At 35.6% G+C, this 223,453-nt stretch overlaps 1 protein-coding gene across 3 annotated transcripts; it reads left to right on the top strand.

Annotated features, from left to right (window-relative positions):
• The first annotated feature begins 10,392 nt into the window (after nt 1-10,392).
• Nucleotides 10,393-178,153, top strand: LOC105218931 (MOXD1 homolog 2). 3 transcript variants are annotated; one of them, XM_054228397.1, is made up of 12 exons: nt 10,393-11,999; nt 69,209-71,108; nt 116,947-117,102; nt 131,696-131,971; nt 132,068-132,253; nt 137,886-138,081; nt 139,274-139,443; nt 144,215-144,377; nt 144,926-145,061; nt 159,609-159,777; nt 163,354-163,811; nt 168,992-178,153. In XM_054228397.1, exons 2-11 carry the CDS (start codon nt 70,578-70,580, stop codon nt 163,663-163,665), a joined length of 2,295 nt encoding a protein of 764 aa, XP_054084372.1. In that variant the 5' UTR covers nt 10,393-11,999; nt 69,209-70,577; the 3' UTR covers nt 163,666-163,811; nt 168,992-178,153. The 3 variants fall into 3 exon arrangements, with proteins under 3 accessions (XP_054084372.1, XP_054084373.1, XP_054084374.1); XM_054228399.1 differs by lacking the exons at nt 10,393-11,999; nt 69,209-71,108 and adding exons at nt 129,947-130,125; nt 131,112-131,299 and having other exon boundaries at nt 116,963-117,102; XM_054228398.1 differs by lacking the exons at nt 10,393-11,999; nt 69,209-71,108 and adding an exon at nt 115,370-116,277.
• Nucleotides 178,154-223,453: the final 45,300 nt, after the last annotated feature.

Raw genomic sequence — 223,453 nt, 5'->3', positions numbered from 1 at the left:
ACATTCTTGTATGGAAAACATTCTAAATTGAAACTGTTTTCCTGCAGGGAAGTTACTACGGCAATGCACACCAATGCGTTAATAATCGTGTTGAAACAGGCGACTCATTGTAAAATAATTTGTGTTCACTGTTTACTTTTTCGGTTTATCTTGTTATGTACTAGAATAACAATAAGAACGCTGTTTTGTTTGACCGTTATATAGTAGCTTATTGACAATGTTTATAAGCAAAAATATATATACGAAACGATTAAAGCCAATTAAAATACATATGGAGGGTTGATTGGTTTAAAAGAAAGGCAAAGTGAGCCTGACATTGTGCCCGCCTTGAATTCTGTCGATTATACTATACCAAGACTCTGCAGGTGCCTCTTAGAGAAATTAATTGGTAAGTGCACCGTGATGACCCCTGTGATACAGTTCAAAATAAGAAGTTTTTTGTTTAGTCCATTGTCAACATTACCCCATTGTCGTTTGTGGTACGACCCGTGTTGATAATGTTCCAAGACCTGAGACCTTCCCCTAGCATTCATTGTTTTAGGTATAGCTTGGGCGAACTGAAAGGTTCAGTTTAAGAGAACTGCGTTCCCAGCTGCCCCTGAGCAGGTCACCTTATCTACCTTCTTATTTTATTTTTCCTATTAATTGCTATCTGCATGATCTCACGAGACTTCGTGTTAGTTAGAGTATAAGCCAACTCAGCACAAGCCCTTCTCTTAATCCATCAATCTCGGCCAGAAATTGACCGAGTTGTAGTAGTTTAGTTTGAAGCTGCTTTCTGTATGTGGGTTATTACAGCAGAAGCCCTGCGTTGGTCCATTGTTCTCAGCTGGGAAAAGAAAACATTGCATTTATCTTCCAAACGGTCTCAGTTTCCCGGTCACAAGACCGGAACAAGATTTAGTATGATACCATGTCCCCTTTGGCGCAGAGTTTAGGTAGAGCGGCCCTAAATCTTTAGATATGGATGATATAGAGCCTAAAATATTTTTAAAGCTTTCATACAAACATATGAATATATACATTTTAACTTGGCCTATTCAAATTCGATAGTAGAAGTTTCTAAAAATTATCTTTAGCCTACGTTAGGACAGAATATATCACGCCTTACAAGTATGCATACTAACAATTTTTAAGTGTTTATAGTAACTCCTCTTTTAAGATTATGCCATTTTGAACAATATTTAGATATTGTTTTTTTTTTTTAATTTACTACTTTAACGAAGCTAAAGAGGAAAATATGTCAAGAATTTTCAAAAAATACAAATGAAAACAAGTAGGGAAGGGCTAAGTTCGGGCGTAACCGAACATTTTATACTCTCGCAATTTATTTATTTAATTTTATTAATATAACACATAATTTGACTCACATATTCGGCATATACATATATGGTATTTCCATTGAAAGTTTCAAACCCCTAACATTAGGTATATGGGAGCTAGGGGAAGTTATGACCCGATTTCACTCGGTGCACGGCTGCATATTATTAGAAGAAAAATATTCCCTCTGAATTTCTTCAAAATATCTGAGATACTCACCAATATTTTCGGAGAAAAATTTATTCGAAGCTCTTAGGTCTGATTTTGGCAATTTTTAGAAGGGCGATGCCACACTACAAATGTAGTATTTGTGCAAAGTTCTATTCCGATATCTTCACTAGTGCTTACATTATATATTGTAAAGTAAACGATTCAGATCGTCATCAAAGTTCTGGTATATAGGAAGTAGGTGTGGTTGTGAACCGATTTGGCCTATTCTCACAACATATCATTGGGATGTAAGAAACATATTACAAACCGAATTTCATTGAAATTGGTAGAGTAGTTTCGGTGATATGGTTTTTGAAATAAATGGGCGGAACCACGCCCATTTAAAATTATGTATACAATTTTGAATGCAGCTCTTCTGTACCTTACTGAATTAAAGCATTTTTAGTAGTTTTCAACGTAACCTTTGTATGGGAGGTGGGCGTGGTTATAATCCGATTTCCTCCATTTTTGGACTATATAAGGCAATACCAAAAAAAAACGACTCCTGAGAGTTTCGTTGATATAGCTTTAGTAGTTTGCAAAATATATAAGTTAAACACGGTGTTATTTATTTTCCAATTATTTATTCTTGTTGTTCACAGTTTAAATTCTACATTACATCTGCCTTAACTAAGCCAAAGCCCAAGCATATATTTCGCTGCATTTCTGTGTGGGTGCAGCAACAAGTAATTAGGGCTCCCTTTACACGAGGTAAAATCTCGCTGTTGCTATGTGATCTTGCTCCTCATGTGATCTTGCTGTGACCAGCTCTATGCTTGCAACTATAACTTCTAAAGGTACCGTAACAGTTCAGTGTTTTTTTACTTTTCGAATGTCACATATCAAAGTTATGCAATTGCTATCCGCTCTTGTTGGTGATAATAATGATAAAGAGTAGATATTAATATGCAAATGAACGTAGCAACCATTACAGCATGAAGAGCTTAGCATGAACTTGCGTAGCATTAGTAGCAGTTTAAGTTATGTTAGCTGACCAATTTATCTGATGTTAATTAACATGTTAACTAATGTTAACTTATACAAAAACCTTAGTAGGGGGCGGGGTACGAACACTTTCCCAAAAGAATTACATCCAAATATGCCCCTTCTTAGAACAATCCTTGCCATTTTGTGGGCGTGACTGTGGTCCGATTCCGCCCATCTTCGAACTTAACCTTCTTATGGTGCCAAGCAACACGTGTACCAAGTTTCATTAAGATATCTCAATTTTTACTCAAGTTACAGCTTGCATGGACGGACGGGCATTAGGATTTTTACTCGTCTCGTCACCCTGATCATTTTGATATATATAACTCGTTAAGTTTTATGACTTACAAACAACCGTTATGTGTACAAAACTATAAAACTCTCTTAGCAACTTTTGCTGCGAGAGTAGAAAAAAATATTTTAGATAAATGGTGATTGCCTTGTTTTTCCCGTTCTATGTTATCTCCTCCCTTAAATTAGTGATTTATTACGTCTTCAAGATATTTGATATTCTGATTAAACTTATTTGTAGATTCAGAACGAAGTGTTATGGTTCTACTAGTTCATATGTTAAGCATAAAAATGTACTTCTTATTTTAAATATATAAATTTTTCAAAGAGTTGTATATATATACATATTTATATTATATATGTATATATATGTACACTATACATGCCTACATATATCAGTTCAATGAGAAACATAGATATATTATAATTTTTAATTTGACATGAACCTTAGATTATGTTATCATTGTTTTATTTTATGTTTTTGTTATTTGAATTGTGTAATTTTACAATAATCATGAGTTGAATATTTTTTATAAACTTTTACATGTAAGTCACATAAATTTAAGGATATACCAGAAGTAAACTCGTTCTACAGTTGTTAGTCTGTGTCAGACTTTGGCACCTCCATACATCACATACACAACAACATAGTTTCCTCTTGTGGTTTCATGATCAAGGAGGCAAGGACAATTATAGCTCAATGTGAAGAACTCAAAATTTTCGGCAGCCATGAATGCAGACATGTTCATCCGTTTGTGGTGCACTACCGCTGCAGTAGCTGGTCCTGTCATCTCCGCTGTTGCTCTGAGTGTTTCAGATTTCCGTAGAACATTTGATGTTTCTCATTCAAACGGATGTTGTTGTTGTTTATATGAAATATCAAATAGTAGTTGCTGCATTTGCTGGTACTTGAGAGGATTGTACATTAACTAGTATAAAACGGTGATTCGTACTTTGATAACGGTAACTCTTCTACAAACACATGAGTATGTATTCATAGGTATTGTCTGTACTTAAACACACAGCGGTTTGTTGCATTGTCAACACCGGCTAAAGTTGGAACTATTCATAAATACATACAAATGTATATTTATGTGTATGTATTTGCTATTTGACATTAGGAAAGTGTTCCAATCTGTGATTCTGTTTGTGCCCAGTGGCCCGGATGTATGAACTAGGAAACTGGCAGCTGACACAATTTATCCTCGTCAGCAAGGACAGACTGATGCAAAAACGAACCACAATCTTAACTTTAGGACTGCATATATACATACATATCTATTTGCATGGTTGGAAATTTAAGTATGTAAAGCTGTTATAGTTACATGTGTGAAGTTGCTAAGTTTTGTACTAATAAAAACAAAGCTCGAACTTACCTAATATTATATTCAAATAACTTATAACCGTATGAACGAAATTTGCTTAAATGCTAACATAATTTGAAACAAATATCAATACTGAAATACCGAACAATATGACTGTTTAATGGAAATTTCAATGCGCGAAGCGCACGAAAAGTACCTGTATTTAGCCAAAGTCATATTAAAACTTGTATGAAGTTTACCAAAAGCCATTTAAACTGGTCGATATCAAATTTGACTTGATCGTATAGAATTGCAGAGATACTACGTGTTTCCTATATAGCCAGAAGTGCTGAACACATAAACGACGACAAGGGACGAGCGATATCTGTCAAATGTTAAAATAAAACAAGTAAGGAAAGGCTAAGTTCGGGTGCAACCGAACATTTTATACTCTCGCAATTTATTGCTATATTTTTATTAAGATAAACACACAAAATCATCATATATAGTATATAGGCTGAGGTAATTCCTGAACCGATTTCATTAATTTTCATCCGATTTTAACCATTTCCGGTACAGAGACACACTATTAGAAGAAAAAGATTTCCTCTGAGAGATTTACCGATATTTTCTTATATTCGATATCCGGGACAGATCATATACAGCATTTGTGCAAAGTTTTATTTCGCTATCTTCATTGGTTCCTTATGTATATATTATAAAGTGAAGGAATAAGATGGAATTCAAAATTGAGTTATATGGGAAGTTGTCGTGGTTGTGAACCGATTCCATCCATTTTCCACACGTGTCATCAAGAAAATATTAGATACCGAATTGAAATCTGTCAAGTAGTTCCTGAGTTGTGGTTTTGACCCATAAGTGGGCGATGCCACGCCCATTTTCCATTTTGTAAAAAAATATTGGTGCAGATTCTTTCTGCTATTTCTTCTGTGACGTTTTTCGTTAGTGGCTTACATACAACCGTTCTGTGAATAAAACTATAATACTCTCATAGCAACTTTTGTTGCGAGAGTATAATTATCTTATGGACACAACGACAGCAGGATTAAAGTTGTCGCTAATTGCAACTTTAACCATTCTGAGTTAATGAAATTACTTGCCGAAATTCATAGATCAAAGTTGTGCATCAAATACAAGAACATATATCATCTGCGTTTGCGTACATTTCATATAAAGGACCCATCAAGAAACTGTCTAACCCACCAAGAACATTCCCAATATATAGTTTGGAACAACAGTGGAATTTCCATAACTCAAATATCTTCTATATCTTGAATTGGCAATAGCGTTTAGAAGTTAAATTTCATACAAATTTCCTTCCCTAACTCGAATTTCTATAACTCGAAGTTCTCCATAACTCGAACTCTTGAAGTGGTAATAGAAGGCAACTTTTTTACAAATTTCCTTCCATAATTCGAAATTTTTTATCGGGGTATAATACAAAATTTCCAATTTTACTGTCGAGGCAGAATTTTAATAGAGTCCCTCTATATCGTATATCAAAAAATATCATATTACACTTATGGATTGCATAAATCATGTAACAAAGGCGTGGGATACAGTCGTGAAGAGCCAAACAAAAGCAAACTGCAACAAACAAAATTACAGAATACATGTTTTAACATATGAACATAAAACTTTATGCAAAGTAAATAAAAAAAACTGGGTATAAATCTATATTTTACAGCTTTTTGAAAAATTTTTTGTTTTAATGAAAATTCTATAACTCGAAGTTTTTTGTGGATTATGGTGATTCGAGTTAGAGAAGTTCCACTGTATTATAATTTCAATAAAAATAAATACAAATTAAACGTGAGCTAATAAAGGTGTTGAAGACACCGGAATCGAAGCATTTCCCAACAGGGTTGGGAAAATTTCACTTACACACATGACGTAGTACATATTATACTCTATGTACGAACGCAAATAAATTAAATTGATGCAATTTCTTTTTCCCTTAGCTTTGCGCATTTATTTTGTTTCCACATTTCTCGTATTTGTTGCGCTTGAATGCACCGAAGCCGAAACTATTGAAAATATCCGAGCAAGTCAGTCAACTCGCGAACCCTTCTTAACAATTTCGTATGCCTGAACCGTTAAAAAAATTACACACGTATTATAAATCGCATAAATATACATATGTTTGTATGGATGTGCATGTGTACAAAATGCATTTGTGTGCTGTTTGCAAGTTCGTGTGCTTCCACGAGAGTGTGCACTCGTTACAGTTGCTACTATTGCAACCCCATAATTTTCCTTAATTTCCTAACCAATTTTGTCATTATTGGTGAGCAATAAAAAATTTAGCGTGGACCCTTGCAGTGCTTGATACAGTATTTTTGTATGTACATTAGGAAGCACCAACACGCATTAACGTCGATCAATGTAGCAGCTAAGAATTGCGACAATAGTTGGTTATTTGTTCAACGAAGGGTCGCATAAAGGGGGTCAGTACCTAATATCAGCTTGGTGCAGTTCACTCACATACAAATTTATTTAGCAATCTGTTTTGAACCGCTCTTCACACGCTAATGCTGACTTGCACATACAACAGCAATTGTAGCGATTCTGTAGACCGCCTATTCATCTGCTGTAAAGCCGTCAGTCAATATGCATAATCGAACCATGGAGCTAACAAAGATGTATTTACGGCATTTTGCTTTGCTCTTATGACGATCTTGCGCTTAGTTCTGGTTGTAATAATAGTAATGAAATTAAATGTTCATTTTAATGAACAATTCTTTCATCATAATGTATAATAAATGTGTAGGTACATGTCAACATCTGTAATTTTATAAATATAACACACAATTTGACCCATATATTCGCTTAAAGTCCACTAGAATAACGAAAATCATCATTTGGTATATCAGGGCAAAAGTAATTCCTGAACCGATTTCACTAATTTACACCGCCAAGGAACACTATATCTATACACTTACTATACTTAATTTTGCTAAGATATCTCATATATTAACCGATATATGCGGAATATAGTCCACCGTGTTTTTGAAAAACCTATAATTAGGTATATGGGTCCTACGGGAAGTTATGAACCGATTTTAATACCGGAGCCTTGAAAAGTTATAGTCCGATTGCGACAATTTTTGCACAAGTGAAGCCACATATGATATACAGTATTTGTGTAAAGTTTTATTCCGCTATCTTCATCAGTTCCGTATGTATACGTTGTAAAGTGAGGGAATCAGTTGGAATTCAAAATTGAGTTATATGGGAAGTAAGCGTGGTTGTGAACCGATTTCGCCCATTTTCCATACGTGTCATCAGGGTGTCAAGAAAGTACTTGAACTTGAACTTGATTGAAATCGGTCAAGTAGTTTCTGAGTTATGATTTTTGGTTAGTAATCTTGTTTTCTTTCTTTTTCTTGTTTTCTATCATGGACTACGGGCGGTAAGTACGGTAGGACAATTGACGGGCAAATCAAAAATTGTAACTTTAACCATTCTGAGTTAATGAAATCAATTGCCGAAATTCATAGCTCATAAGTGGGAGACGCCGCGTCCATTTTCCATTTAAAAACAAATCTGAATGTAGAATCCGTAAGATTTAGTGTTTCTGATGTTTTCCGTTAGTGAGTTAACGCACTTTTATTATTTTTCAACCTAACCTTTGTATGGGAGGTGGGCGTGGTTATTATCCGATTTCACCTATATTTATGGTATATACTGGGGTACGTTAGGGAAGTGACTACAGAAACCTTGGTTTATATAGCTTTATTATTTTGCAAGATATATACAAAAAAAAGTGGGCGACGCCCACTTAAAAAAAGTTACACCCTCTGTATCAAATTTTTTATAACCTTATTTATGGCTTAGTTATGACACTTAATAGGTTTTTGGTTGTCGCCATTTTGTGGGCGTGCCAATGGTCCAACTTCACTTAATATCAACCTCCTCAGGGTGCCAAGGAATATGTGTACCAAGTTTCATTAAGATATCTCTATTTGTACTCAAGTTATCGCTTGCACGGACAGACATCCGGATTTCGAATCCACTCGTCATCCTTATCATTCATATATATATAACCCTATTTCTAACTCTTTTATTTCTGGGTAACACCAACACGGTATTATAGTAAAACATGTTGCGAGTGTATAAAAATGTAGGTAAATTTTGATGTGTATTATAAATGTCGGTTACAAACAACATTTGTTTTACGATTCTTCTTAAAAATTATTATTTTAAATTTTACAGGGTATTTTATTAGGAGGTCCTTTGAGGATTCACTAGATGCTCATTAGAAGAATACATTTTAAATATATACATAATTGTTCGATCTTCACTTAAAAGTACACAATCGAAATTATTTTTTTGATGCACTCTTACTGAAGTCAAAATGTAAATGATTACAAAGCTCACACAAAAGTGGCGGCTGAACTAAAAGTTAATGGATATATCAAAGCAAAAGGTCACTTAATGTAATATTTAAAAATGCATTTTTATAAAAATAGCAGTTGGTTCCTGGAGGAACCGCCAGGCGTTTAAGGGTTAAAATACTAATGTTTTGTGTGTGGGTTAATATTGAACAGGGGGCGTGAGATCCAGACATTTGAATTTGCACTCAAATAGCATGTAGTTATAGATATGTATATATGTAGTCCTTTGTGATGCCGCAAACTCGTAGAAATGCATCTCATATACCTTTAAGAGTCGACAAAACCTCTCACAATTTTTTGAGACGACAAATACGTATTTTGGCAAGTTCATCTGATTCGCCGAAACCTCAGTCTAGCCAAAGCTAGGTGAATGAAGAGGTTTCATAATTTCGACAAAAGCCATATTGTAAACAAATTTTTTGGTGTCTGCGCCAACTACATGTACAATAGTACCTCGAGAGTGACGATCGCAATGTATAATCCACAGCATTTCTTTTGAAATTGATGTATTTGCAGTAAAAAAATACGAAAAATCGGAAATATAGCAACATATGTATGTACCTATGACAGAACAAGTCAGAGTAATGGTAATTTTTTGCCTAAAATCGGCGTATTTAGACAAACCTTGATGAATGAATTACAGATGTTGTAAAATTCACATTGAAGGATTCTTTGCAGGTGTTGCAATTGCATTTGCTGTTATGAAACAAATATGCACATATAAATGTACGAATATTCGTTTTAACGATAACCGCTTATAACGAACATGCAAATTTTTTACATTGAGTACCTTAAATAACGAATATCGGGGATTTGTAAGTAGATACTCGGTTTAACGAACAACATGAAGAAGAAATATGTTGAAAGAGTTAAAAATCAAATAAAATAGTCATAACGTGCAAATTGAATGAATTTGCTGCATTTGAAAATACTGCTACAAAACGGAAACAACCTGTAGTGGTGAATTTTGTCCATTTTGGAAGGATGTAGCTGATATAATATATATATACTCAGCAGAGCGCCAGGGAGAAAATTATCCAAGGAAAGAATGGCTGTCATTTTATGCAAAGAAGAACATTAAGAAATTTGAAAAAGTTACTATGTTGATTGAACTTCAAGAAGGAGCTATCAAATATAATTTTCGTATTCCAACGAATTGAACGCCGATTAATCAAGTTTTTAAATTTTTCTAAAAATTTACGAGTATGTATTACCAATGCAAAAATAGTTTGATCTTGTATGACGTGAAATTGCTTTTTAAGCATATTACTTATTTGAGGGCTACATTTGAATTGTTCTGTTATGGTTCAAAACAATTTAATAAACTATAATTTACGGATACTTAATTCATTTTTATGAAGAACATACCTCTAAGAGAATACTCGAATTAAAGAAAAATTCGATGTAACGAACAGGCCTGACAATTAATGTGTTCGTTATTTCGGAAAACTACTGTATTTATAAAGTGTTCACATGCTGTGATAAATGTTGGGGATATGTTCCTGTGCTTGAAGAGAGCAATACTGCAATAACAATACTCTTAATAATATTGGGTATGTAGCGGAATTGAAACGCCAGCAACATTCCGGTTCATTTTCAATTCTCACTCTCTTGAATTTTTTTATTACAACGGGGTGCATCAGACTTCGTCAGAAATGCACTTGTGCGCACAGTCAAATCGACGGAAGTTATTGTATATGTAACTTTGTAGCTTAAAATATAGGCAAATGCCACACCAGTGAGCAGAAATATGTGTACACATATAGATATGTATATCAATATACTTGAAGAGATGCGAGTGAGAACGGAGAATTCATCATAACAAATTTCGCTTAGTACCTGAATGACTGACAAAACACACTCACTGCGAACCAAACGGACGATGGCAGACGGCAAGTTGAACTCTGTGGGTGTCACTGTTTGTTGTAATATTGATGTTGTGGAGCTGTGGGAGCTGTAGTTGCCGCATGTGAAAGTGTAAATGTGATGTGGCTACGTTGTTGTCAAAAAGCGAGGGGTGAATTTATTGTATTGACGACACGGAATTGGAACATTGAAGAGCAGCAGTAATATAATTGTGAACTGGCACAGAGGTGACCTAATACAGGTACCTCTAACAGCAAATTATTCAGTAACAAGTTACGCATTGAATGGTTAGTGCCGGAAACGGGTTCTCGGTTCTCGCGCTGCGTTATTCGCTGCGGTTTTTTTGCGCCAGCGGCTGTCAAATAAGACAAGCTGAAAGAAAACAAAAGAAGAGGGGATTCCCAAAAAAACAGACACCTTAACAAAAAATTACTACAACAATTATACGCGGCATTGTAAGCTATTAGAAATGTACGGTGTCAAATATGTTTTAAAGCTCTAACATCTCTAAAACGCCGGTCGCAACGACGTGGGTGGTATAACGTGCCACCGGACCCCATTCATATCGTTAACTGTTTCCATATTTGTATGAATATATGAAAATATTGATTGATCAGCACACGAATTCATTAAAATAATTTCATTTGTGGGAGTTGTTTCTTCTTCCCGATCACTTGGCTTGTCAGTCACAAGTTAAATGTGTATATGTATATATATATACACAACTTCGTAACTTCGTAGACCATACAACTTTGTGTGTATGTTATGAAAAATGTTGTTGAACTTATCGTTTATATTACGAAATATACATAAATATAACATTTGTGTATATGTGTATGCATTGCTATTTATTTGTTCGTGTCATTAGAAAAGTAAAGGCATGTAGTTTAACATAAAAAAAAATATATCTGTTTTAAGTGCATAATTGATATGAATCTGAGTGCATCTAGCATGCTTTAAAAAGACTTTCAAAGTACTTTAAAAGCGTTTGGTTCGAAACCCTAAACTTTGCAAATACGTTTATTCGAGCGTTCGTTCATAACTACCGGAGCTTATTCCTTATCAAGCGCAATTTTTCGCGAGTATTCGTCCGTGTTTTTATCATTTCTTTGGATTGTGTTTTTAATTTTTGCATGAACATATCACTTTCATATGCCCACACATTGAAAGTGTTTTGTGTACAGTGTAGTGTTTTTGGGTCATCTTCTAGAATTGTGATATTCACTTGCGTTATTTGGCTTAACGAGGATTACGATAAATACATTGAAGTGCGAAGGGATAGACGGCTGTTGCTGAAGTACAACTACTTGCATTCCTAATTAGCTTCCATCATTCCGATCGCCGTTATACCGTTATAGGAACATCGTTTTCATTGTCATCACTGCCGAATGCAAACTATCCAACTGGGAAAGCTATCGCTGTTGGCAGCCCATTCTCCTTGACGTTAAGGGGATGCATTCACCATTGCATTGCAAAGAGCCACATACATATACGCTTTTCAAAATCACCAGTGGCAACTGGACAACTGAAAGCATTAGCATAAAAAGACCAACTGTGTAGAGAAAACTGCAAAAAATTATCTTTTCGACTTTCAATTTGTAAGGTAAGTAGACGACCTCAATTGTTTACGTCGGGCAAAATCAACTCTTGCTACCTACTATACATGAGTATACACATTCAAACTTCTACAAGCCTACTTACATATACGCATCATTCACACAAACAGAACTCAATGCATCAAAAAATAGACACTTACAAAAATTTTCATCCTTCAGTAACTAGAGCTACGGCCGATTTGTATGTATGTATGCGATTGGCGTTCAACCGTTTAGCCGGTTATAGCCGAATCGATGAGAGCGCGCCACTCCTCTCTTTCCTTCGCAGTTCGGCGCCAAGTGTAACCAGGTCGCTCTCCACCTGGTCCCTCCAACGGAGTGGAGGCCTTCCCATTCCTCGGCTTCCTCCGGTGGGTACTGCATCGAACACATTCAGAGCTGGAGTGTTTTCGTCCATTCGGACAACATGACCAACTATGTCAATGTCGTCGTATAACTCGTACAGCTCATCGTTCCATCGTCTGCGGTATTCGCCGTTACCAATGTTCTGAGGTCCGTAAATCTTGCGCAAAATTTTCCTCTCGAAAACTCCTAGTGTCGTCTCATCTGATGTTGACATCGTCCAAGCTTCTGCACCATAAAGCAGGACGGGAATGATAAGCGACTTGTAGAGCTTGATTTTGGTTCGTCGAGAGAGGATTTTACTGTTCAATTGCCTACTCAGTCCAAAGTTGCAGCTGTTGGCAAGAGTTATTCTGCGCTGGATTTCGAGGCTGACATTGTTGGTGTTGTTGATACTGGTTCCCAGAACAAACGGCGCGGTTGTTGCTTCCGATGATATCAATATCATCGGCGTACGCCAGCAGCTGTACACTCTTGTAGAAGATTGTACCTTCTCTATTTAGCTCTGCAACTCGTATTATTTTTTCCAACATCAAGTTAAAGAAGTCGCACGATAGTGAGTCACCTTGTCTGAAACCTCGTTTGGTATCGAACGGCTCGGAGAGGTCTTTCCCAATCATGACGGAGATTTTGGTGTTGCTCAACGTCAACTTACACAGCCGTATTAGTTTTGCGGGACCGATTTAGCTACTTCAAAAACCTTAAATGCCTATTTCATATAATACATTCCCAAATTATAATTCCTTAGATCTGACAGCTTCGTAAATATGTATGAATTTCTTAAGACGTTTGTGTATGTATATTAAAAAAGTGAAAAAAAATATTTTTTTTATAAAAACAATTTCAACTAACCCTACATTACTTTGTATCAAAAACTAACTAGCCTGCTGCTTTCACGCTTCCATTTTAACTCATGTTTAGCAATTGTTACTGAATACATACATACATACATATGTACATAAGTAAGCCGTTGGTGCACTTGGAGGCGCTGGGCAAAATTTAGGTGTGTACAGCTAATACTTTATCTTCTGAGTAAAATGTAACATTGACAGTGTCGTGCCGGCTGTCACAATAGGGACGCTACAAAAGTAGAACGATAGGGACAGCAAACTATGTCATATTTTTTCTCGTTCTTTTGACATTTATCTTCAGTAATATTTGCCATTTCATTATTGAAAGATATACGATCCAACAACGTGTCGAAATTATTACAATTTACTACCGAAATTCTGAGTCAGTGGCCTCGACCTTAAGAGTGCTACGTCCAATTTAGGGTCGTCATAATCGTACTGTCTGATGATATGAGCTTGGACAATATGTGGTTCCAACAGGACGCCGCCACAAGCCATACAACGAATGCCAAAATCGATTTATTGAAAACCAAGTTTGGTGAACGTGTTATCTCACGAAAACTGGGTTTAGCGTCTGGGCTTCTGTAAACGTGCCCCTGATGGCCATGCAAAAGAAATCGAGTTCCATACATAATGGCATACAGTGTACTTTCACAGGAATAATGATCTCATTGAATTCCGTTTTTGTTTTATTTAAAAAAAAATTTGTTGCGCTCTTATTGAAAATCCCTTTATATGCATATGCTATACACATGTGTGGTAAATGCAGCATTCTGTCAAACAACAAAAGCTCAGTAAAAATTGTATCGAGTGAAAGAATACTTCGGAAAATGAAATGCGAAGTGTGTTGCATGAATTGTGACGAATTATCACTGGTTCCCAAATGTGTAACCATTTTTAGGTTGTTGTAATGAGATTCACAGCAGGTGGGCCAACATTTTCGCATCGTTTAAAAAATATAAATTTTTTTTATCAAAGTTCGAGTAAGTTTTTAAATATTACAGTTGCCATCGATGCAGATACCGACCTTATCAAAACAGGCTTCAGACTTGAAAATCTCTTAATCGTTCTATTATTTTCCAGCGACAAATTTCTTAATACATACATGCATATATGAGGACAGGAAAAAGTCGCCGAAGAATACGATGTGTGTGGTAGCAATTCGAAGTAATTTAGTTTTTATCGATTAACGTTACGTCACCTTTAATATGATATGATTATATATGAATTTCATAATATCTCTAAAAGATCGGGGAGTTCTGTCTTCAAATTTGTAGATGTAAATTACATGAAAAATAATTGGATTTACTAGTACATATTTTTTCATAAAATTATTTAATTAAACTAACAAAAATTTTGGCAGTGCACTCTCCTGTACTCAGTATTTGCTTTTGCTATAAGTTTTGCTAATACAAGTTGTCTATGGATGGCATAATTGTGGCTAGTCTGGCATGTAAAGCACAATTCATTATTATTTCAATATGCATACATGTATATATGCAAATATAGATAGTTAATCTCATTTATAGACACATACAAACGTACATATATTAATGTATTCTTTCTTCATATCTAAAAACAATTTCAATTGTTATTAAGGCATAATTTTTGTGAAATGGACTTTCAGCATAACGAAGTGATAAGTGGATCAATGATAAATGTTTAGTAGGTTTAGTCTAAACCGGCTTTTATTACAATATAGACGCTATTCATTTTGTTATTTTATGTGTTTTGAAAAGGCTCACAGAATCCGAATGTAATGGAAAATATAATTAGGTATGCGATTTTGTTTTATTTTATTTTTGTAAATTTATTTGCAAGCACAGCTTAAAAGTAGTAAAAGGCATCATTCAGAACTCTGATTTTAGTATGCATTTAATTGAGAGGAAAAAATCGGTACAGTGCAAATATTAATATTATTTACGCATTGGTATCTGATGAATTGCCTCGTCGAGATTTAACTGACAGAAAAATCTTTGCATTTTATCAAGTCAGAATACCTACATTCATAGATATATGGATTTTCTTCTATTTGTTTGGACTTTGTTTTCGCCAGATCTTCTGTGTGAGATGGTACATCATTCTCTTCTCTCTCGTTGCCGTTCTGATAATCGGATAATCGATGTTCGGACAATAGCGATTCTACTGCACAAACTTAAGATCCTGTATTGCAGTTTTCGTACATATTCCAGTTATGAAGTACATATTTTTTACTTAATATGATTTTCGCTATACCAATATGCAACCAATATTTGTATTTATTCAGCAATTTCACGTGAGTTTCATCATAAATTTCTTGTGTTAAAATTTCTAACTGTTGTGGTGCCAATTTCCTTTTTAATGACTTCATTCTGCTAATTGATTTCCAAAACTTCTCTTGGCTCTTGACGATGAACAGATTAACCTTGTATAACCAGTATTTAAATATTACAATGGATATTAATTAAAATATGTAAATATGAAATATCACAAGCATATCGGTGCATACGTGCAAACATGCTCATCATTGAAATTATCGATAAACACATGTTATATTATTGCAGTTGTACGTATTCATACGTACGTACTTGTGTACTAATATTGAAGTATGGAATGTGCATCCAATACATATGATATGTGACTATGAGGTACTCGTATATAGTAAAAGGGATTCTGAATTGAATTAAATTGAATATTTATACTAAATAAATGAAATGAAATCCGTAAAAGCTTCTTCATTCTCATGTATGAGTATTAATTTAATTTTCCCAAAGTGCTTTTGAATGGCAATTTCATTTACCACACGTCGGTGTAGGCCCAACCCCTTTCTTTGGACGATACATGGCGCTTCACTTCATCATTCACCGTAATACAGCATTTTACTTTACACCGCATGTCTTTACTTTGCATAGTCTCGTTCTTAACCGTACTACGACCACAAAAGGCATATTCAATTTCAATTTCAAAGGATTTTCCATGTATTTATTCAAGGACTTTAACTTAAGCATAAATTACCGGCACAACCGATTGAGGCGCTTTTGGCATAAAACATACGCACAGACGCGCAGCATGCATATTTGTGGCATCCAAAAGCAACAAGGAAACCAAATACAGACCTCAGCCATAAAGCGTGGAGATTACCAGTGGCATCGCAATGCTGTTTCTATAATATTTCCTAGCGAGTATTCCCATAAAATTTGCGTACATACTATTTACATATGTTCACGCATATATGTATTTACACAATGGTTTTATACAGTGGTGGCAGTAATAATAGAAACAACATCTATTCCTGCATTTGAAACTAATTTGTTAATTATGTACGAAAATTATTATTGCTCTCCTTTTATAATCGATTTCGCTTTTTCTGTTTACTGTATTCGGCGTTCTTATGAGTGTTCAAGTGAAATATATTTACATAAATAGAAACAAGCTACAATTCAATGAATATTTTACTGATTTTCAGTTAAATTCGTAAATAGAGGTTTAAATTATGTATTTTCAAGTAAGTAACAATAAGGGAAATAAGGAAGCAACGGTACAGGAAGCGAGCACCATTCCGTCGTTTGTCTTTTTTTATCGTGAATGCATTGTAGGCATCAGTGTCCAGCAGGAAAAAAAAGAACAGAGGTCTCCAAAAATACGTTAACATCCAGTTGGAGATGCTACCATACTCTGAGAAAGAAAAGGACTTCATGCAGAATAATTACCTCAAACATGCCTCAAAATGGCCCCATTACCAAAGATTAATGTGAAGAACCTGGCCTAAAATCAATATAGCACTTGTGTAAACAAAAAAAAAAAAAAAAAAAATAGAAATGAGCAACGAAAGTGTTTCTATTATTTTTGCCAACACTGTATATAAATATGCACAATATTTGACAAAAATTACGTACGGTTGACTATGGATGTTTATCTCTCATTTACATATGAAGGACCGTAATAATCCCGTGTGTGCTCATTTCATTACACACATATGCACATTTCTATCATATGAATCTATAACCAATGTATGTATGAACATATTTACAAGTAGATATACGAGTATATAAATTGCCCAGTTGTTAAATGTGATCCATTCTTGGTTCACAATAAAACCTTTTTGTACACTTTGAATTAGGTACATTGGCTCGTACATGGGTGTATTTATAGATGTCAAACTACAATTATAAATTGTTTACGAGTAGTAGTTGGTAAACACCATATTAGAGTGTTTATAGAGAGGGGCGCGCAACCTGTATACTTTGCAATTGTTCAGGCAATATTTAGACAACAAAAGATGTTTTTTACCCTAATAATCTTTGTTTAAGTAAGAACAGGTTTTAACTAATCAATATTTTTTAGTGTAATCATACAAAAATGTGTAAACATCTAAATTGGTTTAAATTTCTTCAGCTTATTAAAATACAAATACACTTACAAGCACCCAAGAAAGTATTTTGCTTAGAAGCAATAAATCAAAACAAAGTTATATGTCCAACTTTGGCGATTTCTGTTAAACACCACGCAGAAAGAAAAATAAATGGAACAGAAAATGACTTTCGCTTAAAACTTGGCAAATGCGAAATTGTTAACAGTTAGCCCCAACGAATATTGTGAGCCAAAATTTTGTGCCATAAGTGAAAACTCTGCACAAAGGCATAAATAAAATGGTACAGGTTGGGGATAGATGCATAGAAAAAAGAATTCGATCTCAAAAATTAGTGAGAACAATGTTGCTGAAGTGAGTTGGGCAGATAAATATGTATATCGGTTACGGTTATTGTCATATATTTTTTGAATTTTTTTTATCTCTTAACAATAAACAATTTTTTTTATAAAACATATTTTACTATTATTTTAAAATAATCTGCTTGTCTTGGAAAATAATTTTTGCAAAGATGTTCCATAACTTCAGTAAGTTTCATTTTAGTATTCTCGCAACATGTCGTGTATAAGAGAGCCTTATGAAATGCGAAAATATAAAATGTTCAATCACCAATAAATTTAGCCCTTCCTTACTTATCCAACAAGAACTTGTGTCGCTGGCGAACATTACTTTTTAAGCTTTCAGTGTTTGTCTATTGGAGTTTCGGTTAAAAATTAAAGATGTTTCAAAAGATTGCTCCAACACAACACTCTCATTTCCTATAGGGAATATAAATACATAGACGTACAGATGTACTCGTACAATACACCAATGAAGGCAAATGTCAGCAGAGTGAGGACGAAAAGATTCATGGTTGATTAAAATCAATATCATTATTGAAGCGTACTTCATATATGCATGAACGTATATAAGTATGCATATAGCTTAGTAGTTTTATTGGATGTTTATTTAAGCTTCCAGCTGCTTTTGCGTCGGGTTCAGAATCAGAATCTCTTCCGGATTTCGTTAGTTTGTTGGATTCGATTGCTATTTGTTTGCTAATTCAACGCAGCTACAGATGAACGTGCGCACTTAAATAAACATAATAACAATAGAAAACTTGGAAACTTTTTAGTGGAGAAAGAGGATATATTTATATGAGAAAGGGCGGAAATGCTAGAACAATGAATACACTTTCGTGTTGGTTGAACATTTTATTCCTCGGGCGTAAAGCGTTGCTGCTTATATAAATATAACAGCAAATGAGACCACCTAAAGAAGAAAAATATACTGTATAACGCCCTACAGATATATTTTGTGAAGAAAATATGCTTGTAGGAAACGCACTAGAAAATCATTTGACAATGTTTGCTGAAGAATGCGCTTTCCGAAGTTTCATGGCTTACAATAATCTTTATGTCACCAAATAAATTTGTTTGTGACCACTGCAATTATATTAAGAACCATTTGGCATTAAAGAGTTCGAACACGAATTTTTCAACTACGGAAATGTTTTCCATATTCGTATGATATTTTCCGTTATTTTCGAAGTTTTTGTGTTCGTCTTTTGTCGGGTTTGAGGTTTTACTGCAGTAACCGATTTTTTGTTTCTATCATGGTTCTGATAATTCTGAGAATTTATGGAATTATAAAAATTGTGTGAATGCCAAATAATTCCAAAACATCTTAAACTTTTACTTATATTTGCTGAATTCCATTAGGTTGATGGAATTACGTATAGGAAAAACACTTGACATCAAAAGCTATAACGGAAAACATTACGAATTTATTTTATGACTTTAAATCGATTGTAAATAACTCTTCATGATATGAATATTTAAAGATCACTAGCACCACTCAATGCAATGCTCGATTAAACGGTAAACATTTCAATATACATACCTTGTGAAGAGTTTGCATTACCTACCAGTATTTATTTATTTAGGAACCAAACGTTTGGTAAATGTCACAGTTCAAGCTTAAAATTCACGGAATTCTCGTATTAAATATTTAAAAAATACCCTTTCTTTGTGCATCAGATTCCGTATTGTTCCTCGTTGCAGTCATCGGCACCAGCGACCATACCACCTCCCACCTATAGTTAATAAAGTGGGCAACATTGACGGTTCGTTGAATTTCATTGAGCCAGTAAAACGTTCTCGTCATTAAAAGGGTCATATAGCCTTCAGCAATACTAACGCCCGCTGTCCAAATCTAGCGTGTGGTGTGTGGTTGGTCACGTACCGAACATAAAAGTATTTACAAATAATATTTCCATATGTTGAGGGACGTGACAAAAAATCAAAATTATACTTGAACCGGTTGCATTAAATTCCGCTATGGGAATTTTTTGAATTTTTCCTCTTGAGGTTTTGGTGCGTGTGCATAAAATACATCGACTGCACAACAGCTAAAATTTTAAGATTCCTCAAGCAGTTGGCGCGCGATATGCCGCTAAACCATACTATATACATACATACTTTAGCATGAAATTGACAGAATTCAAAGTATTCACAAGTAACTAATTGCTCGTACTAACTACAAAGTATATTGGCCATGCACAATATGTGAGTCGATCTATTCTCTTCTTTTTATTCTGACGAAGCTAAAGGGAAATCCTCACTAAAGAAAATTATGTATGAAACATTATGTACGATATATACATATATAATTTGTATACAGACCACATGCTTTTTTTTATTTATATAAAGTTATAAATCGATGCAAAAAAACGTATTAGAACAATTTCTGTATACTTATAATAATTAGGGCTTAACTAAAAAATTTGCTATCTCATACCAATATGTTGCATATTTCAGTACAGGTTCAAACTTTATGTCAGTTGGAGGCAGGGTATAAACTATTCCAGAGTAGAAACTGGAAATGTTTTTGAAGCTTTGACATACTCATTACGTGTTAAAGGTAGCGTTAGAAACATGTTTTAAAACCTTAGATATATTTATTATTAGTTCCAAACAATTTATTAAAAAAAACATATTTTTCAGTATTCACATTTTTTAACACAGATTATTACCATTTGTTAATAACTTTTCGAACCTTCGAACTAGGCCCGTCCATATCGCTTAATTCCTTATTAATATCTGTAGGTATAATAACAGGAAAAATAATAATCTTCACATCAGAAGTACTTCGAATTTTTGTTAATGCAGTTTTAAGATTCTCCAAATTATACTCTTTTTATACTCTCGCAACAAAAGTTGCTAAGAGAGTTTTATAGTTTTGTTCACATAACGGTTGTTTTTATCTCATAAAACTAAACGAGTTAGATATAGGGTAATATATCAAAATGATCAGGGTGACGAGACGAATCAAAATCCGAATGTCTGTCTGTCCGTCCGTAAAAAATAAGATATCTTAACTAAACTTGGTACATATGTTACTTGGGACCGTGAGAGGGTTGCTTTCGAAAATGGGCAAAATCGGACGCCTACCGAAAACCGAAAACAAAAAAGTGTCATAACTAAGCCATTAATAAAGTTATAAAAGTAAACTTTCTATAAACCAAACTTTCTGCAGTCGGTTCTCTTACGTTGGGTTTAGGTTGAAAATTACTAAAAGTGTGTTAACTCACTAACGAAAAACGTTAGAAAAACTAATTTTTTTTTACAAAATGAAAAATGGGCGCGGCATCGCCCACTTATGGGTCAAAAACCATATCTCAGGAACTACACGACAGATTTCAATGAAATTCGGTATATAATATTTTCTTGACATATCATGACTAGGGATGGCAAAATTTTTTTTTAATCGATTAAATAATCAAATGATTAATTGCAAGATATAAAAAAATAATTGCAATTAACTGCAATTAATGTAAAAAAATCGATTAATCGATTAATTCCAATGTTTGCAACTTTGCGTAAAAATAAAACCAATAAAACATTGGAGACTACATTCTTATTTCAGACATTCAAATTGTGTTGGTATATACATAAAAACAAAAACGGAAATAAAATTAAAACATCATATTAAAAATTCATTTGTTTTAGCATAAAGGAAAATATATTCATTGAATATATTCAGAAAATTTAGAAGTCTGTTCAACCAAGTTTGAAGAAAAAGCAATTTTGATAAACTTTTTGTTGTCAAACGATTGCGTTTTTCGGTCGCAGTTGCACCCGCTTTTGAGAAAAGCCGCTCAGCTGGTACTGAGGTACCAAGTAGATGACAATACTTTTTTGAAAGTCCGTACAGTTTGGGTAAACGGTTTTCATTTCTTCCCAAGCATAAATAGTGTTTCGACTTAGTTCTAATACCTGACAATTCAAATAAAAGCTCAATTCATCTTGTGGAGATGTAAAATCGTTGTCCCGTTGTGCACAAAATGGTGTCAGTGTCATCATCACTTAGGGAAACATTGTCTTTACTCCAAGATTGCAGAGTCTAATTTGTACACATATATTTATATATAAGTAGAAGAAATTCAAAATGTAATACCGATTGCTCCGACTTACCACCAATTTGCAGGCTACAGTTGCATGCTTTAATTTTAAATGCTGCAACATATTTGAAGTGTTATTAGAAAATTTAAAATTTTTGCAGCAAAGTTGACATTTAATGTAGTTATTGCTTATTTTATTAAAAAAATGTCCACACTTCGCTTTTAACTGGCGCCATTGCTCTTCAAACAACTGAACGTAAAATGCGTTTGACTTAACTGTAAATGCAGTGTTACCAGACATTCATTTGTTGATATTAAACTACGTTGATATATTAGAATTTAACTATGTTTACGCCGTTTGCAATTTCGACCCTTGTAGCTAACTTAGATGAATATAAAATGTATTAAATTTCAAAATGCTGTTTGCGATTATTTTGCAATTACTCGAGTAATAGTCGAGTAATTAGAAAAGGTGTTTCGATGCAATTAAATCGTAAATTGAATGAAAATAATCGATTAATTTAATCAAATGATTAATCGTTGCCATCCCTAATCATGACTGATAACACGGATAAAAAATGTATCCTTAGGCGCTGAGTTCAACATGTTCGATATCTGGGGCCTTGAAAAGTTATGGTCCGTTTTCGACAATTTTTTCACAAGTGAAGCCAGAGATGATATGTACTAATTGTGTAAAGTTTTATTCCGCAATCTTCATTGGTTCCTTATGTTTACATTATAAAGTGAAGGAATAAGATGGATTTCAAAATTGAGTTATAAGGAAAGTAGTAGTGGTTGTGAACCGATTTCGCCCATTTTTTGTCCGTGTTATCAGGGTGTCAAGAAAATATTATATACCGAATTTCATTCGAATCGGTCGAGTAGTAGAGATATGGTTTTTGACCCATAAGTGGGCGATGCCACGCTCATTTTCCATTTTGTAAAAAAATCTGAGTACAGCTCTCTTCTGCTATTTCTTCTGCAAAATTTAGTGTTTCTGACGTTTTTCGTTAGTTAGTTAACCCACTTTTAGTAATTTTCAACTTAACCTTTGTATGGGAGGTGGACGTGGTTATTATCCGATTTCAACTATTTTCATGATGTGTGGTGGGGTATGTAAGAAAACCGACTGCAGAAAGTTTGGTTTATATAGCTTTATTAGTTTGCGAGTTAAATACAAATAACCGATTTGTGGGCGGGGCCACGCCCACTTCCCCAAAAAAATTACATCCAAATATGCCCCCTCCTAGTGCAATCCTTTATTCCAAATTTTTATATCTTCATTTATGGCTTAGTTATGACACTTTATGTGTTTTTGGTTTTCGCCATTTTGTGGGCGTGGCAATGGTCCGATTCTGCCCATTCGAACTTGATCTTCTTATGGTGCCAAGGAATATTTGTGCCAAGTTTTGTCAAGATATCTTAATGTTTACTGAAGTTACATCTTGCACAGACGGACAGGCGGACAGACATCCGGATTTCAAATCTACTCGTCACCCTGATCACTTTGGTATATATGACTCTATATCTAACTCTTTTAGTTTTAGGTGTTACAAACAACCGTTATGTGAACAAAACTATAATACTCTCTTCAGCAACTTTTGTTGCGAGAGTATAAATATGGGTAATTCTCTCAGATAATTTAATTTAATCCAGAGGATATTGTTTTCTTCTAATAGTGTGTCTCTGTTCCAAAAATTATTAAAATCGGGTCATAACATCTGTTAGCTCCCATATACCTAATTATAGGTTTTTTAAAAATACGGTGGGCTTTATTCCGCATATATTATATATATTGGTTAATATGTGAGATATCTTAGCAAAATTAAGTGAACGTATAGTCTTGATGAAATCGGTTCAGGAATTACCTCAGCCCCCATATACTATTAATTAAAAGACGACAATGAAAGAATTAACCGACGTATTAGATGTTAAGAGCTCAAGACACTTTGATGAAAATTTTACTTGACGTTTTTGGGAGACACGTTTGTCTTCTGGCGTATTGCACGACTATCTTATACCCATACATTTGTATATGAATAAGAATATTTTGTATATACAGTGGAACTTCCATTACTCGAACTTCTTATAACTCGAAGATCTCCATAACTCGAACACTTGAATTGGCAATAGCGTTTAGAAGCCATATTTCATACAAATTTCCTTCCCTTACTCGAATTTTTGGTCAAAATTTAAAATTTTACTATCGAGGCAGAATTTTAAAAGAGTGCCTCTATATTGTAAGGAGGAAAATGAAAAATGTAATATTACACATATGGATAATCAAGCATAAATCATCTAACAAAGGCATGGATATAGACGTCGAGAGCCATACAATAGCAAAGTGCAACAAACAAAATTACAGAATACATATTTTAATGCATGTATGTACATAAAACTTTATGGGAAGTCAATAAATAAAACAGTGTATAAATCTATATTTTACAGCTTTTTGAAAATTTATATGTTTTAATGAAAATTCTATAACTCGAAGTTTTTTTGTGGATTATGGTGATTCGAGTTAGAGAAGTTCCACTGTAGTATTATATGTCTTATGTACCTACATACAGCTATTTATGCATATGGAAATGCTTATTTGTTTACATATGTGATGAAAATTATTTTAACGCATATTACTATTATATATGCCAGCGTTACGTTAAAATTACTAATTCATTTATTTTATTTATTATTTAAAATTTAATATTTAATGTCGATTAGATTTAATATAAAAGTGTGGGAGAGCCAAATTTCAGATAGAAGTAGTAAAATACAGTACGTTGCGAGGTCATACATATGCATCATCATTTTCGTAGGTTCATATATAGTATTTTCTCGTATATTTATTATGCACATAAAGTGGACGTACGTATGTATGTATGTACGTAAACACGTGCGCCTACAAACCTCGACATCGATGGCTACAACCGAACCGAACATTTTTAACTGTTTCATTCAACCGTTTGCTCTTTTGCTGCTTTGTTTATCTGCAGGCCATGATGGAATATAGTCAACTTAAAAAACTACATCACGCTGATGATATTTGCAAAATGCCACAAAGAAAACACAATCGTCGGAAATTGTGATGGTGCTGAAGCTGGAAGCGAAAAGGTCAGAGCAACAAAATTAACAAAGTTATACATTGTGCGATCGAATTGGGCAATACGTCAAGCGCAGTGTTGCCGCATGTATTCATACATATCGCACCAAAGCAGACGCCTTGATTCACAGCAACTCCATGCTTTGGCAGTTCGCCGACTTCGCAACTTACGATTGCGCCGCAATACCATTGTAAACCATCGTGATGAAATTGTTCAGCACCTTCTGCATTATATTTATTATAATATTTCGAGATGTGAGGCAAGCGATATGAGCGTGTCACGTTTTTTACAATTCACACATTTCGCCTTCTTCACCGCTTTTTCGCTTGTTACCATAGCTCAATCACACATTCAAATGTGTACGGTTGTTTGTATACCTACTTGCTAGTAAAGGTACATAAGCCTTTCATTGCCTTCTGGCAGCAATTCACCACTATTGTCTTCTTCGAGATGTACACTCGTCGTGTTTGCCGGGTGCTATTCCAACAGGCTGGCAGACTGTTGGCCCCTTTGTCTTCCTTAATATATGATTTACGGGTGTCCACAAACTGTACACATCTACACGCTGCATAGTTATAGTATGTTACTTGTACCCAAACGAGTATTACTGCTCATATAACGCCAACACGGTGTTTCTGCTGTGTCGCGGCTTCTTGGCGTGAATGCGCAGCTTGTTAAACGATCAGGCAGCAAGTACTAACCTCTTTTTGTCAGGCGATAACCACTTTTTCTGTTCGCAATTTTGATTTCGTTGGCCTACGAGTATCTTGTTCATATTTCTCGTTCCCTTTTGTACAGCACTGCCACCCTCATTATTCTTTCATCTTCACTTCCACCGTCGCCTAACTGCATTGCCGGCACAGCAGTGGCCATGTTCGCATTTGCAACTTCGTTCGCTTTGAGCCACAGCATGCGTTGTCAGTAACTTTGTACTTGAGCTATGTGTCTCGGTTGGGAATCGATTGTACTGGAATGACTTAACGATGTCTGCAGGCATCCTTCTACGATGCCATTCCAACGTTCCGATTATTTTCAAAACCGCGGATACCTGCATAACATCAGCATGTGGTGCGGCGTAGTTGAGCGTAATAAGAAGCAATCAACAAGCTCCATTCGCACCTTCTTATTGTATGTATAGTACATTTGTCCATTAACTGTCTTTTCACAGGAATGCGAAAATATTGAACTTTTGTGCTGACTTCCAAATCGGAAATTATGCAGAAACCTATGCAAATACGTTGTGTCCATACATCCGATTACTGCAATCGTAACCTAATATTTTTCTATTCGAAATCCTATTATCGCTTAATACAATGACTTGGTGAACGCAGACTTGTGATATGAAAAATCGAAAAAAAGATACGTGGAATTTTTTACAGTATTATTTTAGTAGTCCAATGTCAAGTAACTGTTAGATAAAATTATGATTTATATTAAAAGGGATATTATTATAATTAAGCATAAATACATACACACATACATATGAACGCTCAAAAGATAAAATAGTAAAAGGTTAAAGATTAAAAAATTTATGTATAGAGAGCAAAAAAAAGTTTATGCATAAATCTCTTTTCAACATTCATGGTCTGAAAATACAACTAATAGCGTTTTCCTGTACTCGTGTTTTCTAGTTGTGAGAGAGATTTGACAGGAAGACATTTTTTGTTCTTTTATCATGTAAAAAATGGAACACATTGAAAGAGGTAATGCAGCATGTATTCTATATTGAAATATAAAAAATAAAAAGGCAGTGTTTTCAGCGAGAAAAGAAATCGCTATAAAACAAACCGTAACCCCAGTTTTTCATACAATGTTCAACGATACTATTAACTCATAAACAGTCATAATGTATGGCTTAGTTAAAGCTATAAAAGTAAAATTTGGTACAAAGGATCGCACTATGAAAAGGCATATTTGGATGTAATTTTTTGGGAGAAATGGGCGTGACCCCGACCCCTACTAAGTTTTTTGTACTTATCTCGTAAACTACTAGAGCTATATCAACCAAACTCTCAGTAGTCGTTTTCTTAAACTCTCTTATGCAATCCAAAAATGGGGGAAATCGGATAATAACCCCGCCTACCTTCCATACAAATGTTATGTTGAAAACTACTAAAAATGGTTTAATTAAGTAAGGAAGAACACCATCATTATAAAAATGGTAGAGAAGGGCTGCATTCAAATTGGTATACAACATTTTGAATAGGCGTGCCTCCACCCACGTATGGGTTAAAAACCATACCTAAGAAACTACTCGACCAATTTCAGTTAAATTTGGGTTGTACTATTTTCCTTGCATTCTGATGATATGTCGTGAAATTAGGCCAAATCGCTTCACAACCACACCCACTTCCTATATACCAGAACATTGAAGTCGTTCTGAATTGTACTTTACAATATATACAGTAAGTTCTAGTGAAGATATCGGATATGAAGTTTGCATAAATACTGCATTTATGGTGTCGCACCCTTTTTATAAAAATCGTCGAAATCGGACCATAGTCTTTCAAGGCCCCATATATCGAACATGAGGACTTCAGTACTTCTAATTTTTTTTACCGAAAATACACATATGTATGTCTCTCAGATATTCTGAAGAAATTTGTAGGTAATAATAATCTTCTAATAATATGTATCCGTGCCAAAAATAAACTTTCAATTGACTTTTTACCATATATATGCCGAATTGTGTGTTATATTAATAAAATTAAATAAATAAATTGCGAGAGTATAAAGTGTTCGGTCACAATCGAACTTATCCCTTCTTTACTTGTTTTTCTTCCCGTTTTCGGGTAAATCTAACGGTAACAAATTTGTGTACTATTCAATCCGCTTTAAAAATATTTAGATTTACAATTTATATAAAATTCGGTATATAATATTTTCAAGGCCCCGGATATTGAACACGAGGAACCCAGTAGATAAAGTAATTTTTCACCGAAAATATCGGTAATTCCTCAGATATTTTAATGTAATTCAGAGGACCTTTTTCTTCTAAAAGTATGTCTTTGTTCCAAAAATTACTAAAATCGGGTCATAACTTCCCCTGCCATATACCTAATTATAGGTTTTTCAAAAATACAGTGGGCTTTACTCCGCATATATCGGTTACTATGTGAAATATCTGAGCGAAATTATGTGAGCATATAATATTGGATATAATGTATGTTGGTGGTGAAAATTGGTTCGGGAATTATCTGAGCCCTCGTAAACCTTGTATGATGATTTTCGTTATTCTAATGGAGTTTATGCCGCATATATGGGTCAAATTGTGTGATATCTTATTAAAGCTATAGCAATAAATTGCGATAGTATAAAATGTTCGGTTGCACCCGAACTTAGCTTTTCCTTACTTCTGTATTATGGAATTAATATGGCAACAAGTGCGCCTCAGTATTAAAGACAATTTTTTAAACAATTCAGCCTCAATGACGAAACAACGCCAAATGGCCGGAGGCTGATCGACTTCGCTAGGGCCCGAAATATGGTCGTCTGTAGTACCAGATTCCAGCATAAGAAAATACACCAAGCTACTTGGCTGTCTCCTGATCGAAACACGCGTAACCAAATCGATCATGTTGTGATAGACGGAAGACATGTCTCTTGTGTTTTAGACGTGCGTACGCTCCGAGGACCAAATATAGACTCGGACCATTATCTGGTTGCAACGAAGATACGCACCCGCCTCTGTGCCGCAAAGAACGCCCGTCAACAAACACAAGGAAGGTTCGACGTCGAAAAGCTGCAAACGCAACAGACAGCCCCGAAATACTCTACTCGACTTGCACTCCTGCTCTTAATGAAGCGACTTATTGAAGGTTTCAAGACCGGAACATCCTCATGTAGAGACCAAGGTAGTAATCTAGTAACCGATGTCCAAGGCATACTGGGATTATGGAGAAAACACTTCTCCGACCTGCTGAATGGCAGTGAAAGTACAACACCAGGAGATAACGAATCCGATTCCCCAATCGATGACGATGGAACAGATGTTCCATTACCCGACTATGAAGAAATTCGAATAGCAATTAACCGCTTAAAGAACAACAAAGCCGATAGATTACCGCCCGAGCTATTCAAATACGGCGACGAAAAACTGATAAGGTGCATGCATCAGCTTCTTTGCAAAATATGGTCGGAAGAAAGCATGCCTGACGATTGGAATCTCAGTGTGCTCAATCCATAAAAAGGGAGATCCGCTGAGCAACACCAAAAGCTCCGTCATGATTGGGAAGGACCTCTCCGAGCCGTTCGATACCAAACGAGGTTTCAGACAAGGTGACTCACTATAGTGCGACTTCTTTAACTTGATGCTGCAGAACTAAATAGAGAAGGTACAATCTTCTATAAGGGTGTACAGCTGCTGGCGTACGCCAATGATATTGATATCATCGGCGCGTTCGCGTCTTGGCTCTCACGTCACTGTTGGCAGTCATAACTTCGAAGTCGTAGATAATTTCGTATACCTGGGAACCAATATCAACAACACCAACAATGTCACCCTCGAAATCCAGCGCAGAATCATTTTTGCCAATAGGTGCTGCTTTGGACTGAGTAGGCAAATGAAAAGTAAAGTCCTCTCTCGGCGAACCAAAATCAAACTCTACAAGTCGCTTATCATTCCCGTCCTGCTTTATGGTGCAGAAGCTTGGACGATGTCAACATCAGATGAGACGACACTAGGAGTTTTCAAGAGGAAAATTTTACGCAAGATTTATGGTCCTCAGAACATTGGCAACGGCGAATACCGCAGACGATGGAACGATGAGCTGTACGAGCTATACGACGACATTGACATAGTTCAGCGAATAAAAAGACAGCGGTTACGCTGGCTAGGTCATGTTGTCCGAATGGTCGAAAACACTCCAGCTCTGAAAGTGTTCGATGCAGTACCCGCCGGAGGAAGCCGAGGAAGGGGAAGGCCTCCACTCCGTTGGAGGGACCAGGTGGAGAGCGACCTGGTTACGCTTGGGATCTCCAACTGGCGCCGAACTGCGAAGGAAAGATACGAGTGGTGCGCTCTCATCGATTCAGCTATAACCGGCTAAACGGTTCAACCCCAACCACACATAGGAACGTTGCTTTCGAAAATGAGCGAAATCGGACCTCTGCCACGCCCACAAAATTAATAAAGCTATCAATATAAAATTTGGTATGAAGGATCTCATTATGAAGGGGAATATTTGGGTGTAATTTTTTTGGGGAAGTGGGTGTGGTCCCGCCCCCAAATAGGTTTTTTGTACATATCTCGCAAACCAATAGAGCTACATAAACCAAACTTTCTGCAGTCGTTTTTCTTAATACAGTCCACAAATGAAAGAAATCGGATAAAAACCACGCCCACCTCCCATACAAAGGTTAGGTTGAAAATTACTAAAAGTGGGTTAACTCACTAACGAAAAACGTCAGAAACACTAAATTTTACATAAGAAATGTCAGATGGAAGTTGCACTCAGATTTTTTTACAAAATGGAAAATGGGCGTGGCGTCGCCCACTTATGGTTCAAAAACCATATCTCAGGAACTACATATCCCAATGATATGTTGTGAAAATAGGCCAAATCGCTTCACAACCACGCCTACTTTTTATATACCAGAACTTTGAAGACGATCTGAATCGTTTACTTTACAATATATAAAGTAAGCACTAGTGAAGATATCGGTCCAGAACTTTGCACAAATACTATGTTTATAGTAGGGCAGCCCTATTCTAAAAATCGCCGAAATCGGACCATAAGTTTTTATGGCCCCATATATCGAACACGAGGACCTCGGTGCTGCTAACCTAATATTATGGTTTCCAACTTTCAATGGATTTTATACAATATATATGACGAATATGTGGGTCAAATTGTGTATTATATTATATAATATAAATAATATAAACAATTTTCTGACGAATTTTCAGAGCTCTGTTGACTTGTTGTATCTTTAGTAAAGTTAATCTTACAAGTGAGCCGTTTCTAAAATTGCTTCCGGTGTTTCATATATGAATTGATCTAAGTATTCATTTAAAATTCATCTTACAAACTCATCATACAAACAGTATATAAAAATATTTTTATTCTTTAAAATGATTTCTATAGAATAAATAAATGAATATATTCATTTTATAGCCATTTTTTTGAAAAATAGAAACAATTTGAAGAAAATAAGAAACAATTCAAAACAAGAAACTTTACTGAATAAAATTCCAAAAATATGTAATTTTATGACAAGATCAGAAAAACTTGTAAGTGAAGACCAGCAAGCATCAGGTTCATCGGACGTATGTAAGTATTTTGATACACTTGCAAGTTTTTTTTTTAATATTACTCTATAAAAAAGATTAAAAATAATTTCTCATAAATTGAACTTTTAGAGAAAGTAAGTATAGAAATATTGAGAATTGAATTTTTTTTTAATATTTCTGTCTAATCAGGGAAAATTTTAATTTCAAATATGAATGAATTAATGTCCGTGCCTAAAAGATTTTTTGGTTTTTAGCCGGGATTAGAAGACACTTCAGCACAAGATACCAAAGAAATACAATCGAATCCTCCTTTATTGCAAGATACAAATACAAACAAAACGTCGTCAACTTTTCTTTCATCAGAAGATGCGGAAGAAAGTCAATCAACAACTGATATGTTTCAATTGAGTGGTGATCCTTTTCTATGGAATATAAATGATGAAACACGAGATTTTATAACTATAAACAGTTTACCACAAAATAATGTAACGGATTTTAAAAATTCACGAAATTTTTATAATGATAAAACGAGGTTTTGTTCTAAAAGCTTATTCCAACGTAATTTAAAGAACGGAGAAATTCAACATCGTGAGTGGTTAATTTATTTAGAAAGTAAAGCATCATATTTTATGCTCTATGTTTACTATTTGGTAGGAGTGGGGAAGTAAACGCTTTTACTGGTGAAGGGTTTAGAGATTGGAGAAACTCAAAAGCGCGCATTGAAGCTCATGAAAATTCTGATTTTCACAAAACTAACATTAGTTCAAAGCTCGAGCTGTCATTCAAGGCCGTGTTGATCAACGTTTAATGGAGCAGCTAGATGAAGAAATTTTATACTTTAAAAAAGTTTTGCATCGAGTAATTGTGATAATTAAATCTCTCGCAATAAGAGGGCTGCCATTTAGAGGACATTCAGAACGAATTGGAGATCCCAATAATGGACATTTTTGAGGTTCAGTCGAGCTTCTTGCTAAATTTGATCCGTTTTTATAGGAACATTTAAAATTATATGCGCACCCTGGCCGTGGAAATACTTCGTATTTATCTAAGACAATCTACGAAGAAATTATATTATTAATTCAAAATAAAGTATTCCAACAAATTTCTAAAGAAGTGCAATCTGCTAAGTATTTTGGTGTAATTGTGGATTCCACGCCCGATATTGCTCATGTTGATCAACTCACGATAATTATCCGATATGTATGTACGTAACAATGGTAAAACTGTCGAAAGATTTCTGGAATTCATTCCAAATATTGGCAATAAGGCTAAAGATATTGAAGATGCTTTGTTAAAATCTCTTGAGGATAATGGTTTAAATATAATGAATTGTCGTGGTTAGCAACATGTCAGGTTTATATTCAGGAGTGCAAGCACGAATCAAAACAACTAATCCATTAGCTGAATATGTTCCTTGTGCTGGTCACTCTTTAAATTTGGTGGGAACTTGTGCAGCTGAATCTGTTACCGATATAGTTGACTTTTTTTCTACTTTGCAAGAATTATATAATTTTTTTACCGTTTCGACACATCGTTGGGAAATTTTAAGACAGCATACAAGTTTAAGACTTAAAAGCCTTTCTCAAACTCATTGGTCGGCTCGACATGATGCATGCTACACATTAGAAAAAGAGTGGCCTGGAATAATTGTTGCACTAAACTTTATTGGTGAAAACAAAGATGAAAAACCTACTACGCGAGCTGAAGCTAAGGGACTGCAGCAAAAATTACAACATCTAGAAACAGCAATTCTAGTCATAGTTTGGAATGCAATTTTGGATCGCTTTAATGCTGCGAGTAAGAAGCTTCAGGATTCTCAAGCTGGTTTATCACATGTGATAAGAATATATATTTCTTTGGCATTATTTCTCCAAGATATGAGAGATAAACAATTTTCTGATTATGAAAAAAAGCCAAAGCACTATCTGGAGTTCAAAATTATTACCACTATGACACCCGTCGTAAAAAACCCGAAAACTTAATGCTGACGAGTCACGGGAAAATGAAAGAACGGCTTTATCTGGAGAAGAAAATTTTCGAACCAACGTTTACTATCTAATTTTAGATACTTTAAGTGTACAATTGACAGGACGTAAAAATGCTTATGATTGTATGAAATAGATACCAATGAATTAAAAATTCGCGCAGATGAATTAGTTACTAAGTATTCTGATGATTTGGAAAATACTTTCGCGAATGAATGTATTCATTTGCACTGTCAACTCAAAGATTCTCTAATGAACACAAAAGATATTCGTTCCGCGCAAGGAATATTCAATTTTTACATTCTCAAAATCTTCAAGATGTTTATCCAAATGTAGACATTGCTCTACGTATTTTTTTGAGTATTCCGGCTACGAACTGTTCAGGAGAAAGATATTTTTCCACCTTGCAAAGAGTCAAAACGTATTTACGCGCAAGTATGGGCCAAGAGAGACTCAATGCTTTAGCACTACTGTCAATTGAAGCCCAACTAGTTCAAGAAATTGATTACAACGACATAATTGATGATTTTGCTCAAATGAAAGCCAGAAAGAAGATATTTAGAAATTAAGTTATACATTATAGTTTAAGAAAACTGACTGTTATTTATGTTGTTAATATTTATTTGTATTGTTTAACAATTATACTTTTATGAAATAAATATTATATCTTAATAATATGAACCGACTCAAAGAAATAAAATTTCATCCTTTAAAAAGGGCGGCTAATCAGACAAGGTCTAGGGCGGCAAAATACTTAATCCGAAACTGCTAATAGACACGGTCGACTCGTTAGCAGCAGTATAGATGTATAGATGATGATATATTTCTAGGTGATTTACAAAGCAATGCCAAATGTTTAGGCTTTGTTCGGACTATTTAGTAGATGGTTTATGTGAAGTTTACACAAAATTGGTGGAGCGGTTCATCATTTATCTAGGTACTATATATATATATATATATAAATTAATTGCTGTTCATTAGTCGAAAACGACTGAACCAATTTGGCTAATTTTCAGGGACCGTAATCATTATAAGTTTTATTATAAAAATCAGAAAATAATGATTATATATTGATTTTTATGATTCTCTTCGCCGTTAATGATTAATTTTGAGTAATTTGTAAAAAATCATAAATAATCATTATTTTTGAGCAAAAAATGTAAAAATCATAATTAATCATTATATATGATTTTTATTTTTTTTTTGCTAAAAATAAAACTCAGCTATGTTCTAAAAGGACATGGTGATTGATTTTTTTACTTAAAAATCGGAGCGATAATCATTATTTACGGTCCCTGCTAATTTTAGTCTTGAAATATTCATGAATATCCAGGAAAGAAAGTTTAAAAGATGAGTAAAGATCGATTAATTGCGGGGAAACCCCTAAAAACAGCTCTCTTATTTTTCCCATATATAATTTTCTATATATGATTTGTTGTTCGTTAGTTTCGCTAAAAGTGGAGAATAGCAGAACCGACTTGGCTACAAGGAGGTTTATAAAGTAAGCAAATATGGACAAATTTCTAGAAATATAATAATAAGAGAATTTTGTTTGAGTTGACAACATACATACATAAATTATAAAAAAAAAACATAACAAAAATATTTTGAAGGTTGTCATTGTTGATTTTTTTTTTTTTTCAATATTTCTTTATTTATTGAATCTGCTTTGTTTAAAGCCTAACAATAAGTATTAAAATCTTAAATCTATTTACAACTAAGTAAGCTCAAGAATGTGTTTGAGCTTTTTGGCAGAACGTTGCTCTTTAGTAGGCAGGTAGATCTCTTCTTTTTAAACGAGTTTGATTGGAATGTACCAAGGCGTTTGCCAATGGGTTTGGATGTTCACGAAGTTTAGAAATATATTTCTTTCTGCTGTCCTCTATTTCCTTCTTTACCATAGGAATATCAAGTTCCTTATGGATATTTTCATTACGCATGTACCATGGTGAACCCGTTATTGTTCTAAGCATTTTAGATTGGAATCTCTGAATTATATCAATGTTGGTTGCACAGGTCGTACCCCACAGTTGAATACCATACATCCAAATCGGTTTTATGATTGCATTGTATAACAGGACTTTGTTGTCTAGGCTAAGTTTAGAATTTTTGTTTAGAAGCCAATTTAAATTTGCTGCTCTTAACTTCATGCAAGTTACTTTACTCGCTATATGTTTCCGCCACGTAAGCCTTCGATCCAGGTGAATCCCAAGATAAGTTACTTCATTCGCTTGGGGTACTAATACATTGTTTATTTTAACTGTCCGACATGTTTCTGGCCTTAGATAAAATGTAACATGCTTGCATTTTTGCTCATTAATTTTTATACGCCAGTTGGCTAGCCATTCTTCGACACAAGTTAAGTGCTCCTCTAATACTCTTGATGCTCTAATGGGGCATTTGTTTCGGCTTATTATGGCTGTGTCATCCGCAAAAGTGGATGTCAATACGTTATTAGCTATTGGAATGTCTGCTGTATATATTATGTACAGAGTGGGGCCTAATACACTGCCCTGAGGTACACCGGCCCTTATTGCTCGTTCTTCTGATATAAAATCTGCTACTTTAACCGTAAATTTCCTATTTCTTAAATATGACTCCAATGTTTTATACAATTCGTAAGGTTAAACGTTTTTGATTTTCCATAAAAGGCCTTCATGCCAGACCTTATCGAACGCCTGAGCTACATCGAGAAAAATAGCTGAACAGTACTCTCTGTGCTCGAATGATTTCCTGATTTCGTTTGTAATTCTATTCACTTGCTCTACTGTGCCATGTTTAGCACGAAACCCGAATTGATGGGTTGGTATTATATTATTTTCGTGGAGGAAAGGAGACATTTTTGATAGTAAAACTTTTTCGAATATTTTGGAAAGACATGGTAAGAGACTTATTGGTCTGTAGGAAGATGGTTGTGTCAGGTCTTTTCCCGGTTTATCTATCATGATGACCCGAAACCAAGAATTGCATTAAAGAGCAAAGAGAGCACTGATATAGCAATATTTGGCAACTCAATTAACATTTTTGGAGTAATATTATCGTGTCCTGAAGACTTTTTCGGATTTAGCTCTTTTAGGATCTTGATAATTTCATAAGTAGACGTCCTAATAGACACGCTTGACTCGTTTGCAATATTGGGCAAAGTTGGCAACTTAAAGTTGTTTTTTGGTCCATTGGGTTGAAATACCTTTTCTAGGTGATTTGCAAAGCAATTTGCCTTTTCCTCATTACTGCGCGCCCAATTACCATTCGACTGTCTTGTAGGCATCTTGGAATCTACTGGAGGCTTAAAATACTTTTGGGCTTTCCAAAGGGAGTTTTTCTTGCTAGAATTTGGACACAGGTGCTTTATATAATTTTCAGTATTGTATTCTTCATCGCGTTTAAGTGCTTTTTTTAACTTATGTGCAGCCGATTTCAGTTGACGCAGAGTTGAAGGGGAACGACTTAACTGCCATTCGCGTCTAGCTCGCCTTTTTTTCGTTCACAAGTTTTTCTATTTCAATATTAGTCACGTTTCTAAAAACCTTAATGTTTCTTTTTGGTGTTGCCAAGACAGCTGCATTAGTTACTACATCATTAAATTCTTCTATACTGTTATCAATATCTTTTCCTGTATTTATTTTTAAATCTATGTTAATGTGGCTACTGATATATTTTCTATATTTCAACCAGTTAGTTTTAAAAGATGTTAGAGATACTTTTGGCTCAACTATCATGGGCTGTTCGCATAACTTTATTAGTACAGGAGAATGATCTGAAGATAAGTCTGTACATGTATCTGCTGTTATTAGCGATCTATCTATATTTTTGACTACAGCAAAATCTATTAAGTCTGGTATTTTGTTTCTATCACTGGGCCAGTATGTCGGCTTACCAGGAGATATTATATCAAGGTTATTGTGCTTATTTATAATAGTGTAGTACAGCTGTCGTCCTTTCGGATTAATAAGACGTGAGCCCCAGTACATGTGTTTTGCATTATAATCACCACCTGCTAGAAATCTTGGACCTAGCGTTCCAAAAAAATCTTTAAATTCGCAGTCTGTAATTTTAAAACGAGGTGGACAGTATATAGCCGTCAGATTGAGGTCAGAGCCTCGATTTTTCAATGATATTGTTGTAGCTTGTAGCTGCGCTGTAGCATGTGGTTCTAAAGCATGGTGGTTTAGCCGATTTCTAACCAATGCTGCTGTTCCACCGTGCGCCTTTCCATCTGGATGATTTGTAACATGAAGTCTATATCCCGCTATAAAGAAATTGTTTTTATTTGTTAAATGAGTTTCTGATATCATCATAACATCTATGTTTTTTTCAGTCAGAAATTAACTCCAGTTTGTGTTGGTTTACACCGTTGGCATTCCATATACAAATATGTAGTATACTCATTTTTTAGATAATAAGGTTTGTAACCAATTTGTTTACCACATTTGCATAGCTTCCCTGGACAAGGATATCCTTAGAGTTACCAGGTTTCGTTTCATTGTTGATTTGTTAAGACATTTTTTGAAGTTTTATTGAAATATTTTGATAATTGTATTTTTTTATACTCTCGCAACAAAAGTTGCTAAGAGAGTATTATAGTTTTGTTCACATAACGGTTGTTTGTAAGTCATAAAACTAAACGAGTTAGATGTAGGGTTATATATATCAAAATGATCAGGGTGACGAGACGAGTCAAAATCCGAATGTCTGTCTGTCTGTCCGTCCGTCCGTCCGTCCGTGCAACGGATAACTTGAGTAAAAATTGAGATATCTTGATGAAACTTGGAACACACGTTCCTTGGGACCGTGAGAGGGTTGCTTTCGAAAAATCGCAAAATCGGAACACTGCCACGCCCACAAAATGACGAAAACCAAAAACACTAAAGTGTCATAACTAAGCCATAAATAAAGTTATAAAAGTAAAATTTGGAATAGAGGATCGCACTAGGAAGGGGCATATTTGGATGTAATTTTTTTGGGAAAGTGGGCGTGGTCCCGCCCCCAAATCGGAGCAAATACTTTCAGAGCTGGAGCACTTTCATCCATTCGAACAACATGACCTAGCCAGCGTAGCCGCTGTTTTTTTATTCGCTGGACTATGTCTATGTCGTCGAATAACACATACAGCTCATCGTTCCATCGTCTGCGGTATTCGCCGTTGCCAATTCTTAAAAGACCATAAATCTTCCGCAAAACCTTTCTCTCGAAAACTCCTAGTGCCGTCTCATCGGATGTTGACATCGTCCACGCTTCTGCACCGTAAAGTAGGACGGGAATGATGAGAGACTTGTAGAGTTTGGTTTTTGTTCGTCGAGAGAAGACTTTACTTTTCAATTGCCTACTTAGTCCATAGTAGCACCTGTTGGCAAGAGTGATTCTGCGTTGGATTTCCAGGCTGACATTGTTATTGCTGTTAATGCTGGTTCCCAGGTAGACGAAATTATCTACAACTTCAAAGTTATGACTGTCAACAGTGACGTGGGAGCCAAGACGCGAATGCGCTGACTGTTTGTTTGATGACAGGAGATATTTCGTCTTGTCCTCGTTCACCACCAGACCCATGCGCTTCGCTTCCTTATCCAGCCTGGAAAAAGCAGAACTAACGGCGCGGGTGTTGTTTCCAATGATATCGATATCATCGGCGTACGCCAGTAGCTGTACACTCTTGTAGAAGATTGTACCTTCTCTATTTAGTTCTGCAGCTCTTATAATTTTCTCCAGCATCAAGTTAAAGAAGTCGCACGATAGTGAGTCACCTTGTCTGAAACCTCGTCTGGTATCGAACGGCTCGGAGAGGTCGTTCCCGATCCTGACGGAACTTTTGGTGTTGCTCAACGTCAGTTTACCCAGCCGTATTAGTTTAGCGGGGATACCAAATTCAGACATCGCGGCATAAAGGCAACTCCTTTTCGTGCTGTCGAAAGCAGCTTTAAAGTCGGCAAAGAGATGGTGTGTGTCGATCCTATTTTCACGGGTCTTCTCCAAAATTTGGCGCATGGTGAATATCTGGTCTGTTGTTGATTTTCCAGGTCTAAAGCCACACTGATAAGGTCCAATCAGTTTGTTGACGATGGGCTTTAGTCTTTCACACAATACGCTCGACAGAACCTTATACGCGATGTTGAGGAGGCTTATCCCACGGTAATTGGCGCAAATTGTGGGGTCTCCCTTTTTGTGCATTGGGCAGAGTACACTGAGATTCCAATCGTCAGGCATGCTTTCTTCCGACCATATTCTGCAAAGAAGCTGATGCAAGCACCTTATCAGCTCTTCGCCGCCGTATTTGAATAGCTCGGCCGGTAATCCATCGGCCCCCGCCGCCTTATTGTTCTTCAAGCGGGTAATTGCTATTCGAATTTCTTGACGGTCGGGCAATGGAACATCTGCTCCATCGTCGTCGATTGGGGAATCGGGTTCGCTATCTCCTGTTGTTGTACTTTCACTGCCATTCAGCAGGCTGGAGAAGTGTTCCCTCCACAAACTCAGTATACTCTGGTCATCAATAACTAGATCACCTCTGGGGGTCCTACAGGAGTGTGCTCCGGTCTTGAAACCTTCAGTTAGTCGCCGGATCTTTTCGTAAAATTTTCGAGCATTACCCCTGTCGGCCAACTTGTCAAGCTCTTCATACGCATTTCGGCCTCTTTCTTGTTTTGTCTGCAAATGCGTCTCGCTTCCCTCTTCAGCTCTACCCCACCACACACCACCCCCACACCATGAAAATAGTTGAAATCGGATAATAACCACGCCCACCTCCAATACAAAGGTTAGGTTGAAACTTACTAAAAGTGAGTTCACTCAGTAACGAAAAACGCCAGAGACACTAAATTTCACATAAGAAATGGCAGATAGAAGCTGCACTCAGATTTTTTACAAAATGGAAAATGGGCGTGGCGTCGCCCACTTATGGGTCAAAAACCATATCCCGAGAACTACTCGACCGATTTCAATGAAACTTGGTTTGTGATAGTTTTCTTACATCCCAATGATATGTTGTGAAAATAGGCCAAATCGCTTCACAACCACACCAACTTCCTATATACCAGAACTTTGAAGACGATCTGAACCGTTAACTTTACAATATATAAAGGAAGCACTAGTGAAGATATTGATGCAGAACTTTGCACAAATACTACCTTTATAGTGTGGAAGCCCCATTCTAAAAATCGCCGAAATCGGACCATAGGTTTTCAAGGCCCATAGGTTATCGTACATGAGGACCTCGGTGCTTCTAACCTAATATTAGGGTTTCCAACTTTCAATGGACTTTATACAATATATATGATGAATATGTGGGTCAAATTGTGTATTATATAATATTAATAAAGTTAAATAAATAAATTGCGAGAGTATAAAATGTTCGGTTACACCCGAACTTAGCCTTTCCTTACTTGTTATTATTACAATGATTAAATACTAACAACAATTCAATTCTAATAAGTTAAAAATAATAATTAAAAGCTATATGTTAGAGTAATTCATTTGCTTGCCTTGCTAAGTCTGAAGGCCTCTTACGTTTTAGTCGGTTTTCTCGTTCAGTAGTTTCGATGAGTCTGGATGCCTCTTCAATTACATGCTGTATAAGCCTCATTTCGTGAGTCTTTGCATGTTTGGTTATTACTGAATTCACACCAAGATCACGGTGAAGGTCAGCAGATCTAACAGACCAAGGAGCATTAACTATACTTTTTAGTACCTCATTTTGGAATCGCTGAATGCAGGCAATACAGTTTTGACTTGAGCAACCCCATAATTGAGCTCCATAGGCCCAAATTGGCTTTAGTACTTGATTATATATAAACAGCTTAGCAAATTTTAAATCAAGCTCCTTTTTTTCTTGACATGCTCTTTCCAGCGAAGTTTAGCATCTAGGGTGATTCCAAGGTAATGTGGTATAGGAGCACCAATTATATAAATGGGATGGTATGATGTTTTTCTTTAAGTAAAGTCTACGTGCATTGATTTGGAATCGTTTAATTTAACGCACCACTTGGAAGCCCATTTAGTAATTGCATTGACTGCTGTTTGCACTCGAAGGGTAGATACTGAGATTGACTCTCCTGCTGCTAACAGGGCTGTGTCATCCGTTGTCACATAACTTGAGTCAGGGGAGATATCACTTGTAAAAAGCAAGTAGAGCATTGGCCCCAACACGCTTCCCTGGGGAACACCCGTTTCTATCGGTTGCAAGTTTGAGTATGCATCCTCTTGTTTTATGCGAAAGTATCTATCTTTTAGGTAGGAAGCAATTATTACGCAATATTGTTTGGGTAACATGCATTTCAATTTCAGCAAACTCTATCATATTGTATTTGATTTGAATTAATAAAATTGTAAAATTCCAAAAAGTGACTTTCTTCCATGATTCAATTATAAAAGGTTTGGTAAGGCAGCTTTCTCACTCTTTTTTGACACCCCTTCTGCGTTAGCAAAACAATAATCTATCCAGAAAATTGTTAAAAAATTTGTAAATAGTAGCAGATATTTTCCAATACAAGGGTAGGCACTAAGTACTTTCATTCATATATTTTTTTTTTTATATTTTTTTTTAGTTGTATATTTTAATTTTATATTGCAAAAAAAATCGACTGTTTTAAGTTATAAGCTATACCGATGTTAATAGGATTGGGGTCCGATATTTCGTCTCAAAAGGTTAGAACTCATAACAAAAAGCAGCAAGACGAGAAATAAAGTTATAAGACATTTTATTTTTCTGCCACGGTTTGAAGAACGAATGTGCAGACATTTTTATTGCAAGAACTTTCTTTGGAGTAGAGTTAAATGATCTCCAGTTATCTTACATTTGTGTTGCGTAACTACCGTGTAAACCTAATATTCAATAAATAGTTTTCATTGTATTTGGCAGTTTTTTCTTTTGCTTTTATTGCACAAGGAAATTAGAAATATATGCAGAACTCTAGTTTTTCCTGTGTTTTTTAGTAATTTTCCCGATAAAAGGTTCCTTAATGTTCCTTCTCCTTTAATTGAAGCGAAACCGTAATATTGAGGCTTACTATGTAGTATGTGAGAATTTATCTGTTTACTGGTGTCCGATAAAAGAAAAAATATTAGATAAATATGTGTATAATAACAGGATGATGCATTTTGAATTTTTGAGATTTTTTTTGAGTTCTTCCAAGCTGTGGCACAAGAAAATAAAATAAAATATATAAATAAATAAAAATATATACTTAATAAATGAAAATTTTAAGTAACATTTCTTTAGTTAAATTATATTCAAAAATTCTTTCTTTAATTTTAAACGAAATTGATATTTTGAAATGTACTTTCCACGGATAATTCATTAGCTATAATGGTTCCACGTAAGGAAATGCGGTTAAATTATAATACATGATATCATATTAATAAAAAATGCCGAAAAACTGATAGCCTTGTTTTTTGCCAAACAAATTAATTTAACTACGTTTTCACAAAATGCGAATAAATTCTTCCCATTTTTCTTTCCTTCGCAAATGCAACCTTTTGTAACGCAGTGTCAAAACTTGGCTGTCACTACTTACCAAACCTTTTATAATTGAATCATGACTTTCTTCCATAATTTTTTTCGGAAAAGTAGCAAGCGGCACCAGAGAATTCAGAATTGCAAATGAACGATGACATCTACAATGAAATATTGGTGTTGATTGAAGATTTGTGTTTGATTATGAGTGGCAAACTATTGACTAAATTCATGTGCCAGCGCCAAATCGTCAAATCAGAAATGTACTGAATCGTACATTGGAATGTAAGCGTGAATATGACAGAATAACTTTGGAACAACAAGTATTAAGAAATGTTCCATTATTGAATGAGTAGAAAAAGAGTGCCTATGATGAATTTATGAAGGCTGTCAATGATGAAATCAGTGGACTATTTTTTCTTGATGCACCCGGCGGAACTGGGAAAACGTTACTGATATCATTGATTTTGGCAACAATACGATCTCAAAATGGCATTGCGTTGGCTCTCGCATCTACTGGAATTGCTGCAACGCTACTAGAAGTTGGAAGAACGGCACATTCGGCACTGAAGCTTCCGTTAAAAATGCAAATCGATGAAACACCTGTTTGCAACGCAATAGCTATGGCAATAGTATGAGAAGAGTTAAATTCTCTAGAAGCACTTCACAGAACAATAAAAGTTCTGTGGAATATAATCATTGCTTTGTACAGTGGTCAAAATGTCAAAATTTTTATCAAAATGTATACTCTAAATTGTCCAAACTTCCGATTTGTAAACCGGGTTTTCCAAAAAATCTAACGGTACTTTCTAAAAATATAGAAATATATATAAATATATGAAAAATTTATGTATTTGCAATCGTCAAAATAATAATGGCCTTTGAATTAACTATTTTTAAGTTCAAACTCATCATATAGCCCAATTAGAAAGCTTGAAAAAATGAACTGTATTAAATTTGTTTTTTTCCTACAAGATTTTTATACTCTTGCAACAAAGTTGCTAAAGAGAGTACATATTATAGTTTTGTCCACATAACGGTTGTTTGTAAGTCCTAAAACTAAACGAGTTAGATATAAGGTTATATATACCAAAGGTATCAGGGTGACGAGTAAAGTTCAAATCCGGATGTCTGTCTATCCGTCCGTCCGTGCAAGCTGTAACTTGAGTAAAAATTGAGATATCTTAATGAAACTTTGAACACGTGTTCCTTGGGACCATGGGCGGAATCGGACTACTGCCACGCCTACAAAATGGCGATAACCGAAAACACATAAAGAGCTATAATAAGCCATTAATTAAGCTATGAAAGTGAAATTTGGTGCAAAGGATTGTTCTGAGAAGGGGCATATTTGGATGTAATTTTTTTGGGAGAGTGGGCGTGGCCCCGCCGCCTGCTAAGTTTATTGAATAAATCTCCTAAATTACTAAAGCTATATCAACGAAATTCCCAGGAGTCGTTTTTTTCAGGCATTTGCTTATATAGTCCAAAAATGGATGAAATCGGATTATAACCACGCCCACCTCCCATACAAAGGTTACGTTTAAAACTACTAAAAATGCTTTCATTCAGTAAGGAAAACCAACAGAAACCTTAAATTTCATTATAAAGAAGGTCCAGAAGATCTGCACTCAAAATTTTTAATGGCGTGGTCCCGCCCACTTATGGGTCAAAATCCATATCTCCGAAACTACTCGACCAATATCAATGAAATTTGGTTTGTAATATTTTTCTTGCACCCCAATGATATGTTGTGAAAATAGTCCAAATCGGATCAGAACCACGCCTACTTCCTATATACCAGAACTTTGAAGTCGATCTGAATCGCTTACTTTACAATATATAAAGTAAGCACTAGTGAATATATCGGAACAGAACTTTGATTAAATACTGCATTTTTAGTGTGGCAGCCCCTTTCTAAAAATCGTCGAGGCCCCTATATATCGAACATGAGGACCCCGGTGCTTCTAACCTAATATTGGGGTTTTCAACTTTCAATGGACTTTATACCATATATATGACGAATATGTGGGCCAAATTGTGTGTTATATTAATGAAATTAAATAAATAAATTGCGAGGGTATAAAATGTTCGAACTTAGCCCTTCCTTACTTGTTTTATATGATATTATTCTTATAGGTTGAATGGGGGAAACTTTAACGACAACTCATGTTAATCTTTTTTCCTTCTTCCATAATTATTTTTACAAAGCCTTACTGAAAGTTTTGACGTTCCGATCATGACCATGAGAAGTATTTTTACGCATCATCGCGATGTAAGTGCAATTACTGTGCTATGTGAGCTATGGGACCTAGTAGTCCGATGGGGCTGCGTTACATTCATAAAAATGTAAAAAAATCGCAAATAAATATTTTTAACACAATATAAATTCCACTTTGTTTTCTTTTCAAAACTAATAATTTCGCGCAGGGCAACGTCTGCGGGGTCAGCTAGTATATTATAAAGTGGAAAAACATAAAAATGCCCAAAAAGATGAGAAAAATTTAGGGTAATAGGACATATTTGGATGTAAAAACAAAGTGGGACCGCGCCCCTACTAAGTGTTTTGTTTATATCTCGTAAACTACCAAATCAACGAAACTCTCAGACGTCGTTCTCTTTAGGTACTTCGTTATACAGTCTTAAAATGGAGAAAATCGGATTATAACCACGACCACATCCCATACAAAGGTTATGTTCAAAACTACTAAAAATGCTTTAATTTAGTGAGGTAAAACAACAGAAATCTTAAGTTTCATTAAAAAGATGGTACAGAAGATCTGCTCTCAAATTGATATACAAAATTGTAAATGGGTGTGGCTCCGCTTACTTATGGATCAAAAACCATATCTCCGAAACTACTGGACCAATTTCAATGAAACCGCTTCACAACCACGCCTACTTCCCATATACCAGAACTTTGAAGTCGATCTGAATCGTTCACTTTACAATATATAAAGTAAGCACTTGTGAAGATATCAGAACAGAACTTTGCACAAATACTGTATTTATAATGTGGCATGGCCCTTCTAAAAATCGTCGAAATCGTACCATAAATATTCAAGGACCCATATATCGAACATGAGGTCCTCAGTGCTCCGAATAATAATAAGAAGAATGATTGAAGGATAAGTTACACATTTGCCCAAGAGTTATTTTAATTTTGGTATAATGTAATAAAGCTGAACACGTGAGTATAAAGTACTGAACACATAGACGACGACAAGCGACGAGCGACATCTGTCAATATTAAAATAGATGCGTTCTTATGGGACCAGCTTTTTAGAGACTTCGTGACAAAAGGGTTGAACTCTTCGCTGTCACCAAATTAGAAATGTTTGTAATTTTGCCGACGACAATGAACGCTGTAGAGCTGCCGCTAATACACATTTGAAATGTAAAATTATTCAAAGTTCTAACAAGTATGAAATTATTTTGCCAGCAGAAGCCTAAAATAGCTTTGATATATCATTTATAATAACAATCAATTTTTTAAAACAAATAAATCGACATATTTTTACATTTTTCGCACAAATAATTTCACTTTAAACTAAATATGAAAATTTTATTGAAGTGAAAGGTTTCAGTACGGCAACTATGACAACGTCTTCAAAATGACGCCTTTGTGTTCAGCACTTAAGAGTTACTTGTTGATGTACAATCGATGTAGGCGAACCTTAAAAGGGCGGAATAAAAAGCAAATCTTTTAAACATTGTGGAAGTAAATCAGAAAGAGAGCGTACTATGCACAACCTCGCAATTTCAATCAAATAAACTCTTTCAAAGATTTACCAAACAGCATTCCAAAACGTCCTCTTTCCTGTCGTTTTGGAAATCGACCTCTGCCTTCTCATTGACTTTTTTCTTGTCACTGTTGGTACTGCGATTCAAACAAATTCATTCATGACTCACATACCATTATTCGGAGAAGCAGATGATGTGCACCGCCTCAATGTCTATGCGGTAAATGTATGTAAGCATTCACATGTAAATAGTATTTGTACGTATGTTTGTGCATACTTCTGCTTGTGAATTTGTATAAGCTTGTTAGAAGTTTTCGTCGTTGGAATATCCAACGTGTCTGCATTTTCTATTGATTTCCACTTATGATGACATAGCATTGACGATGGCAGACGGGTATTGTTTGGCATCATCAGGCTGGTGTGGTGCTTTTTTGGTTCCTCGGAATGCTAAATTGTCTGCATTTAGACGTAATAGTAGTAAGATGGCGATACATTATTAATCTCTATACCAACTTGAAACACACCACTCTTAACCACATTTTTGTAGCGAACTTGAAATTGTATTCGTGGTTGCAGTGAAAACTTAGTAAGTTGAGGTGATTTCTTTTGCATATTTATAAGATGAAAATACTCTAAATCTAAGAAGATCAAGAAAAGCGCTTGGCAACTCCAATAGAGACATGGAAATTTAGTTACCTATTAAAAATATATAAATTTAACTTAGAAAATTATGAGAATTATAAGTACATTTCTAGATGTGAATAATAATTTATCAGTTTAAGAAAAATGTTAATGTTATACTTAAATTTTGAAAAAATTATAAGATGTTACATGAAATTATATATGTATGTATTTACATAAGTTAGTACAGAATTAGAATTAAGCGCTTTTTGAAAGAATAAGAGTACTTCTTTTTTTTTGCTGCAATCACAAGAGTAGTTAACATATCACATAGGATGGTTACTGGTAATAAATAATAATAATAATTATTATTATAATGTAAATACATTAGAATCCCGATTATCTGAGCATCAATTATTCGATCTATTTGCCAATTTAAAAATGTTTTGACGGTGCAACGAGACATTTTACGATAAGTTTTGTGAAATCACAAACATTACAAAGGGCATGGAATAAATTAAAATCAACTCTATCTAATTCTTTAATTCAGAAGTAATGAAAATTCTCACCAACAGTGAAGGGACTGATGAGAGAACATTAAGGAGCGGTTGAACTACGTTAATAAAGACCCTAATATTATATCCTTCTATTAACTAATGAAAAAATCATTGACGATTTGAGCAGTAAAAATAGAGAAGATGATGAAAAGACTGAAACTGGGGCATTCAAGAACATACCATCTCACGCAGAAGCTTTTGAAGCTCTAAATGCTGTGGAATAAAATCCCTTAAAGAAAAGTTATGATTCATTACGTCACACATCAATAAGATGTTATTTTCAACAAAATTTTTAAATAGGTATGTATTTATTATCATTATAGCTCGAGTTTTATTTATGTATCATATTATCTTAACGGCGCATGTAAAACTGATTACACAATACTAATTTATTACTTTAAAATGTTGTTTGATTTGTTTTGAAATTGATTATAAGGATTTTCGTTTATCTGGAATACCCCTGGTTTTATATGATCCGGATAATCGGGATTCTATTGTACTTTCATCAGAAATATGAATTCATATTATTACAACCAATAATTGTAAAATGAAAGCGCTAAAAATATCGAGACAATTTTTGTTGAATAGCCTGTGTTAGAGTTTCATGAAATGTACGATTTGACACTTTTCTTCATTCTCCTACGGGACCATGAATATCTAATAAAGATATCTCATGAAATACATGTGTATATCACTCACTCTTTCAGTTTTAAAGTTGATTTTTGGTTTTGCGAAACTACAGTATTTTAAGTCAGGCCCAATAAGTTTTTAATTGTATTCTTCAAAACCGATATACAGTACTTAATCATAATATAAATGCCATCCAAGTTGTAAACCAACTTTAAAACCACGTAGTTACTTGAACAAACCTTTTCCTTTTCGCGAAAGTTGACAAATATTTACATAGACTAATGCTATTATGAGTTCGCTTAAACTTTGATTTTGCTGACGTTGACCCCGTCTTTTGTTGTTTTAGATCGACAACCATGCATCTGCAACTGACTGTATATAGCAGTCGTTACATTTATTTATGTGTATTTACAACCCTTCTGCGGCAACTGTGTTTTGCCGTATGGAGGAATCCAACCAAACATTGTCGAATAGAGTTCGAAAAAAAGGCCCGCATTGCCGAAAGTCAACGAAGTACGAAAAGCAACCAAAATGTGAACAACTTACAGAAGTGACGATGAAACTGTTGTTGCTATTTCCTTATAAAGTCCTTCTGAGCTGCTTTATTATACTCTCGCAACATATTACACGGTGTGTAATTATTTTGCCCACCTAATGGTTCTTTGTAACATCAGGATGACGAGACGAGTTGAAATTGGGATTTTTGTCCATCCGTCCATACAAAAGATAACTTGACTAAAAATCTAGATTCAAATCTTATTAAAATTTGGTAATGTTGGTATACATTGACAAACAGATTAAAATAATCGGACCACCATCCACACAAGTGATATGTTCAAAACTACTAAAAATAAATTAACTCACAAGATCTTTAGAAGTCTACAATTTTCCATTCGATGAGCTGATAGAGATGATAAAAGTTTAATTTAACATCTTCATAACCATTTGGCTCTACAGCTCTTTGTGAGCTTAGTCCTGCTGAACAATACGCCTCCAAGCTATTTTGTCTTTTGTGGTCTCTCTCCAGTTTTCCAGTCGGAGCTTCTTCTGATCTTCGTTTAATTCGTCCTTCCATCTTGATCTTTGCCTTCCCCCTGCTTTGCCGATACTGCTTTAACGTCCATACTCTTTTGGGCTCTTGAATCATCCACTATTGTTGATTGTGACAGCGCTGGAAATTTTTCTCAAATTTTTCATCAATTTTGTTTTGTATTTCTCGCTTATTGTTCATGTTTCAACTCCATTACACAAGACTGGTCGTACTACAGTTCTATACAGGGCTAGTTTGTTGGATTTAAAGAGCTTTGTGCGTACGATCTATTTGCTACTTTTAATCGATTCTGACTCTCACGACGTTGTCTGCTGTTAGCTTGTAACTAAGGTACATACGTAATGTCCCTACTGCTTCAAAGTCACATTTTTCAAAGTTTTACCAATATCTGAAGATATTTCTTCGCCTTTATACCTTGCACACTGTGAGACTTAAAAAGTTCGGTTACACCCGAACATAGAGGTTCTTTATTTGTTTCTTTTATTATTTTTTCGATTTTAATTTTACCGCGCCATTTTTGCAAGGTCCACCAACAGACGCACTGGAGACACCCGAACCGAAATGCAGCAGATGCAGATGCGATATTACATTGTGAGGCAGCAAACAGCTTCCAGTCGGTTGGAAAGTATGAAAGGTAGAGATATCCTCTTTCGGGCGCAGATGTGTGGTAGTTACGGATGCGTTTTCCGTGGAGTAAAACATTTTTAGTGTTTACAAAGTAATTATTCGCGGCAAGTTTAAATTTTTGGAAGATGAGAAAAGTTTACTAACTCTTATTTATTTTTCTATCTGGCAAAATATTTAGAGACGTTTTCGTCCAATCTTTACTATGAAACTTCTGCTTCTAGTTTTCGCTTTACCTTCCATGTCGTGGTGTAGTGAAAATTATTTTCAGTTATCTTCTCGAAAAGAAATGTAGCAAATTGTGCAGCATCAACAATTCGGAAAGTTGCTTGAACTTTTTGCACGAGAGGCAAAAACACACGCAGTTATATACAACTCCATGTATGTTGAGGTTGGTAAAGTTGATTTTTTTACATTTCATTTTAATTTATTTGTTTACAATGTCTGGATGGCCAGTCTTCATATCGGCAACGCTGTTATTTTCTTATAATTTCTATATAAAGTAGTGCAAGTTTATGTATGGTAAATCCATACATATATCTGTTTTTATATAATAAAACTGTAGGTTTTCACATTTTATAGTTGAAAGCGGCAGCTGAGAACCTTAAATCATTTATGAGATAACTATTATTCGAGGAAATGGGCACGGTATTTAAAGCCTCAAATGCTTTTCATGGTGTTTCTCTTTATGGTACACTTTCGATTTCGAGTTAGAAAATTAGACTATTTATTCCACCGATTTGTACTTTTTAATAGTATATTTTTAAACTGTGAGATTTTTAGAGAGTTTGGCCTAACGAAAATAAAAAGTGAAGAATACTGTATGTATATCTTATTCTCTTTATTGGCTTAGACACCGCTTATGCGGTTATAGCTAAGTTAACAACAGTGCGCCATTCATTTTACCTTTTGGCTGTTTGGCATCAATTGGTGATTCAAAGTGCAGCCAGCTCCTTCTCGTCGTATAACTTTTACAGCTCATCGTTCCATCGTCAGCGGGATTCGTTGTTGCCAATGTTCCAAGCTCCATAAATCTTCCGCAAAACTTTTTCCTCTAAAACTCCTAGTGTCGTTTCATCATATGTCGACATCGCACGAATGCGCTGACTGTTTGTTGGATGATAGGAGATATTTCGTTTTGTCCTCGTTCACTATCAGACCTATTCGCTCCGCTTCTTTATCTAGTCTGGAAATACATAACGAATGACGCCATTGTTGAGGCCAATGATGTCTATATCATCGGCGTATGCCAGCAGCAGGTCATCAATTTTGTTTTGTACTTTTCACTTATTGACCATGTTTCAACTCCATAGCACAAGACTGGTCGTACTACAGTTCAATACTAGTACTAGTACTAGTTTGTTGATGAGTTTGGATTTAAAGAGCTTTATGCGCACGATCTATTTGCTACTTGTCGTCGATTGTGACTCTCACGACGTTGTCTGCTGTTAGCTTGTAACTAAAGTACATACGTAATGTCCCTACTGCTTCAAAGTCACATTTTTCAAAGTTTTACCAATATCTGAAGATATTTCTTCGCCTTTATGCCTTGCACACTGTGAAATTTAAAAAGTTCGGTTACACCCGAACTTTGAGGTTCCTTACTTGTTTATTTTATTATTTTTTTGATTTTAATTTTGCCGCAAGGTCCACCAACAGACGCACTGGAGACATCCGATCCGAAATGCAGCAGATGCAGATGCGATATTACATTGTGAGGCAGCAGACAGCTTCCAGTCGGTTGGAAAGTATGAAAGGTAGAGATATCCTCTTGTAAAGGATTACACCTTCTCTATTTAGCTCTGCAGCTCGTATTATTTTCTTCAGCAATAAATTGTAGAAGTCACCGGATAGTGAGCGACCCTGTCTGAAGCCGTTTGGTAAAAAACGGCTTTCCGATCCTGACAGTGCTTTTGTATTGCTTAACGTCAGTTTACACAGCCGTTTTGGTTTTGCAGAGATACCAAATTCAGACAAAGAAGCTGCATCTGAAATTTTTTTACCACAATCGCAATATTAATCATAAAATTTTGACCCTAAATACACTAGACGCGTTTAAAACTCATAAATTGGGGAATGTAAAAATGTTCAATAATTATTATGTAAAAACGAAATTTATTTAAACAACAAAACGAACAAGAAGATGATGAAGAAGATGATTATTAATTAGGTGAAATTTCTAGCGCCCTATATGAGTATTTGAGAACCCCCATTAGATAGGAAAAAAATTTCAACTATGAGTCTTGCCTAATAAAAGAGCAAGCAGAGTAAAATACATACATATTTTATTTTATTTTATTTTTTTTTTATTTTATTAAAGCTTACATAATAAACAAATTATTAAATAAACTAAAGTACGCAGCGCTAGCATCATAGGCTTTCGGCTGAAATGCACAAAACTTGTATTTACATACAACCAAATGATAATGAAGATACAAAAATGTGCAAATTTCTAACACATCCGAATTTTCGCTTATATATTCGCTTGGTGACTTCATAAATATTTGATTAACACGAGTGTTCAGCAAATATTTATTCAATTTACGAAACACAAGTGCCGCGATTAGAGCAATGAGGGGTGAGCATAATTCCTTTATTACAGGTTACTGTTGTGATTGTCATAGACGAAAAGCGGGGAGTGTGCAGCATTTATGCCTTTATTCCCTGCAATGCTCAAAATCATTGCGTACCAACTGAAGGGGAAAGCACGCGGTGTGTGAACTAATTGAACAAAAAAACCACCTATAATACTCGTATACACGCGTCAAGAATTTTTAAGTGAGCAAAGAATAAACGAATTTGAATGTCTTTCCACTTCTATCTTCAGATGAAGACAGAACTTGACATTAGAATATTCAGTAAACAGACAGAATTAATAAATTCACAGCTAGAATGTGCTTTCTGTTCTGTTCATCCAGAGCAAAAATTCTATCTGCAACATGTGCCACCTTTATTAAATTTATATAGTATAGGGAAGGGAACAAAAAATTATAATGAGAGTAAATGTTCACATCAGACGTAAAATAATTTAAGTCAACTCGCATTCATGGAAAATATTCGCTTGAGGGTTTTTTCAGTTCGAAGTGAATACGAGTAGGTTTTTTTGTAAGTTTCACGTGAAATTAGTTTTACTCCGAAAAAGTAGATAGTATTCGAATATAGAAATTACAAGCCCCACTTTTTTACACGTTTTAATTTTTAAATAAACTTTTACTTGGTGAGTGTATGTATGTATTTATTCAATAGTGGATCAGGCAAACCTACAATTATTCGTTGCCAAGGGAACGATTAGGTTAGTCCAATCCCTTTCAGAAGTTTTTAAGGACTTTCGAATATTTAATGGGGATGAAGTGGAACTCATGATAAGGATAATTGTTTTCCTCCTGATAAATTTTACAAAGGTGGTGGACATGGCGATACGTCGCTATAAGCTATAAAAAAATTCTAATTACACTTTATATTTGCTTAAAAGACTGATTATATTCAATACCTAAAATGTCATACCTATTATCTGAAACTAAACTAAATTCTAAACTAAACTACAAAACCTATATTATATGTATAAATATATATATATACACATACATAGAAATGTGTAGAGTGTGAACAGAAGCCGCATAAAACAGTGTTTTATTTTTAGGTACATCTACATTTATACGCATATCTGGCAAAACACACAGAGACTCTGCCTTCCTCACCGTGACAATTGAAGCCAACTGTCCGCCATCACTAAAGTATCTCTAAGATATTTCAAGCACACACATACTATTAGGCTCAATAAAAAAGCCATTTAATGACATTGACTGACATTTTGATGTTTAACAACAGCAGTACTAACTTGACTCCAACTTGAATTGTTAGGCATTCATGAGTATGAGCGCATTATTAGGAGTGTCGACAGTACAAGATTTAGCATTGACTCGGGGTGCAAGACGACAACGACAGAAAATGTCTTAAAAAGAGTCTGGGTGTATATGTACATAGAATACGCGTCTTTCAAGTTTAGTAATATAAGAAAAATTCATTGAGGAGTTTGTGATGTCTTTTACTGCTTGCCAGGCGCTTCACTTGTTTAGGCTGGTGCCTGAGTGTGAACGTTTGTTTCGAGTTGATTATAGCAGAAATAGTTATTGCTACAACGGCTATCGGCAATCAGAGGTACCTGAGAATGTTGTTCATTCAGCCTGAGGTATTCATCATTCTATCTAATTTCGTTTTCCTCTAGCAAATTTATATTGAAATCTAGGCACTGAATTAGTCGTCCTCAATACATTCATGTCTAAATTAAGTTTCTCTTTGCGATTCATGCAATGGTAAATAGGCAGTTTGTTATGTTTAGTGCAAAATACATACAAACAATTATATTTACGATATATAACTATATGTACTGCTTATATTTTCATACTTATAAACATGAATTTTAAATATTAAATTTAAGTTCCCATTTCGATCGATTAAAAATGCAAAATTTTGTTAGTATGAATATTCAGCGAATGGCCACTTTCTTCAAAATTCGTAATTTTCGAAGCTCAAAGGAGTGAAAACATTTTCAGGTAGTAGTGATTCTTTAATATTATAATATAATAATATAATAGGTTATGGGGAATAGACCAGGTTCTAGACAGACTTCATTACTGTATTGGGTATATTGGGTCTAGGTCAAAGTCTATCTTGAGTAGCCTGTTTCCACGACATTATGTTAAGACAGCACACAATTCGACACATATATTCGGCAAAAAGTCAAATAGAATAACTGAAATCAATATAGAAAGTACTTTGGGTACAGAGTGTTTTCTGAACCGATTTTAATTATTTTCACCACAAATCTTCATTTTATTCAAGATTAATGTATCACTTAATAGTGCTAACAAATCTCACAGATTAACCAATGAATACAGTATACAGCCAATACCTTTTATTTGGTAGTGATAGCTAAGGGAAATAATTCCCCGATTTTGGCACAGTGGCACAATAATATAAAGAAAACATTCTTCCTGAAATTATTAAGAATAGCTGAGAGAATTACCGATGATTTCCGTAAAAAATTAGTCGCAGACACTGATGTACTCCTGTTTGACATATGGGACCTTGAAAGGATATAGACCCATTTTTTAATGAGCGATGGCGGATCTCCAATAAAGATCTCAGAAATATTTTATTCCGTTGTCATCATTATTCCTGAAAATTCATCAAGGAAACAGATGAAATTGGTCGAGTAGTTCATGAGATATGGTTTTTGACCCAAAAAATGGGGATGTGTCACGGCCATTTCCATCTTTTTTTGAGTATCATCTTTTCTATAAAATTTAGTGCCTTTGATGTTTGTATTCATGTTATCGCAGATAGACAGGACAGACATCCGGAAGTCAACTCATTATATACATAGTTTTAGGTCAACCAAATCCGTTACTGTTAAGATAACAATTTCTTAAATTATATTTTTTGCACGTCCAACTAAAACATTCACGGATATTTAAGTCGATGGTATTATCACTGAAAAATAATACAGACTCATAATTCTTATGACGACAAGACCTAACCCTTACGTTATAAATTTAAAAACAAGTTAAAAGTATTTTAAATAACATTTGCACCAATTTTATTATACATTACCGTTTTTTTTTTGTATTTTAAATTAGGCCAATTGCACATTGCCATCAGACTCTATTCTTTTATTGATTATGACTACATATACGGTCATACTCATTAATGAGATGATATCATCAATTGATTGCAATGGTAATTAAGTAAATGCTGAATTGAAGTGCAAGCCAGGAATGTTGGTTGCAACGGCTTTCGGCGCATAATTGGAGCATCAGAGTATTGCATATTCTTGCAACAGTGTATTTCCTCAATCATATACATATAATTAATGAATTAAGTACAACTTTCCATTTTGATCGTTAATGACTCTACCCCCAACCACTGTATTGCTTAGTACAAACATATGTACAATACATTATGATGTATTTGATTGATTTTAAACGGGCTTAACGATAGAAATAATTATATTAATTAAGACTGTTATGATATAAATTATATAAGAGAGAATGAAATTAGATCGATAATCATAAAAATACTTATTTTTAACGAGTTTTTGCAATTGAATTGAGCATGTATATGAGAGAAAAATAATAATTCAACACACAACATCTTTTAGTAAATTTAACTATTTATTTATAAAACAAATTTATTATATTTAAACAAGTAAAGAAAGGCTAAGTTCGGGTGCAACCGAACATTTTATACTCTCGCAATTTTTTGAAGAAATTTTATTAAGATAACATACAAATTAACCCATAAATTCGGCATAAAGTTTAATAGAATAACGAAAATCGTCATATATAGTATTTTCACCAGCAAGGTACACTATATCCAAGACTATACACTCTCTTAATTTCGCTAAGATATCTCACATATTAATCAATCCATATATGCAGATTAAAGCCCACCGTATTTTTGAAAAACCTATAATTAGGTATATGGGAGCTAGGAGATGTTATTATCCGATTTTAATAATTTTTGGAACCGAGACACACTATTAGAATAAACAATTTCCTCTGAATTAGATTAAATTATCAGAGAGATTTATCCATATTTTCGGTTAAAATTTACCCTTAGGCGCGGAGTTCAACATGTTCGATAACAGGGGCCTTTAAAAGTTATAGTCCGTTTTCGACAGTTTTTTCTCAAGTGAAGCCAGAGATGATATGTACTATTTGTGTAAAGTTTTATTCCGCTATCTTCATTGGTTCCTTATCTATACATTATAAAGTGAAGGAATCAGATGGAATTCAAAATTGAGTTATATGGGAAGTTGTCGTGGTTATGAACCATGGTCAATTTTTCACATGTGTTATCAGGGTGTCAAGAAAGTATTATGTACAAAATTTCATTGAAATCGATCAAGTAGTTCCTGAGATATGGTTTTTGACCCATAAGTGGGAGATGCCACGCCCATTTTTCATTTTGTAAAAAAATGTGAGTGCAGCTTCCTTCTGCTATTTCTTCTGTAAAATTTAGTGTTTCTGACGTTTCTCGTTAGTGAGTTAACCCACTTTTAGTCATTTTCAACCTAACCTTTGTATGGGAGATGGGCGTGGTTATAATCCGATTTCTTTCATTTTTGGACTGTATAAGGAAGCGGCTAAAAGAAACGACTGCAGAAAGTTTGGTTTATATAGCTTTATTGGTTTGCGTTATATACAAAAAACCTATTTGAGGGCGGGGCCACGCCCACTTCTTCAAAAAAATTACATCCAAATGTGCCCCTCTCTAATGCGATCCTGTGTTCCAAATTTTATTTTAATAACTTTATTTATGGCTTAGTTATGGCACTTTATGTGTTTTCGGCTTTCCCCATTTTGTGGGCGTGGCAATGGTCCGATTTTGCCCATTTTCGAAAGCAACCTCCTCAGGGTGCCGTGTTCCAAGTTTCGTTAAGATATCTCAATTTTTACTCAAGTTATCCGTTGCACGGACAGACGGACGGACGGACGGACAGACAGACATTCGGATTTTGACTCGTCTCGTCACCCTGATCATTTTGATATATATAACCCTATATCTAACTCGTTTAGTTTTATGACTTACAAACAACCGTAAGGTGAACAAAACTATAATACTCTCTTAGCAACTTTTGTTGTGAGAGTATGAAAACCTATTTAGGGGCGGGGCCACGTCCACTATTCAAAAAAATGGCATTCAGATATGCCCCTTCTTATTGCGATTCTTTACGCCAAATTTTATTATTATAGCTTCATTTATGGCTTGGTTATGACACTTTATAAGTATTTGGTTTTCGCCAATTTGGAGGTCTGGCTGTGGTCCGATTTCGCCCATTTTCAATACCAACCTCCTCAGGGTGCCAAGGAATATACGAGTATATACCAAGTTTCGTCAATTTATCTTAAATTTTGCTCGCTTGCACGGACAGACGGACGGACAGACACTCGTTATCCTGATCATTTTGATATACATATATAACCCCATATCTAAACCTTTTATTTCTGGGTGACACAAACAACTGTTATGTGAACAAAACTATTATACTCTCTTTAACAACTTTCTTGCGAGAGTATAAAAAGATGATCAAAGTTATTAAGCAATATATTATAAACTTTATATACGATTTCCGATTTGGATCACACATTCTTCGATAGTGACTTTCGAAAAGCACGCAAAGTAATCGCACAATAAAACATTGAGGCACAGTCACATGGTATATAGTTAGAAAAACCTTTTTCTCTCCATGTATGACTCTATACTTCTGCTTTTGAAATAAAATTTCCATCATAGAAACTAAACTTAGCTTGAATTTAAAATATGCAAGAGTACAGTGATTTTGAAATAGGTTCAAACTCAAATTTAAAATAATAAAAAAACGTATACCCTTGATGATTAGCCGCAGAAATCGCACGCCGTTACTAGCGAATTAAAATCGAGAGATGGGTGGGAGGAGGGGTGGCCTCGTGCTGTCAGAAATTTGCTACAATTCCATAATGCACGTGGTTTCGGTGTGTGCGTGGTAATACCAAAGCAGCATATTTTAGGAGTGTCCTTGCAAGCGCTTTAACCCGTTAGTACCACTGCTGTCAAGTGCAATGTTTATTTTGTATTCTCGCAGCTGATGCATAACTGCGTCGGTTTCCTTACCCGTTCTCAACATTCACCAATATCATCAGAATGAATTATATCGATCTCGGGCAGTAAGCTTCACAACAGCACTACGGCTATTGAAATGATTTTGGCTGCTCTCTCGACTTCCACTTGAAGCGAATCATAGCATGACGAGTTGCAATGCCACAACTCACGCTCTCCGTCGTGGTGGCTGATTGAGGTAGTTGCAAGAGTTATTGTGCACAATCTACGAATGTAGTAGTAGTAGTTGGTGTGCGATGAAACAGACATTTGGAGCACTTTATCACTGAGACTGCGTTAGCATAGACAAGCTGAGGTTCTGATACTTTAAATGCACACAATCAAATTCCAGGAGTTTCAACATACATTCGTATATGTGTATAAGGATAAGAGCACACAGGACTCTGTTTGATTCCATGTTCGTACATAACGCCACACTTGCAATTGCTTGTACAAGCTCTGAACGTTGATAAATACATGAAAGTATAGCAAACTACAGAATCACAAGCGTCTCTTATGTACCTATGTATGTCAGTAAAAGGTCAGTAGGAATTATTAAGTCATCACATATGCATCATCTGACAATAGATGGGTCGACACACATATCTATATATAAAATATGCTTTGAGTAGTATTTAAAACGTAATAACTCCACTAAACTGAAAAAATTGACACTGTGGGTTGTTATAGACACGAAACGAAAAATATTTTAGGCCAAGTACTGAGGCCGAACAAATCATAATTTTCTGGTTTATGTACAATTTATGAATTTAACTTAGCAAAAATATCTGCATATCTTTGCGAAATACTTAAGTGCACTGCAAAATTCCTTTAATCCCTGGAACTTATATAATCCCAGCTACGAGTATATTGTTTATTCATACTTCATATTACAATATTTGGAATTGATTAATAAACGGTAATTGTTCTTAAAAAATAATAAAGTTATATATTCTTGAACAAGTAATGAAGGGCTAAGTTCGGGTGTCACCGAACATTTTATACTCTCGCAATTTAATTATTTTATTTTATCAATATAAAAAACAATTTGACTCATATATTCGGCATATATATGGTTTAAAGTCCATTGAAATATTGAAAACCTTAATATTAGGTATATAGGAACTAGGGGAAGGTATTAGCCGATTTCACTCGGTGTAAAGTAAACGATTCAGATCGACTTCAAAGTTCTGGTACATGGAAAGTATGCGTGGTTGTGAACCGATTTAGACTGTTTTCATAACATATTATTGGGAGGCCAGGAAGATATTATGAACCGAAATTCATTGAAATTGGTCGAATAGTTTCGGAGATATGGTTTTTGGCCCATAAGTGGGCGGAGTCCCGCCCATTTAAAATTGTGGATACCATTCTGAGTGCAGTTCTTCTGTATTATATATATAATGTAATTTAAGTTTTCTGGTGGTTTTCCTTATTGAATTAAAGCATTTTCAGTAGTTTTCAAAATAACCTTTGTATGGGAGGTGGGCGTGGTTATAATCCGATTTCCTCAACCTTCTTATGGTGCCAAGGAATACGTGTACCAAGTTTCATCAAGATATTTCAATTTTTACTCAAGTTACATCCGGATTTTAACGATTCTCGTCACCCTGATCATTAACCATATATCTAAACGTTATGTGAACAATACTCACTTTAGAAACTTTGTATAAAAAGTAGAGTATAAAAATCTATTGTAAATTAACAAGATATTGCAATTATGCTCTCTCGGGTTCGTTCACAAATGTATGAACGGTCAAATGTTTGTGGAATGTGGAGAAATTTATACGCATGGGCAAGTTCCGCATGGTTACGAATTTTGTGTAGGTGTAGTGCGTAGGTACACATTTAAAATTTTTCGCTCGTCACCAGTAAAATTTATTGCACTCCAGAGTGTAGAATAAGCTTTGTGAGCTTTTCCTTAACTCGCATATACCATATACTTACATACATACATATGTATTGACATTCCCATTTGTTTGGTTCAAGAGGTGGAAACTTATGTGATTTATCTTGTTAAATCAGCAAAATTTCCTTTGTTGTTATTGTTATTGGTGTTTCTGGCGCCCTCGTACTGTTTTCGTATTCGGTTTTTGAATTGTATTTGACTGCAAAGGGAAACACTTTTAAAATCAACGGTTACATGAGAGTTACCGCACATGCGACCCGAATAAAACTCTTGCTGGTTAGGTGGCTGTGAGAGACTTTACAACTGTGATAATTGCACATTCGTATTGTGTGCAAACAAAGCCTTGCGTGAATTAATTCGAAATTATATTGCCATCCTTTCGAAATTGTTGTCCGATTAGCATGACAAACACGTACAATATAGCCACCACCGATGAAGAAATATAATGCATCTATTTACAATATGTACAACGGTTGGTCGAGAACAATACTCAATAAATAAGCTTGTAATCAAATGTGTGTATGGTAAGTTTCGAGCCCAATTTACATAATTTTAGAAAGGCACTTGAACTTAACAATACCTACATTCCTACATACATATGTATGTCGAACTTTACAATGCATAAAGTCAATGCGAACATGCCAAGGGGAGGAACAACTGTAAAATCACTTGATAAAATTGAATTCTCTTTAGCCAAATACTCAATCTGTAAATCGTAAATAAACTAATTTATACAACAATTTTTGATATTGAAGAACAATAATATATTTATATACTGGAATGTCTCTCTGTCCGTCCATACAAGTGATAACTTAATGATAAAAATTGAGATATCTTGATGAAACGCATCTTGATCTTGATGTACACGTGTCCCCTGGCACCATAAGAAGGTTGGTATTGTAGATGAACAAAATTTGACCACCAACAAGCCCACAAAATGGCGATGAACGAAAACTTATAAGAGCTTTAACTAAGCCATAAACAGTTGTTGTAGCGTAGAGCTGCTGAGGATTGTAGTGTGGCAACCTTTGCTGTCGGTACAGTCTGATGGCTGTTGCTAGGCGTTAATATATGGCTGAATGGTTCGATAGATTAATAAAGGCTGTTGTGCCTCGGTATGTGGTAGGAATGGGTCGGATGGTTGATCGATCATTTAAGTTAGTTTTGTAGTTAATTTTTTACGATTTTTATGTTTATTTGTTTTATTCATTTAATAGGTTTATTTACGTTTCGGTATTATTGGAGTTTGGCAAAAAGTATAGTTTAACGAGCAGTCTGGTGTGCACTTCGGTAGCGTCTGTTACTCACGATATGACCGCCGGAGTCGTTATGAAGTCTTGCTATGCGGCTAAACCATTTTGTTTGGGGGTGGCATTCGTTATGGATAAGAGCTACTCCCAAGCTTTGGAGCCTTTTCTGAATTTTCTACTGGTTAGATGTTAAATAACTCCTCCGTCCTGCCACATTATTTGTTTTGTGTTTTCTAATAGTGAAAACCATGTATTAGGGCTCTTAAAATTATTCGATTAACCTGAAAACCGATTATTCGAATATCCGGTTTGTAACCTTTCGTACGAATATTAACCGGTTAGTACTATTCGATTAGTCGCAATGTTACGACTATTCGAATAGTCGTACTACTGCGGTTATTCGAATAGTTATACTGTCACTATTCGAATAAATGAAAATTGTTTGAAATCCAAGTCGCCTTTGATTTTTGTTTGTTTTTACTTGTGAAAATGTCAGTTGTGCGCTTTTTTCCTGTATTTCACTTTTTTCAATAAAAATGGAAATTGAATGAACTTACACTATTCGAATAGTCGACAACGAACGGTTAACCGGATAGTCGGAAATAAGCGGTTAATCGAATAATGTCCAACTTTAAAATAATATTATATTCCGATATTTCTAAAAGACTATCATTTCTTTCTGCATTCCTCATACTCATATATGAAATTCACTGTGATTCTTATATTTTTCATTCTTTGTCATTTCCCGTCTTCCGCATTAAGTGTGTCTTCAGAGAATGTTAGAAAGAACCAAAGTATTTTTTAATATTTCACCTAAGTTTGGACACCTCATTTATTCATCAACATTCGAACCTGTAACTTTTTATTTATGCTCGGTAAAAGCAATTAATATTCAAAATCAATTTAACTAAAAGTTTTCTCTTTGAGCGAGCTAATTAATACTCTAAACACCATAAGTCCATTCCATTGTGTGCAGTCCCTTAATGTATGGCAAGCCAATCGTGCACTATGTCTAATTTATACAGTCATATTATTGTGTTACTTATAGTTAGTGTAAGTATATACCTATTTTATGTAATATCAGCGGTGTCACATTAAATCTGAGACATTTTTAAATGCACAAGTCAAAGATAAACGCAGCATTCTAGCCAAACCGAACCATCTCCACTGCCCACGGGCTGGTCTGCTTTCCACTTTTATCGTACATATTTTCTGGTACCTAATCCGACGGAATGATCGCTGGAAGTTGCTTGTGGTTGCTCATGGCTGATACTCCTTCAGACGACGCACGGTACGCAATAACTTACGAAACTGTCAGCATCTATTTACATGCATACTTATGTAAATTTATAAACATTAAGACACGTATGAAGATGTGTGTAATGTCTTCGCATTTTGTTTAGCGACACCCTTCTAGCATTCTGCTTCGCAGTAGACTCTTTTCCGATAGTTGCGTTCTCTCATTTCGAGGTTGGCCAGTCACGGCATCATTCCCATACAGGTTTGTTGGATATGCAACCATAAATATATATATGTACATTAGGGTGGCCCTTAGTTGTATGGAGGAAAAAAAAGTTTCTGGATTCTCGATCGCACCCCCTAGAAATATGCAAATAGCCCAAAAACTGGTATATACAAAGTTTTGGGTTAATCAAAAAAAGTTTAGAGGTTGCGCAAGGAGCTTGAAATCCTGAAAAATTAAGAATTTTTGCAATTTTTATGTCTCAGACTTCCATATTTCAAAGCCACACTATCCCTTACTGGTTTTCCATACCGTAATAAGATCTGCATTTTATTACCTTTCCAAAATTACCACATTCTTAAAAATCGGTCGATTGATGATAGAGTTACAAAAATAAAAATATGAAAGTAAATTAAATGTGTTGCACGTGCATTCTCAAGCGTCGCATGCTCGTGATATACCGTTATAACGGTTCTAATGTGATAAAATTTATATTCTGTATTGCTAAAAGCTAGTGTGCTAACGTAGTCGCAAAAGTGAGTACAGAGAAATCGTGGCGTGTAGACAATTTAAATGCAAAATATTATAAAAATGAGTGAATATAATTTTCGGTCAAAAATTTACTTAATTGGTACGTCAAGATGTCAAATTCTTGGTGCTAAACTTCCATCAAATAAACAAGTGTTATCAGTTTTTTGTTTTCATAATCATAACATAGTGAAATTATCAATTCGTAAGAGTGCTAGATTGACTATAAAAGAAGTGTCTGTATTTTGGGAAAAAGCAAGAATTCCAATTAGAATTAGAGAATTGAAATACACTGCATTGACAAGTTGGAAAATATGTATAGAGAATGGCAAGCTATTGGAAAAAGTAAAAATTGGTCTAGTGAAAAGCAAAAACAAAAAGTAAAGCAATTTAGTGAAATGCATTACAACTAATTAAAATTGACACCGACAAAAAGTTTTTGATAAATCAACGAAAAAAGGGGCGACCAGGATGTTTTGGTGTTGTTGATACACGAAATTTTACGCCGTTATTTGCTCCTAGACATATAGACGTCAATTCCAATAATTCCCTATAGTCATCTCTAACTATTTTCTTTTTCATCTCTTCCTTACAAAAATTTAAAATAGTATCTACGTTATCATTCAAACGTAATTTTAATTCATTGTTTTGCAGCAAGTCTTTAAAATTGTTTTTATCAATATTTTCCCAATTCTCTTGAAACCGGCGAAACAATTGGACGTCTTTACTTGTATTTACGGGAAAATAACACTCGAAAACCCCTCTCAGCAATATTTCATATACATATATGATGCCGACAAGGTAGAGACAAAAGCTACAAGGAAAATTTAAAGAGGGTACACGTAAGATAGATCATAAGAAATAATATTATATTTTTTTATTATTACAAGTTAAATTACCTTTCGCACATAACAAATGATAGGGTAGGCAGTAGGGTAGACTAAATTTAATGTAAAAATTCGTATTTTTCCGGATTTCAAGCTCCTTGCGCAACTTCTAAATCTTTTTTGATTGACCTAAAACTTTGTATATACTAGTTTTTTGGCTATTCTCATAATTCTAGGGGGTGCGATCGGGAAACGGAATACTTTGGAAAATAAGGGCCACCCTAATGTGCATACATACTTATATTTATACGTACGGAAACAGTGGTAATGAAGCGAACTGAAACTGTGCTCACTTGAGTATTTCCCAGTTTCTTTATATTATTGAAGTTTTAAGAATGCATTACATAGGCATATATCGCCTTTATAAAAACAGCCACACAATTTAGGAACGTGTACACATGTACATATGTAAAAGTTAATAAACACATACACATGCATGATTCTGTGCATTTGTATATCTGGGTATTAACTGATGGTGGTGTGTTGTTTTTAATGGTCGAGATCTCTGCCACAGATACATAAGTGCTGCATTTTATAGTTTCTACATATTTCAAACACTTAAAAGAAGTATGTATAAATATACAAATAGGTACAAGAGTGTCTTTATATTTCTCATGGCATTATTGGCGGCATTGGCATGTGCAGTCTGCTTGTTTTCTACGGAAAAGCTCATTTAGATTAAATTATGTTAGCAGCATGTGATTTACGATGCATTTTAAATATAATATTCATCTGTGTGTCCACATACATATGCGTGTGTATTTGAAGTTGAGTGAAAATATCCACATAGTAAGTATCAATGACAGTTCTAGAAGATTTATTTATTCATTCGTTTCGCTTAAGATACATTTTATTAATTCTCTTATATATACATACATATGTATCTACCAACAAATATGCGTGTATGGATGTGCTTAATTATATACATATCTAGTATACTTATTAAATAGATTTCGTTCGCATGAATGATTCGATGAGACTTCCGATCATCAATTAACATATAACTGAGTGCCCAGAATGGGGCGATTAATGAGCAACAAATTAAAAATATTTTCTTACTGCTTTCTGTTTCATACATGAGAAAATATATGTACATACATATATTCTTTTGTATTGCTCATATGTACATACATATGTAGGTATGTACATATATTTATGCACATTCTTTCATATGTCTTCGGAACATATGTATGAATTATAAGTGATTTAAATTAATTTAATACGCTTCTGGATGAAAAGTTTAGTAATAATTATGTTATTATGTTATCAAATTCAATCATATTACATGTACAAACATATATGAATGGATTTATAAGTTAAAGCACTGAATCAGTGAATTGGTGAGCTGTTTTCTTTTTAAACTCTCGCAACATGTTGCACAGTGTTTAATAGAGTATATTATAAAAGAGTTAGATATAGGGTTATATAATATATCAAACTGAACAGAATGACGAGTAGAATTGGAATTCGGATATCTGTTGGTTCCTCTGAGATATCTAAATTAAACTTGGTACGCATATACCTTGGCACCCTGAGGAGGTTGATATTGCATATATACGTAATTGGGATTGCCACAATAACCGAAAACATATCAACAAGCTACAAGGGAAGGGGAATATTTAGGTGTAATTCTTTTTGAAAAGTGGGTGTGAACCGGCCCCCCAATAGGTTTTTTGTATATATCTTACAAACCGCAAAAGATATATAAGACAAACTTTCTGCAGTCATTTCCCTAACGTACCCCATTACTCACATACAAAGGTTACTAATTCACTACTAATAGTATGTGAATTCACTAACGAAAAACGCCAGAAACACTAAATTTATATAAAGATAGATCTTAAAGTTTATTATTATTTATTAACGTATATTTCGACAGTATATACAGGGTGGCTGATGAATTTTGCCACGCTACATTAAGAAACTCTAATAATTTTTTATTCAGTGTATGGAATTCATTTTACTTTTATTCATGTTAAAGCTCATTCAATTTTATTAAATATTGCTTAATTAGTTTTAAAAATAATGGAATTTAAATGCCCATTTTTAAAAATTCGAAGTCATTTTAAAGATAAAGCAGCTAGAAGAAGGAGCTGCTCGAAGCGCTGAGTTGGCAGCTGTTTTTCTCAAAACTTTATTTTTCAAACATAAGATAGAGATAACATTTATTAATTGAAATGAATACGGTTTCGAGCCCACCCACGCACAAATTAAAGCCATGTAAAAGCGAAGAGGTTTTACAAATAGGGACGATACAGTATACCCTTCTCTATAAAACTTTGGGGTGTGGCACTGTCAAGATTTCTCATGAAAAGCAGCCCCACTCAGAGAAAACTTAAGGAGCGGAACAATGTCAATCCTTTTCTGCAAAATTTTGCAGATACGTTTTTTGTTACCACTTCTAATATTGAGATAATTTTTCCTTCAAACAAAAAATATGCAGTTTATAAAAGCTGATTGAATATTACAGATAACGACGCTTACTATATATGATGGATATTTACTTTTGCATTAAATTAACGTACTTATCATTTATCGTTGAGAGACATTTATTTATGGATGAAATTTCATTTTATAAGAAAGATGAGCGTTTAACATATCCGGAAAGAGGTCTTCGGAGCTGTGGAAAAAGTCAGCATTACACACAATTTCTGTTCAGCGCAGATATGACGAGGAGCGTTCATTCACGCCATTAGTAAATTAAATACAAGACAAAAAATTATGAAAAATCAAATTTATAAATGTAAACGTACTCATGTTCACCATCAAACTTAATGGTGCAATGCCAATATGTTTTTAGAAGATTACAAATTATTTCACAAAATTCTCAGATATCAAGGTAAACTTTTTGTTATTATACTTGGCATACAACAGCTGTATATATAATTTAATTTTATCTCGTTACTAAGTATGTAGATATAGGACAATCCTCCTTGTTACTACTTTTGCTTACAACTTCTATTCGTCATTTATATAGTCTTCTTCTTCCCTGCAGCTCCGAGCGTCGTTAGCAAATTGATGTAAGCTGTTAATGTATATCCGGGAGCTGTTTTCCTTTACATAGTCTCCACTTTGTAGCGTTGCCAAGCGCAGTTAATTCACAAAGTAATGTTATTAGACTTGTTTCTGTCAGATGCAACGACTAATCGTGCAGCCATGGATGAACCAGACTGAAAATATCTGAATGATGTTTTTAAATGAATAATGACGTTGAGTATGTTTGAATATTACGCTGCTATCAGCCATTTCCACGCTGTTACGTTTATATAATAGAATACGTTTAGAAAACTTATATCTAAAATATAATATTTACGAAAATCGATATCATAATATTCCAAATGACTTAGTCAACATCCGGTAAAATTGTTAGATCAGTGAACAATGTATATGTGTCGGTGGCAAAAGAACGAATTAAAACGTCAGGTATTCTATTATGTATGTCCGTATGTCCATTACCCGATATACAGATTTAATATCTTAATTTGAAAAAGTAACAAGTAAATGTGTAAAGTCCAACTTTGCTAGAAGCAGTTCCCCAGGTCATTTCGTCATATGATGGGAAAATTTGTGAAATCGGGTTGTCACCACGCCCCCCTCGCATACACATGTTATAAAGATGATTCAGAACGTAGTATCTCCCACTTTTGACTCAAAAACCATATTTCAGGAACCACTCGAGTGATTGCAATTTGATACCTAAGGTTCTGTTGAGATCCTGATGCTACAAATTCAAAATTTCACATAAAATTTCACCGGTTCACAACCACGCCTACTTCCTATATAACACAATTTTATAATTCATCTGATTTATTCACTTTGAGATATATGAAACAAGAACCTATGAAAATATCGGAGTAGAACTTTGCACTAATGCTATATTGAAAGTGTGGCATCGCTAACTAAAAATAGTCAACTTGGACCAAACTTTTCAAGATTTAAGATTCCGAACATGAGGACTTCAACGCTTATAGAATGTTTATCGAAAATATCGGTAAAATTCTTACATATTATATAAAAATTCGGAGGAAATAATTTTCTTATAATAATGTGCCAAATAAGAATAAGATCGGACATATATATCAAAATTAAGTGAATAAATAGTTTTGAATTTAATGTAGCTTTGTGCCGAATTAAAGAAAACGGTTCAGGAAATATCTTAGCCCTCATGAACTATATATGATGGTTTTCGATATCTAGTGAGCATTATGGCGAATATATGGTAATTAATAAAATTAAACGAGGAAATATTGAGATTATAAAATGTTCGGTACCACTTGAACTTAACCACTCCATATTCTTCTTCTAAAAGTGACTTTTTTGTCAATATGGACAACCGATCACAGATAATTTTTATTTCTGCTTTTCAACCAAGCAAGAATACGTACTTCTTTGTATTTCTCGACATTAACTACCGCCACCGTTCACCCCACTTCCCTGTTGCTGCGAGCAGACGTTCCAAGCCAGAGCCACTTTTCTGGCAGTTGAATTCCGTCTGTTCAGTGCATTTATGCAATTATACTCGATTTAACAACTAAACACACATCAAACACATTTTCAAAAGTAAATTAAACTAATTACGTGTAATTTTCCTGTCTTTTCTGCCTTTCAGACATCGCACATTGCAGTGTTACCACAGTTGTGCACGCACCTTGAATACAACTTAACTTAAAAGGTTGATGCCACCGAAACCGGTAGGACGCGTACAAATTACGTGAATGCCAACGTGAGAGCAACATGAAAACATTAAAACGCACAAAACCAACATGAACGGAAGAGCAAAAAGTAAACTTAATTAGAAAAATTTGTCGCACGTCTTTACCTGCGTGAACTGCTAATAAGAGTAAGAAGCTTTGGCACTGAAACTGCACAATCTCTACTTCCGATGGCAAGTTAAGGATAAATACAATAAAATTCCAATTAAAATAAAGCTCCTTGTCATTTGCAGCACACAAAAAACCGTAATAGTAAAACTGCAATTACGCCGTATGAGACTATTCATCTTCTTTCTTTTTTTTATGGCCATGTAGACCAATAATCCACCAAAATAGTGACCCTTAAACAAACTTTAACGCTATTTATATCATCAGAGCTGTGATACACCAAAAAAAGAAGATATCTAAATGGAAGACACACACAAAATCACGAAGGAAAGCAAAACTGAATAAACAAAGAAAAGCAAAGGCCAAATAAATTGCAAGTAGAACATAAAAACGTAAAAGGCACATTCATATCAACTTAAGCAGATATACAAGCATATATGTTTATTTGTTGTACTAGGCCATAAGCAACATTGGTTGACGAGGCAGCAGAGCATAAAAAAGGACCTAAGCAGTAGATTTTTTCTTATGGGACCACTGGCTGAGAAAATTGTTTTTAATACTGCAAAACGGCCCAACTATCGCCCATTGCCATAATAAGTAATTTCGCTGAGAAACAACACAACAGTTGGCGTCGAGCTGCGTCAGCGTTAAAGGACTTGGCAAGTGATCGGTCTAAAACCATTCGGAGCGGGATTTAAAAGCAATCAGTGACGTGCGCCCAATTGCCGTCAACTTTATTTGAAGCATTTGCTGGCGTTGCGCTACAAACATATGTTCAGCTCTATACAAATCAGTGTGTGTGTTGAGGTTGGTGTTCACAGGACATACATTCATTTCACGCGAGGTGCTGTGAGGAACGACGCCAATCGGCAACAAACCGCTGACTGGCAGCTACAAAAGAAATAGGTTGGTCAACCCAAGCGTAATTTATAAAAACGAACTGCCAAATCCGGCACACGCAGCCAAATAGCAAAGCAAACGGTCAGAACGCACATTCTTTTGCGTTTTTTTACCATTTATTTTGAAACTATTAACACGCACCCGAGAAGCCGGTCGGCCAGGAGTAGGTTCGCACAAATACATAAATACAAACGCACGCATAAGCTCACAGGACAGCATTCAAGCACACTCATCGCGATATCATTAATTTAGAACGGCATGGCAACGACAATGTCTGCAACAACCCAGAATACTTCTAATAAAGCGGTGCGGATGGAGGAAGTGAAACATTCAAGTTCATCGCTGTCATCGTTAATCACATGTTTTATATCCTGCTTCATCTTGGTAGTGAGTTGCGTTTGTCCGCCAACAGAAGGAGCGTCGGCAGTTGCCGCTGCGGCAGCTTCGGCAACATCGACAGCATCAGCAGCAACAATGATAGCTAAGGTAGTTGTAGTTGCCAATGGTAGCGAAGACAGTATAACCACTATTGCCGGTCAAGGAGGTAGTCGTCTGGTTGTTTTGAGTATGGACGGCATCGGAGGCAACGACAACACTTTGAGCTGGGATCATGCCGTCGATTTGAATGAGGATTTTCGCATTTTATGGACAATCATTAATCAGGATATTACATTCGAAATACAAGCACGTACGCTGGGTTACGTTGGATTTGGTTTCTCGCCCGACGGCAACCTCGCTGGCTCTGACATCGCCATCGGATGGGTAGACAAGGGTCAAACATATTTTCAGGTGAGCTTAACAATATACTTAAATATATTTCACCCACCCAATCAACTATAATAGGTCTTACACACGCAGTTGATAAGTGTTTTCACGCTCATTTTTGCTTTTATATCTGAGAATATTTATCTTTATGGTGTCTAAATTGTATCCCCATCATTACTCGTGTGACCTATGTATGTATACATTTTATAAGTATGGGGGAGAAACTATGAGAATTGCTGATTGTACGGCTTAACCTTTTTACGCTTCAGTGTATAAGATTTTGAGTTATGACAACTTTAGCAACACAATTGTTAATGTTCGAGAAAGGTAATAAATATTAACGCATTGGAAGCAAGTTATTAATGCTCACGAAGTGCTAAATATGAGAACACCCAAGAAGGTGCACACCTGTATATACATAGTACATGCATTTGCATTTATCAATATCCAGCGGCAATAGCTTAAAAATCAATAATATTTTAGAAATAAAAATACTAACAGTCGTACTTCGACGTTCATTATTTAAACTCTCCATAGAAGCCACTTCGGTTATATACATATGTATTATATATGAAGAGTGGTCAATCAAACAAAATATAAAGATAAAAGATAAGGATAAGTATCACATATTTTATTTATATAGTTAACTTCCTCATACAGGGGTGATATTCATTTGTAAAAGGATAAACGATATCTTTTTATACTCTCGCAACAAATGTTGCTAAAGAGAGTATTATAGTTTTGTTCACATAACGGTTGTTTGTAACACCCAAAACTAAACGAGTTAGATATAGGGTTATATATACCAAAGTGATCAGGGTGACGAGTAAAGTTCAAATCCGGATGTCTGTCTGTCCGTCCGTCCGTCCGTCCGTCCGTGCAAGCTGTAACTTGAGTAAAAATTGAGAAAAAATGAGCAAAATCGGTCCACTGCCACAAAATGGCGAAAACCGAAAACACATAAAGTGCCATAACTAAACCATAAATAAAGCTATGGAAATAAAATTTGGATGTAATTTTTTTTGGGAAGTGGGCGTAACCCCGCCCCCTACTAAGTTTTTTGTACATATCTCGCAAACCAATAAAGCTATATAAACCAAACTTTCTGCAGTCGTTTTTTTAGCCATTTTCTCATACAGACCAAAAATGAAAGAAATCGGATTATAACCACGCCCACCTCCCATACAAAAGTTAGGTTGAGAATTACTAAAAGTGGGTTAACTCACTAACGAAAAACGTCAGAAACACTAAATTTCACATAAGAAATGGCAGATGAAAGTTGCACTCAGACTTTTTTACAAAATGGAAAATGGGCGTGGCGTCGCCCACTTATGGGTCAAAAACCATATCTCAGGAACTACTGGACCGATTTCAATGAAACATGGTTTGTAATAGTTTCCTTACATCCCAATGATATGTTGTGAAAATAGGCCAAATCGATTTGCCTACTTCCTATATACCAGAACTTTGAAGACAATCTGAATCGTTTACTTTACAATATATAAAGTAAGCACTAGTGAAGATATCGGTGCAGAACTTTGCATAAATACTATGTTAATAGTGTGGCAGCCCCATTCTAAAAATAGTATACAACCAACAAAAGAATAATGCATTCTATAAGATATTTTATAATAAATGTACAAATTTATTCATTCCATTATAATATACATTTTATGTTTTGCGAATTTTTGTGTATGGTGCCACTAAAATCTATAATTTCAAATTAAATCGTAAAGCTGTTTTTAATTAATCGTTTAAGAATTCTCTCTATGAAGAGTACGGTTTATTTAATATAAAAAATGAGTTAATAAGTAATAATTAAATAGTGTCATGATTATCCCCACAAAAAAGTTGGCTTAGTACAATATTTCACTTTTTATCGGATTTAGACGATATACATATACGGTATAAAGGCCACCAGATGTTTGAAAACCATAATATTATTTTCGGTAAACAATTATTCATTGACCCTCATGTTCGTTCCAGTCCGATTTCGACATTTTTTATATCGGCGTTGCCATACCTCAAAAGCAGTGCTTTATTCCGGCATTGTACTTTGTGCAACAAGTATATCTTAAAATTTGGCTTGTGTAATTCCTGAACCAATTTCACCCATTTTCCAACCAAACTATAGCATTACTACGATTATACATATGTTTACATAATCAAAAGAAAGACATCTTGCATATTTCCCGATATATGTATGTATGTGATTGGCGTTGCAACCGCTTAGCCGGTTATAGCCGAATCGACGATAGTGCGCCACCTCTCTCTCTCCTTCGCAGTTCGGCGCCAGTTGGAGATCCCAAGTTTAACCAGGTCGCTCTCCACCTGGTCCCTCCAACGGAGTGGAGGCCTTCCCCTTCCTCGGCTTCCTCCGGCGGGTACTGCATTGAACACTTTCAGTGCTGGAGTGTTTTCGTCCATTCGGACAACATGACCTAGCCAGCGTAGCCGCTGTCTTTTTATTCGCTGAACTATGTCAATGTCGTCGTATAACTCGTACAGCTCATCGTTCCATCGTCTGCGGTATTCGCCGTTGCCAATGTTCTGAGGACCATAAATCTTGCGCAAAATTTTCCTCTTGAAAACTCCTAGTGTCGTCTCATCTGATGTTGACATCGTCCAAGCTTCTGCACCGTAGAGCAGGACGGGAATGATAAGCGACTTGTAGAGCTTGATTTTGGTTCGTCGAGAGAGGACTTTACTGTTCAATTGCCTACTCAGTCCAAAGTAGCACCTGTTGGCAAGAGTTATTCTGCGCTGGATTTCGAGGCTGACATTGTTCGTGTTGTTGATGCTGGTTCCCAGGTATACGAAATTATCTACGACCTCGAAGTTATGACTGTCAACAGTGACGTGGGAGCCAAGACGCGAATGCGCCGACTGTTTGCTTGATGACAGGAGATATTTCGTCTTGTCCTCATTCACCTTCAGACCCATTCGCTTCGCCTCCTTATCCATGCGGGAAAAAGCAGAACAAACGGCGCGGTTGTTGCTTCCGATGATATCAATATCATCGGCGTACGCCAGGAGCTGTACACTCTTGTAGAAGATTGTACCTTCTCGGTTTAGCTCTGCAGCTCTTATAATTTTTTCCAGCATCAGGTTAAAGAAGTCGCACGATAGTGAGTCACCTTGTTTGAAACCTCGTTTGGTATCGAACGGCTCGGAGAGGTCCTTCCCAATCATGACGGAGCTTTTGGTGTTGCTCAGCGTCAATTTACACAGCCGTATTAGTTTTGCGGGGATACCAAATTCAGACATCGCGGCGTAAAGGCAGCTCCTTTTCGTGCTGTCGAAAGCAGCTTTAAAATCGACAAAAAGGTGGTGTGTGTCGATCCTCTATTCACGGGTCTTCTCCAAAATTTGGCGCATGGTGAATATCTGGTCAGTTGTCGATTTTCCAGGTCTAAAGCCACACTGATAAGGTCCAATCAGTTTGTTTGTTTTGCTCGATAGAACCTTGTATGCGATATATATAACGTAGAAAAAGCGAAATTATCTATTTTTAGCACCAGAGCACATTATTTTTAGGAAAATATTTCCTTTAATGTCATTAAGATATCGCGGATGATTTCGGTAAAAACTGAGTCATAGGCACTTGGTTCTCATATTCGATATCTGACTAATTATGTTCCGATTTCGCACATTTTTCGACGACCGATTCAATATCTGTAGTTCAGTATTTATGCAAAGTGGAACAATCAGAAGAAGGTGGTCGTTAAGCACATTCACCCGTTTTAAAATTGCAACATCAGGATGTTAAGGTAATAATAATTTAGATCAAAATACATACGATAAGCCTTTTCACTTAAACAAATTGTTGGCATACTAACATACATACGAGTATAAACATATACATAATATGTATTTGCGATTCATACAAATGTACATATGGTATGCGCGAATGTCATGTCGTACACATATTCTGATTAAATGATTTAGCAATAAGCACTATGAGAAATTATTATTTAACCCTCTAGTGCATATGCCTGCCTACAGACGGGGTGTTTTCAAAATCAGATATAAAATATTTCTTTTAATATTAAAATTCGGATTTTTTTTCAAAAGAACGCTTAAAGTTCAACTTACGTAATGGTTTTTTCAGATTGGCAATACTACTTCTAGTTTTGACGTACTGTCAATTTGAAGTGACAGATTAGCACTTTCCCGCCAATTTAATTATTTTTGCAATCAACACAATTTTCTGAACAACAAGAAATATAAATTCTTGTGTCGTTTCAAGTTGAAAAAAATACTTACGGGTGTGGAATTTTGTGCTCTTTATGATAGTGTTCGATTTATAATAAAAAAACTAATAGCAGGTGAGTAAATTCGAAAATATTGAACTCCGCCTTGAGGCGGACTCATGCATTGCGCTGCCTACCTTTTTCAAGTAAAATGAAATATTTGTGATACAATTGAAAATTTTTCTTATTTTATTATTGAATAATAATCAGATATGTCGCGTTATTCTAAGACCCATATGACGGATGAAGAAATTCGACAATATTTCGAAGAGTCGCAATTGGTAACTGATACTTCCGACAATGAATGCGATTTTGATAGTGACGATTCTGATATGGATCCAACCTACTCACTACCGGAAAATGATACGATCATTGATGCAATGCTAAACTCCTCAGAAATGATGCGAAACGCAATCGAATGCAGTTTGAATGTGACAGACTTTGAAGAAAATGCTGAAATAATTGAGCTGCCACCGATTCCTCCATTGCCTGTTTGTGACGTTACTTCTAGTGTATTCTTACCGTCGACAGTGACACGTTCTGTGCACAAAGCATTAGAATCGCAAGAAAAAATCGGAGTCCTACCAGCTGCAAGTGATTTGAGAAACGATATGAGTGCGATAAGATCGATTCTTTGGAAGAAGAAAAAACTTCAGCTGAGTGTTGCAGATTTGGCTTTTCAAGGCCAGGACATGCCGGATTTTTTAAAATGTTTAAAAACACCTTACGACTGCTTTGCATATTTTGTGACCGAAGACTTTCTGAAGGTAATTTCTAATATATAACAGTTTATTAAATTTTTAATAAAAATTTTGCAGGCAATAGCCTTACAGATGAACTTGTATGCCAAGCAAAAAGATATATCTTCAAAGTTTTGTATCGATCACCAAGAGCTGCGTAAGTTTTTGGGAATATTGTTGTTTACGTCTGTTTATCGCTTTCCTAACAGTCGCTCATATTGGGGACAATACGGATTAGATCCGATACGTTTATCCATGACATGCAATCGATTTGAAGAAATTAGAAACCACTTGCATTTCAATAATGATGCGTCTCGTATAGAGAAAGGTCAACCTGGTTATGACCTCTTGTATAAAATAAGGCCGCTAGTAAAACATTTCAACCAACGTTTTTCTTCAGTTCCAATGCGGCAGAGACTTTGCGTTGATGAGCAAATGTGTGCCACGAAAATGAGTGGAAACCCAGTGAGGCAATATATGCCAGCAAAACCTCACAAATGGGGAGCGAAACTATTCGTGATTTGCGATTCCTTTGGATATTCGTATTCCTTTGAAGTTTATTGTGGCGCCGGCGATAACAAAATTTTGCCAAATTGTCCAGATCTTGGTGCTGCATCCAATGTTGTAGTTAGGTTGTCACAAGTCATACCAAACAATGCCAATCATATTATTTACTTTGACAACTTTTATACCTCATTGGGATTGCTATTATATATGAGAAGTCGCGGAATTCACAGTTTAGGTACAGTGCGAGGAAATCGAGTACCAAATATAAAACTTTCCACAGACGCAGAGCTGCAATCAAAAAAAGTAGCACGTGGGTATAATGAAGAATACGTGGGAAGTGTTTTTGGAGTAGACATAAGCAGCGTTTTGTGGTACGACACAAGAGCAGTTCGTCTGTTATCCACCTACGTAGGAACAGATGCAATTGTACATAATGAAAGTTCATATTCCTTAAAGGCAAATCGTTGGGATCGAAAATTGAAACAAAATGTTGAGGTGGATTGTCCAGCTATTGTGAAAGAATACAACCAGCATATGGGTGGTGTGGATTTGGTTGACGGATTGATTGGTCGATACCACATAAAAATGAAAACCAGAAAATGGACAAATAAATTATTTTACCACATGCTGGACGTGAGTATGGTGAATGCATATTGTCTTTATAACCGACTAAATAAGGACGTCCTAAAGTGTAAACTTCCTGACTTCAGATCAGAAGTGGCAGAAACACTTTGTTTGATTGGTTCGACAAAACCTGTAAAACGTGGTCGTCCATCGTCTTTAACACCTCCACCAAAAGCTAAAAAGACGTATCACCTATCAGAAAATATAAGATACGATCAAATAGGACACTGGTGTAAGTTTTTGGACCGCTCAGGCAAAAAAATGTGCAAATTTCGTGGATGCAAATCAGAAACTCAGGCATTTTGCATTAAATGTAAAATTAATTTATGCAATTCAACGGCAAAAGATTGTTTTTTCAAATATCACAATAAAGAAGAAATGAAAACATAAATTTATATGAACATTTTAATGCATAGGTCCGCCTTGAGGCGGATTACCTTATTTTACCTGTAAAAGGTACACAAATTGACAAATCGAAAAACTAACATCAGATTCGTCTTCACAGACCTGAATATAGTCTAATATAAAAATCACAGTCGAAACAAAAATTCATGCATTAGAGGGTTAAGTACTAATTCAATCGTGCGAACAGAACATAAATTTGAACACAATTACAAGCATGATTAGGAACCACGCAATTATTAAAGTCAGAGAAATTGGAATAAAAAGCTAGTATGTCATGATCTCCAAACATACAATCACGTTTATACATACATATATATCTGCATGCCAGTTTTTATACCCTGAGCAGACAGGGTATATTACGTTTGTCACGAAGTTTGTAATACCCAGAAGGAAGCGTTGGAGACCCTATAAAGTATATATATAAATGATCAGTATGTTGAGCTGAGTCGATTTAGCGATGTCCGTCTGTCTGTCCGTCTGTATATATACGAACTTGTCCTTCAGTTTTCAAGATATCGTTTTGAAATTTTGCAGATGTTATTTTCTCTTCAAGAAGCTGCTCATTTGTCGGAACTGCCGATATCGGGCTTGTATGGAAAACTTCCGCATTTTACTACATATCTTCACGAAATTTGGTGTGAGTTTGTTCAAAAATTGTTCACTTCCCCATTTTTTGTACATATCTCGCAAATCAATAGAGCTATATAAACCAAACTTTCTGCAGTCGTTTTTTTAGCCACTTCCTAATACAGTCCAAAAATGAAAGAAATCGGATCATAACCACGCCCACCTCCCATACAAAGGTTAGGTTGAAAATTGCTAAAAGTGGGTTAACTCACTAACGAAAAACGTCAGAAATACTAAATTTCACATAAGCAATGACAGATCGAAGCTGCACTCAGATTTTTTTTACAAAATGGAAAATGGGCGTGTCGTCGCCCACTTATGGGTCAAAAACCATATCTCAGAACTACTCGACCGATTTCAATGAAACTTGGTTTGTAATAGTTTCCTTACATCCCAATGATATGTTGTGAAAATAGGCCAAATCGCTTCACAACCACGCCTACTTCCTATATACCAGAACTTTGAAGACGATCTGAATCGTTTACTTTACAATATATAAAGTAAGCACTAGTGAAGATACCGGTGCAGAACTTTGCACAAATACTATGTTTATAGTGTGGCAGACCCATTCTAAAAATCGCCGAAATCGGACCATAGGTTTTTAAGGCCCCATATATCGAACACGAGGACCTCGGTGCTTCTTACCTAATATTATGGTTTCCAACTTTCAATGGACTTTATACAATATATATGACGAATATGTGGGTCAAATTGTGTATTATATAATATAAATAAAGTTAAATAATAAATTGCGAGAGCATAAAATGTTCGGTTACACCCGAACTAAGCCCTTCCTTACTTGTTTTACTTACTTTTTCTTACGTCTTTCGATTTGCTTAAACACATAGTTACTAAAAGAAATGCACCTGTGAAGGGTATATTAGATTCGGTACAGGAAAAGTTAACGTTTTTTCTTGTTTACTCTCCTCTCCTCTCCTCTCTCCTCTGCGACAACTCCTGTGCATACATTACTTGTATTTACAAATTAGTATTTAGCATGGAGCAATGTGGAGTGAACCAACGCTGCTTTGGTATTTGTGTAGGCCGAAAGCAGGTCTTTGCAATGACAGTTGAATATTGTGCGTACACTCAGTATACAATAAGACTTTTGGTTGAGCATAGCTATGTAAATATATAGAGTCACAATTTAATACGAGTACAGTAAAAGCTCTTTTATCGCGGGTTCCATAAATATGCCGCGAATACAGAAACCGTGAATACGGGGTGGTAATTTATATGGGATTATAGGGGATATGTTCCTAGGTGACAAAAAAAAAACAAATAGGTATATAAAAAAATGATTTAATTGAAGTTTTTGAACACTTTAATTAATAATCTTAAAGCTTAGGCAAAGGTTGGAAGAATTTTGTAATTTTTTCTTGCTTAGCAGTTTTCAAAAGCTCCTTCAATTCAGACTGATACACAGCAGTCGCATTAGCAATTTGTCATTTTCCATTCTTAAACCTTCACTAAGATTTTTTAAATTGAATGTCACGATTCCAGTGCCTCTTTTTCAATAGGTTGTGAATTTAATATTTCCTCCAAGTCGGTTTCAGTCAAATCTTCATCTTGCGATTCAAGCAATTCCTGAATGTCACTTGATTCTATCTGTTCGAACTAGGGACGCAAACGATGTATCGATGTTTTTGAAACATCGATGTTTTCGTCAAAAAGCATCGATGTTCGCCATCGATGTCTCGAATCTAAAATCATCGATGCATCGATGTCACTTTCAACGATTCACTTTCGATTTTTGTAAAATACGGAGAATTTGTTAAGGATATGTGCGCTTGGACAATACTGCGGTTACTTTTATGATTTATTTATACTATTTAATTCTGACGTAGGCTACTGCGTTAGATCAGAGATTCAAATTACTGCCTCTTAAAAATGCTACGGCTAAAAGAAGTACTTTTTTCTTGTTTCATAAAAAATTCAAAGAATCACGCTGATACAACGGAATCTTCGGATGAGTGTGAAACAGAATACTTGTTTGATATTTGGAACCAGAATAAACATTTGGTCCACCAAAAGGTGAAATGTAAGCTGTCAAATTTATCTACAATTACAGGGACGGAAGGTTGAAGAGAAAATGTATCTCGGCTGTTACCCCTACCAATCAGAAGCCAATAGAGTTTGGGTTGACATGAATACTGTGTTTCCGGAGTTGTATAAACTTAGTGCCGAGTAAACGACCGTTTTCTAAACCCAGGGCAACTATCACGCGGAAGTAAACTCGAAAAGAAATGACAGTGAAAAAATTTTCCATATCGTTGTTTTAAAATTCTGTTATTTGTTGAGAAAAAACTTTAACAGACATATGCCAAGTGAAATAAAATGTATCAACTTAAGACGTACTACATTTTATTTATTTATGCTTCTGCCTTCCTTAGCTTTTCACACTAAATTTAAAATAAGTTAAAAAAGTTCAAAAATACATCGATGTTTCGATGTATCGATGTTTTAATGGCCGATATTTTTGATTTCGATGTGTTTTGAAGAAATATCGATACATCGAACCATCGATGTTTCATTTCACGATGTTTGCATCCCTAGTTCGAACCCATCTCGTCCTATTCCATTTGCGACTTATAATAAATAAGTATCGTGGTTGGCGAAAAAATTAAAATAAATTCGCAGGTGATCTAGTCGGGTGTGCTCATATAATTAAGCCAATGTAACGAAACCTTAGCAATCACGATCTGTGTAAAAAAAATTATTAAAAAGTGAAGAGTTTATTGGTTCCATTTAATTTAAAGTGTTTTTTTGAAAGTTTTCTAAAAAATGGGTAAGAACAAGAGTTCAGTTGTGTGAGCCCCGTCTATATGGAAATATTACCAAAAGTTCAAAAATATTGCGAAAATAGTGGAATATTTAACATTTTCTTGTAATAAGATCTATTTTACTTTTTTATTAGTCCTTTTGATAAGAATATTGGGTTGGATACCTATTGGAATAATTTTATTATTATGTATGTACTTATTAGATCCGCGAATAAAAAAAATTTTAGTCGCGAATATAGAAATTGGGTCTCATTTTTTTAATCCGCGAGTAAGGAGCTTTTACTGTATTTGTTTGCACGCCATTGCGTTTCTGTGAGATTTCAATATTGAATAATGGAAATGTACACTGGTCTGTTTGCTTGAGAACTACTGTGTGCTGACTTGGAAGTGTCTTCATGCTTACCTATGCACAACTACGATAGTATAAATTTTCATTACACAAAGAGATGGGCAGTGCAGGCGAATAAACAACTCACTTGCTATTTGTCCATGAATTGTCAAGGATTGTCATTTTCAGAAAAGTACTATTTCTTGAAACCAAACTTAACAAATAAGGAAGGGCTTAGCCCTTCGGGTGTCACTGAACATTTTAAACTCTCGCAATTAATTTAATAATATGTTAAATATATGGGAGCTAGGGGAAGTTATGGCCGGATTTCACTCATTGCACGGATACATATTATTAGAAGAAAAATATTTCCTCTGAATTTATTCCAATTTTTATCTGAGAGACTTACTTATATTTTCGGTAAAAAATTAATTCGAAGCTCTGAGGTACTCATGTTTGATGTATGGGGCCTTGAATACTTATGGTCCGATTGCGGCGACTTTTAGAAGGGCAATGCCACACTATAAATGCAGAATTTGTGCAAAGTTCTGATCCGATATCTTCACTATTGCTTAATTTATATATTGTAAAGTAAACGATTCAGATCGACTTTGAAGCTCTGGTATATGGGAAGTAGGCGTGGTTGTGAACCGATTTGGACTATTTTCACAACATATCATTGGGAAGCCGGGAAGATATTATGAACCGAATTTCATTCAAATTAATCGCGTAGTTTCGGATACATGGTTTTTGACCCATAAGTGGGCGGAGCCACGACCATTTTAAATTTTCTATACCAACTTGAGTACAGCTCTTCTGTATCATCTTTATAATGAAATTTAAGGTTTCTGGTGGTTTTCCTTACTGAATTGAAACATTCTTAGTAGGTTTCAACACAACCTTTGTATGGGAGGTGGGCGTGGTTATAATCCGATTTCCTCCATTTTTGGACTGTATAAGGTAGCACCTAAAATAAAGGACTCTAGAAAGTTTCCTTGATATAGTTTTAGTAGTTTACGAGATATGAACAAAGAACTTAGTAGGGGCGGGGCCACGCCCACTGCCCCAAAAAAATTACATCCAAATATGTCCCTTCGTATTGCGATCCTTTGTACAAAATTTTACTTTCATAGCTTTATTTATGGCTTAGTTACAGCACTTTATATGTTTTCGCCTATCGCCACTTTGTGGGCTAGGCAGTGGTCCAAGTTCGCCCATCTTCAAAATTAACCTTCTTATGGTGCCAAGAAATACGTGTACCAAGTTTCATCCAGATATCTCAATGTTTACTCAAGTTATCGCTTGGACGGACGGACAGACGGACATACGGATTTGAACTTTACTTGTCATCCTGATCATTTTGATATATATAACCCTATATCTAACTCGTTTAGTTTTAGGACTTACAACAAACCGTTTTGTGAACAATGCTATAATACTCTCTTTAACAACATTGTATGAGTTTAAGCCTTTTTGAAAACCTTAATGCATTATCAGCAGATTTTTTACCCTGAGGTAAGTTCCGGGGTTCCCGTGAAAGCCAATGCAAACAATATTGAACTTTGCGACTGAGTCATTTATTGTACAACAAACTATATCCGGACGAAATACAATTGAATTATACAAAAGTTATGTGAATATGTACATATGTACATATATATAGTATTTGTACTATAGGCCTATATGCATAGGCAAGTCCTCATCAAGTGTTTATCCAAGTGCCAGCTTAATTGAATTCTTTGCAAACACACGTCATGTCCACACTTATGTATATGTACATAAACGCACACGCACACACTTACGATGTTGCAGACTTCCTTGCATACATAAGTACTCGTGTATGTATAAGCATGTAGAGTGGCCAAAGCGTTCCCATAAACGCTCCATTCATTGCGAAGCTGGTGTGCACAGTTGAATGTTGGTCACTATCGAAACGAACAATGGCCATCAGTTGGACCGGACCAGTGCCATATTCTGAAAGATAGATGATTGCATGCCCGCCGGGTTCAAATGTTGGGGACGTTTGTTTGTTCCCACCGCCACTGCCAGTGTTCTGTTGTGCCGAATTATTAGGCTAATGTGCGACGGCACTACCAATTGCAATGGCTACAAATATTTGAATGTTTCCATGATTGCCTGCACCAGAGGATGCTTCACCAATTCATATATGTGCAAAAGCATACATGCGTATGTCTAAATACAAAAAATGCTATATAACTTTGTACATACATACATACATAGAGAAACTCGAGCATAGGCTCACATTAGCACCGAAATACGCAAATAGCCATATAATGGACACAAAACAGTCTCATTACTCAAATGCCAATCAAAGCGGCACGCAGCTATTTACTACTCCCTTCCCTACCACTTTACACACATGTCTTTGGACTGCGTTATAGTTCGCGCACTGTCATTAATCATCCGAATATTTATGGTTGGTTTGTATTTGTTATTTGTGCACCAACATTATGTTTAAAGCTTACACTTGACACACTTGTATGTATGTACATATCAACATACTTATGTATGTATGTATTTGAACGTTCTCGTTTAATCACTTTTATAAAGTACAAAGGTCGCACTTAGACAACCAGGTTTAATTGATATTTAAATATATTCTAAAAAACTGCTGCAGAATTGCTTTTTTATTTGTTAAACAATTCGAAGCTAAACATTACAACTAACGGTTGATTGTGACACCTAAAATTAATCCAGATGGATTTAGACTTATGTATGTATATAAAGTTTATCACAATGACGAGACGATTCAAATTCCGGCTGTCTGTTTGTCCGCCTTGTTGGTGCGTCTATCCATTCAAGCGATAACTTGAGCAAAAATGAAGTGTTTCCTGATACTTTGAAAATATTGGTAATGCCGATTGGTCAATTCAGACCATTCCACGCCTACAAAGTGCCGTTAAAGGAAAAAATATACAGCTATGAAAACGACACAAAAATTTGATTTCGGTTTTGTTATTTTCGTAAGTTCTGCGTATATTTTTCTAGGGATGGCCATTAAAAAAGCATCGATGTTTTGTTCGATATGATGCATCGATGCATCGAAAATATCAACCACTATTCAATGCATCGATATTAAGCGATGATCAAATTAAAAAAACATCGATGTTTCATGTTACATCGATGAATATCGGCCAACACTATATTTTTCTACATATCTTATGAACTGGTAAAGCTATTCCGGTTGTCTTTATATCATATATCTTCTTTGTTATTCTGAAATTAGCATTACCTACCGTTTAATATGGGTAATATCGTCATCCGTGGCCTTTCCTACGCACTCACCATAAATTCGCATGCAAATTCACTCCGCTCCGAGTCAATTGCAAGAGTATAAAATGTTCGATTACGGTTAAATTATATTTATAGCTTCGCTTGGTTGCACATACAGACATGTTTATTTATTTCGATTACTGTTCACTTTTCAATATTTTTTTTCAAAATTAGTTTTTTTTCATTAATTTCAATATACAGTGGAACTTCTCTAACTCAAATCACCATAATCCACAAAAAACCTTCGAGTTATAGAATTTACTTTAAAACATGTAATTTTTCACAAAGCTATAAAATATAGATTTATGCCCAGATTTATTTATTTAATTCGCATAAAGTTTTGTACCATGCCTTTGTTACATGATTTATGCAATCCATAATTGTAATATCACATTTTTTGTTCGCCTCCATATGATATATAAAATTCTGCCTCGATAATAAAATATTAAACTTTGTATTATGCCCTGGTTGAAAAGTTGGAAGGAAGCTTTTATGAAATTTGACTTCTATTGCCAATTCATGAGTTCGAGTTATGGAAAACTTTGAGTTAAGGAAGTTTGAGTAATGTATGGAAACTTTTATGGAATTTGAGTTTTAAACGCTATTGCTAATTCAAAAGTTCGAGTTATGGAGATTTTCGACTTATGGAAGTTCGGGTTATGAAAGTTCCACTGTATTTAGAATGTGTTTAATTATAAAAAACAATAACTAAATTTTATGAAAACACAATGAGGATGAATTATGGTAGTATGCCATTAAATAAAAACAATTGAATTAAATTAAAAAAACATAAAAATAAATTTCATAATGCTCCAAACGGATGAAGTAACGTCTGCTAAATTCTTCAATTGTTTCTTTAACAGTTACCAAAAATCGTGGAGAACATCACATTTCACATAGAAAAGAGCCCCACTATGGTGGCCAGAGATTTATTTTGAAAAGCTTGAATTATTTTTAAATTTGAATCGCAACAGATTTGAATGTCATACCTTCAGATCGGCCTAATAATTATCTTATAAATAAGCAACTTGTTCTTCAGACTGAGGCGGGATTTTTGGCTAAGGACCTAGTATAACTTCGCCAACTTTAATCTTATTTCTTTTTATTATACCCTGAACAGACAGTGTATATTAAGTTTGTCACGATGTTTGTAACACCCAGAAGGAAGCGTTGGAGACCCTATAAAGTATATATATAAATGATCAGTGTGTTGAGCTGAGACGATTTAGCCATGTCCGTCTGTAAATATACGAACTAGTCCTTGAGTTTTTAAGATATCGTTTTGAAATTTTGCAGATGTTATTTTCTCTTCAAGAAGCTGCTCATTTGTCGGAACTGCCGATATCGGACAACTATATCATATAGCTGCCATACAAACTGAACGATCGGAATCAAGGGCTTGTATGGAAAACTTCCGCATTTTACTACATATCTTCACGAAATTTGGTGTGAGTTATTGTTCATAGAAATAATTTAATCTCCGAAAAAATTGTTTAGATCGGTTCACTATAGCATATAGCTGCGTTACAAACCGAACGATCGGAATCAATGGCTTGTATGGAAAATTTTCGCATTTGACGTGGTATCTTCACAAAATTTGACAAGGATTACTGCTTAAGGTAATAATATAATCTCCGAAGAAATTGTTCAGATCGGTTAACTATATAACCTTAATGTTAACCAGGCTAAAAAGAATTAGTAAAATGTTTTCTTTTTTATACTCTCGTAACAAAGTTGCTAGAGAGTATTATAGTTTTGTTCACATAACGGTTGTTTGTAACACCCAAAACTAAACGAGTTAGATATAGGGTTATATATACCAAAGTGATCAAGGTGAAGAGTGGAGTTCAAATCCGAATGTCTGTCTGTCTGTCCGTCCGTCCGTCCGTCTGTGCAAGCTGTAACTTGAGTAAAAATTAAGATATCTTAATGAAACTTAGCACACTTATTTCTTGGCACCATAGAAAGGTTGCTTTCGAAAACGAGCAAAATCGGACTACTGCCACGCCTACAAAATGGCGAAAACCGAAAACACATAAAGTGCCATAACTAAGCCATAAATAAAGCTATGGAAATAAAATTTGGTATGAAGGATCGCACTTTGAAGTGGCATATTTGTATGTAATTTTTTTGGGGAAGTGGTCGTAGACCCGCCCTCAAATTGGTTTTTTGTACATATCTCGCAAACCAATAGAGCTAAACCAAAGTCGTTGTTTTAGCCACTTCTTAATACAGTCCAAAAATTAAAGAAATCGGATAATAACCACGCCCACCTCCCATACAATGGTTAGATTGAAAATTGCTAAAAGTGGGTTAACTCACTAACGAAAAACGTCAGAAACACTAAATTTCACATAAGCAATGGCAGATCGAAGCTGCACTCAGATTTTTTACAAAATGGAAAATGGGCGTGAGTATAAAATGTTCGGTTACACCCGAACTTAGCCCTTCCTTACTTGTTTTACTTACTTTTTCTTACGTCTTAGATTTGCTTAAACACATAGTTACTAAAAGAAATGTACCTGTGAAGGGTATATTAGCTTCAGTACAGCCGATTTAACGTTTTTTCTTGTTTTTACGTGATATTTCCAAGTGCGCCTCTTATCAATTGTAATCCCCAAATATTTTGGGAATGTGTTTGTTGGTAAAAACTGACCATATTAAGCCACTTGAGGGCAATTCTAGTGCTTGAGGGTATAGTGCATTACATGCACGCGTTTTTCGGTGTGATGCCAATGTTCCAGTTGGTGAGCCAATGTTCTAGAGCATATGTTCTAGAGCATTCAATTGAATCTGCAGTTTTCTGGAAGCAGTAGTAGGGTTGCTACTTGATGCTAGCAGTGCAGTATCATCAGCAGAGGTTGCCTTCAATGTGGAATCAGAGTTGATCACTGGAAGGTCGGTTATATAAAGAATGTAGAGCGAGTGCACTGCCTTCGGGCAAACCAGCCCAAACAGGTCTCAAATCCAACTCAGCATCACGGTATCTGACGTAGAACGTCCGATTGTGCAAGTAAGACTTTAGCAGCAAATAATAAGGTATTGGTAGTTGTTAGTTTCTCCTTTAATTTTAATAATAGGCATAAATGCCAGATTTTGTCAAATATTCGACGGACATCAAGGAACACTGTAGAGTAGTACTTACTATTTTCCATAGCATCAATTATAAAGTTTACCTGCGGAAAAATATTTTTTCGAATACTTCCGAGATAATTACTAATATATATATAGTATATATACTAGCTGACCCGGCGAACTTCGCCCCGCCCAATTTTTATTCGAAATAGTTAAAACGCTTTTTGAACTCTGTTCAAGGCCATTTATTTGTATGGAATGTTAATATATTCAGGGAATAACGTCTCTGATCAATTTAAATATTTTTGGCGAAGTTCGTTCTTTGTTTTATTGTGTAGCGTGTAAACAAATAAAGAAGATGGTTCTCCAACACGCTAACATGACACATACATACCTATGTATGTACATATGAAACTGTAAAATTGTTAACTTAAACGGTAACTCGGTTTGAATCATTCGAATTCTCAGAATGAACATTTCCTCACTTTTAGATTTGCTGTGTTGTAGTAAACTATTCACTACAGTGAAATTATTATTTATGAATAAAGACGGAAACCTTAGTATATATCTGGTATAAAAATCCACGGGATTGAGATTTGAACTTGAGGTCAAAATTTTTAAAATTGTTGATGAAAATTTTCGTAGAGTTGTAATAAGCACAAATTTTCATAAAATAGTTCATTTTTGATTTTATATTCAAGTTTTTAACAAATAAGTTAATTACAAAATTGTTAGTTGATAACATGTAACATTTAATTTGGGAGGCTTAAGCAATGCTTAAATAACAGCTGATTTTTATTTTGAATTTGCTTTGAATTTTCAGCGACATCTTTCGTAGCGTAGGGCAAGTGTCCGTTCGTTTGCACTCAATAACAGCTTACACTTTTCCTTCAGTTCCCATAGGTGCTCCGAATCGCTAGTGATGAAATTTGGGGTTCTTTTGTTGTTTTCATCAATTTTTGATATAATTTTCCTCGCAAATTTATGTATTGTCTGTTATAATTTAAATATTTCAAACATATTTTTATGAATGACATTTGTAAAACATATGTTGCCCATAACGTTGCCATATATCATAATAAAATTTTATAGAAATTAAGCATTGACTGTGAAACGCAAACGACTACTCAGTTTGCAACAATACTTAGCTAAGATTTTATTTAGGCACAACTTAAGTATGGACTGTGAAACCGGGCATTAGCCATACAAAATTCTATACCTAAATGCAAGTAAATGAATTTTTTTTTTGCATTTAGGAAATACATGCAGAAATCAACTCTGCGATTTCCTAAATTCCTCTGAAATCTCCCAAATTCGAGGAAGATTTACTGGAAAAGAGTGGCAGCATTGCTTATTTGTCTGACCGTACATATGTACATAACTTTATTTATTTCACGGATTGTATGTGATTTTTTCTTAAATTTAGAATATTGGAAGTCATAGATTCGTATAACTTTACCACAAATAATATAAACTTCAAACAACGCATTTTCATTTAATGTTTTTAGCAAGTGGCAGCTTCTGTTATGACAGCCTAAATCCATGAAAATTTAGAAAGAAATATAGCGCCATTTACTGTAACATAGCGCACTTAGCGCCACCAACTGGTGGATAGCTCTTTGCAAATAATAAACAAATAATTTGCAATATATAAATAATGCGACTATAAGGAGAGTTATAAACTATCCTATCTTTCAAGTTGGACCAAACTGCACACAGTGTTAAAAATTTCATTAAAATCGGTTCAGTAGTTTAGGAGTCCATCGAAAACAAACAACGTGACACGTGATTTTTATATATTAAGATACTAGCTGACCCCACAGACATTGCCCTGCGTGAAATTATTTGTTTTGAAAAAGAAAGAAAGTTGAATTTAGATTGTATTGAAAAGCATTTATTTTCGATTTTTCTACATTTTTTTTTTCAATGTTACGCAGCTTGATAAACAACATTTTTTGTTTTCTGTTCCGGAGCGTAAATGTACAGAGAAGATGGGTTTTCAACCCGTGAACACTCCACATATAGCTGACCGTATGAAAAACATGGCATTACCAGATTTATGCCACACATTTCCAGCAACTGTCTGTGTGACCTGTTGATTGACATCGCAAATGCAAGTTTCAGAGGAAACTAATACGTTTGAACTGAAATGGCAAATCGTTGGAACTCAGAGGAATTGGTGGAATCAAGCATTCTGCCCCTTGTAAGTCCCTTTCAAAATTCTTGCAACTATCACATTATTCGATAGCTGCGTCACAATCAGGGTTCAATTACACAGTTTCGACATAATTACATAATAATGACCAATCCTACCTTAAGATGTAAATGATGCGGCGGCATGTCAAGCAAATCCAAAAAATTTAGAAATTCAACACACAACTCTCCCTGAATTTGACTTGAATCGTATAGATTAAGTCATCAACATCGTTATTTTTGACAGCTAAAATTGCGCGTGCACTCAACCAATCGTAGTTACTTATAATTTTGGCCAATGTAATCAGATATACATTCGTCTTTCGTTAAAGTGAATTGACAAATGCCAGGTGGAATTGATATCAAACCATTGAAAAAATCAACCGGAATTTGCAATTTACAATTTTTAACAGTTCTTCTGTGGTTTTATCCTGTTGCAGGAACACTCGCATATTAATGGTCAATCATATGGTTTTCACGTATCGCCACAAATACTATGACTTGAGACATTCAATTCATCCGCCGCTGTTGATTTTGGAATAACAGGAAGTATTTGTCGAAAATCGCCAGCTAACGGTATCATTGCGCAACCAAAGCGACGATCATTATTCCACAGATCTTTCATTGTTCTGTCTAGAGAATTGCACTTATCTCATATTGTTGCCAAAATCAATATTATCTGTTCCGCCGTTGTTGTCAACTTAAATATAAGTCTTTTATTATTATCTTTCTAGCAAATGTTCAATATTTGTTAACTTTTTCCCTGTACTTCCAAGGATATTTCAATACTAAAAAAAATAAGGAAGGGCTAAGTTTGGGTGCAACAGAGCATTTTATACTCTCGCAATTTATTCCTACAGTTTTATGAAGATATCACACAATTTGACCCATATATTCGGCATAAAATCCAATAGAATAACGAAAATCATCATATATAGTATATAATACAACTCTAACAAATAATTTCGACCAAATTAGTTAGCACAAAAACGGTACTCACGGACTTTTTTTTAGATCATTAAAAGAGAAATAATTCTTTCATACATAACTTTTGTGAATCTTGAACCGCTTTCGCAGCGCAACGAACGGAAGCCCTCAAAGATAAATAATTTCCTCCGTATTTTACACATTTACCACTGTTTCTTCGCTCTATCGTTATTGGTCGCAGCGTGATGCTTTATAGCCTATAGCCTTCCTCGATAAATGAACTATCCAACACAAAAAGAATTATTCAATTTGAACCAGTAGTTTCGGAGATTAGCGCGTTCAAACAAACAAACAAACAAACTCTTCAGTTTTATAATATTAGTATAGATATCAGACTATAATTTTTAACCACTTTTATAATACACTTTTAAGTGTAAATATAATAAAGTTAAAAGTGACCATGGTAACCATGGTAGTACGACTAACATTGTTTAAATCATATACAACAAAATAGCGTTGGTAATGCAGGGTTAAGTGCAAAAGTATTAAATCTGTCATAGCCTGGTGACTTTTTGTTTTCCTATGCTTTGACCTCCTCCTGCACTTCTACAACATCTATTTCAGAAATCGGAAAATCTATTTGACAAGCAGCATCCACAACAGCAACAGGAAACGCCTCAAATAGGCAGCATTGTGTATGGTCCTGGTCAAGACTTCTGCAGAATAATCGATATCTGCCTCAGAGAAAATGGCGAAATTTGCGATAATTTAAAATATTTGCCAATTTGCTAAGTACTCTGGTGGTTAATTATTGAGAGCAGAACTGCGCTGTGATCAGATAGGAGATCCGAACAGGAGGTATTGAGTAGGTACCTTAAATTAAAACCTTTCGAAATAGTTATCAAAATGTGTATCGTAAAATTACTTTTTTACTTTTTGTTCTACATCAATAGGCGAATCCGAGCTCAGGTTAAGACTATGTGCTAGAGCACATTTTTGCTTGGTGTGGTTGATATTTTACTGTTGAGGTCTACTTTTCAACCGACTTTTATTCAATAACGATTATCTTTAGATTAAATATTGGAATTTTATTGCACCAAATTCATGTATGATTTCTTTTGATTAGTTTATATTTTTTATTTTATTATTTTTTTTATTTTAGTTAATACATAAAAACGGATTAACAAAGCTTGAGAAATTCACTGCGTTTATATAAGGTTTTTAAAGTTAAAATATATCTATATTATACATGCGAGTATGTGAACATTGGAAGACTCTTCTATTTTCTCAATTTACGTTTTACATTATGTGATATACAAAATTTGATAAAAGTTAGTGTCCATTATATAATATATACAAATTTATAGATACAGAACATTTTTGTCAAGATACGTGCAATACAAATCAAAGAAATTAAAAAAAAGTGAAATTAAATAATAGCTAAAGTCGCAATGATGCAAGTATGTACTATATATTTAAAAATCGTTTAGAAAGTCAGCATCTCTTTTAATCTATGTCCACTCCATGCATTCTTTGGTAGAACGCACAGCATTATTGACTCATAACCAGCCCGCTATCGCTTCTGATGAGGTGGACTGAAGGTGAGAACACATCAGAGAAGCAGGAAGATGCCTTGCGCTATTCGTCGCCATTCCTCATGAATGCCAATTTGAAGTTGCCGCAACTATCTTCATCGTCGTCATAAGAAATACGTACATATGTACTTGTATGTACCTATTTATGCACAATCATATGAAAGTGCTTAAACTAACCCCGTAGGAATACCGATATATTTGAAATTGCAGTGGTGAAACGCTAAAGATAAATTATCAACTAACTTATTATAACTAACTTTCGAACTGCCAAGTTATAAAAAATTCAATTAACGTTATTAATTCAAACTGAAACAACCATCGATAAAGTTGCTACGAGTATATTCAATAACAACATAGATCGATTGGTATTTTAACTATTTTATTTATTATGCTACATGCTTTTGATACTGTTACGGACAACACGAAGTTCAACGATATATGTAAATGGTATAGATTTTAACTCTACCGTAAGTACATATGTATGTATGTACTCCGAGGCTACTGGAATAAATTCAAAAAATTCCTAGAGGATTGAGAAGTCATTTATATAGCCGGCTTTTTTATATCCAACCATTGAAATGCAGCATGTGCCTTTCACTGAACGTCTTGTCGTGCTTTACTGCACCTCACCACTGACTTTCAGAGTCATGCAACGAGCTTAGATATTCCTACTTAAAAAATACCGTTGGCGCAAAGAATGTCTCGTCATTCCACCAGAAAATTTCTCTACGCGATAATTTATGATTGAAGCGAATGGGTCTGCTAGTTATACTGCTTCTAAGTTTGAATCAGCTGTGTGTAGATTCTATTGTTCCTAACTGTCGTCTGAACAAAATGGAACTGCGAATTAAAAGTGCGAAAGGAGAAAACGAACATCACTGCACTAAAACAGTACAACATTATCCCTTTTAGATATTATTTGAGTAGCAAATTTTTTTATAAAAAGACGTCGTTTAAGAAGATATATAAAACAAGTAAGGAAAGGCTAAGTTCGGGTGCAACCAAACATTTTATACTCTCGCAATTTATTTATTATTTATTGCCATATTTTTATTAAGATAACACACAATTTGGCCCATATATTCGGCATAAAGTCCAATAGTAAAACGAAAATCATTATATATAGTATATAGGCTGAGGTAATCCCTGAACCGATTTCACTCATTTTCATCACCAACATACATTATATCTAAGATTATATGCTCATTTAATTTGGCTAAGATATTTCACATATTTATTAATTAGGTATATGAGAGCTAAGGGAGGCTATGACCTGATTTTAACCATTTCTGGTACAGGGACTCACTATTAGAAGAAACATATTTCCTCTGAATTAAATTAAGATATCTGAAAGATTTACCGATAGTTTCGGTGAAAAATTACCATAAGGCACTGAATTCTTCATATTCAATATCCGGGGCATTGAAAAGTTATAGTTCGATTTCGATCATTTTTTTACAAGTGTTGCTACAGATCATATACAGTATTTGTGTAAAGTTTTATTTCGCTATCTTCATTGGATCCTTATGTAGGGAAGTTGCCGTGGTTGTGAACCGATTTCTTCCATTTTGTGTTATCACGGTGTCAAGAAAATATTATATACCGAATTTCATTGAAATCTGTCGAGTAGTTCCCGAGATATGGTATTTGACCCATAAGTGGGCGATGCCACGCTCATTTTCCCTTTTGTAAATTTCTTCCGTAAAATTTATTGTTTCTGACGTTTTTCGTTAGTGAGTTAACGCACTTATAGTAATTTTCAACCTAACCTCTGTATGGGAGGTGGGCGTGGTTATTATCCGATTATGGTGCATGGTGGGGTACGTAAGGGAACCGACTGGTTTGGTGAGATATATACAAAAAACCTATACATTCCCCATAAAAAAGTACATCCAAATGTTGCCCTTACTAGGACGATCCTTTGCACCAAATTTTATTTTTATAACTTTATTTATGGCTTAGTTATGACTTTATGTGTATTCGGTTTTCGCAACCCTCTCGCGGTCCCAAGGAACATGTGTACCAAGTTTCGTCAAGATAACTCAATTTTTATTCAAGTTATCCGTTGCACGGGCGGACGGACGGACGGACAGACAGACATTCGGATACAGACTCGTATCGTCACCCTGATAATTTTGATATATATAACCCCATATCTAATTCGTTTAATTTTATGACTTACAAAAAACCGTTATGTGAACAAAACTATAATACTCTCTTAGCAACTTTTGTTGCAAGAGTATAAAAACACTTATACATCCTTTATTTAGCTTTGTATATTTTATTAGAACAGCTCAAGAAATCTGATTTAACGCGTAACATATCATAATGATAATCTTAATAGAAATACAAACTTTATTGATGTTTATATGTGAATATTATATTTTTTCTGTTGAGAAAAAATGTGTATTGCGTTTATTTGTTTACCAATGGCCGTAGCCGCTGCCTTTTTATTCGCTGAACTACATATAGTATATCAATGTCGGCCGGTAGAACCTTATATTCGATATTGAAGAGGTTTATTCCACGGTAATATTGACAGATTGTGGGGTCTACTATTTTGTGAATTGTACACTTGCATAGATTCCAATCTTATGGGAATGCTTTCGTCTAACCATATTCTGAAAAGAATCTAATGCATGCACCTTGTGACTCAAGACTCCACCCGGGTTGGTTACTATACAAGGGTGCTCACATTTCCAGGGAGCGCGACGTGGACGGGAGAGTCGAAATTGAGTATAGCCCTATAGCCAAAAGCATGGCTACACCCCATAACACCCTAAAAGTGTTAACAAATATATATATATACTAGCGGACCCGACAGACGTTGTCCTGTCCCACGTCTCAATGTAAACTTTTGGAAATTAGCTGTAACCATTATTAGACCGTTATGATGAAAATTTTTATTCGAAACTTAGTACAATACCTAACGTCTTTCATATATATTTATTACAAAATAACCAATAAAGTCGTTTGGTGAAAAAGGTGGATCTTAAACTATTTTATAACGGGTATTTATTCTAAGAGTTAATTATCTACAAATACTGAAAATATCGTAATGCCATCGGATGTACAATATTTTTGGTTAATCCTTGAGAGGTATAAATAAATAAATTCGATGGTTTTCCTACCCTCGAGCACGCAACGTATAATTGGCAGTGAGAAAAGCACAGAATCTAGTCCACAAATTGATCGTTTAACCTTGCGCCTTATGAATAGTCATCGCAAATGCCAAACGGATTGGAAATTGTAAACGTTTAAATGGTATCGGCGAATCTGAAGGAATCATTTGAATCCGTGGTAGGAGTACATCCTCACCTTGAAATTTTCCACTCAAAATAGTGGCTTCAAGAATGTTGCCCATGATTTTTTTTATGACTAATCGCGCACCATTACACAATTTTGGTGCATTCAAATTTCGAAGCAAAATTATTGGTGAGCCAATCTTTAATCGCAAGTTATGTGGTCGCATTCCAGGTAAATTCAAAAATTCTACAGGATAGTTGACAACTTCATCTGGATCAACAACAGTGTCAATTGATTTAAATGTAAATTCATTACCAGGCAGTGACTGCTGTATTTTCTGTATAACTATATTGTATCTATGGAAAAATACTTTGCATCAACTCATCTTTGGCAGCCACCATATTGCAAAGGTATTCTGGAAGTTGAATATATTGCGTATCTCTATATAATTGAATTTCACCATTACCAATGTTTAGCAATTGTTCAGAAAATCGCGACGCAGATGGGTCATTTCGGAGTTGAGCACGCATATTGATTGTAAGGTTTAATTTACTGACATGTCGCCATAGATGGGACTCTTTCAAACATGCATTTATTTCGTCCGCATATATTCCATGTGGGATGACAGGCAAGGTTTGTCTGAAATCACCAGACACCAAGATCAGAGCACCACCGAAAAGAGCTTCTAGTGAATGCTTATGGGCCATTGTGCATTCATCCCAAATAATAATTTTGCACTTTCTCAGAACTTCACCCATTCCTGAATTTTTTTTATGTTACACATTGCGTAGGGATTTGTATGAATATTTAAAGATAATTTAAGTGCTAAGTGGGCAGTTCGTACACCATCAAGAAGGGTGGCTGCAATACCTGATGAAGCAATCGCCAATGCAATGTGATTTTGTGAACGAATACTTGCAAGTATCAGTGAGATAAGGAATGTTTTACCAGTGCCACCTGGTGCATCGAAATAATAGAAACCTCCTTGTTGTGCTGCTATTGATTTTATCGTATACATTTCGTTGCCCAGCAGTAAGAAATTTTTCATTATTAGCAACAAAAGTAGCCAAAGAGTTTATATAAAATTGCTGTTCACGTTGAACATCGCTGTTAATGATATTTTCTGCTGGGTGAAATTAGATTATTTTAGGCATGCGATTAGCTCGTCAGCAACAGTTGATTCAGGCATAATTGGAAGAGTCCACCAAACACGTTTTGGATGTCGCGTAAATCTTTTAAAGTCATGTGCAGTGCCTCCAGCGACTTCTTGAATATCTGGAAAATTTACGATACAGCGATATTTTTTGCGATTTTGCAGACTGGTGTTTCGTTGAGTTACAATTTAGGATTAATTGCAAGACCGAATGTGCCGTTTGTTTGCCTACTAAGAGGTGCCAAGTTGCCCTTTTTCCCGTTAACCTTGGTGGTGAAAATGAGTGAAATTGGTTCAGGAATTATATATATGATGATTTTCAATTGGACTTTATGCCTATGTGTTACCTTAATAAAAATATAGCAATAAATTGAGAGGGCATAAAATGTTCGGTTGCACCCGAACTTACCCTTTTCTTATTTGTTACAAATTGTTTTGGGCTATCGACACAACCGTATACAATTGAACAATGGCAAACATTTTTTAACAAAGCAACAATGACAACCTTCAAAACAAAATTATTTTTTGTTTTTTTGTTTTTAATTTTGTTGTCAATTGAAATAAAATTTTTTCATCGCAACTTTTCCATATTTACATATTTTTTAATTCTTTCCTGGTCACCCACGATGATTTCAAGACACACTCTTGAATATTTGACACAGCGAATACAGCGCAATCTGCCGGATCCCATGTAAGTTGTGCTAATATCAACAAAAAATTTAAATAAATATTACAACTAAAAAAACAAAATCGAGTTGATCGTATTGTGAATCTAAACCATCCTCAAAACCCCTGGAGTACACACAAAAAATTTCATCAAAATCGGTCCAGCCGTTTAGGAAGAGTTCAATGACTAACACACGTACAGAAGATTTATATATACATACATATAAAGATATACATATACTATGTATGTTAAATTCTATTCTGGTTAACTATTTGATAAAGTTAAATTATTTAGGGAGTATTAATTAATTAACTATTTTCCAAGCTTTCCGTCAGCATTAGTGATTTGCGATAAATATACCAAAACTCCCTCTTGGGTTTTTTCTCGCCAAATTTTCAAACAATTAATCACATATACCCTCCCGTACCTAGATCATGTGTTCCGAATTTTATAACTTAAATTGTGGTTTTGTTATATCCATTTTTGTTTAACTACTATTTTTTAGTTGTTGCAGAAGTCCGATTTTGGCCATCAAGAATACCGACCTTCTCATAGTATCAATGTTTAAGATTGTGCTACGTTATATTATGATATCCAGATCAAATTATCGCTTGACCAAATTGCTGACTGGACAGACGGATGCTGAGCTGTGACCACGTCCACTTATCTGTTGCAAAGGTCTTATTTTTTCTTAACTTCTCTTTTCATACTCTCGCAACATTTTGCACAGAGTATAATAGTTTTGTTCACATAACGGTTGTTTGTGTCACCAAGAAATAAAAGAGCTAGATATGGGGTTATATATATATAAATGATCAGGATGACGAGTGGATTTGAAATCCGGATGTCTGTCCGTCCGTCTGTCCGTGCAAGCGATCACTTGAGTAAAAATTAAGATATCTTAATGAAACTTGGAACACATATTGATTAGTTTTTTAGTTATTGCGGGCCGATCGTGCGGTATACTGGATTTGCAAACTGATTTTGTCTCTCCCCTGGTAATTCATATAACGTATGTATACTATTAATTTAATTTATTTGCCTTTATTGTCCTAAATTACTAATACTGTGACAATTAAAGTGAAATATATAATTAACCTAAAAAAATAATTCTGTCAATTAAAACAATCAACAAAACCAAGAATATTAGCCTCGCAATCCAAAGCAGAATCGATCTTAACAACAGGTGCTACTTTAAACTGAGTGTACATTTGAATGTTAAAGTCCTCTCTCGATGAACCAAATCTAAACTCTACAAGGTCCTTATCATCCCCTTTCTGCTTTATGGTGCAGAAGCATGGACGATGTCAACATCCGATGAGACGGCACTAGGAGTTTTCGAGAAAAAGGTTTTGTAGAAGATTTATGGTCCCTTGAAAATTGGCAAAGCGAATACCCCAGATGATGGCAAGATGAGCTATACGACGACATTGACGCTACGCTGGCTAGGTTATGTTGTTCGAATGGACGAAAGCGCTTCAGCTCGAAATTTCTACGAAAAGATCCGCCGACTAATTGAAGGTTTCAAGACCGGAGCACACTCCTGTAGGACACCCAGAGGTGATCTAGTTATTGATAACCGGAGTATACTGAGTTTGTGGAGGGAACACTTCTCCAGCCTACTGAATGGCAGTGAAAGTACAACACCAGGAGATGGCGAACCCGATTCCTAATCGACGACGATGGAACAGATGTTCCATTACCCGACCGTGAAGAAATTAGAATAGCAATTACCCGCTTGAAGAACAACAACGCGGCGGGTTATTCAAATATCTTCGAAGAGCTGATAGGTGCATGTATCAGCTTCTTTGCGGAATATTGTCGGAAGAAAGCATGCCCGACGATTGGAATCTCAGTGTACTCTGTCCAATCCACAAAAAGGGAGACCCCACAATCTGCGCCAATTACCGTGGGATAAGCCTCCTTAACATCGCTTATAAGGTTCTATCGAACGTACTGTTTGAAAGACTAAAGCCCACCGTTAACGAACTGATTTGAACTTATCAGTGTGGCCTTAGACCTGGAAAATTACATCTGTTTAGATATTCACCATGCACCAAATCTTGGAAAAGACCCGTGGAATGAGGATAGACACACACCATCTCTTTGTCGATTTTAAAACTGCTTTCGACAGCACGAAAAGGAGTTGCATCTATGCCGCTATGTCTGAATTTGGTATCCCTGCCAAATTAATACGGCTGTGTATGCTGACGTTGACCAACACCAAAAGCTCCGTCAGGAGTCTTTAACCTGATGCTGGAGATAATAATATGAGCTGCAAAGCTAAATTGAGAAGGTACAATTTTCTATAAGAGTGTACAGCTGCTGGCGTACGCCGATGATATCGATATCATTGGAAACAACATCCGCGCCGTTAGTTCTGCTTTTTCTCGCCTGGATAAGTAAGCGAAGCGAATGGGTCTGGTGGTGAACGAGGACAAGACGAAATATCTCCTGTCATCAAACAAACAGTCAGCGCATTCACGTCTTAGCTCCCACGTCACTGTTGACAGTCATAACTTTGAAGTTATAGATAATTTCGTATACCTAGGCACCTGTATCAACAACGATAATAATGTTAGCCTTGAAATCCAACGCAGAATCACTCTTGCCAACAGGTGCTACTATGGACTGAGTAGGCAATTGAAAAGTAAAGTCCTCACTCGACGAACAAAAACTAAACTCTACAAGTCCCTCTTCATTCCCGTCCTACTTTATGGTTCAGAAGTGTGGACGATGTCAACATCGGATGAGAAGGCACAGTGTTTTCGAGCGAAAGGCTTTGCGGAAGATTTATGGACGAAAGTGCTCCAAGTCTGAAAGTGTTCGATGCATTACCCGCTGGTGGAAGCCAAGGAAGAGGGAGGCCTCCACTCCGATGGAAGGACCAGGTGGAGAAGGACCTGTCTTCACTTGGTATTACCAATTGGCGCCAAACTGCCAAAAGGAGAGATGCGAGGCGCGCACAATAACGACACTTATCACTTATCAGTTGTGCCAGAATGAGTTATTTTGTGTTACAACACATATTGTGAAAAGGTGAATTTGGTCGTCTTTTCAGAAAGAACGACGCATTTTGTATTACAACGATTTTGGTGAAAAATTAGTTAAATTTTTATACTCTCGCAACCTGTTGCACGGAGTATTATAGTTTTGTTCACATAACGGTTGTTTGTGTCACCAAGAAATAAAAGAGTTAGATATGGGGTTATATATACATATATAAATGATCAGGATGACGAGTGGAGTTGAAATCCGGATGTCTGTCCGTCCGTGCAAGCAGTAACTTGAGTAAAAATTGAGATATCTTAATGAAACTTGGAACACATGTTCCTTGGGACCGTGAGAGGGTTGCTTTCGAAAATGAGCAAAATCGGTCCACTGCCACTAGTAAAATAAATAATTGCGAGAGTATAAAATGTTCGGTTACACCCGAAATTAGCCCTTCCTTACTTGTTCATATTGCTTTTTTCAACAAAAACGACTCATTTGACTTATGACTAAATTTATCTATATATTTTTCACAAATAACGACATAATTCAAAATGGGTTACATTTATGCCCAAGAAAAAAAAAATAGTACACACTATTTGGTTAATTTTTGCTCAACATTGTATTTAAAATATTACACGCCACTAGATTTGTCAATAAACTGATGTCAGTCTTCTATATTTGCTAAATAAGAGACAATTGAAAACTTTAAATCGCTCTCCTGAAAAATCGACTTTTTTGAGTCAAGTAAGCCGTGAGCCGTGAAACTCATGTAACTCCATAAAACCAAGCTAAATAAACGTAATGACGGATATACCTATATAATTCCATTTTTGTGTGAAATCGTATTATGAGAATCAAAATACCTCGATCAACCTTATAGAGGTATCTTGCACACTAATATCTGCGGAAGATTAGAAAAACAAGATATCGAGCGTTTGAGAAATTAATGAAAAACATAACAGATACGAGGGAGAAATTGACACTATTTTAATACTTACAAATTGATTATATACTAAATATAAGTAAAGCATGAATGTATTTTTATCCAAATTAAATAAAGTAAATAATAAAATATATAAAATTATTTCCCTAATCTATTCTTAGATTATACAATAATGCACGCGAAGCAGGTGTAGAGTGTAATCGAATTTGAGTGAATTAAGATTACGTAGGAGTGAACTAAAAGGGGGCTTTTGCCCTGAAGCGTACAATAAAACATTTTTATTTGTTTACCGATAACATATTTTGCCAAACCCAGTGCCCGCAGCTGGGATCTGCTCGTACTTGAACATGAAGTGGTAAGCAATTTTTCTTTTGGTTGTTTTTCGCTTTTGTTAAGTGGAATTGGAGCTGTGAACCCACATACGAAGAAAATAAATGGGAAAAGCGCAAAATAAACATATGTATGTATGTATGTATGTACATGTGTACATACATAAATATATATTATATATTTAGGAAAGCGACTAAGTGGTTGAAGGGTGCGACAGCAGCTGAGACCAAACCATTTTTTTTCTTCACGAATACAAATACTTTTTTTTTTTGGAAAATATTTGAAACCCAGAAATTCACCAAGCCAAGGAGATCTGATTTTCCCAAAGCAAAGATTTACATTTTGTTATTTTGAATTATTTGTATTTTGTTTGTAACCATTTGCAACCCTCTAATGTTTTCCTTTTGAACAGTTACGCATGAATGGAACGAAGTTGTAATAAACGATTTTCGTATTTTATATTCAAATGTGCTCATTTTGCTCACAAATATGTATATGAACACGTATGTACATACATATGTATTTGTACCTTCTTTAGTACATATTTGTACTTATTTAAGTTAACTTGTTCGAAGACACACACTATCTTGTTGGTTTAATTTATAATTTAATTTTTTTTGAGAACGATAAGAGATCCCATAGTTCGCATTAATGCGGGTCAATAATGTAATGTAATTATAAGCTTTTTCGCATTATGAAAAAACACCGAAGGACATCACAGTGCTAGCGGAAGTGTCATATATATTTTCATACATAGCAACTATTACAAATGAACAAACTTGTATAATTACATAAGCGTTATTCTGATATCTGTGCAGTTACCTTTATACCATAATTCACTCCTTGGTGTGATGATTGAGTACCAAAAATGAGAAAACTTGGTAATAGATTTCATACTGTTTCTACTTTTAAACTTTTAACCTCAAAGTATCTGCTTATATATGATAAGTGCGATCCTTTGTTCCAAATTTTAGTTTTATAACTTTGTTTATGGCTTAGTTATGACACTTTATGTGTTTTCGGTTTTCATTTTGTGGGCGTGGCAGTAGTCCGAAAGCAACCCTCTCAAGGTCCCAAGGAACATGTGTTCCAAGTTTCATCAAGATATCTCAATTTTTACTCAAGTTACAGCTTGCACGGACGGACGGACGGACAGACAGACATTCGGATTTTGACTCGTCTCGTCACCGTGATCATTTTGATATATATAACCCTCTATCTAACTCCTTTAGTTTTATGACTTACAAACAACCGTTATGTGAACAAAACTATAATACTCTCTTAGCAACTTTTGTTGCAAGGAACGGATATAAATTCATTGGGACTATTAGTTTTTAATACATGAAATTTTTATGATTGTTGTATGATTTGTATGGAGGAAAACTTATACATTAACAGTCTGCATTTACTTGGGGTCCAGTATCAAATCAAATGTTAAAACATTTTTGTGTTCAGCTAACTAAAAGTTATAAAGAGGTAATGAAAAACGTTTGGTTTCCGTTATACACTCAATTTTTTTATTCTAATTCAATAAAAATGATTATTAATACTCGTACAATACATATTAGCTAAGAAGTTACTTTTTCAAATAATAAAATCGTCTTGTTTTTAAACATATATAGTATATGTCCACTAATTTCCATTCCCTAATTTTCTTTAATATTTTATAAAGAGTTCGCACATTTCCTTGGGTCATTTGCTGCCATTGGGGATATTCGCAGTTCCATCCATTTAAATGCGGCAGTGCAAACAAGACCAGCTCTCAGGAGTGTCAACTTCGTTTTCTGACATCAGCTAATGCCCGAGGCTGCGGATGTCTAGCGCAACATCACCAATGTAACGGACTGAATTCAATTGTGTATTGCGTACATACATACTTATATATACAACTCGAAAGAGGGTGGGCGGTGGTTTTATAAGTTAGGTGAAACTTTTTGTCACTGCCTAAGGAGTGGTTGGTGAAAAAGTGCTAAAAATCCACAAGGGATTTTTAAATATAATTTGGATTTGCTTTTAGTGGCACTGGCATGAAATCCACAGCAAAAACTCATATGCTTCATCGTAAAAAGTTTTGCAGGCTGACTACTATTATCGGTTATGACAACGCCATTGCGAATGCCAATGGCATTCAATAGCATAATGGTGGCGAATGTCAACAATCATTCGCGTCATAATACCTCAATGACAGATTAAATAAAGCAAATGGTTCTCGAATTGTATACATGTACATATGTATGTATATCCAATTCATATTTCATTGAAGCGTATGGAAATTATATTGTAGATAACAACATTTAATTAAGTGTTATGATAATGTTCAACATTTACAAGCCTTGGTACCTCCAACCACTCTTATAAACATCTAGTTTGGACTATAAGCAATGATCTCGGAGATGTAAAATAAGGGAACTCTAAATTTATTAAAGTGAAATGTTTTTATATAAAATTTTTGTATATATTATTTGAAGGATTTCAATCAGAACAAGTAAGGAAGGGCTAGGTTCGGTTGTAACCGAACATTTTATATTCTCGACTTGACTCACATACTCGGCATATATATGGTATAAAGTCCATTGAAAGTTGGAAACCCTAATATTAGGTACACATATGGGAGTTATGTGAGGTTATGACCCGATTTCACGCATTTTAGCACGGAGACATATTATTAAAAGATATATATTACCTTTGAATTTCTTCAAAATATCTGAGAAACTTACTTATATCTTCGGTAAAAAAAAAACAATTAGAAGCACTGAGGTCCTCATGTTCGATATATGGGGCCTTGAAAACTTATGGTCCGATTTCGACGATTTTTAGTAGAGCGATGTTCTGATCCGATATCTTCACTAGTGCTTACTTTCAGATCGACTTCAAAGCTCTGGTATATGGGAAGTAGGCGTGGTTGTGAACCGATTTGGACTATTTTCATAATATATCATTGGGAATCGAGGAAGATATTATAAACCGAATTTCATTGAAATTAATCGAGTAGTTTCGGATATATGGTTTTTGACCCATAAGTGGGCGGAGCCACGACCATTTAAAGTGCAACTCTTCCGTACATTCTTTATAATAAAATTTATGGTGTTTTCCCTTACTGAATGAAAGCATTTTTAGTAGTTTTAAACATAACCTTTGTATGGGAGGTAGGCGAGATTATATTCCGATTTCATCTATTTTTGGACTGTATAAGGTAGTACCTAAAAGAAACGACTCTAGAAAGTTTGGTTGATATAGCTTTAGTAGTTTAAGAGATATGTACAAAAACTTAGAGGTGGGCGGGGACACGCCCACTTCTCCAAAAAAACTTTATGTGCTTTTGGTTTTCGCCATTTTGTGGGCGTGGCAGTGATCTGATTTTGTCCATCTTTGAAAGCAACCTTCCTATCGTGCCAAGAAACACGTGTACCAAGATCATCAAAAAATTTTAATTTTTACTCACGTTACAGCTTGCACATACGGACGGACAGACAGACATCCGTATTTGAACTCCACTTTTTATCCTAATCACTTTGGTATATATAACTCGTTTAGTTTTGGGTGTTACAAATAACCGTTATGTGAACAAAACTATTATACTCTCTTACCAACTTTGTTGCGAGAGTATAGAAATAGTGCAGGGAAAATGTCTAGATATTATAGGTGTTGCAATTTGCAATTTTAGAAGTATAAAACAAGTAAGGAAGGGCTAAGTGCGGGTGTAACCGAACATTTTATACTCTCGCAATTTAATGATGTAATTTTATAAAGATAACACAAGTCGACCCATATAAAGGGTGATTTTTTAAGAGCTTGATAACTTTTTTTAAAAAAAAAAACGCATAAAATTTGCAAAATCTCATCGGTTCTTTATTTGAAACGTTAGATTGGTTCATGACATTTGAAGATAATTTCATTTAAATGTTGACCGCGGCTGCGTCTTAGGTGGTCCATTCGGAAAGTCCAATTTTGGGCAACTTTTTCGAGCATTTCGGCCGGAATAGCCCGAATTTCTTCGGAAATGTTGTCTTCCAAAGCTGGAATAGTTGCTGGCTTATTTCTGTAGACTTTAGACTTGACGTAGCAAAAAAAAGGAAGTTATCGCTTTCACGTACTGACGTAAGAAATGGCAGAAGGTAGCTGCACTGAGAATTTTTTACAAAATGGAAAATGGGCGTGGCGTCGCCCACTTATGGGTTAAAAACCATATCTCAAGAACTATTCGACCGACTTCAATGAAATTCGGTATATAACACTTTCTTGACACCCTGATGACACGGGCGAAATCGGTTCACAACTACGTCTACTTCCCATATAACTCAATTTTGAATTCCATCTGATACGGTCACTTTATAATGTATTCATAAGGAACCAATGAAGATAGCGGAATAAAACTTTACACAAATACTGCATTTGAGCTGTGACATCCTTTGTGGAAAAAGTGTCAAAATCGGACCATGACTTTTCAAGGCCCCTGATATCGAACATGAAGAACTCAGTGCCTAAGGTTAATTTTTTACCGAAAATATAGGTAAATCCCTCAGATATTTTAATGTAATTCATTCCCTCTGAATTTTTTACATATAACAGTTTCTCTCTGTACCTGAAATGGTAAAAATCGGGTCATAACTTCCCCCAGATCCCATATACCTAATTATAAGTAATATTAAATTAAGGGAGCGTATAGTCTTCGATACATTGTATCTTGGTGGTGAAAACGAGTGAAATCGGTTTAGGAATTACCTCAGTCCCCATATACTATTTATGATGATTTTCGTTATTCTATTGAACTTTATACCAAATATATGGGTCGACTTGTGTTATCTTTATATAATTACATCATTAAATTGCGAGAGTATAAAATGTTCAGTTACACCCGAACTTAGCCCTTCTTTACTTGTTTTAATTCAACTTCTTTGTCGCATTAGCGTTACATTTTTCTATAACGTTTAAATTAAGCACAAATCATATGAGATACAACCATATTCAAGTTCCATCGTGTAAAATAAAAATAAACTGTTTTAAAACAAATAATATACATATGTATATTTAAATTGCTCAAAGGATGTTCATATGTATATCATTGTATACTAAATTATAACTTTGCTGTGCAAGTGAACACATCTTTGAAAAATCAATTAATCATCCACTTCACTAATGTTTGAATTGTAAAGAGATTGTGCTCAATTTCTCTGGTGAAATCGTAAATATTTTGGAAAATATATGCAATTATTTGGAGTAGCATTCGAAATGTACGGCAGTCGCACCATGAATAATGACATAAGTCAAGCAAATATAATATCTCAAAGGATTAACCTGAAGAGTACATCGAGCCATTCAACATGCCGATTACAGAAGGAGCGTATGAAACACTCTGCTGAAATTTCGAAAATGTTCCAATTTATCTTCACCCACCCATCACTTCCCCACACCACCCATGCACATTTACTAAACAATATATTTAAGCACACGCAAGCTGAAATATACAGTGATGAGCAAAAATGTCTCACCTCACAGTGTCCCATTCCAAAATAAGTACAATGCGAGCCATGTGCTTCGGGTCAGTGTCTTGCTGAAACATAACTTTTTCAGCAGCAATACCAAATTTTCGATGACTGTCGGAAAATTTTGTTGTAAAATGTTCAAATAATGATTCCATTAATGCGTACCAGACGACCTACACAATTACTGGTGGTACACCCCCAAACTATGATTGGTTTTCTATTTCAGAAACATGGTTCGGTTTAATCGTATTTGGGTCTCATGTATAGTACTAGGAACACGATTAAACTGATAACGATTTATTTTCGCCTCATCAGATCATTTTACCTTTAAACTAATAAATACAATAGTTTAATTTTTATAGTTAAAATTTTTTTTTTTAAACTTTCCATAACCCATAATTTTCTTCAGTTCAATATTCACGTGTTGCAACAAAATCTCGCCGCAACCGCACATGTATTTTTATCAATTTTTGTTTTTTACTTTTCAGATGATTTGGGCCGACAACCTTTGTTGTTGGACGTGATTTTCAAATATTTTTGTTTAACCTGTGCATGGTTTTCTCCTTATCAAATTTGAAATTTTCTGGGTATTTGACACTTGGTTAATGGTTACTTTTGTTACTTAAGAAAACAATTATTAATTTTCCACCTGCTTACCACAATTACAAAAAATAGCGGTAAGAAACCCTCTCATGCCGCGCGAGTATAACTGTAACATTTTAGTTATTTTTAATTTTCGCTGTTTACGATAGTTTATTGCAGTTTGGTGTTGGAACTTTTACCGTACCTCTACATTGTCTTCTCACAATATTTCAAAAAATATAGATTTTAACTCTAACTGGTGGAGTATACTTAGTTGAAGTAAGAGCGCCTTCAACGTGTTACAGTTTTGCTCGTCACTGCATCTATATGTTCGCACAGGAACAAGGGTGGCACAATAAATACTTGGTTAATTGTAAAAAACTGATAAGATAAAACTCGGGAATTCCTTTTAGAAATAAAATACTTCTTATAAAAACTTAGCGAAACGTAACATTATATACAATATTTAGATATTAATACAAACTTATATGTATTTCTATTTCAACCATATTCAATGGAATTAATAATTCAACATTTTTGTCATATTTGTATATTTATATTCCATGGTATTTTTGAGACTTGATTTCAATTCTTTCGAACCAAGTCAACGCTTGACGCAGCCGTGGTCCTTGATCACCATTTTTATATGCTCGCAACAAACTCACTTAGCAGTATTATAGTTTTGTTCACATAACTGTTTTTTGTAGGTCATAAAACTAAACGAACTAAAGTGTCATATCTAAGCCATAAATAAAGTTATAAAGGTAAAATTTGGTACAAAAGATCGCCCTAGTAAGGGCCACATTTGGATATGATGCAGAACAGCTTCTACATTAATCGAGCAACCCTAGTACTTATTTCAAATTTAAATGCCAGCATATCCCACCAATGAGAATACTTACACATGGCACCTTTGGTTTAGGTGAAGCGAAACAGATATAAACGTAATAAAATAAAGAACCACGAAACCCGCAAAACCGCAACACTCAACCGCAAAACGAAAAATATAACTCTCGTAGTACTTTACGTTCCCTGAGAACGGTACCAACATTTGCAAACGCTATAAGTATTTGAAATAAATATATTTACATACATACATACATGGCAGCGAAAAAGCAATTTACAATGCAGGAGATAAGTTCTACTCTATAGGCTGCTTTCTGATTACAAACGCAAGTATAACGTAACAATCCCCCGCCGCTTCTACAGAGACACGTACTCTTCAATCAAGCTCGTATAAATTAAACCCTTCCTTGTAATGAGCAAAATATCTCTTAGACATATTTTCCAAGTTCTGACATCCAGCAGATGCTCGTATGCGATTAAAATACTATTATGCACACGTTAATACATTCAGGGTTGGTTATGTTTGTACATATTGCAAATCGAACTTCATCATTCTGAAATATTTTAATAAATTTCTAAATATTTTGTTTTGCTCAGGCGTACACGCATTTTATATATGTATGTAAGTATAAAATTTAAAATTTACATACATACACTTGCACTCACACAATTAAACCACTGCGTTTCAAAATCAACATTAGCCGACTTAAAAACATAATAACAGTTCAAGCGCTTTGTAAAATCATAAGGGTCTTGGCGATCCGTCAGGAGTGTTATGGTGTCTAGACAGTCATATAATTAGGCCGGTGCAATGAAATCGTAGCAATCATTAAAAAAATTATTGAAAAGAGAAAAAGGTATTGATTAATAATTCAAAAACGTTTTGTGAAAGTTTTTTTTGACAATGAGTAAAAATACTAGTTTTGATTCTCGTGAAGGAAAAATCACATGGGGTGCCTCCAAAAATTCAATAACATTGTGAAAGTAACGGAATATTTGATTTTTCTTTTCCTAAATGGGTGAATTGCACGACTAAATCTAAACGTATTGAAGAAGAACATCGAACCAAGGTTATCGTGTGCAAGAGTGTATCAGTAAAAGTACTCAAAATTCTGATATATATGCATGGAGTGATGAATCCATGTTTAATAACTTTGGGAATGATGGTAGACTCTATGGCAGGCGAATAACAAGACTTAAATCCGCGATATATGAGAAAAAAGGGAAACATGCTGGATTATCAGCCATGGTGTGGAGGTGCTTCACCTAATACGGAGTATATCCACTTGTGCAAATTGAGGGTAAAATTACTAGTGTATATACGAAGGTATTTTCATGGAACATTTGAAAGGAGGTTATGCCAACGATTTACCGTTAGCTTGGATCTTTCAGCTGAATAGCGACCCGAAGCACTGGTCTAGGGTCGTTAAAGACGGACTTGCGTTTAACCATATCCAATGTATCGAGTGATTTGCCAGAGACCGAAGACATTGGGATTATTTAGAGTATAGTTTAGAGAAAATCGTCGAATGAAGTTCATTATGGTATAATATTGCAAAAAGGGTCCCCAAAAAAATACCCCTAGAGTAAACAAAGCAAGCTTTTTAAATAAAAAACATCGATTTCTTTTATCTGACATGGTTTGGTGACATAATTATATGAGCACGAAAAACATATACCAATGATTAATAACTTTTGTTTTGTTCAAAGTGAGCCTTAACAATTTTTAAATACAATAAATTTAAGTCTATTATTTTAATTTTGTAAAACTTTTTATTTTAATTTATCATTAAAATTCGACTTACTTACATATGTATATGTACATATGAATTTATATATAATACAGTTCATGTGGCTTAAATAATTAATTGTGTGAGCAAGTGTGTGGAGACAAATTCATAACAAACCAATTTTTTGCACTAATTACGTTAAAACGACCTCCATTTATGAAAATAAATTAAACATATCTCACAAACTTGGTAAAACCAATAAAACACATTCTACTTCCATAAATGGATTGACCCCGTGACCATAGCAATATCGTTACAAAACATATTTATCACATTTTATGAAAAGGACCTTAAAAACTATTAAATTTACAACGCCTTTTCGAGAACAAGCTGTATAAAAATGTATAATAATCTATAATATAACAAGTAAGTTCGGTTGTGACCGAACCTTTTATACACTCGCAATTTATTTATTTAATTTTTTAATATAACACACAATTTACCCACATATTCGTCATATATATGGGACATCGTCCATTGAAAGTTGGAAACCCTAATGTTAGGTATATGGAAGCTAGGTGAAGTTATAGCCCGATTTCATCTATTTTTGGCAGGGAGACATATTATTAGAAGAAAAATATTACCTACAAATTTCTTCAGAATATCTGGGAGACTTACCTATATTTTCGATAATAAAAAGTGTTCGATATATGGCGCCTTGAAAACCTATGGTTGCAGTAAAACCTATAAATGCAGTATTTATGCAAACTTCTGCTTCACTTACTGTATATATTGTAAAGTAAACGATTCAGATCGACTTCAATGTTCTGATATATAGAAAGTAGGTGTGGTTGTGAAGCGATTTGGCCTATTTTCACAACATATCATTGGGATGCAAGGAATATAGTACAAACCAAATTTCACTGAAATTGGTCGAGTAGCTTCTGCGGTATGGTTTTGACCCATTAGTGGTTGGAACCTCGCCCATTTAAAATTTTGTATACCATTTTGAGTGCAGCTCTTCTGTACCATCTTTATAATGAAATTTAAGGTTTCTGGTGGTTTTCCTTACCGAATTAAAGCATTTTTAGTAGTTTTCAACCCCTTCATAGTGCGATCCTTCACACCAAATTTCTCAAATTATGGCTTAGTTAAAGCTCTTTATATGTTTTTTTTCTTTGCTCCATTTTGTGGGGGTGACAGTGGTCCGACTTTTCCCATTTTCGACCCTCTCACGGTCCCAAGGAACATGTGTTCCAAGTTTCATTAAGATATCTCAATTTTTCCTCAAGTTATCGCTTGCATGGACAGACGGACGGACAGACATCCGGATTTCAACTCTACTGTCATCATGATCTTTTTTATATATATAACCCTATATCTAAGTCTTTCATTTCTGGGTGACACAAACAACCGTTATGAAAAACTCTATTATACTCTCTTTATGACTTAGCAACTTTGTTGCGAGAGTATAAAAATAGTTATAGTTTGAAAATTGCCATTGTTTCTTTGTTAAAATATTTTATCATTGTTAATTGTATAAGGTTGTCTCGATAGCCCAAAACAATTGATTATTCAAAAATTTATGTTTTAAAAAATCCAGCCATTAAAAATGTGTTTTTTTTCATTGCTATAATTTGTAAAGTATAAATCAAAGCGCTTGGAACTATTGCAACGTAATTTGTAGATTTTATATAGTAATAAAATATGTACATAATATGTATAAACGTAAATGAAATTATATGAAACCAAAAAAAAATTCTCAAGTGAATACTGCGACAAAAATTTTTATTTCAATCGTGACGTGTCTAAACGTATAATAAATTATTTATTTTATGTAAATGTAAATTAGAAACGACCATGAGTTACAGAGGTAACAACACTATGATAGTGAAACATTGACAAAAACAGTTCGCACAACTGTTCCACAATTGTATGAATATAGGATTGCATTCGTTAATTAAATTCAAACTGTGAGTAATGAATCTGGAGGGATTTAGTTTCTTGGTGCTACTTGGGGTACTGGAAAAAAGTTTCTAATTGCATTGATATTGGCAAAAACTCGATCGCAAAATGAGATAGACCTAGGGTTGGAACTTGGCACTAGTGATGAGCGATATTTCACTACCGGTGATTTTTTCACTGTGATTGAAAAATCACATATAGCAACTGCGATCAATTTTTGTAAATAGCTGTGATTTACAATCGCAATAGCAGTTCAGTAATTTGAGTTCGATCACAGTAGCTATAGAGAAGTTCAGTGCTTTTGTTCGATCACAGTACATATAGCAGTTCAGTGATTCTAATTCGATCACTGTAGCAATAGCAGTTCGAAAAGTACAAATCACTGTTCAGTAGCAATCACTGTTCAGTACCAATATCAGCTGAAAAGTAGCAATCACTGTTCAATACCAATATCAGTTCGAAAGTAGCAATCACTGTTCAATAGCAAATTTAGTTGCGAATTCGGTAATTTTGGGTACGGTGAAACAAAAGCAGGTAAATTTTGGATATTGTTAAAATTAATAAAAATGTAAATGTAAAAAAAAATTGTGGAGTACAATTTTCATAAATTAGTTTTTTCTTGTTGCGATCGCAATAGCAATATAAAATCCAGTGATTTAAAAATAGCAATCACTGAAATCACAGTGAATCCAAAATAGCAATATCGGTCATCACTACTTGGCATCTGTTAGTAGGCAGAAAACCTGTATACTCAGCTTTGAAATTACTCCTAAATTGTAAATCAACGAAACACCAGTTTGCAAAATCGCCAAAAATAGCGCTATAGCGAAGATTCTCCAGATATGCAAGTTGATAATTTGGGAAGAACGCACAATGACACTGAAGAGGTCGCTGTAGGCACTACATAGGACTTCAAAATATTTACGCGACAATCAAAACATTTCTGGTGGATCCATGAGTCTGTTGGTAGGTGATTTACGCCACTTAGACTCTTCCAATTATTCCTCGATCAACTTTTGCTGGCGGCACATAAATATTCGCCAATTAAGGACTAACATACAAGTGTTTTGCAACAAGATCAAACTGTTATTGTAGAAGCAGTTGCTAGAAATTGAAAATGGTAACGTCGCTGTTGATACCTCGATGGATTAATAACATTTCCAACAGATTTCTGTCACTTCACCAACTCGAAAAGGAGCTTATCCATCGTGTTTTTCCAGACGTAAAACAACAATATAATAACCATATTTGGCTGAGTGAACGACCAATATTGGTGGCAAAAAAACAAAGATGTCATTGATGACGTAGTCCACTATGCGTACAAATTTTTATAATCATTGCAATTGACTTTAGTATCACCATTTAATTTTGCATTTAAAAGTAACATCAGTTGTCATCATGCGGTATAACATCAACCTTGACTTTGCGATGGAACAAGAGTGTCTGTGAAGAAGCTAATCATTTAAGTTTTTTATAATAAAATATATATGTACATCAAATATTACACAAATTAATTAATTTTGGATATTATTTAGTTAGTTCCTAAATTCTTATACCCCTAAAAGTTATTAATATAGTAAAAACTTTTTAAAATGAAGTTTATATGGTATTTGCTTGTGTTGCAAGGGGAATATTTATTGGTAATTTTTCAGTATACAGCCAAGAATTAAGTTTTGCTTATTGGATTTTGTTATGCGAAAATCTCTCTTCAATATATAATACAGTTTATCGAAGAAATAAGAAAATAGTTCCTAGAAAAATTCACCTGCGAATACCGTCAATAAACACGATTTGAAATAAAAATAAAACCTAATAAAGTATAGAAATATTGAAGTGAACATACTTAAGAGTACACCAGAATAGTGTTTTTCAATAACATCAAGATCTGTGTTAAAACAAGAAAGGAAGGGCAAAGTTCGAGTGTAACCGAACATTTAATACTTTCGAATTTGCAAGGCACACAATATTATTATAGTTTCATCACCATGTTTGGTATATTGGCTGTGGGAAGGTCTAAACTGAAGAACAACTTGCCAAAAACTTTTTTTTAGATATGGTAAGCCTCAAATATTTTTGTTCAAGCTATATGACATCATTGATAAATTTACTTTAAAATAGCAAATTGCTACATTTTCAGAGCCGCGTAGTTTTGTTTATGTTGTTTTGGTAGTATGTTGCCAAACTTCGGAGTGAAAACAAATACGTATACATGCATGATTTTTAAAATACAATCAAGTATTTGTAGAGCACTTAATTATATAATAGAAAGAAAAATTAAAAGATTCTGACTTCGATATACATATTTAATTCCTCTCCTTATGCCTTACGGCCATGCCATTTTGATTATAGTTACAAAAGTACCAAGTTCATAATCTTATTAAACTCACTTTTTAATCTGATCAGACGTCACTGCCAGCCAACAAAGCAAACCGCCACCATTTTTAGCATTGTGAAATAAATTTCATAGAAGCAGAATTTATTTTTGTTACATTTATTGATTTAAGAAAGGACAATGAAGCAAATGAGCTCGCCCGGTGCTTTTAGCTCAGCACACGTTCGAGCTCGGCGACTCACAACAAATTAAATCCTTAAACCTTGACACGCTTGCATTCGACGAAGTGTTTAACGTCAATGGTGTCGGAGTGAAGGATGCTCAAAGCCCTAGAGTATGAATGGTGGATGTGGCTGATACAATGACAATGTGCGATTTGGGTGAACTGTTGCAGAATGGTGGTATGATAAGACTTTGGCCCAGCAATTAAAAACTTAACAACAATGATAATGACTACAACAACAACAATCAACCTAATATGGCTAAAAGCAAAAACAACGGCAATAGAGCAGTGTGTTTGAGATAAAAACTCACAAAAGAAACATTAAATTTCTGTTATTCTAAGAGTTGAAGGTAGCAGTCACATCAAGATGAAACTGTAAGAGACCAAGTAGAATTTCCGCCTGCACATTTCTCGTAGATATAATGTACACTATGTATGTATGTATGTAATGTATTTTAATGTATATTTCTATATATAAAATGCTTTAAAGTGCCCGTGAAAAGGTCGAGGTAAAAACATATTTATACAAACTTAAACAAGTTGGTTGGCGTTCAAAATTATGCATATCTAGATGAGATATTTTAAATTTATGGCAATGTATAAAAACATCTAAAGTTAACATTCGTCTTGCATAAATACGACTAATCGACATATGTACATTCATACTTATGTGGTATATATGTATAGGTTAGCACATGCGTGAACATCTCGTATAGTTACCAACCACCTGACAATACGTAGCAATACCAAGTGCCCCTCTCACCTCATAGCGGAGGTATGAAGGCAAACATGTCACGAAGGACTTTTAATTTCCGTTTCCTGCGATGCCTTTGTACAGATACCACTTGCACATTGTTAAACAAAAATCGTTGGAAAATTGATACAGCCTGAAAGTGGTGCCGAAGGAAGAACGAAAGAAAAGCTAAATACTGAAAAGGGCGTGCATTATAATGAAGTATGAAAAATACAAGTGAGCGCCATCATACAACCCGGCTGACCTTCTGAAATTCTCCCATTCTTTCCTTCATTTTATCCATTTTGGATTCTGCAACAACACAGTGAATTCCCAAAATCATTTCTCGAGTGAACAAGAACACATTTGACATACTGAGCGGAGTTATCGATGCTCAACCTACTGGTATTCAAATTGAATGTCCATATGTGACCGCGTTGTCAGGACATCTGTGAAAATAGTATTGTATGAAAATTTACCTTACTTTTTTTTACCTTTACTTCGAATTTGATGTGGAAATATTATGTTAAGAACAAGCTGTCTAAGTCCTCTAAGGATACTGAAGGAAAACCATGGAGTGGACATCCTTTTGAGAATGGAGTTCTAAGTTTTTTGGTAATTATTCAACACTATCTTTTGAAAAGAGAGGCTTCTTTTAACTAAGTTTCATTTGAATCATTGTTGTATCCATTATAAGTATAGGGGAAAGTGGCAAAGCTACGCTTATGCGTTTCAAACAGTTACATAAAGATGTAATGAAAATATGATAAAGATAAGTTTGTTTAAATCGGTCAAGTATTTGCTTAGGTATTATTATTTAAACGTGGATGGAGCCCCGCCTAGTGTTAAATGTGTTAATTGGACAGTATGTTTCTGACAATATTTAAATTTATCGCCCTTTTAGCAATTTGAGCGATTATATGAAAGGGCTTATAGTATATCTCACCCACTCTTCCTTGCTAATGTGATCCTGATAAATCATTTTCAGATTAACGACGTTTTGTCAGCCTGAAATAGTCTGATTCTCTTCTGGACCACGAGCATCGTCAAAGTACCAAAGTACACTTATAGTAATTTTTATCGAAATATCTCTTAACTTTAATTTTCGCACAGGACAAGTTATCTTCCTAACCTATTTATCTAAAATATATTATTATTAGATATTTGAAGTGTATATTGAATATTTAATAAATATTAGTTTGTTGAGCATCTAAGTCTGTTTTCATTAAAATTTTATATTTTAAATAAAGCACTATATGATATTTGTTATTGTTTTTGAATTAGGATCGTCACATCACAACAAATGTCAACGTAGAACCTTTAGTGGATCCATCTCAGGACTATATTCTTATGTTGGGGTATGAAAATACAACACACACTGTATTGAGATTTCGTCGAAAATTAGACACGTGCGACAAATTGCATGACATCGCTATAACGGTGAGTACAAAACCACATACCCGAAATGAACAACCGCAAAAATATAAAGTTTGATTTCAAGCAGTAGAAACAGCTATAATTCGTGATGTTATCAATAAAGAGCCAGCAAAATAGGAAAAGAACAAATATAATTTTTTTCAGAATTTTGCTTACAATAAAATATGACATCAGAATTTTTGTTGCAGAAACTGAACCTTAAAGATCTACATATTGTATTATTTTGGTAGACATAATTGTATAATATTATACAATGGTATATTTTATTTAAAAAAATTAATATAATTGAGCGTATTTAATAATCAAATCTTCGAAATGTACACATATGAGCTTATAATCTTATTACAATAAGAATACTTAAATAAGTGGTTTCTAATGAACAAACCTATAGAATGCATATTGCTTTATATTGAATTATGACATGTCGCTGGCGGACGATTTGAAATTTGGAATACATTAACCTCTTAAGTACACTTAAAACAACTACATACACCGTTATAACCGTCAAATTGAGTGTTCAAATATGTGTATGCCTGCTATATGCTTACAATGCGCTTGTTTAGTAAACTCTCTTTTACTTCAGGCAAAGCCAAAGTGATAAAACTTTTATATATCACGCAAATCTTTGGCCAAAACTTTCGAATTACTAAATAAACTGACACACTTTTGCACCAACATTAACATTCAATCGTACAAATCTTTCCAGTCCCAGTGAGTGGATTTGTGGACATACGCGCAACTACATAAACCAAATATCACCACCCCGCATATGTGTGACAGAGCTTGCCCAACACAAGGAGAAATGAACTTAGCCAAACAAAAACAATTGTGATTATAAGTAGGCAAACAATGTTACAGCCTAAATTACACATCAACAACCAAGATGTTTGCTGCTGTTTCGCAAATTGGAAACTTGCATATGTATACACCGACTTACAGTACACACTCCAAACAGGATCTATTGGTATGATTTTCTGGCATTGGCGACCCGCCATTCTCAATATTTGTCTGTTGAATTAATTTGAATCAGTTGCGACATCCTTGTAAATACTAGTACTTGAATATAATGCTGCAATCTGAAACTGATATCATGATAAAACCATGCCATTAAGGAATGAGCTACGCAGAATAAGTTTTAATGAATTTCAGTTTATGTTTGACAAGCTGGTGGCTTTTCTGGTAACGGAAAATATTTCAGCTTATTTACTAAATATGATACCAGCAAGTCTAATCCATTTAAGTACATAACTTGTAGGAAAGTCATTAATAGAAGCACCTAAAGTTATGTTTTATACAACTTTTATAACCCGATATATAATAAGTAATATGTAGTTTGGGCACAATCGAACAAAATAATCTTAAAAATTATAAGAATTTAAAAAGTGTGAAATTATTTAAGGTCCGTAAAGAATTGTATTATAAATAAGCAAGGAAGGGCTCAGTTCGTTGAACGTTTTATACTCTCACAATTTATTTATTTAATTTTATTAAGATAGAACACGATCCATATATTGGGCGTAAAGTCAACTAGAATAACGACAATCATTACTAGAGTAAATATAAAGAATTACGGTAATTCCTGGACCGATTTATCTAATTTTTTTATATTTTTTACAGAGGCCATATTTTTGCTACAGAGTCACATTTTTAAGAAAAGGACTTCCTCTGAATCTTGCGAAAAAAATATCTGAACCGATATTTTCGATAATAAGTTATCCATAGTCACAAAGGCGCTCATGTTCGGTATCTGGAGCCTTGAATGTCATAGTCCGATTTTAGATGACCTCTAATGTAGTATGCTGCAAATGTCATGTATTTTAAAATTAACGAATCATATGGCTTATAAAATGTATGGGAAGTAGGCGTGGTTGGTGCTTTTTAGAAATTGGTCTAGTAGTTCTTGAGTTATGAATTTGGAACCAGTAAATACCCTATATATTTTAATAATTAAGCGAACCAATACTTCCTCTAGCCTCCATATAAATGATATAATGATTTTTAAATTTTTTGATGGGCTTTATACGAGATACATCCAAATTTTAGCAAAATTAAGTGAATGTATTATATGCGATATAAGGTATTGTTTAGTGACAAAAATAGCTCAAATCGGTCCAGAAATCACCATAACCTCCATATATTATATTTAATGATCTACATTATCCAAGGGACTTCATGCGAAATATAATATATGTATGTATGGATTGAGAGAATCATATCTGGGCCATAATTAAAGGAATAAGGGAATAACACATGTTGATACAGAACATTTTTATGAAAGTTTAAATAATAATTGGACATAAAACATTCTGGGAACAATACAAATTGAAGATTCTTACATGACATTAATAGTTATATAGGACAACGTTAAGTAAATATAGCCACTATTAAGGCATTGAATACTATTTAAATATAATTCAGTTTGTTTGGTATCAAGACCGCTTACAATTTGATAGTAAATACTCGGTGTGGCTACAGTTATTATACTCTCGCAACAACAAAGTTGCTAGAGAGTATTATGGTTTTGTTCACATAACGGTTGTTTGTAACACCCAAAACTAAACGAGTTAGATATAGAGTCATATATACCAAAGTGATCAGGGTGACGAGTAGATTTTAAATCCGGATGTCTGTCCTTCCGTCCGTCTGTCCGTCTGTCCGTCTGTGCAAGCTGTAACTTGAGTAAAAATTAAGATATCTTGACGAAACTTGGCACAAATATTCCTTGGCGCCATAAGAAGATCAAGTTCGAAAATGGGCAGAATCGGACCATTGCCACGCCCACAAAATGGAGAAAACCAAAAACACATAAAGGGTCATAACTAAGCCATAAATGAAGTTATAAAAGTAAAATTTGGAATAAAGGATCACACTAGGAGGGGGCATATTTGGATGTAATTTTTTTGGGGAAGTGGGCGTGGCCCCGCCCACAAATCGGTTATTTGTATTTAACTCTATATAAACCAAACTTTCTGCAGTCGGTTCTCTTATGTACCCCACCACACACCATGAAAATAGTTGAAATCGGATAATAACCACGCCCACCTCCCATACAAAGGTTAGGTTGAAAATTACTAAAAGCGGGTTAACTAACTAACGAAAAACGTCAGAAACACTAAATTTTGCAGAAGAAATAGCAGAAGGGAGCTGTACTCAGATTTTTTTACAAAATGGAAAATGGGCGTGGCATCACCCACTTATGGGTCAAAAACCATATCTCAGGAACTACTCGACCGATTCGAATGAAATTCGGTATATAATATTTTCTTGACACCCTGATAACACGGACAAAAAATGGGCGAAATCGGTTTACAACCACGACTACTTTCCTTATAACTCAATTTTTAATTCCATCTTATTCCTTCACTTTATAATGCAAACATAAGGAACCAATGAAGATAGCGGAATAAAACTTTACACAAATAGTGCATATCATTTCTGGCTTCACTTGCGAAAAAATTGTCGAAAACGGATCATAACATTTCAATGAACCAGATATCGAACCTGTTGAACTCAGCGCCTAAGGATAAATATTAACCGAAAATATGGGTAAATCTCTCAGATATCTCAACTTAATTCAGAAGAAATTGTTTTCTTCTAATAGTGTGTCTCTTTTCCAAAAATTATTAAAATCGGGTCATGACATCTCCATATACCTCATTGTAGGTTATTCAAAAGTATCTTATCCTAGCTCCCATGTACCTAATTATAGGTTTTTCAAAAATACGGTGAGCTTTATTCCGCATATATGTATTGGTTAATATGTGAGCTATCTTAGCAAAATTAAGTGAGGGTATCGTCTTGGATATAGTGTACCTTGCTGATGAAAATGAATGAAATCGGTTCAAGAATTACCTCAGCCCTCATATACTATATAAAGGGTGATTTTTTAAGAGCTTGATAACTTTAAAAAAAAAAAAAAACGCATAAAATTTGCAAAATCTCATCGGTTCTTTATTTGAAACGTTAGATTGGTTCATGACATTTACTTTTTGAAGATAATTTCATTTAAATGTTGACCGCGGCTGCGTCTTAGGTGGTCCATTCGGAAAGTCCAATTTTGGGCAACTTTTTCGAGCATTTCGGCCGGAATAGCCCGAATTTCTTCGGAAATGTTGTCTTCCAAAGCTGGAATAGTTGCTGGCTTATTTCTGTAGACTTTAGACTTGACGTAGCCCCACAAAAAATAGTCTAAAGGCGTTAAATCGCATGATCTTGGTGGCCAACTTACGGGTCCATTTCTTGAGATGAATTGTTCTCCGAAGTTTTCCCTCAAAATGGCCATAGAATCGCGAGCTGTGTGGCATGTAGCGCCATCTTGTTGAAACCACATGTCAACCAAGTTCAGTTCTTCCATTTTTGGCAACAAAAAGTTTGTTAGCATCGAACGATAGCGATCGCCATTCACCGTAACGTTGCGTCCAACAGCATCTTTGAAAAAATACGGTCCAATGATTCCACCAGCGTACAAACCACACCAAACAGTGCATTTTTCGGGATGCATGGGCAGTTCTTGAACGGCTTCTGGTTGCTCTTCACCCCAAATGCGGCAATTTTGCTTATTTACGTAGCCATTCAACCAGAAATGAGCCTCATCGCTGAACAAAATTTGTCGATAAAAAAGCGGATTTCACATTTCGAACCGAACACTGATTTTGGTAATAAAATTCAATGATTTGCAAGCGTTGCTCGTTAGTAAGTCTATTCATGATGAAATGTCAAAGCATACTGAGCATCTTTCTCTTTGACACCATGTCTGAAATCCCACGTGATCTGTCAAATACTAATGCATGAAAATCCTAACCTCAAAAAAATCACCCGTTATGACGATTTTCGTTATTCTATTAAACTTTATGCCGAATTTATGGGTTAATTTGAATGTTATCTTAGTAAAATTTCTTCAATAAATTGCGAGAGTATAAAATGTTCGGTTGCACCCGAACTTAGCCATTCCTTACTTGTTTTATTTTAATTTCGCCAGTTTTTAATTTTGACCAAATATACAACTGTGTATATATCATGTATTATTTAACGACTAAAGTTTTGACACCAGACTCAGAGTTGGTTTTCCTCTTAAATTCCGCTTTATGTTAATGTTCTTTAGGTATAGATGGCTTCTCTCCTTGGGGGCAAGGGAAAGAAAGGTTAATAAAGGTTAATAAATAATATAGGAGAAATTCTTTTCAGAGAAGAAGAAGTCAATTCATCTTTAGATGGTCATTTATTTACGTTTAGACGAAGGTTTGAAATAATCTTCTGTTTCATACCTAATATATTAATGAAATAAGTCTATACTTTGGTCAAAGTCCCCTACAACTATTACAAAAAAGAATTAACAGAAATTAAATTTTCACCACAATCAGAAAATAACAGAATTCCGGAAATAATCGTCTTCATTTTCTTTCTTATCACAAAGTTAAATCTTCTTTATCGGTTAGTGTTGCTTATGAATGGCTTTATACGAAGATTTTGTTTTTTTGGGGATCACAGGTACACGATTCTCATTTCCAATTTATTTACTTGCTTTTATTCATTATATTTCAAATTTCATTACGAAATTTATTTAATAAATTAGTAAATATCTCCCTTCTGTATTTTTGTCTTTTGAATTTCGTGGCTATGTATAAAGCGCTACAGAGCTCGTATCTGACAATACTACACACCTTTGAAAGGTCTTAACATAACCTACAAAGCGACGCTATGCATGATTAGTTTGGACATTGCCTTCATTGACGTGTAAATATGAAGTTCACTAACGCCGAAATTCGCGCTATTTTAAAGTTTTCTTTCGCTAAAGGCAAATCCGCTGGAGAAACGTTCCATGATATTAATGGTGTTTTGGGGAATGGTACTCTATCACTTCGAACTGCGGAGGAATGGTTTTGACGATTCAGATGTATATATATATATCTTATATTTTCTATAAGAGTGTACAGCTACTGGCGTACGCCGATGCTATTGATATTTTTGGAAATAACACCCGCGCCGTTAGTTCTGCTTTTTCCCGCCTGGATAGGGAAGCGAAGCGAATGGGTCTGGTTGTGAAATATCTCCTGTCATCAAGCAAACAGTCAGCGCACTCGTGTCTTGGCTCCCACGACTGTTGACAGTCATAACTTTGAAGTTGTAGATAATTTCGTATACCTAGGCACCAGCATCAACACCGATAATAATGTCAGCCTTGAAATCCAACGCAGAATCACTCTCTCGACGAACAAAAACTAAACTCTACAAGTCCCTCACATAGTCCAGCGAATAAAAAGACAGCGGCTACGCTGGCTAGGTCATGTTATTCGAATGGACGAAAGCGCCCCAGCTCTGAAAGTTTTCAATGCAGTACCCGCTGGTGGAAGCCGAGGAAGAGGGAGACCTCCACTCCGATGGAAGGACCAGGTGGAGAAAGACGTGTCATCACTTGGTACGAGGGCTGCTATATATATTTCTGGCCTAAGCAACACTAAGTGTTGCCAGGTGCAATCAGACATTTCCATTAGAAAGTTTGACATTTTTTAGCATAACATCACTCAGAACGTTTTGTCATTTAAAAGTGCTTCGAAAATTGGTTTGACGCATGCAAAAGTGTATAAATCTTGATGGAGAATATTTTGAAAAACAATAAAACCATTTTCGTTGATAAATATTCCTATTTTCATTATTAGGCCAGAAATATATATAGCAGCCCTCGTATTACCAATTGGCGCCAAACTCCCAAAAGGAGAGATGCGTGGCGCGCTGTTGTAGACTCGGCTAGAACCGCGTAAGCGTTGTCTACGCCAGTCAAGAAGAAGAAGAATTGTTTTAGCAGTGGACCATTTTCACTGTGACATGAATTTTTAAAGAAAAATGCAATTGAATTAAAGACATTTTTTGTTGTATTTATATTGTGAATGAAGTGAACTTATGATCCTTATTTAAATTTTTAGCATTAGTTTTACTTTTACATATTTTTTCGCAGTTAAAAGTCTTGGGTTACAGATGGACCATTTTCACATTGTCACTGTAGCTGTCATTTTTTTCTTTAAGGCGAATTAGTTGCTTTGAAGCCAATATACATAGGAAAATAGTAAAAAGAATTTCATTATTTTTTCAATAGATGGCATTACTATTAGGTATGTCGCGTTGTAAATATAAGTACGATTGGTATTTTTATGAGGAGTATTTTCATCTGCCAATCTCTGCTGAAACTCAACAAAATTAATACATTTCTGAATCGGATGGTGACTGTTGACGAAAATGTCAAGACAACAATGTCGTAGTGGAATCGAGGTGAGACAGCACAAACAGTGGTCAAGCTAGGTTTGACGGTCAAGAAGGTTTTTCTATGTACAAACCACTCATGTTCAAAGTGAATCGACAGAAGCTCCGGCAGCGTGGTTTGATCGGGCCTGCCACCAAATTCCTGTCTATGGCGATTGATGTAGTTTAAAGTTGTCGGAGAAAACAAAATCATTCTAAATGAATGCCAAATATAACCTTCTTTTAATGCAAAAATAATGGATTTCTTTATACCAGATTTTATATTATTTTCACGAGGAATGATTGCATCAATAAAATATGAATCAAACTGTGTTTTATAAGGTGGACAGTAGAATTTATATATTAAGCTTTAAAGAAATCTAAAAGTAAAAGACTAAACATTGATTTAAGTGACTCGTGAAAGAAGTACAAGGCATTGGCCAAATATGCCCGATATGAGCTTCGCAATTGAGCCAACTAATTTAACAATTTTAAGTACACAATCATTGTTGATATATGCCAATTTAGCAATTTCGCGATCTTAAAATGTTAATAGAATGCGATTAAACATATTTATAACAGACAGGGAGAGAAATAAATGGATGTTTATTCATATATTTGGAACGTTTAGATAGATTTTATGAAAATTGAGAATAAAATGGTTTATTCGAACGAAATATTACTGAAAATTGATTTAAAAATAATAATTATATATTATTATATGTAAAGGGTGATTTTTTTGAGGTTAGGATTTTCTTGCATTAGTATTTGACAGATCACGTGGGATTTCAGACATGGTGTCAAAGAGAAAGATGCTCAGTATGCTTTGACATTTCATCATGAATAGACTTACTAACGAGCAACGCTTGCAAATCATTGAATTTTATTACCAAAATCAGTGTTCGGTTCGAAATGTGTTTCGCGCTTTACGTCCGATTTATGGTCTACATAATCGACCAAGTGAGCAAACAATTAATGCGATTGTGACCAAGTTTCGCACTCAGTTTACTTTATTGGACATTAAACCAACCACACGAATGCGTACAGTGCGTACAGAAGAGAATATTGCGTCTGTTTCTGAGAGTGTGGCTGAAGACCGTGAAATGTCGATTCGTCGCCGTTCGCAGCAATTGGGTTTGTGTTATTCGACCACATGGAAGATTTTACGCAAAGATCTTGGTGTAAAACCGTATAAAATACAGCTCGTGCAAGAACTGAAGCCGAACGATCTGCCACAACGTCGAATTTTCAGTGAATGGGCCCTAGAAAAGTTGGCAGAAAATCCGCTTTTTTATCGACAAATTTTGTTCAGCGATGAGGCTCATTTCTGGTTGAATGGCTACGTAAATAAGCAAAATTGCCGCATTTGGGGTGAAGAGCAACCAGAAGCCGTTCAAGAACTGCCCATGCATCCCGAAAAATGCACTGTTTGGTGTGGTTTGTACGCTGGTGGAATCATTGGACCGTATTTTTTCAAAGATGCTGTTGGACGCAACGTTACGGTGAATGGCGATCGCTATCGTTCGATGCTAACAAACTTTTTGTTGCCAAAAATGGAAGAACTGAACTTGGTTGACATGTGGTTTCAACAAGATGGCGCTACATGCCACACAGCTCGCGATTCTATGGCCATTTTGAGGGAAAACTTCGGAGAACAATTCATCTCAAGAAATGGACCCGTAAGTTGGCCACCAAGATCATGCGATTTAACGCCTTTAGACTATTTTTTGTGGGGCTACGTCAAGTCTAAAGTCTACAGAAATAAGCCAGCAACTATTCCAGCTTTGGAAGACAACATTTCCGAAGAAATTCGGGCTATTCCGGCCGAAATGCTCGAAAAAGTTGCCCAAAATTGGACTTTCCGAATGGACCACCTAAGACGCAGCCGCGGTCAACATTTAAATGAAATTATCTTCAAAAAGTAAATGTCATGAACCAATCTAACGTTTCAAATAAAGAACCGATGAGATTTTGCAAATTTTATGCGTTTTTTTTTTTTAAAAAGTTATCAAGCTCTTAAAAAATCGCCCTTTATAAGCTCGTTTGTTTATAGGAAACAAACATTTATTGCTATGATTGAGAGAGTACCACTTATGTATAATTTAATTGATATAATTGGTGTGGATTGAGTGCTACTGTGCTATAAAAAGAATAAACGAAATGGCGATCATTTTTTAACTAAAAAAAAAGAAGAAAACAACAAATGTTATATTAGTTAACAAAACGCAGAATAGATCAGTCCTATGGGTAGATCCACTGCGAATTCAAAGAACAGAAACATAACTAGAATTCATAATTGCGTCTACTGCCCACTCATGCATAATATGAACTAGTTAATCAACGAAATGAAATTTTAGTACACAAAAAGTTTATTCCTAAATGGGGGCCCTTCAAACAAGGGTGTATAAGTGGTTGTGTTTAAGAATTATTTATGTGTATATGTAAATGTTTCTTTTTTTGCTAAACCCAAAATTTTATTTCCACAAATGTCTTGCTCTCATATTTCTTTCAATAAATTAATTTTATACAAGCAAACAAGCTGAGAAGTCAAACCTTATGTGCCAATTTAGTAACCGCGCAATCTGGAAAAGTTAACAAAATAGGAATAAAAATATTTATAAGAGGAAGGGTGAGAAATGACTGGGTGGACGGTTATGGCAAATAACTTTTGCAAACAAAGTACTCGTACAGCGAAAGTACTGCGATAAAATATGTCAATTTGATTTCACCCAACCACACACCCACAAACGGCAAAATTGACGCCAAGCAATGTTCTCGTAGTCCTCAAACCCCAACTCCTTCAAACACTACTGGGCATTACAGCCACTTAATGAAGCGCATACAGCGTGACTAATGCTCCAAGTGATTGCACAAAAAATTTCATTCCCTTTTCACTTGTATTTAGTGACCGAGTAGTGCACATAGAAAGAGCAAAACGCACGGCCTGACGCCAACCCCTAACTATGTATATGGACCCAATTCAATTCAATCCAATCTACTCTGTCATACATTTTCAAGAGTAAAAAGCAAAATAAATTTGTCGCGCGGAGAGTTTTAATATGGAATATTTTTCCTGGCTTAAAAGGATAATGGATAAAAATTGTAATTTATGTACATCAGCATATTCTCAAAGCGAACCGTTGGGCATGAATCCATTTTGAATTATTTGATGTGAATCAGATCCAAATGCGGCAGTGTAAAATCAAATCAATTAACAAAATTACATTATATAGTACATAATTATTTACAAAAATTTAAATAAATATAAAATTGGAGAAATCACTTTCATCTCAGATTCAAATTTTGATTTTCCTAGTATTGCGACGGATAGAAAACAATTATAAGCTTTATAATTAAAATAGAAGTATTTTTATATATTTGTATATTTATAAAGTCATAATACAAAATTTTAAATTTTACTATCGAGCCAAAATTTTAAAAGTGCCTCTCTATATCATATGGAGACGAACAAAAAATATGATATTACACTTAAGGATTGCATAAATCATCTAACAAAGGCATGAGATACAGACGACAAGAGTCAAACAATAGAAAACTGAAAGAAACAAAAGTACAGAAAACATGTTTTAACGGATGTACATAAAACTTTATGCGAAATAAATTAATAAAACTGTATCGAAATCTATATTTTACAGTTTTTTGAAAAATTATATGATTTAATGAAAATTCTATAACTCGAAGTCTCCCTAAATCGAAGTTTTTTGGGGATTATGGTGATTTTAGTTAGTGAAGTTCTACTGTATTTCAAAGAGTAGTTGAGTTCAACATTAAGGGTAAAGCCAACAGAAGCAAATTACTCGATCTCGACATTGGTTATGTAGAAAGCTAACAAAATAAACCCAAAAAACTTTCGTTTGCCTTCGTCGAAGTCGAGAGTTGCGTTAAAGTTGACAGCAATAAAAGTAACGCTTTCCTTTCGGCCATTAAATCCTGTCGGTCTTTAGTCACGATAACTGCCTCAGCCACAACTGGTCATGGCTTGTTTGTTTTCATTAATTTTTGGTTGTTACCTCATGATGTTTTCACCCCGACATAACCTCTTTTCGCTTTGCTTTTATTTGATTTTTTTTAATTTCATTATATTTACTTGTGTACTTGTGTTTACTTGTGTTTTTTCTCAACAGCATGTATGCGGTACATACAGGTGCCGGACTAGATACATATTTACATGCAAATAAAAGCTTTAGTGAAAACATGTTCGCATGTGTCTTTCCTCGCCTACTGCTTTCAGTAATGACTTTTCAACTTCCATCCACTCATTGTACACATGTGGAACTCGTCATCCACCCCATTTCCACTTGGTTGTACTTTTTCCAACGGATCGGGCGGAATGTACGCGAGCGACGCTCCAGGGGGTTGTGTTGAATTGTTAATTAAAGTATTGTGTCCACTGAAAATGGACAAGCAACAAAGCCACTAGACGGTTAGGCGGCTAGTCAATTGTCAGAACCGCTGTTAATACAGCAACACTACAGTCACACTTAACAGCTCCACATGTGGCACTTAGACGAAATGGATTCAAATGGCTTCTCAAATGTATTCGGTCACCCTGTAAAACAAAGTAATGACGAATGCGCCGATGTTCCGATGCAAGTGCAAAGTCTAAATAGTGAAAGCTAAATACATATACGTTTACACATATTTATATACGTGGCACGTGCATATATTAACGTTCTTATATACAAGTGAATTTATACATATGCGCGCATAAATATAATGATACACAATAAAGCAAATTAAATGTATATACCCACGCTTTCGCAACAAGAATTACATACTATTATCATTCGGAAATTAAAGGCCGCCTTCATTGTTTACGTGAATGCATATAAACTATGGTATGATAGAATTCACGGATACTATGTATTTTGTTTATGTTTGAAGTGCCAAATCACAGACAGAATACTCGAGTTAGAGTATTCAATAATTACTTCGGCATTAAGAGTTCTGTTTTAAAATACTTAGGGCCAGTTTCTCCAAATCTACTTAATTTACTTTATAGATTTGTTGGACTAACTCATTTTCATCAACCAGGGAAACATATGTCAATAATTAGCCTACTCCTAAGCTGAATTATTCTTGAGTTTTGACGTTTTTAATGTAATATTTAATTAAAAACTAGAAAGTCAACTATTATCCTTAGTGATTATCCTTGTTATTCAGTACTTTTTTATTATTTATCTACATAGAGGCCCTATTTTCCATCTAGGAACTATGAGAAAATATATAGGTATATACATACTATGTTATGAGAAGCAAATTTCCTTGCTTCCATAAGCCCTCGTCTTGTATAATATACTTTTTATACTTCCGCAACATGATATACATAGTTTTGTTCACTTACAGGTTGTTTGTTTCACCTAAAATTTATCGAAATTAATTTATCAAATAGATATAGTGTTATACACAAATATCTAGCTACTAGCTGACTCCGCAGTCGTTGCACTGCGTGAAATTATTTGTTTTGAAAACAAAGTTGAATTTGTATAGTGTTGGAAAACATTTATTTGCGATTTTTCTAAATATTTTTTCAATGTAACTCAGATTAATAAAAAACATTTTTTGTTTTCTGTTCCGGTGCGTAAATGTACAGAGAAGATGGTTTTTCAACTCGTGAATGAAATTTATGCCACACACCTCCAGCGACTGTCTTTGAGACTTGTTGATTGTCATCCCAAATGCAAGTCTCGTTGGAAACTGAATACATTTGAACTGAAATGGCAAATCGTTGGAACTCAAAGAAATTCGTGGAATCAAGCATTCTGCCCCCTTGTAAGTCCCTTTAAAAAATTCTTGCAACTATTACATTATTCGATAGCTGCTTGAAGATTGCGAAGCATAATAAATGACAAAGCATTATAATGACAAAGAATTTAGAAATTTCACTGGATAATTCACAGCTTCGTCTTCATTTTCAACATGATCGATCGATGTGTATGAACACAAATCTCCCGGAAGTTGACTTTAAGTCATAAAAATTAAATCATCGTCATCGGTATTTTTGGCATTTATAAATCTGCGTGCACTCAACCAATCATAGTTACGATAAATTTGGCTAATGTTCGGATTGATTTTCAGAATTTTCCCAGTTTTTTGTAAATCTTCTGCGGTGCTTTCCTGTTGCAGGAACACCCGCATATTCATGGTCAATCATATGGTTTTCGCGTGCCGCCACAAGTACGATGACTTGAGACATGCGTTCAATTCCTCCGCCGTTGTTGATTTCGAAATAACAGAATGTGTTCGTCAATAACAGTATCATTACGCCACCAAAGCGACGATTATTATTCCACAGATCTTTCATTGTTCTGTCAAGTGCTTCTAGAAAATTGCGCTCATCTCATAGATGTTTCATAGGTTTGCATGTTTAACTGAAGCTACAATGTCGAATGTGCCGTTTTTCCAACTTCAAGTAGCGTTGCTGCAATTCCCGTAGATGCGAGAGCCAACGTAATGCCATTTTGCGATCGTATTGTTGCCAAAATCAATGATATCAGAATCAATCAGGATTCCCAGTTCCACCGTGCGTATCAAGAATAAAAGCTTTTGGTGCTCATTAAATAATGGAACATTTCTTTATACTTGTTGTTCCAAAGTTATACTGTCGTATGCACGATTCAGTACATCTCTAATTTGACGATTTGGTGATGGCATATGAATTTCAATGTTTCATTGTAGATGTCACCGTTCATTTGCAATTCTGAATTCTCTGTTGCTACTTGCCAATTTCCGACTTTACCGAATTGTTTTTTTTATAGATAGATTGAAAAAAAAATGTATGGAAAAAAGTCACGTTTTGGAATTTTACAATTTTCCAACTAAACCTTCCAAGATCCACAAAGAACAACCTCTGAACATTTCATCAAGAATGGTCCAACCGTTCTCGATCCTTAGCGTATCTAATCTTGAACCGCTTTCGCAGCGCAAGGAACGGAAGCCCTCAAAGGTAAATAATTTCCCCCGTTTTTTTACACATTTACCGCTGTTTCTTCGCTCCTGATGCTATGTAGCCTATCGCCTTCCTCGATAAATGGACTATCCAACACAAAAATAATTATTCAATTCGAACGAGTAGTTTCGGAGATTAGCGCGTTCAAACAAACAAACAAACAAACTCTTCAGCTTTATAATATTAGTATAGATTTAATCGATTTAATGTATAAATCTTGTGTTGGAAACTACAAAAAGTGTGATAAAAACAACAATGAAAAAGAAACACAATTTTCGGTCATAAGTATTTGTTAATAAAGTTAAAAGTGTGTTTTGACTTTAACTTCCATTGTTCATTTCGTTCTAAGAACTGTTATAGAAAGGAAATTATTTATGGAAATCTTTTTTATAGAATAATACTATGCGAATAATTTATATGTATCAAAGCCGCGATCCACCTCATGGATCAGTTCAATCTGGAACATTACCTGATCCGGACTCCGCTTTTCGACCATATCATCCAATGGTTCTTACCCAAAGGGCACACATTCATTTTCGTAAAGATGATCAAATACGACAAATGGAGCTACGAAATGAAGATGTAGCACTTCCAAACGGAGACAGCGCATTATCTTGGTGCAAAATGTTCAAATTAGAAGATATTAATCGAAAACACCATCTTATAAAGGTAAGTTGTTATCCGCTCATTGCATTCAATATTTACGTGTATACATTTGCTTAATATCGTGTGATATAATCTGATTAAAACGTAAATACCTTGCAGTACGAACCGATATATGACTCATCGGCAAGCATACATTATTTACAACAAATTACGCTGTACGAATGTCAAGGATCACTGCCAGATCTTGAGAAAATGGCACGAGAGCAGGGACGACAATGTATTGGCAATCGTGATATGCCTTTAGCGTGCAATGCTATTGTCTCATCATGGTCTCGCGGTTCGGAGGTAAGTTCAATTGAAATTACATACTATGAGGCTTGAGATTCAATATTTTGAGGACTATTGTGCCATCATCCAATATCGATTATAAATACATACGTGCATATACCCATGTACAATCTTTTGAAAAGATATGTATATATTATAAATTACACATATATATGATCGGAACATGGGTGCAAGATGCAAAAAATAGAGAGTATTGTGGTAAACAATTGAAATAATTTTGATTGAGAATTTACGATTCACAAATATATCCGTTAAAAATAAATCTGAAATAACAGTATATGCTCTTAAACGGCTCATTGTTTTAAGAATATTGATTTTAACTAGATTTGAATGTGTGTTGATAGTTTGAAGTATAGACAAATAAATGGATTTGTTAACAAATATGGAAGGCCCAAGTTCAGGTGCAAACAAACATTTTATACCCTCGTAATTTGTATGTAGTGTAATTTTCAGATATTGGTAAACCTTATATAAAAACAAATAAGGACTAGTTCAGGTGCAACCGAACATTTCATACTCTCGCAATTTATTGAAGGAATTTTATTAAGATAACACACAAATTTACCCATAAATTCGGCATAAAGTTTAATAGAACAACGAAAATCATCATAAATAGTATATGGGGACTGAGGTAATTCCTAAACCGATTTCACTCGTTTTCACCACCAAGATACAATGTATCGATGACTATACGCTCACTTAATTTAATAATACTTATAATTAGGTATATGGGATCTGGGGGAAGTTATGACCATATGATTTTAGGTACAGAACTGTTATAAGAAAAAAAATCAGAGGGAATGAATTACATAAAAATATCTGAGGGATTTACCTATATTTTCGGTGAAAAATTACTCTTAGGCACTGAGTTCTTCATGTTCGATATCAGGGGCCTTGAAAAGTCATAGTTCGATTTTGACAATTTTTCCACAAGTGTGACATCACTCAAATACAGTATTTGCGTAATGTTTTATGCCGCTATCTTCATTTGTTCCTAATGTATATATGTATGTATAATAAAGTGAACGAATCAAAAGAATTCAAAATTGAGTTATATGGGAAGTAGAATTGAGTTATATATTCCACCCGTGTCATCAGGGTGTCAAGAAAGTGTTATATACCGAATTTCATTGAAATCTGTTGAGTAGTTCTTGAGATATGGTTTTTGACCCATAAGTGGGCGACGCCATGCCCATTTTCCATTTTGTAAAAAAATCTCAGTGCAGCTTCCTTCTGCCATTTCTTATGTAAAATTTGGTGTTTCTGACGTTTTTCGTTAGAGAGTTAACCCACTTTTAGTAATATCAACCTAACCTTTGTATGGGAGGTGGGCGTGGTTATTATCCGAATTCTTTCATTTTTGGACTGTATAAGGAAATGGCTAAAATAAACGACTGCAGAAAGTTTGGTTTATATAGCTTTATTGGTTTGCGAGTTATATGCAAAAAACCTATTTGGGGCGAGGTCACTCCCACTTTTCCAAAAAAATTACATCCAAATGTGCCCCTCCCTAATGGGATCCTATGTTCCAAATTTCATTTTCATAACTTTATTTATTGCTTAGTTAGGACACTGTATAGGTTTTCGGTTTCCGCCATTTTATGGGCGTGGCAGTGGACCGATTTTGCCCATTTTCGAAAGCAACCTCCTCACGGTGCCAAGGAATGTGTGTTCCAAGTTTCATTAAGATATCATCCGGATTTCAAATCCACTCGTCATCCTGATCATTTATGTATATATAACCCCATATCTAACTCTTATATTTCTTGGTGACACAAACAGCCGTTATGTGAACAAAAGTATTATACTCTGTGTAACAGGTTGCGAGAGTATAAAAATGAGCGTACTAAATATCTATATATGGAATGCTAACGGTATTAACCAACATAAATTGGAACTTATTAGATTTCTGTCTGAAAAATCATAGATGTAATGTTAATATCACAGACTCATCTAACAAACAAAAACAATTTCAAAATACCGAGGTCATAAAACCGATTTCAATGTACGGCAGTAAACTGTGGGGTACGACCTGTGCAACCATTATGTATATAATTCAGAGATTCCAATCAAAAATGCTTAGAACAATCACGTGCTCACCATGGTACATGCGTAATGAAAATATCCATAAAGATCTTGGTATTCTCATGGTAAAGAATGAAGCAGAGAACAGTAGAAACAAATATTTATCCAAACTCCGAGATCACACAAACCCATTGGCTAATGCTTTAGTACATTCTTATAATCAATCACGTCTAAAAAGAAGAGATATGCCAATACACTGAAGAGCAACGTTTCACCAAAACAACTCAATCACTTGGTTGAGCTTGTCTAGTTATACTCTCGCAACAAAAGTTGCTTTTGTTCACATAACGGTTGTTTGTAACACCTAAAACTAAACGAGTTAGATATAGGGTTATATATACCAAAGTGATCAGGGTGACGAGTAGATTTGAAATTCGGATGTCTGTCCGTCCGTCCGTCTGTCCGTCTGTGCAAGCTGTAACTTGAGTAAAAATTAAGATATCTTGACGAAACTTGGTACAAATATTCCTTGACACCATAAGAAGATCAAGTTCGAAAATGGGCAGAATCGGACCATTGCCACGCCCACAAAATGGCGAAAACTAAAAACACATAAAGTGTCACAACCAAGCCATAAATTATATAAACCAAACTTTCTGCAGTCGGTTCTCTAACATACCCCACCACATACCATGAAAATTGTTGAAATCGGATAATAACCACGCCCACCTCCCATACAAAGGTTAGGTTGAAAATTACTAAAAGTAGGTTAACTAACTAACGAAAAACGTCAGAAACACTAAATTTTGCAGAAGAAATAGCAGAAGGGAGCTGTACTCAGATCTTTTTACAAAATGGAAAATGGGCGTGGCATCGCCCACTTATGGGTCAAAAACCATATCTCAAGAACTACTCGACCGATTCGAATGAAATTCGGTATGTAATATTTTTGACACCCTGATAACACGTATAAAAAATGGGCGAAATCGGTAACTCAATTTCGAAATCCATCTTATTCCTTCACTTTATAATGTAAACATATGGAACCAATGAAGATAACGGAATAAAACTTTACACAATTAGTGCATATCATCTTTGGCTTCACTTGTGAAAAAATTGTCGAAAACGGAGCATAACTTTTCAAGGCCCCAGATATCGAACATGTTGAACTCAGCGCCTAAGGATGAATTTTAACCGAAAATATGGGTAAATCTCTCAGATATCTCAATTTAATTCAGAGGAAATTGTTTTATAATTCTAATAGTGTTTCTCTGTTCCAAAAATTATTAAAATCGGGTCATAACATTTCCATATACCTCATTGTAGGTTTTTCAAAAGTATCTTCTCCTAGCTCCCATATACCTAATTATAGGTTTTTATACTCTCGCAACAAAGTTGCTAAGAGAGTATTATAGTTTTGTTCACATAACGGTTGTTTGTAACACCCAAAACTAAACGAGTTATATATACCAAAGTGATTAGGGTGAAAAGTGGAGTTCAAATCCGAATGTCTGTCTGTCCGTCCGTCCGTCCGTCCGTCTGTGCAAGCTGTAACTTGAGTAAAAATTAAGATATCAGCAGAAGGGAGCTGTACTCAGATCTTTTTACAAAATGGAAAATGGGCGTGGCATCGCCCACTTATGGGTCAAAAACCATATCTCAGGAACTACTCGACCGATTTCAATGAAACTTGGTTTGTAATAGTTTCCTTACATCCCAATAATATGTTGTGAAAATAGGCCAAATCGCTTCACAACCACGCCTACTTCCTATATACCAGAACTTTGAAGACGATCTGAATCGGTTACTTTACAATATATAAAGTAAGCACTAGTGAAGATATCGGTGCAGAACTTTGCACAAATACTATGTTTATAGTGTGGCAGCCTCATTCTAAAAATCGCCGAAATCGGACCATAGGTTTTTAAGGCCCATATATCGAACACGGGACCTCGGTGCTTCTAACCTAATATTAGGGTTTCTAACTTTCAATAGACTTTATACAATATATATGACGAATATGTGGGTCAAATTGTGTATTATATGTATAATATAAATAAAGTTAAATAAATAAATTGCGAGAGTATAAAATGTTCGGTTACACCCGAACTTAGCCCTTCCTTACTTGTTCAAAAATAGCTTTATTCCGCATATATGTATTGGTTAAATTTCTTCAATAAATTGCGAGAGTATAAAATGTTCGGTTGCACCCGAACTTAGCCTTTCCTTACTTGTTTTAATTAAAATTAGGATTTTATAACTTATTGTTAGGCTTCAAAGAGCAGATTCAATAAATAAACAAATATTGAAAAAAAAACTATAATAGTAACTTTTGTTGCGAGGGTATAAAAATAATCAGTTCAGAGTTTGCTTTAGCTTATTAACAATAGGGTGGGGAGCTAAAGAAATTTGGCTCAACATATTCAATAGGCTTCTTCAGGGGCGGTCAACCGCCGTGGAAGTAATTTTCACTGTTGAGAAAGTTTTTCGAAAGTGAAACGACCGAATCTGCACAAAAATGAATCAAAACAATCACATAATTATTTCGGCATACATACACTCCTCGTCAATAGGCTCGACGCACCCGTACTTACAATAACATTCAGTTTAGAGCTTTTATTTCAGATTCAGTTATACAAAAGATGATATGCAAAAGCCATTGTTATTCAATGATATTTCAGGGATAATCTTCAAAAGATTAAAAGAAATTAACGAAATTATGGTTTTCAAACATTTTCTTGGAGTCGAGTTTCAGAATGAACAATCCAAGGCTTGTACCCTTCCTCGAATTGAAGCCGTTTTTCTTTGCGTATTGCATTCAGAAGTGGATGTTTCATCATTTTTAAACGCTAAATATGTTTTGCATTTTTGATTGTACGCGAAACGTTTGAAAATATTGTGTTTACTCAGGGTAATTCCTTGATCTTAGTTGCCGACTTAGTAGAATACTAACCAATAATAATAATAATTGTACTGTTTTTCGCTGTTTAAAGTTTTTTTCATATTCTTCTAGACATTTGAAACGTCTGTCAATAGTTCCTGAGCAGCACTTTATAACTCGAAGATCTCCATAACTCGAACTTTTGTATAAGCAATAGGAATAGGATAGAAATTAAATTTCATAAAAATTTTCTTCCATAACTCGAAGATCTCCATTACTCGAACTCTTGACGCCAAATTTCCTTCCATAAAACGAACTTCTCGAACAGGGCATAATAAAAAAATTCAAAATTTTACTATCGAGGCACAATTTTAAAAGAGTCCCTATATATGGTATGGAGGAGAAAAAAAAATGTTATTACTCTAATGGATTTCATAAATCGTGTAACAAAGGCATGAGATACAGACGTCAAGAGCCAAACAATAGCAAAGTGCAACCAACAAAATTACAGAATTAATGTTTTTATTTATGTACAAAAAACTTTATGCGATGTAAATAATTAAAACTGTGCATAAAACTATATTTTACAGCTTTTTTTAATTTATATTTTATGAACTTTCATAAGAAAAAGTTTTGCTCAACTATAACGGGTTCCATTCTCGTTCCTGAAATAGTTTGACACACGCATACGTCACTTTCATTGTTCTCTCCATTTTTTTACAGGGCTTTACATTTCCGGAGGACGCGGGTTACCCCATCGAATCCGATGTTGCCAAATATTATCTGATGGAAACACACTACAACAATTTACAACCTAATAATTTCCAGAGCTATAATCGTCAAATGGCTGATAATTCCGGCTTAAGAATTTACTTCACCCACGTACTGCGTCCGAATGACGCTGGCATTCTTTCAATTGGTAATTATGCAATAATTTTAAGCACTTCGTATTAGGATAATTGTTAATAGAATAGTACAATATTGATTATACTGAAGATCTGTCCCAAATGTTACATAGATGAATAACTGTTGACGAACACGAATGGCAATCATTCGTCAGTCTGATCGCGTGCCACTAAACCTGTTCCAAAATCGCTTTATTTACCAGTGCCAGTGCAATGACAACACTTAAAATAAAAGTGAAAATAAAAAAGTACATATATTACATTATACCCCCTACTTATTGTCGTGTGCTTGCGTTCTTAATTTCATGTTTACTGAAATGAAATCGTCAGAATGGACAGCAATAACAATTTTCCTTCACTTTTTATGTAATTGAAAATATTGGTTTTGTTGAAGTTCGCTTTTACCTGACCTTACACGCAACCCTATACTACATCACTTGAGTTGGCGCAAATTCCGCCTTTCGAGCTCCACATTGTACTCGTTGTCCGGAAGCCACAACAGCATTGGGCAAAATTGCATAGACAATGGCTACACTGAACGAATGGACAAACTTATATTGATTTTTTAATTGACTGATTTTTTTAAAGCATACATTTAATGTGCATATCTGCCGCTAAAAAGTGGTAATTAATTTTTTTAATTATAATGGTAATTATAGTTTTTAAGTAATATTTGCTTTAGTATTTCTTGTACGGTTGCATCACTTTGGTTGTGAGACACTGTATGTGCATAGATATATAAAATGGAAGTTTGGCGCGGAAATTATACTTAGCGCAACTTCACCTGGCCAAGCATGGATATTTTCGCGCGATAATTTCGTCAAAAATATAACCGAATTTATATTTCATGCTGTGCTTTCGTGCACGTCAATCGAAATTCGTATTAAAAACACGAAAGGATACTTTTGATGTGGTATTGTGCGAGTTGTGAGAGTCGAAATTGGAAAATTGAAATTGTAATGGGAATCAATGTGAGCATGGTGAGGTGGCAATGGAAATGAAAATAAAATATTGCTACAGTCAACAAATATTGTACTAAAAATATAAGGAAATAACTCAAGCAAATGGATAACCCGTTATTGTAGGTATTCATAAAGATTTTATTAATACATACTTTTAACTGTTTCAATCGATTTAAGGGCGTATTGATTTTTTGTTTATTGAATTATATTATATAATATATTTATATCGAACACGCTTTTTTAGGTATGGATCCAAATTGGCGACACATAATTCCTCCCGGTCAAAGGGAAGTAATCTCTGAAGGCCAATGTATTGAAGATTGTACAGCCTATGCTTTTCCTGCGCAGGGAATAAACATTTTTGCGGTGATGATGCGAACACACCAAATTGGCAAAAAGGTTAAGCTTCGGCAGGTATGTATGGGACTTTATATTTATTTGTTGACTGATTATTATGCAATATTTTATATTTTTAGTCTTCTGAGCTTCTAAGCATTGATATAGCCACTATGAGATAGTATCATGATTTAAAAAATTGGATCACGAGAAACAAAATACCATATCGAGTTCTTTATTTTTAATACGCTTTTATTAGCTTCACATGTATGTATGTTTCTTTGTATGTTTGTAACTTTTTCCACTGCAAGAAGGCGATCAGAAGTGTGTGCAACTCAGCAAAAAGATGCGCTTAAAAGTATACAACATATGTCTATAAATACATATCTTTAATGAAAGTATACTTTTATAGAAAAGCTGTGCATACTTATATAGCGGGGAATTTAAAATGCAAAGACGCACTTAACAAAAATGCGTAATAACATCAATGTAAAAATAAAAGCAGACCAAGAGAAATAATATGAAATTATGCAAACCCAATAAATAAAATAATAAAATTTAGTTTTGTAATTGGCCTACATTAAACACTTCCGTAAAGCAACTGCAATAGAAAACTCGTTTTAAAATGCTTTTCCACCTGTATCTTCAAATGGTTGTAACTTATTTTTAGTAGTACCAAAAATATTTGAGCGACACTGTAAGGAAGTGCCCTAAAAGTATGTAACGCCTACCTATAAGATTCAACCCTCGATGGAGTTACTTGAATAACATATGTATGTATGTACATATGTTCCAAAATATCTCTATAAAAGACAATTAGTAACAGGAAGGTTCTGCGTAAGGTGGTGCGGCTTTTTGCGTTTAAGTCTTTCTTTCCATTCGCTTTGAGCGACAAGAGCAGAGGCTTCGGTGTTCACATGGTGAGTAAGTCTTTCCATGTGAGATTTTGCAAGTTTGTGGATTGATGCGGCAACTGAGTCAATTCCGAGATCGCGTTCAAGATCTTTGACGTGATCTTCATTGACGGCGCATCTTAGAATTTTGTTTTGAAATCGCTGAATTTGTGCGACAGTGCTGGGGCTTGAGTAGTCCCAAAGTTGAATACCATAAGTCCAAACTGATTTGAGTATTTGCTTATAAATAAGAACTTGGTTAAATGTGGATAGAGCAGAGTTTCTGCCCGATAGCCAATACATATTTCTGAATTTTATTTCTAATTCTTCTTTTTTTTTAACATGTGCTCTCCATTTAAGTTTCAAGTCATACCAAGGTATTTCGCAGTGTTGTGATATGGTATTTGTACACCGTTTATGTACAGTGGCATATATCTGATATTATTGTAGGTGAAATCCACATGTACTGATTTAGTTTCGTTTAATTTTATTCGCCATTTGGATGCCCATTCATAAATTTTGTTTAAGTGTTGTTGTAATTTGATAGTTGATTCAGTCTGTGTTTTACCGACAGTCAAAACAGCAGTGTCATCGGCAAATGTTGCTGTAGTACAATTGTCATCGTTAGGTAGATCACACGTAAAAAGTAAGTAGAGAATGGGACCTAACAAGCTACCCTGAGGAAAACCGGCTTTTATTTCCTTTAAGTCAGAGTACATATCTCCATGTTTAATTCGAAAAAAGCGGTCCGAAATGTATGATTTTAAAATATTGTAATATTCTGTTAGTAAAAGCACCTTAATTTTGTTTAGGAGTCCGCCATGGCAAACTTTATAAAAAGCTTTGGAAACGTCGAGAAAGACGGCCAAACAAACTTTTCTTTCTTCAAAAGCATTTTCAATAACTCACCGTAGACATAGAACTGTACCCAGTCATTCGAAGAGGTTTTAATAACCTGCCTTTTGTGGTTATAGTCGCGATCCCCAATGGGTATGTTTCGCATTAAAGTCACCGCCGATGATAAATCGGTTTTTGTGGCTACTGATCAGTTCTATGTAGCTATCGCATTTTATTTGATGTCTTGGAGGACTGTAAACCGCAGAAAGAGACAAGTTATTGACACTATCTATCGTTATAGTTGTTGCTTGAAATTCATCTGCAGGTTTGCTGTTTTCTTGGTGGTGTTTAATATTGCTTCTTATTATAATGGCAGCTCCTCCTCGTGCACAATTATTCGTATGTATTGCATGATATGTTGCAAAATTTCTAAATTTAATATGAGTTTCCGATATTAGTTCATTTTGGTGTTTAATTAAGCCGTTTGCATTCCATAGCACATTTCACACATCTTGCTTGCTTGCCACAGTAATTGTGAGTATGAGTAATTTTCAGTTGCTTCGAAGGTAAGAAGAAACATATCTAGCGGCTCCTTCGTTTTCCATTTAAGTTTGTTAACTGCCTTTATAGATTTGAATCTTTTTTCATGAAAATCAAACATTATATCCTCTGGCTTATTTGAGTGATGTAAGTTTTTGACCATTACTTTAATTGGTCGCGATTGCTTATTCTCGTAAGAAAACCATGGTAAACTCTCATTAGATAAGATTTTGGTTAACTATCTGTAATCATCAGCGTCTGATGTATTGATATTATAGACAATGTTACTTCTTAATAATAATTTGATAGAAAAACCTTTTTTAGCTTCCTTATTCGTAATATTGTAAATATTATACCTGATATCATTATTGGTGGAGGCCGTGAGATTTTTTCTTCTTTTTGATCAATTATGCCTGTTTTTGTGGTATTTGACGTAGTTGGCACAATACGCTGAGGAGATAGTTCAGCATTTCTTTTTTTACTGGGTCTTTTTTCATGATCCAATCTGTTTCATGGGCAAGCTCTTCCTCATCTGTTTCAAAACTTTCATGTGTGTCTTTCTTTGTCGAATTTATATTTTTGGTTTTCAAGTACTGGTTTTCAGCTTGGAGCAAGGCTATTTTTTTTTAATTCAGCACACAGTTTGTGATTGATTCCAACTGCCTGGTTTGTTGGTTTATTATGGTTTCACAATGATTTGCCTTGTTTGCTGTAGTTACCGGGTTTTTGGGTAGTTGGCCTCCACCAAGTGTAGGCGTATGGAGAATTTCCATAATAAACCTAATTAGTAATAATAACTATATGGCAACGTTGTATACCGATTTCGGTGTATACTTTTAGGCTAATCTTAAACGAGTTCAGCTAAAAGCTTTACTACTTAGTACGCTCTTACAATTTGGTTTTTGTATTAGATTTAGATCTGCAGCTCGTATAATTTTTTCCAGCATCAAGTTAAAGAAGTCACACGATAGTGAGTCACTAGTTATATTCTCTGCACTTTAAAGGTTTTACCAAATATTACAATAAATGAACTTAATTATACAATAAGATAGTACTAAGTAATAGTAGTAAGATAATTAATCGGTTTGTTTTTCACGGTATTATCGTGACTTTGTATTATCACTGGTGGCAGAAATAATAGGCCAATTTCATAGCGCCAATAAAAGTTCATATAAACAACTGTACAACGAAGTTTGATAACGCAATTTGTGTTTAATGCATGTTTAACGTGTTCTCTCATTTATTTCCAGAATGACTGGATTAATGCTATTTGTTTTAGTTGTCAGCGTTTTAAATTGGCAAAAATAATAGGGATGCTCAACATAAATTTTTTTAAAAAATAAAATATCGAAACAAAAGAGGTTATTAATATTTCGGTTGAATAGATAAATAAATAAGAAATAATATTAGGTTTGTAATTTAATGGAATACAAGTAGAATATAGGCCGCGCACTGGGTGCGACTCTCTTGATCGAACAATAATGGCGAAACTATACAAGAAAAGGAAAGGTTTAAATTTACGAGTAGGCACTTGGTTCACCAAAATTGAAGGGAACATGCGTGGATCGGACGAAACCAAAGTAAAACTAACCAAAATAGCTCGGATCTGACGGAAAACGTAACAATAGGTGTCCTGAAATACAAGTGTGTAATCATACGTACAAAATTAAAAGAGGTGGTTTGATTATGGCATGGGGTTATTTCTCTTCATCGGTTGTCGGAACGATAGAATGTGTGCAGTAGACTACCTGCGCATTCTCAAAACAACAATGAAACCGTACGTTGAAGAAGAGACGCCTTGAAAATGGGATTTTATGCAGGACAACGGTCCCAAGCACTTAGCAAATATCGTCAAGAATTGGTTATATTACGAATCCATTTCCGTTCTGGAGTACTACAAGAACGTTTTGTATAGCATTTTGATAGATGTTTGTGCCAAATTGGTGGTATCTATGTCCCAATGATGTCAGAAACTGCTAAAAATAAAAGAATCTACCACAAAATATTAAAAGTTAATGAATTGATAATATTGGTAAATTACAACCAAAATAGGAAGAAGATATATAATATCAAATAAAAATAATGTTAAATTTAGTGCATCTAGAAAAAGAAACGAAAAAAATACCAAAAATTATGTTAAAAAACCAAGAACTATGTCCGTCCCTATTATTTCTGCCACCAGTGTATGTGGATTGCCGTCTTTAATCCTACCTTTCATATTGTCCATATTTAAATTTGATTTTTGAATTATTTAAAATACTCATAAAAAAGTATAATAATGTGGATTCGTTGGGTTTACAATAATTAGAAAAATAATGGCAAATTAATATGCAAAATAATTGTCAAACATAATCACTTACGGTGCAATTCCCTTGAGTTTCATACGTGCTTTGACTATAAGACCATACTATCATCTGACTTTTTTATTTTTAATAATAGAATAATTACTAACATTTTTTGAAGATATTGTACTGGAAAATGTTTTAAAAATAGTTATATAATTTGTTTGGTTTTATCCTTAGCTATAAGCTGCCAGCAATGTATTTCCGTGGAACTAACCATTGATATAATATTTGCAGATCCGACAGACTGAAGAACTTTTTCCAATCTTGATGGACACCAACATCGACCCAACGTATCAAGAATTTCGCCATCTGCCTGCTCCAGTGCGGTCTTTGCCTGGGGATCGGCTCATTGTTGAGTGTATTTACGACAGCTCCACACGAAAAGCCATTACCCTTGGTAAGTAGCCATTACAGGAGAAGCGTACCACAGTTGAGCGTGGATGTAGCAACATTGTGAATAGTTAAACCAAAAGAACGACAGTCAAATTGCAAAATGCATGTATGAAGGCGCTCCACATTTCGCCTGCAAACAAATCGTTTAGAGAGAGTTACCTATGGTTGCACACCGCAATCAACTGTCTACAACACTTTCAGAGGCACGCATCCCTTTCCATAGTGTTTATATGCGCAATGAAAGCACCGTTTTCATTGACGCGTTTCTCGCTAGATATCAAACAAAGTAGTATGAGCAGAATATTCAAGTGCCATATACAAATGGGTATATATACGTATGTAAGAATAAAAGTAAATATTGTATACCAACACAAATACTTTTTGCTTTTATCGTAATAGTCTCAAGGTACCAACCCTTTACCTTCTATTTAAAAAATAATGCAGTTTATTTTGATTCTGGACAAATGATAACCACTTTTATTCAACCAATCCATTTAGTACCCATTTTTGAAATTTCAGTCATAGTTACATTATTATTTCGTTTCGTTGCAGGTGGCCTGACTATGAAAGAGGAGAGTTGCACGGTACTGACACTTTATTACCCGCGCCAAAAGGAACTTACCACATGTCACTCCTTACCAAGTTTACCAACGGTGCTCCACTCGCTAGGAATCGAAGAACTTGCAACGTAAGTTTTTTATTTATGTAACGTTATTGAATCACTTTTATTCACAAAACAAAATAAGAGTAATAGCTCCCCTTTTCGGAAAGAATTGGCTCTCTATATATTCAAGTAATTCTTATCGTAGATTCCTTCACATTTAATTAGTACTAGCTGAGCCCGAAGACTTTACCCTGCGCGAAATTATTTGTTTTGAAAAGAAAACAAAGTGGATTTATATTGCATTGAAAATATTTATTTGCGAATTATTCGATGGCTGCGTCACATTTAGTCGGATTCAATTACATGGTTTCGGCGCATGAAGATTGCGAAGCATAGCAATGACGGATCCAACTTTGAGACGCAAATGATGCGGCGGCATGTCAGGCAAATCCAAAGAATTTAGAATCGTATAGTTTAAGTTATCAACATCGGTATTTATAACTGCTAAAATTGCTATCCTTAACCTATCGTAGTTACGATAATTTTGAACAATGTTGGGATAAACATTCGCGATGAGTTCATCTTTCGTTGAAGTGAATTGACAAATGGCATTTGGAATTGTTATCAAACCATTGAAAGTCTCAACCGGTATTTGCCCATTTCCAATCCTTAGCTGTTCTTCTGCGGTGCTATACTGTTGCTTTCGAAATAACATGAAACGTTTGTCAAAAATCGCCTGATAACAAGAGCATTACGCCACCAAAGCAGCGATTATTATTCCACAGAACTTCCGACTTTTCCGAATTTTTATACTCTCGCAACATGTCGCACAAGTTATTATAGTTTTATTCACATAACGGTTGTTTGTATCACCCAGAAATAAAAGAGTTAGATATGGGGTTATATATATAAATGATCAGGATGACGAGTTAAGTTGAAACCCGAATGTCTGTCCGTCCGTCTGTCTGTCCGTCTGTCCGTGCAAGCTATAACTTGAGTAAAAATTGAGATATCCTAATGAAACTTGTAACACATATTCAGAGGCGCCCTGAGGTTGCTTTCGAAGAAGGGTAAAATCGGTCCACTGCCACGCCCACAAAATGGCGAAAACCGAAAACACACAAAGTGTCATAACAATCACATTAGGGAGAAGCATATCTGGGTGTAATTTTTTTTCAAGTAGTCGTGGCGTCGATTTTAACGCCAGGGTGGGTAAAGAAGGTGTCTTTGGCACAACAGTCGGAAAATTCAGCCTCCATGACGAAACATCGCCAAACGGCCTGAGGCTGATCGACTTCGCTGGGGCCCGAAATATGGTTGTCTGTAGTACCAGATTCCAGCATAAACAAATTCATCAAGCAACGTGGCTGTCCCCTGATCGAAACACGCGCAACCAAATCGATCACGTTGTGATAGACGGAAGACATGTCTCCAGTGTTTTAGACGTGCGTACGCTCCGAGGACCAAACATTGACTCGGACCATTATCTAGTAGCAGCAAAGATACGCACTCGCCTCTGTGCAGCAAAGAACGCCCGTCAACAAACACAAGGAAGGTTCGACGTCGAAAAGCTGCAATCACAACCGACAGCCGAACGATTTTCTACTCGACTTGCACTCCTGCTCTCTGAGAGCACTCATCAGCATCTCGATATAAGGGAGCTGTGGAACGGCATCTCAAACTCATTGCATACCACTGCAGCCGAAACAATTGGTCTCCGGCAACGCCAGAAAACCAGTTGGTACGATGAGAATTGTCGTTCCGCAGTGGAGAGAAAACAGACTGCCTACCTCGCAACGTTGCGATCGACCACAACACGTTCGGGGTGGGATAGATATCGAGAACTGAAGAGGGAAGCGAGACGCATTTGCAGACGTAAAAAGAAAGAGGCCGAAATGCGTGAGTATGAAAAGCTTGAAAAGCTGGCCGACATGGGTAATGCTCGAAAATTTTATGAAAAGATGAGGCGATTAACAGAAGGTTTCAAGACCGGAGCATTATCATGTAGGGACCGAGAAGATAATCTGGTAACGGATGTCCAGAGCACACTGGGATTATGGAGGGAACACTTCTCCGACCTGCTCAATGGCAGTGAAAGTACAACACCAGGAGATGGCGAACCCGATTCCCCAATCGATGACGATGGAATAGATGTTCCATTACCCGACCATGAAGAAATTCGAATAGCAATTACCCGCTTGAAGAACAACAAAGCGGCGGGGGCCGATGGATTACCGGCCGAGCTATTCAAATACGGCGGCGAAGAACTGATAAGGTGCATGCATCAGCTTCTTTGTAGAATATGGTCGGAAGAAAGCATGCCTGACGATTGGAATCTTAGTGTGCTCTGCCCAATCCATAAGAAGGGAGACCCCACAATCTGCGCCAACTACCGTGGTATAAGTCTCCTCAATATCGCATATAAGGTTTTGTCGAGCGTATTGTGTGAAAGACTAAAGCCCACCGTCAACGAACTGATTGGACCTTATCAGTGTGGCTTTAGACCTGGAAAATCCACAATGGACCAGATATTCACCATGCGCCAAATCTTGGAAAAGACCCGAGAGAGAAGAATCGATACTCACCATCTTTTTATCGATTTTAAAGCTGCCTTCGATAGCACGAAAAGGAGCTGCCTTTATGCCGCGATGTCTGAATTTGGTATCCCTGCAAAACTAATACGGCTATGTAAGCTGACGTTGAGCAACACCAAAAGCTCCGTCAGGATCGGGAAGGACCTCTCCGAGCCGTTCGATACCAAACGAGGTTTCAGACAGGGTGACTCACTATCGTGCGACTTCTTCAATCTATTGCTGGAAAAAATAATACGAGCTGCAGAACTAAATAGAAAGGGTACAATCTTCTACAAGAGCGTACAGCACCTGGCGTATGCCGATGATATTGATATCATCGGAAGCAACAACCGCGCCGTTTGTTCTGCGTTTTCCAGACTAGATAAAGAAGCAAAGCGTATGGGTCTGGTGGTGAATGAGGACAAGACGAAATATCTCCTGTCATCAAACAAACAGTCGGCGCACTCGCGTCTTGGCTCCCACGTCACTGTTGACAGTCATAACTTTGAAGTTGTAGATAATTTCGTTTATCTGGGAACCAGCATTAACAACACCAACAATGTCAGCCTTGAAATCCAACGCAGAATCACTCTTGCCAACAGGTGCTACTTTGGACTGAGTAGGCAATTGAAAAGTAAAGTCCTCTCTCGACGACCCAAAATCAAACTCTATAAGTCGCTCATTATTCCCGTCCTGATGTATGGCGCTGAAGCGTGGACGATGACAACATCCGATGAGACGACTCTTGGGGTTTTCGAGAGAAAGGTTTTGCGCAAGATTTATGGTCCTCTAAACATTGGCAACGGCGAATACCGCAGACGATGGAACGATGAGCTGTACGATTTATACGACGACATTGACATAGTTCAGCGAATAAAAAGACAGCGGCTACGCTGGCTAGGTCATGTTGTACGGATGGAAGAAAACACTCCAGCTCTGAAAGTATTCGATGCAGTACCCGCTGGAGGAAGCCGCGGAAGAGGACGACCTCCACTCCGGTGGAAAGACCAAGTGCAAAGTGACCTGGCTTCACTTGGTGTTTCCAGTTGGCGCCAAAAAGCAAAAAGGAGGAATGAGTGGCGCGCCCTGGTGGATTCGGCTATGATCGCTTAAAGCGGTTCCTACGCCAAATATATATATATATAGTCGTGGCCCTGCCCAAAATAGGTTTTTTGTATATATCTTGCAAATCAATTAAGCTATAAACCAAACTTTCTGTAGTCGTTTCTTTTAGCTATTTCCTTATACAGTCCAAAAATTAAAGAAATCGGATAATAACCACGCCCACCTCCCAAACAAAGGTTATGTTGAAAATTACTAAAAGTGAGTTTACTCACTAACGAAAAAAGTCAGAAACACTAAATTTTACATGAGAAATGGCAGATGAAAGCTGCACTCAGATTTTTTTACAAAATGGAAAATCGGCGTGGCGTCGTCCACTTATTGGTCAAAACCCATTTCTCAGGAACTACTAGACGGATTTCAATGAAATTCGGTGTATAAAATAAAAATGGGCGAAATCGGTTCACAAGCCCACTTCCCATATAACTCAATTCTGAATTCCATCTGATTCGTTCACTTTATTATATACACATAAGAAACCGATGAAGATAGCGGAATAAAACTTTACACAAATCCTGTATATCATCTGTGGCTGCACTTTTGGGAAATTTTGCGAAGTCGGACTATAACTTTTCAAGGCCCCGGATATCTACATGAAGAACTCAAAGCCTAAGGGTAATTTTTCACCGAAACTATCGGTGCCTTCTAATTGTATGTCACTGTTCCAAAAATTATTAAAATCGGATCAGAACTTCCCCTAGCTCCCATATACCTAATAATGTGTGGGCTTTATTCCGCATATATCGATTAATATGTGAGATATCTTAGTGAAATCGGTTTAGGAATTGCATCAGCCCTCATATACCATATGTATATGATGATTTTCGTTAGTCTATTGGACTTTATGCCGAATATATGGGTCAAATTGTGTGTTATCTTATAAAATCACAAAACTTTTAAAACTTTTAAACCTTCCCGTTCTCGAGTTTTAGCGAGAATAACGAACAGCAATATGCTGTATACATATGTATATGTATGTAGATAAATGAAGAACCGCTCCACCGATTTTGTTCAAACTTCACATAAACCATCTAATCAATAGTCCGAACAAAGCCTAAACATTTCTTAAGTTATAAAATTACAACGAACAAGTAAGGAAAGGCTAAGTTCGGGTGCAACTGAACATTTTATACTCTCTCAATTTATTGATGTAATTTTATAAAGATAGCACAATTCGACCCATATATTCGGCCTAAAGTTCAATATAATAACGAAAATCATCATAAATAGTATATGGGGACTGAGGTAAACCTGAACAAATTTCACTCGTTTTCATCACCAAGATACAATATATCGAAGATTATACGATCACTTAATTTTATATTACCTATAATTAGGTATATTGTATCTGGAGGAAGTTATGACCCGATTTTAACCATTTTTAGTACAGCGATAAACCGTTATAAGAAAAAAAATTCAGAGGGAATGAATAACATAAAATAACTGAGAGATTTACCTATATTTTCGGTGAAAAATTACCCGTAGGCACTGAGTTCTTCATGTTCGATATCAGGGGCCTTGAAAAGTCATGGTCCGATTTTGACAATTTTTCCTCAAGTGATGTCACAGTTCAAATACAGTGTTTGTGTAAAGTTTTATTCCGCTATCTTCATTGGTTCCTAAAGTATATATTATAAAGTGAACGAATCTGAAGAATTAAAAATTGAGTTATATGGGAAGTAGGCATGGTTGTGAACCGATTTCGCCCATATTCCACCCGTGTCATCAGGGTGTCAAGAATACCGAATTTCATTGAAATCGGTCGAGTAGTTCTTGATATATGGTTTGTGACCCATAAGTGGGCGATGCCACGCCCATTTTCCATTTTGTAAAAAAATCTCAGTGCAACTTCTTTCTGATATTTATTCTGTACAATTTAGTGTATCTGTATCTGTGTATCGATTTCTTTCATTTTTGGAGTGTATGAGGAAATGACTAAAAGAAACGACTGCAGAAAGTTTGGTTTATACAGTTTTTTTGGTTTGCAAGATATATACAAAAAACATATTGGGGGCGGGGCCACGCCCACTTAAAAAAAAATTACATCCAAATGTGCACCTGTCTAATGCGATTCTATGTTCCAAATTTTTATACTCTCGCAACAAAGTTGCTACGAGAGTATTATAGTTTTGTCCACATAACGGTTGGTTGTAAGTCCTAAAACTAAACGAGTTAGATATAGGGTTATATATACCAAAATGATCAGGGTGACGAGAAAAGTTCAAATCCGGATGTCTGTCTGTCCGTCCGTCTGTCCGTCCGTCCGTGCAAGCTGTAACTTGAGTAAAAATTGAGATATCTTATTGAAACTTGCCACGCCCACAAAATGGCGAAAACCGAAAACACATAAAGTGCCATAACTAAGCCATAAATAAAGCTATGGAAATAAAATTTGGTATGAAGGATCTCACTATGAAGAGGCATATTTGGATGGAATTTTTTTGGGGAAGTGGGCGTGGCCCCGCCCCCAAATAGGTTTTTTGTATATATCTCGCAAACCAATAGAGCTATATAAACCAAACTTTCTGCAGTCGTTTTTTTTAGCCACTTCCTTACACAGTCCAAAAATCGGATAATAACCACGCCCAGCTCCCATACAAAAGTTAGGTTGAAAATTACTAAAAGTGGGTTAGTTCACTAACCAAAAACGTCAGAAACACTAAATTTCACATAGGAAATTACAGATAGAAGCTACACTCAGATTTTTTACAAAAGGGAAAATGGGCGTGGCGTCGCCCACTTATGGGTCAAAAACCACATCTCAGGAACTACTCGACCGATTTCAATGAAACTTGGCTTCACAATCACGCCTACTTCCTATATACTAGAACTTTGAAGACGATCTGAATCGTTAACTTTACAATGTATAAAGTAAGCACTAGTGAAGATAGCGATGCAGAACTTTGCACTAATACTACGTTTATAGTGTGGCAGCCCCATTCTAAAAATCACCGAAATCGGACCATAGGATGTCAAGGCCCCATATAGCGAACATGAGGACCTCGGTACTTCTAACCTAAGATTAGGGTTTCTAACTTTCAATGGACTCTATACAATATATATGTACGAAATAAAGTTAAAGAAATAAATTGCGAGAGTATAAAATGTTCGGTTACACCCGAACTTAGCCCTTCCTTACTTGTTTTCATAACTTTTATTTATGGCTTATTTATGACACTGAAAAGGTTTCCGGTTTTCGCCATTTAGTGGGCGTGACAGTGGACCTATTTTGCCCATCTTCGAAAGCAACCTCCTCAGGGTACAAAGGAACATGTGTTCCAAGTTTCATTAAGATATCTTAATTTTTACTCAAGTTATCGCTTGCACGGACAGACGGACGGACAGACATGCGGATTTCAACTCCATTCGCCATGCTGATCATTTATATATTATGTATATAACCACATATCTAACTCTTTTATTTCTTGATGACACAAAAAATTGCCGTTGCTTTTTATTATTATATATTAGATTAGTCTGCTGACTATACTGAATATTGAATTGAAGGCTACACCATGTACAAAATTTAATTTCAATACGAACTTTACCGAATTCTGCCTCTATTAAAATCAGTTTCAATTAATTATTTACTATTGCATAAATATGGGATTATATGCTGACACCACCATTAGTCAAATATGTATATGTAAAGAAAATAATATACATACATTTTAAAGATATTTTGCTCATAATCTAATTAAAACAGCATAAAAATTAGCCTCCAACATCTACCAGCATAATTATTAAAATATTGCTGGTAATTTGATTTCGACTAATAGATCCATATAGATTATTTATTCAAAATCATTAATTTTGTATTTTCTGGAATTTATGTTAAAAAACCGATTTCAGGATTCTGTTAATAAAAAATCAAAAAAATTGGAATAATTGAAATATCAAATCGCATGAATTCATTTGAGATGTGATGAAATTCACCCGATTTCATTCCGATTCGAACAGCTGATAGTCAAACAACTGACATATAATAATAATTTTGTGTAAAATATATTTGTAAATATGAGCTTATTTACTATACTGAAATTATTTGAAAAAGTTGACGGGACGCATTTTTTAGATATTCCAAAGCGTTAACGTACTGAATCTGATTATTTATAGATTCCTTTCGTTCTGCTGGAGATATCTGTTCCCAAAGGGAACTGACCTCAGAAATTGTCTCCTCTCATTTTTTTATTCAACGATACTGTTCTTTTACGTTTCGTAAGAGACCAGACGTTTTCAATTATATTTAAATCTGGACTTTGAGGTGGCCAGTCCAAAGTGGTAACACCAACATCCTTTAACATTTTTGTTATCATCTTGGCTTTGTGGCATGGGGCGTTATCCTGTTGCAGAATGAAGGATTGACCAATAAGCCTATCTCCAGAAGTAAATGCATTATCATTTAGAACCCGTAAATATTGGTCTTGGTTCATCGAGCCAGTGACAGGAACGAAGTCACCCAGTCCATTATACGCTACACATCCCCAGAACATCACAGAGCCTCCACCATGGCTTACTTTTTGGCAAACGGGCCGCCTTTTCTGCCTTTGTTCCATTGGTAATCTTACAAAAAGTTATTTTTTGATGAATTATACTCAAATGAGCTTTCATCTGTCCATAGAACGCTCCTCCAGAACTCCTTTGGCTTATGGACATATTGCTTTGCGAAAGCCAGTCTTTTAAGCTTGTTTGCTTTTGTTATATATGGTACTTCCCTGACTTTATAAGTATTAAAATCACATTCTTTTAATCGTCGACGGACTGTGCGCTCGCTAATTGGAGTTTTAGCTGTCAAATTAAATTGATCTGCTCGGTCTTCACTAAAATCTGTTTTGCGCTTAGCACCTGATCTTCTTAAATTACGCATGTCATTATGATTTTTAAACTTTTTAATTTGGTAGTGCACTGTTTGACGCGACACTTTAAACTCATTGGCAATGTCTTTGACTGCTATTCCAGCGTTAAACTTTGCTACCATTGAGGATCTGGTAACCAAACTTAGCTCAGCCGTTTTACCCATGTTATTTAATAATTTTTAATAACTTTCTATTTAATAACAACGTTTAATATTATTGCTCAAAGTTAAACACAGAAGTTCTTTAATTCTCGCGGGCTTAAAAGTGTGAAAATATTTAAATAAGGATGCTGTCAAAATACTTGTGCCACGCAGAAAGCCGATGACTGCATGCATTCTTATCATCAGAAAGAGAATGCAAAAGGTAAACGAAATAAAATTTGGCATGCACATAGCTAAAAATAGATTATTTGTTTTGCGCCTCATTTTCGTACCGTTATTTGACGATTTCAAGCAACGCTAAGTTCAATAGTCAAAAAGAGTTTCGTCAAAATAATTGTGCCGACTAGTGTATACATACATATGTATTATTTATAAAAAAACACTTAAAAGAAAAAATATTATTTCCACATTGAGCGTTTTTTTACAAATTCCACAGACAAAGTTTTTTTATTCTTGTTACAGTGTAACAAAATGCTATGTTATTGTAAACCTTGATATATTCCTAAGAGAATGACGTCATTTTGGTAAGAATAGCTGGACATCTGACAGAGAACAAAGCAAATGAATTGATGACTATGTAGCAGAAGTCAAAAGGTTATACACACTTTTTTTAACTTTAAAGTTCAGCTTAATTTATAATTGGTTATATCGCCTTTGGCATCAATAACAGACTGCTATCTAGTTCGAACGCACCAATTGTGCGCTAAGTTAACTGTTAATTTATACCAAATTTCGGTAATTTAAGGTTTTCGGCCATTATCAATTATTCTCAGACATCAGATCTGCGGATCCCAACTTGATTTGCTTCACTTAAAAGTTTTATGCGTTATGATCCTTTATGATATGGATCATTGTCGTGTTGTAAAATCCAGTCAATAGTTGGAAAAAGTCGACTGACCAATACAATGGCCTGGTCCTGTGAATTGTGATTGTGAAATAACCTGATGATTTAGGATCCCTTAAAATAGTATCAAATTTTCATAACTGAAGTAAGGAAAACTTCCCCCAAAAATCATCATGTCATAATCGACCCTGCTTAGCGCATGAGCTACATATCTCTTCTCCTCACGTTGTAAGTGCATAAAGCGTTTACTAAACAAGCTCTGATATTAAAATTTAGGCTTATTTGTAATGTAATTTAAGTCAAATGAGACCGATATCTCTTTGTTGATATTAATAATTGCGAGATTATAAAATTTTCGGTTACACCAGTTCGTACTGAAAATGTACCAATCTGAAACAAACCAAAAATGACCTAACTTTTCAAATGTTTGTTGTTTGATCACATATAGAAAAGATAAAGTCAGCAGATTAGTTGAGATTGGAGTTCATACTAGCTATAGGTAGTTGTTTTCACTGCAGGGATTAGTGAACACGCATTTCTCTACATGTGCCCCTATATAATATTAATATCTAAAGGGTGATTTTTTAAGAGCTTGATAACTTTTTTTAAAAAAAAACGCATAAAAACGTTAGATTGGTTCATGACATTTACTTTTTGAAGATAATTTCATTTAAATGTTGACCGCGGCTGCGTCTTAGGTGGTCCATTCGGAAAGTCCAATTTTGGGCAACTTTTTCGAGCATTTCGGCCGGAATAGCCCGAATTTCTTCGGAAATGTTGTCTTCCAAAGCTGGAATAGTTGCTGGCTTATTTCTGTAGACTTTAGACTTGACGTAGCCCCACAAAAAATAGTCTAAAGGCGTTAAATCGCATGATCTTGGTGGCCAACTTACGGGTCCATTTCTTGAGATGAATTGTTCTCCGAAGTTTTCCCTCAAAATGGCCATAGAATCGCGAGCTGTGTGGCATGTAGCGCCATCTTGTTGAAACCACATGTCAACCAAGTTCAGTTCTTCCATTTTTGGCAACAAAAAGTTTGTTAGCATCGAACGATAGCGATCGCCATTCACCGTAACGTTGCGTCCAACAGCATCTTTGAAAAAATACGGTCCAATGATTCCACCAGCGTACAAACCACACCAAACAGTGCATTTTTCGGGATGCATGGGCAGTTCTTGAACGGCTTCTGGTTGCTCTTCACCCCAAATGCGGCAATTTTGCTTATTTACGTAGCCATTCAACCAGAAATGAGCCTCATCGCTGAACAAAATTTGTCGATAAAAAAGCGGAACACCGAACACTGATTTTGGTAATAAAATTCAATGATTTGCAAGCGTTGCTCGTTAGTAAGTCTATTCATGATGAAATGTCAAAGCATACTGAGCATCTTTCTCTTTGACACCATGTCTGAAATCCCACGTGATCTGTCAAATACTAATGCATGAAAATCCTAACCTCAAAAAAATCACCCGTTATTAATACTCGTAAAGGGATTAGTGCATAGGCAAGATAAAGAAATTTCTGTTATGCACAGTGCTACGGATCATGACAAAGTTTTTTTCATAACCCTCATATATTATATTTATATTTATATTTATATTTATAAAAGAGTTCTATCGATTAAATTGCAGTGACGATTGCAAATGTCGGGTGAAGAACCGTTAAGCATAGTCGGTCCCAGTACTCTCAAAGACTAGGTATAAATTAATTTATTTTCAAACGCCATTACAGGGAGCCCTGTTCGAACGAATACAAAAGTTCAAAGGAAGAATTCTCTTCATTGTTGGGAGATTTCCAAATTGCATACTGAGTGTCGCTTGCAGGTGAAAACAATGATTAAACAAGCTGTCGCTCGGGTCGATTGCTCTAAACTTGCATGGAGTAATGCTAGTTCGAGACTCTCCACTATTCGCCACATTAGTTTATATATTGAATAAGTGTATTTAAAATATATAAAGACATACATATACTCGTATATTTTTATTTATTCCCACTCCATCAGTTTGCGCTCATTTTTGTTGGCGTGTACTCGTATATACAGATTTGGTATGCGATTGATAAAGCGCAGTGGGATCAATCTGCGGCTGCAATATTTTACTGCTTCGTACCGCAACAAATCGCCGGAAGCTGTCAAAAGGGGGCGTAGCGCGTAAAAGGCGCCAAGGTACCCTGCTTTGAGTGTTGGGAACTCAATAGTAAGCTCTCCTAAAAATCAAAAGCATCACAACTACCACCATTTATTCGACAACGGCGGCTATTACGAGTACTTCTCAATTTAACAGCACACTCGTACGAACAACCATTTTGTTGACTATTATTTATTTTTGTTGTTTCCGCTTCACGGTTGCGGCGCAAATTGTGAGAAGGGAATCATAAATTAATTAAAAGAGATTTGTGTGCGGCTTTCGAAGGATTTTAGCAACTGCCGCACATTGCACATACTCAAATACATACATACTTATGCTTTCACAGACTAACGATGGATGGTTGAAACTTGAAGGCGAGGAATAGAAGATAGGTATAAATGAAGCGGGGATTTTACCATACCCATCGACTTATACAAAATTAATTATCCTAATTGTGTGGGCGATGCTAGAAATGATGCTCGGTCGAATTTTCGTTTATTTTACGTTGGGCTACATTTGTGTATATCTACCGGTGCAAAATTGCCGAACACGTCTGCCGCTGACAGTTGGCTCACACAAAGCAGAGCGAAAATGACAAGGTTAAAATCAGATATAACTGGTATCACAAGAAACATGCAAATATTTAAATACACATAATAACAACCTGAAAAGTTGTGCTATGTTCGGTCAAATATTGTCTCATATTATAGAAATGTGAAGAGTAAAACATAATTACTCCTTTATGGTTGTGAAATTTTATACCTGAGACAGACATGTAGTACATATTGTAGTATGCTTCAGAAACCATATGTGTATCACGGGTTTTCCGAATTTTGTTTGAAATCAAATGGTACTACAATAGAGTTCTAGAAACCATTGAAATTTTGTGGTGTTGTGAAATGTACTACAATGGATTGTATTGAACACACCGAAAGCTTTAAGCTCTTCTGCCACAATCATATGTTTTCTGACATTTTGACGTACAGAAAATAAATTAAATTCAAAATTAATTGAAATCAAAAAACAAAATTTTAAAAAAATTATGTGAAAACAAGTAAGGAAGGGCTAAGTTCGGGTGTAACCAAACATTTTAAACTCTCGCAATTTATTTTTTTAACTTTATTTATATTATATAATACACAATTAGACCCACATATTCGTCATATACATATATTGTATAAAGTCCATTGAAAGTTGGAAACCATAATATTAGGTTAGAAGCACCGAGGTCCTCGTGTTCGATATATGGGGCCTTAAGAACCTATGGTCCGATTTCGGCTATTTTTAGAATGGGGCTGTCACACTATAAACATAGTATTTGTGCAAAGTTCTGCACCGATATCTTCACTAGTGCTTACTTTATATATTGTAAAGTAAACGATTCAGATCGTCTTCTAAGTTCTGGTATATAGGAAGTATGCGTGGTTTTGAAGCGATTTGGCCTATTTTCACAACATATCATTGGGATGTAAGGAAACTATTACAAACCAAGTTTCATTGAAATCGGTCGAGTAGTTCCTGAGATATGGTTTTTGACCCATAAGTGGGCGACGTTACGCCCATTTTCCATTTTTTTTAAAAATCTGAGTGCAGCTTCCTTCTGCCATTTCTTATGTAAGATTTGGTGTTTCTGACCCACTTTTAGTAATTTTCAACCTAACCTTTGTATGGGAGGTGGGCGTGGTTATTATCCGATTTCTTTCATTTTTGGACTGTATAAGGAAATGGGTAAAAGAAACGACTGCAGAAAGTTTGGTTTATATAACTTTATTGGTTTGCGAGTTATATACAAAAAACCTATTTGGGGGCGGGGTCACGCCCACTTTTCCAAAAAACTTACATCCAAATGTGTCCCTCCCTAATTGGATCCTATGTTCCAAATTTCATTTTCATAACTTTATTTATGGCTTAGTTATGACAATGTATAGGTTTTCGGTTTCCTCCACTTTGTGGGCGTGGCAGTGGACCGATTTTGCCCATTTTCGAAAGCAACCTCCTCAGGGTGCCAAGGAACATGTGTTCCAAGTTTCATTAAGATATCTTAATTTTTACTCAAGTTATCGCTTGCACGGACAGACGGACAGACGGACAGACGGACGGACGGACAGACGGACGGACAGACATCCGGATTTCAAATCTGCTCGTCATCCTGATCATTTATGTTTATATAACCCCATATCTAACTCTTATATTTCTTGGTGACACAAACAACCGTTATGTGAACAAAACTATTATATGTAATAATTATATTGGATAATAATATTTTAAGATTGCTTGTTGTTATAACTAAGTCAGGAATTTTCCTGCCTGTTATTCATAATTACATTTTGCTTGAATTTATTTGTATCAGCTGATGAATGTAAACATAGTACAATATACAATATACTACATGTGTGTCACTATGCTGGTTCATGGTTTCTAGAGCTTTTATTGTAGTACATATTATAGTATGGAAACCATATGTCTGTCTTAGGTATTAGGTATAAGGTTGACGGAAATGTTTTATACATCATTGAATTAAGAAGAAAATTTAGATTTTATTCACATTTTGGATTTCTGTAAATAATAATAATTTTATTTCCATTTTGGGGGCTAACTTCGAAAATGGGATAATACATTTTCATTACTAATGACCCAATCCCTCGAAAAAGATAGTTTGGTTCAATACCATGCCGAATATTGTGTTTTAAAATATATAAGCTATGTGCACATACATAACATACATAAAAGCTATGGGGGAGCAGAGCAATGCCCACTTTTAAAAGATTTCGTAATTTTACACAAGTTATCGCTTCCATGGACAGATAGACATCCGGAATTCAGCTCATCTCATCGTCCAGAGCTGTTTAATATATATATGTAAAACTATATAGGAGGAGACAAATTTCCCTAATAAAATACTTATTTATTTTCTAACATAATAATAATTATTTTTATATATTTTTTCAGCGATTCCAATCCAGTATTGATTTCTTCACCGCCGGAATTAGCTGGTATGACGCTGGAGGCACGATTAATTTCTTACGACTGGCAAAATCAATTTGATGAGTTTCAAGAGGCAACTAGAAGTGGATCTTTTAAGCCTCTATGCTGGGGCGCAAAAAATCATGTTATACCAGTAAGTGTTTTAATAGAATGTTCAGTATATCGAATATATGAGTATAATAACTATATTATGTATACATTCATTTATAAAAGAAAGTCGTAATAGTTACACTATTTGTAAATCAGGAACGGCTGGACAGATTTGGCTTAAGGATTACATCTAGTTAAGAGCTCCAAAAAATTAGGATTTTCAAACATATTTCTTGAGAAAACTTCTAAATTAATTATCCTGAGAATTTGTACACATACTACGGTAGCTTAGAAGAGTATTGAATAATTTTTTTATTTGTAAAAATAACAGTTTTTGAAAGCAAAAATATGTAAATACTAGTGGCCGGTCCACGCACTGCTGTGGATAAGGTATGTGTACATATGTTAAATTTTATTCTGGTTAACTATTTGATAATATCTTGAGAATACTCTACTACTTTCACCACTTTCGGTGATCTTTAGTGGTTTGTGATAAATTTACAAAAACTAACAATTTGGTTTTTCTCGCCAATTTATCAAACAATTAACCACATATGCCTTAAGAAAATATGAGCTAAGTTATATTAGAATATCCAGACCGGACAAACGGATGGTGAGCTGTGACCTCGGCCCCTTACCTAACAATGTGTAAATCCTAATGTCCTTCCGTACTGTGAATATCTGTTGTAAAAGTCTTATTATACTCTCGCAACAAAGTTTCTAAGAGAGTATAATCGTTTTGTTCACATAACGGTTGTTTCTAACACCTAAAACCAAAAGAGTTAGATATAGAGTCATATATACCAAAGTGATCAGGGTAACGAATAGATTTGAAATCCGGACGTTTGTCCGTCCGTCCGTCCGTCTGTGTAAGCTGTAACTTGAGTAAAAATTAAGATATCTTGACGAAAATTGGAACACGTATTCCTTGGCACCCTGAGGAGGTTGGTATTGTTGGGTGAAACCGGACAATTGCCACGCCCATAAAATGGCGAAAACCGAAAACACATAGAGTGTCATGACTAAGCTATAAATAAAGTTATACTTTTCGACTATAACTTTTCGATGCCCGGATATCGAATATGAAGAATTCAGTGCCTTAAGGTAATTTTTCACCGAAAATATCGGTAAATTTCTCATACATCTTAATTTAATTCAGAGAGAATCTTTTTCTTCTAATATTGTGTCTCTGTACAAAAACTGGTTAAAATCGGTTCATAACTTCCCCTAGCCCCCATATAACTAATTATAAGCTTTTCAAACACACGATGGGCTTAATAGTGAAATCGTTTCAGGAATTATCTCAGCCCTCATATACTATATATGATGATTATCGTTATTCTCTTGGACTTTATGCGGAATATATGTATAGGTCGAATTGTGTTACCTTTATAAAATTAGATCAATAAATTACGAAAGTATGAAATGTTCGGTTGCACCTGAACTTAGCCTTTCCTTACTTGTTTTTTTCGTAACTTCTTTTTTTATAGCCTCGCTACAAAGTTACTAAGAGAGTATAATAGTTTTGTTCATCTAGCTGTTGTTTGTAACACCAATCGAGTTAGGTATGGAGTTATATATACCAAAGTGATCAGAGTGACGGGTAGGTTTGAAATCCGGATGTATGTCTGTCCGTCTGTGCAAGCAATAACTTGAGCAAAAATTGAGATATTTTGATGAAACTTGGTACAGATATTCCTTGGCACCATAAGAAGGCCGAAAGCAATCTACTGCCACGCCACAAAATGGCGAAAACCGAAAACAGATAAAAGTGAGAAAACGGAAAGTGGGCGTGGCCCCTCCTCCTATTAAGTTGTTTGTACATATCTCGTAAGCTACTAAAGCTATATCAACCAAACTTTCTAGAGTCGTTTCTTTTAGATACTACCTTATACAGTCCAAAAATGGAGGAAATCGGATAATAACCACTCCTACCTCCCATACAAAGATTATGTTGAAAACGACTAAAAATGCTTTAATTCTGTAAGGGAAAACTATAGAAACCTATTCACAACCACGCCTATATACCAGAACTTTGAAGTCCATCTGAATTGTTCACTACGCAATAAGCACTAGTGAAGATCTTTTGAAGAAATTCAGAGGGACTATTATTCTTCTAATAATATGTCTCCGTGTCAAATGAAATCGGGCCGAAACCTACACTAGTACCCATATACCTAACCTTAGGGTTTCCAACTTTCAATGGACTTTATACCGCATATATGACGAAAATATGTGTCAAATTGTTTGTTATATTAATAAAATTAATAAATAAATTGCGAGAGTATTAAATGTTCGGTTATACCCGAACTTAGCCCTTCCTTACTTGTTATATTTTTCATTTGTCCGGTTTTGCCTATCTACAATGAAATCTCATTTTTCTAATTGTAACGTATACGAAGTTTTACTAAGATATCTAGATTTCAATTAAAATTATCGCTTGACCGAATGGACGGATATTGCGACTAAAATTTGAAATATAAACTATCATATCTTTTAAGTTGGACCAAATTGCAGACATGTGCAAAATTTCATTAAAACCGGTTCAGTAATTTAGGCGCCAATCCCGGACAAACAACGTGACATGAAATTTGTATATACTATACATACATATATAGATAAAAAACGCATCGTATAAAAAGCCCCAAAGTTCGATTAGAATTGGCAAAGAACAAAAATAAAAGGGGAAGAACTTTTAGAAAAAATTTTATATTTACAGACGAGTCAAAGTTCGAAATTTTTGATAACGATGAAGTTTGAATGAAAACTAACGCTGTGGTTTATCCAAATAGTATCAATTGTAAAGTATGGTGACTGTAGTGTAAAGATTTAGGGAGCTGGAGTAAGAAGGCAAACTTTCATTGAGGGTAATATGGGCGCTACACATAGAAGTCTCTGTCGAGACATACATATGTAATTTGAAATTAGTTCGGTTTAGCACAGTTTTATCAATATATTGCACGGACAGACCGACAGATTTTAACTCGTCTTACAAATAACCGTTATGTGAACAAAATTCTGTACAACATGTTGCGAACTAGTGTTAAGTGTTACGAAAAATAAAGCACTTGTTAATTCCATTGAGCCTTACAAATAGTAGGAGTAATGTGTTAATGCCCGAACTTGGTCTTTTCTTACTTTTTTATTAACTTTAATTTGTAATTAATACTCTAGTTTAGGAACATAGGCATACATATATATATATACATATATAAATGCATTGCTACAAGCTAAGTGAAATCTATAATAGTGAGTTCTCATTGCAGTCATATCAATATAACAATATTGTGAAATTATTCCTTCACTCTCTTAATATAACCCAGGCAAAAATTTTTATTTTTTGGCTCGTTTTTTATACAGATTTATTCGAGTTGTGCAACTCTGACAGTGAATTCCTTTGAAAATTTCACCTTCCTTAATCGAAAACGAGAGAGCTAGAATCGCTACCATTCGCTACCTACTATTTTTTTCTTTACAAAAGTATTTTAATTAATGCTGTAATTTATTATATTTCTCTACATTATGGAATCCCATTTTGTTTTGATTTTTAAACCAAATCTTGCTCTACCGCTCTTTTGCTACATCGGCTCATTATTTTCTTTGTTTTTGGTTGTTGCAGGGCTCAGAGTACCTCGAAGGATACAACATAAACATAACAAAAACATTTAAGCAGCACCAATACTGTAAACCAAAGCAACGCTTATTTGTCGCTGAGAATGTGGGGCAAATGGACCTTGAGTTGCCTGTGCTTCATGAAATGGACAACAATAATATCATTGAGGGAGCAGCAAGGAGCAGTCGTAGTTCTGCAGCCACCGAAACGCAAGGATTAAGCAAAGCCCAAGACTATAGTAGAAGTTTTGCGACAACTTTCTGGTACGCGTGTGCTTTCATTATTCTACAGCGGCACAACCGATGGTACCTTATTTGAAGAACATTTTAAGTGTTCCCATTCCAATACTTTCATCTGACTAGCCACTCGACGCTGATGTCATTACATGTACTCTGCTCCCCCCAATCCTCAGATGAATTATGTAGCTGCATGGATTTCTCGTATTTTTGTTACATTAGGGTGTAGTAAGTTATTGATTATTTTTAACAAATTTTTATTGCCGAATTGTAGACTTACGGAAACCATAATAATTACGATGTTATTAGTTAAGTACAACACTCATAACTACCTACATACATATTACATATATTATATTATTCATAAATAATGTAGCGATAATCATACAATACGCTAAAACCATAAGCATTAAAAATCGGTGAAATTTAAATGGAAAGCAATAATTAGTTATCGAATACTCGTTTGTGACTCGATATTATACATTTATAGAATACTCGTATTTAGTGTGTAAAATCGATACTTTGCATGTAACGCAAATATCTAAATAACCAAATACTTTACTTAAGAATTATGTTACTGTGTGTGAAAAATACGCGAAAATTGGATATAACTAGAAACTACGTATCTGATATTAAGCCGAAAACTATTTTGGATGAGTATATCGCCAGTGAATTAGTAGGCTATGCATTAGTATGCTGCCATATCTACACAAACGCAGCTAATAAAATCTTCCTAGATTGACAATGGGCGCAAAATATACTTGCCAATTCATATTTTTTTTATCTTTTTCTTCACTCTCATTTTATTTAAACCTTCATGAATAATATGCATATGTATAATTTCTTTTAAAACATTAATGATTTTTTTCTTAATTTTGAGCACATTGTCAAGGGTAACAATGGAATTGGTTTGATATTCGATATAGTATGTATGTTCTATTATTTAAATAAATAACGTTTGGTAAAATACTACCTATAATTGAAAGGCTAAACATTTATCATTGACACAGAATATACCCAATGCGTTCAGTTCATTTGAGATTAAGAAAAAAATTGTTTTTAATTGACTTTAAACAATCAATAATTATTGCTTAATTTTCCCGTCCAAACTTAGTTAAATTTACGCTTAAGCGGTCCACGTTAAAGATCCCTTCAAATGGATGCATTACTACTCTTCCGATTTGCTGTTAGGAAATATAATATCGCACCAAGCACTATTGGCCACCGAAAATTAGTGAGTTTTTCGTGCCAGAGTTACATCTGTGTTGCGGAAGTTTGAAAAAATTGTTCATATTACATTACAATAGAAAGGCTTTATACGAATAATTGAAATATAGCATATGTTTAGTGTGAAGATGAATGCAACTGGTAAAATAGTTATATTGGAGTTAAGTATGTGCAAACGTATATTATGAATTTCTGTGCGATAATATATTTAAAATAATTATGTATGCATAAGACCTCAGACCTAGTACTGCACGCACCACCCAGAAGATCTTCATTATAAAATATGATGCTAGACCACATCGGAAGTAAGACATAACATTAAATACATCTGAAAATTGTTAAATCTTTTTCGTTTTATGAAGTTTGGTGTTATAAGAATTTTAAATCCTTTTGTGAAATTTCGACAGTGTATGTGATCCGAATAGAGAAAAACATAAAATTATAAAATTTAGATGCTCAAGAAATGTTATCTGTATTCGTTGACATTCGATAACGAAGTTCTTATAAAAGTTGTACGAACGAATGCCCAAATCGATTAATTGTTTTTACTTAATTGAAAGCAATGTTTAGCCTTTTAAAACAGAACTTATAAAAAGACGTTGAGAATTAGGATTTTAATTAATTTAAAAACTTAAAAATAAAAATATGGATATTATGGATAAAGTGGCCACCAAATCCGACCTACAGTATTCAATACTAACGCGTATATACATACCTATAACAAATAATAGCAATTAAAAGCTAAAGTAAGTAGTAAGAGAATCATAATAGCCGTAGTTATTGTAGTGAGGTGTTTAGTAGTGAAAATAAATGTGAGTATTTTGAGCAAACTATTTATACATATGAGGTACTTGTGGTAAATGCGAACGTCATGCATACATTTACATTTATATATACAGACAGATATACTTAAAATATTTCCGTCATAATAATACACATACACGCATACATATTATTGTGTGTACATAAAATAAAGTTAGAAAACTGTCGTAAACATTTTTATACCAAATACCGTATCTTTAGAAACAAAAAATTAAATGATGAAAAACATATATTTTAAGAGATTCATAATGAAAATGCATTGAAAACACAAAACAATCAAAACTGTTGAAAATTTAAGAATACATATAAGTATGTACCATATTTTAAGTATTAATGATATACATGTCACTACGTATATACAAACTACTTGTTAGTCCTACTGAATCAAATTTGAAAGAAGTGAACTATGAAATCGTACTGAAGGCGTAAATGAAAATCTTAGTATGCGAAAAATCTAAGAAGAAAGTTAAGTCTAGAAAGTTAAAGTGGGAAAACGCAGACGTTGAAAAGCGAAATGCCATATGAATACTTTACATACCTGCAACTTTATTGAATTTATTAGTTTTATCCCTACTTACAAATATGTATACTTACTAATATTTAGCTTACAAAGCTTAAAGTTTTGTGTTCCTTTACTTAACTTAAACAATTGATTTAGATTCTTCAATTATTGCAAAAAGGTGAGATCTTAAAAATAATAGCATATGTATAAGAATTACTAGGTGTAAGCATATGGACGCAGAATCGAGCTGAAATATTTTTTTATACCACATACAAAAATACTATTTACGATAGAGTACTGGAGTGGATACTATAATACTTATATACATACACTACATTATATGTATGACGTAGATATCATTTTAAAAGTCGATACACTTTGCTCCACTTTTTGAAGCAATCCTATTGAACTCTGGTTGAATACTTCCGTACATGATTTATAATTTGTTCTATTTGCTTATTAACTTAAGAAAATAATTTATGTAAATTTTTCAGGACAGTTTAAAGAATAATATACTAAGTTGCTATAAAAAAATTAGTTTGAATTCGTACAGCTATTATTAATTCTTAGGATTAGTATGATTTTTATTTAGAACTGCAATATCATAGAGTTAAAAAAAAACTAATACAATAAATAACCCTAAACTAGATCTTCATTTCGATATCATACATTGAATAATAAAAATGCAAGTTATTATTAGCAAATTAATTTTTTACTAATTACTTTAGTTTGCATTTACCAATTTTTTTTAAACTTAAAAGATTATCATATCTTAATCACCTCAAACTGTAGCCTTAAATCCTCCAAAACCTTATGAGTTTTATGTTGGCGGTGTTGAAGAGGATCCCTATCCGGTTTAAAGAGTGTCAAAATAAAAAAATGTTCATTGCTTTGCTCTTATTTTAAATTCTTAAATTGCTGTACAGAAAATGGAAAAGTGGAGTTGAGTGTAGTGGCTGCAAATAGAAATGCAGAGAATAGTAATAGTACTAAAAGTAATCTAAGAATTGAAAAAAGGTTTGAAAAAATGTACTTGCTACGAAAAATTCGTTCGGTATTGAATGATTGATGAACTATTGTTATATTTATTTACATGTAGTATTTCGAACTAAAAATAAATTTTCTCACACTAAATAATATTTGCATAGATCTACCTACCTATTAACCTTACTAACTAAAATTTTTGGTATGTACCTATCAACTTACTGCAACAAAAATTGTAAAAATGCGAAATAGTATGAAAGCCTATGCAATTCCTAACGACTTATTGATATTATTAGAAGACATAACTTAATTGTATGTTAAAATGTGAAAGTAAAGCAATAAGACGGATTTTGTAAGAGTAAAGTATAAAGTAATCTATGAAACGCGGATGTGCAGTAGAAAAATGGTTAATCGAAATATATTACTATTTAAATGTCATGTTTATTTACATAGATAACTACATAATATATACAAAAAGAAAAATAATATGAGTGCATAAATGTCGTTAACATACATAGTTAAACTAAGAATCGTAGTTGAAAAGTAAATAAATAAAAAAAACAAAAAATCACAAATACAAATACATACATACCTTATACAAAATTAACGATTAACAAACGTAGTCGTGAAGTGTTAGCAATAGTAGTAGTGTAGACCGCCATATACTCATCAGTGTTTGTGAATACCGATATCAACACACCACCTCAACCGCCCCCTCTAGCTATCAGAAAACTTAAATACCATGTATAATCACAACAAACGCGTTGATACTCAAACATATAAACATACATGCATACATTGATTAACTAGATGTTAACCCCAAAGTAAATTCAACTGTCTCTCCTTTTAACAAAATATTAAGTCTGCGATTAATACAAGAGTATCGCTTCACAAAAGCGATCTTAGACCAAACTCAGCACTTACCTGGATTATCTTTTACTTATTATCAGCTTTTAAGTAATACAAAAATAAAAACTGTAAGGAAGATTCTCAAAATATTCACACAATAATTTTTTCAAATTGAGAGAAAGAAAAGGCAGACATGATGGCTAGTTTTGATTTATATTTTGATTTTTTTTTTATATTTTCAACATTTTAATTTTTTTAATTTTCTGTAGCTTATGGAGAAAAAACCGTTAGAGAGGAACTCCAATCATGTAATAAGTGTAATATTAATTTGTTTTTAAAATTTGCATTTTAAATAAAATTTGGAAAGAAATCACGGCAATTGAAGAATGTTTTAAACGAAGACTTTTCCTGCGAGTTGGAGAATGATTTCTTAGTTGCGTTCAAATATTTTCTATTCCAATATCATTTACATATTCCTGCACTTTCCTTGCTGATCTATTTCGAAATATAAAAAAATAATACTTTACATCGGATGTTCCAGTTACAGGGAGTAAAATCAAATTGTTTATTTCCATATGCAAATTTTAATTTACCTTCGAGCCAATTGATACAAAATTGTTATTGCGTAAAGTGTTATTTTGCTTTTTTTGTTAGTTTTTGCCAAAGCTTAAATAACTTTTTACAAAATATGGAAAAACTGCGAGTTTGAATTCCCATAATTCCTCTTTCCTTTTGTCATTTCGGTCCCTTGAAAGAATAACTATGAATTATACTTACATATATACATACATATACATACATAATCAAAAATAAATACGAATGTAGTGGTGTACATATATAAATAATTACCATTACATAAATACGTACTCATAAATGTTAGTTGCCGCACGTATGTAGAATGAACCCCTACAGCAAACAATAATACGAGAATAAAATAACACACAATCGAAAATATTACTAGTACTAAGTACTGTAACGTACTTTTATCTTAACTTGCAGTTTTAAAACTACATTTCTTTTACAGACTGTGAATGATTACATATTGGTACCGGTTTTATGAATTAGAAATAAAAGTGAACATCGCATTTATCGAAATCGCTTATCGAAAATTCATATATTTTTAATATAAATAAAATGTTAATTTTATCAACTCTGTGCTTGGTAGTGCAGCATTGATACAGTCGAATGGGCGCATTACTGTGAAGTCCACAACTGAGTGTCCGGAGTACCGATGTTGTAGTGCATCTGCCTCTATGAATTGAGTATTCAGAAATATTGTGACCGTTTCATTATTCAAGTCCTGAGCAAGTAAAACATATACACTCCTCGTCAATATGTTAGACGCACCCGTACTTACAATAGTATGCAGCTTAGCTATTTTGTTGGATTCAATTAAATAAAAGTTAATGTGCAAAAGCCAATGTTATTGAATGATATTTCGGGAGTAATCTTCAAAAGATTTACAATGATTAACAAAATCGTGTTTTTTCAAACATTTTTTAGAGCAGTTTAAAATAATGTCAACTTTTCTTGGTCACTGAAATATACGCAGTTAAAGTAATTAATTTTTGGAACAAAAATAACGTTTTTTAATTTTTATTTTTAGTGAATGCCAATATTAGACTCATTAGGATTGAATAAATAAATAATTTTGCTTCTTTTGATCTTTTAATAATAGAAAATCTGAATGTGGTTTTGAAACGCTCACCGTTCATTTTCTAATCAATAAAAATAAAACCAATTGTTCTATAAAACGTGATGTCAACCCGTACCATTACCCACTTATGATGGCGGCTTAAACACACTTCTTCTTTTGGGTAAATAATGAAAATTGTAATGGAAGCCGTCGGGTCCCTCTGAATTAAAACGTTTTTATACTCTCGCAACCTGTTGCACAGAGTATCATAGTTTTGTTCACATAACGGTTGTTTGTGTCACCAAGAAATATAAGAGTTAGATATGGGGTTATATATACATAAATGATCAGGATGACGAGTAGATTTGAAATCCGGATGTCTGTCCGTCCGTCTGTCCGTCTGTCCGTCTGTCCGTGCAAGCGATAACTTGAGTAAAAATTAAGATATCTTAATGAAACTTGGAACACATGTTCCTTGGCACCCTGAGGAGGTTGCTTTCGAAAATGGGCAAAATCGGTCCACTGCCACGCCCACAAAATGGAAACCGAAAACTTATACAGTGTCATAACTAAGCCATAAATAAAGTTATGAAAATGAAATTTGGAACATAGGATCCCATTAGGGAGGGGCACATTTGGATGTAATTTTTTTGGAAAAGTGGGCGTGACCCCGCCCCCAAATAGGTTTTTTGTATATAACTCGCAAACCAATAAAGCTATATAAGCCAAACTTTCTGCAGTCGTTTCTTTTAGCCATTTCCTTATACAGTCCAAAAATGAAAGAAATCGGATAATAACCACGCCCACCTCCCATACAAAGGTTAGGTTGAAAATTACTAAAAGTGGGTTAACTCCCTAACGAAAAACGTCAGAAACACCAAATTTTACATAAGAAAAGGCAGAAGAAAGCTGCACTGAGATTTTTTTACAAAATGGAAAATGGGCGTGGCGTCGCCCACTTATGGGTCAAAAACCATATCTCAAGAACTATTCGACCGATTTCAATGAAATTCGGTACATAACACTTTCTTGACACCCTGATGACACGGGTGGAATATGGGCGAAATCGGTTCACAACTACGTCTACTTCCCATATAACCCAATTTTGAATTCCATCTGATTCGTTCACTTTATAATGTATTCATAAGGAACCAATGAAGCTAGCGGAATAAAACTTTACACAAATACTGTATTTGAGCTGTGACATCACTTGTGGAAAAATTGTCAAAATCGAACCATGACTTTTCAAGGCCCCTGATATCAAACATGAAGAACTCAGTGCCTAAGGTTAATTTTTCACCGAAAATATAGGTAAATCCCTCAGATATTTTAATGTAATTCATTCCCTCTGAATTTTTTTCTTATAACAGTTTCTCTCTGTACCTGAAATGGTAAAAATTGGGTCATAACTTCCCCCAGATCCCATATACCTAATTATAAGTAATATTAAATTAAGTGAGCGTATAGTCTTCGGTACGTTGTATCTTGGTGGTGAAAACGAGTGAAATCGGTTTAGGAATTACCTCAGTCCCCATATACTATTTATGATGATTTTCGTTATTCTATTGAACTTTATGCCGAATATATGGGTCGAATTGTGTTGTCTTTATAAAATTACATCAATAAATTGCGAGAGTATAAAATGTTCGGTTACACCCGAACTTAGCCCTTCCTTACTTGTTCATTAGTAAAAACAACTGAACACCAATCATTGAGTCGAGTGTCATTTACTCCTTCTAATTCCCTGTTCTTGGAAGCCCTCTAAGTGGAATTGGAAGCAATTTTAACAATTTTATAATCTGATCGTGATTAGTTCCGCCAAACTTTTTTCATATTCCTCTGGATCTTTTAAATATCTATCAACAGTTCTGGAGCAGCACTCTATTTGTTTGGCAATATTTCGAATAATTTGGCAATAGTCCTTGTAAGTGAAATTAGTCTATTTTTAGACGTTTCAATGGACTCAAAACATTAACTATTGCTATATTTTTTCTTTCAAAAATTTCTAAAAAACCAATTGATTTCTTAATAAGTTTTTTATTAATGAAAATAATTGCTCTTTTCTCAAAAGACAAAAAACGTGAAGTACGTATAATTCAATGACCAACTGAAACCCTACGTGAATACATCGATGTTTTTAAAGTCTTCGCATCCAAAGCTTTGCAAACCGACCACCCACGAGCAGTTTTTAATTGTTTGGTCAACTAAAACATACCTGGTACTAAATAGAACAACTTTTTTTTAGATTCTTTACATATAAATGGAGAATTAGATGCTATTCGAATCAGAAATGAAATATTTCAAAGTTAACAAATAGTTTTTTTATCGTTTTTTTAGTGATTTTGCTGAAAAAGGCAAGCACCATCTAAATATTTTATAAATAACCAAATCCGACTGAAAAGTGATTAAATTATACATAACTCTGTTTAATTCATATATATAGTCGTATGATTAAATATTTAATAAACATTCACTCATACATATATATATTTCTATGCTCATATCACATAGTGTATTGCGAAGCATGTTAGTGTCTGTACTTTACAATAATTTATTTTAAGTTCCTACTCTCTAATTAACTAAAACGGTTCTAAATACAGTCATTCATAGTAGTTATGTACATACATATACAAACTAACGAATATTACATTTTATTACAGTAAAAGCCGCATATGCATATTTTTATATGAACTAACTGACTATGCAGTATATTTCATTAAATAAAATTTGTGTTTAATTGTATTTGTAAACAGTTCAAATTGTACTAATCATTTCGTTTTGTTATGTACATTAAAGAACGTTAAATAAAATCAATTTACGAGAATGGACCGGAATGATTTATTAAAATTATACAAATAGTGATTCATTTATACTTACTCATGTACAGATAGTGAAATATACTATACTTACTTATGTACATATATACGTTTAGTGCGCATATTTAAATATGGCTATTCGGGTTCCTAAATACCAAAGTTGGCAGTTACATGTGTATAAACATGTTACATAATTATTTATGTAGTTGCATATATGTAGTACGCACTGGAATGAAATAACTGAATATTCTCCCAGTGTATGGTCGGTCGTTAGTGCGATAGTTACGAATGAAACCACATTCGTACTACACTCATTATAATAAAACAACAGACGCCTTTTGACAAGTAAGCGGCATATTTAGGACTTCGAATGCTGGTGTCAATTATTTCACACATACAGACAGGTTCACAAATTCACTTTCAATCCGATATTTGGACTTTTACACTCGGATCGCAGAACCTGCCTGATAAATTTATTTTACTTTCATTGTTGGATTGAACATAAACGTGACCGATTGATTTCAAAGGGTATGAATTCTTACAGGTGCAAATGTACTTACCCCATATATTATAAACGTAATTTTACATACTTATCTAAGGTTCCTTCACATCACAGTTTGGCTAAATTATTATATACTGTAGGGTCATACCTCGAACCATTGGGGTACCATAAATTATTTTTCAAATTTGAAAAATCACGGTCAACTAAATGAGAATATCGCATCAATTATTTTAGAGCCGAATTTCTATTTATTATTCAATCGACATAACATATGAACTTATACGTATACTGTTGTCCTGGATTACACTTAGCATAATAATTTTAAGTGCTTTGCTGCCATTTGTAAAATGATGCAAACAAAGTGCATAAATAAAAGCTGCGCAAATTTATATACATACATACATATGTATGTACATATAAATTCATATGTCCGGTTTACTGCAGAAGTGAGTATATATAATATACTTGAGTGTATATGGATATGACCAAATATTAATTTGAAAATGTTTAAGCGTTTATGGCATACCGACTGCATAAAGGGCTGAAAAGCTTAAAGCATTGATTTAACAACCGTAAATTTGTCTAGGATAACTATGTTTTTAGATAAAATTAGTGAAATCGTCGATTTTAAGGTACATATAGTCGTATTTAAGTTAAATACAAATATATTCATTAATTTTGAATTCAATGGTGTTTTTAAATATGCTATTGACAAAGCATACAACAATGACTTCATATCAGTTCAAGATCTCTACTTTATCTGTCAGTATATTAAATTTCATATGTTAAAAAATGCGACATCCTTTAAATGATTTCCAGAAAGCGCTGATCAAGTTTATATAAACTCTTCTAACAAATTAACTCGAGAATTTGCAATAGTTCCTTCAATATTTGGAGCTCTGCGCACTCAAAGGTAAAGTTCGCAAACTATCGATGGCACTATCGATGGTGTATACAAGGCAGAATTAAAAAAAAAATTCTTATATTCATATTATTTTTCGTAATTTCGATATTGAGTAATATAATAGTTTATGTTAACAAAGTTGATAAAGATAGTATTATAGTTTTGTTCACATAACAGTTGGTTGTAAGTCCTAAAACTAAACGAGTTAGATATATGGTTATGTATATCAAAATGATCCGGGTGACGAGTGCAGTTCAAATCCGGATGTCTGTCTGTCCGTCCGTCCGTGCAAGCTGTAACTTGAGTAAAAATTGGAATATATTGATGAGACTTGGTATAAGTATCTCTTGGCATCATTAGAAGGTTAAGCTCGAAGATGGGCGAAATCCACTGCCACGCCCACAAAATGTCGATAACCGAAAACAAATAAAGAGCTATAACTAAGCCATAAATTAACCTATGAAAGTGAAATTTGGTATGAAGGGGCACATTGTAATTTTTTGGGGAAGTTGGAGTGGCCCGCCCCTTACTCAGTTTTTTGTACATATCTCGTAAACTACTAAAGCTTTAACAACCTAACTCTCTAGAGTCGTTTCTTTTAGGTACTACCTTATACAGTCCAAATATTGAGGAAATCGGAGGAAAATGCTTTAATTCAATAAGGAAAACCACCAGAAACCTTAAATTTCATTATAAAGATAAGGTACAGAAGAACTGCACTCAAAACTGTATACAACATTTTATACGGGTCCGCCCACTTATGGGTCAAAAACCATATCACCGATACTACTCGACCAATTTCAATGAAATTCGGTTCATAATATCTTCCTGGCTTCCCAATGATATGTTATGAAAACAGTCCAATGTGGTTCACAACCACGCATATTTCCCATACACCAGAACTTTGAAGTCGATCTGAATCGTTTACTTTACAATCTCTAAAGCAAGCACTAATGAAGATATCGGAACAGAACTTTGCACAAATTCTGCATTTATAGTGAGACATCGCACTTCTAAAAACCGCCGAAATCGGACCATAAGAATTCAAGGCCCCATATATCGAACATAAGGACCTCAGAGCTTCAAATTATTTTTTTACCGAAAATATAAGTAAGTCTCTCAGATATTTTGAAGAAATTCAGACGGAATATTTTTCTTCTAATAATATGTATCCGTGCAATGCGTGAAATTGGGTAAAAACTTCCCCTAGCTCCCATATACTGAATATTAAGATTTTCAAACTTTCATACCATATATATGCCGAATATGTGCGTCAAATTGTTTGTTATATTCATAAAATTAAATAAATAAATTGCGAGAGTATAAAATGTTCGGTGACATTCGAACTTAGCCCTTACTTACTTGTTACTAATTAATTTGTATTTTTTGTCGAAGTAGATCAAGTTATCACTGAAACAGACTGTTTTGAATTTTACGAAGAGATGTTGTATATATATCCCAGCAACATTTATAAAATCGAAGCGCATGTTAATATGTTATTTTTTGCGGAAAACATTGGATTAATCAAAAATAAATAATAATTATAATTAAAATTATATTTTTTGATATAATATGCTAAATAATTTATATCTTAACTTCATTGATTTCCACTGTAAGAAAAAGAAAGTATACTATCGCTCACTATCAATGATTGCAACTATCGATAGTTTGCGAACTCTACTCAAAGGAACTATTGGGTCTAAAATTTATATCTAATTAAATTAAATGTATAGCTAATAAATACAATAATATCTATTTGACCCCAAATAACTATGTATGTAGTTGCAAAATCCAAGATCGCACTAGGAAGGGGCATATCTGGATGTAATTCTTTAAGTGAGCATGGCCCGCTTTATTTAGAAAATAAGTTTTTTGTGAATATATTTCAATAAAGCTAAATCAACCAAACGCCCACTCCCATACAAAGGTTAGATTGAAAATTACTAAAAGTGCGTCAACTTACTAACAGAAAGCGTTAGAAACACTAAATTTTACAGAAAAAATGGCAGAGTAGAGTTGCACTGAGATATTTTTACAAAATGGAAAATGGGAACTACTTGACCGATTTAAATGAAATTCGGTATATAATACTTTCTTGACACCCTGATAATACGGATGGAAAATGGGCGAAATCGGTTCACAAGAACGTCTACTTTTCACATAACTCAATTTTGAGTTCCATCCGCTTCCTTCACTTTATAATGTATACATAAGGAACCAATGAAGATAGCGGAGTAAAACTTTACTCTGTATATCATCTGTGGCTTCACTTGTGTAAAAATTGTCGAAATCGGACTATAACTTTTCAAGACCGCGGATATCGAACATGAAAAACTCTAGGGTAATTTTTCACCGAAAATATCGGTAAATTTCTCAGATATCTTAATGTAATACAGAGGAAATTGTTTTCTTCTAATAGTGCGTCTCTGTTCCAAAAATTATTAAAATCGTGCCATAACTTCCCTTAGCTCCATATACATATGTAGGTTTTCCAAGAATACGATGGGCTTAGTACCTATAAATCGGTTAATATGTGAAATATTTTAGCTAAATTAAGTGAGCGTATAGTCTTGGATATAGTGTACCGTGGTGATGAAAATGAGAGAAATCGGTTCAGGAATTACCTCAGCCCACTCCACTATACGTTTTCTTTAAATTAGCACAGTATAACTTTACTGTTTGCAGGATAAGTTTAAATAAAATATTAGTTTAATTTATAATAAAAAATACAGTGGAATTTCTCTAACTTCGAATTAGAAAGACTTCGAGTTATAGAAATTTTCATTAAAGCATAAATTTTTCAAAAAGTTGCAAAATATAGATTTACCCACAGTTTTATTTATTTACTTCGCAAAAAGTTTTATGTACATACCTTAAAACATGTATTCCGTAATATTGTTTGTTGCATTTTGCTATTGTTTGACTCTTCACGTCTGTATTCCATGCCTTTGTTACATGATTTATGAAATCCATTAGAGTAATATCAAATTTTTTGTTCGCCTTCATACCAATATAGGGACTTCTTTAAAATCCTGCCTCGATAGTAAAATTTTAAAATTTGTATTATGCCCTGGTCGAAAAGTTCGATTTATGGAAGGAAATTTGTATGAAATTTTACTTCTATTGCCACTTCAAGAGTTCGAGTTATGGAGATCTTCGACTTATAGAAGTTCGAGTTATGGAAGTTCCACTGTATATTTAAAAATGCATCCAAAGGTGATCCTCTGTACCAAAAAATTTATTTAAAGCAAGCTTTATTTACGGCTTAGTTACAGCACTAACATTGCGGTTTGCGATGGCAACCTTCTTACTTTATACTCATGTTATCACTTACATAGACAAACGAACAAACGACAAACATCCGGATTTCAACTCTTCTCATCACCCTGATCACTTTGGTATATACATACAGTCAACTAAAACAAAGACATGCGTCCAAATGTGCGTTCTATTAGTTATTTGAATGTAAATAAAATTTATTTTAAAAAATTAAGTTTTCTTTGAAAAATTTCCCGATTTCGGAACCCAAAAAAAACTTGTACAGTTTGCATTGAAGAAGATTACAATGTTGTTTAAGAAAAAAATGAGACTTTGTATGAGCACCTTTGGCATTTTTCAAGGCTTGCAGTCTTCCAACAATAGAATATAGGTATATATCTCCTGAAGAACAGTCTTAACCTCATTTTTACTATTAACTTTGGGTTCTGGTAGCTTTATATCCATATAGGCCCGCACATGTTTGCCTATATTTTGTGGGGGATGCGGCAGCATTTTTTAATGTTGTACAATAGCCATTCCGTAACCACTAAAGCGGAATGCCTCAGGTCGGCCACAAAGCCAAAATATTTTTTTAATATTGCAAAGTATCCAGTCCAAGTCAAAACATTTCCCTATACACGTTTTTTTTTTTTTTTTTTGATTTACTGTACAACTTCACTATCTAACTCGTTTAGTTGTAGGAGTTACAAACAAACGTTATGTAAACAAAACTATTATACTCTGAAAGTGTGTTATTTACCAGACATAAAGTAAATCAAATATATTTCAAAGACAGATATTCATATCGAAAGTTAAATTGCCAATTGAAGCTTTAATATGCTCATGAGCATTTTTGTACTCGTATTGTTTAAGCAGACATATTTACTTACTGTTTTATAAATTTATTTTAAGTATTTTCCACTATTACTTGTATTTACGTACATATGTATAAGCGAGTTATGTTTATCAGCATCATTGCGATTACTTGCATCAAGAATGATTTGAATATAAAGATAAACCTGCAAAAACAGCAATAACAACCAGAATAAAACTTAATTGAGAACAATTTACACTTTTGTTTCATTCATGATGATAAATATAGTTTATGGAGACATTTCTTATTATAACATGTAATTATGTACCTAACATTGTAGCACTCCCGCTCTTTCTCGCAATTAGAAAGGTTCAAAAGCAGGGAAATATTTTCAGATGTTGGAAAAACCTGTAATAAAACATTTATTGAAGGGCTAAGTTTGGGTGTAACTAATTCATCGCACACATAAGTGCTGTGTGAAGATGCAGTACATAACGATATCACTAATTTTTACCAGATGACACAGTGCTGGTGCAATACAAACAAAATCATGGACATAATTCGTATAACAAGTGTTCTAAGTCTGAATAGATCTCATTCGTATTATCTCAAAAATATTTATCTAAACCAAATTGCCGTCAAGAAAATAAATTCACCTTATTTCATTAGAATATCACATACGAGTATGTATATTGCCCGACATATTCAGATATTCAGATGTATATTGACCGATATATTCAGAATAATTAAAACCGGTAAGTCGCAATCTATGGACTTTGAACTGGTGATAGGAGGGTATCTGTGGTCATTAATTTCATTTTGGCATTAAATTAAATTATGATTGAAATAACATTTACACCAATTTTATTAAGATAAGTCACACATTGACCGATATTTTCGTCATAAGTCAATTAAACCGAAAGTTATAAATATTAGGTATCCTCTACAATGGAATACGTACACCTCGATTCACTTGAATAGGTACATATGTACATATTTTATTTTTAAAATACGTATCTATATCTCTTTATTTGGAAGGTGTAAAGTTGGATCTATTTTGAACAAATGTTTTGAAAATAAAAATTTACGTTTCATAATTTTGTTTACTATATGCGGTGTTTAAAGGAACACAAGTCAAAACATGTGCTTTTAAATTTGCGTCACATAAATACATACATATTGTTTTGCGTCATTGCGAAAGCATGCCCGTTTTGGCGAAATTAATATAATTGTTATTTATAATATCTAAGACATTTTTTGGCCTTGGGAAGGAGGAACGTTTTCTAGCCCGTCAACATAGCCTTGCAGAAGGTGTGATGGTTTTGGGTGCGATATGTTATTATAGAACAATTGAGAGCGGTTTCAAACATCAGAAACGACTGCATCTTCGTACAAACAAATACTCGAGTCTGCATTTCCGAAATTTTCCAATATTTTTGGACCCATTCCATGGATATACCAAAGGGTAGCTCAAAATGTGAGTTTGTTGAAGTCGCCACCGCATTCTCTTAACCTTAGGTTAGGTTAGGTTGTAAGGCTGTTTCCCAAAAGGAAACACACGTGGACTTTAAAATATAGTCCTTTGTGAAGCCTGGATCCCTCCTAACAATTAGAAGTCGACAAAGCGCCCTGAACCTACTACAAATCTATAGAAATTTATAACTTCTATATTCGCTAGTCTGCTCTAAAAAGGGAGATCCAAGAAATCTCTTTCTTGATCTCGCAAAGGCGGGACATTCCAGAAGAAAGTGATGAGATGATTCCACCTCATCCTCCTCCATGCAGTTTCTACAGCTAGCGTCCGGTAAGATTTTTAAGCCGGAGCCCATCTAACCATTAGCAAACCGCAATAGGACAATGGTGCTCCTACATGATTCCATGCTTCTAATAGTAAGTCCGTCGTTCCTGACCTTGCAAGCTCATCAGCCTTCCCGTTCCCTTCCCCTCAACCATGATAGCTACCACCCGGCAGACGCTCTCTGCAAGTTTCTCTAGCAGGTCGTTAACTACCATGATCCAAAGAAGAGGCGAGAGAACTCCTCCTTAGGGGGTTCCCCTGTTAACAGCACGATGTACACGCGCGCTACCCAATCCGCCACGATCGTTCTTTCGCAGAGAAGGCTGAAAACAAGATGCATAAGGTTGGATTCAACCCCGAACCTATTCAGGGCTCCAATTACCGCTTACGGCAGAACATTATTGATACAATAATATTCCATTATCAATATCGAGAAAGATTCCTACGGCAAAGTGTTTGTGTGCGACAGACTTTTCTATCCAAGTAACCACAGTGTGTAAGGCGGTGTCTACTGACCTTCCTTTACAGTAAGCGTGCTACGCGCTTGATACAAGATCTACTGGTATCCTTCCCCTGATGTACCGATCAATCAACCTCTCCAAAGTTTTCAATATGAAGGAACAGAGACTGATGGACCTGAAATCCTTCTGCGAGCCTTTTTCAATAGCCTTCTGCTAAATGCCCTAATTTCATAAAGCTCCGAAGTCCATCAGAAGGGTTTCCCTCTGCCTTTCGATGTTATCATTGGACAGGAGCTCTCCAAGGCATAATTACACGCGGAACTAAAGACTCTGACACATTCATCCACTGCATCCGTCGTGAGCAAGGATTCCCGCTCCGGCGCATCTGGTAGAACAAGTCGGAGTCTCCTACCATATAGTTCCCAGTTCGTCTTCCTAAAATTCCTATAGCTTTTGCTGGGCGCAATTGCTTCATCAAGACTGAACGCGATATATCTATGGTTCGAGAAAGAGTGATCCTCTAGAACCCTCCAGCCCAAGATCATAGGTCCAATCGTGTTTGAGGCAAGGGTGAGGTCTAGGACCTCCTCCCTGCCCGCAGTCACAAAGGTAGGGATGTTTCTCCTGTTACAAACCAAAAGATCTACATCTACGATGAACTCAGAAAGTATCCGAGCTGCCCCAGATTTGATGTCGCGAGTTCGCGTCACATCCTGACCTTAATATAACAGAAACCGTTGGGGGGGTTGGTGTCGCGGAAGGGTTATGAGTCAAGACGTCAATTCGATGATCGGTAGTCCCTTATAGCAGCGATAAAATGGAGCATGGAGTGAGACATCTTTGTACTAGTTAAAAAGCAATTACGAAGCGTTCCGAAGAGATTTTTTTCAATTATCCTAAATAAAGGAGGCAGTACTAAATACTAAAAGCATTAATATGTAAAACTATACTAAAACATTTATACTAGTTAATCTACATAAATCCTTGTATTGAGACTACTGTACGTATTCAAATGACGCAAATTTATTGGTACATTTTTTGAGTTATTCATTAAAACACCACATATGGATAAACAAAATGCAAAAAAATGTAGAAAGATCTTTTATATTTCTTGACGTTGGTCTTAAGACTAATTTTACAAATATTTCATTCTTAAAATTAAGCATTCGATAATGAGCAAAATATAAAAAAATTACACGTGTAGCCGATTTCAAGTATTATATTTTAGTGCATTGACACTTATATGACTTAAGTACTTTTTCAAGTGAGTAAAAGAAAACGTACAAATATTCTTACATAATTGGTTATTACTTTGACTTTTCATGTCTTGACTGGTGTAGATACCGCTTACGCGGTTATAGCCGAGTCCAGAACAGCGCCTCTCCTTTTGACAGTTTGGCGCCAATTGGTAACACCAAGTGAAGCCAGGTCTTTCTCCACCTGGACCTTCCATTGGCGTGGAGGTCTTCTTCCTCGACTTCTACCAGCGGGTACCGCATCGAACACTTTCAGAGTTGTTGATTTTCCAGGTCTAAAGCCACCAAGGTCCAATCAGTTTGTTGACGGTGGGCTTTAGTCTTTCACTCAGTACGCTCGATAGAACCTTATAAGCGATGAAAAGAAGGATTATCCCACGGTAGTTGGCGCAGATTGTAGGGTCTCCCTTTTTGTGGATTGGGCAGAGTACACTTAGATTCCAATCGTCAGGCATGCTTTCTTCTGACCATATTTCGCAAAGAAGCTGATGCATGCACCTTATCAGTTCTTCGCCGCCGTATTTGAATAGCTCGGCCGGCAATCCATCGGCTCACCCCGCTTTGTTGTTCTTCAAGCGGGTAAGTGCTACTCGAATTACTTCATGGTCGTACGTAAGGAGCTTCATATGCCGTCCCACAGTTCCCTTATAACGTGTTGTTGTTGAGTGCTCTCAGAGAGCAGGAGTGCAAGTCGTGTAGAAAATCGTTCGGCTGTCGGTTGTGATAGCAGCTTTTCGATGTCCAGCGTTGAAATCGCCAAGCACGATTTTTACATCGTGGCGGGAACCGCGCTCGTAGTTGCGTTCTAGGCGCTCATAGAAAGTATCTTTGGTCACATCGTCCTTCTCTTCCGACGGGGCGTGAAAATAAGCGATATGTTGAAGAACGTCGCTTTGATGCGGATTGTGGCTAGACGTTCATCCACCGGGGTGAATGCCAGGACTCGGCGACGGAGCCTCTCTCCCACAACAAATCCAACATCAAATTTGCGCTCCTTTATATGGCCGCTGTAGTAGATGTCACAAGCACCCACCCTTTTTCCGCCCTTGTACTGTCCATCGCATTTCTTGTATGGCGGTGCTGTCTGGGCAGAGGCACCTTCCCAATTAAGGGTTCGGACATTCTCGGCACATACGTTTATAGTGGTCGCCATCAAAATTGGGGTCTCTCATCCGTTGCTGTTGCTTCCTTTTCATTGGGGTTTTTTTATGTGGTGGGTCCCAAACCCTACGCACAACCGCATAAGCGGGGTTCGCCTTCTGACTTTAGCTCGCCTCCCAAGTGAATGATAGTCCGGAACTTTCCTCATTGAAGTGAACTTCTACACATGACCCCATCTTACATTTCATGTAGTATTCATAAATTAGAGTTCGGTGACATGAAATTTGAGCCGCGATGGTTTTTTATAATAAAAATTGTTTACATTGCAAATTTCGTTGTTTAATTTTCATGAAGCAACGATACTGGCAATTTTGTTATACATATTTATGGGAATATCAATTTTAATTAGCCAACAAGTAAATATATGTTTTACACAGTAATGTTGTTAGTTTGATTTAAGTATTTTTTCATTATCTCTTCTACGTTTGAGGTTTCCGTACATATAGACCTTTGTGAAATTAAATATGTAACTCCTCCCCCTAGACAAATGACTCTTCTCAATTCTTTCTTTATTTCTTTTACAATGATTGCACATTAATAGTATGGAAACTAATATTACTACTAATATTACCACTGTTGGTACACTGTATGTTACAACCATATTGTTGTATTTTATTTCTTCTATTTCTTTTAGATTATGTATCGACGTTAATTTTAATTCTCCTAAAGTTAGAGTGACATTAAAAGTATTTAATATTGTTTGATTGTGGTAATATAATTTTGTAAACATTTTGTAATTATTTGAAAATTTCTGGTTTGCTAATTCAGTTGTTGTATATTATTACTGTAGGGCTACAAAGCTTTTTTTATAACCGCGCAAATTTACAAAAAGCGAAACGCCCAAGCGAAGTTGCAGCGATGAAGAAATTAATAAAGGACCGAGTAATGACACTGCTATTAGACTGACTTTAATGCAAAATTCTTTTCCTTAAATACTATTCTAAACAATATTTCAATACCGTTAAATACATAATTCCTCTCTTACGTACCCCACCACACACCATGAAATTAGTTGAAATCGATAATAACTACGCCCACCTCCCATACAAAGGTTAGGTTGAAAATTACTAAAAGTGAGTTTACTCAGTAACAAAAAACGACAGAAACACTAAATTTCACATAAGAAATGGCAGATGGAAGCTGCACTCAGATTTTTTACAAAATGGAAAATGGGGGTGGCATCGCCCACTTATAGGTCAAAAACCATATCTCAGGAACTACTTAACCGATTTCAATGAAACTTGGTTTGTAATAGTTTCCTTACATTCCAATGATATGTTGTGAAAATAGGCCAAATCGCTTCACAACCACGCCTACTACCTATATACCAGAACTTTGAAGACGATCTGAATCGTTTACTTTACAATATATAAAGTAAGCACTAGTGAAGATATCGCTGCAGAGCTTTGCACAAATACTACCTTTATAGTGCGCCAGCCCCATTATAAAAATCGCCAAAATCGGACCATAGGTTTTCAAGGCCCCATTTATCGAACATGAGGACCTCGGTGCTTCTAACTTAATATTAGGGTTTCCAAATTTCAATGGACTTTATACAATATATATGTAGATCAAATTGTGTATTATATAATATTAATAATGTTAAATAAATAAATTGCGAGAGTATAAAATGTTCAGTTATACCCGAACTTAGCCCTTCCTTACTTGTTTTTATTACAATTGTACCTAGTATAAAATGATTAAATACTAACAACAATTAAATTCTAATAAGTTAAAAATAGTAATTAAAAGCTAAATGTTAGAGAAATTCATTTGCTGCTACAGTCACAGGCTTCTTATGTTTCATGTCAGTTTTCTCGTTCAGCAGTTTCGATGAGTCTGGATACCTCTTCATTTACATGCTGTCTAAGCCTCATTTCGTGAGCCTATGCAAGTTTGATTATTTCGTTAACTACTGTATTCACACCAAGATCACGGTGAAGGTCAGCAGATCTAATATACCAAGGAGCATTAACTATACTTCTTAGTACCTTATTTTGGAAGAGCTGAATGCAGACAATACAGTTTTGACTTGAACAACCCATAGGCCCAAATTGGCTTTAGTAATTCATTATATATAAACTTGTTTTCGATTTCTTGACATGCTCTTTCCAGCAAAGCTTAGCATCTAGGGTGATTTCTAGATACTTAGCATTATTCTGATGCCGTATAGGAGTACAAATTATATAAATTGGATGGTATGATGTTTTTTAAAGTAAAGTCTACGTGCATTGATTTGGAATCATTTAATTTAATCCGCCACTTGGAAGCCCATTTAGTAATTGCAATGACTGCTGTTTGCACTCGAAGGGTAGATACTGAGGTTGACTCTACTGCTGCTAACAGGGCTGTCTCATCCGCAAATGTCGCTGCCACATAACTTGAGTCAGTGGGGATATCACTTGTAAAAAGAAAGTGAAGCATTGGCCCCAACACGCTTCCCAGGGGAACACCTGTTTCTAACGGTTGCAAGTTTCAGTATGCGTCCTCTTGTTTTATGCAAAAGTATCTATCTTTTAGGTAGGAAGCAATTATTTCGCAATATTGAGCTTATATCGGCGCAATTTTCAATACGTAAATTTATTTTCGATATTTTGTTGATGACGAAAAAAAGTCAGGAAGATCTGGTAATTTCCTACTATCTGCAGGCCAATAAGTGGGTCTCCCTGTCGAAATAACATTGCATCCAATAACTTGTATAGATTTCAGAAGTTCTCGATCTTTGGTTGTAATTGAACGAGATCCCCAATGAGTGTATTTTGCATTAAAATCCTTTCGTCATATTTTTTTTAAATTAATTCGTATAAGTATCAGTTTTGATATTTTGCCTGGGCGGACTACATAGAGCAATTAAGTATAATGACTGACTGTGCATTTTTACTAAAATTGTCTTAATCTGAGCTTCTTCGAAATGTTTAAAATTACTTGTGATTAAAACCGCGCTTCCTCTTTATGCTGAGTTTGCTGGGTGCGGAGGGTGGTATAAGTATTAATTTTTGAATTCAAAAAATGAAAGGTTCGTAAAATGTGTTTCGGACAACAAACAAACATCAATATTTCTGTCGTTTAGAATAACTTCCAATTCATTTTTACTTTTGGAAAGACCATTGGCGTTCCATAGCATTATTTTCAAAGAGTTACTGTTCATCAATAAATTGTATATGGTATTCTAGAGCGCTGCATGTATGTTATTGGCGTTCAACCGTTTAGCCGGTTACCGAATCGATGAGAGCGCGCCACTCTTCTCTTTCCTTCGCAGTTCGGCGCCAGTTCGAGATTCCAAGTGTAACCAGGTCGCTCTCCACCTGGTCCCTCCAACGGAGTGGAGGCCTTCCCCTTCCTCGGCTTCCTCCGGCGTGTACTGCATCGAACACTTTCAGGGCTGGAGTGTTTTCGTCCATTCGGACAACATGACCTAGCCAGCGTAGCCGCTGTCTTTTTATTCGCTGAACTATGTCAATGTCGTCGTATAGCTCGTACAGGTCATCGTTCCATCGTCGGTATTCGCCGTTGCCAATGTTCTGAGGACCATAGTGTCGTCTCATCTGATGTTGACATCGTCCAAGCTTCTGCACCATAAAGCAGGACGGGAATGATAAGTGACTTGTAGAGTTTGATTTTGGTTCATCGAGAGAGGACTTTACTATTCAATTGCCTACTCAGTCCAAAGTAGCACCTGTTGGCAAGAGTGATTCTGCCTTGGATTTCGAGGCTGACATTGTTGGTGTTGTTGATACTGGTTCCCAGGTATACGAAATTATCTACGACTTCGAAGTTATGACTGTCAACAGTGACGTGGGAGCCAAGACGCGAGTGCGCCGACTGTTTGCTTGATGACAGGAGATATTTCGTCTTGTTCTCATTCACCTCCAGACCCATTCGCTTCGCCTCCTTATCCATGCGGAAAAAAGCAGAACAAACGGCGCGGTTGTTGCATCGGCGTACGCCAGGAGCTGTACACTCTTGTAGAAGATTGTACCTTCTCTATTTAGCTCTGCAGCTTGTATTATTTTTTCCAACATCAAGTTAAAGAAGTCGCACGATAGTGAGTCACCTTGTCTGAAACCTCGTTTGGTATCGAACGGCTCGAAGAGGTCCTTCCCAATCATGACGGAGCTTTTGGTGTTGCTCAGCGTCAATTTACACAGCCGTATTAGTTTTCGGGGATACCAAATTCAAACATCGCGGCATAAAGGCAGTTCCTTTTCGTGCTGTCGAAAGCAGCTTTAAAATCGACAAAAAGGTGGTGTGTGTCGATCCCCTTTCCACGGGTCTTCTCCAAGATCTGGTCAGTTGTCGATTTTCCAGGTCTAAAGCCACACTGATAAGGTCCAATCAGTTTGTTGACGGTGGGCTTAAGTCTTTCACACAGTACGCTCGATGGAACGTTATAGGCGATATTTAGGAGGCTTATCCCACGGTAATTGGCACAGTTTGTGGGATCTCCCTTTTTATGGATTGGGCAAAGCACACTGAGATTCCAATCGTCAGGCATGCTTTCTTCCGACCATATTTTGCAAAGAAGGTGATGCATGCACCTTATCAGTTGTTCGCCGCCGCAGTTGAATAGCTCAGCCGGTAATCTATCGGCCCCTGCCGCTTTGTTGTTCTTCAGGCGGGTAATTGCTATTCGAATTTCTTCATGGTCGGGTAATGGAATATCTATTCCATCGTCATTGATTGGGGAATCGGGTTCGTCATCTTCTGGTGTTGTACTTTCACTGCCATTCAGCAGGTCGGAGAAGTGTTCCCTCCATTATCCAAGTATGCCCTGGACATCGGTTACCAGATTACCAACTTGGTCTCTACATGAGGATGCTCCGCTCGTGAAACCTTCGTTAAATCGCTTAATTTTTTAGTAAAATTTTCGAGCATTCCCTCTGTCTGCCAGTTTCTTAAGCTCTTGGTACTCACGCATTTCGGCCTCTTTCTTTTTTTGTCTGCAGATGCAGCTCGCTTCCCTCTTCAGCTCTCGGTATCTATCCCATCCCGCACGTGTTGTGGTTGTTTGCAACGTTGCGAGGTAGGCAGTCTGTTTTCTCTCCGCTGCGAGACGGCATTCCTCATTGTACCAGCTTGTTTTTTGTCGTCGCCGAAATCCAATTGTTTCAGCTGCAGCGGTACGCAGTGAGTTTGAGATGCCGTTCCACAGTTCCCTTATACCGAGATGCTGATGAGTGCTCTCAGAGAGGAGGAGTTCAAGTCGAGTACAGTATTTCGTGGCTATCTGTTGCGATTGCAGCTTTTCGACGTCGAACCTTCCTTGTGTTTGTTGACGGGCGTTTTTTGCTGCACAGAGGCGGGTGCGTATCTTCGCTTCAGCATCAGGCCGTTTGGCGATGTTTCGTCATGGAGGCTGAATTTTCCGACTGTTGTGCCAAAGACACCTTCTTTACCCACGCCATGCCAGGACTCGGCGACGGAGTCTCTCTCCCACCACAAATCCAACACCAAATTTGCGCTCATTTATATGGCCGCTGAAGTAGATGTCACAAGGACCCACCTTCTTCCATCCTTTGCCGGCCATCGCACTTCTTGGATGGGGTGATGTCAGCCTTTAGTCGTATGAGGACATCAACCAGCTTGGCAGAGGCACCTTCCCAATTAAGGGTCCGGACATTCCAGGTGCATGCCCTTAAATCATTATCCTTAAAACGTTTGAAGGGGTCGTCATCAAATGGGGGGTGTCTCATCCGAGGCTTTCGATTTTTCATTGGTACTTCGTTTTTATTTGGTGGGTACCAAACCCTACGCACAACCGCAGGAGCGGGTTCACCTTCTCACTTTAGCTCGCCTTCAAACGGATGTTTGTTAGCTACCCAGAGGATACTTGGTCTAAAACCGGAAGTCGTGAGCTGCTTGAATCATGTGGAGAAGAATCGTTTCTGGCCACTCCCAATGAATGACAATCAAAACCTTTCCTCACTTACGTGAACTTCTACACATGATCCCATCCTTCAAGAGCGCTGAGACGCTGATTTATGGACTTAAATAATTTTTATACTCTCGCAACAAAAGTTGCTAAGAGAGTATTATAGTTTTGATCACATAACGGTTGTTTGTAACACCTAAAACTAAAAGAGTGAGATATATGCCGGTATATAACCAGTCTCTAATAGAGACGAATCTGTGGTGTAATCTCTATAGTGACTTTTTGGTATTCTGGCGAGTTTCTCTCATCTCTATTTGAGCAACAACAGTCTCTAATTTGTGATGTGCTTTAAACCAGGTCACAGAAAAACAAGAGCAATATAATGGATGATGCAATTGGCCTAATATATATTATAATGAAAAAAAAAAACGAGAAGGAGAGAGATAATATATTAATATTTGCAACTTTGCAATAATGGATAACAAAGTGCTTATGTTTTAGCTGCACTCGTAGGCGCAATCTGGCTATTTTGCGCAACAAGGAATATCACATTTTAGATGAAGAAAATACGTTTGGGAAATTATTTCGATTTCCAAAACACAAATATGTTTGTATATATTATATATATATCCAAAATCCAAAATATATAATAATCATAAAATAATGAATTTGTATTTTTTACAATTATTTACCTTCGATTGCCGTTATGCTCAAATGTAAGGATGAGTACATCTGTTAAGCGATTATTAGGTAAATTTTTTCATATTTACGCATTTATTATAAATTATTTTAGTATTATTTTCAATAATAGTATTATCCAATTATTTATAAGACATTTTTCTGCTGAAATTTGGTTAAAAAAACTACTTGCGTGCAATCAATTCACAAATTATCATTGTGAACATGCACTCATCTCTAATCAACTAAAATAAACAGCTGATAGCTTGCTTTTCATTTCACCACACTATTTGGTGAACTTTTTTGAGACTGTATCAACCAGAATACGAAAATGATACATCCTGACTAACAGGGTCGCCAATTCGCAATTGTGACAAATAGAGACAAGAGACATATATACCAAAGTGATCAGGGTGACGAGTAGATTTGAAATCCTGATGTCTGTCCGTACGTCCGTATGTCCGTCTGTGCAAGCTGTAACTTGAGTAAAAATTAAGATATCTTGACGAAACTTGGCAAATATTCCTTGGGACCGTGAGAGGGTTGCTTTCGAAAATGGGCGGAAGCGAATAAATATGGAACAAAGGATGGCACTAGGAAGGGGCATATTTGGGTGTATTTTTTGGATGGGTCAAAAACCATATCTCAGGAACTACTCGACAGATTTCAATGAAATTCGGTATATAATATTTTCTTGTCATATCTTGATTGAAAAAATGGAAATGAAAAATGGGCGAAATCGGTTCACAACCACGACTATATTCCTTATTCCCTCTTATTCCTTCACTTTATAATATAAACATAAGGAACCAATGAAGATAGCGGAATAAAAATGTACACAAATAGTGCATATCATCTCTGGCTTCAGTTGTGTAAACATTATTGAAAATGGACTATAACTTTTCAAGGTCCCAGATATCGAACATGTTGAACTCAGTGCCTAAGGATAAATTTTAACCGAAAATATGGGAAAATATGGGAAAAATCTCCAAGATAATTTAATGTAATTTGGAGGAAAATCTTCTAAAAGTGTGTCTCTGTTCCAAAAATTATTAAAATCGGGTCATAACATATCCTAGCTCCCATACATTTAATTATAGGTTTTTCAAAAATACGGTGGTTTATTCCGCATATATGTATTGGTTAATATGTGAGATATTTTAGCCAATTTATTTGAGCGTATAGTCTTGGATATAGTGTACCTTGCTGGTGAAAATGAATGAAATCGGTTCAGGAATTAGCTCAGCCCTCATATACTTTATATGACGATTTTCGTTATTCTATTAAACTTTATGTTGAATTTATGGGTTAATTTGTAGGTTATCTTAATAAAATTTCTTCAATAAATTGCGAGAGTATAAAATGTTCGGTTGCACCCGAACTTAGCCTTTCCTTTCTTGTTCTTGTTCGTTTATTTTATCCAAAATTTGGGATAACGGACTACTTTTTATACTCTCGCAACAAAAATGCTAAAGAGAGTATTATAGTTTTTTTTTGTTGTTTGTAACACCCAAAACTAAACGAGTTAGATATAGAGTTATATATGCCAAAGTGATCAGGGTGAAGAGTGGAGTTCAAATCCGAATGTCTCTCTGTCCGTCCGTCCGTCTGTGCAAGCTGTAACTTGAGTAAAAATTAAGACATCTTGATGAAACTTGGCACACTTATTTCTTAGCACCAAGGTGCATGAAGGTTGCTTTCGAAAAGCAAAATCGGACCACTGACACGCCCACAAAATGGCGAAACCCGAAAACACATAAAGCGCCATAACTAAAGCTATGGAAATAAAATTTGGTATGAAGGATAGCACTATGAAGGGGCATATTTGGATGTAATTTTTTTTGGGAAGTGGGCGTGGCCCCGCCCCAAATAAGTTTTTTGTACATATCCCGCAAACAAATAGAGTTATATAAACCAAACTTTCTTACTTACTCTTTCGTTTTTTAACCACTTCTTAATACAGTCCAAAAATGAAAGAAATCGGATAATATCCACGCCCACCTCCAATACAAAGGTTAGGTTGAAAATTACTAAAATTGGGTTTACTCACTAACGAAAAACGTCAGAAACACTAAATTTCACATAAGAAATGGCCGATGATTTTACAAAATGGAGAATGGCCGTGGCGTCACCCACTTATGGGTCAAAAACCATATCTCAGGAACTACTGGACCGATTTCAATAAAACTTGGTTTGTAATAGTTTCCTTACATCCCAATGATATGTTGTGAAAATAGGCCAAATCGCTTCACAACCACGCCTACTTCCTATACACCAGAACTTTGAAGACGATCTGAATCGTTTACTTTACAATACATAAAGTAAGCACTAGTGAAGATATCGGTGCAGAACTTTGCACAAATACTATGTTTATAGTGTGGCAGTCCCATTCCAAAAATCGCCGAAATCGGACCATAGGTCTTTAAGTCCCCATATATCGAACACGAGGACCTCGGTGCTTCTAATCTAATATTTGGGTTTCAAACTTTCAATGGACTTTATACAATATATATGTAGGTCAAATTGTGTATTATATAACATAAATCAAGTTAAATAAATAAATTGCGAGAGTATAAAATGTTCGGTTACACCCGAATTTAGCCCTTACTTACTTGTTTGAACTGTATTTGTCTGACCTTGTTTAGCCATTTGCGCAAATGTAAGTTTAGAAGTTGATGGGAGGGGTCTTACTTCCTTCCTTCCTTTGTCCGCAACGGGGTTTTTCGCCTGATCATTGACATTCTCCTCAACTGTATTACCATTCCTTTTGTCTCTAATTTTTTACAGTTCTTTTGCAACGACACAACCACGGTAGCTCGGTACATGTTAAATAGGACTAACTAATGTGCACAAACAAATATACGTATAATTGCGCGAAACATACACAATGCAAATACAATTATTAACTGCATTGAGGTGAATGACTTCTAATGCTTAACCTTCAATATTAGGCAAATGAGAAAAAATACATGACGGAGCTTTTGGTGTTGCTCAAAGTCAACTTACACAGCCGTATTAGTTTTGCGGGGATACCAAATTCAGACATCGCGGCATAAAGGCAGCAACTTTTCGTGCTGTCGAAAGCAGCTTTAAAATCGACAGAGAGATGGTGTGTGTCGATCCTCTTTTCACGTGTCTTTTCCAAGATTTGGCGCATTGTGAATATCTGGTCAGTTGTGGATTTTTCAGGTCTAAAGCCACACTGATAAGGTCCAATCAGTTTGTTGACGGTGGGCTTCAGTCTTTCACACAGTACGCTCGATAGAACCTTATGGGCGATGTTGAGGAGGCTTATCCCACGGTAGTTGGCGCACATTGTGCAGTCTCCCTTTTTGTGGATTGGGTGTTTTTCCATAGTTTTGGGAAAACACCACCAGTCATGCATTTTTCATCAAACTCTTTGGGGTTTGTTTTATTGCGATCTTCAAAGCACGATTTGGAATTCCATCTAGACCTGGCGCTTTAGCATTACCGAATCGGGCAGCAGCATTTATTACTTCCGATTCCGTAACATTAGGACCACGAACCTTATACATGACCAACTTATACGCTCCTTCCCAAGGATTTTCATCGAGTTTGTTACAAAGTTCTTTGAAACACGATGCTTTACTTGCTTTTATTGCTTTTTTCAACAATGTTCGTTTACTCTTGAAATTTTCGCGGATATTCTCATGTTTTACCGTTCCTGCAGCCCTCTGGTACTGTCGCCTCGCTTTATTACTATCTATTCGCAATTGGTGGATCTCACTGCACCAGTAAGCTGACTTACGTTTAAAGCTTTGTTTCTTTCTAATCATGGCGGCGTCACAGGCTCTGCAGATATGTTGGACTAGCAGCATCTGATTTATGTCTTCTGATTCGAGTATGTCTTCAGTCAACATGTGTCGAAGCTCTTTTCACGTGTCTTTTCCAAGATTTGGCGCATGGTGAATATCTGGTCAGTTGTGGATTTTTCAGGTCTAAAGCCACACTGATAAGGTCCAATCAGTTTGTTGACGGTGGGCTTCAGTCTTTCACACAGTTCGCTCGATAGAACCTTATGGGCGATGTTGAGGGGACATATGTATGTTCCATCGTCATCGATTAGGGAATCAGGTTCGCCATCTCCCGGTGTTATACTTTCACTACCATTCAGCAGGTCGAGGTATGCCCTGGACATCGGTTACCAGATTACCACCTTGGTCTCTATATGAGGATGCTCCGGTTTTTAAAATTTCGTTAAGTCGCTTCAATTTTTCATAAAATTTTCGAGCACTACCTCTGTCGGCCAGCTTTTCAAGCTCTTCATTCTCACGCATTTCAGCCTCTTTCTTTTTCTGTCTGCAAAGACGTCCCGCTTCTCTCTTCAGCTGTCGGTATCTTTCCCATCCCGCACGTGTTCTGGTCGTTTGCAACGTTGCGAGGTAGGCAATCTATTTCCTCTCCGCTGCGAGACGACAATCCTCATTTTTTGTCGTTGTCGAAATCCAATTGTTTCGGTTGCAGAAGTACGTAGTGAAGTGCTGAACACATAGACGACGACAAGCGACATCAGTCAAATATTAAAATACTCGCGTTCTTATGGGACCAGCTTTTTAGACAACAGCACGACTTCGCGACAAAAGGGTTGAAGTCTTCCTGTCGCCAAATTATAAATGTTTCTAATTTTGCCGACGACAATGGCCGCTGTAGAGCTGCCACTAACATGGGAAATATAAAATTATGACGTTATTTTAAAATATCATTTATAATAACAATCGATTATTTAAAACAAGCAAGGAAGGGCTAAGTTCGGGTGTAACCGAACATTTTATACTCTCGCAATTTATTTAACTTTATTAATATTATATAATACACAATTTGACCCACATATTCGTCATATATATTGTATAAAATCCATTGAAAGTTGGAAACCCTAATATTAGATTAGAAGCACCGAGGTCCTCATGTTCGATATATGGGGCCTTGAAAACCTATGGTCCGATATCGGCGATTTTTAGAATGGGACTGCCACACTATAAACGTAGTATTTGTGCAAAGTTCTGCACCGATATCTTCACTAGTGCTTAGTTTATATATTGTAAAGTAAACGATTCAGATCGGCTTCAAAGTTCTGGTATATAGGAAGTAGGCGTTTTTCCTTAGCGAGTTAACCCACTTTTAATAATTTTCAACCTAACCTTTGTATGGGAGGTGGGCTGAGACTGACATTGTTGGTGTTGTTGATGCTGGTTCCCAAGTATACGAAATTATCTACGACTTCGAAGATATGACTGCCAACAGTGACGTGGGAGCCAAGAGACGAATGCTCTGACTGTTTGCTTGATGACAGGAAATATTTCGTCTTGTCCTCATTCACCTCCAAACCCATTCGCTTCGATTCCTTATCCAGGCGGGAAAATCAGAACTAACGGCGCGGTTGTTGCTTCCGATGATATCAATATCATCGACGTACGCCAGCAGCTGTACACTCTTATAGAAGGTTGTACCTTCTCTATTTAGCTCTGCAGCTCGTATAATTTTTTCCAGCACAATAGTGAGTCACCTTGTCTGAGACCTCGTTTGGTATCGAACGGCTCGGAGAATATCTACTTTATGTAAAATTAAATCGGATTCTATGGGGATGCTTTGATTATTATTATGAATTTCTATGTATCCGTTAGTTTGTGTTATTTGTTGAGTGATTAAATTAGCTTTTACTCCTTACTATTCGGTTTAGTTATGTGGTATTGTATTCCTTCTCTATTTAGAAAATCTTCAATATTTTGAGCCCTAAATTCATTGTCGAACACCATTTTCTGTACCTTTCCTTTTATGGATAAGAATTGTTGCAATTGACATACAATGGTTCTGCTATTACTGTCTGTAAGGGTACCTGCCTACCCATGCATGTTTCGAAAATTTATCTATGAAGATGACAAATGAATGTTTTTATTTACATAAGTATCAACATGAATTATTTCATTAGTAGTTTTGGGTGTTTCAGTAATATAAAATTTGTTTTTTATGGGATTTCGATCATATTTACCGCCTGAGCATGTATCGCAACTATTTATTACCCGATGTATTAGCTCTTTAATATGAGGATTATATAGTTTATTCTTTAAGTTTTCATAAGTTACTATAATTCCACAGTGACCACTTTCATTTTTATGAAATAGTGAAATTTGTTTTCTTAATTCTTCTTCGTTGTCAACGTTATTTGCTAAATAAGAACACTTGACAAATTTCACGTTAGGATTAGATGAAAATTCTTCTTCAATAATTTTCTGTACTTTGTAATATTCATGATAGCTAAGATGTGAATATATACCTACCTTTCCTCTACATATTTCACTTCTAATAACATCTCTTATTCTATTTTCTTCAGTATCTCTTTGATCAATATAAATTCGTTGGTAATTGAATATATATTCAATGGCTGTTTGTTTCTCCTCTATTATTATTACTTGCGTTTTAAACCTGTTAACAATTGTATCAAGTATTGGAATTTCAAATCCTTAATTTTCTTCTTGTGAATGGACAGTTTCCAGTTCTACTGACATGCTGCTACTTTACATACACCTTATTATATACACCTAAACTCTCAAACCATCTTTGAAGTCTTAGACTTATGTCCTTCCCGGTGTATTTTGTCATTAGTCTTTTCAAAGGTTGGTGGTCGCATTCTAAATCAAATTGCCTACCGAAGACATAAGACCTAAAATATTTCACGGCCTTTAGGGCTTTGAATATTTGTTTTAAATTAGTTAATGCTCTTATAAAGAAGTGCCAAATACTAATATATCACCCATATATACGACGCATATTTATTAATATGCGCGCTAAGGACTCTATTCATTAATCTTTGAAAAGTTGATGGTGCATTTTTTAATCCAAATAGCATTCGATTAAATTCGTAATGCCCAAATTGTGTTGTGAAAACGGTTTTTCTTCTGTCCTCCTCTCTAAGATTTGGTGAAAACCTTTGGCTAAATCCAGAGTGGTGAAATACTGTCATCTACCTAGTTTGTCTAAGATTGAATTTAAGTTTGGAATTTGAAATTTGTCATCTACAATTCTATATAACAATTCTATATTTCTTTGTCCCGGAATTGTCTAATTTTTTCTTGTCATTCCATAAGGGACTATTATAGGGTGAATTGCTTTCTTTAATTATTTTTTGTTGTAGCATTTCTTCAATTTGACATTTTATCTCTTTGTTTTAAGTATATCTATAAATTTTGGAGTGTAAAGGTATATCATTTGTTGTTATGATTTCATGTTTTACTTCGTTAGTACATGACAGTTTACCTCCTTCTTTAAATAAAAGGACTTCGAAGTCATTGAGCAGCTTTAAGGTTGTTTGATGTTCTTCATTATTCAAATAGGAGAAATAAAAATTTATCTTTTAGATAATTATGTTCAGTATGCTCCAAATAAGTTTTCCGCACAAATAATTTTTACTTGTGAAGGTTTTAGGATGTTTTGACCTATTATGCATGGAAATTTTTTGTTCGAAAAGTTCAAGAGTTTCCATTCAAGGGTGCCAAGGCATCTAAATTCTTTTGGAAATGGTATTGTTACTACACTTTTTATTTGAGTTATCCCGTTTAAGGTTTTGTATTTTATAGAATATTTCATTGTTATTTTGGGATAATTTTCCGATAATATCCCTTCTTTTAATATTCTTGTAGTTAATCCTGTATCTATAAGGCAACTAATTTTAGTTTTTCCTATCGTTATATGTATTATGGGCGGTTTCGTTCTTGAGGCGTTGCTAAAAAATGTTCTTCATTATCTTCGAGTACACCCATTTCCATTGGTTCAGGTGTCAATGTGGTATTATTGTTGTTAGTGCTTCTTCGCGAATCTAGTATTGTGGCTACTTTTCCTTTAACGTAATTTTTGTGTAAAATTGTGTGGATACTGTTAATTTTGACGTGTGTTAGTATTTTGTGTGTTTTCGTAATTTTGATTATACATATTAGTGTTTCGTTTAATTCGTGTAACTGAACTGTTTCTTTTTATGTTTTGATTAGTTTGAAAATATTGCATTTTATTTGTAATACAGTTTTGGTTGGTTAGGCTTTTTCTGTGTGTAATATGTATGGTTCTAATGCCATCTAAAGATTTAATATTAGAATATTTATTCATGATATCATTAAGTGAACAGTTTTCATCTAAATGTGACCTCATGGTGCATAAATTTTTTCAATTAATAAACTCTCTGTCCACCCTAACTGGTTTACAAATACACCGCGTGTCATCAGGACCTTTCTCTCGAAAACTCCTAGTGTCGTCCCATCGGATGTTGACATCGTCCACGCTTCTGCACCGTAAAGTAAGACGGGAATGATGAGAGACTTGTAGAGTTTGGTTTTTGTTCGTCGAGAGAGGACTATACTTTTCAATTGCCTACTTAGTCCATAGTAGCACCTGTTGGCAAGAGTGATTCTGCGTTGGATTTCCAGGCTGACATTGTTATTGTTATTGGAATATATATGGTATAAAGTCCATTGAAAGTTTGAAAACCCTAACATTAGGTATATGGGAACTAGGGGAAGTTATGACCCGATTTCACTCATTTTTAGCACGGAGTCATTTTGTTAGAAGAAAAATATTCCCTCTGAATTTCTTCAAAATATCTGAGAGACTTACCTATATTTTCGGCAATAATTTATTAGAAGCACTGAAGTCCTCATGGTCGCTATATGGTGTCTTGACATCTTATTATCCGATTTCGACGATTTTTAGAAAGGCGATGCCATACTATAAATTCAGAATTTGTGCAAAGTTCTGTTCCGATATCTTCACTAGCGCTTAACTTATATATTGTAAAGTAAACGATTCATTCGACTTCAAAGTTCTGGTATATGGAAAGTAGGCGTGGTTGTGAACCGATTTGCACTATTTTCATAACATATCATATATTGGGATGCCAGGAGAATGTTATGAAGCGAATTTCATTTAAATTGGTCGATTAGTTCCCGTACCTTCTTTATAATGAAATTTAAGGTATCTAGTGTTTTCCCTTAATGAATTAAAGCATTTTTAGTAGATTTCAACATAACCTTTGTATGGGAGGAAGGCGTGGTTATAATCCGATTTCCTCCACACACAAAAAACTGAGTAGTGGGGTGGGGCCACGCCCACTTCTCCAAAAAAATTACATCAAAATATGCCCCTTCATGGTTCGATCCTTTGTACCAAATTTTACTTCCATAAAGCTAAAGGATAAATTAAGCTATGAATTTAAAATTTGGTACAAACGAATGTTCTAGGAATGGGCATATTGGGATGTAATTTTTTTGGGAAAGTGGTCGTGGTCCCGCCTCTACTATGTTTTTTGTACACATCTCGTAATTAGTAGTTTACGAAATCAACGAAATCTTCAGAAGTCGTTTTTTTAGGCATTTTCTTATAAAGTCCAAACATCGAGAAATCGAATTATAACCACGCCCACCTCCCATACAAAGGTTACGTTGAAAACTACTAAAAATGCTTTAATTCAGTAAGGAAAACCAACAGAAGCCTTGAATTTCATTATAAAGAAGGCACAGAAGAGCTGCATTCAATATTGTATAGAAAATTGTAATTGGGCGTGGTTCCGTCCACTTATGGGTCAAGAACCATATCTCCGAATCTACTCGACCAATTTCAATGAAATTCGGTTTGTAATATTTCCCTTGCATCCCAATTATATGTTGTGAAAATAGGCCACATCGGTTCACAACCACGCCTACTTCCCATATACCAGAACTTTGAAGTCGATCTGAACCGTTTACTTTACAATATATAAAGTAATACTATATTTATAGTGTGGCATCGCCCTTCTAAAAATCGGTGAAATCGGGCCATAAATTTTCAAGGCCCCATGTATCGAACATGAGGACCTCAGGGCTTCTAATTCTTTTTTTACCGAAAATATAGGTAAGACTCTCAGATATTTTGAAGAAATTCGGAGGGAATTTAATTTTTTAATAATATGTCTTCGTGCCTAAAATACGTAAAATCGGGTCATAACTTCACCTAACTCCCATATACCTAATATTAGGGTTTCCAACATTCAATGGACTATATATCATATATATGCCGAATATATAAGTCAAATTGTTTGTTATATTAATAAAATTATATAAATACACCCGAACTTAGCTCTTCCTTACTTGTTTTTTATTATTAGTTATTTTACATTTCAACTAGTTCAAAAACAAAATTACACAACGACTCAGAGTATGGACTCATTTAAAATATCGCTGGGTTTTACCCGTTTGAGTCGTCTTACTGTCCATCTCTAAAAGTTAAAATGGCTACTTCTTCGTTACAATGCGTTAGCAACCGGGCTTCATGTTGCTGCAATTTTTAATATTCCTGCGTTAACTGAGTTTATGTTTAGATCACGCTCTATTTCAGCACATCTACAATACCAAAGCGCTTTGACAATTTTCCTTAGTATTTTGTTTTGGAATTATTGGATGACTTTCTTGTTATTTGCGTAAGTACACCCAAAGAGTTGTGATAGCTCAATATCGGTCTGAGCACTTGTTTACAGATAAGTAACTTATTTTCAAGGGATAACACTAATTTGATACCTATATTGCTTGAGTCGCAGCTCTTTCGTTTTTTTATACTCTCGCAACATGTTGCTTGTGTCACCAAAAAATAAAAGAGTTAGATATGGGGTTATATATATATACATGATCAGGATGACGAGTGGATTTGAAATCCGGATGTCTGTCCGTCTGTCTGTCTGTCCGTCTGTCCGTGCAAGCGATAACTTGAGTAAAAATTAAGATATCTTAATGAAACTTGGAACACATAGTCCTTGGCACCCTGAGGAGGTTGCTTTCGAAAATGGGCAAAATCGGTCCACTGCCACGCCCACAAAATGGCGGAAACTGAAAACCTATCCAGTGTGATAACTAAGCCATAAATAAAGTTATTAAAAAAAAATTTGGAACACAGGATCGCATTAGGGAGGGGCACATTTGCATGTAATTTTTTCGAAGAAGTGAGCGTGACCAAGCCCTCAACTAGGTTTGTTGTATTTATCTCGCAAATCAATAAAGCTATATAAACCAAACTTTCTGCAGTCGTTTCTTTTAGCCACTTCTTATTGCAGTCCAAAATCGGATAATAACTACGCCCACCTCCCATACAAAGGTTAGGTTGAAAATTACTAAAAGTGGGTTAACTCGCTAACGAAAAACGTCAGAAACAATAAATTTCACACAAGCAAAGGCAGATAGAAGCTGCACTCAGATTTTTTTACAAAATGGAAAATGGGCGTGGCATCGCCCACTTATGGGTCAAAATCTCAGGAACTACCTGATCGATTTCAATGAAACTTGGTTTGTAATAGTTTCCTTACATCCCAATGATATGTTGTGAAAATAGGCCAAATCGGTTCACAACCACGCCTACTTCCTATATACCAGAACTTTGAAAACGATCTGAACCGTTTACTTTACAATATATAATGTAAGCACTAGTGAAGATATCGGTGCAGAAATTTACACAAATACTACGTTTATAGTGTGGCAGCCCCATTCTAAAAATCGCCGAAATCGGACCATACGTTTTCAACGCCCCATATATCGAACATGAGGACCTCGGTGCTTCTAACCTAATATTAGGGTTTCCAACTTTCAATGGACTTTATACAATATATATGACGAATATGTGGGTCAAATTGTGTATTATATAATATTAATAAAGTTAAATAAATTGCGAGAGTATAAAATGTTCGGTTACACCCGAACTTAGCCCTTCCTTACTTGTTTCACATGAATTTTCCACCGCAGCTTAGAGTCAAGTGTCATTCGAAAGTACTGTATCTTGTTTATAGCGACATAAATATCAGTGATTAGTAATTTTTTAACAAGCTACTATTTTATTAGTAGTAGTACTAGTTACCAGATATCGTATGCGATGATTTTTAGGTGTTCGAGCTAGATATAGTGATTTTATAATATTAGAATATTATTACATTGAATAATATTCATTTGAATAGTATTCAACGGTTGATTCAAAAAAAATCTTCAAATACGAATTTTGATTTTGTGAAACGCGTCATAAAATTATATATATGTATGTATATTATTATTATTATATAAAATTGCGAAGATTCTAATAAAAAAGATGTGAATTGTGGCAATTTTTCGACCCAATGAGTGAAATTCATGCAAAATTTAAAATTTGCAAAAAATAATTTCCTATAAAACAACGAACGAAAAATGCACGATATAACATTAAAAGCAATTTTTTTTATTTCAGATTAAGTATTTTTATGCAAAATATATATATGTACATATAAAACAATTTGGCATTATAGCAAGCTGATTTGTTATATGTTAAAAATGTTTTATATTCCGTTGCCGAACTTAAGTTTGAAAAAATTCGCAACCGATATTGAAATCACTGCATACTTCGCCATGTGACAATGTGATGGAGCTATGCAAAACTTTTACGTTAATTAAAAATTTTATAAATTTCGTCTTGAATATACTTGTAGAAGGAGAGTAGTAATGGAGGAAAATTACGTTTAACATGTTTATCAGACATCCTTGCAACCAAACCAAAAATTATTTACGGCTTCTGATACTGAGTTCAACAAAGGTGCAATAATGTCAGAATATGATGAAAAAATGTCGAATAGAAGTATACAATACACATTAAATATGCATGTTTCAGATACTTCCATACATACATATGTATGTATGTATGTACACTCCGCGTCATCAGGATAGCGCCCCCCCAAGCATGCTTGGTTGGTAACAAATATTTTCATAGTATTTGGGTTAGAGCTATAAAATTTTTTTCTAACATACTTTAAACAATTTGTCTCAAAATAAGCTATACGAGGGCACAATAAGTTTCATTACAAAATTTAAATGACTGAAAAACCAAAACAGCACAAACGTAAAATTTGTAAACGAAATTTGTAAACGAAAATTGCGTCATCAGGATTGTGCCCCCATATGCAATGTTAATTATCTCTCTTAATTTGGAAACTATAACACAGTGGTTCCGTCCATAGGCCAAACATCAAAAAATCGGTAACAAAATATTTTGAGAAAATGTAAACGAATTGTTTCTAAAATTACCAAACTTTTATATGGAAAAATAGTTTTATCTGGAAAAAAGGGACTTTCTAAAAATAGAATCGAAGACGTGAGCAAATGTCCATTTTCAAAGCGCAGCGAATACTTCACAACTAAAGAGGCAATTCAAAGTGGTCTGTCGAATATTTTCTTTCCCGAATTTTAATGAATTTAATAGGAGTTTAAAGTAAAAAGAATATATTTTATGTTCCAAAATTAATAAAAGCTAATTTGTGTTGTATTTTTTTAATTAATACTTTTCTTTACCTAGTTTTTTGTAGATTTTTTACGCGTCTTTATTATGTTTAGTTAAAGTTTTAGTTGTGTTCCCCCCTATTTGATTCTCCTCTCCTCCTTTGATTTTCCAGTGTATTTGTCAAACTTCTTATGACAATATACTAACGCCATCGTTTTGTCTTCAAGGTCAAATTTACCTTGTAAAGTGCTATAACTAAGTCATAAATATAGTTATTAAAAGAAAATTCTGTACAATTTGGTAGGGAGATGGATATTTGGATAATTTTTTTTTTTGGAAAGTGGGCGGGGCTGAGCCTCATTATGTTTATTGTCAATATCTCATAAACTGCTAAAACTATATCAACCAAATTTTCTGGAGTCATTTCCATTTGGCACTAGATTATTTGGCGTGAAATTCGCGGAAATTGGATTATAACCACGCCCACCTCGCATACAAAACTACTAAAAGTGCTTTAATTCAGTAAGGAAAAACACCACAAACCCTAAATTGGATTGTAAAGATGGTACAGAAGAGCGGAATTAATCTTGGTATAAAAAATTGTCAATGGACGTGGCTTCGCCCACTTATTTTTAACCCTTTACTACCAATTCCTACAAAATTCGGTTCATAACATTTTTTTGGCATCCCAATGCTACAGTTTGAAAATTGGCGAAATCGGTTTACAACATTTACACCTCAATTTTGAAGTCCATCCGAAATCGGACTATAACCTTTCAAGGCCCCAGATAGAGAACATGATGGCCTTAGTGTTTTTAGCTAATTCTCTGCTAGTAAATATCTCAGATACGAATATAGTCCTTCCTTACTTGTTTTTAATTTTTTTGTTACGTATCTTATTATAATATCTTATTAACAATCTGTATATATAGGTATAAAAAATTCTTATTAAAAATCTGTATATGTATATATGTAAAGAAGTGGGCGGGCGGGAGTGAACTACGCGTTTTCCCCTCCAAATGTTAATATCTCTGTCATTACAATAAAATAAAAAAAAGTTTAAAACCGAAAATAACAAAATTATTATATTATAATTTTTCACGATCGTTCCCAAGGGAGTTGTAATGCACGATGTGCGTCCGTCCGTGCAAGCTGTAACTTGAGTAAAAATTCAGATATCTTGATGAAACTTGGAAGACGTATTTCTGGGCACCATGTATGTATGTATGTGATTGGCGTTCAACCGTTTAGCCGGTTATAGCCGAATCGATGAGAGCGCGCCACTTCTCTCTTTCCTTCGCAGTTCGGCGCCAGTTGGAGATTCCAAGTGTAACCAGGTTGCTCTCCACCTGATCCCTCCAAAGGAGTGGAGGCCTTCCCCTTCCTTGGCTTCCTCCGGCGGGTACTGCATGGAACACTTTCAGAGCTGGAGTGTTTTCGTCATTTGGACAACATGACCTAGCCAGCGTAGCCGCTGTTTTTTATTCGCTGAACTATGTCAATGTCGTCGTATAACTCATACAGGTCATCGTTCCATCGTCTGCGGTATTCGCCGTTGCCAATGTTCTGCAAAATTTTCCTCTCGATAACTCCTAGTGTCGTCTCATCTGATGTTGACATCGTCCAGGCTTCTGCACCATAAAGCAGGACGGGAATGATAAGTGACTTGTTGAGTTTGATTTTTGTTCGTCGAGTGAGGACTTTACTGTTCAATTGCCTACTCAGTCCAAAGTAGCACCTGTTGGCAAGAGTGATTCTGCGCTGGATTTCGAGGCTGACATTGTTGGTATTATTGATACTGCTTCCCAGGTATACGAAATTATCTACGACTTCGAAGTTATGACAGTGACGTGGGAGCCAAGACGCGAGTGCGCCGACTGTTTGCTTGATGACAGGAGATATTTCGTCTTGTCCTCATCCACCTCCAGACCCATTCGCTTCGCCTCCTTATCCATGCGGGAAAAAGCAGAACAAACGGCGCGGTTGTTGCTTCCGATGATATCAATATCATCGGCGTGCGCCAGCAGCTGTACACTCTTGTAACCTCCTTTGGTATCGAACGGCTCGGAGAGGTCCTTCCCAATCATGACGGAGCTTTTGGTGTTGCTCAACGTCACCTTACACAGCCATATTAGTTTTGCGGGGATACCAAATTCAGACATCGCGGCATAAAGGCAGCTCCTTTTCGTGCTGTCGAAAGCAGCTTTGAAATCTACAAAAAGGTGGTGTGTGTAGATCCTCTTTTCACGGGTCTTCTCCAAGATTTGGCGCATGGTGAATATCTGATCCATGGTGGACTTTCCAGGTCTAAAGCCACACTGATAAGGTCCAATCAGTTTGTTGACGGCGGGCTTAAGTCTTTCACACAGTACGCTCGATAGAACCTTATAGGCGATATTTAGGAGGCTTATCCCACGGTAATTAGCACAGTTTGTGGGATCTCCTTTTTTATGGATTGGGCAGAGCACACTGAGATTCCAATCGTCAGGCATGGTTTCTTCCGACCATATTTTGCAAAGAGGCTGATGCATGCACCTTATCAGTTCTTCGCCACCGTTTTTGAATAGCTCAGCCGGTAATCTATCGGCCCCTGCCACTTTGTTGTTCTTCAGGCGGGTAATTGCTATTCGAATTTCTTCATGGTCGGGTAATGGAACATCTATTCCATCGTCATCGATTGGGGAATCGGGTACGCCAACTCCTGGTGTTGTACTTTCACTGCCATTCAGCAGGTCGGAGAAGTGTTTCCTCCATAATCCCAGTATGCCCTGGACATCGGTTACAAGATTACCACCTTGGTCTCTACATGAGGATGCTCCGGTCTTGAAACCTTCGTTAAGTCGCTTAATTTTTTCATAAAAATTTCGAGCATTCCCTCTGTCTGCCAGCTTCTCAAGCTCTTCGTACTCACGCATTTCGGCCTCTTTCTTTTTTTGTCTGCAGATGCGTCTCGGTTCCCTCTTCAGCTCTCGGTATCTATCCAGTCTGTCTGTTTTCTCTCTGTTTTCTAACCACGCCCACCTCCCATACAAAAATTATGTTGAAAACCTCTAAAAATTTCAGTTAGGAAATCCACCAGAAACCTTAAATTTCATTATAAAGATGGCACAGAAGAGCTACACACAAAATGGTATAAAAAAAATTAAATGGGCGTGCTTCCGACCACTTATAGGTCAAAAACCATATCTCCGAAACTACTCGACCAATTTCAATGAAATTCGGTTCATAATATCTTCCTTCCCAATGATGTGTTGTGAAAATAGTCCAAATCGGTTCATAACCACGCCTACTTCCCATATACCAGAACTTTGAAGACGATCTGAATCGTTTACTTTACAATATATAAAGTAAGCACTAGTGAAGATATCGGATCAGAACTTTGCAAAAATTGACCTTCTAAAAATCGGTCAAATCGGTCCATAAGTTTTCAAGAATATATTGAATATTAGGACTTCAGTGCTTCTAACTAATTTTTACCGAAAACCGAAACGGTAAGTCTCTCAGATATTTTAAAGAAATTCAGAGGGAATATGTTTCTTCTAATAATATGTCTCCGCGCCAAATATGAGCGAAATCGGGTCATAAGCTCCCTAATAAAATTTATGAAGTTTTTATTAACAAAGGTGGCACCGTCCATTACTTCAAGTTAAAAATACTCGAATTATAAATTAGAAATGTTAAGTTTAATTTTTCATATGAAGTAAACGGAAAAAATGAAGTTAGCATAGGGAGCGCTATCCTGATGACACAAATTTCATTTGCTAATTTTTTACAATTTTGGTTTTTAATTCATTAAAATTTTATAGTTCATTGTATTGTGTTCTCCTATAGCTTATTTTGAAGCAAATTGTTTAATTGTTTTTTGTTGTTAGAAAAAAATGTTGTAGCCTAACCGAAATATTATGGAAAATATTTGGTATCAACCAAACATGCTTGGGGGCGCTATCCTGATGACGCGGAGTGTATGTACGTATACAAAAAAGTGCATAAACATCGATTCATGCAAAATGTTTCACGCTGAGAACACTGAACGGTAGGACATATAAAAACCAAGTGGGTAGATGAATGCACTTTGGGGCCAAAAAGTTTTAAGCTTCCTTGCCTTCCAGCACTAGTCACGCAATAAACGAATGTATGTACTATCATATTACACGTATGTATGCGAGTATGTATACATACATACATACATGTAATGAAAATTCTTTTGCATAGATGAACTTTTCCGTGCGGTTACTGTGAAAACATCCCATTGTTTCTCCGTCAAATGGCGTAAAGGAGGAATATATATGTACGCCGTTTACTTCCCGTCCCTTATTCGGACGGGGCAAATTTTCGCACAGCTTATATGTATCGAATACCAATATTGTTGTCAGGTGATGTGATAAGACATACAACGCTGTTCATACAATCCCCACCTTGGCTCCTAACTACGACAATAGTAAGAGTGTCGCATGCACTACTACAAGGTATTTTATGCTGTGACTTGTTATGTTATGAATGTGCTAATGCCATACAAATCAAAATATAGTACGTTGAATATCTCATGTGTGCACATGAATTCTTGGGAGATTAATGTATATTTTATTAATTAATCACCTATATTATCCGTTATGAATAGAAATACATACATACATATATAATTCTAAATAATTCCACAAGACAAGTTTGAACACATAGACGACGATCATTGTGGAAACCTGCTTATACAATGACTACGACAAGCGACATCTGTCAAATATTAAAATACACGCGTTCTTATGAGCATAGCTTTTTAGACAACAGGACGACTTCGCGACAGCAGTCTTGAAGTTGTCGCTGTTTTCAAATGAGAAATGTTCCTAATTTTGCCGACGACAATGGCCGCTGTAGAGCTCCCACTAATTTGTGAAACGTAAAATTTTTCAAAGTTTAAAAGGTATAACGTTAGTTTGCCAGCAGAAACGTAAAATAACTTTGATATATCATTTGTAATAACAATCGATTATTTAAAACCGATAAATCGACCTTTACATTGTTTGCACAAAAAATTTCACTTTGAACAAAATATGTAAATTTTATTGAAGTGAAAAGTTTCAGTACGGCAACAATGAAATTGCTGTTTGACATGTCGCCGCCGTCTTATAAATGTCCAAGACGCTGCTTTCAGCACTTCACGTGACAATTTACATATATGTAAATTTTATGCATAATCAATAATACCTTATCATATTACATAGAGAATACTGAAATACAGTGATCCCCGCTTAAGATTTTTACAGATAAAATTGCGCGTACACTCAATCTATCGTAGTTACGATAATTTTGGACAATGTTCGGATAAACAATCGGGATGAGTTCATCTTTCGTTGAAGTGAATAGACAAATTGCATTTGGAATTGATATCAAACCATTAGAAGTATCAACCGGAATTTTCCCATTTCCAATCCTTAGCAGTTCTTCTGCGGTGCTATACTGTTGCAGGTATAATCGCATATTCATAGTCAATCATATGGTTTTCACGTACCTCCACAAATACAAGACATGTGTTCAATTCATCCGGCGCTGTTGATTTCGCAATAACAGGAAGTGTTTGTCAAAAATCGCCTGATAACAGGAGCATTACGCCAATTGGTAATACCAAGTGAAAACGGGTCCTTCTCTACCTGGTCTTTCCATCGGAGTGGAGGCCTCCCTCTTCCTCGGCTTCCACCAGCGGGTACTTCATCGAACACTTTCAGAGCTGGAGCACTTTCGTCCATTCGAACAACATGACGTAGCCGCTGTCTTTTTATTCGCTGGGCTATGCCTATGTCGTCGAATAACATATACAGCTCATTCATTCCATCGTCTGCGGTATTCGCCGTTGCCAAATTTTAAGGGACCGTAAATCTTTCGCAAAACCTTTCTCTCGAAAACTCCTAGTGCCGTCTCATCGGATGTTGACACCGTAAAAGCTTCTGCACCATAAAGTAGGACGGGAATGATGAGGGACTTGTAGAGTTTAGTTTTTGTTCGTCGAGAGAGGACTTTACTTTTCAATTGCCTACTCAGTCCATAGTAGCACCTGTTGGCAAGAGTGATTCTGCGTTGGATTTCAAGGCTGACATTATTATCGGTGTTAATGCTGGTTCCTAGGTATACGAAATTATCTACAACTTCAAATTTATGACTGTCAACAGTGACGTGGGGGCCAAGACGCGAATGCACTGACTGTTTGTTTGATGACAGGAGATATTTCGTCTTGTCCTCGTTCACCACCAGACCCATTCGCTTCGCTTACTTATCCAGGCGAGAAAAAGCAGAACTAACGGCGCGGATGTTGTTTCCAATGATATCGATATCATCGGCGTACGCCAGCAGCTGTACACTCTTGTAGAAAATTGTACCTTCTCTATTTAGCTCTGCAGCTCGTATTATTTTCTCCAGCATCAGGTTAAAGAAGTCACACGATATGAGTCACCTTGTCTGAAAGCTGGTTAGGTATCGAATGGGTTGGAGAGGTCTTTCCCGATCCTGACGGAGCTTTTGATGTTGCTCAACGTCAGTACACAGCCGTATTAATTTTACATGGATACCAAATTCAGACATAGCGGCATAGAGGCAACTCCTTTTCGTGCTGTCAAAAGCAGCTTTAAAAGAGATGTTGTGTGTGTCATTCCTCTTTTCAAGGGTCTTTTCCAAGATTTGGCGCATGGTGAATATCTTGTCAGATGTAGGTTTCCCAGGTCAAAGCCACACTGATAAGGTCCAATCAGTTTGTTGACGGTGGGCTTTAGTCTTTCACACAGTACGTTCGATAGAGATTCCAATCGTCAGGCTTGATTTCTTCCGACCATATTCCGCAAAGAAGCTGATGCATGCACCTTATCAGCTCTTCGCCGACGTATTTGAATAGCTCGGCTGACAATCCATCGGCCCACGCCGCCTTTTTGTTCTTCAACATTGGTTATTGCTATTCGAATTTCTTCACGGTCGGGCAAAGGAACATCTGCTTCATAGTCATCGATTCGTGATCTCCTGGTGTTGTACATTCACTGCCATTCAGCACCCTGGAAAAGTGTTCCCTCCATAAACTCAGTATACTCTTGTCATCAACAACTAGATCACCTCTGGGAGAATTACCACTGTCGGCCAGCTTGTCGAGGTCTTCATACTAACGCATTTCAGGCTCTCTCTTTTTTTGTCTGCAGATGCGTCTAGCTTCCCTCTCCAGCGAGGGAATTGCAATCGATCGCAATATTGCGGATTAGGCTGTCTGTTTTCTCTGCACTGTGAGACGGCAATCCTCATCATAAGCTATTTTTTTTTGTGTTTTTTGCTTGAATCTATTACTACAGACGACCATATTTCAGGCCGCAGCGAAGTCGATCAGTCTCAGGCCGTTTAACGATGTTTCGTCATGGAGGCTGAATTTTCCGACTGTTGTGCCAAAGACACCTTCTTTACCTACCCTAGCGTTGAAATTCCCAAGCACGATTTTGACATGGTGGCGGAGACAACGCTCATAGGTACGTTCTAGGCGTTCATAGAAGGTATCTTTGATCACTTCGTCCTTCTCTTCCATTGGGGCGTAGGGGCAAATATGCGATATGTTGAAGAACCTCGCTTTGATGCGGATTGTGGCTAGACGTTTATCCACCGGAGTGAATTCCAGGAGTCGACGACGGAGTCTCTCTTCCACCACGAATCCCACACCGAATTTGCGCACCTTTATATGGCTGCTGTAGTAGATGTCACAAGGACCCTCCTTCTTCCGTCCTTGTCTCGTCCATCGCATTTCTTGGATGGCGGTGATGTCAGCCTATACTCTTACGAGAACATCAACCAGCTGGGCAGAGGAACCTACCCAATTAAGAGTCCGGAAATTCCAGGTGCATGCCCTTAAATCATAGTCCTTAATACGTTTGCAGTGGTCGTCATCAAAATTGTGGTTCCTTATCCGAGTCTGTTGCTTCCTATGCATTGGTTACCAACCGTATAAGCCCTGGTTCGCCTTCTCACTTTAGCTCGCCTCCAAACGACCGGAAGTCGTGAGTTGCTTGAGCCACATGCAAAATAATAGTTCCTGGCCACTCCCAAGTGAATGACAGTCAGAAACTTCTCTCACTTACCTGAACTTCTACATATGACTCCATCCTCCTAGCCCGTTTTTAAGTTATAAAAAAAGTTATAGATGTATAAAATTTTATCTATTACATAGGAAATTATATAATTAACAGAATTGACAATAACACGTTCATATAAAAATAACTACTGTTACCACCTTTTTAGGTTAATGTCCTAATGTTTATGGTGTTGAAAACACTACAACTTCCGATAAATATTCTTAAACTTGCGCAGCAAAGTTTATAAGTTATAGTTTTGTTCAAATAACGTTTGTTTATCTATACTACTATTATAAAGAGGAAAGATTTGTATGTTTGATTTGTGTGTATGTCTGCGAATGGTAGGCACCTTGTCGTTGGTGCAAAGGCTTAGCCGTACATGCGCCCCGCCTAGGTCGTGTGAGGTGACCAAGAGCTACCAGCTCCCAATCCAGGGAGTAATGCGTACCATGCCCATTGGATGACTTGCAGCCGGGATGTAAATTCGGTTGTAGTATAACAATACCGGGCCGCCTTGGGAAGTAACTGTGGCCTTACTAAAACTTCTTCTTCTTCTTGACTGGCGTAGACACCGATTACGCGGTTATAGCCGAGTCCACAACAGCGCGCCACGTATTCCTCCTTCTGGCAGTTTGGCGCCAATTGGTTATACCAAGCGAAGCCAGGTCCCTCTCCACCTGGTTATTCCATTGGAGTGAAGGTCTCCCTCCACCTCGGGTTCCACCAGCGGGTACTGCATCGAATACTTTCAGAGCTTGAGCACTTTCATCCATTCGAACAACATGTCCTAGCCAGCGTAGCCGCTGTCTTTTTATTCGCTGGACTATGTCTATGTCGTCGAATAACACATACAGCTCATCGTTCCATGGTCTGCGGTATTCGCCGTTGCCAATGTTTAAGGGACCGTAAATCTTCCGTGAAACCTTACCAAAATTACTACAACAAAAAAACGACAAACAAAAATGACAATACCCCTAAAGGCAACGACACTGGCACCGTAAAAAGGACATGATAAGAAACCAATCAACTCTGTATCGATACCTAAGGAGGCATCAGGAGCGCCTGGTGTCAAACGTCGGCAGTTCTTAGCACGACTAACATCGGAGGAGAGAGCTCTCTTCGAGGAACATGCCAGGGCATGTTCTACTAGCTAGAGGGCAGTTCTACTAGCTAGCGTCACGGCAAACGACGCCGCCTAGTAACAACCGGAAAAGGTCGAGAAATCGGAGAAGGACCAAACCGATTCCAATCCCGGCTGACGGTTGCCCAGGGGGCTACATGACTCAATGAGAGCTGGAATGAGTGGGGCCAGCGTAAAGTGGCTACTGCTGATTGATTGTAGGGATGAGCAAACGGCTTCCTGGCTGGCGGAGACTGATCCGCGCCTAATAGGATGGAAGGGACCGGTACTCTGCACCAGGCGAGGGGATGAAATACCGAGAACGCATAATATGACGGTGTTTCTCCCGAGATGTCCTGGCAAGAGCTCAGACAATGTTTTTGGTCTGCTGAAAGCGCAGAACGAAGGTTTGAACCTCTCAGCTTGGAGGGTAATCAGCAATAGCGATGAGGAGGCGGGGCTCAGCCTGAACATCGTCATCGATGATGAGTCCTTTACAAAAAACCGCCAACAAGGATATGGGCTATACTTCAGGTACAGAACAATTGTGATAAGACCTGGCTTAAGAAGGGCACGGAGTCTAAAGACGACAAGTCTAAACCGATTGGCGAGGCTAGTACTCCGCCCGTTTTGACTTCTAGTCTAGAGTCTAAAATCGTGAGCAAACCGGTTGCCCGTTTTGTCCTCTAGTCGAGGGAGCGACGTCGTGATTAACACGGAGGAGCAATCCGATGTGGGTGAGCAAACCTCCCTACCAATCACCCAAGTGCTCTTGGAAGAACTTGCTCCGGAGGCTATGCATGTTGACAAGGCCTGCGAGGAGAAGGAACCACTCCTGGAGGAGCCGGTTCTATAGACTCATCTCACATGGTAATAGCCCAAGTGAACCTGCACAGAGCTATGACAGCCTCGGCTGTCATTTCGAACAGGTTCATGTCGGATAACTTGGGTGCCCTCCTAATTCAGGAACCGTAGGCTTTCAGAGGAGAGGTAAAAGGCCTCACAGAAATTAACAGAAAGATAATTTGGGATCTCTCTAGTTAGAGACCCAAGGCCTGTGTTGTGGTAAGGAAGGATATTGACTACTTCTGTCTTTCAGAATTCCTAACGAGAGATTTCGTAGCAGTGCAGGTCAACTGTGCAGCGGGCGAAGTATTCATTGCTTTGACCTACTACCCGGGTGAATCGTTCGTAGCACTATCAGATGAAGTGCGGAAGCTGGGAGTCTCCTTTGAACCTTCTTGGTCCGACCATAGGATCATTCAATTCGAGGTGGGGGTAGTTGTTGGGAATCTTACAAAGTGGCGGGACCCAAGAAACGTGAACTGGTCCAGGAAATTTTGTGAACACGTCTCTTAAACTCCTGCGGCAGCTAGGCTCCACAAAGCCCTTGTCAAAAGAGCTATAGAGACGAAGTTAGCAATCAGGAATCGTGATGGCACGTTCACAACAAGTCTGGAGGAAAGGGCGAATTGTCTGGTGGAGACGCACTTCCCAGGTGCGATCTCTACAGAGCAGCTAGCCCCGAATAAGCCTGGTTCACTGGACTGGAAGGTGGCTAAAGAAATCTTGACCACCGACTCAGTAAGATGGGCCATAGGAACCTTTAAGAGGTACAAATCACCAGGAGTGGATGGTATTTTTCCAGCGCTGTTCCAGCATGGTCAGGAACATATCCTCAATCATCTCGTCAAGATGCCTATAAAGTTGGAAGATCAACGGACACAGCTCTGTACAGCTTAGTATCGGAGGAAGAGGATGCATTTGCGGCTGGTGAGGTGTTTCTGTGAGCTTTTCTAGACATAGAGGGTGCGTTTGATAACACCTCCTTCAAGTGTCACGAGACAGGAGACGGTTCGACCCACCGATCGTAAGATGGGTAAATGCAGTTCTTGGACAAGAATCGCAGAAACGCAGATAGGCTCAAGTAGGCTACGACTAGGTACGACAAGAGATTGTCCCCAAGGTAGGGTAATATCACCGCTTCTATTGAGTCTAGTCGTGGACGAGCTATTGGAGGTATTATCAGGAAATGGAATTCGATGTCAGGGATATGCGGATGACATCGTAATCATAGCCAGAGGCAATTCGAACGCACTCTTAGAGACATCGTTCAAAGAGGGCTAACCTTAGCCAGGAAATGGTGCGTTAAGGTTGGAGTTAGACAGGAACTACCATAATGAATGCATAGCCATTATCAGCGATAGCCAAGCAGTTCAACGTGGTTAGTCGGCACGTTCTTAGCAGCCGTTTACAAGAAAAGGAAGTGGCAAGCAGGAATCGCTGCTGGCTGCACATGCAGGGACTTCGCCACTCCAAACTGTTCCTCGGAAGACACAATCTGAAAAGATTCAAACAGTTAATGGCGCTCCCCAGGAACAAACTGAGACAACTATTGGTATTCTATACCGGCCACTGAAGACTACGGTGTCATCTGCACAAACTGGGAATCTACTCGTCGGATCTTTGCCGATTCTACGAGTCTGAAGCGGAGACACCAGAGCACTTACTCTTTGACTATCCGGCGGGGACAGACAATTGCGGCTCTGTATCCCAAAGAGGTAGTATCGCATCCATCAGCTCTGCAACTCTGTTAAGGTTTCTTAACGTGACTTGTTTGGAGGGAGTGCTGTGATAACTGGAGAGGCCACAATAGACCTTAGGTCGCGGTGCAATCCTCAATATATAATCTAATCTAATCTTGCAATGAATAAAATCAAAAACTACTGTGCCGATTTCAAAAACTCTTTCACCATTGGAGAGCTACATTCACCCCGAGTAACATAGGCTATATTTATTTCAACTTTCTGGAAATAGTTCCCAGGTGAGGGTATCGAAAAGACTCCGTGATGGAGAATCTTAATCTGAAACTGAAAATCGTCTTGCGAGTCATTCTCTTTGCATCGCAATTGCGTGCCAAAGAGTCGAGTAACGAGCGGTCGCAGCTGCTTGCTCAACAAAATTTCAAAACCTTCCAAGTACGCTCTTGAAAGTTGAGTACGGAACGTAAAGAGTTAGATATAGGGTTATACGAGTATATATCAAAATGGTTAGGATGAAGAGACGAGTTTAAATCCGGAAGTCTGTCGTGATGTTGGAACACATGTGCCTTGGGACCGTGAGAGGGTTGCTATTGAAAATAGGCCAAATCGGACCACTGCCAAACACACAAAATTCCAAAACCAAAAACACATAAAGTGTCATAACTAAGCCATAAATACTGTTATAAAAGTATAATTTGGTACAAAGCATCGCACTAGGAAGGGGCATATGTGGATGTAATTTTTTTGCAGTAGTGGTCGTGTCCCCGCCTGCAGCTGGTATGCCGGCTAATGCTGTTAGATAAAACTTATCAATTATTGTAAAATTGACATTTACAAACATAAAGATGAGTGAAAAATAAAATCGTCTCTTTTGTTAAATTTAAGCACACTTCATAAAAAATAAGCATAATTTAAATATGTACATACATAAGTATATACGAATCAAAACATGCAATGACAAAATGTCGACCAAATTGAATTAAAATCGTTTCTGAAACTACTTCTTTGCTTTTTTTTCGAAACGGGGGTAACAGGTAACAAGTTATTTATTTGGTTATATTTTCAATGTTTAACCATTTACGAATAATAGAGGATATTTCAAAAGTCAAATTATTTTCGGAGATACAATTTTCTGGTGCGGCATCCAAACTAGCTCGGCTTGGCAGACGCTTTAAAGGCGTTTTCCTCGAAACCGACTTTTTCAAAACGATACTCACAATTTCTCAAGTTATACTTAACCGTTTCACCTAATATTATTGGAGAGTTTTCTTTTTTTTGCTATTTTTTAAAATACGGACGTCAAAAAAGTGGTACAATAATAGTTTTATTTTTAAGACAATCGTAATTTTCCGAAAAAAAAATTTTTTTCACAACTTTGTCATAGTTGCAATCGTTGCGACATTACTCTAGATCATCATCTGTATTCAACAAACTGAACTAAGTATTTGTCATACCCTTGTTTGACAATAAAATAGTAAATAATTCATGTATTCGTTTACATTAACCCGTATTTTTTATCTTAAACAATATAATGTAAATTGATAAAATTTGTTGCAATTTGTCAGTTGGAGCACTAAACATTGGTAACTTTCTTCCATGAGTTGTTTTGCACAAGCAGAAAGTATTCGGCATTTTCTTTTATTCATTTATTCATTGAATAAATGTATGGGTTAAATCAATGGCAACATACATGCCAAATTCGGGTAAAGAAAAATTAAATGTCATATACATACTTAGTTCACTTTGTTGAATACACTAATAATATTTATACTCTCGCAACAAAGTTGCTAGCAACAAAGTTGCTAAAGAGAGTATTATAGTTTTATACCAAAGTGATCAGGGTGAAGAGTGGAGTTCAAATCCGAATGTCTGTCTGTCCGTCCGTCCGTCCGTCTGTGCAAGCTGTAACTTGAGTAAAAATTAAGATATCTTGATGAAACTTGGCACACTTATTTCTTGGCACCATAGGAAGGTTGCTTTCGAAAATGAGCAAAATCGGACCACAGCCACGCCCACAAAATGGCGAAAACCGAAAACACATAAAGTGCCATAACTAAGCCATAAATAAAGCTATAGAAATAAAATTTGGTATGAAGGGTCGCACTATGAAGGGGCATATTTGGATGTAATTTTTTTGGGGAGGTGGGCGTTGCCCCGCCCTCAAATAGGTTTTTTGTACATATCTCGGAAACCAATAGAGCTATATAAACCAAACTTTCTACAGTCGTTTTTTTAGCCACTTCTTAATACAGTCCAAAAATAAAAGAAATCGGATAATAACCACGCCCACCTCCCATTCAAAGGTTAGGTTGAAAATTACTAAAAGTGGGTTAACTCACTAACGAAAAACGCCAGAAACACTAAATTTCACATAAGAAATGGCAGATGGAAGCTGCATTCAGATTTTTTTACAAAATGGAAAATGGGCGTGGCGTCGCCCACTTATGGCCCATATCTCAGGAACTACTCGACCGATTTCAATGAAACTGTAATAGTTTACTTACATTCCAATAATATGTTGTGAAAATAGGCCAAATCGCTTCACAACCACGCCTACTTCCTATATACCAGAATTTTAAGTCGATCTGAATCGTTTACTTTACAATATATAAAGTAAGCACTAGTAAAGATATCGATGCAGAACTTTGCACAAATACTACGTTTATAGTGTGGCTGCCCCATTCTAAAAATCACCGAAATCGGACCATAGGTTTTTGAGTCCCCATATTTCGAACACGAGGACCTCGGTGCATCTAACCTAATATTATGGTTTCCAACTTTCAATGAACTTTATACAATATATATGACGAATATTGTGTATTATATAATATTAATAAAGTTAAATAAATAAATTGCGAGAGTATAAAATGTTCGGTTACACCCGAACTTAGCCCTTCCTTACTTGTTTTTTGTTCAAATTGCTAAGAAAATCGCGTGACAATTATTTGAGATCTCCAAACTGCTACTTTTTTTTAACTTTTAACAAGTTTCATTGAAAAAATTCTTCAAAATACCTATCTGTTAGCCTCAAGGGCTTTTGCAACAGAGTGTATAAATGTGTATTATATTTATGTACATATGTACATACATACATATTAGAGCTCTTAGTATTCGATTAATCGATTAACCAAATTAACCGGATAGGGCATTATTCGAATAATAATATTAGATTTGCAGTATTCGTATCATCGTAAGTTGTCGACTATTCGATTAACCGTTCATTTGCGACTATCCGGTTAACCGTTCGTTGTCTACTATTCGAATAGTACAAGTTCAATAAATTTATATTATTATTCTATTATTATTGAAAAAAGTGAAACTCACGAAAAATGTGCCCAATTGACATTTTCACAAACAAAAAGCAAAGGCTGCTTGGATTTCAAACAATTTTCATTTATCAAATACTCGCAGCAGATCAACTATTCGAATAGTCGGAGCAGAACAACTATTCGAATAATCGTATTAGAATAATAATCGGTTAATATTAATACGAACAGTTACATCCGGATATTCAAATAACTTTAAGAGCCCTAATCATACATATGTACATATGTACAGGCAATTGAATGCATATTTATATTTAAATAATGTAAATGTAAGTTTAATTTGGTTGAAAAAAAAATTCTTGTTTTTATACATATGTACATTAATAGAAGATTTTTTTTTTTAATATTTCTTCATTTATTGAAGCTGATCTTTGATGCCTAACAATAAGTTATAAAATCTTCTCTTTTTAAACGTGATTGATTATAAGAATGTACTAAAGCATTAGCCAATTGGTTTGGGTGATCTCGGAGTTTGGATATATATTTGTTTCTACTATGCTCTACTTCTTTCTTTAACATGAGAATATCAAGATCTTTATGAATATTTTCATTACGCAAGTACCATGGTGAGCACGTGATTGTCCTAAGCATTTTTGATTGGAATCTCTGAATTATATCGATAATGGTAGCACAGGTCGCATCCCACAGTTGAATGCCATACATTCGGCTTTATGACCGCGTTATATAATAGAACTTTGTTGTCTAGGCTAAGTTTTGAATTTTTGTTTAGAAGCCAATTTAAGTTTGCAGCTCTTATCTTCATGCAGGTTATTTTGCTCGATATGTGTTTTCTCCACGTGAGCCTTCTATCCAAGTGAATACCAAGATATGTATGTTACTTTAGTCGCTTGGGGTACTAAATATTGTTCATTTTTACTGCCGGCACGTTTTTGGTCTTAGGGAAAATTTAACATGCTTGCACTTTTGTTCATTTACACCATAGATTTTAAGCACAGATTGGTTTAATATAATAAGTTGAATTTCAAAAAGATAATAGCATCTCTACCAAATTTTTTAATAGAACCAAATGTTCCAATGCTTCTTTATACGATGATATTGGCTCAACAATTTCTTTAATAGGTTCGTCATCGCACTCACTTATTTATGCATGCTTTTGAATTTGTATTTCAATAGATTTTGACTCACATATCGCTCATTTACATGAATAGTGTCATAACTCAAATAACACGATTTTTTAGTGGAGTATGCAGAAATGTGCGCAATTTCATCATCCATATTCTACATAATTCGGGGGATGGGGTCATATGTAGAAGTTCACGCAAGTGAGGAAAGTTTCTGATTGCCATTCACTTGGGAGTGGCCAGGAACGATTCTTTTGCATATGACTCAAGCAGCTCACGACTTCCGGTTTTAGACCAAGTATCCTCTGGGTAGCTAACAGACATCCGTTTGGAGGCGAGCTAAAGTGAGAAGGCGAAGCCCGCTTCTGCGGTTGTGCGTAGGGCTTGGGACCCACCACATAAAAAAATCTCCCCAATGAAAACAAACACCGAGCCTCGGATGAGAAACCCCCCTTTTGATGACGACCCCTGCAAACGTACTAAGGATCATGATTTGAGGGCCTGCACCTGGAATGTCCGGACTCTTAATTGGGTAGGTGCCTCTGCCCAGCTGGTTGATGTCCTCATACAACTAAAGGCTGACATCACCGCCATCCAAGAAGTGCGATGGACGGGACAAGGACGGAAGAAGGTGGGTCTTTGTGACATCTACTACAGCGGCCATATAAAGGAGCGCAAATTCGGTGTTGCCGAGTCCTGGCATTCACCCCGGTGGATGAACGTCTTGCCACAATCCGCATCAAAACGAGGTTCTTCAACATATCGCTGATTTGCGCCCACGCCCCAACGGTAGAGACGGACGATGTGACCAAAGATGCTTTCTATGAGCGCCTAGAAGGCACCTATGAGCGCTGCCCCCGCCACGATTTCAAAATCGTGCTTGGCGATTTTAACGCCTGGGTGGGTAAAGAAGGTGTCTTTGGCACAACAGTCGGAAAATTCAGCCTCCATGACGAAACATCGCCAAACGGCCTGAGGCTGATCGACTTCGCTGGGGCCCGAAATATGGTTGTCTGTAGTACCAGATTCCAGCATAAAAAAATGCATCAAGCAACGTGGCTGTCCCCTGATCGAAACACGCGCAATCAAATCGATCACGTTGTGATAGACGGAAGACATGTCTCCAGTGTTTTAGACGTGCGTACGCTCCGAGGACCAAACATTGACTCGGACCAATATCTAGTAGCAGCAAAGATACGCACTCGCCTCTGTGCAGCAAAGAACGCCCGTCAACAAACACAAGGAAGGTTCGACGTCGAAAAGCTGCAATCACAACCGACAGCCGAACGATTTTCTACTCGACTTGCACTCCTGCTCTCTGAGAGCACTCATCAGCATCTCGATATAAGGGAGCTGTGGAACGGCATCTCAAACTCACTGCATACCGCTGCAGCCGAAACAATTGGTCTCCGGCAACGCCAAAAAACCAGTTGGTATGATGAGAATTGTCGTTCCGCAGTGGAGAGAAAACAGACTGCCTACCTCGCAACGTTGCGATCGACCACAACACGTTCGGGGTGGGATAGATATCGAGAACTGAAGAGGGAAGCGAGACGCATTTGCAGACATAAAAAGAATGAGGCCGAAATGCGTGAGTATGAAAAGCTTGAAAAGCTGGCCGACATGGGTAATGCTCGAAAATTTTATGAAAAGATGAGGCGATTTACAGAAGGTTTCAAGACCGGAGCATTATCATGTAGGGACCGAGGAGGTAATCTGGTAACGGATGTCCAGAGCATACTGGGATTATGGAGGGAACACTTCTCCGACCTGCTCAATGGCAGTGAAAGTACAACACCAGGAGATGGCGAACCCGATTCCCCAATCGATGACGATGGAATAGATGTTCCATTACCCGACCATGAAGAAAATCGAATAGCAATTACCCGCTTGAAGAACAACAAAGCAGCGGGGGCCGATGGATTACCGGCCGAGCTATTCAAATACGGCGGCGAAGAACTGATAAGGTGCATGCATCAGCTTCTTTGTAGAATATGGTCGGAAGAAAGCATGCCTGACGATTGGAATCTTAGTGTGCTCTGCCCAATCCATAAGAAGGGAGACCCCATAATCTGCGCCAACTACCGTGGTATAAGTCTCCTCAATATCGCATATAAGGTTTTGTCGAGCGTATTGTGTGAAAGACTAAAGCCCACCGTCAACGAACTGATTGGACCTTATCAGTGTGGCTTTAGACCTGGAAAATCGACAGCTGACCAGATATTCACAATGCGCCAAATCTTGGAAAAGACCCGAGAGAGAAGAATCGATACTCACCATCTTTTTATCGATTTTAAAGCTGCCTTCGATAGCACGAAAAGGAGCTGCCTTTATGCCGCGATGTCTGAATTTGGTATCCCTGCAAAACTAATACGGCTATGTAAGCTGACGTTGAGCAACACCAAAAGCTCCGTCAGGATCGGGAAGGACGTCTCCGAGCCGTTCGATACCAAACGAGGCTTCAGACAGGGTGACTCACTATCGTGCGACTTCTTCAATCTATTGCTGGAAAAAATAATACGAGCTGCAGAACTAAATAGAGAGGGTACAATCTTCTACAAGAGTGTACAGCTCCTGGCGTATGCCGATGATATTGATATCATCGGAAGGAACAACCGCGCCGTTTGTTCTGCGTTTTCCAGACTAGATAAAGAAGCGAAGCGTATGGGTCTGGTGGTGAATGAGGACAAGACGAAATATCTCCTGTCATCAAACAAACAGTCGGCGCACTCGCGTCTTGGCTCCCACGTCACTGTTGACAGTCATAACTTTGAAGTTGTAGATAATTTCGTTTATCTGGGAACCAGCATTAACAACACCAACAATGTCAGCCTTGAAATCCAACGCAGAATCACTCTTGCCAACAGGTGCTACTTTGGACTGAGTAGGCAATTGAAAAGTAAAGTCCTCTCTCGACGAACCAAAATCAAACTCTAAAAGTCGCTCATTATTCCCGTCCTGATGTATGGCGCTGAAGCGTGGACGATGACAACATCCGATGAGACGACTCTTGGGGTTTTCAAGAGAAAGGTTTTGCGCAAGATTTATGGTCCTCTAAACATTGGCAACGGCGAATACCGCAGACGATGGAACGATGAGCTGTACGATTTATACGACGACATTGACATAGTTCAGCGAATAAAAAGACAGCGGCTACGCTGGCTAGGTCATGTTGTACGGATGGAAGAAAATACTCCAGCTCTGAAAGTATTCGATGCAGTACCCGCTGGAGGAAGCCGCGGATGAGGACGACGTCCACTCCGGTGGAAAGACCAAGTGCAAAGTGACCTGGCTTCACTTGGTGTTTTCAGTTGGCGCCAAAAAGCAAAAAGGAGGAATGAGTGGCGCGCTCTGGTGGATTCGGCTATAATCGCTTAAAGCGGTTCCTACGCCAAATATATATATATATATATATTCTATATAAATTTTATTCTGATGGGTAGAAAAATAAACCGTGAAATAAGAATGTGACGTTATTAAACTTTTTATGTTGCATTATTTTTTAACCTCAACAACGACACATCTCAGTTGTGCCAAAATTAGGCATGTTTTGTTCCGAAAGAAAGACATATTTTATTAAAGTACATATGTCATAGGGTGAAGTTGGTTTTCTTTACAGAAAGAACGACATATTAAATTTTGTGTTAGAACAATCATTGTGAAAAGGGAATTAACAGCCCTATTCTGAAAAAACCTCATAACTGAGTTGTGAGAAAAAATTTGTGAGGTTTCTTGTGACGTATAATTTGTGAGTCTATTCTGGCTCGAACATCATAAGAAAAAAGCTTAAAAAAGTCACCAATTGAGGTGAAAAGCATTTTGCTGTCAAACAGTTGTTTCAAAAGAAATAAATTCGAAATAAATACAAATTGATGTAAAATTTGTAAACAAATGAAACAAAAGAAATTGCGTATTTACAGTCGAAAGTTAAAAAACAAAAGAATTATAAAACAAGTAAGGAAGATATGGTTTTTGACCCATAAGTGGGCGGAACCACGCCCATTTAAAATTTTGTATACCATTTTGAGAGCAGCTCTTCTGTACCATTTTTACAATGAAATTTAAGGTTTCTGGTGGTTTTCCTTACTGAACTTACTTCATTTTTAGTAATTTTCAATATAACCTTTGTATGGGAGGTGGGCGTGGTTATGACCCGATTTTCTTCATTTTTGGACTGTATAAGGTAGTACCTAAAAGAAACGACTCTAGAAAGTCTCCTTGATATAGCTTAATTAGTTTGCGAGGTATGTACAAAAAACTTAGTAGTGGGCGGGGCCACGCCCAATTCCCCAAAAAAATTACATCCAAATATGCCCCTTCCTAGAAAAATCCTTTGTACCAAATTTTCGGTTATCGCCATTTTGTGGGCGTGGCAGTGGTCCGATTACGCACATTTTCGAACTTAACCTTCTTATGGTGCCAAGAAATACGTCTTCCAAGTTTCATCAAGATATCTCAATTTTTACTCAGCTTGCACGGACGGACGGACAGACGTCCGGATTTGAACTTTTTTCGTCACCCTGATCATTTTGATATATATAACCCTATATCTAACTCGTTTAGTTTTGGACTTGTAACCAACCGTTATACAAAACTATAATACTTTCGTAGCAACTTTGTTGCGAGAGTATAAAAATAACCTGGGTGTAAATCATCGTCTATAGAGGCTGTGCGTCAGTGTCCTTTGCTTTACAAAAATAATGCGTCCTTATCGGATCGTAGATGTGGTTGGCAGCAAATCGCTCAACAAATGAAAATGCAAGGTACGTCCATATTGCTCCAGATTCGGTTAAACACAATTATTCGATAACTGAACTTTTATAGTGGCCATTTTTTTGAAAGAACAATTCCTCCATACTCGTTATAGCACGCAAATATTTACACATTTGTTTACAAATATTGCTAAAAACCAAAA

The sequence above is a fragment of the Zeugodacus cucurbitae genome, chromosome 4, assembly GCF_028554725.1.
Source record: "Zeugodacus cucurbitae isolate PBARC_wt_2022May chromosome 4, idZeuCucr1.2, whole genome shotgun sequence".
Classification (NCBI taxonomy): domain Eukaryota; kingdom Metazoa; phylum Arthropoda; class Insecta; order Diptera; family Tephritidae; genus Zeugodacus; species Zeugodacus cucurbitae.
Note: the sequence above shows the minus strand (reverse complement) of the source record. Positions and strands in the feature narration are given on the sequence as shown.

Bases quoted from the DNA above. Each gene is read 5' to 3' on its own strand.
- LOC105218931 (XM_054228397.1), top strand. From the start codon at position 70,578: ATGGCAACGACAATGTCTGCAACAACCCAGAATACTTCTAATAAAGCG. The intron at 138,082-139,273 runs GTAATTATGCAA...ACGCTTTTTTAG, and splicing joins CGCTGGCATTCTTTCAATTG to GTATGGATCCAAATTGGCGA. The intron at 159,778-163,353 runs GTAAGTGTTTTA...TGGTTGTTGCAG, and splicing joins CAAAAAATCATGTTATACCA to GGCTCAGAGTACCTCGAAGG.